A 288,358-nucleotide genomic window follows, 5' to 3' on the forward strand; every position below is an offset into this window, starting at 1 on the left:
TAGTGCCAGGTATTAAAAAGATGTAGGAGGTCTTCTAATCCCGATGTCTAGAGAGCCGCTGCAGTGTTTCCATCAGCTGTATTTTTTTATTTTTTTTACAAAAAGGATCCGGAGAAGGACTTGCTCCAGCTACTCTTAAGGTGCATGTATCTGATAAATAGATAAAAATAAATACCATACACGAAAGTGGCCCTGATTTCTTGTAGCTGGTATTTCTGGTGTTGACAGGGTTGTTCATTCATGGCAAATACTCCATCAAAACACTACAAACAAGTTGTAGTCTGTTTCGTTCAATAACATCTGGGGTGCGCCATTTCTTCTGCGCTGCGTTTCAATATTCTGTTGATATATTTAATGTATCCCTCTGGGAAAGTCATCCTTTTCTGTCTAATGGAAGCCACCTTCTTTTTTGGAGGGGCTACATTATTGCTCTGTAGAATTTTGTTTATATACTTAATTTGGTGCTCGCAAAATGTAACTCGTCTCTTTCTAACGCTCACCATTGTCAACGTGATAACACCTGGAAGCAAATAACAGTTTTTAGATGTACATTGATACCATGAGCTATCTGCAAGTACAATTTTTGGGCCTACTTTTTCTGTCTGTTTTTCAAATAAAGGTTTCCCATCATTTAATTTAACCACACAAAAAAATACATATTGTTTTTTCTCAGTAAAAATAGGGCTTCACTATATACATATATAGATAAACCATCATTTAATATAAAAAAAAATATTTAAAACATGGGAGAAATTAAGAAAAAAATAACGCTTTTGTTCCCTTTTGGTTTTTCTTATAAAAACTATACATGGCCAGATTCTAAAAACTCCATAATGTATCATGCTTGTGTTCATAGATGGGTTTAAAATTGGATCATGCACATCTACTGTATAAATAATTTGGCTTTACCCTAAATCTATGTATCTGAAATTTTCCTTTAAGCCCCCCTCCTGAATCCTATAAGAGGAAAAAGGGGGAAAATGAACCCTTTCGATTAAAAAAAAAAAAAGGCACAAAGACTGCTGGTCACTCTGCAAAGAGAAAATACTTAAAAATGGCTTGAAATTCACTACTTACCTCTCTCCACTTCACGTTCAAAGTGACAAACAGTAATTCTCGCTAACCGTTTTCTTGGCAACATGCATGTGATTGGCTCCTTGAGTAATCACATGCACAAAAATGCCTCCTATTGGCTGTTACTCTCTGCCTGGGTCATTAGGCAGTTAGCAGCAGTTACTAGCCCTGAACTGTGACAGTAGTGGAGGGCATAATATTACTTCCTCACGTTTAAATATTTTTACTATATTTCATTCAACGACTTTACTGAGTAAACAAGGAAATGCCACCAATATTTATAAACTACTAGTATCAGATTAAAATGTTTTTAAAATATATATATATTTATTTTACAGTTCTAGTTCATTCATAATATCAGGCTGCTGCATACAAGCCTATAGTATTATTTAGTGTGTATCCAACTAGGGTGGCAACTAACGATTATTTTCATAATCGATTAGTTGGCCGGTTATTTTTTCAATTTCATTATTTAAAATAATTTAATAAACAGGATGTTAAAAACACACAGCAGAATAAAGAAAAAGTTGAGAAAATTGAATTGAACATAATAATGCCAGTGATGTCACAATGGCATCACTTAGCTCACTTTGGTTTTTTTTTTTTTTTTATTATTTTATTGTATTATATTAGTGATATCGTTTTTTTTGGTTTCTCACGCTCCTCCGTGCGACCCCCCCTGCACCGATCACACTGTGGGGACTTGCATAGAGATCACAGCGCTTGTGCCTCATCGGAGGACAGGGTATCCCCTGCAGGGGATATCCTGTCCTCCGATGACCTTCTGGGTGACGTCGGCAGTGGCGATGCAAGCTTCTGCTGTCAGGGGGGAGTCCAGCCTTAACTCCCATGCAGCGGCTCGGATGTTAAAAGGCATATCATGGGGCAAAGTGGCATATAGGAGGGTATACGGCAGATCAGGAAGGCAGAGTGGCATATAGGGGTTTATATAGCATTTTTGGGGGCAGAGCGGCAAGCCCGGGGCATAACTGGGACATGCAGTTCCGGGCACCAGGCAGGTGTTTTTTTTTTTCTTTTAGTCCTTCTGGGGGCAAGCTGCAGAGTTAGGATCCACATCCCCTGCAGCGCTGCAATGGACCTGGATCTTCCTCTCTGGCAGCTGGTGGAGTCTGCTGCCGGCACTTCCACCGGGGCTTCTATGATGGAGCGCCGGCGTTAAATTAACTTCCGGTGCTCCACCATAGAAGCCCCAGCGGGAGTACTGGCCAGCAGCATCGGAGGTTGTCTGAGCGCATCATGCAGGTGTTCACTGGCTGCCAGATGTGAGGATCCCATGTATCCTCTGGCAGCCAGTGAATGTCTTTGCAATGCGCGCAGACAACTTCCGCTGCTACCGCCGGGGCTTCTATGTATCTTGTTTTTATGTATCATTATGTGTCTATTATTAATTACTTTTTTTTATTATGACTGTTTCTGTATTGATTTTTATTGTTATGTATGTGTCTTTTTGTATATATTAAAATTGATTCTGCATACCTTGCTTGTAACGAGTGGTTATTTGAGTTACTGTTGCCTTTCTGTCATCTCGAACCAGTCTGCCCATTCTCCTCGGACCTCTAACATCAACAAGAGATGGTTGTGCGTAAAAATCCTAGTAGATCAACAGTTTCTGAAATACTCGGTGCCAGGCGGACTGGTCTAACAACCTTGTAACATTCAAAATCACTTAAATTCACTTTCTTCCCCATTTTAATGCATGGTTTGAACTCCAGCAAGTTGTCTTGACCACATCTACATGCCTAAATGCATTGAATTGCTGCCATGTGATTGGGTGCTTTTGTAGTTTGTGTTAACAAGAAATTGAATTGAGTGTGTATGTGTGTATAATATATATATATATATATATATATATATATACTCAACCCTGTGCGTGTATGTGTTTTACGCAACTACTAGAGTTTGAGGGTTCTGTGCATTTTTTTTAGCTGTTTCCAGCACTGCACTGTTATGGACAGAGGGTTCTGGTGTGGTCTCTCCCAGCTTAGGAGTCACAGCCCTGAGTGCGCCTTTGACCGCTGGGACTACTTCGGCCTTTAGCCGTTTCTGTGTTTGTATCTGGAAATCCCACAGGATGTTACCCTGCTACTTTCCACCACCTTCTGTGGAATCTTCCGTTTGGACTTGGGAGGTTTTAGCCCATACTCTATGCCAGGGGTGTCCAAGTTTTTTCTGCAGCGGGCCACTTCATCAGAATTGTATACGTGGGAGGGCCGCACTCATTTTTCACTGTGACAAAAAATATGGCCTTTAATAAAATATGCAGATTAAAATAAAGTAAAATGACACAAAACCTTTACTCTTCCTCTCACTGATTTCTGGGCCTTGAAAGTTTTGCGACTACAAATTCAGGATTCCCTAGATTTATTCTAGGGATGAACTAAAATGAAAATTCTGGACCAAAACATTCAGGGTTCACTTAGCCAAAACCGAAAATGACCCCCACCTTTAAAAATAATAATAAAAACTCACATGTTTAATAAAAGTAGGTAACACGCAATTGGACAAAATTAGCAATATGACTTGGCATGATAGGAGTGTGATTGCTGTTAGCCTAGGCAACCAGTAAATGCTGGTACCTAGGCATGATGGGACTGTGCTCGCTGTGATTGCTGTTAGCAATCACACTCCTATCATGCCAAGTCAGCCAGTACATGCTGGTACAGGGTGGCTGTAAGTGATGTGCAGACCCCATACTGCTGGCAGCATCACTACACAAGGGGGGCAGCTAGCTAGGTTTCAGCATGTACTGGCTGACTTGGCATGATAGGAGTGTGATTGCTAACAGTAGTCACAGTCCCATCATGCCTAGGTTCCAGCACTTACACATCCATGCTATCACACACACACACACACACACACACACACACACACACACACACACACACACACACACACATTTATTCATATAATCATTAATTCACAGATTCATTCCCTCAATCACACACACTCATTCAAACACCCTCCCCACCCCCTTACCTGTACTGCAGCTCCCTCGATGCCGCTCACAGACTTCAGCAGGGGGCGCGGCCTCCCTCTGCCTTCTCTGCTAAAGCACAGAGGAAGTAGGAAGTCACGTGAACTCCGCTTCCTCTGTGCAGTCCAGAAGACCCTCCCACAAGTAAGTAGCAGGGCTTGAGGTGCGGCTCGTGTAAGATCGGTTGCCCTGGCTGCCGATCTTACGCGGGCCGCACCTCGAGGTCTCGCGGGCCGCATTTGGCCCGCGGGCCGCATGTTGTACGCCCCTGCTCTATGCAGATGTTCCTGTACACAGTGCCGGCTGCTTGGTTGTGCCTTTCAGTGTACGCTGTTCCTGGAGCATCTTGGACCTCACCACTATGTGTTGGGCTTTCTCAGAAGCCTCTCTACTAGTCTGCACCTTGACTTCAAGGATTTCACGAAAGCTGAGTTCCCAACCATGTTTCAACAACTCTGTGAGTCCATCGCAGCTTCATCTTCCCAGTCCTTCCGTGAGAGGTCTTTTAGGGTGGCAGCCAGGTCCCAGGAGGAGCCTGGTTCTTCAGCTTCTGAATTATTGTATTTAGACGTTCCTTTTTCTGATGAGGAAGGGGGAGGCCTTTTTTCATTGCAGTGGTTGACCATGGAATATATTATTTTCTTAAAAACCATAAATGAGGGTCATGCAATGTACAATATAGAATATTAAAGCCAGCCACGCTTTATTGAACAGACGGGGCCCGTCCTTACAATACATATGTTTTAATAATAGTCAGCAGTGCAGATACATTGTGACTGTAAATGTCAGTTTAAGCTGGTCTGGGAATACTGATATCCTCCGTGTATGTCTCCTGAAAAATCTATTCCACGTTTTCAGAAAATGTTCTCAGTTATCAAATGAATCTCAGTATTTAAATTATTTGTCTGAATTTCGTTTTCAATTACCTTCAGTTACCAACCTCCGCTACCCTCTATGACCTATTTAAGAATGAATGATTTGTATTAACTTGCATGATATAAGTAACATACTAGCAACAAAATGAATTTACATTTATTTGACTTGTTCCAATATGCACCGTATTTAATGCTTGCATTTATGATGCTAATTGTTATTGTTGTGCTGTTTGTATTTTTATAAGTAAAAAGTAATAATTGCAAAAAGTAAATGTTCCCTTTTGGTTATTTTACGTACTCTGCACTCGGGACCTTATATGTTGGTTCGGCTGAAGAGTCCGTGATTAATAGGACAGGCTCCGTCCTGTCAGTCCATTCCCTTGGCTGGCGGTGCCTCTACCAGTGCCATCCGCACAGATACTGTTCCACTTTTTTCACAACAAGATGCCTTTCCGGAGCCCACAATAATTATTCCTTATTAAAGAAGCCGTCTTATCTTCCACTCTGTCAGTAAAACTTCCTTAAATTACATCAGACATATTCTCTGTTCGCAAGGAAAAGTTATAGACTTACAACCAACACAGAATACAAAGTATTATAGTTAGCAATATTTAAGCAGCAAATTATTTTAACTGAAATACTTTGTGTTTGAGTAGGTTTGTAAGGCATGTTGGTTTGCTTCTTTTTTTGTTATATCATATATAGAGACGTTTTACCTGAAAACACCAGGCTGGCTAAAGGTAAGTATTACTACAAGCATCCTAACCTCATGTGACTGACAGGGTTATTCATTCATGGCAAATATTCCATCAAAACACTACAAAGAAGCTCTGTAAATAAATCAGTCTATTTATTTCAATAACATCTGGGATGCACCATTTATTCTGGGTGGTTCCAACTGTAGTTGCCTACTTGAATAAGCAAGGAGCTCTGACCAGGGGGATCGGCACTGGAGCAGGACATCAGGTTTTACAGCTGCCATCCATATCCACGGGCTGCTGGATACAATGTTGCACGGTAGGAAGTCCGTCTCTAATGCCAGGTATTCAAAGATGTAGGAGGTCTTCTGATCCCGATGTCTAGAGAGCCGCTGCAGTGTTTCCATCAGCTGTAGTTTGTAGATGTAGCCAATTTCATGTGACTGACAGGGTTATTCAGTCATGGCAAATACTCCATCAAAACACTACAAAAAGTTCTTTAAATACAGCGGTCTGTTTCATTCAATAACATCTGGGATGCGCCATTTCTTCTGCGCTGCGTTTTAATATTCTGTTGATATGTTTAATGTATCCCTCTGGGAAAGTCATCCTTTTCTGCCTAATGGAAGCCGCCATCTTTTTTGGAGGGGCCCCATTATTGCTCTGCAGAATTTTGTTTATAGATTTAATTTGATGCTCATAAAATGTAACTCGTCTCTTTCTAACTCTCGCCATCGTCAATGTGAGAACACCTGGAAGCAAACAACAGTTTTTAGGTGTACAAAGATGCAAAATGACCCCCTCATTTAGTTTAACTGCCAAAATTACATTTTTCTGGACAAGTAGGGCTTTCTATTGCAAACACACACACACATATATATATATATATATATATATATATATATATATATATATGTATAATTAAACCATCATTTAGTATCAAAAGAATTAAGAAAAAAAACAAACAATTTCCTCCCACAGTTTACATATAAACAACACATAGTGCTATTCATATATAGTTTAGGTATTTGCCCTGATTTGGAAACAATTCATATGCCATGATATGTCATGTTTCTTGGTTTCAGCGGGGTTAACATTGAACCCTGTGTATCCACTGTTTAAATTGTTTATTTTTTTAAGTAAATTTAAATATCTGCACTAAGAAATGTCCCTTTTATCCCTCTGATCGAATCCTCTGTTAAGGTAAAAAAAAAAGTGCACAAAGATGGCCGGTCACTCAATAATAGAGCGTTCAGGCAGCAAAAACTCAAATGTATTTAATGCTTGAAATTCACTACTTACCTCTCTCCGCTTCACAATCAGAGTGACACACGGAACACTGACAAGAGCAATGCTCGCTAACCGTTCCCTTGGCAACATGCATGTGATTGGCTCCATGAGTAATCACATGCACGGAAATGCTTCCTATTGGCTGTTGCTCTTTGCCTGAGTCACTGGGAACCTAGCATCAGCTCTGGCGGAAATCGCAGCAGCTACCAACCCTGAACTGTGAATTTAGCGGAGGACGTAATATTACTTCCTCACGTTTCTATTCCAGTTTTTTGGGATGTTTACTATTTTTACAAACTTTCATTTTGAGACCTTAAGGAGTTAAAGAAAAAATGCCACCGATATTTATAAATGACTAGTATCAGATTAAAATGTTTTTAACAGTTCCAGTTCATACATAATATCAGGCTGCTGCATATTATCCTGTAGTATTATTCAGCGTGTATTTAACAGATGTCACTTTATGTTTAAATTCAGGGTTGTTACAAGACTCTATTCTTCCAATGCAATTTTCTTGTTTACTGTCAAGCGATATACATACCTGGGAACCTCTGGGCTCCGGCTACCCAGAGCATTCCTCTTTGCGGGATGCGGCTAGGTCTGCCCACTGACGTCGGTGGGAGGTTCCCCCTGTATACACCCTGTGTGTGTGTGTGTGTGTGTGTGGCCACTTTATTAGGGACACCTTGCTAGTACCAGGTTGGACCCCCTTTTACCTTCAGAACTGCCTTCATTTTTCATGGCATACTTTGGAGATTTTTGTCCATATATACACGAGGGCTTTGCGCAGTTGCTGCAGACTTGTCGGCCGCACATCCATGATGCAAACTTCCTTTTCCACCACATCCCAAAGGTGCTCTATTGGATTGAGATCTGGTGACTGTGGAGGCCATTGGAGTACAGTGAACTCTTTGTCATGAAACTAGTTTGAGATGATGTGAGCTTTGTGACATGGTGCATTATCCTGTTTGGAGTAGCCATCAGAGGATGGGTACACTGTGGTCATAAAAGGGATGGACGTTGTCAGCAATAATACTCAGGTTGGCTGTCGCATTTAAACAATGCTCAATTGCTACTAAAGGGCCCAAAGTGTGCCAAGAAAATGTCCCCCACACCATTAGACCACCACCACCAGCCTTAACCATTCGTACAAGGCAGGATGGATCCATGCTTTCACGTTTATGCTAAATTCTGACCCTGCCATCTGAATGTTGCAGCAGGTATTGAGACTTATCAGACCAGGCAACGTTCTTCCGGTCTTCCTTTATTCCATTGTCCAATTTTGGTAAACCTGTGCGAATCGTAGCCTCAGTTTCCTGTTATTAGCTGACAGGAGTGGCACTCGGAGTGGTCTTCTGCTGCTGTAGCCCCTCTGCTTCAAGGTTCAACATGTTGTGCGTTCTGCATACCTTGAAAAAAAAAAGAAAAAATGAAGATACAGGGCTTAATTTGTGAACAAAGCAACACCCATTGGTTAATCAATAATCAAATATTATATGTGAAGAAATACATTTTTAAATTAGCGCAACAATTTTTTTTTTAGATCCTCAGAGAGTTCTTTGCCATGAGGTGACATGTTGAACTTCCAGTGACCAGTATGAGAGTGTGAGAGAAATAACACCAAATTTAACACATCTGCTCCCCGTTCACACATGAGACCTTGTAACACTGAGTCACATGACACCGGGGAGGGAAAATGGCTAATTGGACCCAATTTGGACATTTCCACTTAGGGGTATACTCACTTTTGTTGCCAAGGTTTAAACATTAATGGCTGTGTGTTAAGTTATTTTGAGGGGACAACCAGGGGCGTAAATAGAAGCCTTAGGGCCCCGGTGCGAGAATCTGTTAAGGGCCAAGCACTTAAGTTTCCCATAGGCATCTTTGTCTCTAAACATGGGACTATGGGGGGATCCTTTTAGTGACAAAGATGCCTATAGGAAACCGGAGACAGAGTTTGTCCCAGCCTCCGACTGCCAACCATGCCCCCAGTTTGTGAACTTGAATGAAGACACGTGCCCTAACAGTGCATGGGTTCCCGGTGCCAAACCTGCTCCACCCTCCTCACTGAACGGGGCTGGCACCGCCCACCAAGGTCATTGAGTCGTGCTGGCGCCGCCCACGAAGGTTATTGAGCAGCGTCGGCTGATTCAACTAAATTTCGAATTGACAGGGGCGGCATTTTAAGAAGCCGCTCCCGTTGATCCGAAATAGAATTGAGTCAGCTTGCCAGCGCGGCTCAATCACCATCGTGGGCGATGCCAGCCCCGTTCAGTGATGTGGGTGGAGCATTTTGGTGGAGATCCACGTCTAAGGGGAGCTCTCAATCCGTGACAATACATTGTCCCGGATTGAAACTGCCCGGGACGCGGGACATGTAGTCCCACTCTGGGACTGTCCCGGGGAAGAACCGCCGGCGGGACATGCGGTTCCAAAATCGGCAGGGGGGGCAAGGAATAACCTAGGAATAACCCCCCCTAGCCCACCTGTACCGACGCCACTGGTGGGGAGGTAGGGGAGATCTGAACGGCACGGCCTCCTAGATGACGGAATACAGCAGCTTGTGCCGGCTGCTGCATTCTGTGCGCTTGGGCCCCCCCTGACTGGCAGAATTCCAGGGCCCGGTCGCAGCGGCGACCCATGGGACCCTGGATGTTCCGCAACTGGGGACAGCACTATTATACAGTCTGTACACTCAGTACTTTACATTGTAGCAGAGCGTCATTTCTTCAGTGTTGTCACATGAAACAATATAATAAAATATTTACAAAATTGTGAGGGGAGTACTTGCTTTTGTGAGATACTGCGTATGGATATTTTCTCTTTTCGGACCATTCGGACGCACAACCCTAGAGAAAATCCCAGTAGATCGGCAGTTTCTGAAATACTCAGACCAACCCATGTCACATTCAAAATCACTTAAATCCCCTTTCTTCCCCATTCTAATGCTCAGTTTGAACTTCAGCAAGTTGTCTTGACCCCATCTAATGCCTAAATGCATTCAGTTGCTTCCCAGTCCTTCTCTGAAAGGTCTTTAGGGTGGCAGCTAGATCCACCGTGGAGCCTGGTTTTCCAGCTTCTGAATTATTGTATTTGGACATTGAGAAAATGTTTTCAGTTATCAAATTAATCTAAGTATTTAAATTATTTGTCTGAATTTTGTCTTAGTTTCAGTTACCAACCTCTGCTACCCTCTATGACCTATTTAAGAATGAATGGTTTGTATTAACTTGCATGATATAAGTAACATACTAGCAACAAAATGAATTTACATTATTTGAGTTGTTCCAATATGCACCGTATTTAGTGCTTGTATTTATGATGCTAATTGTTGCTGTACTGTTTTTGTATTTTTATAAGTAATAGTTAATACGCATTGCAAAAAGTAAATGTTCCCTTTTGGTTATTTTACGTACTCTGCACTCGGGACCTTATATGTTGGTTCGGCTGAAGAGTCCGTGATTAATAGGACAGGCTCCGTCCTGTCAGTCCAGTCCCTTGGCTGGCGGTGCCTCTACCAGTGCCATCCGCACAGATACTGTTCCACTTTTTCCACAACAAGATGCCTTTCCGGAGCCCACAATAATTATTCTTTATTAAAGAAGCCGTCTTATCTTTCACACTGTCAGTAAAAGTTCCTTAAATTACATCAGACATATTCTCTGAAATGTTCAAACAAATGGTAGTGGCGAGGAAAAGTTATAGACTTACAACCAACACAGAATAAAAAGTATTATAGTTAGCAATATTTAAGCAGCAAATTATTTTAACAGAATGTTGGTTTGCTCCTTTTTTTGTTACATCATATATCTTACCTTTTACCTGAAAACACCAGGCTGGCTAAAAATAAGTATGACTACAAGCATCCTAACCTCATGTGACTGACAGGGTTATTCATTCATGGCAAATATTCCATCAAAACACTACAAAGAAGCTCTGTAAATAAATCAGTAAACTTTATTTCAATAACATCTGGGATGCACCATTTATTCTGGGTGGTTCCAACTGTAGTTGCCTACTTGAATAAGCAAGGAGCTCTGACCAGGGGGGATCGGCACTGGAGCAGGACATCAGGTTTTACAGCTGCCATCCATATCCGCGGGCTGCTGGATACAATGTTGCACGGTAGGAAGTCCGTCTCTAATGCCAGGTATTCAAAGATGTAGGAGGTCTTCTGATCCCGATGTCTAGAGAGCCGCTGCAGTGTTTCCATCAGCTGTATTTTGGATTTTTTGCAGAAGTATTTGGAGAAGGACTTGTTCCAGCTACTCTGAAGGTGCGTAAAGCCAATTTAATGTGACTGACAGGGTTATTCAGTCATGGCAAATAATCAATCAAAACACTACAAAAAAGTTCTGTAAATAAATCAGTCTATAAATCAGTAACGTGTGGGATGCGCCATTTATTCTGCGCTGTGTTTTAATATTCTGTAAATATATTTAATGTATCCCTCTTCCAGGTTTGCATCTTCAGGGTAGGTATGGTTATTAATAATCTGATAGCACTGATCTTGGTAAGCTCTGATGTTTTTGGCAGTGGCTGTCTGCTGCTGAAATAGGATTCTTCCATTTTTTGGGGCATGTTGTTATAAATGCTGAGTCCCATTTTCATCCTTCCCGGACAGCTGTGTTTCTGGGAGTTGGAGTAGACACTCTTCCACAGAGAGGTTTTCTTCCACATAAGTTCCAGACAAACGTAAAAATCATCACGACAGATGCCAGTCGGGAAAGTTGTTGAGCAGTTCTTGAGAACAATTTGCGTCGGGTCGATTGATCAGCATCAGAGAAGAACCTGATAAACCTCTTAGAGCTGTTTGATTTGGAAGACCTTAATCTCCTGGGTTATGGGGTCATACTGTAACGATGCAGTCTGATGTTCCAACTGTAGTTGCCTACGTGAATAAGCATGGAGTTCTGACCAGGGGGATCGGCACTGGAGCAGGACATCAGGTTTTACAGCTGCCATCCATATCCGCAGGCTGCTGGATACAATGTTGCGCGGTAGGAAGTCCGTCTCTAATGCCAGGTATTCAAAGATGTAGGAGGTCTTCTGATCCCGATGTCTAGAGAGCCGCTGCAGTGTTTCCATCAGCTGTATTTTGGATTTTTTGCAGAAGTATTTGGAGAAGGACTTGCTCCAGCTACTCTGAAGGTGCGTAAAGCCAATTTCATGTGACCGACAGGGTTATTCAGTCATGGCAAATAATCAATCAAAACACTACAAAAAGTTCTTTAAATACAGCAGTCTGCTTCATTCAAAAACATCTGGGATGCGCCATTTCTTTTGCGCTGCGTTTTAATATTCAGTTGATATGTTTAATGTATCCCTCTGGGAAGGTTATCCTTTTCTGCCTAATGGAAGCCGCCATCTTTTTTTCTGGAGGGGCCCGATCATTGCTCTGCAGAATTTTGTTTATAGATTTAATTTGCTGCTCCCAAAATGTAACCCGTCTTATTCTAACCCTCTTCATCTTCAACCTGGAAGAAAACAACAGTTTTTAGATGTACAAAGATGCAAAATTACCCCTTCGTTTAGTTTAACTGCCAAAATTACATTTTTTTTCTGGACAAGTGGGGCTTTCTATTGCAACCACACACACATTATATATATATATATATATAATCAAACATTCATTTAGTATAGAAAGAATTAAGAAGAAAAAAACATTTTCCCCCACAGTTTTGCTTTACAATGTCAGTGCTATGAATATAAAATGTAGGTATTTGCCCTGATTCAAAAACTCTTCATATGCCATCCCCACAAATACTTTTACCACTTTTTCCACGGCAACATGCCTTTCTGGTGCCTCCATTAACCCCTTGAGGACACAGGTATTTTACTGCAGAGCATGCCTAAGCATTTTTGCTGTGTCCTTGCTCAACTATAATTTGCCCCACTCTCCTTTATTACATCCACACAAACTAGATATTGTGTTTTTTTTTCCAATGAAACCGTTCTTACTTTATATGCTATAATTTAATATGTAACAAAAAAAGTGGGCATAAAATAAAGCTCCTACCAGCAGCGGGTATGCCCCATCCTCGGGCAGTCCTTCAGCATCTGTGGACACAGATGTAGACACTCTTCTACAGAAAACTTCTCGTCCTCGTAACAAGGTCCAGACAAACTTGACAATGTCTGTGATGCAGCAAGAAAGGTGCAGCCTCAGGTGGATCACGAAGTAACAACAGCCACAAGATAGGCTGTGCACTGGGCTCTTTTCTATATGCGTCAGCTCCAAAGTTTCCTGCTAATAGTTTGGGATTGGTCTGTGTTTTCTCTAGATTGAGAAGGTTCAATTCTCTTAGATGTGAAGGTTTCCTCACATAGTGGGTTCAGGAGCAAAATCTATGTCAAGCATTGTCCTGGGCAGTTCCTGCATGGAGAATCATCACGACAGATGCCAGTCGGAAAGGTTGTTGAGCCATACTGTAACAATCCGGTCTGATTCTCCAGCTGTAGTCGCCTACTTGAATAAGCAAGTCGGCACAAAATGTCTCTGGCTAGGAGCTCTGACCAGGGGGATCGGCACTGGAGCAGGACATCAGGTTTTACAGCTGCCATCCATATCCGCAGGCTGCTGGATACAATGTTGCACGGTAGGAAGCCCGTCACTGGTGCCAGGTATTAAAAAGATGTAGGAGGTCTTCTAATCCCGATGTCTAGAGAGCCGCTGCAGTGTTTCCATCAGCTGGATTTTGTTTTTTATTTTTTTTTTTTTTTTTTTTTACAAAAAGGATCTGGAGAAGGACTTGTTCCAGCTACTCTGAAGTTGTATGTGGCCAAAAAAAAGATAAAAATAAATACCATACACAAAAGTGGCCCTGATTTCTTGTAGCTGGTCTTTCTGGTGTTGGGAGGGTTGTTCATTCATGGCAAATACTCAATCAAAACGCATCAAAAAGTTCTTTAAATATAGCAGTCTGTTTCATTCAATAACATCTGGGGTGCGCCATTTCTTCTGCGCTGCGTTTCAATATTCTGTTGATATGTTTAATGTATCCCTCTGGGAAAGTCATCCTTTTCTGCCTAATGGAAGCCGCCATCTTTTTTGGAGGGGCCCCATTATTGCTCTGCACAATTTTGTTTATATACTTAATTTGGTGCTCGCAAAATGTAACTCGTCTCTTTCTAACGCTCACCATTGTCAACGTGATAACACCTGGAAGCAAATAACAGTTTTTAGATGTACTTTGATACCATGAGCTATCTGCAAATACAATTCTTGGCCCTACTTTTTCTATCTGGTTTTCAAGTAAAGGTTTCCCATCATTTAATTTAACTACACAAAAAATATATACATTGGGTTTTTTCAGTACGAATAGGCTTTTACTATATACATATATAGATAAACCATCATTTAGTATGAAACCATATTTAAAACGTGAGAAATTAAGAAAAAAAAACGTTTTTTTCCCCTCGTGGTTTTTCTTATAAAAACTATACATGGCCATTGCTTTATTTGTCCAGATTCTAAAAACTCCATAATGTATCATGCTTGTGTTCATAGCTGGGTTTAAAATTGGATCATGCGCATCTACTGTATAAATAATTTGGTTTTACTCTAAATCTATGTATCTGAAATTTTCCTTTAACCCTGCCTTTAAAGGGGGAAAATGAACCCTGTCGAGTAAAAAGAAAAGGCACAAAGACTGCTGGTCACTCTGCAAAGAGAAAATACTTAAAAATGGCTTGAAATTCACTACTTACCTCTCTCCACTTCACGTTCAAAGTGACAAACAGTAACGCTCGCTAACAGTTTTCTTGGAAACATGCATGTGATTGGCTCCTTGAGGAATCACATGCACAAAAATGCCTCCTATTGGCTGTTGCTCTCTGCCTGGGTCATTAGGCAGTTAGCAGCAGTTACTAGCCCTGAACTGTGACAGTAGCGTAATATTACTTTGTTTAAATATTTTTACTATATTTCATTCAGCGACCTTAATGAGTTAACAAGGAAATGCCTCCAATATTTATAAATTACTAGTATCAGATTAAAATGTTTTCAAAATTGTTGTGCTTTTTTGCATAGTGTTTTCATCAGCTCAGTGTGGTCCTTCTGCAAATAAAGTTTCCCAAAGTGACTATATATGCTATATATATATATATATATATATATATATATATATATATATATATATATATATATATATATATATATATATATATATATATATATAGGGCAGGGCAGATGAGTTCTATATCAACAGTGACCCTCCATTGTGGCTGCCACTGTGCATCACAACACCATCCACGGTACTGAGGGATCTCTCAGTCAGGTAGATGGATATTAGCCATTTGTATATGTTCTATTTCTGTTAGCAGCCCAATCTACTAGACAACCAGCCTGACCTCTTATCACACAGCCTATGGGAAACAATTAAATTGCTCAGTGTTAACCACCCAGCAGTGTATTCTTTTTGATGAATGTCTAGGTAGGTACGGACTTTGGTACATATCTATAAAGGATCAGCTCAGTGTGATCCTTCTGCAAATAAAGTTTCCCAAAGTGACTATAAAAATTATATATAGGGCAGGGCAGGTGCGAACACATGGCATTAGAGTACTATATCAACAATGACCCACCATTGTGGCTGCCAGGGCATTTTGAGTGCCAGTGTGCGTCACAACACCATCCACGGTACTGAGGCATAACTAAGTCGTAAGACCTAGACTTAGGTGTCTAGGTCTTTTAATTTTCCTGCATTAGGCTGTCTACCTGTTTTCTAATTTGCCATTTTTTTAAATTTTTTTAATAAAGCAAGTGCTTTGTTATATATATATACAATGTTTGTGTCAGGACTCGGGCGAGCAGGTCAGGTAGGAGCCCATGTGCAGGGGATACTGGGGATTCTGTCTGTACCTCTTTATGCATATTGATGGGTAGATAGGTATAGCAGGACTGGAAACAGAATAGAAGGGAGCTGAGGCAGAGACAGGGCTGATGACAGGTAAGCCCACTGGCAGGGCTGACGTCAGGCAAGCCCACTCTGAGCAGCTGCAAATCGGATATGCCATGAACGGAAGACAAAAAGGGAGGTCGGTATAACACGCCAAGTCAGAAGCCGAAGATCAAGAACAGGACACCGGGAACAAGCCAGGACCAGGAACAAGCCGCTGCAAGGAGCTGATTACTCTACAATGCAAAGGCAGGGCTAAACTCAGGTAATAAGGTTCAGCTGTACCTGGTAATTGGGTTCTGAGCGCTCCATTTGGAGAAGGGTGGCCACTAGCAGATAGATATACCACATGAATGATTAAGCCATGGTTCGGGGAGCGAAAAGTGGACCCTGACAGATTGCTTTTGTCTGGTGAAATTTTAAATAGCAAGACTGGTGTGCACTGATCAGTAAGTTACACAGATACAAAATAAATCGACCCATGAACATAGGCAATCAAAATCACAAGTGAAATCGCCTGTCCCTGTCTGTTCTTCACAAACAGGGCCTGGCTGGGAATGAAAAACAGGATATATGTGCATATATATTTACGCAGAAAGCTACTAAATTATTCTTTAATCACACTTGTTGTTCTACTGTTTTATGGATTAAAGAAAAATATCCATGTATTAATAATGATAGTAACTCGACTGTGTCTTTGTTCTGTAGCACTGAGTAGCTAGGCAGAATTATGGCTGGTATTATCAGAAACTCGCACATTTGTTTGAAAACATTGGCATGAAGTCTTAAGGCTGATGCAGTCATGTCTGTTCCATATGTCTATTTTCAAAGCAATGAGTGACTGTTTTCCATGACATCAATGTGCCCGAGGACACATTACAAAGCTGAGCCCCCAATTACCATCAGCAAAGTGGCCAAAAAAACTCAACAGCTTGCGCGCAACACTATAGTTATATTGGAAATGTTAAGCAAAGTCACAGGAATAGACAACACAGACGCAAAGTAACAATAGTTTTGCATTCTTCTTATATCATATAAATATGATATAAAAATATGGAATTAAAACAGGTCGACTCTAGGTAATGGTAATTTTTTTTAATAGGCATGTATAATTCCCCCCCCCCCCCCCAGGGAATCAATGGTTAGCATGATCCGAAATTAGGAAATAGTTGTCAAAGTGCCAAGAAACATGGCAAGTTTAAGGCTGGCAATATACTAAGTGTTGACAGAACAGATAAACACCTCAGCAGATTGTAATGATGAGGACAAGAAATTGACTCTCACTCCGTCACCGAAAGGTTAAGTTAGAAGTTAGCACAAACTGTCTAGTTTTAATACATTCATGTAATCTACGATATGTGAAGGTGACACTTTCCTACTCAATAATCATGCAACATTTGAGACAAATGTTGCAGAAAGCAATTCAGTTTTGAAGAACACCTTGTTCCAGCTTATCAAAAATATTGTTGCTGTCTGAAACAAACAGCCTGAAGTTTATATTTAAAGAAACAATAATTTCAGTGAGGTGCTTGGGGGTGAGTTCAGGGCAGGAAAGTAATTGGCAATGCAGGTCTTTCCCCACACCACAGGCCTTAGCTCTGATGAATAGTACTGCAGTCAATTGCCCCCTAGGCCAGTCCGAAACTCTCACTTGCAGTATAATGAAATCGCAGCTACTCACACTGTGTAAGGGGGAAATGCCCATGTATTCAAAAAAATGGACACCATGAACGTTCAAAGGCATCATTAACATGCATGTGATGGCTGGAGTTAATTTGTATTGCCATACAGCAGAGGTCTCCAACCTACATCCTGTGGACCACATCTGGCCCGCCACGAGTGTTTACCCAGCCTAGGTGGGACTGGACCAGCGGAATACTGGGAAATTTGCCTGTAGGCAGCCTCACCTGGCGCCAGTCTTAAGGGCTGACCATCCGAATATGTTTGGCCACTGCGTGTCTGCCAGTCAGTGTTGCACCGACTACGACATCATACCGAGCTTGACTGTGACAGGGACACGGAGGTACGATTAACACACGCAAAAATAAAACGGCCCATGCAGGGGGAGTGTATGAAGGGGAAATCATGCTGTTTATAGAGATGGAGGAGAATGATACACTCACAGCCACTCCAACACCAAACTTTTTTTTTTTTTTAATTGAAAGATGTTTGGATATTTATTAAAGTGTTATAGGCATTTCTGTACGTCGGTTAATATGTTTATCGGTCGATCGAAACCTGTGGTATTGAGTTTCCGTGTGGCTCTCATTTGATCTATTCCTGCAGGTATAGGCACAGCATAACAACCTACTTTTTTTTGTAATTGTAAAATGTGTAAAATATACGAGGTGCTCCTTTTACTGAAAGGTTTGGAGGCCCCCGCCATACAGGAAAAGCTATTGTGTGTAGAACGCATGCTGCGCAGACCTTGAAAGGATTATTCCCTGTGTATGTATGAATCAGGGTATTCTCAACTATACAGAGAAGTGTACATTTTACCCGCACAGAAAAACGCGGTTTTAACATCCGCTCACGAAAGCCTTTGACATACAGTACACTATAGGCAGGCATTGTACTCGCAATCCATAGAACCAGTACATGTTTTATTACACACCCCGCTGTTCTGCCAAAATGATCATTATTCACTTAGATCATCTGCTTGAAAACAAATTCATGGTCTTTAATTAAATGTGGCATTTGCACTGCTGAAGTAGGTGTCTGTCTGAGACTGTTAATGTTTCTAATTAAATAACAATCGGCTGCTTGAAACCTTTTGCCATTCCACTTTTTTCTTTTTTTTATCAAGTGTTATTCACATACTGCTTTTTTTCCCACAGTATACACTTGTGGTAGGCATCTAAAATATATTGCTTTGTTAGATTCATACAACAGAGGGAGAGAGACTGTTCAAAATCTCATATTGTTCTATGTGATCACATTTATCAGATAAGCCCTTTGAAACAGAACATCTATGAATTCTACAGTACAGCTGGGCAATTTTCGAAAATGGAGCCCAGAAGTCTGTAAAACTCATACTATAGATTGCTTTCATTCTGCCTGGGTTGACATTGGTCCTTACTGAAAGGGAACTGCGCTTGCTGCAATTAATTTTTTTTTCTCTGTACATCTATCATTTTAATAGAGGAAGTGTACGTTCTTTGAAATGATCGAGAGTGCTTTCAAATGGCTTTTTATTTCACAATTATTTTAACAATTTTTGTTGAAATGACAGAAAGCATCCTGGCTTTGTTTTGCTTCACTCAATGCACATGAAGTTGTGAGAGTTCTGGAAGTGTATTTGGTGATCTGAATAGTGGATGGGAAATTTAAAAAAAAATAATAAAAAAAAAGCCTATTGAAAGTACAAACAAAAAACATTCTTGGAATTGGTGATGTCCCTTTTGATCGTTTGCCTAGATTTGCATTTTATCTCGTTTTGGATGTTTTTGCTTTGTAATGAAAGGAAAAATAAATTATACGGCACAGGACTTCTGAGAGAGGAGCTGCAATCATCAAACGCATTCTTGAAACTGTTGTAATTACTCTCACTTAGTTGGTAGGTTATCATTTTGTTCTATTAAGAAGTTTTAGCTTGGTGGTGAGAGCATTACTTATATATCCAGGCACAGATAATATTGGCATATCTAACTTAAAGGTACACCTCAGCCCTTACATGCAGCTTGATGTTACCATAAAAGTAAATTCGGGTAAAAGAGGGTTTCACAAGAAAGCTTTCTATGTGTTTGTTCAGTTTCTGCCTTTGCTTTGCAGTGTGTAAGCACAAGGTACTCTCTGCCAATCGCTGCGTCACGGAGAGCAAAAGGGGAGCTTTTTTTATATACCAAAGTTAAATAATGCATATTAGTACTTCGATGCATTCATGCTTGGTCATAAACTGTCTCTTTAACCCCTTCAGTCCCGGGGGGTTTTTGTACCTTATGTCCGGGAGAAATTTTGCCATTTTTGCGGTATGTCCGGTCAGCGATTATTCTCTTTTCCTGCGAAAAGTGTACCCATTTAAACCATATATTGTTTTTTCAAGGAGAGATAGAGCTTTCTTTTGATACCATAGTTAGATGATTAGCTGAAAATTCAGGATGAGAAATTTAGTGAAAACTAGCGAAAATTTGAGAAAAAACCCCTAAATTATAATTTTTTCCCTCTGAATCCTCACAAAATTAGGTAAAGTGATGAGAAAATCCCCTCCAAGTTTATCAATTCAGGTGTTCTGATTTCAGAAATGCCTAATTTATATAGATTTTCCATACTTTCCCAGCACTTATAGGGAACATACTATAAGGTGTACATTATTCGTAGAATTCTTATCCTTATGGCTTAACGGGTTTGGGGGTTGTGAACAGGGGCAGGAGGGGTTATACTGTTTAGATGTTGTGTTACGGCAATGGGATGTAATGTTTTTTTTTTGTTTGTTTTTTGTATTTTTTTTTTAAATGGTTAGAGGTCCTCTTAGGGAGCTCTTGAACATATTATTAATGCCAGTGATGTCGCAGTGACATCACTTAGCTCACTGTATTGTTTTTTAAAAAAATATTTATTTCAGTGATTTTTTTTTTTTTTTTTAAATCACTAACCATTTTTTTTCTTTGTTTCATTTTTCAGCATGGGAGAAGAAGGAGAAACATGGTTTCTCACTCTCTCCTCTGCGCGATCCCCCTGCACTGATCACACTGTGATCTCTATGCAAGTCCCCACAGACTCTACTTGGGTATAAAATGATGATGTCTCCTAGTCACACTAGCATTATTTGGTGGCCTCTGGCCTTAATTTTCCAGGGAAATCTAATTATCCCTAGTCTCGTCATGCAACACAATTTTCTCATACAGCCGAGCTTTCGACATAAGTGGACATTACTGATCAGAAAACATTTAGTGTTTATCAATTTCAGGTGTGTCCATGTCAATTATATAATTATCGGAACTGTCACCAACATAATGCTTAGCATAGTTTGATCCATTTATTTAAAAATCCTTATGATTTGTGCGTTTTGTTTTTCAATAATTACACTTGTTGCAGATATTTGGTTTAAGAGTAGACTTAACATTAGATAAAACTGTGATCAAATGCTAATAATTCAGATTGTTTCTTTTGTTTTGCTCTTTAGACTCCCAAGTAAGTGTTTGTGAAGATGAAATCAGACAAGGTCAAAAATCTCACCACCAAGCTTTAAGATCTGCATCTCATCCTACAGCAACATCAACACTGGAAGATAAAGCAGCAATAACAGATAACCAAATAAAAAACAACTTGGAGTCATTTTATGAATTAAATTGTCAGAAACAATGCAAGCAAGAGGATAACGCAATATTGGATCAACTTTCTGAGAAAATATCAGACTTGCGTACAAAGAATCAGATGTATGCACTCCGGAGCTTCCAGATGGCAAGGATTATTTTAAATCGAGATGGATTGAATGTCTTGCAAAATCATTCTACAAACTCAGTCTTCTCATCAGCAAAACCCTCCGATTCCACCACAAACACAGAGCCTATACCTGGAATTTCAGAAGACGCAATTTGTTTTATCAGGAATAAAAATAAATCTTGAGTTATTCCATACGTTTAATTCTCCAGGAAGCTATAGGATACCTTTTGTTAATTGCCTCTTCTTGTTAGATGGTGCTGTCACATGATTAAGGCCTTCATGGCAGCCTTTTGGTCTATACTGGAAATTGAGATAAGAGATTAGCTACACTTGCTCCCCATCTGGTGGTGCCCTCCGCTTTACAATTTTATTCATAGCTAGACACACTCCACCTCCCACCCCATTATCTCCATATGCAAAGTGGGAGACCTTGAGGGGAACATACCTTGAAAGGCATCATTTGTGTTTACATTTATTTATATAGCACCAGCGGATTCTATAGGGCTGTGAGTAGTAGTAGTATTTTAAATCACACACTGATGAGTTGGTACAAAGAGAGCTCTTGTGAGCTTGCAGTCTAGTCATGTTACCCAAGAAGCCACAGCCAGTATAGTATATTTTCCCATGGCCCTCTGTCCATTTCGTATTTTATTTCCATTGAATGTAATAAACTTTAAACATACATAGTTTAATCAGGTTCTCAGATGCCGTCTCTATTATCAGTGAACTGAGATAAAAACAGTGTAAAAATAATGGGAAACGTTTCTTTATTGCGTCCATTTGTTTATCTTTGTCATTTTCTGTTCTTTTATACCATTATTCCATTCCTTCTCCATATACTTTTTTACTGTGCATGTTGCCCATTAAGATGTAACATATCTTTGCGGCACTCCTAATACCGCTTTAGCTCTGTTTACATACGGATCCATCTTATGTGGTGTATAGTTTCCAGGGTATTTCAAAACTGTGCACAAACATTTTAAATTTATAGTTTATGTACAAACTGCCTGAGTAAATCTGAAAGCCACATGCGATATAAGCACATTCATTCCAAATACAAGTATGTGCAAAGGTGAGGGCATGCTTTGTGAAAAAAGTTAGCACCTCGGGGGGGGGGGGGGAAACACATCATTTTACAATTAATGTAAATGTGTGTTGGCTGCTTGACATATTTTTGCAATTTCTATTTCACAGTTGCTATTTATTTCCTAAATTTAAGAAATTGGAAAAAATAATACAAAATTAGAGACACTACTTTTATTTGGCTTCTTATAAAGTAGACAAAATGGAAAACCTTAAAACTGTAAAAAGTAGGATTTGAAAAACATTTCAGATCTGCTTTAAAGAAGTCTGTTCACGTTAGGTTCACGGTACGGACACCTTCCACATGCTGCAGGACGGTCATGCAATACTGTAGAATGAACTCTTGATTTAACTGTGATAGATATCTTCATTGTACTGGGCAAAGGTTGAAAACTGATTCAGCGCGTAAATATTCAAAGGTGTCCTTTTTTAAATGTCCAGCATGGCAATCGTTGTTACGCAGTGATGAGCCGAGCCTCCGAGGTTCCAAAGAAGAACTGAGATGAGGAAGAATGAAAGAAAGAAAGGGGTGTGAATATCATTAAATATATATATTTTTCCAAAGTTTAAATTTTTCCAAGGGAGCCTCCATTTTATGAAGTGTTTTTTGTGTGCAAGTGGTGATGATTTTGTCATTTAATGCACTGAAAGGAACATACTTTATGATTTTATGTAGAAAGAACCATTCTGATGGAAGATGCTACATATGGTGAAAACACCGAATGACCAACTAATCCTTCATATTCATTGGTCCATTATCACCGTTTCCCTTTCTTGCGTTTATTTGCCTATTACCCGTTGTGTTCCCACAAAATCAACATTATGCATTAAAATAACACGCCTGTTTCACTTAACATATCATGTTACTCCACATATTATAATGTTTACATACATACATATATATATATATGTGTGAATGGAAACAATAATATATATATATATATATTGGGCAACAGCCACTGGATTAGCAGATAAGGGCTGACTGGCTTTGCATCGTTACCATGTCCCCCATCCTTTCTCTCTGGTGTGGCCTGGGTGTGATGTGTGGGTGCCTGAGCTACCTGTGCATTAAATTTAATTCATTTGAGGAAACAAAACACAACATTTTATACATTTTTTTTCTACGTATTCACTAGTAGCACACTGCATAGATAGAATGGTGTTTCTTACCTGCAGAAGGCCTTATACCTTAATGAATAACAGGCCAGCAGTCAGTCTCAGAAGATATGACTGGACAGAGATTGCTTTGAAATGTCCCAACAGGAAATCTTGGCCATGGTTTTACTGCAGACTGACTAAACCCTGTAGCTGCCCTCAAGTAAGCTGCTGACCTTGACTGAAATGTATGGTTTTTAGTGACTGCCAGTTAAGCTCTGAGCCACTGAAGTTCACAGGTTCTCAACATTCTCACGTTCTTGACCAGTGTCTTATTACTCTGATACTACAACCAGGTTCATTGATACTCCATGTAAGTCTGATGCATGCTGAGGAGAACATAAGAATCTCATTAAGGGTTGCAGAACGACACAGTGACATCCTGCAACCATTGCCAGCTTGTGAACCAGTCATGGCCCTGCTGATAATCATCAAAGAAAGCAGCGAGGCTGTATATTTTATCAATTATTGGTTTCCTTAAAAATATGACGCTTTGATGTACTCCAAGTCAAAAAAGTTTAATTTGTTAATAATTAGAAACATTTACATATATAGTAACAGAAGGCAAGAAAGTTATACCAAAGGCAATAAGCGTTCCATAGATATTCAAGAGCAGTTTTTCACCCAATTAAATGTACAGTCTACTGCCTCAAAACAGTTGATGAATACATATAAAGATGAAGCATATCCTTAGCTTTTATCACATACAATCTGACACCTACTGTGAAGAAAACAGAGGAATACTTATCAAAACAACCAGCAAAACTTTATAAGACTGTGTACAGATGATGAGATCTGTACAGTAAGTATAAATTATGTGCCTATGTCTCCTTGCCTAAAATGGTCCAGCCATTTCTTACAGGCATCTTAATTTGGAGTCACAATGCCAATTGGAAGGTGCGTTCTTGAGTTTTATAAATCTCTTAAAAAAATAATCCCCTTTCAGATTAAAACGTTCCAAATGGAGATGGCCACATGATGTACCCACCTCCAGTAAGTTCCGGCGCTGGCTCTGCTAAATGCTGTGTCCGGTGTGCATGTGTGCCTTCCCATTGATTCTAATGGGAGCACTTTGCTGGCGTTGATTGCCTGCTGAAGCTGTAATTAAGTGACAGGACATAAACCCATTGATTTTATTTAAAGTACTTACTGACACACATTGACAGCTTAAGCAGTTGATCAGAAGATTTTTTGGTTCTTGGTTGGTTGGAGAAATGCATATTAAAGTAATCACATAGGGTTAGGGTTACTTACAGAGTAATGTGCATTCTTCTATAGTAGGAGTGTCAGGGACATTAGACTGTCTCTTTAATAAAGTATCATATGCAAACACAAACATTAAATACCCATCTCTAAATTATTAATATGAAACGTATATAGCAAGTTACCAGGACACTAGTAGCACCTTATTTTTAACACCAATGATGTAGGAGGAAATTACATTTAGATAAAAACTTTTCTACCCACTCACATTTTTTAGCCTTTGGGCAAGATCCTTCATTTTAAAGACCAACCCTCCTGAGATACAGTACATAACACGCTGCAGCTGAATGTAGAGTATTTCTACATCCCTGTCTTGAAATTTCTTTAGAAACCAAAATCATAAAGCCAAAGAGAATGTGGCTGGTGATGTTGAAGTATTTTTACATTGTTATCACTGAAACCAACAAAATATATTTTCACAAAAAAATATATATATCACAGTTAATAAGCCTGGACAATATTAATAATTGTAAAAAAAAAAGTTGCAGGTAAGCAATTGTTGTAAGAGTGCTTACGCCATTTGAGTAAGAAGGTAAACCAGGCTTCAGCCTGTCGTAGGGGACCTTATAGAATTTTAAGTTACATAAGCATCTAACCAAGTCTTTTTTTTTCCATCTGTAAAAACTGAGACCTTAATAAGCTCCGTCTTAAATTCAGGATAGCTTTATGCCTATCACATGCATGTTTATAGTTCCCTAATTCTACTAGGGAACTCTATGTCCATGGTCTCCTACAGCTTAAAAAAGCAGTGTACCATATTTAACATAACTTACAAATAGACACATACACACATTTGTGTTGTATATGCATTGGTACAATATGTATGGTATGTAACTGGATGATATTATAGCTCAGATGGGGATGTCATCTACCTGTCTTCATAATATGGTCTCATTATATGGTGTAACAGTATAGTTCCTGAAAGTATGAATTACTGGATTTATGCTGCCATATGGCATCATACACTTTACAGCTTTAAGTTCCATTCCCTGTAATTGATCTCAGGCACTTCAATTTTCAGTCCAATTACACAAGTAACTGATTTAGAAATAAACATGCTTCCTCTAGGGCACAGAACGCAGCTACCAGAGACCCTGCTCGAAACCCATCATCTGGCACAAACAGGTAACCATAATACATTTAAAATGAATTGTTATCCAGCCTGCACCAAAACAGACATGTTAAACCCATGATACGAATCTCATTTTGTTCTGTAAAGCTTAAATTGAAAGGAGAATGAATCATTAAAGTAATTAACAAACTAAGCTTTCCAATCTCTGTAATTCTTATCCTAATTTACTAAATGGATCATGTGTTTTTACTGAAGATTGCGAAAACTTATACCTATCAGCCGTTATGATGTTACCCAGGGCAATGCACTCATCCAAATTCTGAAAGGTTTAACTTCGCCTGAACTCCTTGTACACATTAAACCATTATAATATGCTCACAGATGACACTTTCATATATAAGACTCATAAGGACTAATCCTTCTTTATAAAATACATATTGGAAAATGAATGTACATTAAATTAATTAAAGGACGGCCATTTTCTGGGACACAGGATCTTTTAAATTAATAAGATTCGCAGTTTTGTTTACAAAGAACATCCACATGCAATCATTGGCTCAGTATTTTTCCATTATTAATAAAGTACCATGCACCAAATATCACCAAGGTATTTCAACTTGGATGCCCTGCAAAATAGCATATAGCAGGCACTTATTGCTCATCTGGCACATTGGCAAATGCCCAGTAAGCCATTGCCCTGCTTCAAAGGCCCCCAATCTCCCACTCCAGTGGCCACCAGCTGGATATACCTGGATCCACGCTATGTGAGCGTAAAAAGGCAATGTGCGACCCGCCATATCCAGCCGTCGCTTATGTCATTAAACGTCCGTCAGCTGTAAAGTGCCAGTGTCGCCTCATTATTACAGTAGTATAATATTATCACATCTGGCATACATATTACCCACTAAGATGACCATACATTTTAAAACCTCGGGATACCCTAAATAAAAAGTGTGTATATGAACATAGAAACAACCTAATCATGGTGAAAATGCTACTCAGAAATATAGTCTTTAAGACACTTCTGTAATTAAATGTGTTATTGCAAGTAAAGAATACTGTGTGAAGGCCAGATCAAAATAAAAACCAATTAGTGATATGTAGAAGTCTATAGCTTCTAGATGAGTGAAAGTGAATGTCTTCCTTATAACATATTACATTTTATAGTTGTGCTGTACAACCAAGTGGGGAAAAAAACATTTTGGGTTTTTTAATAATTATAACATCAGTCTGGGTCTCCAAGCTTATATGTCTTTAAAATGAATAGGGTACCCACATCCCCCCTTGCCCACCACCCTTCGGCACACGGGGTTTTACTCCCCTAAGTGAAAGGAGCTTTTTTTCCCATTTTTAGCATATCTTTGTTCACCGTTATTTCCCTTTTCCACGTTTAGCATATCTACAAAATTAGATATTGTTTTTCAAAGACACATGGGGCTTCCTCTTTGTTCCTTTTTTTGTATACAAAATTGCAGCGATTAGAAAACATTTTTTTGCAATTTGACTTCTACAAGTTAGGTCCCACTGATAAAATAAAACTGATTTATGTTCAACATCCCCCGCATCAATAGGTTTGTATTTTAATAAGAGAACAAAATGCTTTTATTCCATTCTTGATTATTATTTATTTTTTTTACTTTTTACAATTTTTTTCACTATTTTTAAAAGTATGCTAGAACTTTTAAGGTTGTTCCCCACTGCTGCTGATCATAGAGTGATCACCAAGCAGGGGTCCAATGCCCATCAGATAGCAGAGGTTTCAGGAGGGTCTGGAAACCCCTCTGTGTACCTTTTTACATGTCGTACATTTAGGACTCTTGTTCCGGCATACTCTGTTGTTCCAATGTAAATGGCGCTCATGTTGTTCCACAGGATTGGTCAGCAGGAAGCTAGCGATTGTACAAACCAAAACAGCAACTGCACAAATTATCTTTAATTTTTACACTTTTACAGTTAGACTATTAGATAATGCTTTCCACCTGCTGGACATTGATGTAGAAGTGTGTTTATTTAGACACTTTTTTTTATTACAGAAACCTAATAAGGCTGGTAACATATTCTATATACCTTGATCTAGTTAGTTTTAATAGAAAATAAGTTTAGTTTTACATTTTTCTACCTCATTTTTTAATATGTCTAAATAAAGTGACTTGCGGTTTTATTGATGGACTACTCCCATTTTCTAAAATACCTAAGTTTGCCAAATGCTAGTTCATACATGTGCCTTGGCTAGTGGCCTTGGGCAACACCACCTGGGCATGATTCTGCCAGTTTTCAATGACTAAGGCCAATGCTTGCTGACCCCACATATGTTGTGTTACCACCAGAACTAAATCATCTCTAGAATACTGTTAGTTTGGTGCAGGAAATATATATATATATATATATATATAAAGTTATATATATTTATAATATATATAAATATATATATTTATATATATATATATATATATATATAAATATATATATGTGTGTGATGATGGATACATTTATTTTATGATTAGTGAGATTTTTTAGTGAGTAGTTTTTTAAAGAATTATGGATAATCTAATGGATAATATATTTTATTTCAAAAGTGAATTTTTATTCTTGCTGCATTGGAAATGTGTAAAAATGAAAATTTATTTTAAAAAAATGTTTTAAAAACTCACCTGTCAATAATAGTTTGTATAATAAGACATCACTGCGTACTTATTATTGTGTGTACATATATATATATATATATATATATAATTGTCAATGCATTACCATACGATCGGTATAGAATAAAGAATAAAGGAAAGCTAATCCAGACAGCCTGAGGTGCCCATTTGTTTGAGGTTGTATAGTAATCGGATATAGGGGGTACACAGCGGTCTCATTTCTCTCCCATCTCCTAATCTCCTGTAGGGATCGCTCATTGATAATGGAGAAGATCGCTTAAGCACACAGCCTGTTTGGGGGATCGTGGTGACGCAGGCTCTGGGCAGGCACATCGGGGTAACTCTCCGGGCTCTTTAACATGCAGGCAGCAGCCCAGCCTCCCACGCCTGCAGCTTCTCTTTAAATAGAGCCCGGCGCAGCAGCGGCTGTTATTGAGCTCGCAGGATTCGGCTCTAAAACAGCTCTGAATACGGGAGGCGACACAAGCACCGGCTCTCTAAAGAGCGCAGACACGGGTCCCCTTCTAAGGAGCCGCATCCTCAGCATCTGTTACCGAAGACACACCGGGCAAGGGGCGGGGAAGATGCCGCCCGTCGTGGTGCTTCTGAGCCTGTTGTTGGGCACCCTGGAAGGTAAGTTATCCCTGGTGGATGCGGTGATGATGGGGAGAGGGCGGCAGGAGGGAGCTTTTAGCAGTACCCTGGAGAGAAGCCCCTTCTCAGCAAGGGACGCTGAGCTCAAATCCCTAGCTTCAGCACCAAGGACAGATCAATGGGATCCAGTCATCAGGATGGAGAACAGATTCTAGAATTCGGTTTGGAATTTTTTGGGGTAAAAGTTTGAACAATAAGTCTTTCGGGGCTGGAGGTATCTAGGGCTATATACATGCACAGCCAAGTCTAGTGGGTTATAAATGGAACCACCATATGTAACAATTAGGACAATGTGGCACCCCATTGAACAGGGTACAGATCCAAGCTGGCTATTTCCTATACTGCTGTCACCAATCTGTTAAACTGCTGCTTCTTTTTTTTAGAGACAGTCATACAATATTAATATAAAATCATTTTCTTTGTTTTATACACTAGAAATCACAACTGAATAGGAGCTATTGCTTAATTTTCGATACCCACGAGAATCCCAAGCTTAACAGTGCTGATTAATCAGACCCTATATAGATAGAATCTATATGCTCTGTTTCTTTTGAGTACCTGGAAATTGAGCTATTTCAACAAAGTAGAGTTGAGGAAAAGACCCAAAATGCCATTGGATTTCCAAAAACCCATGTCAATTGCATATATTATCCTTAATGATATCTATACATTTCCCAAGTGTTTTCTTGATAGCTCACTAAATTCATTTGCTACCTAAATCTGTACATATATTTCCATACGATAGAAAATGTATGTGGGGGTTTAAATACTTTTCAAATCTTAATTCCCAAATGCAAGCATTTCTTCCTGGCTGTATGTCACGGTAGGCTATTATTATTGGTGTAAGGATATGTTAATACCTAGATTTGATCAAGTACAGCTTTTATTACAGTGCTTAATAATAAAAAATACTTTGTAAATAACAGGGTGTGTTGTTTACTAATAAGAGGGACGCCTAGTGGCTGACAGAAGCACTGCGGCTTTTACATACACTACTGGTCTAAGATGGCTGCAGCCTGATGATATCCAGATTGTTTTCTAGTGATAGAAGTTAATGATATATACAAAACTGTATTTCCATGGAAATCACATATTTACAGTGGGTATATAAGTACCAAAGAACAGTTTTGTCCAAAAGAATGTGAATATATATATATAAATCAGCCACTTGCTAGTACACCTGATCTCAAGCAGAAATACCCATACAATATAAGGGGTTAATCTCTGTAACCAGAACTGGACGGCTTGACAGAGATGAAGAATTTTTTTCCAACTGACTTTTTAGGAATGTAATATGTGTACGATTTTGTTAATCCATTACACTTGAACAGAAGGGAGATGGATCGCAGTGCTGGGATCTGTAATTAAACAGGTTTACTGCTGTCAAACTGAATGTAATTCAAGTTTATCAATAGCAGTCCCTTTCTTTCTGCGTAGTGTATACAGTAGGGCCATATTTTAGACTGGACTCATTCCAACCATTTTTTTTATTTTCAGTTTGGCTTATCTAATGTCAGATTCTGTTCTATGGATAAGTTGTAGAAATCTTGTGTTATATGTTTCATTTCTAGCATATTTTCAGATACTTGTAATCATTCTAGAATTCATTATACTTTGGGCATTTAGGGCTCTAATCTAATGGTCCTCGAATTTCCCATTTGCGTTATCTGTTAAAAAAACATGATACAGAGATAAAAATTGACTAGCTAATCAGAAAGTGGGGGTCAGGGGCGTGTTGGAAAATATCAGATCTTGGTTACATATTGTATAGGATGAGACAGATGATGAAATTAATTAATTTGTTTTTTTTCTCAGTTAAACTGTTCTTGACAATCACTATGATTTAGGGATTTGCCTAAAACTTCACTATGTTTTGACTGCAGTCTGGAAAACATTTTCTTTATTATGAAGAAGTACAATTGTATGTTAGGGTTCCCTTATATTCAAAGTGTTGTGGCCCCCAGAGATGCTGTCTCTTGGGAGAAGGGGAACCTGTGTCTCTTTTAACACAGACCTCTGGTCCCCGGGTCCCCGGGGTACCTAGAGTACTGAGATGTGAATGATCAGCCCCTGTAAAGCTCAGGTAATTGAGGAGATGGATGGAGGCTCCTGGCTGCAGCACTAGGGACAAGGATCACAGGAGGTGCAAAGCGAACAGATCATCTGTGACTTGGGGGCCACTCGCAGCATAAGCCCCCTGCAACCTATAGTATTACACCACTAGAAAACACATGGGCTAAATATTACATTGCCCAAGCAGCGCATCAGGCGAATATAAATATTCCTACTAGAATCACATGTAGCTCCCCAGTTCTTTTTGATCTTCATCTCCTATGATCATCTGCCAGCCTGAACAAACACTAGTAGGAGTTACTCACCAGGAGAAAAAGCCCTCTTCTGCTTGTCATTTTAAAAGACTTTATAAAGCAAAAACATTTTGTCCAGATCTAGCGCTGGCAGTTTGTAACGTGAACAGCTAAGGCTGGGTCCCTTGGTTTTGCCAATCCTGCTGCTGACCTGGATTGTAGTAATTTAAAGATTTTTGCCGCCTTGTTTTTTAAGTCATGACATCTGACATTTCTGACATTTGTTGCTGATAATGCAATCGTTTCAATCGCTTCTTCTATTCTATCAGCTTACTAACAAGGGTTCAAATGTCTGAGGGTTATATATGAATATGATAATGCAATTATGTGTATATTTTTATTTATATACATTACTTTGATTTTACCATAAACTAATTATCCTATCTAATGCAATTGGTTTTGGGATTACCACTACGAGGGGAGAACTATATATATATATATATATATATATATATATATATATATATATATATATGTTTAAGCAGGGCCTGTCTCACCTGTTGTTTCTGTAAGTCAAATTGTTATGTTATATACTACTTGTTATGTCCTGTCTACCCTTTGTACAGAGCTACGGAATTTGATGGTGCTACATTAAACAATAAATAATATATATATTTGATATGATTTAACTAAATATTATATATATATATATAAGTGGCTGGATGGAAAAAAATGTAATTAGTCCTTTATGCTGTAAATGGGATTGTGAAATGAGCTTTTTATTGAAGTATATAGTGTTACTTTCTTAAAGCTGGAAGGTAGAGGAAAACGCTAATGCATCTGTATATTAAAGCCATTCCGCAAGGTATATATGCTGTATGAAAGATCAATGTACATTACCCATCATATATTTGCTAGATAAATAAATTACTATTCTAAGTTATTTGTTAGTAATGTAAAAGATTGTGATTAATGTAAAGGATTAAATGTCTTTAGGTGGGTTTAGGGTGATGATAACCCACTTCTTCAGAGAAGCCGAACCATCTTAGCTGCTAGAACTTCCCTGTCATTGATACAACCCCCACACTACCTCTCATCCGTCTCTGTGCTTTATGTTTGTCACCTCATTCCCTCAAGATTGTCAGCTTGTGAGCCGAGCCTCTCCACCGAATGTATCGGTTTGTCTTAGTCTGTCAATTCTTGTCTTGTCAGACCCCTTGAATTTATGTATTGTATTAAGCGCTGCGTAAACTATTGGCGCTATATAAATAAAAGATAATAATAATGAGTGCTAAATGCACCAGTGTTGGACATCAATATATATTTTTTCAATTAATAAGTGTTATTGGAAGAATAACCTTTCATTTCGGTAAAGGAAACCATGTTCAGTTACATTTTGGGAAGAAGTTGGATAGTTGCCATTTAATGCACAATTTACATAAACTGCCTTCATTTTACCCTGATTTTACACGTATCGGGAATGTATTGTTTTTTTTATTGTTTCTGTTGATGAAAGTAGAATTTTCATTATTTCTCACCAATTGGTTGTTGATCCATGCATACAAATTACAATTTAAACACCTGTTTCCGCCTTGAATTATAAAAGCCATTAGGCAGTAAGTAATGTTATATCACAATTAGAGCTTAGTAATCAGAACAATCGATTCCTTAAATAAAGACCACACATTCAGTGACTGCCTTTCAGTTAATGGTTTCAACTCTTATATGTGAAGGACACTGAGTCACCTCCTTTGATTTACAAATTAGTAACAACCACAATTAAAAATTGAAGAAATGCAATGCATTGTTATGATGCATATATGTGTTTTATATATACGTGCCTAGCGAAGGAGAATGTCTCCAAGCAATGTATTACCTGTATCACACTGAAAATAATGTTTTAAAAGCACCGGTAGTTTGCAGTTTTCTTTTTTATATATATATATTTTCAGGCAGCTGCATATTAGCCATTTGTATGTGTTTTAGCTATCTTACTTTGGTTGAATCTACTAGACAAACTGCGTATCCTACTGCCTGTGGTAAACAATAAATGGCTGAGTCTCAATCACCCAGCCTGACATTTTGCCTATAGAATAATTATACAAGCAGAACTTCATTAGCATTTCCATAAAGAATCAGCTCGGTGTGGTGATTCGGCAGGGAAAATCACCCAAAATATCACATGACTGACAACAATGGCGGCCTCCGCATCTGCAAAAAAAAAAAAAAAAAAAGACATAAATGAAATAACCGTATTTGTCAGACTTAGCCTACTTTACTGTACAGAGCTCTGTTTTATGCTTAAGGAGAAAAATAATTATTTTCCATTGTACCTCCTTTTAAAAAAGGCTCTTTATTTGACATCTATGACTGGCTGCCTGTAATATTTTTCAAACGTGCCACCATTTGCATTTGTACTTACCTGTATAATAGAGTGTGCATTATTTATTCTGTTATTGTTGAGAAAGTCCTATATACAAGGGTGACATCAAGTCATTATAGAGAATGTACTGCGCTCAACTGAACAATAAGCAGCTTTCTCTGACGGCAATACGGTGGGCATTGCAACCCTGAAGGCATGTGAGAAATTTTACCTTTTAAACCATTCATGAACAGATGTGTCCCGATAGACATGCACGTTAAGTGCTATTCAAAGGACTGAGTTCAGGCAGATTGTTTCAGTATTATGAAGAGTTAATCCTAGTGAGCTTCTACTGCAAGAGTCAGAGCCGGCCTTAAGTATTCTGGCGCCCTGTGAGGACTACTCCTCTGGCGCCCCCCCATCCCCTTCTCACTGCCCCCACCTCTGCCTCTTCTCACTGCTCCACCTCTGCCCCTTCTCGCTGCCTCCCCCCCTGCCCCTTCTCACTGCCCCCCCCTCTGCCCCTTCTCACTGCCCCCCCTCTGCCCTTTCTCACTGCCCCCCTCTCTGCCCCTTCTCACTGCCCCCCCTCTGTCCCTTCTCACTGCCCCCTCCCTCTGCCCCTTCTCCCTATCCTTACTTACCTCGTTGACGGAGTCCCGCGGTGGGAGCGGGAGGCCTCCGTCTTCCCGCTCTACCGCGGTGCACGCTTCACAGCTGAGCTCCGGAATAATTCCGGCGTTCAACATGAAACGCCGGCACCGTGACGGAGTCACGGAGAGTGAGGGGCGCTGAGCGGTCTCTGAAAACTTCATGAGCGACCGCTCAGCGCCCCTGCCCGGGACTTAAATTGAAACATCTTTTTTGTTTGTTTGTTTTAACTTTATTTAACATCCTCCGTGTTAAATAAAGTTAAAACAACTTTATTTAATATGGAGGATGTTAAATAAAGTAAAAAAAAAAACAACCCCCCCCCCCCGATGCTTTAATTTGTCCCGGGCAGGCGCCCCTGTTGCCATGGCGCCCTGTGCGGCCGCACAGGTCACACACCCCTAAGACCGGCCCTGGCAAGAGTAGCAGGGCTGGCCCTGCATAATAGTGAATAGAGTCCTTTGGTACCAGCTATAACATTTCATAGGAATATGGGTTCTATACAGCGCTCATACAGTACCTGATCCTAATAACCATTTTCAGGATTGTTTCAATCACTTGTATCATGCATATACATGATTCCCATGAAATTCACAAATCCCGAGCATGTACCATTTAACCTCTGTACTCATACATGCATATTGACATGTTCTAGTACTAATGTGCGTTGTAAACACTTTGTGTATAATGAGGAAAGGTTAAACGCAGAAGATGTGCGATGTTTGGGAAGGCCATGTTATGCCGCAGTTAACTTATTAAGAATTGGTGATGTTTTATGGTATCGTAACTTAGCCCTAAACAAAACCTGTCATTTTTCAGTTTGGTTCGATAGATTAACCTATATAAGGTAGGTTATATATATATATATATATATATATATATATATATATATATATATATATATATATATAACCTACCTTATATGTAAAACAAGGGGGCTGCCATTTAAAATTTCTGGATCTGCATGATTTGTCCTCATCATTAAGTTATTCCTCTTTGGTGACTGACCCCCTTTAGTGCAAGCTGATTGTAACTATGGAACGAGGAGAAAGAATAGCCAGGGAAAGAAATTATTAAAATACTAGTTTTGCCATGTTTTCCCTTAGATCTCAGCTTTCCTGAAACACATACTGTATCTCCAAAACACCTACAAAAACCATGTGCTATAGCTATAAATTTAGGGATACTGATCTCCAAAGTAATCACTACCGCAGTACAACCCAAATAAATAAATATAAGATATAAGACATAGTCATGGCTGGCTATTAATGGGTTAAGGGGCAGCTTCCATTAAGCAGGCACTGCATGATGGTGTAAGTTCATCCAAATTCTACATAAAACGTGACAGTGGATTTAAGGTAACATTAATTATTAATAGCAAGACTGGAGATCAGACAGCATATTCCTACAGGAACAGATCAAAGCATCTTGTATTATGAGCATGGAATAATCATCCCTGAATTAAATAATGTATTTCTCATTTTGTGTTACCAAATATAAATGTTTACAGGCAAAGTAACGGAAGGGTAGCTAAAAGCAACAACGTCGCTATAAAATATGAAGCATTAATGACAGGAATCCATAATGACATTTTATTTAGAAAGTTACAGAAAAGCTCAGATCCAAAAAATATCTTGGACTACCTTGTGTGCTGAGCGCTTTGGTCTCAAGAGCTTACATTATTCGTGTATCATATTTTCGGACTATCATTGTTCAGTCATGAGAATTGTACAGACCAATGCTAACATCATATTGATTTTGTTAAGTTAGTCTTGGGATTTCGTAACACTGTATTCTTCTGGAAAGGGAAGATCACTTACTGGATTAATAGGGCAATAGCATTGACCAGGCTCTAATGATCATTGGAATACAGTAAACATGACACACTAGGAGACCTATTAATTGGTAATAACCCGGTATTTCCACCCCATTGAGTGTTACTATGTGTTATGTTTCATCCAGAAAATGTATAATGTTTGTATCCCTAATGTTTGGAAATCCCTGACTATACAGCTTTCTTTTACAGTAGCAGCCCATTTTGCGTCTGCTGGAATAAGTTAGGAAGCCTTAGTATAAATTAGATTTACCAAATTGCTTTCAGCTTCAAAAGAGCACACTGAATTCAACACAAATATATTGATACTGAAAAAAACAGGCATCTGGCTGAAATTCTTTATTATAATCTAATGATGACAGTAAATATACACCTTTGTGTATGATGTTTTTTTTCTATTTGTTATATTGTATCATGTTATATTCTTCATCGGTATAAAATATATACATTGTTAAGGTTTTTTTCTTATAAAATTCTTTCAGTTCCTCAATCAAATCCTCACTTGTAATAAGGTTTTAACAATTCACAAGGAAGTTTGATTTGGCAATAATATGAATGTCTCCTATCATAGAAAAGGAATAATCTTTATATAGTTATAGATTTCTGTTAGCATAATGAGCAGGCACTCACTGCTAACGGAGCTCAGTCTGCAAAAGTGCCAAAAATAGGGGAATATACTTACCTGTTCCTCACAAAAGGAGTCTTGGATGGCATCCCAGAAGTACAGGAAAATGGGGGAGTAAATTTGGCACAGATAATCCGGAAAAAACTTACCCCTCAGCAACAAGGATTTGGGGCCTAAAGAAAGAAGGTGCGGTAAGATTTTCTTAACAGAGCCCTCCCAACATTAAAATGATGCAGAATGATTTCCCTACAGAGAAGCAATGACAATGGTTAACAGAGATTAGATTACAAATTAAAAAAGACATTGCTTCTTTTAAAGGCTTGGAAGATGGAATAGCTGAATTGGAAAATAAAGTGGATTACATTACTGAGGTATAGAATTAACTTCTTGCTACCTATCTGGCTTTAAAAAAAGATGTTGGCAGACAACGAAATAAGATACTGGATCTTTAACACCATTCAAGAAGAAATAATATCTGCTTACCAGGTGCTCCAGAATCTATTTTGGGTAAGGTTTCAAATTAATTTGTGCAAGATTTTTTTTTGCATATTTCCTTCGATCGATGTTCCAGTAGCAGATATTATACTTGACAGAACACATAGGCTACGCAAACCCAATGGAATCCCTACAGAAAACCAATGGGATGTATTAACCAAAATTCATTTCTTTAATCTAAAAGAACGGATCCTTAAGTGTCATATACAATGCAAGGAATCCCCTGAAATATATGCAAAATTAGAATTGTATTCAGACCTTTAACTGGGAATAATCCAGAAGAGAATTGGCACCTGTTACTTTATATATCTATATTATTCTGACCTCTCTGTGCACTTTGGCAAAAGGGGCGGAGCCAGAGAGACAGCCTTTCCCCCATTCTGCCAATCAGGTTCTGCCCTTTTGCTGAAGTTCACCTGGATGCCATGTCATCGGAGAAGCAGAAAAAGAAAGAAGAGAGAAGAACAAAAAAATTCAAGAGAAGAACCTGAGCTGCGTAGCAAGTAAAAAGGTTCCAAGAGGGTCTGTCCAATACTAAAAGAATACATTAAACATTTAATAAGCTGTAAAAATAACAATGACTCGAGTGATGTCACCATGACATCATAAGGGTAAATATCCTGTTCCAAGAAAATGTAAAAATAATGGTCAACAAAGTGTAAAAAAATAATACAGATTTAAAAGTGATTAGTTTTCCCAAACCTTTATACCCGCCATTAGCAGGAATGATGTCTAAAAGGCTACTGATTATGCATCTACAATACTACTAATGGTAGCCTAAAGTGAAATGTCTTACAAACTAGCTCATGATGTGTACTTTTCCCCAGAACAACTATTGAGGTTGGGTTTGAGACCAAATGACATCTGCCCAAAATGTAACTCTTTGATTGCACGCTCATTCCACTGTCCATTGCAGTGTCCTCAGGTCCAAAGGTCCCAGGTGCATAGTTATGTTACTACAAACTAAATTGCATCCTTCCCACTGTTGCCCGAAATGGCAATGTTTGGTATAACAGACCTGCCACCACTCACATTATTCCAAGCTAAATTATACCATTTGTTTAGGATGGATTGGGTGGACTCCACACTGACAAAAGAAAGTCCACTAAGAAATTCTTTACCATGTGGGGTAATTATATTGGATACGTTGGATACTAATGTTCAGTCCTTAGTCGGGTCCACATCTTGGGGCAGTCTTCAACTATTGAGGGGTAGGACCCCCATAATAATACTACATGCTACATGATAGGGACATCGGTCCGAGGGGAACAGGGGTGACGAGGGAGCAGAGGGATAATATGTTATTTTTTCTTTCTCTTTCCATTAAATATTTAACAACTTGGGACATTACTACTCATCAAGGGCAGAAGGGACAAGGTGACTTATCTACGCAATGCAGTATTTGACATGTAGGGAGCAGTGGGGTTTGGTTGTTCATTCTTTGTTTTAGTTCACATATTCTTTTGAGTTTTGTCTCCATTTGAATGCTTGGATCCACTCCAACTGTGCACAGCCTAGTATGTAGCATTCCCACAGTGTGGGACTAATATATTTGGCCCCATTGCTCTTGCTATTTTTGAATGGTTGTGTTTAGGCAATATTGTTTTTCTGTAAAGGAATATTGTGCTGCGCAGCTACTGTGAACATGTGGGGTGGTGTGTCGAATGGCAAATGCTGTGTGATGTAACCTTAATGTGCCTGATATGCGGGACTCTTATTTGGCCCGCTTTTTGTCACTGCTTTTCTTCTTTTCCTTCTCTCTTTATTGTACATTATGTGATATAATTTTGTATTGTTTTGTAACATGACATATGAAAGAGCAGACAAAGCAATACATTTTTTTAAAAAAAAATTCAAAATAGGTGCGCAAACACCTTGTTCCCTTCCTGCTACAAGTATACCCAAAGTACAAAAATAAGAAAAAATTGTCTAGAATGTAAGGAGGGCATTTTACACCCTTATAAAATAGCAGTCAGCTACTTGCACTTACTATTAGCTTTTGTAGATAAGTAAAAGATTTTTTTAAATAAAAGTTAATAAAATATGAACACATATGATTTATGAAAAATCAAACACAATTTCTATTTTTATAATGTATTATATGAGATGATCAAAATAATGGTATCTAAAGAATAGATATTTGTGTGGGTACAGCAAATGAGAATGAAGAAAATGACAGCTAAACACAAATATCACAGAAATATTAAAACAGTCATTCTCACGAAGGGTACAAATCGGTTAATAGACATCAAAAACACGGAATATCTGACACATTCAATTCAAAATACAGTTAACATATATGATCCTAACTGGGCTCCTTTGTCCAGAATTATTAACAACGAAGATCTTTAATTAGTTTGCTGAAAAATAACAAACTAAACAAATTACTGAAAATATGAAAGTATCGGTATAGAAAATACTATATATATAGTCTGAGATAGTTATTTACTAACTCACCATTTAGGTTTAAGGTCAGAAATATTTGGTTCTTTTTATTTTAGCTGTTTGTTTTGTTACATTATAATTGTTTTATTAATATATTTAAAAATTATATTGTTTTATTAAATTATCCTTGTCCCTTGTTATGTTAACATTGGGTTAATTATCTTGTGTATAAATTATGTGTAAATAGATACTTTAAAATTCTAATTCCCCCTCTTTGTTCCTAACAGGTGTCAATAAAACAACTGGGATATTCATATATGTAACTTCAAAGTCTTCTCTTGGCAGACAGCTTTCTCAGTTGCTTTCATGTGGAAATCTGCTTAATATTTCTCTTTGTCATTTTTGTCTAATAATCTAGCCATTTATTTTAATATATTTCAGAATACAAACATAACTCCTGATTTATTGTGTTCTATTCATTTTGCTTTTAATAAACATTGATCACATCACATAAACATTATCACCCAGCGAGGCTCCATTTTTGGTGACATGGTTAAATGTATAATGAACCTTAAAAACTTAATTACATTTTTATTGATGACACAGTGGAAATACATCCAAAGCTGAAAGGCATGATTGGGGGAAAACCTCCTGTTTTTCCACTATCTTGAAAACTATGATCCATCTCCTTCACAACCTAAGCAGAAGAATTTCCAGGGGAAAGCTTTTGAGAGCGAAAACTCTATGTATTTCTATAAAATATTAAAACATTATATACAGATGCAAAGAATTTCATTCTCATCTTCTACGTTGTCTTAGCAGGGAGAATGTTTTACTACTACTTCTAATGTGAGAAGTAAGAACAGTAGAGGGTTTATGTGAGCATTTTTTACTTTTCTTTTCTAGTTGGTGCGGCTCCATTGGATAAAGAAGAACATCCTGGAGAAATGGTAGGTTATTATTCTTTTTTATTTGTCTGTGATATTGATTCCAATATTCCTGGCTCCTTGGTTGATCCCCTGGGCATCTTATTCTCATTGATCTGAAATCACAATCTGCTATATAAATGTCTCAGTCGATGGACTACCACTTTTGGTCTTTGAGATGTAATCATAGAAGGGAATCCATTTTTAACCCATCTGTAGATAATCTAAAAACATGTTTTCTTTTACTTGTAAAATATCTATTATCCTGCTGTCAGTAAAATCTAACTGCCATTGTCTATACAATCCATGATCCACCAAACCACAAAGTGAAGACAGTGGGAAGTGTACTTTAGCAAAAACTTGGCTGAGGGTAGTTTATATCATAGTAACATAGTTCATAAGGTTGAAAAAAGACCAAAGTCCATCAAGTTCAACCTATATACATATTGTGTCCCTACTGTGTTGATCCAGCGGAAGGCAAAAAACCCTTATGAAGCAGATGCCAATTGCCCCATACCAGGGGGGAAAATTCCTTCCCGACTCCAAATATGGCAATCAGAATAAATCCCTGGATCAACGTTCTGTCCCTATTAATCTAATATCCATAACTTGTAATATTATTGCTTTCAAGAAACACGTCCAGGCTCCTTTTGAACTCTTTTATTGAGTTTACCATCACCACTTCCTCTGGCAGAGAGTTCCATAATCTCACCGCTCTTACTGTAAAGAACCCCCGTCTGTGCTGGTGTAGAAACCTTCTTTCCTCCAGCCGTAGAGGATGTCCCCTTGTTATAGATACAGTCCTGGGTATAAATAGGTCCTGGGAGTGATCTCTGTACTGCCCCCTTATATATTTATACATAGTTATTAAGTCCCCCCTAAGCCGTCTTTTTTCCAAACTAAATAACCCCAATTCTGATAATCTTTCTGGGTACTGTAATCCTCCCATTCCCCTTATTACTCTGGTTGCCCGTCTTTGAACCCTCTCCAGCTCCACTATATCTTTCTTGTACACTGGTGCCCAGTACTGTACACAGTATTCCATGTGTGGTCTGACTAGTGACTTGTACAGTGGTAGAATTATTTCCTTGTCGTGGGCATCTATGCCCCTTTTGATGCACCCCATGATTTTATTTGCCTTAGCAGCAGCTGCCTGACACTGGTCGCTACAGGTAAATTTACTGTTAACTAAAACTCCTAAGTCCTTTTCCATGTCAGTCGTCCCCAGTGTTTTCCCGTTTAATACATATTCCCAGCCTGGATTTTTCTTCCCCATGTGCATAACCTTACATTTATCTGTGTTGAACCTCATCTGCCACATCCCAGCCCAAGCCTCCAACCTATGCAGATCCATTTGTAATCGTGCGCTGTCCTCTATTGTGTTAACCACGTTACAGAGCTTAGTATCGTCTGCAAAGATTGATACTTTACTATGCAATCCCTCTACAAGGTCATTAATAAATATATTAAAAAGAATAGGACCCAAAACTGACCCCTGTGGTACCCCACTAGCAACAGTCACCCACTCAGAGTATGTACCATTAATAACCACCCTCTGTTTCCTATCACTGAGCCAGTTACTTACCCACATACACACATTCTCCCCCAGCCCAAGCATTCTCATTTTATGTACCAGCCTTTTATGTGGCACCGTATCAAATGCTTTGGAAAAATCAAGATATACGACATCCAGCGATTCACCCCGATCCAGTCTTGAGCTCACCTCCTCATAAAAGCTGATCAGGTTAGTTTGACAGGACCGATCCCTTGTAAACCCATGCTGATATGGAGTCATACATTTATTTTCATTGAGATACTCCAAAATAGCATCTCTTAGGAAACCCTCAAACAGTTTACACACAACAGAAGTTAAACTAACAGGCCTATAATTCCCCGGGTCACTTTTTGTCCCCTTTTTGAATATTGGCACAACATTTGCTATGCGCCAGTCCTGGGGAACAGACCCTGTCACTATAGAGTCCTTGAATATTAGAAATAGGGGTCTGTCTATTACATTACTTAACTCCCTTAGAACGCGGGGGTGAATGCCATCTGGACCTGGTGATTTGTCTATTTTGATTTTTTTTAGGCGGCACTGCACTTCTTCCTGCGTTAGACAGGCGACATGTACTGAGGCATTTATCTCATCCTGCTGTATATTACCTGGCATTTCATTTTCCTCTGTGAATACAGCAGAGAAGAATATATTTAATAGATTAGCTTTTTCCTGATCCCCATCTATAACTTCTCCCTCATTACTTTTTAAGGGGCCAACGCTTTCATTTTTTTTTTTTTTTTTTTTTTCATGTAATGTACTGGGCAGATTCCTTACTCTCAGTATAACCCATATCCACTTGAAATATTATTATCCCAAATATAAATTCCTTCCAACATATTCTTCATGTCTGGGGAAAAATCTTTACAATATTTCATTTTTTAAATGGACGTTCTTTTTACTTTTGAATGGGGTATGTGGGTGACTTGTTTTTTTGCGGCTCATTAAATGTGTATCTCTGCATCGCACATATCACCTCCCTCGTTTTACAGGTCTAAATATGTGCTTATGCCATATATATATAGTGCCAATAAAGCCACAATAATATTTTTTTTGCATATAACATATTTTATGATTTCATGTTTGTGACCCTTTGTTCTAATGAGTGAATGGGGAGAGAGTACTAAATGTTATATAGATTTAATAGGAACTTACATTAATGTAGAATATGATGCCCTTTTAAATCCTTAATCGGAATAGTTACTGGAAGATAAAAGCAGGCGTTGCAAAAAACCTTGACAACAAACAATATGAATTTTAGAAGATATTTTTTTTTATATATAATTCAATGGCAAATCCCCCAAGTAATTATTGTAAATTACCCATTCTATAGGATTTGTTTGTATTGAGACAGAAGCAGTCTGTTTAATTATTCAGACCTTTTCTTACTATTAGCTAGTAAGATCAGTTACCAGTTACCAAGGTGGACAAAGCAGTTTAACTGGTATTATCTTTTTTATGACATTTAAATATAGGCAATGAGGCAGCACGATGCCTCTTTGCGGCTCCCTTTGTTCCTGCAGGTTTTTGGTCTTAACTCCATCTCCTTGTGTGTTGTCTTGGAGATTGAAGACCTCATGAGCTAGTTATAGAATAGCTTATCATTGGTGAACCTTTTGTGAAAAATCAATTTAAAACATGAGTAAGGGGGTTATTGTGCTAGGAAAGTCAATATTTGGATGAGCCAACATGTTCCTGACTTGCTGTCTCTTGTGTGGGGAATGGTTAATGAGGTTGGAGAACCTGTATTCTTCCCAGTGTTGTTCCACTGCATCCCTGACCTAGAATATGTGTTTAGGGCTGTGGTTCGCTTCGCACGCTTTATGAAAATAGCAGAATGTTTCCGTAGCGGTACTAGACAATTTCTGGTTCATTTTTGATAGAATTACCCTGAGGTCTGGGCAAATTGTTTTATAACTGCATTACAAATTAAATAATCTGCATGGAAGTCACTTCCCAACTGGAAGTTCAAAGTGATTCTCGTTACATTCTCTTGCACTGTAGGGCACAATACGTATACCATTTATTCATTAGAGGTTAAACTGTATTAACCATCAAGATTTTTTTTGTTTCTATGGCAACTGCCTATCAGTGCCTGCTTTTGTGTCACACAAAAAAGAACACATTTTATACAATTTAATAACAGAGTGGGTAGAACAGCTCCGTTAGTAAATCTGTGTTATAGGTCTTTACTGATTAAAATAAGCAATACTATATATTTTATAATATAAATATTTTATAATATACCGCCCAAAGAAAACACGAGTCTTGATTACTTTAATATTAAACCTACTGTCGAAGGCGCTGAAGCTTAAGAACCTCAGTGCAGTCTCTCCTCTGTGGTCCAACAGCTCATGTCGCTGATTGTAGAGGATTAGAGGGCTGCCATTTAGTGACAGGAGAGCTTTTCCACTTAAACCAGTGCACTTTCTGCGCATGCACATTGGTAGTCTCATTAGACCCCTGGAATGCTCATAGTGCCAGTGTTAGAGCTGACTGGCAGTAAATATATCATGTTACAAGACTTGTCCATTCCTGGGAACTTTTAGGCTCCAGCTACACTTGCAGGATGCGGCTAAGACTACCCGCCAACGTCAGTGGGCGTTCCTGCTGACCTAGAGGGACACACCCCCATTTAAGGGGGAAATGGCCCGGGAGCGGAGAATGTCAGGACCCTGCTTCTGCGACCCAGAGAATTTGGGTGTTGACCCAGGGAAGCGGTGCTTCTCCCCGAGTCTCCAAGCAAAACCCGGAGAGTTCCCAGGTATGGGCATGGGTCCTGAGAGCCAAATAGCTGCTCGATAGGAAAAGTGGGAAATGAGTACACCGGGTATCCTGCAGCTGCAACTCAGCTATAATATCCTTTAAAGTGCATACAATGGCTGGAGTGAGCCTTTAATAGTATAATGATTCAGATTCTTACGAATTGCAAATTTACAGGATCTTTGTTAATACGGCGATTCATACAAAGCCCCAAAAACTAGGCCAATTCCCCACAAATTGGACAAAAAGCGAAGCCCTTCATCTGAGGACAATATGACGGCACATTGTCCTCAAAATGGTGGTGCTTGTGGTGACATCCTCTCCTCAGATTGGAAGACTGGGGCGATGACATCACAGCACCGCCACTATATTGCCCTCATTTTATGTGAGGGCAATATGGAGACGCTTGCAGTGATGTCACCTCCTCCTGACTGGAGGATAGGACGTCACTGCAGCGCCACCCTTTTGGTGGAAGTTGCCAGCTTATGTTCGTGGAGATGCAGACGAAAAAAGACGATTAAGGATTGAAGATTGAAGAGAGAGAAGAGAAGAGAGGAGATAGAAGATGAATAAGATGCAGAAGAAGATGTGGAAGTGGTTGTTAGAAGTGGAAGCAGTCGGCAGAGAATGTGAGAGAGTTAACGAAATGAGAGAGTGAGTGACAGTGTGAGAGTGAATGAGAGTAAATACGGGTACCGGGCAATAAGTTTAGTTCCCGGATTAAAAATGCCCCTGAATCTTTGGCTGAACCGAATGGGCAGGAAAAAAAATCGTTGCCCGAAAACGAATGGGCCAAAAACGAACCAAAAAAATTATTTTTAGCCCATTTGTGCATGTCTATTGGTATTATACTGTATTTTTGTGATTCTTGATCCCACTCAACAAACAAGATTCAGGGTGTTTCTGTGAAATATGGGTCAGTTAGCCTTTTTATGACTTAGATGGAAACCACTTTTAAACTATTAGAGATTAATGGTTAAAAAATGCACTGTGGTTAAAATTAGACATACAATCTTATCTAGGTGGCAGATGTTAATATCAAAAACTCAGCATGTGAAACTGCAATTTTAATTAAGAGCATGAAATGGAGAAAAGAAGAGAAGAAAAATCAAAGTGTCCCTCTGAGCTTTACAGTAAATATAAGCTCAGTCATTAACGATTTGCTTCGTGACTGAAATGGTTTTTTGTCAGTAAATTTTTGTAAAAGCCATTAAAAACATGGGTATGTATCAGAATAGAATGTACTCAATTTGATATAAACAAGTTCAATCAGGATTTAGGGAAATGCAAACAAACCAGAGTTAGACCCTATAGAGTGGTTTATGGACAAACAGCAAGGATGTGTTAAGGCTCTAGGGACAAGGATATGGAAATAGGGTAAAAAGAACATTTTCATAAAAATAACATCATTCTAATGAGATGTATCAAAGTTTATGTGCCCTTTCTGTCCAATACGATCTTATTAGAAAATGTATTTGCAGTGACTCATATCCATTGGGACATGTATCTCGCAAATGACAAGATAACACATCAAACCCTTGCTAAATATTAACAAGAAACGAATCCATTTTTAAAGTATGGCTTCATTTAAGTACTTGAGTCTGTGAACACGATAGTAGAAATGTAAGTCTGGACCACTCAAGCGATGAGCGAGTGCTAAAAATAATCAACCTTGAGGGCAAAACGCATTTACCAAACAACACAGTCAGCGCTCACTATCCAGTACTGAAACACATTTACAGAAAAGGGGTGCCTAGAAAATACACACAAGGAAAGGATCATTTCATTGTATAAGTATAGTTGACAATCATATTGGTTAGTTTTGTTGGCCATCAGCCAGTTTGCTTGACCAGTTTTGGATAAACTTGTCTTCTTCAGAGGCGTCATAGTTGATATTTTGTTTGGAAGTTGTCATTTCAACTGAATTGGCCACCTTAAATTCATAATATGGCCTTTATGTGTGACTTGAAACCAGTCAATAGCCGTCATCACAAGAGCTGTTGCCACCTGAACACATAATATGGAATAATATGTGAAACGCATTGTAAGAACATTTTTGCATTGGAGCTAGGCCATCACCTAGACCTTATTTATGTTCTGTGTTAAAATTACTGAGGTGGCTGTAGGCTTTTAAGAACGCTTTATAAAAAGCCTGACATAATTAGAAAATAAATAACATTTAACAAAATGTCTATTCCTCATCTATTTTACTTATTTTCTATAATCTGTAAAAGAGGACAGAATGGAGAGGGGGTGTTATAGAAACATTTCAACACAAGAAGCGATTTAGCAAAGTAAAAAAGGGAAGTTTATTTCAAAGAAGAAGAAATGTTAGAACAAGAGATCAAAATCTACAACAAGAGCATCAGAGAGATGTAAATTTGACTTTACTGAGAGGAGCGTAGATAAGTCGAAAAGCCTCCCAGGTAGAAGTTGTTAACACAGTAAATCATTTAAACATGCATAGGATAGGCATATGACTATCCTGAATCTAAGATGAGACAAATGAAAGTCATTACAGCAGGAAAAAGGGGTTCTTGGTGTCTAATTCTATGTTTCTATGTGAATAAACATGTCATAATGAAACGGAAGCTAACAGCTGCCTCGCATTGACATCTAATGTTCATTGCTTTATATGACTTCTGGTAATATAGATTGCATTCTGTACATTAAGATATTGTGATATGTCAAGGAAACACGAGTTAACAGAAAGTTGTTTTCTGTGATACATGAAAGATGCATTTTAATTAAGGCAGACTTATTTCGGGGCACGTCTTTACTATAAAAAGAAAGGTTGAAAGTTAACACCCCTGTTTTTAGCCTTATAAACAATTAAAATTTAGACTGGGTTCGAAAGGAAGCTGGAGAGACTAGGAACTGATTTTTAAGGACTAAGAATTTGTGATTTAGTATTCAGTGGCGATTAATTAGGTTAGATTCTTAATGTAAAAATCAACAGGCACTGAATGTGCTTTGATTAAACATTCGGTTATGCTAAATATAAACTGCCTTTTTTAAGTTTTTCAATGAAATATAAATTGTGTCTGTAGAGTTTCATTTTTGCATAATTGCACTCATCTGTCATAAAAACAGGAGTGAGAATTGGGTTAGAAGTGAACATTCTGAGATAGTCCAAACATCCACATTATTCTGTACAGTTAATGCATTAACTTAAACATGAAGCCCTATGGGGTATTATAGGTGTTTTTAACCAATATGAAATCTGAAACTTTCAATGAATAATAAATCCCCCAGGGTATGATGTTCATGTCCCACTCATCCTGAAGTCAGTATTTATCTAGCCTTGGATCCATGCCTGTGGAGTAAAAAAATCAATAGATTTATTACCGGGTTAAGTACCTAAAACTCCAGGAGATTTGGGAGCATGTCAAGTACACCAGTGTCCTCAGGGCCCCTGCTCCCCCCGGGCATAGTGCTGTGTATGCATGAAGGTGTCTGGGGACTGTAGCCCCTGAAAATCCAATATGAGAAAAGAGAGAGAATTTTTTGTTTTTTTTTTAACTTGTGCTTCTCCAAAGCAGAGTAAATGATGGTAGCAAATATGAAAACAGCAAGACCAACAATGGAACAGGTCTTCAGTGTCACTTGTGCTAATAAAATAATTTGTCCACTGTTCTTCTTATGCCACCGTTGTGCATTTTCTTTGGGAAAAGTGTTTGGTACACTTACAACGGCTTTTCTATAAACTAGTACTCAAGAATTGAGTTCTCCTCGAATGGGAACATGACTAAGGAGGCAAACATAGGGAAAATGTATCTTCTTTGGTAAACTGGCAATGCATGACCTGTTAACCTATATAGACTCCCAGGTGGACCCAGGCAAACCTACCGAGCTTCACTCTTCTGTACTTTGACACTAGATGTTTCTTAGGAATTTTCAACAAAACCATGGGGTGAAAATCTCTGATTTCCACTTGAGAAATATAACATCAAGTTCTATGGTCAAGCTGGGGTTTATTGAATAACAATCTTTTGCATCTGTAGTCAACAGTTAGTCAACTGTAATGCTTGTGGCTTCTGCATGTAATGAACCATGAAGTAGATTAGACAAAATTGGCAGGAAAACTACGGTGATATTTATTCTACTGATGCTGCATGGAAGTTGGTAGTCAGGAAAGGTCTGTCTATTGAAATAAACAGTCAGCTCTTTGGTCAACCCCTGCAACATTTCCTGGTAAACAAAAAATAAGTTCTTAGGTGGGTTTGTAAATAGTAAAGAGTTTGGATTTGTAATGATTACAGTTGTCCACCATTATTGCTATAGAAAAACATTCTAATTGGTTGTACATTTATTTCTAGGTAACGCGGTGTATAGTAGAAGTACTTTCTAATGCTTTGGCTAAACCCAACGCACCACCAATTGATCCAGAATGCAAGGAAATTCTGAAAAGTGAGTATTTTCAATTATTTTTTCAGCTCATAACTTTGACATTGATTTGTCCAGTTGTATTAATATCTGGAAGACTGAATGATACATAGCTTACTTTTCAAAATTTGTTTTTATATATATTTACAAATATTTATTTTAATAGCCCTATTCATGTTCAAGGAATAAACGAAAATATGCCAAATATTAGCCTTAAAAATCCTTACAATTATTGCGTCAGGCATACTTGACTAAATGTTAGCGCTATTTCAAGGGTTTTGTACTAGATTTTTTTTTCAACAGAACATCATTAACTTTTGTATAGCTAAATTAAAATTCAGCTAAATCTAATTATGATCTTAGCTCCATTCTCCTATTTTCAAAGATATTATTTCTGCTGGTCTGGAAATGAAAAGAAAAACTGAGACATGAAATTAACATCAAAGTCAAATGTCATAAAAAAGTATATACAAATTAAGTTGCTTTGTGCAAATGGCTTTGCTATTGTACTTGAAACAATGCACGGAAGAAACAAAAGTAAAATGTTTAATGTTCGATTGTAAAAATGGAAAAATAGCATTGGATTGGAATAGGAAGGGTGTTACCCTTTTATTTACACATATAATAAGAGATTGGAAGCACAAATTACCTTTCATTTTGAATATTTCCTAAAAAAATAAAATTATATAAGAACATATTTTTCTCTGTAATAAATAATGATAATGACTGAAGATGTAAGAACTGTGAAAAGAAAGAACACATTCTGGGCATGTTAGATACCGATCAGTATAAATGTGGCATATTCAGTAATCATCAAATTTAGATGATTACATTTGGAAATAAATCAAAGAAACCTAAAAGTGGACGAAAGTACTTGGTAAATTCGGTGTTCATAGAACATCTTTTGATTGTAAATGGGATTGAACGTCAAGTGCATGTCTTGAGTCTCCTGCAAACTGCATGACTTGCAGAAAAAAATCATGGTATTTATTGGAGTAGTGACCTTTCACAAAAGGTGCCCATATGAGATGGGCTATGGTGGCCTTTAAGATATAGGTTTATGGCATTTTAAAAGAATCCATTGTCAAGAGCAGAAAATATTGAATATCTATTAAGGATATCAGCAATGGGATAGTCTATGTGACTGCTGCCTGGAAAGTAACAGGAATAGAAAATATCAGCCAAATGGGACACAATTACATTTAACAAGTCGATTCCTGTATATTAACAGTAACTTTGTCGCTGATGATTTGCGCTATTGGCTGTACTTGTAGCACTTGATATAATCTCTGGGATTGAAGTTCTATAAACAGGGTTCATGACTTTAAGAATTGGAGTTAGACTTGGAATTCCATATTCACATGCAAGCCCAAACTATCAAAATGAGAATAGAATTCCCATGGAAAAAAAATGTTGGTGTACTAAGTGTAGAATAGCGCTGGCTTCTGCATTAAAACATTGTTAAATCTTGCAAAATGGCCAAAGTTTCCAGGCCCAAACAGCCTTATTCAAATAAGGTTTCCATAAATGAGGAAGATAATATAATTATCCAGATATTCATTCTTACGTTAAAGTATATATTGTTATACCTTTTATACAGGTATGTAAAGGTCTGCAATAATTATATGTAAGTTCTTGTTCTCTAACATTGTAAGCTTGTTTTAAGGTACAAGGCTTGGCCGCAATGAAAAGCAAGGGGAAATTCCACAGTTTGAAACAAGGAACCTCAAGGAAATGACCCTCACTGATAAGCACCCACGTGAGACCAGTGAAGAAACTAAACAAGAAGCTCCAGAAAACAACATTTCACAGGAACAAGATGAAAAGAAGAGGCATCATGAACAAAGTGAAAGTCATGAGAAAGAGGAGGAAGGGAGAGACAAAAAGAACCATATTGAGGAAAATGAGGAAGATACAGGCCATTCCAAAGAAAGAGACTTTATAGAGAATGAGGGAGAAAATAAAGATCACAAAGACCATTATGAAAATGAAGAAATAACTAAAAAAGACAAGGGCAACCTTGAATCAAGACATGATATTTTTGATAAGAAAGTTCACACATCGGATAAAAGTGTGGAAGAGTTCTCTGAGGAAGGTGATAAAGAACCTAGAAACTTTGAGGAAATAATGAAGAGACACCATGGACATATAAACTGGAAAGAAAATCTAAAACGCCCAGAGGAACATCAGACTTCTCACTCCTATGAAGTATCTGAAGAGTCAAAGGAAGGAGAAGATGAAGATAAAAGAAGTCATAAACCAAATCATGACTTTGGCCAAAGGTTGCTTGGTTATGAGGAAAAGAGAAGCCATGAAGCTGAACAAAAAAACCACATTGACTTACATGAAGAACAGCCATATTCCCGGGGACAAAAAAGATATTATGGATTAAACTCTTTTGAGGATGATATGAAAAAGAGTCATTATGATAAAAGAACACACCATGAAAACCAAAGCTCAGGAGAGTTAAAAGAAAAGAGACATTTTCATAGAGGTAGTGAAGAGGAAAAAGAAAATAGTAACCAAAGCGATGAAAGTTATGAAAATGAACCAAACAGACAGCATTTCGAAGAAGAAGAGGAGAAAAGGCTCCATGAGCAAAGAAAGAGATGGCCAAATGGACGAAATCCAACAGCAAGATACAATTATGAACAAAGCAATGAAGATAGCAATGAAAGTAAAGACGATATTGACAAGCATTACTTTAATGACAGGGGTGACAAAGATAATCTATTTGCAAAAATTAGGCATCAGAATGAAGGAGAATCACCATACAAGCATGATGTGAAAGAAGACAAGAGGCACTATGTAGGTGAAGAAATAGTAGATGAGATGAAAAGATTCTACCCAGGGTATTCTGAGGAGAAAGAAAAAAGACATTATAATGAAGAATTAAGAAACCATCACTTTGGGGGAAGTAAAGAAGATGCTGATGAATCAAACTACATTGACAATGAAAAATTCAAACGCCATTCTGAAGAAGAGGGAAGGCCAGTCAATAAGTATGGCCTCGCTGATAACCAACTTAAATGGAAGAACAAATATTTTGATAATGATGACTCCCAAATTTTAGACAGTGAGGAAGAAATCAAGCGTAACATGCAAAGCAAACACATTTTTCCTGAATACAGTGATTATGACTGGTGGGGAAAAAAGCAACTCTTGGAAGATATGAGTCATGGTTATGGTGAAGAGAGAACCTCACCCAAAATAAACAAGTTTGAAGAAAAACGGCAGTACGACAGAATGGATGAACTTGCTCAACTTCTTAATTACAAGAAAAAGTCTGTTGAGATTCCAGATTTCTATGAATCTGAAGAAATAAGAAAACGTAATTTTAACGAAAGAGGGAGTCTTGGACGGAGGCCTTTAACGGAAGAGGAGGTAAAAAAACATCTATATTAGTTTTAAATAATGAGAGAGAGAGGGGCGTGGGGTGGGGTGGAGGGATAGATAAAGTGTCCAAATCCAGACAGTGAAGCCTGTGGCAAGGCTTGTAGAAGATGTTGGTGTCTATGGGAATTTAGTAAAAATGTCCACTACAAAGCCTAATGGTGGCCTCCACTTGAAATGAGTTTCATGCTTAATAAAACATTGATTATATCACTAAGAAATATCCCATTTTGTCATAACTCATTATTGTTTTCCCTTTCTGCGTTATTCATTTTTATTAATTTGCAGTATCACAAGGTGCATGTGTTACGCAATAGCTAAACTCTCATGGGATTAAATGCAATTAAATGAATGAGGTCTCTGTGTCTGATTCCAGTTTTCTAATGGCTAAAGCATCAAAACATATTATCCTTCTTTTCACCCTACCCATCCACCTAAAAAATAACATCACATTGTGCTGAGCTGCATCATTTTAGTACGAGCATTTCTTAAAAGAAATCTGACTATGTTATAGTTTCTGGAATCGGAATAGAGAGCTTCTTACAACTGTTACGTTTTGCAGTTCAGTATACATTACTGTGTGTGTTTGCAGACATTATAAAGCAATATGTGCGTATATTGTAAATCCATCTTATCATATTAATGTCCTACTCTCGGGATTTGCAGAGTTAGACTATCCCAAATTAGTCTACTCATCAAGGCCTTTCCTTGACCAAGTCGCACCCCAGGCGAGAATATTCTCTTGAGCTCCCCCTGTCGTTCTTTAACATAAATGGCATCATACCCAGGGGCAGGGAGTAATTGCCCCCTACTCTCTGCAGCTTTGTCACTGCTCGGTGCTCTGCTCCCTGCATGTCATTCTGCGCATCACCTCCCTGGCTCACGTACTCTGATTGTGTATGCTTGCTTATAATGTTAAACCCCAGGCGATCACACATTCACGCATATTCCAACACGATACTCTGACAATCAAACAAAACACACACTCTAATACTATATGAAGACACCCCATACACATTCACTCTAACACCATAGACTAACATTATACATTGACACTGCTATACACACTCACCATACACAAAAACTGTACACCGACACTCCCCCACATGCTCATTCTAACACCGTATATTGATACCTCACACAGCTTAGCATTGTACACACATATACACTCATTGTAGCACTGACACCCACAATCTAACACTGTACACTGACACATACGCAGTGTAATTTGTACACTGTCAACTCCCAAACACACATATACAGACACCCACACACATCAGGGATAAGCATAGACATGGCTCATGGGAGACATTTTCACAGTTGCTGTACCCAGTGAAGGACGCTATCAATTATTTTAAAATTTAAAAAAAGACTAAATAGTGCCCCTGGGTTAAACGTGTGAATCAGTTTATTCCCTTTAGGCCCAAAATAACAACAGTAATGGACAGTCAAAATACCACATGTATACTGCCCTTACAAATGCATGCCTATAAACACACACGCATGCATTAATGCTTGCCCTTAGACACACCTTCAAAACACACACACTCTCTCCCCCTTCTCATTATTTCTTCCCTCCTTCTTCATCTCTCTTCTTTATCACTATCATCTCTCCTCTTTCTCCCTCTACTTTCCTGTTTTCTTGATTCCCATGGTAAGGTTGTGAGGTCTGTTTCATCGTCTGTTTTTGGTATCAACTGCTAGCACACTATGCAAGGGAGCAGTCAAGCAGAGGTCTGTATGAACAGGACTTGTACTTCAGTTAGAGGGAAACCTCCCCAACCGGTCCTGCTCCCCAGGGATGAGTCTCCCCCTCTGATTAAGGCATCCCAGGCCTCCTGGGACTAAGACCGGCTCTGGTACACATCATCTTTTGGTGGAAGCAAGTTTTACCTGGCATCCCCAAGGGTAGAATTAAGAAGGATACGAGGGTAAAGACAGAAGTTAATTGTTATGCAGGTTTTTCAACTAAACTTTGCTATAGTGCAATAAAATATATCTTAATGTCAAACCAAATCTCAAAAGTCTGAACTAAGATGAGACCAAGGACTGATTAACGTATCAGCGATGGGAATAGTAGATGGGCCAACTTATTCTTATTGGCCATCAAATTATATGTTTTTATTTAGGTTTGTCTTTTTTTTTTTTAAACAATACTTTTCTTACTCAAACAATGCATTTGATTTTTTTTGTAGGAAAAGGAGTTAGAGAATCTGGCCATTATGGATATGGAGCTGCAGAAGATAGCAGAGAAACTCAGTCATAAGCGGCAGGGCTGAGCCACTTAAGAACTGCAATAACTCTCAAAGCTCTCCTATATTTAGTTACATTCCTTGTCAAAATCACTGCCACTTCAAAAAAATAAAAAAAACAAATGTTTAGCGAAGGCAAGCAAAATGTAGTTTCTTGTTCAGAAATAGTATTTTACACTGTCTGAAATATTCCATGTGCTATTGATACCAAGATAGCATGATATATAGCATATATTCATTAATATACAAGAGACATTTTAATAAGCTTGTAATAATGTTTGTGTTTCTGTACTTTATTACATTTACGTTTTGAGATTTGAAATAATAAAAACGCAAATTAATCTTGCTTAGTGTCTCGGTTTTATGTTTTTAATTTGGACAAAATAAACTACTATACTTGCTGATACAGAAAAACTTCTGGGTGCATTTGTTTTGTTACTTGACTATTATGGCTGCCATGCAAACAAGCTCCTAAACGGTCAAATGAATGATTGCACAACCTTATTTAAAAACAAAAAAAATGATTGAGGCATTTCCGATAACACAAACATAGGAAATGAAGAACCATAACTGACATGGGTTTGCTCATATTTGGTTAAGGTTGAATAATATAATATAATACGATTGAGGGCATGTCTAATAATATATGAGGGCATGTCTAACAGGAATGGACTTTAACATCATTAGGAGAAACAAGAAGATCCAAGAAGACAGGAGAAAAGAAGAAAGTGGGGAAAAGGGGCAGACAGAAGTTGGAGGAGGAGGAGGTGTAAACTACGTGTTCAGAGGGATAATCCTTAAAGTGGAAAGGGGGAGAATCTGCGTGTGATTGACCTTACGTGGCGTCAAACTTTCTTTTAATAAAAATACACAGAAACCAAACATTGCTTGGTATCCTAAATCACCCAGTAACCAAATCCTTCTTATTAGACGTACATCCAGAAGAGCAATGTGAATGGAGAATTTAAGTTGGGAACATTCTTAAGACCGGTTTGAGCAGAATTTAGAAGAAAAGTATGTGAGGGGATCTCTTATTTATCATTAAACCATTGTTAATATTTTTAGCCCTAGACTTCATCAGGAAGCAGTCATTTCAACAATGATCAGTATTAGTCAATATCTTGCCCATTTCCAACCTCCTAAAAAGGTCCTAAAAATGATCGTATATATATATATATATATATATATATATATATATATATATATATTATACAAGGGCATAACCGAGGGCTTTGTTTGATGAAGCACATTTTATGCTGAGAAGAAATACAGAATTTTGCATGTTTTACATGATAGACCCCAAACATATCTTGTTAGGGTAGCTATTTTCTTTAGACCAAAAGGTGGCAAGTTGTAAAGATCTGAAAATCTCTCCACACTTACCCACGAGGATAAGCTGTGATGGGGTGGTCTTTGTCAAAATGGTATATTAATGTTACAGATCTACCCTATCCCCGCGCTGTGCCAGAGACCGCCGAGTACCAGGATACGGAGTCACGTTAACAGAAGGCTGATTAAGAACGGAAAAATTACTGGGTTCCAAATTTTAAAATATCAATCCTACTCCATGTACACATATATTATCTAAACCAGGTTACGTTTTCTAATTTTCCTTCTGACAAATTAAGAAGCCAAACTATCCAACGGGTTCATATCCTCAATGGGTTATGTGGAATTGGTCATTAAAATTCTCATTACATTAATTATATTACGCATTTGACATGCAAGTGACAAAAAAAAATAAATCCATGCGTGTGAACCAAACCACAATTTAAAACGAGCAGTGATGAGATTTCTCCTGCCCCCTTATTTTACTCCCCCACTGAGCCAACTAAATTATTAAAAGTCTTTTGACAGCGCAAGGGAACGGTAACCTCTTGTAACAGTAGAGATTGAACAAGCAGTAGCGGGGGATGGGGTGGGAATGACCAAAAGCATTTTAGTGTAATAGGAAAGAAGAAAAAAATATATTTCAGTTTCCTAATTTTCTCTAGCATACACAGCACAGAGAAACAGACATTTCATTCGAGTTGGCTTCCGAGATGACATCGCTAGACCTAAATTTTATACCTGCTATAAAATTCCAGCCTGCATTAAAGAAAAACATCAACTAAAAACTATACATTTTATTTTGGACAGGACTTGTCTGGTTTATGCCCACTCATTCCTTCAATGCACATCATACATTATCAAGTAGAAAGAGCTTCTATAATAATAAAAAGTACCGTATTTTTCGCTCTATAAGACGCACCTGCTGATAAGACGCACCTAGATTTTAGAGGAGAAAAAAAAGGAAAAAATATTTTGAGCTAAAAAATGGGCTATAAAAAAAGGACATCATCCTCCCGTCATGCCTGCACAGAAAAAAGCTGGTCAGACACGATGGGAAGTGTAGTTGGACTACAAGCGCCGTACTGCGCATGCGCCGGCGCCATACGTGACACGGCGCTTGCGTCAAATCCCCCCGTCCTCTCCATCCAGTCCGCCCTTAGCCGTCGCAACGGACCAGAGAAGAGGAGAGGCGGCGATCTCCAGATGAAGACCTCCCCTGGACGGCGAAGCGAGACAGAGACTGTCCGGGACACTTTTGGTGAGTACCGTATTGGCTCGGATATAGGCCGCCCCCGTATATAGGCCGCACCCTAAAAGTTTGGTGCTTTTTTAAAGAAAAAGTTTTTTTCTTTAAAAAAGCACCAAAAAACATACTGCCACTCTGCCCCCCCCGCCCCCCGAGATATGCTACCACTGTCCTCCCTCCCCGAGATACGCTGCCACTGTCCTCCCTCCCCGAGATACGCTGCCACTGTCCTCCCTCCCCGAGATATGCTGCCACTGTCCTCCCTCCCCGAGATACGCTGCCACTGTCCTCCCTCCCCGAGATACGCTGCCACTGTCCTCCCTCCCCGAGATACGCTGCCACTGTCCTCCCTCCCTGAGATACGCTGCCACTGTCCTCCCTCCCCGAGATACGCTGCCACTGTCCTCCCTCCCCGAGATACGCTGCCACTGTCCCCCTCTGCCCCCCCCTCCCCAACTTACCGGAGCAGACTCCCGGGTGTCTTGCGGGGCCGGCGGGGGACATCTACGCAATACAACTTCCGGTGCGGCACATCCGGCACCGGAAGTTGTATTGCGTAGACGTCCCCCGCCGACCCCGCAAGACACCCGGGAGTCTGCTCCGGTAAGTCCGCGGGGGGTGCAGAGGTAAAACGCATCCGCACGATGCGCTTAGACAACCTCCCGTGCCGGCACCCCCCCCCCGTGGGAAGTGCTGGCAGGGGAGGCTGTCTGAGCGTATCGGGGAGTAGGATGCAGGTCCCCTGCACCGCTGCGGGGGATCTGTATCCTAACCCCGCTGCCTGCCCGGCACCCGGGACTGCATGTCCCGGGCGTCGGGCGCTAGACCCCGAATATAGGCCGCACCCCCACTTTAAAGTCTTAAAGTGGGGGGAAAAAGTGCGGCCTATATTCGAGCCAATACGGTATATCGTTGCCCCCCCCCCTCCCTGCCTGCATCTTCGCTCCACAAGACGCGGCTGATTTTTCATCCTACTTTGGGAGGAAAAAAACTGCGTCTTATGGAGCGAAAAATACGGTATTTTGGTTTTTCTAGCATAATCTCAGCAACAGTATGATCATCAGAATGCTATATACGCTTAGGAATAAAAAAAAAATATATATGATACAAAGGCCCAAACGTGTAGTGCTACTGAATAAATAATCCTCCATTAGATCTCACATTTACCTGCTGTAAGAAAAATATATACGAGGTAGCCTTACAGATTAAATATTAATGTGTTTAACGGTTAAGCGTGTGAAGAATAACCCAGCGAGGTGGTGATATTGGAATGAAAATTCTTCTAGCTGCCATGATATAAGTGAATGTAACGTGGTAACTTCCTCCAATAGCAAACATTACATTGTAACACATACATACTTTCTTTTCCCACAATTGCCGTGTCAAGTTTACAGATTAAAGCAAACAGTGTGCCCCAGACTATGATACATGAGCAGGGTACTGCCGGTATGTTTTCTGAGGCTTCTATTCAATAAAACCAACAGAAGCTACGATTTACTTAATTTTAAAACTGTGCCTATTGTAAAAGAAAAAGAAAACTACTGTCAATTTGGAGAGGCAATGAGACCCAGGACAAATGACTTATTAAGCTGTCCTAAGGGGTGGAAGATGATGCCAGCATGGGAAAGCATATAACATGTATATTAGGAAATAGTTACACGACGTCATTTTTAAGGAAGCCTCATCCAAACCGACAAAGTTTCTTTAGTTATTCTTTTAGTAATACGAGACATTTTCTTTGCCAAGATATTTATGCTATAGGTTTACTTGGTTTATAAGTTTAACAAGGTAATCACACACATAAAAATGTTTACGTTTTAGGAAGTGGATATTTACTTTGTGCTTCTTTCAAATATAAAAAGGTCCTCAAATATTCATTGTGAATCAATAAAAGATACATGATAGGCCAGTGATGATAATGTTTATTTATATTCACACAAAATAACTTCTGGAAACATATCTTTCAAAAGATATAGACTTAAAAATAAACTGGCAAAAAAGATGTATATATTTCTATACACAATGGCGGCACCTGAAATATACATTAAAAAAAATAAAAAATACGTTGCTAGGTCCACAACAGTAAAGGTTCCAGATGACCAAAATGTACGGGTTTCTTTAAAATGTTAGCTTCCGGACTCTTCAACCTTTATTTTTTTTGGTGCCGGTTCTTCACTCTTTTCTTGACTGCGGATATTTGACGCACTGCTATCCCTGGACACAGTAATCCCATGAAGAATAAATCCACCGCCTCCACTCATTATAAGTTTTGGATGACTTCTGTCTGGCAAAACCTGAAAGAGATCATTTTCAGCATAAATCAATAATGACAGTGCTGATAAAAGACCAATTTAACACAGCCAACATTTAATCCTACCTCTGATGGATGGATGCCTGCTAACCTCTTTGCTATATAGGTAACACTTGGTACGAGGCATGCAAAGCCTCAAAATGCCATGGATTCAAGAAAAAAAAAAAAAAAGGTTTCTTGCATCAACCTATATTCCCAGTGTTTTATAACTAAATAAGATAAAGGCCTCACCCTAGCAGGGAATTCCAGGATTATTATATTACACACTTCAACAGGATTAAAATAATTCCTCCAAATCTAAATAGCAATTATTTACAACAGAAAAACTGGATTTATACAGATCAACAATGACCAAGAATATGAAGTTGTGTGCTTGGTTGGCCATGCGTTGGACTCTACAGTCTAAAAAAGGAACACTGCTACATCAAAAAGTTTTACAGAAAAATATGGTGATGACCCCTTCCTACTAGGCTCTGCCATCAATCAACAGTCTTATGCTATGCATGTACATTTACAACGGAGAAAATGGGTGCTGGAATCTCTTGGTGTTAAAACTATTCTTTCCTCCACGTACCAAGCATTGAAGACGGCTATTCTCCACTTGCTTCAGCATCTTTATTTACAAATAATTTTTGGAATATCTCCAAAGTGTGCCATGGATAAATGAGTATGCGCCAAGCTAAGGGCTAATGAAAACTGGGGATGGTCTCAGGTATACTGGAGGCACGGCTGCATGTGGTCAGGGCAGATCTGCGGCCAACTGGCTGCGCTCCTGGTCCTCTTTCTAATGGTCTCTCCGTTCACTGTGATGCCGGTGTAAGGACCAGTCGTGCATCAGGAAGCAGGTATGATACGGAGCCCAATTCTAATTTGACTAAATGGTTACATAAAGTTTTTAATGTAGTACAAAGTATGTTCTGCCATCATGACATGACCAATGCACAGTATATACAGACGTCCATTTACCTGATAGTTCCTCAGCCAAGTTTCAGAGAGCTTCATGTTGATAACACCTCCGTTTTCCCGTAGCTTTGTATAACACTCAAGGAGAGGCTAGAAGAGACACAATTTTTGGAGAATGGCACATAAGACTCTCAGTGCTATAAGTATACCACGCAGTCTAGTAGACCTGCCCAACGGTCTAATAACCAGCCGTGTGATAATCTATGGGCTTGGGTTGGGTTTCAGCCCATCCGCCAAATATTCAACCAACCAAATCCTGTCCCCACATGCAAACTCCACCCTTCAGCTAGATAAGCAGGGGGAGGGGTGGATTCTAAAAGTTGCTACATAATTCAAATAATATAACAAGGAGGGGTTTCAGGAAGACATACCTCTCTGTACTGACAGTAAACTACAAAAGGCCTGGAGGGAGCGACAAATTCCAAAAGAGAGAGTAGCATTGGCGTAGGATGGAAACGCGAAGCTATAATTAACCTGCAAAACACAGAAACATATTGCTTAAACTTAAAAAAATGTCCACGCAAAAAAACAAAACAAAATTAACCTCAAGCCCACATACATATGTCAAATAGAGACGGAGTTATATAAAGTAAAGCTATTTATAAACTAGTAAATCTGAAACATTAAGCAGAGAGTAACAGCTGGAGTTACGGGTTGGGTTGCCAATATAAGCCATTATTTTCAGGATACGTCTAATCATCTACATGCGCTGATCACACCTATAAAGTGCTTCACGGGATTACAGGTAATTGTGAGTTCATACATACCATGCACTGTAGGGCTGTACTGTAGGTGGGGGATAGCAACACAATATGGCAACCCTAGGTAAGGGTGCAGTGTATATGCAAGCCCTGATGTATCTACCTTTGGGGCAGTCCTCCACGGTCAGCATCCCAACTACAATAAAAGACTGCGCGCCTGTGGGAAACAGAGCCCAGCGATGATGTCATATCCCAGTGCCTTTTAATGAAGTCTACGGAGGTTGTTCTGAGTGGGCACAGCCTCCATAGTGTAAATAGGCCAGTTGGGACATCGGGGGCTTCACTGTGTGCTTTGAATACATAGCATACCATTATCCTTTTGTTTGTTTTGGAGTTATTACAGATTGTATATATATATATATATATATATATATATATATATTATATTGATGGTTTGAGTTTTACTGTTACAACCAAGAACATTAAAACTACTAAGATTGTGAAAGAATCGGTACGCTTTTTTTCAGAAATAACATGTCAAGATTTTGCATGATAATGAATACAGTCAGCTGAGAATAAATTTGCCCTTGACATATAAAAAAAATGAAATAAAAACCCCCAAAATGGACTAGATAATGTTACCCATCAGCATTTCTGTCCTGCAGCAAAGATGCAGCTTCTGACTCCTTCCTCCTCCTTTCATCCTGTTTTCTTTTCTTTTCTATTGCCTGTAAAACAAGTCAATACAATTAAAGGAAAACGTCTCTTTGTTTAGTAAGGTATGGTGTGGCTGGGCCTAAAAACACAGGACAGCTGCAGCTTGCATTTACTTCTGTTTGGCCTTCTGCTTACAAAAAGTAAGGTGAGTCTTGATGAATGGTTTTGCACCACTGATGTAGTATATACTCAAATCTCACCCCTTTAAACGCAATACAGAATTTTTTTTTAAAAAGGAGGTAAAAATCTAAAATTGACCTGTGATAAGATGTTCTTGGCCTAAGCTGGGGGAATTTAAATACATTTTTTGACGTGATTGTTTGATGTAGTTAATTAACCTGCTATCGAGCAAAACGTATACATTTGGGGTATATTCCATTTCGGTGACTATGCAGAAAACCACAAAAAGTAGTAAGAAGGAAGCAGCAACATTTCTGAAATGTGAATTACATATATTTTTGGTCTTATAAAGAATGTTATCATTTTGTTATTGATGACAAGTGCAACTTAATTAGTACACGACTATACAAAATAAACTTGTCCTATGAAAATATCTTAAATTACGTTAACCATTACAAATTTAAATTTTTTTCCCACTTTTTCTCATGTGCTGTGAAGATGCCATTTCCTGGCATGCTCTGTTCTAGAATATCCTAAATCTTTTACAACATGTTTTACAAATGATGCAGAAATCACAAAATTCGCCAAGGGTTAGAAGTTGGGGGGGTATCAACAATCCTTACAAACTAGGTTCTTAATTATACCACAACTATTACCAGGCCTAAGTATTCCAAGTAGGGATGCGCCGATATATCGGTAGCCGAAATATATCGTCCGAAAAGGGCATTATCGGCAAAATGCCGAAATAAAAAAAAACGGCACAGAGTGCTAGCAACACAGAGGGAAGCAGCAGGGCCCCTGCGGAAATCTGCGAGTGAGATATCTGCAGTTCAGGTAAGGGGATGAGGCAGGGTGTATGAACGAGTATGCGTGATTAAGGGAATGAATGAGTATCAGTGAATCAATAGGATCTGTGAATGAAGGAATTAATGCGTTTCTGTGAATGAATGAGTATATGAATGAGTGAATGAATGAGTGTGATAGCATAGATGTGTAAGTAGGGGGGATAGCATGGCATAGGGAGGCTGTAATCACATTCCTCTCGTGCCTGCCTGGGCATGATAGAAGTGTGATTTCATTTCGTTGCATCCCTAATTCCAAGAGGTATATACACAACTAGCTGAGAAACCTACCTATGTATAAATATATTCTGGCAATTGTTAACTGTTAACACAATATATAAACAGCCTTCAAGAGGAAGAAGAAGAAAAAAAAGCAATGGCGCATTATCTTCTCACAATTATTGTTCTGGTAATTTTCCTGCAGAATATTGCATTGTTTTCCCAAGGGCATATTTAACATTAAGATAGGATCAGGGGATAAAAATTATCAGCATGACAAACAGCTTCATCGTGGAATATGAATAATAATAATTTCTGTGAACAAATACTTGTGTGTGGGTGTTTTTAAAAACTCCCATAAGATAAATTGCGGTTCAAGGTTTATGTATCAAAACACACTAACAAGCTTCAAATCAGATGATTCCTGGATATGCGAGCTTTCCCTGCGTTTGAAATAAAGCACACTTTCAAACCAAGTCTGATGTCCAGAGACCCTGAATACACACACATGCATAGACACAGTTGTCTTTCAAAACTGAGACTTACAAAAAGCTTCTTATCTGGATTCTCTCCCTTGTCGTGGCTTAGTGGGACCTCAGAGCCTTCTGTCCCTTCCTGAGTTTCCTTCTGATTTATGTCCATCATGGCTTCTGATTCTGTGGCAGGACTGGATTCCTCATCCATGTCTGTAACGGGATCCTGCTTCTCAATGACCGATCCGTTACTTTCTTCATCAAGCGCTAGTTCCTGATCAGAAGGAGCAGTCCGGGATGAGAAGGTTCCAGAGACGAGGCTCTGTATTTTGTTCAGAGGAAACTCATACAGGGTTTTGTAGAAAGACTGCTGAAAACCAAAACAGTCTGTTGCGGCTCTGACGGGTCCTCCACCAGGATACAGCTGTATAACAGACCCGAATCCTTCGGCAAAAAAGACAAGTACTGTAACTTCACATTGAACACTGCAAGACATTCTAAACACATATTCTGCATGTTGGGCATTGAGTGGCTACACCAGTACAAGTTAGTAAAATGTCACATCCGTGTGATCTGTTTCAGTCAACATCGATCAGAGCCTCAGTTTTCTCAGATTTCGACAGCAATATCTCCCAGTTATCTTGTGCTTAGACGTCAAGAGCAGCACACTAAACAAATGCACCTCTTCCAGAATGGATTGCTGATGCACTGCTGAACGCAACTTTACAAAGTCCAAATCTGGTAAAGAGTTATTCACTTACATTCCTGTCTTCGTTTCCAACTTTCAACTTCATTCTCCGCCACCCCACAGCACAGTGCTCTCTTAATGCCCAAGATCTTGCCACCCACTTACACACAAGATCAACATGACCAGACAGGACTTCACTCCTCTGCAACATCTATTTATACCAACCACCACCAGCTTCTCGACTCATCCCACAGTAAATGCTTTCTTGTCCTACATATGAAGAACTTGACACTCTTCTTTCTTCCTCACACACACCAACCTGTCCCCTTAACTCTATATCATCGCTCTCCCCCTTCCCTTTGCCCTTCTCTTACCCATCAATTCACTTTATCTCTATACTAAGGAACAGTATATTGAGAGCATGAAACCTGGAACACTAACTTTTTCAATTTCAAATGACAATCCTTCTACAGATCTAAAAAGCTGGTGAGATTCCTTATGTATGTTTTGGAAACAATATATCCATTTCTCTGAAGGACTCTTGAGGATCACCGGGAGACTCCTATGAGTGACGCAGACTCACCAGAAAGTTACACTGCTGTAATGTATTTTTCCCACTTATAATTTGCATTTCCAATCTTATAAATAGAAGAGTACAAAGTGCGCAGATGGTGAAATAAAAGCACAGAGTTTGCTTTATTTATGTAAATTGTCGCTGTGTTTTTATGCTCAGCTGTGTCCCTGAAAACCCTCATGTTTTTTTTATCAATTTAGATTGCATGTCACAAGCTAAGGTACCTCCAGAGGGGTTTTATCCAAGAATGGCTTGTCCTCCACGTCATGGTTGTATCATTTACAAAGCTGTCTTTCTTTACATTAATAGAGGCTTTTCAATGGGACCCATTAGATGTATTCTTTTTTGTTCTATTGACATCCCAATTACTTAAATCGTGAAACATTTGAACCCCTTCCAAGATTTTGTACAGGAGTTCCCTCCTAATGACGTACTTCCATTAAATGCGAGGTTTGTGCTATCCCTTTCTATTGTGATGAACACTATTGTGCTTGTATTTGCTACCAGCTATGGGGAAAACAAAAGCGGTGCAGCTGCTTCACAAAGCCCAAAAAAATAACATTTCATTCTCATGTTGGGTCACCTGCAAGGCTTTCCTCTGCTCTTTTATTGATGAGCAATCCCTGTCTTCTGAATATACCGGCTGACAGCTTAAACTGAATAAACTCTGCTTACCGGCAAAGGGAACGCAGCGGACTGCAAGCATGAATCATTCATACATACATACATACAGACAGGGCGAACGACAACACAAATGGGGAGTAAAAGGGGCTAGCTGGGATACAAAAAACACACTTTACTGAGGCAAGTCATGCCCAATACTAGGGATTTAAACCACACAGGGATGATAAAATATATATATAAATATTATATAAATGAAAAAAGAACACCGTTTGCCAAGGACACCAGGTGCTGAGAATGGGGTTTAATGTAGAAGAATTACGTTCATCCTCTCATTACTCAATAAAGGTCATATCTGGCCCAATCGCTTTATATTTGTATGGGGTGAAAAGGGGCAAAAAGGCCATGGATGGGGATTGTGGCGCGTCACGTGTCTAAATGCCGCTCCTGCGACACAGAGATTTCAACTGTCAGAGACTTGACAGTGGGGCATGACCCCACATATTTAACACACGTTACTGGTACCACATAACATGATATTATTCTGTGATATTATGTGATTTTCATAAATAAGTGCAAAATAATGTCATTTGATTACTGCGATTATAAACACTATAGGTATTTTTGGCAAATAAAACTGTCAGCATTCATTTAGGCAAGTAAAAATTCTTACCTCCCATCCGCTCCATAATTGCTCCCAAAACTAAGCCGGCACATGTTTCCATTACGATGATTTTACTATTGGCGTGGATATTTCCCAAGGTGAGCATCTGTGCCAAAGTATCGTATCTGAGCTGGCTGGCAAAATCATAAAGAAAGCGTTACGACGGGATGGGAAATGTCTACGTCGCGAAATTCAAAGACCTCCTTACTCATGCATGTTAGAGAGTCCTTGTGTGCGTAAAAAAAACATCAGCCTTTTATTGTATCTGCCCAAACTGGTTCCATTTTCTAACAAAATGTAAGATGTAGAAAACCAAATAGACGGGAAAGACTGACAGAATGTAGCTGAAAAGTGGAGAAGGGGAACTGAAACCAAAAATGATGTGACGTAAGACTAAAGAATGGCAGAGGGATACTAAGTACGTGCAGCAGGGATGAAGCATGCAGTTTGGGGCACAATTTTATTGTGCGTAAAGCGTTTCCCTATTAATCTGGTCAGTATAGCACAGTATACTCTCTTGGCTGTTGAAAAAAGTGGAACAAATTTGGTAAAGATGATACAGTTATTGCAAGTTTAGAGTTTCAAGGTCTCAAAGAAGAGACTTACATAGTCTTAAAAGCTTTCAATCCATTATACTTTAGTTTGCCAATAAAGGCATAATTTTTGCCATTTTTCTTTTTAATATAGGTAAGGATGGGCTACGTTATCCCGAGGATACTTTTTCCAGGTTACCCAGGTACACACAACTCTCTTTGGATATTTAACGCCATCGTTTCAGAGCTACACCTGATTCACGGCAGACATGCTTCAATTTAAAAACTTGCTCAGATTTTTAAACAAGAAACAATTTTATAAGGAAAAGGGGACCTAAAAGAAGAGTATAATGGGTACTGGCTAAATAAACTCATCAAGACAGTACCCTAGAGAGGACACCTCTTTCCGAGACCCAGGTCAGACCCTAGTAAATGATGAAATAATACAATAGCACCTATAGTGTGCAGTTTTTGACAAGTTGTAGAAGTAGTATCGGGTGCCATGTCCCATTAATACACCAGTTATACACAGTAGATTCTTTCATTCACAGTTTTTTTTACATGTATATATCTAACATATCTTTGCCTAGCTGATCGCACTTTACTCAATACATTTATTTTAATTTAGGAGTTTAATAATCCTTGCAATTGGTTTTATGATCTCCCCCCCCCCCCAGAAAAGATGGCAACCAAACTAACAACTATAATGATAAAATGTTACAAGAAGTAACTGTGACCTTTCTGCTAAAGGAAGCGAGCGAAGAAAAGACTTCTAAACGATGGATGTTTTAAATGTCAGTTATTATAATGTTAATAGCAGCTTGGATAATGAGAGCAAACATGACGAGGTGATAAAACAGGCTGTGAACATTTCTGAGCCTGTGCTAATGTTACAGTCACCAGCCAAACCTGAAAATAGCTTTTGTTTTGACATTTATAGAGGCCAAGAAATATATAAGCAGCAAATAAGCGATGATACTAATAATGATGTGTCTTACCAGATCTTGCCAGGTTCTCTTGCATAATACATCATTGACAGTATTCGAGTGGAGGGCCTTAAAATCGTGATGACTGCTTCATATCTGAGAATGGGAAACAGTCCTTAAGACTTAAACTAAATCGGAATACATAGATCCTTAACCATCATCGTGGGCGTCCAAGTGTGCCCTTGGGCATCACAAACCAGCCATAGTTCTAGGAGTTCTTCAATGTATAATTTTTTCTGCATTACCGAAGGACGTGCTCACGCGCTATCGGGGTTATTCGGAAATACGGTTGTGTTTGTGGCTCCTGAGGACAGGGCTGGACGTCCACGATTACAGGATGAACAAGTGTGTTTGGCTTTCAATCGCCTATAAAAGCAGTTAATATCAAGCTGGATAAGTATGAGCAACGCAATGCCAACTGTGTGTTGTCACCTTGAATAGGGATAGTAAATATTTGTTTTATTGTAGGTCCACATGTGGCAAATGAGTAGATGCAGCTGGGATTTATTCACTAAAGGGGGAGTTTGAAACTGACAGGTTTCTCCAGTAACAATGGCTGAGCTGGCCCTGTACAATGAATAGTTTAATGGGTAAGGAGACGTTGAAGAAATCTCAGGGATTTGGACACATTATACCAGGTCTTCCTGCAGCAGAAGCTTATTGGGATTAGTGTTCATAATGATGAGTGAAGTTAAGATGCTGAAACACAACTCTCCTGCAAACTCTCCCTTTAGTGAATACACCAAACAGTAATAACTCAACCACCCAGTTGCATTCCAGGATAACTTTCAGCTTTTGTGAGCATTTCCCATATACATGGAAGTCATATACGACTAGCAGACTGTGTGCTGATATTTAGGAGAACTTACTTTTTCTTCTTTTTCTTAATATACTTCGCTTGCGCGAATTCTGTCTTGTCACGAAATGTAGTGCTATTTTCAATAAGCTGCTGAACAATCTCCTATGAGAAAATATATAAGCAAAACATGTTTAAGTACATTGAAGAATGAAGGCAGTTCTTAGAATCTTAGCACCAAACCATTTTCATAGCATTTATGCACTAAAATCTTCTAAAATCTCAGTATGTATGGTTATCATGACCAGTTATTTTAGGTGTTAAGACTTTCTCCGGCATCACATGATAAGCACATTATATTCTATGTTAACCCAAAACAGACCATGACGTTACTGCCTGAGCCCCTATCACAATGCAGGGTCCCCTCTCATACCACCACATAATCGTTACTACTATGAAGCGAAAAGTAAAGGACATCTGGCTCACTGGGTGGCAGTGAAATATTTTTTATGCAAATAGCAATAAGACATCCTAAAATTGCTCAATCAGTAGCACAGACACGTACACAGCATGGTACCCGATCGCTACCTAATGCATGAAGCACATAATCATAGGCGATCATAATTGTCAGCATAAAGGATTTTTTACTGCCATCCGGTGACCCAGCTGTCCTTTACTTTTTGGCACGCTGAATCGCTGTTTTTGAATCTCTATAATGCCTTCTACTTCTTTCCATTTAGTACCACCTTGCCAAATGTATCCTTGCTTATCCTAATAGCAGTTCACCCCATCCTCCCTCCCTTAACCCAATAAACATCTCATCCCACCATCTCCCTCACCAAGGATGCCATAGCATATATGCCACACACGACATCTTTCTTACAAGGGGAATTACAGTCACAGTTGCTCAGTGTCATGGATCTAGTCTGTTCCTTTCCTACTATACCTAAAAATCACTACTAGAAAATTCTCATTTGGGAACTATGTTACTTTGACATCAAACGTTCTCTACTCTGTAATTATATAAGGAACACTGATGTTGTACGCTTGACACAAAGTAATGGAAAATGCCATGTACCTGGTAACCCTGTGTTACATTGGGTCGATTAACCTTTGTTTTCGCAGGAAGACTACAATTATCTTGATCATTCACAGACATGATGTTTTTTCCGTAAGAGAAATAGCCTTTTACAGAATACCAGCTTCTCGTAAGCAGCTCCAAAGCCCTTGGGCAAGATGGGGCTGCTAAGAGATTTTGTAACAAACTATAAAAGATTCATGACTTCCACAATAACGCAGGTAATTGTTCAAAATATTAACTTAAAATAAAGATGCTGTGTAATATCGGCAGACAGGGGACAGTAACCTATCGTCCGCAGAATTTGTGATACACAAGTTAAAACGGTGATTGTGTTCATCAAAAATCAAACCCTATGTTTTTTTATTTAGGCAGAGTGCACTTACCTGGCCCTTAATGCCCTTTTCTTTTAAGGCCTCTATATCATCTCTGGTGAGTTTCTGCGATTTTCCATCATCAATTATATTACGGTTATCAGCACCTGCTTCCTTTGGCTCTGGCGAGAGAAAAGCGAAAGAATGTACATGTGTGTGTGTGTATGATTAATCATCTGGGTATCTGGCATTTTGTTGAGAGAGAGAGATTTACCTGCTGCTGTTATTTCTTTTTTCTTTTGCTGAAGATTTCCTCCGGCAGATATTTCAAATGTGGTGCCATAATTTTTTCCAATGGCATTATCCAAATATATCCACTGCTTTTCAAAAATAACTTTTCTACGAGATAAGAGAAAATTTAGAATATTTGTCCAACTTTCATGGGTATCAGCAGAGACAAACTGCACGTGTTGTTTGAAACAGTAAAGGGAGGATCAGAAACACAGAATTCAACAGCATATAAGAACCATTCTGCCCATCTTGTCTGACCATCAGTCCTTGGTCCGGTCCCATAGTCAGGACAGCTTTATGTCTATCCCATGCATCACATCTGCTGGGAGACTGTTCCACTTATCTACCATACTCCCTGTAAAGTAGAACTTTATTACATTACATCTAAACCTCTGACCGCCTAGTTTTAGATTATGCTGTAACATTTTTCCTCCATTTATATAGATTGCCTGTCGGAACTTGGTTAAATCTCTTAAGTATTTGAATGTTACTACTACAAATCCCCTCTGTCTTCGCTCCTCTTTATACATATTAAGATCCCTCAGTCTTTCCAGATCATTTCTATCCTGTAAACCTCTAGGTGAGGACTGATCAGGGATCTGTATAGCGGCAGAACCTCCTCCCTCTTCCTGCTACTAACGGCTCTCGCTTTACAACCCAGCAGGCTCGGACTGGGACAAAAAATAGGCCCGGGCATTTAAGCCCAAGCAGCCCATTTTTATTTATTTATTGTTAAAGCCCACCCTTCATGTACCATCTTTGCATTTACTCATTCACACAAATCATTAACACATTCATTAATGCAGTCTCACAAATCATTCAAGCAATTCATCCACACATGAATTCATTAATTGTCATACGCATTCACACAATTCATTGACACATTTATTCATTCACTCATACGCATTCACACTACCCCATCTTATCTGCCCCTTCTCACGATCTATCCCCTCTCCCCATTTCTCACTAACCCCCCTCTGCCCCTTCTCACTGCACCTTCCTCCCTCACCCTACTTACCTTGTTGCCGGAGCAAGCAGCAACTGCGGCCGGGCCCGCGGCAGGACCGGGCTGAATAGTTTAACGGGTAAGGAGACCTGAATAGTTTAATGGGTAAGGAGACCTGCCCCTTAAGCCCGCCGCAACTGCGACCGGGTCCGCCACACCGATGGCCAGTCCGGGCCTGCAACCCAGCATCCTGCTTGTTTTTCCCAATGCTTTATCGCAATGTCTGCTTACCTTCAAGTCCTCAGAATTATTCCTAAGTCTCTCTTTTCCATTGTCACTGACAGAACAACATCTCCAATCCTATATTCTGCCTTCAGATTTTTATGTCACAAGTGCTTTATTTTACATTTATCATCATTAAACTGCAGCTGCCTCACCCTTAACTATTCTTCCAATTCTCAGTTCTCAGTCTGTTCTCAGCTGTCATAGAGTTGGCAGGGGGCTCCTATACACAATGGGGGTAATTTAGAGATATACCTCCCAGATGCATCAGGAGAAATAGGAAAACTCCGATTGACCCAATGCATACATTGCATAACCATCTGGCGGGATTTTGCAGCAATTTGTTAATAAAGTAATTATTGGAATATCTATGTAGACGACAGTAGAGATTCACTGTGAATAGCGAGTCAGATTCGATTTGTTTTAGACAGTTTATATGTTTATACATATACTCTTCAGCCCACGCAAAAGGGAACCCAAGGGTGTTTGTTCTGTAATTTAGGTCAATGCACTCTAATAGAACAACATCTTCCCCTGAAAGGGAGACATTGGTCCAACGGACTCTGCTGTTAGACTGTATCACTGTTTACACAAACACACAACATCCATGTATTGCCGAGTATGATAAAACACTGACATGTAATAGCTAAACCAAGACAAATTGTGTAAATTGACTGTGTAAATTAATTAAAATACTAAAATAAAAATAGCTATTATATAACAGTAAATTAGATTGTTACAATGCAATTTTTTTTAAAAAGAAAAGTCTTTTCAACGAATGCATCTTCTATGAATGACTACGCATGGCTCTGCTACCCAACAGCAAAACCTTCAGGGATGACCCTCCAGCTTTCCCAATCAACTACCCTTATAAGTAGAATGTTTTTGCCTCTAGCCGTTGTGTTGGGTGGTAGATAAGACACTCATCCAGTCTACCCATTTTATACCTTTTATAGAAAGAGTAAATGGTCGTTAATCTTGTCCCTCATTGTATCAGCCTTCCCTCATCGCATGGCTTCTCTAGCAAAGTAATGTGATAATTTACATGATTTTTCAGCCCTAAAGGGACACTTTAGTCCCCAAATGCTCTTAATGCATATGATAGATGTGAGCTCCCTTTAATTTGTTGTGTTGTCTGTTTTGCAGATGCATGGGAAGTTCTGCAGAATTCCCTCTTATCGGCCCCCTTCTACACCCCCAGCTAAATGCGTTCGGCCAACTACAACTCCCTGCACGTGATGCACTCACCTCTGCTTCAAACAGCCAATCAGCTGCAAGAACAGTCAGATCATGGAGGATGAGGGCAGCTGCTGCAGCAGGGCTGCCTCTTCTGTGTCAGGTAAGTGCTTTTTTTGTAGTTTGTTTTGGAAGACTACATATTAAAGTACCAACAGAGTACTGTGATATGCTTCCTTTAATAGGGGGAGTCAGGGATATTAAATTGCCCCTTGAGGATATAGGTATAGTGGTGTCTACCAGTGCAATAAGGCTCTATGTCACTTTTAAAATCTCCAAAAGCAGTTAAACTCACTGGGATAAAAACATCAGCATTGCATCCCACGCACGCGGGAAGACACAAAAACATACTGGGATTCTGCAGAATTGCCCCATTCGTTTACAAGAAGGACCTCAAGAAAACTTAAAGGGAGCATGTAGTTATCATATGCATGCATATGCATTATGATGGCTTAAGTATCGCTTTAAAGTAACATACATACATACAGTGTTAACGCTGTCTCTACAAATACTATCGGCTGATCCTGTAAAATACATGATACACTCCGGTAACAGACTTATTTGTGCATTCTACAGGTCTACCTAAGCCCTTCTTTCAAGAGTTACTTGCCAATCTAGGTCCTCCCTAATTAAGCTATGGAGTTGAAGACACAGCTTTCCAGAAACCCCCCTTCATTACACCTTTAGCGAACAAAAGCCAGATTGCCGACAAAAGTAAAGATGACATGATATACTTTTGGTTTTTATTTTACCTGTCGGGCGGGCTATCCACACACCTACAGTACCGTTCCAAGCCAGTTATCCTTATTACGGGTCTTACTTACAAAGTTCCAGTTTAACGGTACACTGATGGCCGACATAGCATAATGTATCGGTAAAACATGGTAACACAACACACAAAAGAGATGTCTTTATTTGTAAAGCATGCATTACATTCTTTCATGACACCTTCAGTGTAACATTACTACAGCAGACACCAGCAGTTTTCTCTGCAGGATGCACAAAGTGATCTGTTAGGATTTAATTAGATGCCTCATCTGGGTCCAGATTCTAGCAACTGCAATGCATGTATCTGTATGGTAGCAAGAAGGGACTTGTTTTCCTTTAAATCAACACCGTAAAACTGTTAACTGATCACATATTACTATTGGTGGATCAGTCGGCTCAAATACTGTCACTAAGTAAATATGTATACCCACTGAAATGTGAGGAAATTCAGTATATAGGGCGATCCCTCTACTAATTTACCCTTTTAATTTTCTTTTTTTAAAGATCAAGAGACTGAGGCCGAAGCAGAAAAGGTGTACTTCATCCATGCCAGCTGTATTCCATTCTTAGATCAGCCATGTTCAAAGGACTGCCAGTCAATTTAATGCGTTCACTGACTACAATAATACTATTCACGGAGACACACGAGACACGAAGTAACTAGAATGTCGGAGTAAACTACAGACGGCTTCATCTAAGACAGGACTATTCGTGTTGCCGTCTCCCCATGTAAGCATCCCCCGAGTAGCGTCATTTTAACTCACTTCCTCCTCTGAACCTGCACAGCTTTAAACACCTCCTCTCTTTTCAGCACCACATAGTCGCCCTCACTGATAAGCTGCCCACCGACAGGCGCAGACGCCTCCATTCCTTCTCGTGTTAACGCTGTGCGAGTCCTGTCACGATAACAGCACCGGCTTCGGACAACTAACAACCCACGTGTTGCACACAGTGCTTCCGGGGTCCGCAGCAGCAGACAAGAGCAGCAGATTGCGGAGTGAATCGAACTCACAGACTTCAGAGCTGCCACGTGACTACGAGTCTATCTCTTTTTCCCCCCGTTAACGGCGTTGCTGCGTGTCACTACTAAAAAGAAAGAATGCACTAAATCGTTGTGGTTATAGGGATTGGTAACCCAGCAACCCATATGGGAATTAAGACGTTTATTAGCACATTATGTTGCATACGGACATTTCTTGTGAGTAAAGACGATATTCAAATAAAAACACTCAAGTGACGCAGATTTCAAATGCAAATTAATTTATAAACGAAGGCGTACGTTGCTATGACAACCCAGTGGGCCCAATCCCGGAAGGGACGTCACGAGCGCGGTAAAGTAGAATTGCTGCGACTGATGGCAGGAATAGAGTGAGAGGAGGTAATTTCCAAGGCTGTCAGAGATTTTGTTTTCTTTTATTTTAACCCGTTAATACCTGCTTTTGCGCGTGCTGTCCTCTTCGTTTTGGAATATTTTCGCTGAAAAAAAATATAAATATTTTATATTGTTAAAGCAAACTTCTGCTTTTATGAAGTAAAGTGAATTCTAGCGCCTCGAATGGTTTGGTGTGTTGTTACTAACGACCGAGGCAGGGGCGGGCTGGGGGGCAATTGCCCCCCGAAATATAATCTAAACGGCCGCTGGGTGCTGATGCCGCCGGCCGGCAAGCCGGATCGGCTATTAAATAAATAAAAAAAAATAGTATTAAAGCAGCGCCGGCCGGCGGCATCAGCAGCCGTATGCGATGGCCGCCAAGTGATGGGAGCAGCGTGAGGGGTGAAAGCCCCGCTTCCTCGCACTCACCTTTCACCCCTCATGCTGCTCCCATCACTATGCGGCCATCAGATTGTTGGAAATCGAATCTAAACGGCCGCTGGGTGCTGATGCTGCCGGCCGGAGCTACTTTAATACTTTATTTATTTTTAATATGGCAAGCCGGTCCGGTATATTAAATAAATAAATAAAAGGATCAAAGTAGCTCCGGCCGGTGGCATCAACACCCGGCGGCCGTTTAGATAAGTTTTCCAGCAGTCTGATGGCCGCATAGTAATGGGAGCAGCGTGAGGGGTGAAAGGTGAGTGCGAGGGGGCGGAGCCACTTCACTTGACTTGCCCCTTAGGCTGCCAGCCCTCCCCTGGACAGAGGGTATAAGAAAGTAAGCTGGGAAGCTGAAAACACCTTGGTCACTATATTTAGCTGTGATATGGATTCCTTCCATGCCGCCATTCCTCTGCAAATGCATTATTTTAAAATAAAACCCTTATTTCCCTGTAGAAGCCCTCCTCTTGTTTATGGTTTTTGTAATAGTGAATGACTCAGTAGTACATCACTTAAACACGTGTCGGAGCTTCATTTAAACATATTTGTAACATCATGGACAGTTATATGTAAACACATCTAGCATATACATTTCTTAGTGTTTGGGGATTAAAATAAGCAATCTACACTGATCAGCCGTAACATTATGACCACTGACAGGTGAAGTGAATAACAGTGGGTGGGATATATTAGGCAGCAAGTGAACAATTCATCCTCAAAGCTCTGTTAGAAGCAGGAAAGGCATCTCCAACACTGCAGCTGTTGTGGGGTTCCCGGTCTGCAGTGGTCGGTACCTAACAAAAGTGATCCAAGGAGGGAAAAGAGGTGACCTGAGGACAGGATCATGGGCAGCCAAGGCTCATTGATGCACACGGAGGGCGAAGGCAGGGCCGTGTGTCAAATCCAACAGACGAGCTACTGTAGCTCAATTTGATGAAAAGGTGATAGATAGGTGTCAGAACACACAGTGCATCGCAATTTGTTGCGTATGGGGCTGCGTAGCCACAGAGAAGTCAGGGTGCCCATGCTGACCCCTGTCCACTGCCGAAAGCGCCTACAATAGGCATGTAAACATAAGAACTGGACCACGGAGCAGTGGAAGAAGGTGGCCTGGTCTGATGAATCACATTTTCTTTTATATCACGTAGATGGCCAGGTATGTCGCTTACCTGGAGAACACATGGCACCCGGACGCATCCATGGAGGACCCATCTCGCAACTTAGAGGACCTGCTTCTTAGTGCCAGATACCACAGCACACCTTCAAATGTCTAGTGGAATCCATGCCTCATCGGGTCAGGGCTGTTTTGGCCGCATAATAGGGACCTACACGATATTAGGCAGGTGGTCATAATGTTATGGCTGATTGATGTATAACTGTCAAAAACATGCATCATACGTATACCATGGGGAAATACATTTTTCTTGTCCTTATGATCTGTAAGATTGCTTCTCTACAATGTAGATTACTTAAACAGCAAATCAATGCCACACTGAAATATATATAGATCCACAAAGAAAACATTGACACTACACACGCTGATTACACAAAAGGTGAACTTGTGTGACCACCTTTATTATTAACTAATACATCCCAGGCTGGAAGTCCCTTTCTCAGATTTTTTTTTTTTTTATCCACCGCCTTCATTATGTCAATGAGACGACATGCATGCAATAATACTGATTTTGTTCATTAAAAGGACAACCTCACTAAGAATTAAAGTACTTTTGAATAGCAGACTCTCTTCTTGGAATAACCATGTGAAAAGGATTGAAAAAAATACAGTATGATTACTCTTACATTAAATAATTATGTTCTTAGTTCCTGAATAGATTACTGTGATGAGTGAGAGTTGGAGCGGAGGAGGAGGAAGTCAAGGATGGAGAGGACGTAATCACAGCCCAGGAGGATGGCGAGGAAGAGGAAACCACAGCTCAGGGGGCTGGAGAGGTCATCCTTGGAGAGGAAGGGGACAGGGAGGAAACTGGAATAAAAGTACTGGAAGAGATTCTAACTGTATGTGTTTATTAAAACACTCAATTGAATGCCATATATTAACACCAAACTTGAATAGTAATATATTGGCTTTAAAAGGATTGTTTTGGTTTTAAAACCTTAGGACTCACAAAGGGTTGGAGTCACAACTGAATATCTTGTATATGGTGGAACTCTAGGCTCCCTCCGCATGATCGCTACATGCAGTTACAGAGAAAATGTTTCTGTAGGGTAGTGGAGGCTGGTAGTAAATAGACCCTGTCAGGATCTGTCCATTCTAGTCATTCAACCCCATATATGAAATCCAAGCAAGCTCCAGAACTTGGTCATTTCTAAAGTGTATTAAAATTGGCAAAAATAATAGAGTTTAATGGCAGATAAGATATTTGACCTATGTAGTCTGCCCATTTTTTTCTCACTGTATTTACCTGCAATATTACAACTAGGCCTCTAACCTTCTTGTCTAGGTTCTTGTCTCTTAACATTTACCCTTCTTGAAATATTCCCTCATGTATCATTTATTTTACTGTTGTAGATAACTCTAATTTTTTTTCACACACACACATGGAAACTGATATTTGTTTTTTGTTAATTATTTTTAGGTTTTGCAAATGCCAAGCATCAATTATCTCAGAGCACGTTGGATAAATACATTCCGTACAAGGGCTGGAAGCTTTATTTCTCTGAAGGTACAATTGAATGAGTGACATTTGCTCATGTGAAAGATGTATTAGAGCAGGGCAATAATGGAAAACCAATAAAAGACTGCTGTCTGTTGCTGTCTGTAACAAAAAAAAGGATTTACTTTATTTTCGTTCCATCAATCAACCTCTGTATCTTCTGTTTTTCTATATTTCATCACTAGTCTTTTGCCAAATAGAATTTTTCAAGTCTTTTGCCATGATTACTTGTTCTGTATGAAGGCATCAGAACAATTTCTCTTTGAACACAATGTTTTTAATGCAGCATATCCACTTAAAGTTGTAGCTTAAAGTCAGTAAAAACACTATGTGGTTAGTGAAATTATGGACATCAAGGACTGACTGTAAAAGCCAGATTACTACGATGATTCGTTTTTTTTATTTGCCAAAAAGAGAATAAGCTCAAATTTTCTGTGTGCAATTAATTGCCAGGGCTAAGCATAGGGTCACTGATGCCTGGGTACAAGCAATGTTTGGCACTCCCAGGTGGGTGTGGTTATATTGGTAACCCCTCCCCCTAACGAACATAACACTTCTAATCACATCTATATTCTATGGCAACCCCTCCACCTCTTTGGGCCCCCCGACTTCACTGAGTAACATGTCACCCACTTCCCACAGTTCTTTGCCCCCCCAAACAGCTTGTTAGTGACATTTTTTGTGCCCAAACAGTCAGTCAGTGTCATTTCCCTCTTAAACAGCATTGCCCTGAATGTGTCAGTGACATCTGCTGCTTGGACTGTTGAGCACGAAGGGCAGTGCCAGTGGTCTTTTTGCGCCATAGACAAGAACAGAAAATAGAGCCCCCCCCACAATATTTTTACAGAGGTTATTTTGAGGTAGGTAGATAAGTAAATAGCAAGGAAATTAATGATATTAGAACTACAGATAAATAAAAAAAAATTATAGTAAAACTAATTTCCCCAAACCCAGTGATTTATTTGCATTTTGTGCTGGTCAGGGCCTGAGCCTGTTTAGCTTAATTGGACATTAGGGACAATGGGACTGTAGTTATGCATATGCAGGTGTTATAGCATAGCCCTCACCAGCATACGGTTAGCCACACATAGATATGGTGCAGTATAGCTCATAGTGAGCATACGCACATAGTCAGCCTTGCCTATATGGTACAGCATAAATCCCATATTTACTATATATAGAGAGCTGAACACTGATGGTTGTACAGCATAACTCCCATCATTATATAGCAAGCCAGACACTGACATTGGTACAGAATAACTCCCATCATTAAATAATCAGACACTGAGGGTGGTTCAGCATAACTCCTATCATTATATACTGAGCTTGACAGTGATATACCGCAACTCCCATCAACTCCCATTGTGATCATGACACAGATGGTGGTACAGCATACAATCACTATATAAACCAAGCACTAATGGTGGTACGTAATGACTTCCATGATACATCATAACTTTCATCCCTATATACTGAGTCAGGCCCTGCTGGTTGTACACTATAACTCTCATTTCTATTTACCGAGCCAGACATTGACTGTGATGCAGCATATCTCCCATCACTATATACCAAGTCAGGCACTGCTGGTTGTACACCATAACTCCCATCTCTATGTTCTGAGCCAGACATTGACGATGATCCCATCTCCCATCATGATCATTTTCATTTGCATTTTGATGCTTCTTCACACACCCTCACTCTTATTCACACTTAATCACTCACTCTTGTACTCTTACTCTCTCACACTTCCTCCTACTTGCACTCTCTCACACTTTTACTCACTTTGTCTCACACTTATATGCTCGCTCTCTCTCCCTACCATTTTCTGCTGACTGCTTCCACGTCCCTGTCTCTTTTCCCACGGCTCTTGCCTCTTGTTCTTCTCTCTTTTTTCTACATCCTGCGTTTCCCCGGTATCAGCTCTATTGCTGATACCTGTTTCTCCTTAGTATAAACACCGTTGACCAGGCCTCCCGGAGCGCTTACTCGAAAGGGCAGAGCAAACAGGGAAGAACAGGGCGATGATGTCCACATAGTGTGGAAGCGCTCTGAAAGGCCAGGTCAACGGTGTTGATACTAAGGAGAAACAGGACAAAGAATGAAGACAGTAGAACAAGAAGCTGAGCTGTAGGAAAGGAGGCAGGGATGTGAAAGCATTTGATGGAGAAGGCAGGGAGACTCAGCCAGCACAGAGCTGACCCCTTGTGCTGTGCTCCCTCCGATGCACCTTTGCTATTCAGAGCCCCCTAGGCATGGCTCTGACCCTTGCTTCTTACAGAGGCGCAGCTTTAATATTTTAAAATGTTTAAATTTATGAAGATAGACATTTAACTCTGTTGTGTATTTACTAACCTGATTGTCTGCAGAAGAGTTGCATCTCCCTGATACCACAATGCATTATGAAGGGCCAGCTTTCGTGAGCATCTCCTACATTAAGTGCATGGGAATCTCACTGGTGTTGGCCCTAGTCACTGATAAAGTAAAGATTAAATGGTTTACCTGCAGACTCTCAGATTCATGAATAACCTGGCTGGCACTGTCTCGCTGCAAACTCCCAGATTAGTGAATCTACTTTTCTTTTGTGGATATTGGGTTGTTTGTATGTTTTATATATATATATATATATAAAACACTTTCAAAATATATATATATATACCAAGAATAGGTTCCTTTCATTATTAATTTTTAGTTAATCATGAAATTAATGACATATTTTGGAGTGTATATTATGTGGGTATATTCTTAGCACAAGAAGTTTTTTTTTTTTTTATTAGTCAGAGCACAGGGGATTTCTACAATGGACAAATTAACTACGCAGGCTGAGCAGTCAGGGCTAGGAGTCCAGCATTCACCTAAATTTCACTATTTTACAACTCGTCGTTTCAAACCTATATCTTTAATGAGTTGATTTTTAAATGATTTTGACTTTAAACAGGAGTTACTTAATAATCTCTTTTTTTGGTCTTTCAAGACCTAAAAATGTTAACTATTGTTTAATGTGCGGCGTGTAATTTTAATGTTTTAACAGCATACAGTGACAGTTCACCGTTCCTGGTGAAGGTTCAAGCGTTTGAGAAGTTTTTCAATAGGCAAATCGAACTGTACAATAAGGTGAGGCATAAAAGATTTCAACTTATCGGGATCATAATGTTGGGTGTCTTCATGCGCACTAACTTAGAATTGAACCGTATATAGGGATAATGCATGTTTTGATCTTGCAAATATCTTCCCTCGTGTTAGAAGTGCTATATGTTTTGTTGTTTGTTACAATAATAGGTAAATGTTAACAATCTACCAGCATTAGCATGCTGGTCATTACAAGAATCACAGCTTGCGGTAAGTTGAAAATGTTCCCTTTAACCCCTTAACGTCCATTGCGGGGTCAGGCACGTCATGCAAAACGGTCACTTAACGACCTATGACGTGCCTGACACGTCATCAGACTTAAACAAGCTTAGAAAGTGATCAATGATCACTTTCTAAGCTTAAACGGTGTTGCTGTAATGCTTTGATGTCGAGGCATTCAGCAACACCGAGATCGGCATGATGGGCCATGTCTGGCCCCTCCCCGGGGCGTCAACAGCCGCCACCATACATTGTATGGCGGCGGACGCCCGTTTTAAAAGCGTTTAGGAGGCGATCAACGATCACCTCCTAAACTTCAATGGTGTCGCTGGAATGCCTCGATCAGGAGGCATCCAGCGACACCAAACACTTACCTCTTGATGGACTGTGACCGCTCCGGAGAGCGGTCACAGCCGCAGCTGCACGCAGTCTTCACCATCCGCAAGATGGCGGCGGCCCGGGAAAAAAAATAATAAAGTTGAAAAAGTTCGCTAGACGGTCTCCTGACCTTCTAGAGAACTCTGGCTCCACTTGCTGGTTGAATACAGGTACTGCATTCAACCATACAAGTCAATGGAGGCCAGCTTTCTAATCACTATGTGATTAGTAAAATATTTAAAAAAAAAATAAAAAAATTTAAAAGAAAAAAAGAAAAAGCTTAAAAAAAACATGGTAACATTTAAAAATTATTATGCTTTAGAGGAACTATCCAGTTCCAGCAAAATGTAAAAAAAAAGTCCAAAAAGAGTAAAATAAATAAAATAAAAAAATAAAGTTTATTATTATGAGCAAGTGCTAAAATTAGCGCTGTATCTTCCCAAAAATCCTGACGTGGAAAAATTTAAATAAAAGCATTTCAAATACCCAAGGGGTGTCTAATTAAAAAAAATGAATGGTTTGATGGGGTAAATTGGAGTGGCCGGGCTCAAAGATAGGGCATAGGCACAGACTGACCGAAATGGGGAAAAAAAAAGCGCACTACCAAAATGTGGCATTTTAACCTCAAACACCAGACAAACCCATACATGTGGGATATGACTGAACTCGGGAGATGTTCCTGAACACATATTAGGGTGTTGTTTGATAGTGACGTATACCTGGAGCTATAAATTTATACCCAAAGTACAATTTGTGTGAAAAAAAATAAAAAATAAATACTACCACAAAGTGTGGCAAAGGCTGGTGGTAGAATCTGATGCATGGAAAGGGTTAAATACTACCATTTTAAGTACCTTGGGGTGTCTAGTTTTCAAAAATATATGGTTTTATGAGGTAAATTGTAGTGGCCAGGCTCAAAGATAGGGCATAGGCACAGACTGACCAAAATAGGGGAAAAAAAGTGCACTTCCCAAATGTGGCCTTTTAACCCCAAACAGCAGTCAAACCCATGCATGGGTGGTATCACTGTACTCGAGAGATGTTATTGAACACATATTAGGGTGTTGTTTGATAGTGACATATACCTGGATCTATAAATGTATACCCAAAGTACAATTTGTGTAAAAAAAAATACTAACACAAAGTGTGGCAAAGGCTAGTGGTAGAATCTCATGCATGGAAAGGTTAAAATACTAGCATTTGAAATACCTTGGGGTGTCTAGTTTTCAAAAATATATGATTTGATGGGGTAAATTGCATTGGCCAGCTTCAAAGATACCCAAAATGGCACATGGGGGGAAGAATTACCAGATTTGGAAAAAATGGTTTTGAAATAGCAAAACGCTACCTGTACTTAATGCTCCATAACGTGCAGAAAAAAGCAAAAAAACATAAAAACATTGGGTATTTCTAAACTCAGGACAAATAGTAGAATATATTTAGTAGGGTTTTTCATTAGCTTTTTTGGATGAGTAAAAGATTTTTGGGGTAAAAGTCAGAAAATGTGGGTTTTTTTTACATTTTTCATCATATTTTATTATTTTTTTTATGGGAAATTAGAGAATATGATTAAAACAATGGTATCTGAAGAAAGCCCTTCTTGTCCTGAAAAAAACAACATATAATTTGTGTGGGTTCACTAAATGAGTGAAGAGAAAATTTACATCTAAACACGAACACCGCAAAAGTATTAAAACAGCCTCGGTCCCAATGGTACAAAAGGTAAAACACAGCCTGGTCCTTAAGGGGTTAAAGTACCACTCAAAATATATATTTTTCCAGTGCCCTTGGAATCTTTTGAAAGCTATTGTACTGTATAAGGTACCGGCTGCTTTTTTGCTTTCAAACCAGCTGCCTGCACCATCACGCACTACTTGCTTAGTGAACAATGCTATTTTCCACTTATTTGTATTGAAAACAAGTGTTGCTCTTTCTCTCTGCAAATATTTGGAACATAAAATGGAGAAATAGAGGAAACCACTGACCCACTTTAAGTGTTTTTCTCTTGTTCTATTGAATTATTGTCCATTGGTTTTCTTTTAGATTTGGAGTCTCTCGGGGGAGTTTAGCAGATGTTTTTTTTTTCCTCCCTTAGGTTTTCCTGCTTACGTAAATTATATTAACACGTTTTCTCCTCTGGTCTGATTTCATCTGTGTGGGTTTCTGTATAATTTTTTGCTGGAAACAGTCACTGCAGCATTTGGAATAATTTGTTTGACTCACTTTGCCAGAAATACATGGCAACAAATGTAATATCATGCTCCTGTTTTGAGAAATTGCTAATGGCGTGACACATGATGATTAAATATAGAGGCCGATACCTTTTTAAATCCCTTATTACTTTCCTGCAATGTTTTGTAGGTTCAAGATCTTGTTGTGTGTTCATTGCTAGCATTTTCTTTTAATAATTCAGCAGTATTTATAAATATTTATATAAAATATTTAGTGCTCTATGAAAATTTAGAAGAGGGGATCCGGTGCATGTTGCCAAATATTGTGTTCTAAGAACTGTTTACCAGTTTAAAAAAGATCAATTTAGCTTATGGACATTTGTAGGCTGTATTAAAGGGACATTCCGACTGTCATATGCGTCTATAATAGCTGGGAGGTCCTTTTAAATTTCTCCTTTGTCCCTTTTTCAAATGCTTTGGGGGGGGGAGTGCTTTCCTTAATTTGAGATTAAGATGAAAGAATGAAATGACAGATCTGTAAGGGTTAATTTGCCTATTATATTGCCGAGTGCAGGAAACAATCAGTGGAGCAGCATCTTTAAATCCCAAATAGTTAATATGTTTGAGGTTACGGATATTCATGTCACTTTCCCAGAAATCTGGTAAAGTTCATCATGCTAAAATAACTCTGTGTAGTGGGGTTTACACTTTTTTTTATATATTTTTTTAAAATAAAGCAGAAACTTTCCATGTATGTAACTTGCTGTTCTCGGGATCGACATGATCACTACCTTTTGTTACATTGCTGATTGTTGTAGATGGGTTTAGGCAGCCTCTGTAAGTATAGGGTATGGAGAAGGGAGATGATTTAGTATCCTGTAAAATAGAATACTGTACATTTGGAATTTGTAATGTTTTGTTTAATGTCAATTTTATTTTTTTAGGACAGGCCCACATGAATTTGTAGTATAGCAGTGAGGTTTCAATACTTTTTAGAGGTCTTGTTATTGATAGATGTATGTGCCAATGACAATGATAATGATATTGTGGCATAAAATCAGCTTCACTAACATGGGAAACACTGGAGCATATTACAAAAGGACAGTTGCTTAGTGAAGCCGTGCTCCTGAATATAAAAAGCCTGAAAATGCCATTTTCACAGCTAATATTTTATACTGGGGACCAATGCTTGAGGAACATGTTGTTTTCCACAGGATGAAATTGAGAGAAAGGGAAGCATACTTGTGGATTACAAGGAGCTCTTGCAGGATAATGAGCTCACAGCATGTCTATCGTTGTCTACAGAATTAAGGGAAATGCCTGAAAAAATACTGGATTGTATGGGACTAGCAATTCACCAGGTATGTATGCCTTCTCTAGCAACATAGGTTTTATATCACTACTTTTTGTTTATTCCATCAGGTTAATAAAATGGGCACATATGTAAACTCCAGTGTATGTGTTGTGCGTGTGATTCATGAACACAAAGTGGATGATTCATTTTAAGTGACATCATCTTCTGGCTTTATCACTTGATCTTGGACTACGTTTAGTATTTACACCCATTTGAAAGTGTTGTTTTGTTTACAGGTATTAACAAAAGATCTTGAAAGACATGCAGTTGAATTACAGGCGCAAGAAGGTCTTCCCACAGATGAAGCACCCATTGTTAATGTGCCACACATTCATGCAAGGTATAGGGATCTCTTGAAAATCGAATTCATTATCAGTTGCAATATGTATTTGCGACATAACGTTCTTTTCTTTCTTAGGGTGTATAACTACGACCCGCTAACCCCTCTCAAAAATCTCAGAGCTAATTTATATGGCAAATACGTTGCTGTGCGCGGCACTGTGGTGCGCGTGAGTAACATAAAGCCGCTGTGCATCAAAATTGCATTTTCTTGCAACATGTGCGGGGATGTGCAAAGTGTTCCCCTCCCGGATGGAAAGTATACTGTCCCGACAAAGGTAACTACCCCACTTCATAAATAAAGGGTATGGCGACAGGCCAAGGACGAATATTCTGTGTTTTACACAAACAAATGGGCACATTTTTATTGAGTTATGTGCTGGATAAATCAATCAAGTCCAGTAAACGTTCAGTACCCCAAAACACAGCTCTTTGGATTTGTTTGTCCCTTTAGTGAATATTTATATAGGTATAAGTGGTCAGATAATAATGGAAAAAATGGCTTGTAATGTTTAATACATTGTGGGTAATGTATAAAATAAATTTGAAAAGTCCAAACAGTTGCTAGAATGCTCTTTTTGGTTTACCACAGTTGCCATGGTGATAGGATGACTTTTCAGACTTTTCAGGCTTTTACCTACTGTTGCTTTTTTCACATAACCTGATTAATGAAAATAACTGGAAATGGGGAGATTTGTTTTAAAAATGTATAATGGCATACATGTATTTAATGTGAAACAAAAATCAGGACCTTGCTGTTTTAGTGCCCCGTGCCAGAATGCCGCGGCCGATCGTTCACTGCAAATAGAAGCTCTCCGTTAACCGTAACAGTGGACTGGCAGGCTATCAAGTGAGTACAGCGATCATGTCATAAGCGGGTTACATAATAATGTGCGCATACACAAGTTCCTCCTATTTTCTACATTTTCCATATACTTGCTCCTTTTGAAGTGTATGGCACATCAAAGTATTGGTAAGTAAATCAGTCTCCTTTTTATGCACCCTATAAACAGATTCACTTGTGTTCCTGCTCTGTTAATTGCAGATTAAACATGAGCCTGTCATAAAAGAAAAACCCGGCTTCATTTCCATACTAAAGATGCAGAGTTTGAACATATGTTCCTGTCAGCGCAGTCACTGGGTTATTAATGATTTAAAAGTATTCTCTGTTTATTGGTAAATACCATTAATTGCTATGGTAATGTATTGCTTGCCACCTGTGTTACTCAACGATTTATAAACGGGAGTAACTGTGTTAATCATAATTTTACTGTCATTGTGCTTTAATAATGCATGTTTTTCTTGAAGCACATGATTTTTCATCTTGAACAGTTAAAGTTTAATGTCCCTGACAGTCCTAGTGAGTGATGGTTTAATATTAAAGGAGTTCTTTTAATATGCGTTCTTCTAAAATGAAAAAAAACACTTATCTGCACTAGAAGCTGCAGCTCTGAAGCTGCACTCTTTCTCTGTGATCTGAACATTCTTGTCACCGATTGGCTGCTTGAAGTCAGGAAGTCAGTGAGAATGCTTTCCTAGCCTTCAGTATTCGGCGAACCGGCTTACTGATGTTAAGTATATCACATACAGGGAGATGTCTTCAGCAGAACTCTTGCAATGCAAATAGCGGTGGGTGGGCAAATGCTTATAAGGGGATTCTGCAGAATCCCATGTGCAGAGGGAACATCACGGAAATTGAAGTGTGGGCCGGGTTTATTAATTTATTTATTTAACTGTCAGTATGACTTAATAGTTGACATTGAAATAACAGAGCAGAAGCATATAGCCTAAGGTATCAATAACACCAGATTCTATATCAGAAGCCTTTACTTGAGTGGCCTTTTGAACTGCATTATTTTACTGAAAGCACACGGTGCGCGTGCTAGTGATAAACTGTATTGAGTTGAAAAGTGGAAAAGTATTTTTTTTTTTAAAAAGCCACTAAGCACAAGTAGTTTTTAAACTTTAGTTTAATAGTAAGTCAGTAGTGTCTAAAAAAAAAAAAAAAAAAAAAAAAGGATCCTTTTCATTTTGCAAGTGTGTTTTCTCCAGTGTGGCCCAGTGTTTCCGAAAGCAATTTAAATATTTCTGAATTTTCTTGTAATTGCCTTTTTTTTTTATTTACTTATTTATTTATTCCCCCCCCCCATGGCAGAGTCCAGGAACTTATGTCTGACGATCAGCGAGAGGCGGGTAGAATTCCAAGAACAGTGGAGTGTGAATTAATTCAGGATCTGGTAGACAGCTGCGTCCCCGGAGACATGGTGACAATAACAGGAACTGTTAAAGTGTCAAATGCTAAAGATGGTGAGTTCAATGCCATCTTCTTAATAAATGCTATCATTTTCCTATATTACAAAATACCCATTTTTGTTGTTGTTGTATTTTAATGTCCAATGTTTTACAAATTCTCTATACAAAGAAGTCAATTAAAGTCTCTCGCTAAACCTTTTTTTTGTATCCTTTTTTGTCAGGAAAATAAACTTAAAAATGAAACATTTTGGCGCGCATAACGATCCCTTCGTTTTGGTTATATATTTATGTGCTATGTTCTCTTTCTTCCAGGAGGATATAAAAATAAAAATAATAAGTGCATGTTTTTGCTGTACATTGAGGCAAATTCTGTCAGTAATAGCAAAGGTCAGAAACGCAAGGACTCGGACGAGGCTGTAAATAATGGAGCCTCTATGGATTTCTCACTGAAAGACTTCTACGCAATCCAGGAAATACAAGCCGAAGAAAATCTGATGAAATTAATTGTGAAGTGAGTATCTGTTTTACCGTTTTCTCCGGTTCTGCGTATCTATGCTGATACATTAACAATTATCATGATCTCCAGTTTTGCATATCAATGCTAATAACAATTTAAAGCAGTCAAAATCAATCACAGCATAAATATTTGGTCTGTTCATAATACAAGTCAATTCTTACCTAAATACCAACAAGATATGTCTATTGTTTGGAATGTCTGTGAAAATGATTTTTTTTTTTTAGAGCCGGTCTGTCCGACATGCCACTTGTTTTGTGTATTTAAGCACTTTTTTTTTTTTTTTTTTTATAGCTCTCTTTGCCCAACAATATATGGCCATGAGGTAAGCTGCATTTCTTGCCATTCTGATTATCCTTTTACCTTTTCAGTACCCTTGTTAACATATTTTCTTGGTTAATAAGAAAAAAAAAACAGTTGTCATCTGCATGCTTTTTATCTTAACTGGGAATACAAGGCATTTTCAGCAGGTAGCTAACAAGCGGCACGCTTCATCCGCCACTGCAAGCACCGGAAATGTCATAATTATTTGTTCGATGTGTGCAACATGTTAGATTAGTCTTGAATATAGATGAATGGGTTTTGGTTCACAGCTGGGAAAAAATTGACATTCCTAAAGGATATTTCCCATTTCTCAATGTTTCTTTTTCACCCCAATAAGGTGCCGATTAAATAGCTGGTTCACAGGTATCAATAAGTGTTACTGTGGCTGGTTTTGAGCCAAAATCAGTCTGCTACCAGCAGCTAGAGCGCTTACAACGTCTGTTTTATGTTTAGACATTTTAAGAAAATGTTACTGAACTGATACTTAAACATAAATTTCCTCCTAATAATATAGTATTAGATTCGGCTAAAGGTAGCGCTAGAGTAAGAGGTAGAATGTAAGATTTGTCACGCTCAGACAGTTGTATAAAACATATAGGAATAACATATTTCCTTAGAGTAATATTACAAATTTCCGGTAATCGGGAAAAAATATATTGATTTGGTGGCAGACAAGCATGAGGCTTTAACCCCTTGATGACAATTGCCGGTCCGGGCACGTCATGGAAATTCAAGTCGATAACGACAAATGACGTGCCAGGACCGGTACGTCATTAAACGGGTGCAGAAAGCGATCTATTTTCGCTTTCTGCACCGAAACGGCGTTGCTGTAATGCCTCGACCTCGAGGCATTCAGCAACGCCATTATCGGCACAAAGGGGCCATCTCTGGCCCCTCCCCGGGGCGTCAACATCCGCCATACTTTGTATGGCGGCGGACGCCCGTTTTAAAAGCGTTTAGGAGGCGATCAATGATCGCCTCCTAAACTTAAATGGTGTCGCTGGAATGCCTCGATCAGGAGGCATCCAGCGACACCAAACACTTACCTGGGGATGGACTGTGACTGCTCCGGAGAGCGGTCACAGCCGCAGCTGCCGGTGATCTTCGCCATCAGCAAGATGGCGGCGGCCCGGGAAAGAAAATAATAAAGATAAAAAGGTTCGCTAGACGGTCTCCTGATCCTCTAGAGAACTCTGGCTCCACTTGCAGGTTGAATATAGGTACTGCATTCAACCATGCAAGTCAATGGAGATCAGCTTTCTAATCACAGTGTGATTAGAAAAAATAAATTAAAAATAAAATAAAATTAATAATAATTAGAAAAAAAAATAGTAAAGAACCAGTAAAATGTAAAAATAATTTCCCACTGATGTCACTATCAGGGGAACCTTCAAGTTGAAAAAAAAATGTAAAAAATAAAAATAAAAAATATATATATATAAAAAATATATTTTTGTGAGCAAGTCCTAAAATTAGCATATTAGCTTAAAACAATTCTCGCATGGAAAGAGTTAAAATACTGGCATATTAAATGCCCATGGGGTGTCTACTTTTAAAAAATGTATGATTTGATGGGGTAAATTGAATTGGCCGGGTTCAACAAGGTCCCAATTAACACGGGGGGGAAGGATGGCCACACATCTAATTTCCAATTAGAAAAATGCACACGTACCAAATGTGGCCTTTTAGTTCCCCCCAAAAATGACACACCCATGCATGTGGGGAATCACTGTACTCAGGAGATGTTGCTGAACACATATTACACCAGGAGCTGTAAATTCATACATAAAGTAGGTGTGTGTGGGAAAAATACACACACAAAAATACTACTGCAAACTTTGAAAAAAATGCTGGTGGTAAAATGTGTGCATGCAAAGAGTTAAAATACCCTGGGGTGTCTAGTTTTCAAAAATATATGGTTTTGTTGGGCACACTGAAATGGCCCGGCTCAAAGATGTACCAAATAGGGCATGGGCAGTGGATCCCCAAATGCCAAAGTTCAACATTGAAAAATGCGCATGTCCCAAATGTGGCCCTTTTGCCCCCAAACAGCCAGGCAAAATCATTCATGTGGGGTATCACTGCGCTCAGGAGATGTTGCTAAACACATATTGGGGTGTTTTATGATAGTGACATATACCAGAACCTGTTTATTCATACCTAAAGTAAAATGTGTGTGAAAAAACAAATGCAACAAAATTACTACCATAAAGTTTGACAAAGGCTGATGGTAGAATAAGTGCTTGGAAAGGGTTAAAATACCAGCATTTGGAATACCCTGGGCTGTCTAGTTTTCAAAAATATATGATTTGATGGGGTAAATTGCATTGGCCGGCTTCAAAGATACCTGAAATGGCACATGGAGGGAAGAATTACCAGATTTGGAAAAAATGGCTTTGAAATAGCAAAACGCTACCTGTACTTATTGCCCCATAACGTGCAGAAAAAAGCAAAAAAACATAAAAACATTGGGTATTTCTAAACTCAGGACAAATAGTAGAATCTATTTAGCAGGTTTTTTTATTACCTTTTATAGATGAGTAAAAGATTTTTCAACTAAAAGTTAGAAACAGTCATTTTTTTCAAAATTTTTCACCATATTTTATACTTTTTTTAATAGTAAATAATATGATACAATCAAAACAATGTCATCTAAAGAAAGCCCTTCTTGTCCTGAAAAAAACAATATCTAATGTGTGTGAGTTCAGTAAACGGGAAAGAAGAAAATTACAGCTAAACACGAGCAGCGCAGAAATGTTAAAACGGCCATTGTCACGAAGGGTACAAAAAGTAAAATCAGCCTTTGTCACGAAGGGGTTAAACGAAGACTGAATAAATAAACTGGATATCTCCTTTATTTTTTTAACAAAAGATCTAAGACATTTGCAGAAACAAATGCCTTGTGCCAGAGGCTTATGCTTATTATTAATCATACATATTCCTCTCTGTTACAGGTTGTCAAAGCGGGTCTATCATTAGCATTGTTTGGAGGGTGCCAAAAATACGTGGATGACAAAAACAGGATTCCTGTCAGAGGAGATCCACACATACTGGTTGTTGGAGATCCTGGTTTAGGGAAAAGCCAAATGTTGCAAGTATGGATTCAGTTCATGTTTGAATGTTAATTTTTGTTTACTCCTTTAATCTAAACAACAACTTCATTTTGTAATGTGATCCAATAGTAATATTATACCCTGTTATACAAATGATCACATAACTACAGTCACTAGTTATGAACACTGGGCGCTTCACTACATTTTGAATAATGGATGATATTTGACGCCATTACTCCATCGTATCCATGATCCATTTGCCACAATGAAGAAACATTACTGTACAGCATTATTTATTGTTTCTATAATTGTAGATGTTACTGCCTGGAGTGCGTAAATTTGTTGACATTGTGCTTTACATCTTAACTCCTCAAAGCAGGGAACTGGCAGAGAGTAGCTTAATACACCATATTTTTTATTTTTTTTTCTTTGCTAATGGGTGCCGCTATTTTTTTTCTGTACACAGAATATATAAAAATATAATGTGTTTATTAACTATGTATTTGTTTGAAGGCGGTGTGTAACGTTGCGCCGCGTGGTGTTTACGTTTGCGGAAACACTACAACTACCTCTGGGTTAACGGTTACACTATCCAGGGACAGCGCGACTGGAGACTTTGGTTTGGAGGCCGGGGCTCTTATTCTTGGAGATCAAGGTTGGGATAAAATCTACATTTTAACACATGTACAACACGTAACCATTAGGTACATGAATTGTGTCCTAGAAAGATTATTAGGTAGATGAGTTGTGCCTCAGACACATTACTTTTATGACAAAGCTCTCTAGTGATGTGATCTTCCTGTGGACGCTCCACAGTGAGTGTTAGAGAACTAATTTCAAGGTGTCGTTCTTTATACCTCACAAACATCGCTTAATTCATCAGCAGTCACATTAAGCATATATTTTCAAAGTAGAAATAACATGTGCAGGCGACACCGGATTAAAAAGGCTAAACATTCTGTCCTAGTATGGGTTTGAAATGTCTTGACACATAAACCTTTCCTGACAGTTTGAGGTTTTTAGCTTGTTTCTGACACATCATTATGCACTGTTTAGTGATTAGACTATTTACTATTTTTCTACACGATTCAACATATGACTTTGACAATTATTTTTTTTCCCCCCTACTGAATAGAAAACTTCAGAATGCATATAACCACATTATGTGTTGATTTTACAGGCATATGTGGAATAGATGAGTTTGATAAGATGGGTAATCAGCATCAGGCTCTGCTAGAAGCAATGGAGCAGCAGAGCATTAGTCTCGCCAAGGCTGGCATTGTCTGCAGTTTGCCCGCACGAACGTCCATCATTGCAGCCGCAAACCCAGTCGGAGGACATTATAACAAAGGCAAGACGGTGTCAGAAAATTTAAAGTAAGTGCCAATTAGTAAATTGTGTGGACAAATATAAATGTTTTCTGTCCAAAGAAACCTGTGTTTTGCTCTCCAATTGTTTCACAGCTGACACAGAACAAGGTAAGTTGAGTGGTTATTCACTAAATAACAAATGAACATATACAATGCTTTAACCCCTTAAGGACCGGGCTCATTTTTCGTTTTCTACCCTGTGGGACCGAGGCTGTTTTGACACTTTTGTGGTGCTTGTGTTCAGGTGTAATTTTCTCCTCACCCATTTAGTGTACCCACATAAGTTATATGTTGTTTTTTTCAGGACAAGATGGGCTTTCTTCAGATACCATTATTTTGATCGTATCATCTTATTTACTATAAAAAAAATAAAAAAAACATGGTGAAAAATTGAAAAAAAAGACATTTTATGACTTTTATTTGAAAAATCTTTTACTCACCTAAAAAAGCAAGTAAAAAAACTAGCTAAATAGATTCTACTACTTGTCCTGAGTTTAGAGATACCCAATGTTTTTATGTTTTTTTGCTGTTTTTTGTACGTTATAGGGCAATAAGTACAAGCAGCATTTTATGATTTCCAAATCTTTTTTAACAAATCTGGTCAGTCTGCCTCCATCTCCTCTTTGGAACATCTTTGAAGCCGGTTAACTCAATTTAACCCATTTAAACCATATATTTTTGAAAACTAGACACCCCAGGGTATTCCAAATGCTGTTATTTTAACCCTTTCCATGCACCAATTATACAACTACACTTTGTCAAACTTTGTAATAGTAATTTTTTTTTATTTTTTTTTCACACAAATTGTACTTTAGTTATAGATATACAGGTTCTGGTATATGTCACTATCAAACAACACCCCAATGTGTGTTCAGGAACATCTCCTGAGTACAGCGATACCCCACATGCATGGGTTTGTCGGGTTGTTTCAGATTTAAAATGCCACATTTGGGAAGTGCGCTTTTTTCTCCATTTTGGTCAGTCTGTACCTATGCCCTATCTGTGAGCTAGGCCACTCCAATTTACCCCATCAGCCATTTTTTTTATATATTAGACACCCCTTGGGTATTTGAAGTGCTTTTATTTTAACTCTTTGAGATTTTTGAGAAATTTTAGCACTTGCTCAAAATAATAAACTTTATTTTTTTATTTTTTTTATTTTTTTAATACTTTTTTTATATTTTTTTTACACATTTTGCTGGTACTGGATGGTTCATCTAGTGACATCACTGCATAATTATTTTTAAATGTTAGCACATTTTTTTTTTCCATTTTTTTTTTTTTTTGAATATTTTACTAATCACATAGTGATTAGAAAGCTGGGCTCCATTGACTTGCATGGTTGAATGCAGTACCTGTATTCAACCAGCAAGTGGAGCCAGTTCTCTAGAGGGTCTGGAGACCCTCTAGCAAACTTTTTCTTGTTTGTTTTTTTTACAGAGCGGCGGCCATCTTACTTGATGGCGAAGATCACCGGCAGCTGCGGCTGTGACCGCTCTCCGGAGCGGTCACAGCCCACCTAAAGGTAAGTGTTTGGTGTCGCTGGATGCCTCCTGATCGAGGCATTCCAGCGACACCATTTAAGTTTAGGAGGCGATCGTTGATCGCCTCCTAAACGCTTTTAAAACGGGCGTCCGCCGCCATACAATGTATGGCGGCTGTTGACGCCCCGGGGAGGGGCCAGACATGGCCCCCGATGCCGATCTCGGCCTTGCTGAATGCCTCGACATCGAGGCATTGCAGCAAGGCCGTTTAAGCGAAGAAAGTGATCCTTGATCACTTTCTAAGCTTATTTAACTTTTTGACGGTTCAGGACCGTCAAAGGTCATTTAGTGACCTTCTTGTCATGACGGTCCTGAACCGGCAAAGGTCGCGAAGGGGTTAAAGGAAGGATCTTGTTTATTTTGGTGCGTCATTGCTGAACGGAGATCCAAAGGAGGGGGATGCAGTAGGTGCCCTGGAGTTAATGAAGCAAATCACCGTATCTGTCTTCATTGATTACTTTTTGCTGCACGTTGAAGCTACTGCAGGGTCACATTACATCACATTATATTTATTTGTAAAGCGCCGGCTTATTCCACAGCGCTGTTACATTCATTAGAACAATTTTATGAACACATACAATAACAAACTAGTGCAAAGGAGAAGAGGGCCCTGCTCTTCCAAGCTTACAATCTAGTCGGTGGTTGAGGGGAGTGAGACAATAGGAGAGGACTGCTTGGATGGGGGTGAGTTGATCTGGTTGCGGTCACGTTATGTCACCCTAGAGAGATCGCTTCTGGCTGGTCAGCCATGGTTTGGTAGAAAAAAAAATTATTTACGTCTGTCTCTAAGTGTGAGCTGTTCATAAGGTTGTCACCTAAATTGTTTTTATTGAATAGTTTACTATATCAGAAAATACAAATACAGTGTGGTGCGGGAGCAAAATTCATCATCTGTACAATCGTAAAGTCAGGAAGACGATGATCGTACTGCGATACAGAGCAGGGGAATACTTACAGTACGACTTCAGATTAACGGAAAGTCGCCTTCTATGGGGAAAAATGTGTCTGGACTCTTGGCAGTCAAAAACTGCATTTAAAGAGGAGGTGGCTTTCCCCAATTCTTCACGTTATTGTTCTGTACACTAAATAAAACCATGGCTTTTACCAAATTAAAAACAGTTGATTGGATTATGAACACGGATGTCAGGCTCTGTGACCTTTAACATAGGGAGTTTTAATTTATCATTAAAACAACAATATTGTGTTTTACTGAGTGGTGATGTGACATTGTTTCAGAAAATAATGGTTAGAATGAAGGAAGTTTGAAAGTTAACAATCAGCACTATGTTCAAAGCAGACTTGATTAGTGTCGTGGATCTTCAAACTGGGAATTCTGTATGTCTGTTATATAATATCCATGATGATTATGTACACGTCGCTTATCGTAACACATGACATGAGAGTGACACCTGGTGGTTGTCAGGGATACAGCCATGTATCTACTACGTATATGAAATTCTATCACATTAGAGTTAATATGACAAGCTGTGGGTTGCAGTGAGATCAAGCCTTTCGCCTCACTAAATTAACTAGATGTTATGCAATTAATCTCCATTAATGTGTAGTGAGAAGCAAAGAAATTGTTGAGCTTTCTAATCTGTTACAGAATGGGAAGTGCTTTACTGTCACGATTTGACTTGGTGTTCATCCTGCTTGATACTCCGAATGAAGACCATGATCACTTGCTCTCGGAACATGTAATGGCCATGAGAGGCGGCACAAAGGAAATATTACGGGGAGCAAATGTTATGCGCACAAATGCCCAAGATTCCAACACCTCCATCTTAGAAGTACCATCCGAAAGGCCTTTGAAAGAAAGATTAAAGGTATATATTTTTACTTCCAGCCGAGTGGTGAGGACTGGACACAGCGCATGGATCTTGGTGTCTACTATTTCTAGTGTGTGTGTGTGTGTGGGAGGTGAATTAAATAATGTACATGCGAACCACATAAGAATCCACAGTGTATTCCTTCAATTTTTTTTTATTATAACTAGCCACTCTTTACTGTCTGTTAGCTCTGTCCTGGGGAACATTTGGATGCTATACCACACCAGCTATTACGAAAGTATATTGGATATGCGCGACAATATGTTCATCCACAATTATCTCCAGAAGCGGCTAAGGTTCTACAAGATTTTTACCTTGAACTGAGGACGCAAAACCAAGGCATAGACAGCACCCCCATTACCACCCGACAACTGGAGTCTTTAATCCGACTGACAGAGGTATAAGGTGGAGAAAAGTTCTACGCAAACGTTCTGTATTCTGTGAACCGCACACAATGCAAACCATGCTTTATCTAAGAGGCAGGTTGGAGCTGTGTTATACATTGATCTAGTTGGGCTAATTCAATATATATACCTTAGAATTTTTATAGATACAAAAAACCAATTGAAACCATAAAAAATGGCATCAGTACAAATATAGTACAAAAATAGGTATGATAAACAATAAAAATAAGTAAGTAAACAAGCGCACAGTAATTTAAAAATCCCAATTTTAAACCTAAACCATTTAAATTGTGTTTACTTAAACTTAGCGAATAAGTGTATAAAGTCTCATTTTTCATTTTTTTTATTCTTTATCCCAAAAAGGCACGAGCAAGACTAGAATTAAAAGAAGAGGCTACTAAAGAGTATGCTGAAGATGTTGTTGAAATCATGAAATACAGGTGATTTATTTTTTGTTTTGTTATATAAATGAAACCCGATTTCTCTATAGCGATATTCTTAACAAACGTAGGACTCTTGTGGTCATCATAAATGGCAGAACTTGAGGATATACGAAATAAGTAAATAATAAAGTTAAACATAGAGCAGAGTCTGTAGCTCCCAGCCTTTCACATGTGAGTTTGCGGTTATTTTGGTGTTGGCTTTTTAGTTGAAGTATAAACTTTCCTGATACATAAAGTGCTGGCTGTATTGTTTAATAAATGTAAAGCAGCTGATGTTTCCCGGGCTTCCCTTTCAGTGCCGGTTCTTTCTATTGATCTGTGGATTGTAGTTTCAATTTAATGAAATTTCCTTCTTCTGAATGTTAGAACTCATGTTGAATTAAGGTGCTGAAAACCCATAATGCATAAGCATATTTATTATTTTTTTTAAACAACCATATTTTGTGGTACACAATTTGCTAATGTATATGATATATGACTATAGTAATTGTTTAAACATTTTGGGGGAAAGTCTACAGTTTGCTATGAAAAGAAAACAAAACCAAATGCTGTAGAATTGTGTAGATATTGAGTTTGATATATGACTTTCCTCTCCATGGAGCCTCCTAAACAATCAATGCATGAAAAAAAGAAAAGACACATACCTGAAGGAGAAGCTGTAGCTTTCAGAGCTCAAGCTTCCCACCTCTTATGTGATCTTGAAACAGCCAATCAGTGGCAGGAAAGCACTTCTATTGAATGCCAACAGTGTTCACCGAGCTGATGGTGGAGCTGCTTGGCGGTTTCCCTAGATCATGTAGATCTTTGCATAAGACTGTACCATCTTCCTTACTCTCTCTCTGTTATAAATTGTGTTCAGCTGTGTAATTATATTGCCATAAATAGCAGAATGCCTATCTTATCAGAAACATCTTATCATGTACTGATACAATATAAAGACGAGTTCTTTCCTGACATTCGAGAAACACTCTGTAAAGCCATAAAATCATATGTTGTAGTTGTAATGTGGAAAAAAGCCAACACAAAGTAAAACATACAAGCGTAGAAATAAACATACAATAAAGCACAATATACAGAGCTACGCAGCAGTGATACGCTGTAGTGCTGTCTCTATAGTGTCCTTTTCTAAATACATTACACAGACTCTTGATGCTTCAGTGAAACTAACAGCGCTGATATTTTGTCTTATTCTCTTTCACTAATACGTGGTTGTGAGAAATGATTGATGTTTTCTCCGTTATTTGCTCTAGCCTGTTGGGAACATACTCAGATGAGTTCGGGAAGCTGGACTTCAATCGATCTCAGCATGGCTCAGGAATGAGTAATCGATCACAGGCCAAGAAATTTGTTTCTGCACTTAATCGGATTGCGGAAAGAACCTACAATAATCTCTTTGAGTTTCAACAACTTCGACAAATTGCAAAGGAAGTCCAAATACAGGTAGGAGATTTGAACTTAAACGATTTTTGCCTGATTATGTGGCTCACAATGAATGGAATGAATATATACATTTTATGAATTCGAGCCATGTGTAAGCAGTCTTGTTGGGCACTATCCTGGGTTGAGGCAATGACGGCACATCTACCTTTACTGCTTATTGGAATTGGCAATCAGTTTATTTTTTTCAGATACATATTTTATTTAAAAGTTTAAGTACATCAAGGCTGAAATTAGTGCCAGGTTATCTCATCCAATTCCTGTCCTGAAGTTATCTCCCTCCTCCTCCTCCTCATACCCACCCTGACAAACACCAACTAAACCAATCTATAACTTAACCATAAGGTTGAGAAAACTTAATGGGGAGGAATAATCATGTGGATCCTTGGGGAGGCAAGTTAGCATACCTTCAATTTTTATAGGTGCTTATTGCAATATGTAGACACAGTTACATAGGTTTATTTTTGTATACAGAACTGTGAAATGTATAGGCTGTCAAATGGATAAACAATGCATTGGATTTAAACCGGACATTCTGAGTCTAGAGTCACCCCATCTGTAGTGAAACATGTCCCATGATGCTCACAGCTAGCTTATGGCCGGCAGATCATCACAAGACCATCGCTTGAATTGTAGTTCGATAACATCTGGATAACCGCTTTGCATGAATGGTATGAAGGATTTACACACAGTGTGCCTCGGAACTCAACATTATTGTTTCTTTCTTTTACAGGTTTCTGACTTTGAAAGTTTTGTTGGCTCCTTAAATGATCAGGGCTACCTTTTGAAAAAAGGTCCTAAGGTTTATCAACTTCAAACTATGTAGCTTTTGGTGTGAAAAGCAACATGGAGCACAGAACATACACGGTGTTTATTTGTATATTTTGTGAAGACTGTAAATAAAAAGGACCTTTAATTAGTTTTTACGTTAATTGCGATCGCCGTCTGTCTTTTGTCAGTTGACTTGCCGTTTGAACATGTAATGTTTCACATGTTAAAGGTACATGCCAGCCCATCTCCCGTGTTTAATGCGTATTACAATCTGTTTTCTGTGGATCTCTCTGCATGCAGATCAGGATATACATTCTTTGTTACTGGAGAATTCTGTTTCGTTTAACTCCTCGGGGGCTGCCTCTGCTGAAAGCAAGATGTGTGTGTGCAGGGTACACTTCCCGCACACGCTCAGTAGCACTCCGCTGCATGTCTGCTTTGTTTTACGGTTATAGGTGCGTCTTGATGCTGCCTTCCTTTGATGTATATGGGAGCCGAGCAGTCCAGCCACTGAGCACGTTTACCCTTCCTGTTTCAGTAGAGGCGCTCAGAGGAGAAGTATATAAAAAAAAACAAAAAACCAAAGAAGTCTCTCCGTCTAATGACCAGCAACTAAATAATATCTGCACCCATGTGCTCGCTGGGAAATGAACTCCAGTATGCATTAAAAATAAAAAATAGAACTAGGCTGACACTTCGGGCCATCTTATCCACTTTAATGCATGTGATAGCTGGGTGGTCTTTTGTGGGGTCCATTTGAAAAATGCTTCTGCAGAATTACCCAAAATGCATTTGCCCTACCCCAAGCTAAAGGCCCTGAAAGGGATGTGTTGGGCCGATCTTTCTGCATGTGATGTACCCTCGCGTGTAAGGGGGCCTGTCTAGACTGTTGCCTTTCTGTCATCTCGAACCAGTCTGCCCATTCTCCTCTGACCTCAACAAGGCATTTTCGTCACACAGCCGCCGCTCACTGGATATTTTCCCAGTAGATCAGCAGTTTCTGAAATACTCAGGCCAGTCCGTCTGGCACCAACCATCACACCACGTTCAAAGTCACTTAAATCCCCTTTCTACCCCATTTTAATGCTCGGTTTGAACTTCAGCAAGTTGTCTTGACCACATCTACATGCCTAAATGCATTGAGTTGCTGCGATGTGATTGGCTGATTAGCAATTTGTGTTAACAAGCAATTGAACAGGTGTACCTAATAAAGTGGCCAGCGCGTGGACATTCCCTTATGGTAGTCCCTTGTATAAATATTACTGTATCGCTATGTATAAAGTGTGCGTGTAGATAGTTTTGAGGTCATTACAAAATATTTGAGAAGGACTTATATTTATATATGCATTTAATTTGTAAATGCTCTCCCGCAATTTAAATATCCAACGTGCACCAAAGCACAGGGGAGCATGTCACAGAACCTCATATTCATTACACGGCATGGCAACGCTACCCACACTTTTATCTTGTGCTAAATTAAACACGAACATAATCCCGATGACTAAAGTGAAATGTATAAAGCAGAAGATATTTTATTCAGTCCTCAGTAACGCTGCAGAGACTTTATCAATTTCAAGTGATAAATTCTTGGGGAAAAGAAAGCAAAGAATTGGATGACGTTACTCCCCCCCCCCCCCACAGTATTTCTATTCACACTGCTTGTGAATCCTCTCGATGGGTTCACATGTGCAAAGAACACGCTTATACCCCGCGGCAAAACGTATCCGTGTCCTGCCAGTTACACGTCCGGCACAAAGCTCGCGGAAACATGGCGGATCTGGATGACATTGTCTCAGGACGTGAATAGTTAGCCCTATACCACCTCCAGTCATACCCTGATCTCATCGTGTGGGGTTTATTCACTACAGGGTGGTTTGGACTCTCACAGGAAGGGCCAACACCGGCAAGTCTCTCCTACAAGGGCTGAGCAGGCCCTGGGTAATGTATAATTCAATAAGTAAGGCACAGGAAGAACACATGCAGATTTAACTATACATGATACAGGGCAGAGGCGTATCTAGGGTATGGCAGCTATGGCTCGTGCCATTTGAAAGGGGGCGCCAGTGAGCGGCTTTTAAACGCCGTCTTTTTTTTTTGTGATGCGGAGGAGAGAGAGGGGCGCCCCTCATTCTGCTCCACGAGCCCTCTACCTCCGTCCCGGTGCCAGCATTTCATGCTGAGCGCCGTAATATTACGTTATATTTCGGCGTGAAGCAGCGGGCACCAGCGAGCGAGAACTACAAAGGGGGAGAGGAAGAGGGTAGTAGGGAAAGGTGTTAGAAAGTGACAAGGGAGGGAGAGGGGGTAGTAAAGAGTGTGAATTAATGTGCCGCCTCTTCAAAAGTGCCGCCTGGGGCAATTGCCCCACTCGGGTCCATTGTAGGGCCGGCCCTATATATATATATATATATATATATATATAATATATATAGGGGGGGGGCTCCGTTACTAAGTAACGCATCGGCCTTCATCAGGAAGAATTCCCTGTGATGTTTGCTTCTGCTTTACGATTAAATGTCACACTAAAGTTACAGTATTTCCGACACGAAGAGCACGCCTCGCAAACCCGCTGGTGCAACCTGTGCACCTTAACACCGACAACCAGCTGCTGTGCCTTTAAGGAGTGACAGGGCGCGCTACACGCGCTCCTGCCGTAAACCGAGGCATGTCGCAAACACAGGACGGGTGCTGCTGCGCCCCGCCGGGCTGTATGGGGAAGCCGTGCTCCCCGGAGCCCTGAGGCCGACTCTTACGGTGTCATGTCGGTGCTGGCTGTGTTGCGGAGGTCCCCGCTCTCCGTGCTGAGCTGTGCGGCTCGCAGTGCGGGCGGGAGTCGGGACCGGCTGCCAGAGTTTTGGGTCCGGAGCCGAGCGCCGTGTGCCCGGCGAGCGAGTGCGGACTCCCGGAGACTTCTGCCCAGGTGCCTGACCCTGAGGCCGCTGCACTCACCCCTACGCCCCGTGCCGCTAGGGGGGCAAATCAGCGCGTCAAAGAGCCGGCTCAAGTCTGGCAAACCCGGGGTACAAAACCCACCAGGACACGGGGAGGACGACAAGGCGAAGGACAGCCTCACGGAGCTGGTACGGGGCAAGACTATAGCCGGGGTCGGGGTGTAACCCCTTTACTACCCCCTGGGGCCCGTGACAGTAAGGAGCTTGACCCCGCCGGATACCCGCGGGACTGACGCCGGCCCTCAGCGCATAATCCCGTCATTATTATTATTATATTTATTATTATTATTAATGGACAGAAGTCGCTCAGCAGAGAAAAATAACCTCATTCTTTCCGTTATATGTGAAAATATTAAGTGATTTATTGATAAACTGATCCGCGTTTATACAATTCCAGCCCAGACCTACCACCCCAAGGTCACAGCGACCCCCGCCACGGGATGGCCTTCCTATTATTATTATTTATATAGCGCCAACTATTTCCGCAGCGCTGCTTACAGCCCACACATTAAAAGGGGCAGAACTAAGAGCAACCCATACATTGGGTACAGCGGGACCTGCTCCCAAGAGCTTACAGTCTAGTGGGCATCCATAGGGTTTAATGTGGTCGGTATAAGTAGCGCTAGACCTCCGGTGTACTGGCTGAGCACAATGGGAGTGGCTCGCAGGTAGATCACTAGTAGCAGCTTTTTCTGAGGCATAGCCCTGAATGAGGTGTAATCTGCCGGGACGTTGGCTTTCATACAGAACTCTGTTATAAACCCGGATACGGCGAATACTCTGCCGGAATCGGTTTCATTTGAAACGTTACAAACATGTTTTTTCTTAGCCGTAGGTTTTACCGCTTGCTCTGGAAGGCGCTGGTTTCAAAACTTTCATTTGCTTTTTAGTATGAAAATCCGTGGACGATTCCAAACCTGCTGTCTATGACGAGGATCGGACTGTCGCCCGTTCTGGGCTATCTCATTGTGGGTGAAGATTTTAACATGGCGCTTGGCATTTTTGCCCTCGCGGGGGTAACCGACTTGGTGAGTAGTAAAGCCGTACAGATGTTCTCGCGGTGGGGAGTAAGGACCGTATAGATACGCAGGGTGGCCAACTCTTCTCAGTACATACAGATAATGGGTGCTATAGGTGGTCCCTTTTAGTTAAATCTGTACTGTACTGCATGAAACAGAGATCTAGCCCTGCATAATGCATAGTTGGGTCAATGAGATGTCTTGAAAGTCATCTTACCATTTTATCTGACCGTTATAAAGGCAAAAGTACCCCTCCTACGCAAGAGTTGAAATATTAAATTCTCATTTAAACTGTTGCTTTAGTAACTAGACCCCATTATGAGGTGGACTGGACGCCATAGAGTTGGCCGTGCATAATATAGAGAAATAATAACATAATATATACAATAAATTTTCCCTTCCTGACTATGCGTTAAACTGAATCGGTTCAGTCGCAGGTGAAGATCGCTGGGGTTGGCCGGGTCTCTTCTCACTTGTTAAAGGGTATCGTTTTTACATCACTTTTGTGTTGCCAGACAGATACGGCATTTTATTTAATCAAAGCAACATGTATATTTGATAACCCCTTCACGGAGTAAAGACTGACACAGTGGCTCTTAAATAGTAACACAAATCTCTAGATTTCGCCCATTCTCTGGGGCTACATCACGAATTGGACAGGAATACACCCACAGATCTGTTCTGCTGTTTCATAATATCACGCTGAGACATATAATAACATGTATCATGCAGAGTTATAATATGTGGGTCATGCTTGATTTTGATCACCGGTACTTGTGTTTTTAGCTGGATGGATATATCGCACGTAACTGGGCTAATCAGAAATCTGCGTTAGGAAGCGCCCTCGATCCTTTGGCTGACAAAATACTCATCAGCGTCCTGTATGCTTGTTTAACGTATGCAAGTCTTATTCCAGGTAAGACGGTGCCATGTTCATAGCTAACCTATTCCACCCCAGGCTGCAGGAAAGAACCTACCCACTCTGTCCTTATGGTAGTTAGCTGTCTTAAACATGGGGTTACGCATGTGTTTAATACTGGAAATGTATAATTGAATATGTATTGGATGTGAGCCTAAGAGCATTTACACCTGATATTAAATATTACGGTGAGTATAGCAAATATGAATAGTTGAAAAAGGGTTATATTTTAACAATGAATTGTTAGGGGACTTAATAAATATCTATATCTTTTTATAACTCTCAAAACATCAAGATGTTTGCCGTGCTCTTTTGTGTTACATCCCCTTGCTTACCCAAGAAATGCTTTGTAGAGCCGCTAAGCTCTTCTTCCAAAGCACAGCCGCACTGACCTGTCTAGCAAGCTATAGAGCCAGCAACATCAGTGTTACAAGTTTAACCCCTAAACAAATAAACTGGGGTGTAATGCGTTGTATATGTGCATGAACTAGCAGGTAAGATAGGGCTCGGTGCAATAAGTCATTCGCTTCACTGACCCCTGAAAAAGGGTATCGCTGCACCTTTCAGTTATCTTCCATCGATTCATCCATTAGGGGAGGTACACCAGTGGGTTAATGATCATGGAGAGATATTTAATTTAATTCTACATTCAGACACATGGGATCAGTAGAATTGTTTTACATTTTATGTGTTGTTTTTTCCCATGAACGTTTTATTTTAATACATTTTCTTTTATTTTCCAGTTCCCTTAACAATCATGATCATTTTAAGAGATGTAGCCTTGATTGCTGCTGTTTTTTATGTACGGTTCAAAACCCTCCCTCCACCAGTAAGTAAACTACATTAATACTCCAGTGAATGAATGAATGAATCTTTAGTGAGGTTCTCTGCTTTTATCTTGTTTGTTGGCTCAAAACCTAATCCAAAGAAATCTTTTATTTATTTTACGTGCTATTCTAAAAAAGTTAAGAATACAATTAAAGATTTTTACAGCAGAAAAAAATGGGTAGACTTTGTGAGCTCCGTGTTTATTTTCTACTATTAAATTTTATGTTTCTATTTTGCTACTAAAAGTGGAGTTGTTAGTGTTCCATGGCAACAGAGTCTGCACCACTTCTTTGCACCACAATGTCTGTATGTATAACTCCCATAACTCAGAAACAATTTCGGGCATCCGTTTAGACCGTGTCTCGGATAGCTCATGCTTTATTCACAGGAGGAGCAGATTCTCGATCTCATTTGGTTTTTCAGCTGGCCAAGAAGAAAAAAATAAAAACAAAATAACTTAAAATACCCATCATAACTTGTTTTGTGACCGTTTAAAAGTTCCGTAATGTTGGCGTTAGAATGTGAGTTTCTTTATTTTGTCTGCAGAGAACAGCCGGTAGATACTTTAATCCTTGCTATGCGACTGCACGACTGGAACCAACCTTCATCAGTAAGGTAGGAGTAATAATAAAAAAAAAAAAATGGTGAATGTTTGTCTCTCTTTTTTTGTTTTTTTAATAGGCAGTTTTTTGGGGGGGGGGATAAATAAATACCTACCTTTTGATCTGTTAAGAGGTTCAGTAGCAGGAAAAGTTAAGGCAAGTAAAAGTGTCAATTTAAATAACATTTACTAAGTACTAAATAATTAAACTGAATATTAGCCCCAGTTTATGTTTAGTATGCATTTTACAATGCATTGTACTACTTGGCAAACTTTGTGCTGCATAGCAGTAATAATAAATCCAAAGTGTATACAAGGTGTTACTTTACTGACCATTTACCTTTTTTTTATCAGTTTTCTTGTTTAAATGCTCTGTATTGACGGATAATTGTGTTCTTTTCATATCCTAGGCGAACACAGCCGTTCAGTTAATTTTGGTGGCAGCCTCTCTAGCAGCGCCAGTATTTAATTTTGTGGATAGTGTTTATCTTCAGGCGTTATGGTGAGTTTATTTACTTGGTTCTTTGGCTGTAAATTAAAATATTCTCGTATAATCTAATTCCATGAGGCCGGGCTCAACAAATTGTTTCCACACGTAGGAGCCGGCTTCAGCGGCTAGGAGCTGCCAGCTACTACTACTACAACTACTACTACTACAATGTCGCATGACCTCGCTGGGCTCCAACCTCCTAGAGGTAGCCGGGCACGCACATAATCTATGAATGGAGCTGGTTTGTGGGTCCAGCAGGACCCAATTATTAGTCACATTGGTTTTGTCGAGCCTTGTCATAGGGTAGCCCTGTAACGATGTATTCATTAAATCAAAGTGTGCACTTCCTCCCTATAAATGCTAATGTGATTCTTCCCACAGGTGTATAACAGCTTTTACAACTGCTGCCTCTGCATACAGCTACTATCATTATGGACAACAAACAGTGAAGATTTTGAACAACAATAAATGAACAACATATAATAAAATTAATCCATGAGAAGATCAAATGTGTATTTAAAAACCAAGACTTTACCAGAACTCTCTTGTGAACTTGATTTAAGCTAAATCACAGATTGATTACTTTATTTATACTCTAGATGTTCAATATTTGAATTTTGATACAATAAACTTTTGGTGGATTTTGACATTTCTGAAAAATGGCTTCCAAGATATTATTTCACGTCTTATATCGTTGGGTCAACTTAACTTATCCATCTTCCATTCATTTTTTTTTTTAATTTGTAAAACTTCATCGACAAGTTATGGAGGTTAGTGGTCTTCAGCTGGCCCTTCGGCATTTCTCTTACTAAAGAAATTTGCGGTTCTAGTGCCTTTTCATTCTTTAATTACTGTAAGATTTATATAATCCAAGCAATGTATGCTGGCTGGATCATTCTAGCTGGTTTTAAATGAGTTATAACCACTTCCGATAAATGTATTATAATAAATAGAATCTTCTAACATTCCTGGTCACGTTTTTGTTCTTTTGCTTAGGAACAATCAACCCTACTATGTTTATACATTGACTCCCACCATCCCCATCTGTCCCATTGGGTAACATTGTATACTGTCCTTCTCTATACAGTGTGAGAGTCTTTGGCACTGGTGGCTGCCTCTTGACTTTAGTCAACCTGGGTAAAAAGAACATGACAGTATCTGCTTTCAGTGTTGGCAGATGAAGCTTGGATTTCTTTTATTAACTTCCACAGCATCAGCAGATGTATTTTTAACATGAATCTGGTGTTATCAGACTGATAAATATCTTGTATGTTGATCATCACTGTAGAAAACTTGCATTGCTGTTTGTTTTTCCTGAGCGTAATTTGCGAATCTTTTATTGAGGCTCTGTTTAATAATTTATATCCTAACAAAATTCCCTTGACCAGGGAGTAGTCACATTAGCTCTTCACACTGCAAAGTTGCTTATGTTATATATTTTGTTTAAAAATCTATATGTCTGGGATATATTAAATTCATTGTGTCTTACGAGGCGACAACTAGCATCTCTTAAGCAACTGTAGGTTTTAGCCACTAGAGATAAGGGTTTTGGTTTAAATTACTTGACTTCACTATACATTATGAAGCGTCAACCCCATTGAGCTTCTACTGCAGTAAGATGTTGGCTGGCCCTGTACACTGCATAGTTAAACTGGTAAAGTGTTTCCCCCCCCCCAAATGTCTCCTCACCTGTTGCCTTTTGCAGGTTTCAGCTCAGAACTTTTGCTGGTTAAAAATGCTTGTTTGTCCTGCTTAAGAAATAATAAATCGAGAGAGTTGAAAACGGTTCTCTTGTCTATGCTACCTTTGGTGAATAAAGCCCTAGGTTTCTGAGTTCAAGAATAGGACATCACTGATGGCCTTTTATATTTCTAAGCTAAGGAAGGCAATATTTAATATTTTTGAAAAAACAAAGGGAATTGTTATCCTAAAGATCTTAAAGGAAATTCGGTCCACTAAGTAGAAACCTAACCAATCCCTTATTGCTGGATAAATCTGTATCGGCGCCTCCAGCACAGCATTTTACTGTTTAACAGAGAGCTGTCATATCCTAAATAAAATCTTAATAGAAGATGCAACGCTGCATTCTATCACTTGTGTTGTCCATCTCTTTAACTTTTTGTCTTAAGTTTTTTTCCCCAGCTGCAATTCTGCTATTAGCCTGGTAAGATTAGTGATGGGAAGTTCGGATCATTAAAGTGAATCGGATCATTTCGACTCGTTCACCGAAATGATCCGATTCATGATCCGAATCTTCGGATCACTCAGTGTGACTCACAGGAGTTACTGTTTCCCCGTTGCAGGCACACTAACGATCGGCCCCGCCCCTTTCATTAGTCAATGAACCCTCCTGCCTGCCTATTCCAGTGATGTCAATGAAGGCAGAGAGTCGTTCAAAGATTCGGATCTTACAGGGATCCGAATCTTACAGTGATCCGGATCACTGTAAGATTAACCCTAAACACCCCATTAACCATAACTGCCCCTAAATTAACACCATCTACCATACCAATTTATTAGGTAATTTATGTGGAGTACATGCAATTGATTTAGGGGCAGTTATGGTTAATGGCATATTTAGGGTTAATTTCAGGGGCAGTTATGGTTGATGGGGGCTTTAGGGTTAATTTAGGGGCAGTTATGGTTGATGGGGTATAAGGGTTAATTTTATGCTGATGACTGAGGGTTAATTTAATTAATTTAATAAAGTTAACTGAAGGTGCAGTTATAGGTAAAGGGGGCAAACTCAGGGGAATCTAAATCCTGGGGGCAGTGAACATTATTAATGTATTTATTTATAAAAGTATGGTATCGGTAATATTCTCTGAATGATTCAAATCTCTGTAAGATTCGGATCCCTGTAAGATTTGAATCATTTGAATCTTCGGATCATTTGAATCTTTGAACGACTCTCTGACTCTATGAGTCATCGTTCCTGTGTGAATTAATGAGCTGTAACCTGACCCCAGAGTCTGTGTCTGAGTGCTCTGCAGATGACTCACTCTAGGATCAGGTTACAGCTGCATGATTCACAGACTGAACTGGCACCGCTACAAACGAATCGTTCAGTCTACTGAACCGATTCATCCGGATCACTAAAAAGAACCGGATCAAATGAACGATTCATTCATGATCCGGACATCACTAGGTAAGATGTAGCAAACTTTCTTGGTTACAGATCGGACCCAGACCCCGATCACTAGACATTTATCGCCGTATAATTCTGCAACGCTGTAATCACAAATATATAAGAGAAGCTCAGGTTTAAAATGTAATTCAGCAACATGACAGGTCCTACATAAAGCACAACAGAAAATAAGAGGCCTTTATTAACATTGATGTGAAAAAAGTAAAATATGATTGATATTGGATCAGGAATAGTCTGGAATGTGTTGGCCCTTCTTTAAAATAAAGGGAGAGTGTAGATATTTCAGATACCGTAAGAAGCTAGAAATATTTAGCTAAATCCAACGCATCGAGACCTCTGTTAATTTAATCCATGCCATCTATATCTGTCTTGGATTCTCTTCTGCTGGTCTATAGTTGCCAAAAGGATAGACACAGGGGAGCACTGGCAAGGGAGTTAGACGCAATAACCCTCTTGACTGCTCTTATTTGGAGGTTTTCTGTGTTTTGTTTTTTTTTGTTTATTTTACTTGCAGCTCCATATACAGCCACTGGGGTGCCCTCAGTAACAAGGGTTTGAGGCAGCAATTACACTAGACTAGATCCTTTCTGTGTGTCCATTGAGCATTGCTTGTATCTAGCACTTGCCCCTGGGGTAATTTGTGCCAGCCCCCCCTTAATAGACGGTTTATAAGTCTTATGAGGCGTTTAGTTTGTTCATATTTAAACTTTCTGCAATATGTTTATTTGCTGTATAGTCTCCTATCCCCTAACATATATTGTAGCTGATATGACACACACACAAGTTTATGATCTCTGCTAATCCCAAATTTAAGGTTGTGCATAAAATGTGTTACTCGAGGTGTTCGATGAGGGCTTATCTTCAGCTTGTGAGTTAATCTTTGGTGTCCTTCTCTATGCAAACTGTTTTCTTCTTACTATTTTATTTTGATGTTTAATATATTGTGAATAAAGTATAATTTGTAATTATCTTCAGTATCAGAATTCATAAAGTTGAAGAATCATAAAGTCTCATGAAGCTCCAGTAGTATTTTTTTTTTTTTTTAATTCCACCTCACTTGCCTTATTTCTTACGTTTGTTACATTTCTTTGTACTTCTGAATATTGCAGAAACGTATAAGCAGACTTATGTACATTTTAAACACGTATTTGCTTTTATTTCAATAATTTAATACAAATAAACACAATGCAAAAATGGTCCTTTTTTTATAAAAATATCAGAATTGGAATAATAAAAAAAAAAAAAGATATGTACCAGCATTAAAGTTTTACTACTAAAGCATGAGTTTGCTGGAGAGAGGGTTTAGCATTTCAACTCCGATAGTACTATGCGTTATGCAGGGCTTACCCTGGTGGGCTTCTACTAGAAGAAGACCTGGTTGTCCCTGTATAATGTATAGTAAATAACTTGTCAGGGTTGTTCCTTTGTAATGTGTAACAAAGTTGGTGAGTTGAAACCACAATTCCCTTTTAAACCTCATCTATAGTGAATTAATGTCATTATTCCTATTTACAAGGGACAGACACCCCCCTCACAGTTTGTGACATAAACTGAATAAGAAAATGGATATCACTGTATTAGCCCAAGATAACAATTCATCTTTAGTAGAAGTTCATCTATTTTATTTGGCCAATATAGTCAGAGATGTAAAGTTGCATAAGCTATCTGGACATCTCTGATGGAAAAAGAGACCTCTGAGGTCCCCAATGCTTGCCATTCTACACCCTTTCCTATGTTGACCCTATAAAAAGCTATCAACATTGGTTGACTGCTATGAACTGATGAACATTCATTTAAGAAGGAAAGACTAAAATTTGGCTGACATGAGCTTTAAAGGACCATTATCACTAAAATGTCAAAAAATAATACGTTTGCCTCCTTCTTTTAAATTGAAAGATACATTACATTGGGGTAAAAGGCTAAGAAAATATATTTACCATCCCATTTTGGGACCAGAGGCACTATCGTGCCCAGTTGTGGGTTGTCTGATGGGTGTTGTAGTCTTTCGCACACGGGGCTTCTCTGACAATAACCAGTGATCATCTCACCACAACGCCCTATTCAGTGAATAAACCCCACTTAACATTATTGTTAGTACTGAATATTGTGGATCTACTGAACCCTGTTCCATTGTCTACACTTGTAACACTTCATCAAAAGGTATCAAAATAAATCTATACAAAACACACAATTCTTATCAAATAAGAAAACTTAAATAAAAACATCCAATAAAGATTATTGGAAAACAAACCCAAAATATGCCTTTAGGTTTTATTTTTCCTTAAAACTCTCACGTACCAAACTCTAGAATTGTAATTCTTGGTTAACCAATATACCCTAAAACAGCCCAAAGAGAAACCACACAATGCTTTTATATATGAAAACGTAAACCACCTTAATGACAACATGCGATACAAGGGGGAGGCTTTAAGGCATTATGCGGGTTTGAAAGTTTAAAATCACCAATGCAACAAACAGAACTGTCCGACCGTCAGGATAAATTCTCATTGAGAGAAGCGATTGTTCTAGAACTTTTAATTTCTACAAAAATCAGCCATTCATTATGAGCTAGTAAGCCGGTACGATTCACCCATGAAATTGAATAAACTAATGGAATGATGATCACGTAGTGTTTTACTAATTTTAATTATACGATGGAATGCTTAATTGGAAATCAAATGCGGGGTTTTTATAGGAAACAAGGTGGGTATCATATTGATTGCCCAAGCTATTTTTGCATGTCTTATATAAGCACAGTGACAGTACAATGATGACGGCTAAAAATAATCCAATCAGTGCACTTAATACAGCCAGTATAATAACATAACTTGGCTTGGTTTTGATTTCTGCACACGGAAATCTAGTCAAGTTATCATTCTCCGGAATACTGGCCCCCGCCTTATTAACCGTAACAGCACATACATGATACATTGTGTCTGGTGACAGATTGTATAGGGTATATTGCCTCGTCATGACATCTATGTTATCGATAACCGTCTGGTTCTTGCTACCTTTCACATAATACACAAGTTGGTACTTTTCTACTACAGAGTTTGGTGCGCACCAGTGGACCTGTACTGATGTGTCCGTTATCTGGGACGCTTCATGAAGGCTTGGTGGATCTGGAATAACATTTTCCCCCGACAGGCCAGGACACAAGCATTCTGTACCCTGTTGAAGTTCAAAGCAAGGTTTTTGAAGATGTCTACAAGGATCGTAATCACAAGATACCATCGGTGTCTTGGCCGTTGTTGTTTGTTCTAAAGCTTCTTCATCTTCGTATTCATGCATGTAGTCAGAAGGTATTTCAGGCAGAGGAGTGATCTTCTTCTCTGTAATTGCAGTTGACGATGGTTGACTTACTTTTCCAGTCGTTACAGTACTATCTATACGTAAGAGCTTTGGAAAAGGGGTGACTGGAAATATGGCATTCTCCGTTCCATCGGTTGATGTTATAATATCATTAACAGACAAGGCATGGCTTTCTTGAGCCGTTTGTGAAACGCTTGAGCTGGTTGTCGGCGTGACATCAGCAAATAAGTCTGTACTAATGATCGAGGCTGCAGAATCAGAGTCCGTAGCAGAAGTCTTGAAAACGGTGATAGTTTCAACAAAGGATAGATCATCTTTTAACACCTGAGCAGAAGTACTAGTCTCCAAGGAACCTGTGCGTGGTGTTTGGAGATCATGTTCTGTGGACGTGGCCATGTTGGACCCGCCAACGCTGATATTTCCGCTTGTTTCAGTTGTGGCTTCATTACGTGTGATATCTGTAGTTTTTAGCTGACATTGGTTACCTTGGAATAGATACAAAAGTGACGGAGGGGGCATGTCGCCTTGGAAATTGCTGCATAAGGTTTCATTTGCTCTAAAGAAAAAAAAATGTATTTAATATGTGAATCCATAGGTGGTCAACCTATTAAATCTGGTTTATTCACTAACTCACTTCTCTGGCCCTGTATAATGCATAATTCAATGGGTGAGTTAACTATACATTAGGGCCAGCCAAGCTCTTTGGGCAGAAAGAAGCTCACTGCTCTGCTCATAACGTCAAAAAGTTGAAACCACAACTCTCCCTTTAGTGAATAAACCCTTAATAGATACATGGTGAAGAATAATGGAACATATTTATAAAAATTAGTTGAAATTATGAATTGCTGCATAGTTTTTCAGCTATTTGTACCTTTCATTATAACCTTTTATAGTAAGTCAGTAACATATATAAAATATGGTTGACATTTGGTTATAAGCCATCTATGAGGGATTGATACAACAAGGCATACAGTATATAGGATAAACCTGATAATATCCACAATCATCAGACTGAATCTCAAAATGAACTTTGAAGCATTTGTCTTCATAAAACAAGAGGAAAAATGTACATAAAATACCTGATCAGAGTTACGTTTACATCGCCTGAAAGCAGCCAAAAAAGTTCACAATTACAGTTGAGGGGATTACCACGGAGATCAATATCCAAATGACCCGAGGTTACGCTCCAAGGGGATAAAGTGGTCAGATTACAGCTACGAGAAAGGAAATATATTGTATATTAAAAATGAATAATTCTGATTAGTAAAAAGCACAAGAAAATAAAATATACAGGCAATGAAATAGTTTCAGAGAGAAAGGTTAAATCCAAGATATGTATGTATGCCTTTCTTTATAAAACACCAACATATTTCAGATTAATGTATAATCCCCAGAGTCAACTAAAAACAACTAGTACAAATCCATGAAATATGGACACAAGGGTAGAAGGTGCTCTACTCCTTCAAAAATACTTGTTTTGGTGCTTTCCGTAGGAATAGCAAGCAGAGATGGGACGGATATTGTGTAAGACCTTCTGCAAGACGCCTGTGGAAGTGTAGAAACTAGACTTGTGCATTCGGGAGAACATGAAAACGAAGACAAATGGTGTGTTTTCGTTGATCAAACCAAATACCGAATAAACTAATATGGCGACGTGTAAACGTACACGAAGACGAAGAAGCACAACACCAAAAATCTTCGTGTTCATCTTCGGTAATATCTCCTAGCTAATCTCCCTGGTCCCTTCCCATTTCCTCTAGCCTACCTTGTCTACATAGCATCACAGAGGTTAACGGGAATCACCCAAATCTTGGCCTGGGGATACCATTGGGGATACCCACTGGTGGATATGCTAGGGTGGGAGTGGGGTGTCCATTTCCTCTGTAGGTATAGTCCCCCTACACCCCAATCTGCCCATGGCAGCTGAGGACACCTGAATATGAAATCAAATCCTATTGCCCCAAGTATCTACACAATCTATCACAGGCCGCATGACAAAGACAAAGTCAAGAGGGAGCAAGTGTCCCAATTCCACGGCTAATTCCCCCAAAATAGAGTTATAGTAAGGAATATTAGGCCTCCAGCGACTGAGGTAGCCACGTGGTTATGCCACTACGATTGACTAGATGACTAAATTTGTCCTTATGGCACCTTTTATAGTACTCCCGTCATTAAAAATTACATTGTGGAGGATTTATCTATATAACTTATGTATTTTTTGCAAACATTGACAAAATGTTTCATCTCTTTTCATGATCACTTACTTTTGGAAATCAACGTATTTCAGATTAGGCGCCTTTTCAAACATTGCATCCGAAACAGAGCTCAGAGCTTTAGAATCCGCACAGTTTAGTATTTCCAGTTGAGGAAATGAGTTCACGAGGCCATCCAAATTCTCCAAATTGACCATTCTCGTAATATGAAGCTCTTTCAGGTGCGATATGTCTTTACTCCATTCCTGGTCAACTAGGATATTTAAAAAAGAGTTAATATATTTTTATGATATCATAAGTTCCAAATGCATACCTTTTCTAGGGACCATAGGTCACTGGGAGCTCTAAGCAGCTGGCTAGCCTGGTAGGGCCACCTCTGAGTAATGAAAACTGATAAATTATGCTCAAGATTGGCCCTATGATAAAGGCAATCAAGGAAGCTGCCTAGGGTGCGGGGCTGGTGGAGGATGGAGCCACCAGATTCTCTGCTACGTTAGCCAACAGGAGGGCCCACCAGGGACATACATCATCTAGGGCTCTGACTGAATGTGATATAGCTATTCAACAGCACTCTTCAAAGCTTTAGGAACTCAATTTAATTTAACACACCACAGTGACTGCATTTACAGCTCCCCCTTCATAACCTACCTTTTCTGAAGAATGTCCCACTTAGGTCAAGTGTGTTGAGAGACTTTAGAGTGTTCTCCTGGGTCACTGTCACATTCAGGGCAAATGCCAAATGACTGATGTTCTCAGAAGTGTTATTCCCAAGCAAAGTGAAAGATAAATTAAGAAACACCAAATTTGGAAAACAAGTGAAGGCATACGGCTGGATTTCTGATATTGGATTGTGTGCAAGAGACAGCCATTTGATTTTCTTCAGCATAACACACTCTGGTACAACTGATAAGCAGTTATTGCTGAGGTCCAGGAACTCGAGATTAGGCAGAACATTACTTCCAAAGTCAATCTTGCTTATTTGGTTGTGTTTCAGATTCAGCGCATGTAGCTGGGAGAGTTCAGAAATGTCCTCTTCCCTGATTACAGTAAGGTTGTTAAAGCTCAAATCTAAAACCTCTACTTCTCTAGGCAGACATTCGGGAATCAAATCCAGACTGCTGTTGGACAGAGTTAGGTTAGTACATGGCTTGGAACAAGTACTATTAAGGTCCATCGGTTGTATTAATGTAAACAATAAAAATCCTTGAGTAGATGTTTGGTTTAAACTGTAAGAAAGATCTGCCATCTCACTCAGACTTACAAGTAGCAGCAAAGGAAACATCTTGGGAGGTATCATGTCCAGCAGAATGTCTTCTGCAAAACAGATTAAACACAAATATGTTTCAGTAAAAATAAAAAAAGAATATCATGAGCAGATAATGGAGTTTTTATAATGGTGATGGACCAACCACCTTAGATTGGTTAATGCGGATTTATTCACAGCCAACCATAGCGGCATTTGTCTCCTTACTGTCCACCCATGTGTGGTTAGGACAGTATTCATAGGCTGTGCATTTTTCATTCAATAAAACCACATAATATCCAATCATTATCTAGACACATGGGTTAATACTGTACCCAACACCCCAACTTTAAGGAGCACCAAAAGACGTTTGCACACAGGTGTTGGTGGCCCTAACACATGCTACTATTATTTTATTATTATTATTATTATTATTATTATCTTTTATTTATTAAGCACCAACAAATTACACAGAGCTGTACAATTTAAGTGGGCAGTTAACATCGATAACAAATACACATTAATACAGAGGGACACATCAGGAGTTGAGACATTTTTTTTACATAATAAAATACACATAAAATATTTCACTACCAATAACATCCCACTTCTTACTAGCGTTCACTAGAATTACTAGCGGTGGGCACGGCCAGTATTTAGAATAGCGTTCAGGGTTTACGATCAAATCAGCGAAGAGGGATGTTTCAATTCTCAGCCACTTAACTGTGAGGGTAACAATGTTCTGTATGTATAATCCCATGTGCCGTGAATGTGTTTTCATGTCCTGGTCCATCATGTGCTCATTTAGGCTGAGAGGACACACATTACTTGCCCCGCGTGTTGTTCCCTGCCACCTCCACCTTGTATGCTTTATTTTGTAGTGAATGTAACAGTGATTGAGATGATGGGGTGAAATACACGGAAATGTTACGCTTTGTCCAGGTTACAGATAAAGAAGTTTATTGGATCCAGGTTTTGTCAGCGCTAACCTACATTACTGTAAACATTGGATTTTTTGTGTATATTTTTTACATGGGACATTCCCTTTAAAAGTTTAATATGGAAATACCCAATCATTTGCACACTCCAGCATTAAAAACTACAAAAAGATTTACATCTGTATTTATGAAACATAAATTATAGTCATCTTGACTGTGAACCTCCATATAATGACAAAGAATAGAATGAGGTTTTTTTTACTAACTTTCCTAGTTTAAAAATACATTATTGTACGCAGTTTTAAAAAAGGACATTTAAGTAATGAGCCATTGTTTTCAGCATAATAATTTCACTGCGACAATACACCACTTGTAGCCACACATTATAGCCATACCTGGGTTTTTGCCCCAATATCAAGGTCTCAGGATGAAGGGGCAGATTCTCAGGGTCCCACAGCCTGGGGCTGACTCCTTCCTATTCAAAACAGCAAAACCATCATGCAAGTCAGAAAATAATACAGAGGAAGAGTACTGAACAAGCCATTGATAAAGAATAATAATATCTTTATTTACAGGCAAGCTACTATTGCTATAATTATAGGTAGGTTTAAACACAGGCTGTAGAACTGGACTTTTATTCACCAAACCAGGTGATTAACTGTATTTGAATTCTCCTGGCCATACTTTCATCTACCTTCCTTATCTCCTCAGCCCCCCCATGCCACTGGAAACAATAATCTGAATTTTTTTATCGAATGGTTTCCAAATCCATTGGACTGCAGCTCACATCATTCTCAGGTAAGTATTGCCTGAAGACGATGAGTGTTGTAGTCCAGCAACTGCTGGAAGGCGTAGGGAGCCAAATAGCGCATCTGCTAATAGATTAATAGGTGAGAGTAATATAATCAATTGTTTCCGAATCAATGAGACTGAAATACAACCAAAAAAAGCGAAATCATGATTTTTTTTTATTTTTTTTAACAAATCTTCCAATATTGTTAAACCTATATCCTCTATGGCACCGACTTAAAGCATTTGACAAAACACAAGTACATTTCACAATAAGGTCCTTTTAAATTAGAAATTTGTAATGTATATTATGTACAGCCTTTATTTTTTTTTCTAAATTTAAAACATAGATGTTGTAATAGGTAGCGTACAGTCGTACAGTACATGTAAATTAAATGAGAACATGAAAGATATAATAGTTAAATACCTGATGGTGTTAAAAGCACTGTGTTGGTGATATTCAAGCTGTGTCGAGGTCTCCGGTTTCTGGATATTCTTTAGGGTCTGAGCCAAATGTGTTCCGTCAAAGAGCTTGCTTTCTTATCTCTCCCACCTAGGTCCAGACACTAGTTTCTTTGGTATGTTGTGGGAGGTCTTTGTTTTTCTTAATGACTGGATAGGGTAAGCATGGATTTGGTGGAAATAAATTATACTTTTCTGTGAACAGAAAAATACCCCATTCCAGCTATTTTTTTTCATTTATTTTTTTATATAACTATGCAACACATTTACTTCCATACAAAAAAATTTATATTTTTTTAAAAATTTAAAAGTTAATAAAGGTAAAAAAAAAAAAGATACTTGCTACAAGTTTAAAAATCTTTCACAGGGTTATAACGTAACCCATTGCAACCCCTATGGAGCAGAGGCCCTCCTTATATCTTAAAGAGCCCCCTGTACATTGCCCTTAAGATAGTGATATGATAATGGCTAGTCACTTAATGTATTTACCTATTAGCGATGTAAGGGCGTTATTTTTAAATGCTATTTGGTTGGTATGCGCTGAATTCTTGCTGAATTCCTGCTTTGTTTTGTGTATTTATTGGTCATTATTATTCTAGCAGCAACCCAGGAATCTGAATTTTTGGGTTGTGCGCTCCTCTGTTTTTGTGTATTATTTTGTGCTAAACGTAGGGGGATTGACCACAGGGTAACCTCGGTTGCTCCTGGGCAAATGGGGAGCCACTAGGGACCAAAGCGAGAACTTTAAGGTTTTGTTTGCTCACTGTGGCTACTTTATACTTCCCAGGTGTCTCACTGGGCTAAATATTATTTTTTGTGGGAGACTGTCCTTTATCATTAATACCGAATTTTTCCTTTTTGTCTAGACCGTAAGCTTGGTTGAGCAGGGTCCACCTCACCATTTGTGTCCGTGAGTCCAGATGCACTGCTGGATATGATGGTTTGAGATATTACCTTTTTGGTATAGAACAGGACTGTTTTTACACCCTTTATCAATATTTGTGATAAAGACATTGTCAGAACAGAAAATCCCTTTCCCTTATTTAGAGTCCCTGAGAGTAAATCTCATGGGTGTAAGTGAAAAGAGCAATGATGAAATTGTTACATTATAACCAGGGATCAGCTCCAGACCTTCAGATTCCGAGAATCTGCCAATTCCACCATGAGTAAAAACCCTGAGAAATGAGGTCAAATTATTTCAGTTCCCAGGTATGCCATGATATGTCGTCATTATTTGTTTTTACAGAAGAAATAGAGCTAATCGTGACAAATGACTGTGCTGAGGAGACACATTCCGGTGACCCTCATCTTGTGTCTAGAATGATAAGCAAATAGGTGAGGGTATTTTTTTATTTATTAAAAAGGTTTCTGGTGGGAAGTCTCCACTCTGCAGCCATTATGTGAAGGTGAAAAAAACCCCTGAAAAACCTTGAAGATAAAGACTCTCCGTGTAAACACCATGAACATTGTTGACCACAAGTGCAGACTCTCCATACTTCCCAGACCTTCCTAGACACATGCAGAACAGACACACTCACACTTTAAATAATACATATAAAGATTAAGGATTTTAAAACAAGATATTGGGGGAGGCTGAGGATGCCTGAGCAATGACAGGGAAATCCTGGTCTTAAATGGGTTCATCGTGGTAATAAATGAGTGTGTATCTCTAGATTGTAAGCTCATTTGAGCAGGGCCCTCCTCACCTGTTGTTTCTGTTAGTCAAACTGATATGTTATGTACTTCTTATGTCCTGTCTACCGATTGTACAGCGCTATGGAGTATGACAGCACTATATAAAACAGATTATGGGAAGAATAACTATAGAAAATAGAACTTTAATACTTTACTGATTTGGCTACAATGAAGAAACTTTTCTATTCACTAAAGACAACTTCACTATGGTTCTAGTGGACTTGGAGTGAGTTGGGCAGATGATAGGAATGTATATATTCACAAAGTCAGTTTCAGTCGAATTTTGCATTTACATTGAAAAGGAGTACCAAGTTGACCAATATTCTACATTTAGAAAATGTGGAAAAAATAAACATTTACGAGGATAGTGTATTCGCCACAGACTCTCTCTCATTCAAACACAGTCTGGCAATGGAATTACATTAGACAGTGGAAATTTTAGAAAAAGAAGGGATTTAATTAGACGTAGGTCTAACACGTAGGTTAAGTGTATTTTAGAAACTGCAGGGTAATGTTTATACAGCTGACGTTTTATTTTCTCTTAATTAATGTAAAGTTATTTTTAGTCTCCTTAATTATTTTTTTCTTCTTTATTTAAAAACCTAATTTACTGGGGAGGTGACTTGTAGGGGAGTCTATTCAATCAGTCATTTTTTTTCCTTATCATAATGAGCTATACTCCACCTATGAGACATTTATTACTGCAGAGGAAAGCATTTAAAAGTCTGTACTTTTTTAACCCCTTAAGGACAATGGGCAGTCCCTAAACCCATTGAAAACAATGCATTTTGAGCCTGTACATGTACGGGCTTTGTCATTAAGGGGTTAAAAATGTGGTTACATATTGTTTGGAGATTTATTTCTATGAGAAACTACAAGGAAAACATACATTTTTATTCTAATAACCTTGGAGTTGCCCCGATGAGTACAAAGGATTAGCCCATTGCACTTCTATTTGTTGCCGCTAGTGCAAAAATAGCTTTATTTTATTTATGTGTCCTGAAGGTATTTTCACGACCTGTCATGGTTCGTTGGTGAAAAGGTCACCTAGCAAACCACGGCTTAATTATTGGAGTTGGGAGTACATAGATGCCAAAATAGAAAGGAATGAAGTGGAACAGATTTTAGGTTTAGTCAGCCCTTGTCTATGTAGCTAGAAAGTACAATGTGAACTCGCTTCACTTTTCGTTAAATAAGTTTTGCTTTAAGGCGCTTGCTGACAAGGCTATATGTTTTAGAATCTACTGGTGGGTAAAATGTTATGGCAGAGAAGTTAATGCAACATTAGAGTGACTGGCAAGTGAAGTTAAATAAACTTATATCAATGTGGACATGTCTAAGACTAAGACACGCACACAATCAACTTCTTGAGTTCTTACCCATGTTTACATTAGCTCCATCATCCACATACAGCTTACCCAACTTTAGAGCATTACACAGGGTTGGCAGTGCAGGAGCCTCGTTAGATCTCATTAGTGCAGGATATGATCTACTCCGGATCATGCGAGAGACTCTTTAACATAACCTGGCTATCGATTTTGTATGCTTATGATGGGTCAAAGCCCTTTTGCCAATATGGACATGTGTAAGACTAGACACATCTATAGACTAATCATTTTTATTGTGGTTATAGGCAATTAAGTGTTGTAGGCTTTCCTTTAAGGATATGACGATTCATATTCCTGACCCAGCCAGCCACTTGAAAATTACCTTGAGCGTTATAAGAAAAAATAATAAAACTTGCTAAATATTTAGCATATTTCCTTAATTGTCATATTTAATATTCAACCACAAAACGAAATCCAAAGATGTCGGATAATTTGCTCATATAGAATCATTCTCATATCGAAAGCAAGGTGCTTGGGTGTTGGGTAGCACAGAGATTTATCTTAATCTGGCTTGTGCCTTTGATACTCTCTTGCTCCCATAGTCAAAGGAGGGCAGGCCTCTGGAATGTTAAGGATGAGCCGCACATTCTTAAATGACAGGAAGAGATAAGCAGAGTCTGAGATTAAACATTTGTGGGACATGGTACCAGGTTTTTGAGTCTCCAACATGAAATTCCAGGAGTCCGCTGAATAGCCAGGTGCATTCTGAAACTCCATAAAAATATTTATCAGGCTTTCTCATAAGCGAATAATAATTCCTTACACAAATGATAGACTACAGTCATCCAGGCCGGTTATTCCAAGCTAACACGGATATTTGGTGGGAATATTATTTCCCTGTTGTGCTTTGTTGGTTGGCATGTTGTTCCAAAGGGTGGTAGGTAGCAGCATGCCTTGCATTCCCTACTGTAGTTTTTCTTCCAGATATTACGTATTTTTGTAAAATATACTAATGTATTGTTTTCTGCTTATTAAGAAAACAAGCAATATTCGAGATTAACGATCTTTAGCTCTATAGCTGAAAGGATCCAATCCCTTACCAGCTACAAGATGAAAAGCAGTGAATATATTCTCGCTTTGAAGTTCTCATTTGTTCTGGAATGGAAAAGAATTGTAAAAATAGTTTCTGAGTAGGGTCTTCTGTCCCCATATATGTTTCCCCATATAGATTGTCACCATCTTTTGTATGAACATGTCTGGGTCTATCTAAATGAATTCTGATAATTATAAAAAAAAAGAAAGGAAGATATTTAACCATGAAAATATCCCAAAAATCTGGAATCCACCAATATTGTAATCCTTTGAGGTCTATATACACTGGGATTTAGCAGTCAGGAAGTTGGTTCCAGTTTTATGACCCCTGTGAACATGCATATAAAAAAGTACAGGGAAAAGGATTTTAAAAAAAACATGGCATGAGCAGCGTCATGTTCCAATCTTCCATGTTACAACTGAAATATTCATCTCTGGCTTTTTTCACTTGCCATCCCTGTTAAAAAAATAAGACTCCCTCGCTTAATGCATGCATACCATTCATGGTGTTGGGACTACTCTGCTGTTAAGTTAAGGTTGTGAAACACTTGACAAATATTTAGTCAATGTTATTGTGCAAATGTGGAGACACTACTCAAGATTATAGGAACCTTCTAATAATGACCATCAATTGCAAAATCAGATGTAAATAAAAATACCAATGTTATTTTACGAGTGATTAGTTGTACTTTGCGGTATTTCAATTTGTTTGCTCTGTGTACAAATTGAAAGCCACTAGATTAGTTTCCTGCCAGTGACCGCCCAGGCACACAAGAACCTGCTGAGGATGAATCACCTTTGTTTGTATGTTGGCCCTACAAGCCGGGCAGGAGAGTCGCCTTGGTTCCAGTTTGTGCTGCTTTATGGTTGTCTTCAGCACCAAAAATCCCCAATACTTAAAGGAATAATATTAAGTCTACATGAAACATTTTGGTTTTCATGGGGAAAACTGAACTATATAATTGGGTAAAATGCTCACTTTCCTCTGTGTGGAGTGACCTCCTCCTAAAACTTCTATCCCTGGAACTTATTAAGGCTTAATGTAAGGTATATTTCAAAAGGATTCAATTAAATCCTTCTGAACCTAAATTAGCGTTGACTGTGGTTTAAAATGAAGATTCAACTGCCTAACCAAATCCTTCATTGGCTTTGCGTGTTAATACACCGTGATCACAAAGACCACTGCATTGAAATCAATGGAAAACAACCCCTACTAAGTAATTACCATGGTGCGCAGAATATTAGCGTGACATTTTTACACATACATTCCAGACCATAAAAAATGTTCCAGACATAATAAAGAAAGCTGAAGTAAGCAACCCACATATGTGCAGATGGGCAAACGAGTGCACCAGTGGCAATTTAACGCTTTCAATACCAACGCAACGAGTGGAGAAAAAATAAGCTACAATGTTACCTGTATGCTAAAGTACATACAGCTAAATATGTCACTTCAATACTGGCTCCTGCTGGGGACAGAGCAGAGTACAGGATATAACTGTAACGGCAGAATTATCAGAATATACTTTCCCACTAGTATCGCTGCCAATAGTGCATTTGTTCTTCCGAAGATTGGGCACCTCGATAGAGGTGAGACATGACTATTTAGGCATATAATCTGATACCCCAACAAATAAACCCCTTAAACAACAACAGGGCACTGTGATGCGGGTTATGGGAATTCGCTTCAGCTTTATTTAACTTCTCCAAGACAGCATTAATGTGAGAAAACATAATCATCATGAACTTCCGGCTGCCAAGCCTTAGCAGGTCAGAAAGTTCCTACTCACTAATGACCAACAGTCTCCGCACGAGGGGTGCCTGAATTTATTAATATTGCCCAAACAAAGGACTGGCTAAGAAACACAAAGTCGAGAACAGGCAGCAAAAAATCACAAATATACTTGTCAATTAATAACCATAATTGGGTTGCCCAGTGGGTTTCTTTGATTCTGCTTCACTGCTCAAGGTAAGTCATGGCGCATCAGCAACACCCCGAGTTAATACAAAGTTGGAGTGCTTTGCAAATTATTTAAAGAAGGAGAACCACTGGCACGACCCTTCAGGCAGTTGCGGCCTCTTCATTAATGGTCCAATGGTCTGTGGGTGTTTTTATTGTGTAGGGTGTATTTTGTATAGTATGTTGTGTAACTGCACACAACGCTCACTAACTCTAGTGTCCTGGAGTGGGATCCTGGGTACTTATTAAGTATACTGATTCCCACCTCCATGGGTAGTGATTTTTACTCCTTGTGTTCAGCTCTTGTAGTCTCTGGTCTTGGTTTATAGCTCCCTGAAGAGACTGCACCATAGGTGTAGAGAGGAAGAAATATCTGTGCCTCGTCTTCTGCTTCTTCTTGTTTTACCCTGGGGATCTCTTGATCTCCTTTACTGCCTCTTACTGAGAAATATGAACATTTATAGGAGAGGGGTGGTAAGATTTATGAGGTCTGTTGATGCTTAGTAGCTTTCAATAGCAAATGCATCAAATATTTGAAGGACAGAATTTTCCTTTTGATTTCCCAGGTTACTTGCAGTTCCTTTTTAGCACTGCTGAGAAATGTAATTATTTATGTATCTTTTTACTTTATAAATACAATATGACTCATTGTGATAGAAGTGTTGCTCATGGACCGACCACAACAGCTTTACTTTGCAATGATAAAGCATTTCTCAGCTTTGAGGTTTGTTAGCTGCTTAAACATGAGAGTTCTGCCTTACCCACAAGATCCACACCACCGGTTAATGGTTAACTCGCAAGTGGTTAGTCATTACTGATTCATACAGGCCAACTACGACTAATTAGCAGTGTGAATGCCATGTCCACTGAATGGAAGAGATGTCAGCATCATGCTTAGAAAATGTAGTATGACAAAACAATCGGACAGGGGAGATAGTATGAACAGAATGATGAGAAGGGGTGAAAAAAACAACGATTTTTGGCCATGTTATTTCATATACACTAGACTTAAATATTTATACAAAATAATACTTTGGTGAAAATTATCATTCTGGTATTGAAACATTTTGATATAAAAAGAAAATTATAATATTATAGTTTAAGTAATAAAACTTACTCTGTTACGGATACAGGATGTAAGTAAGATTCTCAACAAGAACTAAAAACTACCGGTATTTTGGCTACTGGTTGTCATGTGATTTCTCCATTACGTTTTAGGGATTTAAGTATATCCGCTTATGTTTTATATTCATTATCATATTACCACAGGTCTCTGAATCATTGCATTTACACAAACTTTATTTTTTTACTTTACACTATGTTACTGGCTGTAAGTGTACCAATATAATATCTCAAACAAGACAAACTATGTGTTCATCCTTAAGCCACGTACCTTTATTGTTCCTTTCTTCTTTTCTTTCTTATAAATATCCTACTATAAACCATAGGAAGTTTAATTAAGTTTAATTGGTGACACTGCTAATTTTGTTAAAAAAAAATTCAATATATTTTATTTCATGAGCCATATAATATATCACTGGTCATCATTTCCTTAAATCCTATAACCTTGTGGGTACCAGTGGTTTTTATGTACACTTAAACAATTATGTAAAAATATTTATGACACTGAAAAAAAGCACTAAACAACAGCAATCATGCTAAAAAACCCCAAAACAGGCTTACGTCTATATATTAGTGACACACACCCTTGTCAAATAATAAACACACTTGAAAAATTAAGTAAAATCTGCAATTCATTGTAATTCATAAAAAAATATTGTTTTTAATATAGTGGATGTTCATTTAAGTATTTATAAGTGTTTAAACCTATACTTTGGCTAAATTGTGTTCCGTTATTGCCAAATTGATACAGTGTGATGGCTTTAACTTTTATTTTAACAAACTGAGAGATTAGAGTTGCCATCAATATTGCCTATAAAAGCTCCAGTATGGTTATTAAGTTGAACATTCGTCAAAATTTTATAACCTACTAATGGGCACTTGAGCTATTGACGTGAAGAGGTATAAAATCTTCTGATCCAGTTTGGTATTTTCTGAAGTGCAATTTAGCAGAATTGTAAATAGATCTGTTCACAATGTAATGGATCAGAGAACTAATGAACTTAATGAGTTTAAGAGTAAAATAAACCCTTACAAACCCCTGAGAATCAAAAAATACACAAAACAATAATCCCCACAGCATATTCAAACTGAGATTCACTCACTGACTGGTTATTAATATTGTCCCATATATAATACAGTCTAGTATCTCACGTAATAACCTGGAATACCCTCAAAGAATTGGTTTCTTTAAAATGTCCATTATCCCGCAAGCTAAATATTTTACAGTTCATTCCAATACATTAAACTTGAAGTTAATGATTCTTATTGTGTTCATTCCTGTCCTCCAGTAAGCTTATGGAAAAGGTCTTCATCCAAAGTTTCGTTCTGGTCCTTGGATCGTGTGGATAAGAAAATATAGCCTCCTATGTACTCGTGAACAATTTTGCAGTTTGCGCTTAGACATTTAAAAGCGATGGTTATGTTTGGATCAAAGTCGACAGTGACCTGAAAAACAAGGAAAATAATAAAAAACAAACTCTATTTCTATCAGCCTTGTTTCAGAATAACAGCAAACCATAGTAAACCATAGCGCAGTTTGCAAATGAGCACATACATGCGGTAAATAAGCAACATACAAGCAGAAGAAAACTCTTAGGCTTCTAACAAACAATAATTCTAATATACTGTATAAGCATATACATATATGTGTCTGGACAGAAGCTCAGGGCTGTGTGGAGAGAATGGTATACAACTTAGAATGGGTTATGGATAAGCAGAGAAACCGAAGGGTTATGAGAGTAAATTTGAGTGTCTAATAAGATATTTGGGGAACATATTGATTAATAAGGATGAATACATGAAGTATACGGGCGTTAAAGAACAAAAGTAATCATGTAAAAGGAAGAATGAAGGTAATGGAGATAATTGTGGAAGGCCTAAAGGAGGAGAAGACAATGTGAGATGGCCATTGTGGACATAAAAACATTCAACTGAACTTCAAACGGACTGACAGCCTCTTAGCGATTACTCCTACCTGCTGCATTTCCCAGTGCACATTCCACTGCTTCATACTGGAGTATCTCCATGTGGTAATTGGGTCTCCAGTTGCAATGTCTATTCTTATCAGCCTGTTGTAGGACACTCCAACAATATCATCTTTTTTGCTACCGAAAAACCTGTTTAACAATTAGACACAAATATATAAAACTACCGTATTTGTAACATTTTAAAAATAACTCAAACATGCAAGAGGCTTTTTCTGTTTCTACGCCAATAACATATCAGTGCCTGGTTTTGTGTCACATGAGAATTAAGTGTCCCTCGTCCAAATTGTGAATGAGACATTTACTTGATTAAGGCATTTTTAGAAAAAGTTTCAGAATTAACTTTCATTCAACAGTACTTGGAATGATATTTCGAATGTTGCATTGAGTTACACAAGTATTAAATTGAACAGAGTAGGTGGGATAGAACCTTTAAAGTACCGTATTGGCTCGGATATAGGCCGCCCCCGTATATAGGCCGCACCCTAAAAGTTTGATGCTTTTTTAAAGAAAAAGTTTTTTTCTTTAAAAAAGCACCAAAAAAACATACTGCCACTCTGTCTCCCCCCCGAGATATGCTGCCACTCCCCCCCGAGATATGCTGCCACTGTCCTCCCACCCCGAGATATGCTGCCACTGCCCCCCCCGAGATATGCTGCCACTGTCCTCCTCCTCCCCCTCCGAGATATGCTGCCACTGTCCCCCCCCCCGAGATATGCTACCACTGTCCTCCTCTCCCCCCGATGTGCCGGCACCGGAAGTTGTATACGCGTATTTGCGTAGATGTCCCCCACCGGCCCCGCAAGACACCCGGGAGTCTGCTCTGGTAAGTCTTGGGGGCAGAGGTAAAACGCATCGTGCGGACGGTCACCGGCTGCGGCGATGCGGGTAAACAACCTCCGCTTAGACAACCTCCCGTGCCGGCACCCCCCCCCGTGGAAAGTGCTGGCAGGGGAGGCTGTCTGAGCGTATCGGGGAGTAGGATGCAGGTCCCCTGCACCGCTGCGGGGGATCTGTATCTTAACCCCGCTGCGTCGGACGCTAGACCCCGAATATAGGCCGCACCCCCACTTTAAAGACTTAAAGTGGGGGGGGAAAGTGCGGCCTATATTCGAGCCAATACGGTACATTTCAGTTAAAAAACCTATAACTATAACAGGTACTTTTCCTTATTTGTTAGTTGTAAAAAGCCAGCCAACTTGACAATCTGAATATATACTGGTGTGTGTATATATATATATATATATATATATATATATATACATCATTTTTATCATTTAACAAAATGCAAAGTGAGTAGACAAAAGCAAAATTAAATCAATATTTGGCACGACCATGCTTTGCCTTCAAAACGGGATCAATTCTTTTAGGTACACTTGCACACAGTTTTTTAAGGAACTCGGCAGGTAGGTTGTTCCAAACATCTTGGAGAACCAACCACAGTTATTCTGTGTATTTAGGCCGCCTCAGTTGCTTCTCGCTCTTCATGTAATTCCAGACAGACGATGATGTTTATGATGTTGAGATCAGGGCTCTCTGGGGCCATACTATCACTTATAGGACTCCTTGTTCTTCTTTACTCTGAAGATCGTTCTCAATGACTTTGTGCTTGAGTCGTCGCCACGCAATCAGATGCCTTCCTGATGGTATGACATGATGGATAAGTATCTGCCTGTATTCCTCAGCATTGAGGAATCCATTAACTCTGAAATCCCCAACTCCATTTGCAGAAATGCAGCCTCAAGCTTGCAAGGAACCTTTGTCATGAGTCACTGTTGACTGAAAACGCTCTTTTTTTCCAACGGCCATCAGTCATTCAGCGAACAAACTAACTTCTGCTACAGCCATATATTTTACAGTCCAGAGCACCCGCTGCCTTTTTTCTTCTCCCCAGTTTCCGTGTTTTCGTGACTAGTTGAGTCACACGGTCTTTCCAAGTTGAATATATGGCTTTTTTGGCCATAAGTCTTCATTAAAGACAACTATAGATCAGACTTCTGTAGAATGCAGTAGTGTCCATTTTTGTGCTTCTTCAAAGAGCTCGGACAGAACATCTGGAAACCCCTGTCTGCCGTGAAATTTCAGAAACGTTTTATTCCTCCTACACACCTTCAGTTAATAATTGTGTTTAACCTACATATTAAATTGATCCTTAGCACTTCTTTGATATAATTGTTTAAACATACACCTACAAAATCCCTTTGTGCAGGTGTAAGGCAAAGGGTGGTCACACCAAATACTGATTTCTCTTCTAGACCCTGATAACCAAATCTGACTGTCCCATATAATAAAGTGCAGCAGAATCCGTTTTGCAGTAGTTATTAGAATAGTTACCTTACAAGATAGTAGGCCAAGCCAAACTCGGGCAGAGACTGCCACGCTTGGATGAATCTTAATTTTGCTTCAATGAGAGGTATTTGCGCAATATTCTGTTGCACTTCCAGAATGCGAGACGCCAACTGTAAAAGTAATTAGGAGCAATCATTTTGTGTTAAATATTAATTTTTCAAAGAAAGAATTGATAACAATCTCTATAATCAGAAACATTTTAATGAAATAATTGAAATGTTAAAATGTTCATTCCATCTCGATCTCCCACTAGCAATTAACTTACTATATTAACAATGACACGACCGCCTAAAGCAAACGGTAAGTAGCGATATGGCCACCATCTTTTTGTCTTGTGGATGAGTGATTTTGATTAGTAGACTATTACAGATGTTGTTTGTGTTGCATTTTTTTCACTTCCATTATGCACATTGCAGTTAAACTTATATACCTGTTTGGTTTTATATTTCTTTGCATATTTTGGTGAAACAAAGCACTCTGGTTTCATGTCCACAGTTTCAATGTCAGAGGGTACTTGAGAACTATTATTTCTGTTCTTCATCCTCAAAAATGAAAGAATGCTCTGCACTTCAGGTCGATATGAACTGTCTGCCATAGTCTTTCCTTTTGATGCCAGCATGCAGGCAGCCATCCACTTTGCATACTGTGTTTCCTGCGTTTAATAAAATACAAAATACCTCGTAAATTTATATTTTATGCACCAATACATGTTAAAAATAAGTTTGCATTATTTGTTTTGTGTGCATCCAATATTCACTACAATATAAAGTTACAACCAGCCTAGAAGAAGATATTGGATTGGTAGAACATATTGGCCTGGAATATTTCTAACCATCAGGCAAAGTAAACAGACTACCTTTATGTAAAGTTTACTTTAAAATAAAATGTTAACACTAAAAAGTGATTTTGGTGATTTTGAACCTTTCTGTGCCATCAGGGGAGATCAGAAGATCAGCCCAACCGGCCCATGGTCCCAATGGTGGACAGTGGGGTAAATAACCAGGACAGTGAGATCCTCTCCTCCGCGGCCTCGTGCATAGATAGGAGGGTATGTGCATGCTACAGGAGCTATTGTTCTGTAAAAAGTGTAATCTCTTGGATTGATATGGCAATATTAATTTTTGCAATCCACGGAACAATCTGACCTAAGAGAAAGCAGTAAAACGACATTAAGTTGTAAATTCCTGTGATTATATCAGCCAGGCAAATACACAGAATAAATCTTCACATACTATATACACATCATGGGAGCTTCTTTGTGGAACAGCTAGAGAGTTACCTTTGCTGTAAGGCAACCATTGCACAAATACACCTATACTATACTTAAATACTTTTAATATACTTATTCTTTTCCGCCCAAGTTTTTTTCAAATAACAATTGCCAAATCCAAAGGATAAATCAAAGCCTCACTTAAATAAATGGCCAAACACTGAATGGGTGTTATGAACAGTGTAAATGATTTTATACTTACATTATCACATCTTAAGTATAATTCATTCATTCCTTCTGCAGAAGGTATTAATAATTTAATTCCAAATTTCCTCTGTGCCACATTTACATCTGGTACCATTTCACATCCTGAAACAAATAGTAACAACTTTGTAAGTCACTTCATTTTTCAAAATCAGCAATTCGTAAATGTATAAATATTTGTATATGTGTGCTTGCATATATATATATATATATATATATATATATATATATATATATATAACATATATATCTAACATATATATCTAACATATATATCTAACACTCAATCTAACAGCACTTACACATACATGCTCATATATGATATATATATATATATATATTTTTATTATATATATTTATATATATATTTATTATATATATACAGTATTGGCTCGGATATAGGCCGCCCCCGTATATAGGCCGCACCCTAAAAGTTTGGTGCTTTTTTAAAGAAATTTTTTTTTAATAGACATGCTTGCACTCTGTCTCCCCCCCTGAGATATGCTGCCACTCTCCCCCACCCGAGATATCCTGCCAGTCTCCCCCACCCGAGATATGCTTCCACTCTGTCCCCCCCGAGATATGCTGCCACTGTCCCCCCCCGAGATATGCTGCCACTCTCCCCCACCCAAGATATGCTGCCACTCTCCCCCACCCGAGATATGCTGCCACTCTGTCCCCCGAGATATGCTGCCACTGTCCCCCCCGAGATATGCTGCCACTGTCCTCCTCCTCCTCCCCCCGAGAAATGCTGCCACTATCCTCCTCCTCCTCCCCCCCGAGAAATGCTGCCACTCTGTCCCCCCTGAGATATGCTGCCACTGTCCCCCCCCCCAGATATGCTGCCACTCTACCCCCCCCCCCGACTTACCAGAGCAGACTCCCGGGTGTCTTGCGGGGCCGGCGGGGCCCGTATACAACTTCCGGTGCCGGGACTCAGCGGATGTGCCGGCACCGGAAGTTGTATAGGCGTATTGTGTAGATGTCCCCCGCCGGCCCCGCAAGACACCCGGGAGTCTGCTCTGGTAAGTCTTGGGGGCAGAGGTAAAACGCATCGTGCGGACGTTCACCGCTGTCGGTGAACGTCTGCACGATGCGCTTAGACAATCTCCCGTGCCAGCACTCCCCCCCGTGGAAAGTGCCGGCAGGGGAGGCTGTCTCAGCATATCGGAGAGTAGGATGCAGGTCCCCTGCACCGCTGCGGGGGATCTGTATCGTAACCCTGCTGTCTGTCCGGCGCCCCGGAACTGCATGTCCCGGGCGTCAGGTGCTAGACCCCGAATATAGGCCGCACCCCCACTTTAAAGACTTAAAGTGGGGGAAAAAAGCCTATATTCGAGCCAATATGGTATATATATATATTTTTTTTATTTTTTTTCAAAATCACCAATTCGTAAATGTATAAATATTTGTATATGTGTGCATGCATATATAGATATATATATATATATAACATATATATCTAACACTCGATCTAACAGCACTTACACATACATGCTCATATATATGTTATATATATATGTTATATATATATATAACATATATGAGCATGTATGTGTAAGTGCTGTTAGATCGAGTGTGTGTGTTTGAATGAGTGTTTACGTGTGTTATTGAGTATGAGTGTATGTGTTAGCATATGTTTGTGTGCCATTGTGTATGTTGGAGGGGGGGCAAGGGGCAATGATGGCACAAAGAAGATGGCACAGATAAGATGTTTGAGGGCAAATATGGTACAGGCAGGCTGTTTGGGGGCATAGGAAGTACTCATAAACTGTTCGGGGGCAAAGGTGGCACTGTGGGACATGTTACTTGGTGAAGTTTGGGGGCAATTTTCGCACTGGGGCCCTGTGCCTTATAGTTACATCCCCATCAGGCATTCACCTTGTTTGCCAGCCCAGGCATTGTGGTGCATTTAGAGAAAAGGCTATTTCTATACCTCATGCTTGTATTATTATGGACTCTTCAATGTGGTAATACTATGGGCTCTCCCATGTCAGTACTCTCTTGCTGATAATCTAATGGGCCATCCCCTATAGCCGCAGATCTGTTGGAAATCAACAAAAGTAATTCTAATGGCTTCTTGTGAAGATAAGTAACTTAGAAGTAGTTCCTTTATTTGATGTATGCAAATATACATACATAAAGCAGATGCGTGGTAACGTTATCTTAAACAATCATTTCTACATTTTTATTGCTGCCGAGGATTACGTTTTGGCCATTCTTCACCAAGCATGTCATACATATTGCATGTTCATCTAGATAATCTTGTGGTATTTACCTTTTGATCAGAACAAGATACCACTATATTTATAGCCAGTAAAATAGCCCCCATAAGCACAGTAAAGACACCTTCCTGAAACCCCTTGAAAACGAATAGTAATCCATTCAGTCCCACTGTGTTCCGGACACCCCCTTACGAAAAAATTACTGCAGTTTTTCTGAAGTAATACTGCAGTTTTTTGGACATGAAAAAACTGCAATACTGCACTTTTACTGCACATTTACTGCAGTTTTACTGCATTTGTATTTCACTGTACTGCAGTTTTACGGAAGTACAAATGCAATAAAGCTGCGGTACATTGAAGTAGAACTGTAGGTTTGCAATATAAAAAAAAAGTGCAGCAAATGTGCAGTAAAACTGCAGTACAGTGAAGTACAAATGCAGTAAAACTGCAGTAAATGTGCAGTAATACTGCAGTAAAAGTGCAGTATTGCAGTTTTTTCATGTCCAAAAAACTGCAGTATTACTTCAGAAAAACTGCAGTAATTTTTTCGTAAGGGCCGGAATATACATTTTCTTACCTCTAAGATTCAGCTTCTCGACGGGTTCCCCATGTGCAGATTCGTTATTTTTGAAGTATGATATTGATGTATCTTTAAAAACAAACCAATATTTCTTGTAAGCTTTTAATGCTAGCTTTTTTGGCCTGAAAGGTAAAAATAAATCTTTAATCAGTTATGTCATTCAAAGATTAAACAAAAACCAAACCTTTTACACAATGAGCTTACTGATAAATGCTTTATATTTGCGTGGCTGGACCACACCTAGGTATCCGCTGGGCATTTTCTCCTTGTGTTTAGCAGGTAGATAGCTTTTTAATTAGATTTTATGAATTACAACTTACAACTATGTCATTACGCTTCACCAAACAATATTTCATATTTTTTAATATAAATAAAACAAAAGTTTCCTTGCTGTATTTCCAGCTCCCTCGACCCCTTAAAACGTACCCCAAAGGATCTGAAAAGCAGTGCTTTCCTGCTACTGATTGCCTGATTCAAACACACACACACACGCACATACATACATACATAAATACATATATATATATTTATGTTTATATATATATATATATATATATACTGTATTAGTAAAATCACACCTAATTGTTCCCGTGCAGTGTTGTCATGGATACGGCAGAGCCTGGCAAAATAAGGTTTTACAAAAGAGACAAAACTCTCAATCTTATATAAAAGCATATGATAACTTTATTAGAACATACACTATTTTTGTATGTTTAAGAAATTACTTTTACACACATGGACACTGTGCCAGTAACTTTGTGCCACACAAATACATGTCAGTTTGTATGGCCCACCATGTCATTTGCTTACCTAAAGAGTTTGAGGTTATCTGCAAGTTTTGGTATGTCTGTAATATCCTCCTAGAAAGAAAAATATATCACAGATACATTATTTTTTGTGACACACAATTCCTTGGTTCCACGGGCCTAAAATTTTATGTCGGCAATAGCGGGTTAAATGCCATCTGTCTGTGTCTTAAGGGATACGTTATGAAGTTTGTGTAGGGCTTATGAGACAGGGATCCTTGAGATAATCTTCCTGCACTTTTGCTTTGTTGTCATGTCAGGATCTAATCACAGCCCATAAGGCCAGAAGCACACCACTTGGTTTCAAGGGCTACAATGTAATCAGTTATTCTACAAAGCGGAATACACCTGAAAATAAAGGGGTCAGACTGAAAGTAGAAATCACACCTTTGTAGCCTAGCCTTTACTAGGTTTTATTCTTGATTATTTTGTTTTAAATTGGGAACAAATAGCAAAAAGCAAATCTCTACCAAGGCAGACATTAGCCACCAGTTTCTCCGCATAATGCAAAGTTAATAAGTGTGATAAAATGTTTAACCTGCTATTCAAATATATACAATATTAACCCTAAAAGGTTTTGTTAATTTCTTATAGATCAGTGGTACTCAAACTACGGTCCTTGGAACCCCAGGACCATTCAAAGTGGTACATAGGCAAGAACAAGAGATATGAGCAAAGTGGAGATAATAACTGTGGCCCAAAATATGTTTAGGAGACACCGTGTCCTATACAACACACGTTCAGCAAAAAGGAGTGACAGAAAACCCATGTCATGGCGTGAATGCTTCCCAAAGTCTATATGTGGAACAGAAAAAGCTCATGATAGTTGCTCAAAAAACTTAAAATCAAAGCAGCAAAGGAGAGATTTACCCCTCTATATTCCAATCCCCTGCCCGCCTCTTCTCTGTAAGAGAAAGAACATTTGCCTTTAGATAAAAAATGGCTGCGTATGCAAAATCCAAATTATAGTGCAAGGGCAGCTTGTTACCTAGACTCTTAAACTTGCTTTTAAGTTTTTAAGCGTTTTGACAGAAAAGGTATAATAGATATAAATCTTTTAGAAATGTATTCCCAGGCCCGATAGCTTTGATAAGCACTGTTCTAGATTTTATGCTGATATCACTATATTTGGCTACTGCGCGTAAAATTTTATTAATAATTTAGAGCGGAGAAGACAGATGAGCCTGTGCATGATGTCCCAAGGTTCAGTCTCTAAATGAAATCTGGAAAGATTTGTTGTTTCTTATTATAATGCATATTATTCAACTCATTTTTATTTATCTCTGGCGTGTTTTATGTATCACAAATGCCACTGAAATCCCTGAAAAGGCAGAAGTCTCTATGAAATCTAACACCAAACAGATGACTTTGTATTAATAATTTCATACCTTTCTAAATAATGCACCAACAGGCTCATCAATACATGTACGAGAAAAACAAACATGATAGGAACATATTAAACATAACCGCACATAGTAAATCAGATCCGGAGTTAATTAGCGTATGCCATTTTCAGTCCTGTTCGGTGCCAGGCCCTCCGGCAGATAAATACTCACCAGTACCCTCTCTCTTTTTCCTCCTTCCAAAGCCACCTCTAACTTGGATAGCGCAGCATCTATTTCATCCGCTTCTCCGTCCGTGGTCAACTCAAAGGCTTCAGCTGATGACGATAACTTGCTTATGTGATACTACATTTGGACACACAACATGTTACCCTTATGTTTACAGGATGTGTAAATTATATTAAATATTAAGATTACAGATGTGCATGCGGTTTATTCACTAATTGTAGGTGAGTTGCATATTAACAGTGAATTATAAAGACCACCCGCGGGTTCTCTTGTATAAATGGCCGATTCATCCCATCATAATGTACCATATAGTTAATATAGTTAATATAGTTACCATTAATTTGAGCAAATGCTTATTTCTGTATTTAAATCATGGATTTTGCCAGGGAATAATCCCAACACAGACCACAAAAATCTTCATGTGTACCCCAAACTACGCAATACTCTAAAGGAATGAAGAGGACTATCTTCCACAAGCAACATACCAAAATCAGAAATGAAAAGGTAGAAATGATAACGTTATTACAGACTTACCTGTAATGCTGCAAACATTAGCATCTCCTCTTCAGTGCAGTCAATTTCCCCCAACAAGATACCCCACCGTGCTTGCTCAAACAATTGGTTTATCCGAACGGCATCATACTATGAAGTGAAAATATATTATTAAAAGCTGTTTGCGATCACAATAGTGCTATAACAAGAAAAGCGCCAAAAAAATCTTTCAGGCATCCTGGCGGTTATAGAAAAAGCCTTTACAGTGATAATATATAATATCACGGTTCTGTAATTTGGTAATTTGTAATTTGGTATAAACCATCCATATAATTGATGTATCCTTGACTTTCCTCTTTGTACATAGTAATAGGACATATTAGCATTTTACTATGAACAATTACTAATTTTGTAACTATTAAAAGGATAGCTAAATTACATCAATGTCCAATTCAAGAGCACTACCGCTATTAAGAATTTAAAGAACTAATTCACAACCAGCTGGTTTGAAACTTTTGAGAAACACGGGCAGTGGGTCTTTACCTTTGGGTTGAGATCAAAGAATGAGTAGTATTTAAATCTTAGGTAGAGTTGATCATCCTCCTGGATACCTTGTTCCATCAGAGACCTAGATGAGTCCAACCATCTGCAAGAATCACATGCAAAAATGAGCCTGTGCTCCAGCAGTACATGTGCCGTGTGTGCTTTTGGTCGACCACATTCAGTAGGCTGATTTGCTGTTGTGTCCCAGCTAGCTGAAATGTGCAAATTATGCAAACTTACCCTGAATTTAGTTTTGCTTTATCCAGCAGCGTCCGTGGTTGATACATTTGAGCGAGTATTTCAGGGGAACAGTTTGGCTGGCTCACTGCTAACATGTTGCAATTTTGTTCTGCTAGTGGACTATCCGTGAACCAAGTTATTGTGGAAGAAACTGGGGTGCCATTGACTGGGTCATACATGGGAGTCATGGTCTTGCTGTATAGCCCAGGGCTTGCTGCATGAGATGACAAGTTAAAACATAAAACATAAAAAAGTGTATAATAACATTCTTAATTGATTATATATATATCACTATATTTCCCCAATGACATATTTTCTCCTAATCCTCGTTATTTTTACCGCAGAGGTTATTATAAACAATGAAACTGTGCCCACCCAACCGCACCATGCTCATGGCCATTATTTTATCTTCATACCATGTATCTAGTTTGACTGGATGGTTTGACTTAATGTTCTTGATTGTACTACATGGGGACAGTGCTGAAATCAGTTATATACATTACAGACCAGATTTACAAAAAGTGTTTCCGGTACCAATTGTTAAATGCTGAAGTTGGTAAGAAGGTTCTGTTGGTCTGCTTGGTGATTTCTCCACTTTTAAGACTGTCCCAAAATTCCTCATTTTGCTAAGGCCATATCTGCCGCATCTCGTTTTGGTCATGTAGATTGGTATAACATTATGTGCGGAATTATTATTACTCATAGAATGGAGATCAGAAACCAATGACAATTATATTCCCTTCATCCCATCCCTGACATCAAAGTAGACATTAGAGAAAAATGTTACATTAGCAACATGTAATATTTAGCAATGTTATTATCTGTCAATACTATGTTTATACCTAATGATCCTGAGTTATTTTGAGGGTTGTCCAGGTTAATAATCTCATCTAACACCGTTTCTTTACTGTCCTTTTTCTTTTTCTTTTTTACATAATCTTCCATGGGCCTCAACAATGATAACTCTTCTGGTCTCCTAATATCTAAAAAAGATACCGTGAGTGTTATCAACAGCCATGCACAAACACAAAACACTAAAAGAAAATACAGAATTAGGAACAAAAGTTATTTTTTTCCCCATTAAATAATTATTTAAGGGATACATTAATTTATAAATGTAATTTAAAAGAGACAACTAGTATAAAATAAAAATCTTACAGCACATCTGGTCCCATGTTTGCAAATGAAATAATAAATTTTGGACACATGAATAATTTTCATTTTATAATACAAATAAACATCATAGTAATTATGAGCTTTTAAATGCATTTATTAGTTTCAGTAATAATCTTAACTTTTTTTGGAGTGTTTATCATTTTGTAATGGATCCAATGCAAAGTCAACTGGCTTCTCAACAACAATAACATAAAATATTTCAGATATGCCCAAATTAGGAGCAAAACTTGAATTCGGTATAACAGGCCTTGCACAGTCTTGTTTTACATAGCTAGAAATATATATGAATTACTCAATGAAATCCTGTTGAGAATCTCTCTGCATTGTTTTAGGATAGAGGCATTCATTCCATATTTGTTTTGAATGAAGATCATGTTCTCAGTAGTACAATGAGCATCATTTTATTAAAACAATAAGCCTTTCTATGTCCGTGTCCACAGGCAATATTATGTGAATTACAGCTGGATGTCTCCGCTATTAGCGTAGAATTAATTTCACTTTCTGCTGCTACTATGCGTTCTTCTATTTGTGATAGGAGGATCGGTAACTATGAAGGTACAAATATTATCAGTATGTTATTTTAAGATATGAGATTAACAAGGTTCACTGCTCACGCTGTTCTCTTCTAATGGCCCATGTGTATAAAACAAAGAAAACATTTTTTTTTAACAGTTTAAAGGCAGAAGCCTTTTCTTTCATGTCGGAAAAATGTAAAATATAATCTTAACTGGAGAAGCAATCTATTTAAAATATTTAAAGCAGTATGAATCCAAATATGCAATATATATTCTTTGTGGAGACGGTTAAGTAATGACATCATAGCCCTGTACTCTGAGTCATCAAGTGTCTAGACCTGCAGGGGGCAGAAGAAGAGACATCTTTGTCCATACCGGCAGTGATCTCCCTCTCCTCGAGAAGGGGGTTGTAAGGGTACAGTAGGGCTACAACATTTCTAGTTACTCCAGTATTGCTGTTTTTTTTTTTAAATATCTTTATTTGCCTATTTTTTGTTGTAGTGAGTGTGTTCTCCAAAAATAGTACATTGCAAAAGATGTTAGAAATGTAATGCTTTGGTGAACTTTCAAACTAAAAAAACCTCTGGATTTCATGAGAATCCCGCTTATGAAAGGGAGTCTCTTTGGAACACGATTTCATATTTAACATTTAGCCACGTATTAGGAAAGAGGTTAACCGTATTCCAGAAGTTCTTCATGCCCAGTAAAAGTCCTTCAAGAGCCAAGTGCTTTAAAACATTTATATTGGAGCATTTTACATAATGAATACAATTAATTTAAGAAAAGATTTTGATTTATCATATTACTTACTTAATATTTTGCAGATCTCTATTACAGCTTTCAGCACAAGGGCGGAAAAGCTAACCTTTAACCTCACGGTTTTCATGTTTGGTAACCGGAGACGTAATAGTTTGTGCTGAGGTGTGAAAAGCAGTTTAGCGTCGGCCTGTACGCCATACTTGTCTAACGTCCAGTGTGTTTTCAGCAGCCAGCAGTTTTTCTGCTCCCACCAAAGGCCATAGTCTGACCAATCCCTGGCGATCCCTAAAAATTAAAAGTGAGCATTTTTAATATACTCGCTGGTAGGAGAACCATTTCAACACACATAACGGCAAGAAAATATAATACAAAACCACAGCTCCCAAGATCATTACCCGGCCATGGTGATTTGTGGCCATATGTTCGCACATATACAATATAACAATAATCCTAGAGGGTGTAAAGTAGGTAACACAATGCTAGCATAGGGAGAAAGAAATGAATGTAATATGGAGACAGAGAAAAAATAAAACAGTACTAAACATTACTAAACAGTACTAAAATAGAGATACAATGTCCAATTGCATTAAAACATAAAAAATCACAGTGCAACCACAATACCCACCAATAACATGTCCCTATAAATTAATTAAAACTTTTTTTTGGAAAATTAATTTTTTATTAGTTTGCTAAAATGCAATTTATGCTACATACATAAGTAATCTCTAGCAGTATAAACAGTCTAGTCTTAGAGCTGCGGTGGCTATATGATTATCCCATGCGTGTTTTAATGAGTCCCACTTCTGCTGGGAGGTTCTTCCACATATGTACCACCCTCTCAGTAAACTTAAACTTCCTTGCGTCAAAACCTCTGTCCTTCTAGTTTTAGATCATGACCTCTTGTTCCTCAGTTTCTCCTCCTTTGAAATAAACCCCTTATTGTATTCAAACATTTCTATCACATCGCTTCTCTCTCTCTTTTCTCTTCCAAGGTATATGTATTTATTTGCATAATACAGAAGAATGCATTATATAACAGGTGCGAGATGGAAAGATGCAGCAATAAGTTGTATGTCCTTTCCACACACCTGGGTAGAGTATGAATGACAAGCTCTCGGTTCATTTCCTTTGGTGCCTAAGGCCTGGAGTGAGATTATGTAGCTTTGGCTCACATACAGCAGAGACTGAGTATCAGACAAGTTTCCATTGTGTCAAAGACTTTACCTTAAGGCCATCCATTCAATATATACAAAACAATAACCAAAATACTTCTGCATTCCGGAACTAAGACAACATAAGTATGCCCAACTAAAAATGGCAAACCCTTCATAGAAGTAGCAGATATGTGTGATGGAGGACTTTATTGAAATTTTGCTAAATTATATTCTTGATTGTAAACTTGTTTGAGCAGGGCCAAGGAGGGGCCTCCTTATGTTATGTTTCTGTAAATCCAAATTGTTATGTGCAATTCACAATGTCCCGTTTTCCCATTGTACAGTTCCGTGGAATAAGAAGGGGACATACCTAGACATTTTGGACAATGCTATGCTGCAGACTTTGTGTGAACAGTATGACTGTGTCCGAGCGCACAAACCAAGGCCCATAAAGACATGGTTGGATGAGTTTAATATGGATGAACTTGACAGACCCGCACAGAGCCCTGACCTCAACCCCATCGAACACCATTGGAATGAACTGGAATGGAGTGCCTGACCCTAAAAAACGCTCTAGAAGCCTTCCCAGAAGAGTGGAAGCTGTTATAGCTGCACAGGGGGACCAACTACATAATAATGTCTATGTATTTAGAATGCAATGTCATAAAAGTCCTTGTTGGCGTAATGGTCAGGTGTCCAAATACTTTTGTCCATATAGTGTATTTCAATAAATAAAAATAGTAAATGATTTATCTACAGAGTCATTCCTTTATTTGACATAATAGAGTCATAAGCATATAATCATCTCAAAAAGTAAGAGACAGAGAGAAACATTGGGGTTTGTAGGCAGCTATGTATGTTGGCCTAGGCATAGGGTGGCAGGTCACGAGGGGTGGCCGCCTCTCTGCCACAATACTGGCGGACAGGATGCCCCACCTGGGCGATCTGATCCTCCTCTGTGCAGCTGCTCAATGGACTGGTTAAAAGGAAGATCTCTGGCACAGCCTTTACAGGGTGCACTACAAGGCGCTGCACAGCTTTAAGACATGGAGCACCGGGATATGGCGTTGTATCCAAGTGCTTTGCAGCAAGGACGCTGCCATGCAGGGGGTAGCTTGGAGCTCACACCTGCGTTATGCCAAGGGCAGTGCCAGATGTAAATACCTTGCTATTTGCAGAAGAGTTGCAATTTCATTATTGAGTTGCAATTTCATTATTTCATGCCCCAGCATGGTTCTCTTGCTGGATGAGTTTAGGCAGCTCCATATAAAACAGCATTATAGCAAATACATTTCTTTAAAGTCAAATTACAGATTCAACAATTTATTATAGTATTTGGTAGCGTGCATATTGTGCATTATGTGTATGACCCCAGTAAACAGTGGTTGGGGGAGCTGAGAATGGATGGGATTTAGTTATGTTCTGAAAACTTCAAAAACATCAAGTAACAGTTTAGCACAAATACGTTGCAAAGTCATTATGAATAATCAGCGTATCGCAACCTGGCATGGGGCTTCTCACTCTTACATCATATGCATAGCTGAAAGTATTAAAACATAACTACTGTACAGCACTCTATCTTCTCAACAGTACAGCTATATGCAGTCAAAGAACAATAAGGGAATTTAACCAGAATATTACTTTTCCATTTAGTTTGGAAAAAAAAATTATATTTTCCATTCGGTAAACTTACCTATTACCTGTGACAAGGGGGAGACATTATTTGGCCACATACATTATTGAATCAGACAGAATAAAGTATGAGGTCCACCTACCAATTTGTTCTACAAGTTTGAACATAACGCCGCCAATATGAAGATCTCCTGATACTCGAATGGTAACTTCTTCATTCTTCTCCTCATTTGGTTGATCAATGGCAACACGAAGTTCCCAAGAAGCTGTTCCAAGAGCAGCAGTGTGGATCATCTTTGAAAAGTTCTACAGAACAATAAAAAAAACCACTTTAGATAATTATACAGAAATGTGCCCTATGCTATTGTAGAAGCAACAAAATCTGACATGCATGATGTGTTTAAATATTATGTACCTCTGAAAAAAGAGGGCAATCAATTAGTTAGACATGACTGGGGTACTTGGCGACTGTGGCACCTGGGGCAGTTTCCCCGATTCCCACATGGAAGTAAAGGCTATAATTAGTTGCATTATTTGGTACATTTACACCTAAATAAAGGGGACCATGCAGTCCTTAGTTCCCAAGTATTATATACCTGTGCAGTGCTGTTTACAGATAAAAATAAGTCATTTATGTATTCAAAGCCTATCCTACATGTATACTATGGAATCAGTGACATCGGGTCTTCATTGGTATTCTTCCGCCTTTTGAGCGAAGGTGTTCATGAAAGTCATAATGAGCAAGATATGAGATCCAGATAAATGTGGTATTTTATATAGAAAATAGTCACACCACATCTCAGTAACGCTGCATCCATAACGTGATGGCAGATTTCAAAGTAAACTCTTGTTGTTTTTATGGATATACTAAAAGATATTAAGAAAACAAGTGGAATCTACAGTATTAACCAGAAAGATCCACTGAATGCCTCAGGAGATTCCAACACTCCATTTCTTCGCTTCATGGTAAATCTACCGTGTGTTTCCTTAAAACATGTATTCATGGACGTCGATGCTTCATCTACTGTCCCTGAAATCATAAAACACCGTAACAAGCGAGGCCTCACACCATTACTGTCAGTACTTGTCTTCCACCAGTCTAGCGGTTCTCAATACAACGTACAGACGCATGGAGTAAGAGTATTACAATGGCGGCAAGATAACAGATACTATCTTACTGTTTTCTTAAGTATCTTTGAGGTAGAAAACATGTTTAAAATCCTCACAGTAGGGATCATAGGAAAGGGATACATAGACTGATGATGGTGCAGGCAAAAGTGGTAAAGATGGCGCAGTTGCCTAAACAACTAATGGAAACGTCTGGAGATTACTCTACCTTGCAGAACTCCTATGAGTTTTATATCATTATACAGTGATATTGGATGCAAGGTGGGATTAAGGATCTTTGGGCCCTACAGCACTTATGCTAAAAAGCCCCTCTTATCTTGCCCCCAACTATTTTTACAACCAATTAAACGATGGTAAATTAAGTAATGTAAACATGGAATCAAGTAATGTAAAAAAAATAATTTATTGGAGCTTCCTCTACATTCCTTCATGATGTCACACACTGTCCATAGTAACATAATAATAATAATCATAATAATAATATTAATATAATGAAGCGCCTAACATAATATTACCACTTAATCAGGTAATACATATACGTGCTGTGGAGCTGGCTCCTCTCTGTTAGCATCTGATAGCCCTGAGACTCGGGGTCTCCTACCATTTTGGGGGCCCTAAAGCTATTGCTCCATGTGCCCCTGGTTAACACAGCCCTGATTAGATGGCTCTTGGTATAGCCAGGATCTAAATCCAAAAAAGATCCAAGTCCGCACAGCTGGTGTTCAACAATAAATGGAACCTTATAGTATAATCCTTTGCCAAAAATATTAGGGCTACAATAATTTCCTTCTTTTTACTTTTCTTTTTAAAAAAGATAAGTTAAAGCAATTTAATAAGCATATATTTGTACATGAATTGTGTTGATGAGTGCTTGTCCTGCACATCCAAAGCTTAACAATTAAATAAGATAATAATTAAAAATTAAATTGTGAGGACGTTTTCAACATTTTGCTCAAAATAATTATGTTTGAAAATGCATAATTTTATTTATTTTCAGTTTACTGCACAATAGTTACATGTTAAGTGTGAAAGAACACGAGACTCTGAACCTTTTAGTTGCACACAATGGCCTCTTAAATGGGGTCAAAAGCGCAGAAAAACAAAAATGTACAATCTGATGACAAAGAAGAGAGATTTGGTCGATCTAGTCTGCCCATTATTTATACCTGTACTAAGACTCAAAACATAATTGCTCCTTGGCTTTGTATTATGTCCAGGATAGCTTTATGCCTATCCCAATAACCTCTACCACTTTTCCTGGAAGGCTGTTCCACATATCCAACACCACCAGTGCTTTCTTACATTATATCTATGACTCTGACCTTCTACTTTTAGACAATGGCCTGACAATTCTCCTTGTTTAAAATATACTTCCCCCTTTTCACTTTATTTACTCCCTGTATATCCCTATATTGACACTTAAAAGGTTTATCAATCAACATAACCCCAGTGAAAGACACTATTTCTAAGAAATTTTAAAGATGAGTTATGGACCTTTTTTTTTTTACGAGAATGGCACCTAAACAAAAAAACTTTTTGAAAAACTCCCAGAGTACAAATTGTCCTTATGAAAGGTATATGTCACAAAGACTGCAAACAGTATGGTGATGGAATGTCGGCTCGTATATAGCAGTCCGCATCACTATCTGTAATTTCACACCTAGTTTAAAAAAAAAAAGCCAACAGGTTGATCTGCATTCCTGCCGCTAACCTCCTGAGATCTGTCTCCCCAGGGCGAACTTTGTACGCTCAGCCTCCAGGGAAGCAAGTTCCTGCTTGTTGTGCTGGGATTCTACAGTAAATGAGAGTCTACAAAGGAACTAGAAATGCAGAGAAGAAAAAATGAAAAATAATTTTTAATGGGAAATCTAAAGAGTTATTTTCCTACTACTATTTTTAATAAAGTAAAATGCGATTGTTATCTCTTTGTCGCTGTGGAAGCTCCCCAGCTCCCCACATTCAATCAGTTTTTATGAAAAATCTTAGATATTTGGTGGTTTAAAGTCGCATGGTTGTATTAAACATAATTTAGGGAATAGACTATTCAAAAGGCGAAAAAAACCCCCAACATTTCAGATACTGTAGCCTTTCATTTGAAACCCAGGTTAAAACAGAATGGAAACACTTCCTGGGTGGCTGACCTCTGAATAAGGGTCAAGTTTTAATCCATGAACTCCATGGTCCCTACATGACTTAGCGATGTGTTGCTTTACGGCATCAAAGAAGAATGTATATTAAGGTACTTTAATATATAAGAGGGAAGTATATTTTAACACAATTGACTGCAAATCACCCATAATGGGTTTTATAAGGACTGTTGTTTAAACCATTTGGCTGCCACCTTTAGATTTACCAAAATAGATCGACTATCCAGCTGCTGGCACCAATGGCTCCAGAGCAAGTAGAAATCTTATTTTTATTAATAAATCCACAACAAACCATGAATAAATATGTTGACTAATGTGCATCTTTTTAGGATCATTGTGTTAGAAATCTGACAAAAAGTCCCATTGTGAGAGTAAATTCCACAGATTCTTCTCTCTTTGTTCTCGGTATAAAACCCATTGAGTGACTTTATACATTCCTGGAGATGCAGAAGCAAAAATAAGACTATACTCATATGTATCAATGTACTATGGGAGTATGGAGGTAAGCATCTTCTTAACAGCAAAATATGATAACTATTTAAGCCAAAAATGCTTTACTCTCATTGCCAGAGGCAAACATATCCCTTGACTTGTCTTAAGAAAGAATTTGGCATATTTTATGTCCCATTCTCCTTCAGACCCAATACACACTAATTCCGTTTACCAATCTGAGTCTTCAACCCCCAACCGTAGCGCGAGTTAATCAGTAGCTCAGTATTTTTCAGATATACCTGTGACTGACGTATTCATAGCACCTGGTTTGTTATAGGAAAAAGGGTTTAGAAAACAGAGATACACTGTATCCTTAGGAGACTCGGTCCTTAGTATACAATACATGTGTGTATCCATATAACAATCATATAACTCAAAAAAATTATTTATCTGTATATATAAATATAAAAAAACTGTGCAATGGGCAAATAGTACATAGCAAATGTACATCGCTTAACAATTTGGACTTACAGAAACAAGCAACAGCAACAAAGCCCCTGCTCAAAAAACCTATGAACATATAGATATTTATAGATATAAATATATATTTACATTTTTTTCCCTGGTTAAAGGTCACATCTGCTCACAGACGGTTAATTATACCCAGTAAAATCTGAGCGGCAAGCAATACTGACACCCTTGTGTCTACTGTTTGCATGAGCGTTTTTGCTTACCTTTCCTTCTTGCACCGGGGTTTGTCCACCTGGATGATCTAATGAATAGTAAATGAACAGTAGATTTTAGCTTCTTGATCTCCACCCAGCTGTGACTAGGAGAACAGGAGAGAGGGGGCAGGTTCTGAGCGAGTGCCCTCCACTTGTTTACAGTACGTCCCGCCCAATCAGTTTGGCAGCATCAAGACTTTTTATCGCTGCAGGTAACAACATGTTAGAGAGTAAACTCTGCTGCTACTTACAGCAACGGTAACTCAGTTGCAGATTCCAAGAACTACAATATATTTCTCATGTATTTATATATATTTTCAGCTTGGCATGTAATCTTTCAAAATGTGAAGAAAAGTCAACATGACATAATTCTCTTTGTAGAAATTACAGAGATTCCAGAGAAAGCAGGAGACAGTGCGAGCATGGTGTATGATTCATGTAGAATAGGAAGTCTGGCCTCCAGGCAGTGGAATTATGTTTGGACTTTAATACCTGCGAGCTGCGTTCCTTTCAATCTTTCTTGTCGTTAACTTTTTCTCAAGAAGAGATAAGTAACAAAAGGAACATAAAAATGTACTAGTGGAAAAAATGATCAGAATTTCTCCCCTTTTAAAGAATGTCTAGGAGAACACATTCGTATACAACCCAATTTTGATCTTGCTGGCTCCATAATACAGTACGGCCTGTTATGAAGCCCTGCAAGAGAGAATGAGTTGGCCCTTTATAATAGATAGCTAAAACTTATTTCGGATTACCTAGGTGTAAAAGAAGCTTAATTGGGTTTACGTTTAATAATGTAAAACGTAGGAGAGTTGAAACTCCTGCACACTTCTAGAGACCATGCTGGGGACTGACCCCTTAAATAACACATCCAGTCACCAGTGATGTATTACAGTCAGGCATTGTTCTCACCACTGAGTGCCGTTATGTGATGTCATTTGCTCATTCTCAGAAATGTCCCTTGTAATTGGCCCATTGAGCAGCAGCGCGCTGTCGAGACCGATTACCTGATATGATGACCTGTCCCTAGTTTTGTAGTAGAGGGGCTACCACCCTATGGACCTGCTGCCCTACGCCTATTCTATATATGCTGTTAGTCACCCTTCCAAAAGCACTTCTTTAAAGGGAGCTGCTAGAGGCACGGAGGACACACTTCCCATCTCTTTTTGTATCCGCTTCACCAATTTTAGAGCTGTGCTCCACAAGCTTTTTAAGTTTATTCTTAGAAAGTTGCAGCCTTTAGCGATCCTTGTGGCCACGAGTGACTAAAATGTAGAGATGAGATCCTAGTCAAATGGCAGGCAGCACAACGTCATATCTGACAAACAGGAGTCTTACCCAGAACACATTAGGGAGTGCCAACTTTTTCATCCTGGAACAACTACTGGCTGTTAGTTTCTATTGCAGCAGAAAATGCTATGCTTCCCACTCCCAGTGTGTGCCTTGGAGCATCTGTGCGTAGAAACCACTATTAGTGGATGCCAATTTTATTGTGTAAAAGTTTAGATAATGAGTTCTACTAATTTGATGGTTCACGGACTAGCCCTCAGACCTTACTAATTAAACAACTTTCTAGATGCAGGGATTCATTCACTAAAGCTGGAGTTTGCAGGAGAGTTGTGGTTACTCATCAAATACATTGTACACTATAATGGGCTAACCCTGGCACTTTTCTCCTGTAAGGTGAGTTGAGATGGCCTTGCTAGTAAGATGGTCTTCAAGAAATCAGTAACTTCAAACTTAATTCATTAATAAACCCTGTTGTTGCATTAAGCATGTGGATGCCAGGAAGGTAAAACACACTAGAAGCCATATCCATACCTAGGAACTCTGTGGGTCTGACCCGGCGTATCGGAATAAAGCGCTGCTTCCCTGGGTCTCCGAATCACTTTTTTTATTGTTGTTTTTTCCCCCCACTCCCCACCCAATTCCTCTTCCAAACCCAATCCATTTAATGCTATTTAGGCGCTACCCCTTGTCAGAGCTCTGGGTAGCCTGTCTTGGGAAGCTCCCAGGTATGGCCATATCCTGTCTTCACATCCTTCCATCAGCATGAGAAACAAAGTGTTCTTTTGATCTAACAAACATCTAACAAAGAAATGTGAAACATACTCATTATATTGCATGGTGATTTACCAGTCTGAGTTATTATATTTGCACAGTGTGATATTACAACACACAATGACATATGCTCCCGCCGCTGGAGCCCACGATATAATATTGTTGTCGGTTTCTTTAATTACTCATTGAGTGTTTATATCGTCTGGTTACACCCTCAACAGTTATGTCTAGGTATGGCTAAAGAACAGGAAAGCGAGAGTCATGTTACAAATGAAAAGGATGTGTGAGTAGTTCATTCATCATACATACCGTACAAAACAACTTATGAATAATGCTTTTCTCCAATTGGGACTTCACGGCATACTGCCATTTATCTTATTGTTGCATTCAAATTATATGTTTAGTGCTGAATATTCAGATCTGGATTGGGGAGATCAAAAGATCTGTCCTACCTGTAGGGGTGGCTGACCCAGGCATAGTTCTCACAGGTGGGGCTCAGTGGGGTCATTTAATGTTACCTGACCCAGAGGTAGTAGGGAGGCAGTCCGCACTGTGTGCAAAATGATCAGAGTAAGATCAACATTGTAAGTGAATGAGTTTATGAGTTAGTGAGTATGTATATCTCAATAGTCGCTAGTATACAATAGTATATATAAGTCAAACAACCAGCCTTTAAATATAAGGATACATATATATATATATGTATAACTTTTAATTGGTACCTGCGGGGGATAACCAAGTTCAATGAACTCAAAATATAAGGTGATTTAGTGCCTTTTCATTCATGTGCCTAACGTTTGCGGCATGTTTTGCGAACAAAATAAATCTGTTGCAAAGTGCTTTAGAAATTGCTGTAATCGCAAAATACTAACAGATACTTTTGTGACTCTGACATCTTTATACGTTTATCCTTGATTTACGTTGACTTCATTTAAAAAAATAAGGGGGCTCTAGGTATGAGAGGCTCTTCTTGAGAAAGCAAGAGATCCTACCCATTCCTACTTAGCCCTTGACGCACAAGAAACATCTGACAGCAGATAAGAATTATTCGGTCCTAGGTCTTGTCTTAAATTCAGGATAGCTTTATGTCTATTCCATGCATGTTTAAATTCCCTCACTGTAAATATAACGTAGAAACCCGCTACCAATTTTAGTCTCATGAGTCTACTCATTTTTTTCAGGCTGTCAGGTAAGGATACAAAGCAAGAAATTGTAAGCTTGCGAGCCAGGCTCTCTCCACCTAATGTATCGGTTTGTCTTAGTCTGTCAATTCTCGTCTTGTCATACCCCTTGAACTTATGTATTGTATTAAGCGCTGCGTAAATTGTTGGCGCTATATAAATAAAAGATAATAATAATAATAAAAGAAATAGTGGCATTTTGTGCTATAATTGCATGAACTGTTGGTCATGTTTACAGTATGTTTGCATGAGCGCAATCTAGGTTCTATTGCTTTAATTCTGTTTTATACCGAGTAAAATAAGGTGGGGCACATAAATAATAAACGAGACTGAAAATGATTGAGAATTGAGAAACACACCAAGACAGGGTTAAAACCACCGTGGAGAGTCTTTAATTGTTCAATAACATAGTGTAGTTCCGAATCCAGACATGTAGATATTATCAAGACAAAACTGGAAGATTCCTAGTTCAATGACCTGAAGCAGAAGTTCCAAATGCAAAGTATGAAGATTACTACATAGCAGCCAATAGTCCTGAACTTGATGAGACAGTCCCAGGTCAGCGCAGCAGTTCCCCTGATATCACGACTGCTGGCATCTCCAGACATGCAATGACTAAATCAGATTTCCTTGAGTAGAATGTCCTGTTACTTCCAGCTACTTCTCAAATAGAGGCCAGACCTGTATTGTGACGACACACACACACACATCCTGATGTGTCCAGGCGCACACAAACATTGGTAAGTACAGTATATAATCATCAAGGACAGAGAGTGCCACCTGCTGGTTTATTTTTTCCATCAAACAATAATCTAAAGATTTGAAGATGAATGGTTAGTAACGACAGGCAGTCTGTGCCCCATTTTTGGCAACGGCTATTAATTATCAAGTTCCTTGCCAAATTCTAACACTTTCATCTGTGAAAATCTCACCAAGAGACTACTTAAACATACATTTCCTTGTGATATCTCATCAAAATTATTTAAACTCCCTACTAACTGACCTGTCATCACCTTTCACTGCTCCAATCCATTCTGGACACCTCTGCCAGACTTCATTTCCGCCCTCTCCAAATACTCTAGTACAGTATGCCCTTCTATCTTCCCATGATTTGCATTTCTCTTCATCTGTTGTCACTTTTTCCCTGGTTGCATAGCCATGATTTTACCCGTGCCTTGCCTATTCACTGAAATACGCTACCCTGTTGTGTTAGGCTGTGACTTCTCCACATGACCCTCACTACAATGAAACAATCCTCATCAAAGCAATTCCTTACCTTCTGTCCTGTTCCCTCTCAGCTGTACCCGCCGGTGTGCGGCAGTATAAGAGTCTTTACATAGGCCGTAAAGACATGGTTGGATGAGTTTGATGTGGAAAAACTTGACTGGCTGCGCAGATCCCTGAGCTCAACCCAATTCAGCACCTTTGGGATGAACTGGGACGAACATCGTGAGCCGGGCCTTCTCGTCCAACATCAGTGCCGGATCTCGCAAACATTCTACTGGATGAATGGGCAAAAATTCCCACAGAAACTCTCCAAAATCTTGTGGAAAGCCTTCCCAGAAAAGTGTACGCTGTTATAGCTGCGGGTACCGGAGTGCGCAGCCATTACACCGCGTCTATGAGAAGACGAATAAAACTGACAAACTGTGCTATAAAAGACACTTTTCCTAAATTACAAGCACCTTCACATATTTCAGAATGTCAAGCAATATTCAAAACTGTATAGTTATCTTGGAAGAAATCTTATGGCTTCTACAATGTTCTACTATGCATTTTTGAATTGTTCTTTTCCGGATTCCAAAATCTTACCTGTTTTCTCGCAATTTCTTAGGAAGGGATTATTGACAGCACACCAACAACAGGTAACTTTGTGCAAAAGGTCGACCCAGGACCTCAGGCATTAGCTATGAAATATGTATTTTCACACTGGGGACGCTCCTCTCAAGGGTACACCTACATATAACAGCCCAGGGGTTCAGAATGAAATGTATAAGAACGAAACATATGGTACAGCTGGCTTTTAAAACTTGGGTTTAAGTAATTCTTTAAAAATATATAAATCTTGACTTGCGATTAAAAACCTATAGATTAGATCTATGTTTAAATCTGTTACATTAATTTTAATTTGAGGTCTTGTTTTTAGAACTGCATTATACTTAAGCTGTTACTGTAAATTCTTAATAATCACATTTCCCTTTACAACAACTACCCAGCAAAGGCTAGCCACGTGTGTGCAGGGGTGGATTAACAGTTGCCCCAGTGCCTCTGCTCTTTCTGTATTAGCCTACACTGCAGAGTATGCATTGTTGAGATAGGTGATGTTGGAGGTCAGGTGGGGGCAGCTGTTTTATATACAGGTGAGTATGTATTTATGTGGGAATATCTCTGTATGAATGTACGCGGTGAGTGCTGGCCCTTACATGGGTCCAGGTAGGTCCATGGGACCAAGGTGGCACTTTGACAAGGGCAGCACTTTGCTCTCCCAAGACATGTTCTTTGCAGATAGATTCGTGGACGTTCTCGTCCCGTTCTCGTCCCGAACCGCAGCGGAGCCATTCTCCCGAGTACCCGCGGATAGCGGGTACTCGCCATTTACCTTCCCCGGTGCCCAATCTTGGGTGCCCGCGTCCGGCGGGCACTCGGGGTCTGCTGCTCCCCATGCCGCGCCTCCAGAATAGGGAGGAGGAGCATGCACACATGCCACGCCCCTCCCTCTCTCTATGCCTCAGTGGAGATCACGCTGCACGCACAGCTCCACGTCATCAGCTGGGGGCGGGGCTTGGAGAGGCGGCAAGTTTAAAACCTGAGCACTGACACTCATTCAGTGCTCGGTTGTTGTTCCCAGCTGAGCTGTTCCCTGCTGCATATTGCGTTTACTCCTGATTTGGTTTGTTCCTGGCTACTCTGATATCTCCACTCCTGACCCGGCTTGTCTGATTACCCTCTCGTTGCTGACTCGGCTTGTTCCTGTTTACTCTGATTTCTCCACTCCTGACCCGGCTTGTCTGAGGATCCTCCTGTTGCTGAACCATTGCCTTACTCCTGACTACGTTACCTTCTCCATTCCTGACCCGGCTTGCTCAACTATTCTTTGGACTCTGTCCGAACCGTTCCTGTTGCTACCTTTCCTGCATACTGGATTCCTTACCTGCATTTACCAACAGAAACATTACAGCATAATGGTACAAACTGCCCCGGTATGGTTCAAATAATGAAAACACCCCTGTGTCTTGTCAATCTCTCTACATACGCACTGCACATGTTAGAAAGGCAAGCTTTATTTTCTATTTTAACCATCATTTTCTGTCTCACAAACTATTAAAACCAATCAAAATAACAAACATAAAAACAAACAAACATAAATTGAGCTCTCCCACCACGAATCCGTGGCTTAAGACTCTAATATATAATTGTGTAGTATTCCACCTAACAAATGGTTAAACTTTGTAACTCCCAGCCATCTATTTGGCTTTTTTTCTGTAAACATAGATAAGCCATTTTTAAGTTTCCCCCCTTGGCCAGAAAGATCAGGTAGCTAGAGGATGTCTGGCAAATAAATGATTGCTTATTTAATACAAATAAAGCAAAAGTATGTTTCATTTCCACACAAATATTTTCATTATTACTTCACTCATAAAGAGTCATTATCGTTTATAGGCTGACTGTCAAAATTCTCTCTATCACCAGTTCTAAACAGTACTGTTATATATCCGGAGGTATAATGTGCATCTTTGTGAGAATGAAGAACGTGGTTTATGTCAACTTTCCAATAATGAAGTACAATCTCTATAAATATATTTATAATCTGACTTTTTAAGCAGTTGTGGTTTTCTTCGAAAAATCGATGTCTTGGGAGTATTATTTTAGTCCAGACTCTGCTTAAACTATTACCGCCTGTCACGCAGTTCAGGAAATTATGAATGACTTAATATTATTTTTATGAATAAAGAACACTTATTGAGTGCAGTGCATATCCATTGGAGGATCTTTAGATTTCTTTAAAACGAAATTAATGGAATTTTGGCAACATTATGATTATTAGTTATTTCAGATGTACATGACATTTTGTGTACTTTATGGGACAATAGTGCCTCCTAGTGGAATTCCTGTACATTGCAGCCTCTAGTTAGTAGTACCGCAGGTTTTACCTTTCCATATGTGTTCTATAAAAAAGGTGGGTGGGGGTCTCTCTGTAAGTAGCTGAAATGTGCATTAGTGTTGTCAAAAGAAGAAGTTTGTTACAGTTAGAAGTGGACAAACACTTCCACCATTGCTGAAAAAGGGTAGAAAGTGGCACCTACTGCCCCAATGGAAATGTCCGGTAAAAAAAGTTTCTAAGACCAATTGTGTCACATGCATTGGAATTTAAAATTTAAACAATGATGCCAACAAGCGGAAATTATTATTATTTTTTTTATTTCTACAGGCATCGGTGTTCACATGGGCGTTACCAAGAAGGAAGACAAAATTACAAGGTCACCCCCTAGGAAACAAATTCCCAAAAGTTTCATTTATAAGAAGAAGCAGAAATATTCTGTTTATTCTCTCATTCTAGTAGGCTTTCCAAAATACACAAAAATGTAAACTTATGCTCCAAATCCTTAGAGCCAAGGTTGTGGATTTCTGCTGCCCAGCCTCCAAAAAACCTTAGTATGTCTCCCAACCACCTTCTATAAGACACATTTTCCACCTCTGTCCACATATTCCTAATTATAAAAAGAAGCTACATTATTATAATCTGAAATAGCAAATATATTATAATGAATATTTGTGAAATTTTTGTAAAAGCTAGATAACAATACTTCTTATGAAATAGTTACTCAAAGAGCCACTAGGTGGAGTTGTCTGCTTTTCTAAACTTTACCAAATTATAAAATTACCGTAGTTTACTTATGAATAACTTGACACTGGGAAATAGCATTTTTGCAAAATATGTTGTTAACTAGGTTCATTAATATAATTGTAATAGATTTAAAAAAATAACAGTATTTACAAACTCTGTAAATCTGGTCTGTTTATACATTGAGAAAACTATCAAGAACTTAGGAGCAATAATGGGCCACTGAATAAAATGAAATGCAATGTCTGGTGCGGCAGCCCAGTAGCAGCAGCTGTGTTAAGGTGACCATCTGATCTGTTTCACAATGTGAGAGATCCACAAAGTGATCAGGGTGACTTCGCTGACTTCATTCAAGTCTACATGGAGACGTTACATCTTATGACATTACATGACATGCTGAACCTTGTACAGTACCCAACTGTTATATACCGTAATGGCTCGAATATAGGCCACACTTTTTTCCCCCACTTTAAGGACTTATATTCGGGGTCTAGCGCCCGACGCCCGGGACATGCAGGGGACCTGCATCCTATTCTCCGATACACTGAGACAGTATCCCCTGCCGGCACTTTCCACACGGGGGGGGGGGGGGTCCCGGCACGGGAGGTTGTCTAAGCGCATCGTGCGGACGGTCTCCGGCTGCGGAGGTTGTTTACCTGCATCGCCGCAGCCGGTGACCGTCCGCACGATGCGTTTTACCTCTGCCCCCAAGACTTACCAGAGCAGACTCCCAGGTGTCTTGCGGGGCCGGCGGGGGACATCTACGCAATACGCGTAAACAACTTCCGGTGCCGGCACAGGAAGTTGTATACGCGTATTGCGTAGATGTCCCCCGCCGGCCCCGCAAGACACCCGGCAGTCTGCTCTGGTAAGTCGGGGGGGGGCAGAGTGGCAGCATATCTCGGGGGGGGGAGGAGGAGGACAGTGGCAGCATATCTCGGGGGGGCAGTGGCAGCATATCTCGGGGGGGGGAGATTGGCAGCATATCTCGGGGGGGGGAGACAGAGTGGCACCAAACTTTTAGGGTGCGGCCTATATACGGGGGCGGCCTATATCCGAGCCAATACGGTATATATATAGTATTTGTAGTGCCTGCCTTTTGAATATATATATTTTTTGCCTTTTGGAGCCCCTCCCTGCCTTTATGTATGATTTCTGGACATGTCACTGATTTTTATCCACAAATGATATGCTTTATATGTGAGATACATGTGTCATGGAAAAAATATTCTACCTACTTAGTGACTTATTTGGCCTGGGGACAGGGAGTAAGGAATGTACCATGGGCCCTATGGACACCTGGGGTACTGCCTTGGGTTGGTACCCACATCACTGGCCCTATGGACACCAAAGGATTTGAAGCGCAAAGTAAAAATACCTCCCCCACCCCAATGGAAAACAGCGTTCAATTCTGTAAACGTTTCAAACACACTTCATACAGGAAAATCTTGTCGGATATACCAGCATCCATGTCACTGTCAAGCATTAACAACCCAAGCAAAAACCACATAATAAATATAATAACAGACAACAAACTTTTTTATGAGGCGTCTATTACTGGCTATAAACAAGAAAACAAAAGGAACATATGAGAAAAGTCTCTGAGTAGACGGTTCTTTGTTTTGGACAAAATAATCACATACACTACACATAAGGCCAAAGATCGTTTCTCACTTTCACTTCACTGACCCTACAATTTCAGGCCTTTGAAATGTAATCCCAGCTAATTTGCAGTTAAGGATTAATGTTTTTAAGGACATGCTAAGAAACCAGAAAGATTTTTTTTTTCTTTGTTTAATTCTACACTAATTGCTTGGCGTTTCGTTATTTTTCCCTCAGTGTCATTGACACTATTGATTTTTCCCATGGAATATTTAATCCTGTTATGTCTAATCTTGGTCACTCTTTAAAATGTATTCCTCAAAAGCTCGAATGGTGAGATGCAGTGGAAATGTGTTTCATTTTAGCTGTACGCAGAAATTATTTATTTTAACAGGATTTTGATACGTGATGTACACAAGTAAACGTGATTTTAATACAAAGTAATACCAAAAAAATAAAAAATGTGCACACATAAAGATACTCAGTATTTGGAGTATTATTCATTATTATCTCTCAAGTGTCAAACAAAAGATTATGAAAATGAACATATACTACTGTTCACAAAAATGCGTTAACACCGCAAAAAACCAAGTTTCATCTAGAACGAGATCTTTTTTCAAGGTCGATTTTAGGTGTAAGTTTGCGCCAGTAGAAAAGTTAGAAAAACAAAGATATAGATGAAAAGAAAGAGAGAGTGGCTTCCAATACCAATGAGCAGTTCCCAGTACTCTCAAGAAGAAGTGGTATAGATACAATGGATTGATGTGAGCAGATATAACATATATATATATATATATATATATATATATATATATATATATGGACAATTTGTGATAAAAAATTTTATTTAATAAACAATAATAAAAGTATTTAATGTTACAAAATCATTTTATACACAAAAGTAGATTGCTTGCAATTTAACTTTTGTAAGTTTGTTGAACAGCCCAACGCGTTTTGCACAACACTGTGAATCCCATTGATGAAATTTAAAGCAGCTGATCTTGCTTTCCTCTCTACAACTGTTAAGTATATACAGCCCAGGTACTTGGATCTGACTGATACATAGATGGTCATCTCCCTTGGCAGCAATGCTTCAGTTATAGGCGGGTAAGCTACTATTCCCCATTTATACGTTTATCATAGTTCCAGCATACATACTATTCACATTGTGCTTCCATATTTCAGTTACAGCGCTCCGCTCCTGAACATTACCAGCTTATCACCTCTCCTTTCTGTATTAATACCCCTAAACAGGTACACATCTTCCATTTTCTTACTACACTCTACTCATAATGTATGCACTTCTGTATATTTTATCTCTTCTATATAAGGCACTTTGAAGCTGTACTTGACACTCTATATTTGTACCCTCCTAATGGAGATTCATTCCCACACTAAATTACTCTCACTTTGCACATCTTTTTCCAAATGTACCCACTAATTTACTACTATGTCACACAACCACTGTGGACTGAGTTAAAATCAATTTATCATGTCATTATTATGTATTATGTGTATAGTGTTCATATCCTTTTATGTCAATACGTCTATGCTTTGATTAAACATTATGTAATATATACAGTGTTGTATGTAATGTTGCCTTATATAGGGTTTGTTGTACATATATATATATATATATATATATAGTTTTAGCATGTGCTGTTCATTCGCCAATCCTCACTTATTGATAATATTTTACAATGTGGGTAATTATTTCCCCCTGTTCACAATTGGTTGTGTTTCAATTTTATATAACAATTCTGTACCTAATCTTCTTGCCTTCTCTCCTTACTTTGCTTCCTCTATTCTTCTTATCTTTAGGACAATTTATAATTTTTTTCCACTTATCTCTGAAGAAGGTCGCTGTGGTGAAACGCATCAGGCTACATTTAAGACAAAAATTGCTGATGCTAATGTAATGTCATGTCATCCAACCTAGGAATTTCCCAGGGTAGTTTCCCTCTTCTGGGCAGTGGCTTCGTGAACAGGCGGAGCTAATTGCATGTAGAGGTGGAGCTAATTTCCCCTGCCCAGAGAAAGAAGAAACCGACCCAGGGACCCGGGAAAGCAGAGCTTCACCCAGAGAGTCTGAGTTTAATTCTATTATTATTTATAATACTAGCCTAGATAATGCCAACCATTTCAGATAGACTTTATACACTGAATGGCATTTAAAAAGCTTTATTATTTTGTCGTATGATATTCTGTTAAATGAAACTATTCCTTTGCAATTTAAAAAAAATAAAAATAATTTTAGATGGCGATTTAATGTCAACTCAATTTAAAAAAAATTGGCAACAAAAAATGTGTAATATGAGCAACCTGCCAAATTAAATTTAGGTTGCAGTTTCCTAGCTGAAGTTCTAAGAAAAAAAAGTAACATTAAATAGATTGGAGACTCATAACTATGTCAGCACATACTCCGTGACATATGTGTTGCAGTACATATTTGTAAGTGCGTAATGGGTTATAGAGGGGGAGGCACAAAATATCGCACCATTTACCTATGTATTCATGTTGAAATCATGCAGCCACTAAACCTTTCTATGTACTTATTTTCCATGAAGATGAATCATTAGGTGCACACTGCTGTAATTATACTAACTGCTGCTTTTGATCTATTTTTTTCATAAAGGTGCTGACTTTTCCCATGTTTTTTCTGGCTTCCCCTTTGCAATTACGTTTTGATGATTTTTTTTTTTACTAGCAACAAAGAGGATAATAGAATATGTGCAGCTTTAGATGTTCTGATAGTGTACACAGTGTGATATGGGAACATTCAATGCTCTGGAGCCATTTATCCCCAATCCTAATTCTTAGGCATATAAATCTACGCAATAAAAACAGGGCTGGCACCTTCTGGCCTGGGGGGCAGGTACAGCTCAGTGCCCCCAGCCCAAAGGACACCTATAAGATACAAACTCACACAGACACACTCATTCTAACATACACACACTCTAGCACACACAGTCACATATACACTCAAATAAAACATACACACTGCAGCAGACTTCCCTATATTAATCACACATCACACCCTACACATCACAACCTTACCCGTAGTCTTCCGCGAACTGTGCAAGCAACCAAACTATTACCTCAGGCTCATGTAACGTCACATGATGTGATCCCACCTCTGCAAGTGGGCCGGTCAAATGTATGAATCATGTTTGGTTTGTATCATTACTTGAATATCTATCTATCTATTTATATTTTTAATAATTCTGGCTCCAGTCTACTAGTCAAACATGCTGATTCCTAGTGGGGAAAAGGATTTACTAGATAAGCAGGACCAAGAGACAGCTGGCACTAAGGGGCAAGCCAAAGCCAGGGGCCTAATAAAATAGTGTCCCAAAAAATTGGTTAATGGCAGGGGCAACAGAATTTAATGGGCACAATCATGCCCTGCTCAATGCATACGTGACAAAATACATTACACAAAAGGAACAAAGAAGGGATGCAGTCTAGATATCCTGGTGGATATATGTGAAACTGCAGGTAAAAAATAGTAAAGCGACTCAATGATCTTCAGATCACGGCAGTCCAGGGGACTGGAACAAAATTAAATAATAACCTCCTTTCCTTTGGGGCGAAACTACCCCACTATATAGAACATATAGTTAGTGCACAGACAAAAATAATTACTTTTTTCTTTAAAAACCGTTGTAATAATACTGTTGTGTTAATAATTAGGTTTTACTTTTTACACAAGAATATTTATCAGCTCGGGCATAGAAACCACTCTTGGTTTTGTTGATTAGTACAGCATTGCATTGGTAACTGCTTGCACACTTACTGGAATTATCCGCCAAACCAGTTACCATTTACCACTCCTGAGCTCCAATGAACTCTGCTTGGAGAATAGTGGTCTCACCAAAAGCTTTGATCTTCAGAATACATGTACACTATTACCTGCAGTACAAGAACAAGCAAAATAACATTACCTCCTTTTGTCTACAGGTTCCTGAAGCAGATTTATTTTAAAGCATGCTTGGCAAAAATGGTTTCTCTTCTCAGTTTTTTTTGTGGTGGTTTAAACTTAGCAAAATGTTTTATTTTTTTGGCAACAGAAGAGCATTAAAGCATGATCTATATTATAAATTATTACTTAAAGATGTAAATTGGAACAAATATACAACACATAAAGAATACATATGCAACAACACTGCTTATAGAGTTCCGTGCATTGGTCATGATATTTAACTTCCCTTTTAATTCTTGTATAATAAATATTATAACGTGAATATGTTCTTTAATGTTTACACAAAATCAACATTTCCATACACTTTGTAATACAATTTCGCCCTTGTATATCCACAGTTACTGTGTCAACAACCACAATGGTCCAGTGTTTAGAAAACATGAAGATCAAACAGAAGACAGTTGATACAATATAACATTGATTTTTTACGGAGAAGATAGCTATGCCAGAGTTTGGATAAAGTTGTCATTACATCCAACTGGGCCTTTAATTATAACCAGATGCACATATTATTTTAATCATGGTTCTATATCTGAACAGTAGCTCACAAACGTTCACACAAAGTAGAGGACATCAAAAAGAATTTAAATGCTAGTGCAGGACAGCTGCCAACCTTTAAGGAAGCAATTGATCACATCCTGTCATCTTAAAAGGCCAAGGAATGCAAAACAAACACTTGAGATTAGTGTACTAAATGCGGTTTATCAGCTTAACTCTGATAATTTATCTATCTATTTTTAATGCTCTGTATTTCTTATCTTAGCCTCTATAATTACAGAGCTTCAGGTATTCCATTTTTTCGTCTTCCTGCCTTTGAAATGATACTATCAGCTAAGGGTTAGCAGAAAGAGTGGTATCTGCTGAGAAATGCTACAGTGGTGCTAGAAAATGACTGCAAATCTTATGGTTAAAACAAATCATATGCAAGCAGCAGACTTTTTAATGAAAAGTTGGGAAATCAGAGTGATGCTTTTTTGAGTTAAAACTATACTTGTGCATTCGTATTCGGGCAAACATGAAAACATACACGAAGAAATACCGAAGAAACTAACATGAAACGTATATGAAGACGAAGACACACAAAATGAAGTATTTCGTCTTCGTTTACTTATCTCCCTGGTCCCTTCCCCATCTAGCCTACCTTATCTACGCAGGTAACCCCTGCGATGCTGCGTAGATAACAGGAGCGGAAATCCGTAGGTTCGCCATCAGGAGTTAAGGTCCATAAGAGCCACTCTATTGGTGGCCAGCAGGGGCCTCCTCTGGCATCAACCAATAGAGTCGCTTGCACGGACCTTCAACATCTGACGGTGGAACTTGGTCTTGGAGACCATGGTCTCCTCGCTCCAATAATTAAAGGTCCATACGAGGTCCTACGGACCTTTAACCTTTAACCGAGTTTCGGCACCAGGAGTTTAAAAGTCTGTACTATCAACTCTATTGGTTGCAGGTGCACTTCATTGGTTGATGGCAGAGAAGGCCCCTGCCGGTGACCAATAGAGTCGCTCTTATGGACCTTAAAAATCCTGGCACCAAAGCTGCTGCATAGTGTGTACTGCATTAACCCTGTATTAACCCAAACCGAAGAAAATAAATGAACACGAAGAATGTACACAAATATTTCCCCGAACTGAACACAGAAACGGGTGAATATTCATGGAATACAAAGATTTTTTCCCCACGAAGACAAACATGAGGAGTTGGTCTAGTTAACACAAATATCTAAGAGAGGAATTTCTTTCTTTGGTGAATTGGTCTGTGTCCTGGCAAAAGTAGGGCCTTCTTCTCTTTCTGTACAAGTATATCTTGATGTGTATTAGTGTTATTGTCAGTTTTGTATATTGTCAATTTTAATGTTATTTAGATTTTTTTTATTAATTCATATATAGGCAGTTCATGATCATTTGGCTGTTCATGGACTTCTGAACGTTTGAATAAAAATAGATATTATGATAATTAAACACAATTAGGCAACTCTTTTTAGAGGTGAAACAAAGCTATAAAATTGAAGCGCATGTCTCAAAATGGAAATAAAAAACGAGTAAACTATATGGTTCAAATCAATGACCATTATTTCACCTTTCAGCAGATTTTTTTAAATGTTCAATTACGTTCCACCCTTCAGCATTTGGTTTCAGAGTTATATGTTACGTAGTGAAAAACATTTACTTAAGGGCAAGCACATAAACTCTCAACCATAGGTAGCTATGGCTACAATGGTAATTATGCTTCTTCACTCATCCCTTTGTTTCCAATCCATGGCCGGCATCACATAGTTTAGGTGCATCCATAACTTTTAGATCCTCGTGTGAACCTTCAACCTTAAGATATTATATTTTTGTTCATGGAATCAAATAGATTATCTAAAATATATTAAACAATGAACAGAAAGGAATTCATGTTTTTTTTTCAAATTCTCTCCTTTCACCCTCTTGCCTCACAGTTTTTTTTTACTGGTCTTTACCCCTTGTCTTTGCCTTATCTACATCCTGTCCCATTTTTTATTTTCTCTCTCATTCATTCACCTTGTATAAAATACCCAAAAGGAGCAGCCAATCTGGCATCTGGAAGCCAGAGGCTTGCAGGGAACTATTATATGATGTGATAGGTTTTAAATTTGAAATGAAATTGATTGATATTATTATTAATAATAAAAATATTGTAATTGATTTATATAAGACAACCATATCCCACAGTGCTATACAATGGTTGAACTGGACATAAAAAGTCACAATGTAGATTTACAGAAACAGGAAGGTAAGGAAAGCCCTGCTCAAACAAGCTTATGTTCTTAAGACAAGGCAATATCTCATAATATCTACAATATCTTCTGAAATCTTAAGATGCTTGATTTGCTCTCTTGGTTAATTGGAGATTTTGTAACATCTTTTTTTGGGAAGAGAAGGTTTTTTTCTTCGATTGGGTCATCAAAATGACCTCAGAGTTCCCTTCTTGAGATGGGAGAAAAAAGGACAATGTGGGCCTCCTTTACATTATATTTGTAGTCCACACAGATGCATTTAAATGTAGTATATTTAAACATTTTCCTGAGAAACCAATGCACAATCTTCCCATTTTACTGGCTAAGACAAGCATATTCATTCATTGAAGTTGATGTGCTGAAAGGCAGAGGAGAAAGATGACAGAAAGCTGACAGGACTGGCACACGTCTCCTCTCCTAACTGAAAAGCTGACAAGTAGATTGCAGAAGACAGGCACTTACAGGTTACTCTGTCAGCTACTTGAATGTCTTGTCTGTTATCTGCCACCTTCCAAAGGAAGAATCAGAGAATGTCTTACCCGCTTAGTGATCAACCTCACATCGGCAGCTCATCATCTACTGTAAAACATAGATCTTAGGTATGTGTTCAGAACAAGCCATAAAAGGTTTATCAGCGTAACGCGGCATGCCATAGAACATTCTCTATACTAATATTAAGTGTTTATATGAATCATTCTGGAAACCTTAGCGATAAATTGCATGTCAAAGTAGCATCTTCACATTACTTAGAACCAGTTGTTTTAAAAAATAAAATTATTAATTTTACTCAATAGCTTATTTAGTCACAATTTATAAACATATATTTTTAATATAATTAAAAAGAAAATTTTCATTAAAAAAGGTATACAATAAACATCACACAGAGGATGTCCATAGTAAAGATAAACATTAGGAAGTGATCGTCTAGTACGCTGAGGTAGTTAGTACAGAAATGATTGTGTACATGTATGTATTTACCTACATAGGAATGTATACATGTGTTTCATAGTTCCCAACACTTCCAGTATGTACTGACTGTCCACTTTCCTGATTATTGTGCTGTTTATTAACACTGTTGGACAACTTTAGCATTTGAAAAGAGGGTAGAGACAGGTCCTTCCATATGTTGAAAGTCCCTTGACAAAACAACCCTACTGGTATATTGTGGATGGACATACACATAATGTCATGCACATCGTACCGTTGTGGTACCCTGGAAAGCTGGTATGCATGGTTAATGTTATTAATAAGGTAATACACATAATATCACAATAAAAAGGTTAGTAGGAAGTAAACATTATTATTATTTTTGACAAGTCTGCTCACCTATATACACTTATAGGCAGACGTGGGAGCACTTCACTAGGCCATAACAACCAGCGTAGAAGGTTACTACTAGTTGGAAAGGGAAGAACAATGCCAAACGATATCATATTAAAAAGTTATCATTATTTACAAAAGAACCACTAGTTATTAAGAGGCTGGTAATGGAGCGCCATTTTCCATTGGTTTGACCGGACTAATAAAGGATGGCTTTGTTTTATGAACTTTATGCTGTTGTATTTTAAATAGGCCCATTTTCTATGTAAAACCCCATACATTGCAAAGAAATATTTGACTGTTTACAGATGACACAAAGACTTGTGATCCAGGTAGGGTAAGTTAAATGACAAACGATCTGAGGAAACTAGAGGAATGCACTATGGTTTGGGACTTATTGTTTAAATAGGCATTTTGAAAAAAGAGGTCTACCAGTACTGGATGGCGTGATTAACAGGTGGAGGGTGGAAGATTGGGGACAATGTTATATGAGACAATTCTATGTTATGGAAAAGGTAGTAGATACCCGAATATACATCTATGGTTCATGCAAAGAAATTCAAAATTGAGATATGCAAACGCTACCCTGAAGTGAAAGAGAGAAGACTAGACAGTGGGTTCTTGTCTGCTGTCCCTATCTATATATCTATGTGTGAAACATTTAGTTACAAAATTTAGACTGACAGTTACTAAAAGAGGTTGTGTTTTAGAAGTGCTACAGTTTAGAAGATCAGCCTGATGATATAGGTGGACAGACAGAGGAAGAGTCAGCAAGTCACATTATTTGTAAATATTACCCATAAGGAAACTTTAAGTAAGTTGAAAAAGTTATATATATATTTTTTATATCTATATTTATAATTTCCTTTTTTTCACCATGGTTGTTTTCATTGCAATTACAAGCTATGACAAGATTAAGGCCCACTGTGATATTTGCATAAATCAAACTATATTTTTGTGTGATTACTAGGAAATATTTCTCCTGAAATTTAGCCAAGGTTAGCGTGACCCTGGGTTTTCTGACCCTGGATGAGTCCATTCTACATGTCAAGTCTACAAAGAATGACTTTTACTTGCACAGCCAAGGTTTTTCAACATTTATGCTTGCAAATTATGACAATTCAATTTATCAGTGGATTTTTATTTATATAAACTGTACAATCTGCCCAATGTTTTTTTTTGCCTGATACACATTACTTTTTATCTTTAACAAAACGTTTTTATCGTAACAAGACTGTTTTCTGCAGAAGAAAGGAGTTTTAAGCTCTTTATGTCTCGGTTATTTATTGGTTGCTTAATCAAGATGGCAGTCACTAGAAACATATAGAAACATATGGGAAATAAATTCTCAGATCAATGTAATAGGCTCTTGTTCAAGTATTAGTATATATGTATGTATTTTTGTATTTACTAAGCATTAACAGGTGTACATAATGCTTTATGGTTTATAATATAATGAAAGGGAAGGTACAATAAATGCAATCATACAATAAGTACAGTAGTCTACAGATATTTTCATATATATTAAGAGATCAGGTCCATGGCCATTAGATATTATCTAAATACTAGTCTATGTAGTAGTAGGAAGTAAGCACAGACTAAAATAATTGATTATTGCATAGAGTACTTTTTAGACCAAACCGAGGTCTAGCACATCGGAACAATACATACCACCAGGAAGCTTTGTGCACATGTACACGTTACACCACTACCATAGAACAATGCTATTCACTTGAAGTGAATTGATCTTCACTTTTGCACTTATGGTGTTCAGAGAGGCACCCAGGAGCTGTAGGTCGGAGAGATACAGCAAAAACAGGCCCCAGGTAGGCACCCTAATCACACATGCTCCACACATGCTCACCTATACATAATAACTCGTATCTACATGATCAGCCATAACATTATGTCCACCTGCCCTTATATTGTGTAGGTCCACCTTTTGCCACCAAAACAGCCCTGATCTGTCGAGGCATGGACTTCACTAGACGTCTGACACCAAGACGTTAGCAGCAGATCTTTTAAGTCCTGTAAGTTGCGAGGTGCGGCCTCCATGGATGCATCTTGGTGCCATGTGTTCTCCAGGTAAGCGACGCACCCGGCCATCCGTAAAAGAAAATGTGATTCATCAGACCAGCCCACCTTCAATTGCTCCTTGTTCCAGTTTATATACAGCGCCAGATGAATCTGTGGTGCTGTTACAATGGTAAATAAAACATTTTAAATATAATTAATAGACATTAAGCATACTGGTACAGAAGGAGAAGAAGGATCTGCTCTTGCAGGTTTACATTGTAGTGGTTAAATGGGGAGCAGGACAGTAGGAGAGGACCAATTGAGTAAGGATGAACTGATTGTAGCATATAGGCAAGATGGAGAACTATTTTGCAGGTGGATATGGCAGATGGTTACTTTAGAAATCCTGAATACAGGTGTGCGAAGAGGTAATAACAGTAGAAAAGAGACACAAGCCATTGCAACAACAAAGAGGGCGAGTAGAAGTGTATTTGTATCTTAATTTTTTGGTTTGTTTTTTGTTCATTTGTTTTTGGGCAACAAATGTAATTCCCTGTCCATTCTGTTGGCTGAAAATTCAGGAGCATTTTTAATTTAGCAACAAAATTTCTTGCTCTAGCAAAACAAAACAAGGGACCACACAGCATGCAAATTGTATTAACATTTTATTTTTTTTACAGTTTTTTAATACCAAATTTGTACCAGGATTATCTGTTTTATTTATGTAGATGTGTGTCTAGATAATTCATGGTGCCACCGATGACTTATCGATTTATTATTTAATATGAATAAAAACTGGAAACATAAAAACCACATATTTTTCCTTTTTTATACCTTTACATGATTTGATCGATCTGTAAATATTTAGTAATGCTTGTGGTAGAAAGTTATATTTAAAAAAAAAAAATGAGATACCTTTCACCTAAAACACTTTAGTAAACAATTGACTGTATCTAATTGGAGATGATAAGGAAGAAGTGGCCTAGGGGCACTTTTGAAATTTTACCGGATAAAGTTAAGAGACAGCTGACCTACCATGACAAGTGCCTTTTTCAAGTCTTTGCTAATAGCATTGACCACTTATCTTTGGGTTTAAGTGAAATGCCATCAGGGGTGATCCGAACAATGTCAAAAGTCTAGCGCATGGATGAACAAGCAATACAACTCAACAATGCAAAGCCAACAGCTGCACGTGAAATGCTTATTGTCTAAATAATTAACTTTAAAGGATCTTTGTAGAGGAATAGTTTTGCTCATATATACACCTTTCTGCTGGCTGAATTATAACTCCCAGCATGAACAGACAGTATGAGCCCTCTGGCAATATCACTTCGCGCAGTTTAGATAACCTAAATCTGTAATTTTGACCACTTAATGAAATTCCCATGAGTATGAGAAATAAAACATATGAAACAATTTTCAAACAAGCAACTTCCATGCATTTTCCCCCATCAAGAATAAAACGGTATCAATTATAGAATTCAATTGATTGAAACAAGTAGCAAAATATTCAATTTCTTGCTTCCAAGCTGGAAATTTGCTAAGGTGTTGTGGACAACTTTCATGGATTAAAAACATGTGCAGATCAATAGAAAAGTGTATTGTGAAGTAAAATATGAATCTCTGTCCATCTTTGTTACTTGAGTCCCCCCTGAAATCAAAGCAGAATCAACCCACGATAGAACCCTGATGGAACCACAAATATGGAGTCATGAGTGTGTAGTTAACGTCCACATTGGTGGGTATGACGTATTTATACATGTCCTAGCTCTGTAAAGTTAACCCAATCTAGTTGACTAAGTAGAATGGCTCAATCTTAATCAATAAGACATTGACACTCTCCCTATTTAAAGTTTGTGGAGTAAAATATTTAATTAGGCATGCAAGGCTTTTCTAGCATTGCCATAAATAGTCAGCTTATTGTGGTGACTGAGCAGGGAAAGTCACCAAAAATTTTGCAAAAAAAGGATTTTCTTCAGTGTAAATATATATATATATATATATATCTCAAAGAAAAATAATATTTTTCAGTAACATTCTTCTTTAAACTGAGTGGTAGTAAATTCGCCACTTTAATTTGGAAAATATATCAGTTTTTGATGATTCTTAAGATGCTAGAGTTGTGTAATGGATGGAGAGCTATTGATGACATCAAGTCTATGATGCTGGTATTGGAATATTCACACACGTATCAGAGGGAGCGGATTTGTTTTTTTTTTTGTCTAGGAAATAACACATGAAAATGATTAATTATATCAGTGATTTATATTACAAAATCTGTAAGTAAATTAACATTTTGTCATCAACAATAAAATAGAACCCTCGTTAAACAATTAAGTGCTTTTGTCTGCTTGATTCCTCAGAAAGGCCACAGGACAATCTTTATAAGTAGAACAATAATGCCAGAAGAGGAAATTCATTCATCCCAGACTACCAAGTTTGACATTTAAAAGCTTGGCAGATAGCATGCATCACATTTTGCCGGCGGGATAATAATATTGCTGTATGCCGAAATAGTAGCTAGGTGTTGTCTGCTGTCGGGGATGCATTAGAAAAAAAGTGTTAATCTTTTCTGCTCTTATGAAACAATGTTTCTGTGACATGTCCTGGGTGGAGACGGAGCTTTTTACAACATTGCTTTAAAGTTTAGTTGAAATAGGCAAGCTCTGACTTATGTATTAATCACTTGAATGCCATGTTAGGAGCATGACACATAGTACAAAAATTAGCTACTTTCCCCTCTGGTGTTCCACTGGTTAAAATCATTTATTTGTTTCATTACGCATATGTTAATAATTGTATTTCTACAACAGTCTAGATATAATACAAAGATTTATCACATATTCTATTTATTCGGGGTCATGGAGTTATACAATAATACCCATAACAATTTTAGTTTGGGGACAGATCTCCTTAAGTATGGATCTCTTGCAGTGTTAATGCAAGATGCTGAAGGGATCCCGCAATAAGAAAATGTTCTCTTTGCCAACAATACACATCACATTTTCCCATGTGCTATGATTCCTCTTAAATGCCGTTACACCATATATAAGAAACGACCTGCTGAGGCTTGAAATACTCCATGCTGGAAGCCAGGTTTTCAATTAACAACATGTTAAGAGAGGATGGATAGAAGCACATGAACTAAACCGTTTTTGAAACATGAAAACATAGAATTTGGTAACAGATAAGAACTATTTGGCCCATCTTTTTTTTTCATTCTGTAGAGTCAAGCATTAATCAGTTCTTGGTCTAGTCTTAGTTCCAGGATAGCGTTATGCCTGCCCCATGGATGTTTACATTCTGCTACTATACTGTTTAACATATTTACTCGTTTTGGGTCCAAACACAAAGTAGGACAGAGAAAAGGAACTGAAAGATGATGAGCATCAGATGAGATGAGAGAGGTCCGACATTCACTACAGTGAAGATTTGCAGAAGGTCTGCTAATACCAATGCCATGGGTGTTATTGTGTGTACATAACCTCTTTTTCACTGAAATTAATCAGAATTTTATACCGATGGACAGGCAGACTTGAGGAACATTGCACACTTAAAGTGGATAGTAATGCAAGTATCAGGTCAATGCTAGTCTCATCGAGATCTGGTAAGAATGTTATCCTATCTCAAATGCATTAAAATCCCATATTTATACATATAATTGCCAGGTATTGGTCTAGGCTCCTTACCTTATGTGGACAATGGACAATGGATTCTAGGGATTTAAGGATCATACTTTTTAGGAGGAAAGATGAGAGAAATGAAAGTGAGATGGAAACATAGTGAAAACGGGACAAAGGTTTGTGAGATCATGATTGTAGATAGTGTTGAGAACATGAGATCTGATTGTAAGGAACAAAACAAAAGGGACATTGTTATCTTATGGGAATCCCAGGAATATTTCCTTTGTTTTATGTTTTTTTTTTTTTTTTTCTAAGCTCTGTTAAAGTTTTATGTGTGATCTACCAAATGTTATACTGGCACTTCTTCATTTGTTCATTTTAACCTTCTCATGATTGTTTCTGCATCAAGTACATTGAAAGTAAAACTTTCTTTTCCAAGATGCATGCCATATTTGACTCTAATTGAGCTCCACCTCAGTATTATTCAGTGAAAGACTCTCAGTCTTAGGTTAATCCTCTTTATTTGGTTTACAGCTGGTTATCAGGACTACTTATCACAGAAGGACTCATTCTTTAGGATTAGGATCTGTGCTAAAAGCAATCTGAAAGTCTTCCCATAATGAACATCCTTCAGGTATTCCTAATTTCATAAGAATGTTTCAGTTCAATCACTACATTTTTACAAAGAGCATGTATTGTTGCTTTTAGTGGGGATTCTTTTTGTAACGCTTCAAAGAGTATTTTTTTCTAAAAATCTGTCCACCAGTTGCATAAAAAGTGTGAGAATGGTACATGATATTTTACAATGTTGGTAACAAAGCCATATACAATACAGCATTAAGTAATTAGCAGCCCTTGCCTACAGACCTACTACTGTTAGGTCTAAAAATCAGTACATACCAGAGATGACAACATGTTGTTCATAGATGTCATGGATATTCCCCAGAATGGGAATGTGGCATGCTTTCAGAATGGATATTAAAGTCCAAATCAGCCGATTTGCAGTTTTAATCTAGTAAAAACACAAGTATTAACTTGAAGGGAAAACTGAAAACATTAAAATAAAGAGCTGTAGGCTATGAGTAGCAAATTTGTTGATATGACTATTGCATCTTCACCGAAAGACAACTCAGTGTTTGTATATAAAATAATGAATAGGTGAAACACGTTGAGTAACGGCAACTACCTGAAAGAAAGTTCTGTGGCCCCAATCTTATAATTCTATGAAATTATTATTTATTCACCAAAAAATGTACTAACAATAACTTCATATGAGTAAAGGCTATTTAAATAAATTACAAAAAGGAAATACAACATTCAACAGTTTTTTGTTAATATATATATTTGTCAATATTTTTATAGCCCCATTAGTAAAGGCTATATTTAGTTGGGGATTCCCTGGGTAAATTCCATTTCAGATGATCATAAGAGATGTTTGGCATTGTAGCAGGTGACAGATTTGGCAGAAGGTCCCTTTCACAATAGCCTCTATTCATTAGTGTTTCCCATACAGTAGATTTGTACAAATTTTCAAGGGTAAAATCCTGTTTGGTCACTGAAGGATTTCTAGACGGGTTGGGCTCTGGAAATCCAGTTGTTTGAGGCCAGTCTATAACAGTGTTTGGCATGAGAACAAATAGCAAACCTGGTAGAAAAATAAAATCAGCTCCCATCAATCTACTTTTAAATAAAATGTTCATCTACTTCCAAGACCCTTTTTTGTATTTGATGTCATTGTGTAAGTTTGTTATTACCGTATTTGCTCGATTATAAGACGACCCTGATTATAAGACGACCCCCCAAAATCTGAATATTAACTTATGAAAACAAGAAAAAGCCTGAATATAAGACGACCCTATAGGAAAAAAGTTTTACCAGTAAATGTTAGTTCGTGTAAACTATGTGAACAATTTTTTATAATAAAAGCTATGATTGTGAAAAATATTTTGTTTTTATTTCCTTTTTTTTTTTTCAACCAGTTATGCACATCTGCCCCCAGGCTTGCCACTCTGCCCCAGAAATGCCTTATACCCCGTATATGCCACTGTGCCCCATGATATGCCTTTTAACACTCTAAATGCCACTGTGCCCCATGATACGCCTTTTAACCCTCTATATGCCACTGTGCCCCATGAGATGCCTTTCAACCCTCTATATGCCACTGTGCCCCATGATATGCCTTTTGACCCCCTATGTGCCACTCTGCCTCCAGAAATGCCTTATACCCCTATATGCCACTCTGGCACTTAGGGGGTTAAAAGGCATATTATGGGGCAGAGTGGCATATAGGGAGGTAAAAGGCATTTCAGGAGGCAGAGTGGCATTAAAGGGGTTAAAAGGAAATTCACAGGGCACTCTGCCTCCAGAATTGCCTTACACCCCCCATTTAACACTCCCTCCCCCTCCCTCCTCCAAACTTACCGGTGATTCTCCGTTTGGGGGGGGGCGCATAACACAGGAGGATCCAGGTCCCCTGCATCTGAGCCCCTGGTGCTTAGTCCGGGCAGCATGCATCGTGTAGACCTCTACACGCAGCCCGGACTAAGCACCGGGGACTCAGAAGCACCGGTAAGTTGGGGGGAGGGGCATAACACAGGAGGATCCAGGTCCCCTGCATCGCTGCGGGGAATCTGGATCTTAGTCTCATAATCAGACCTAGTTGAGGTCTGATTATAAGACGACCCTGATTATAAGACGAGGGGTATTTTTCAGAGCATTTGCTCTGGAAAAAACCTCGTCTTATAATCGAGCAAATACGGTAATTAAAGGGAAAACATTTGTGTCATGGTGTAATGTGAAATACCAAATATACAGTAGAGCTAGACCTCACTCTAGAAATATGAAGTCTCCTGAAAATTATCTTGTCATTTTAACAACCCCAGGTTGATATATTAAGGTCTATTTGATTTTGTCATCCTTTCTAAGATACTTACATCACCATTAAAGCTGTAACTGAAAGGGTGAGGAGCTGTGAGCCTTTAAGGTGCCTACTCTGGGCCTGATGAGGAGATCAAAGAATCTTCTTAAAGCAACCTATAAGGCTGATCATATGGTTTGTGCAACCAGTGGCACAGACTTCCCAAACTATTACCTTGTACCTTATATATCCTGAACATTCTCGAAGGACATGTGACATTCCTCCGGCATTATTTGGCTCTGCTGGCCTATATCCCTGCCAATGAATGGGATATGACCGTGTCTGATGACAGCCTGATCTCCCTTCTCTTAGCAGGGGTTAAGATGAACATAACTAGAATGTAAGGAAGGAAGCAAAAAAGTACCCAACATTAAATCAGACAGAGACTAATGCAGTGCACATTTCTGTTTGTTTTCTCAAAACTAGTCATCAGTTAACTTATGCCCCCTTCATTGCCCTGTAGATTCCAAACAGATTATTGCAGAAAGCACATCTATGACTTCGAACAGTGCACAACAGTACTGGGTATTCTTAGCATAGTGCTGGTGAAAGACGTTCATTATTCTAACATAAGAGACATCTGGATATAGAAAACAAAGTTTTTAATGGAAATTCAATTTTCCTCCATTAAACTATGTACAATAAGCAAAGACAATCACCTCTAATTACAATACTCATATATAATTACCTTGAACGCACCATATGCAATAACCTACCTAATGAAAAAAGGAAAGTAAATGGTTGGATCGCCTTTGAAGTGATCAGAGCCCTGTTATTAACAGTTGGGGTACATTACTTGCTATGTAATTCTTGACCCACTGTATATGCAGGGAAATAGGGAAGGCGGACTCTCTGTGGTTAATAGCATATTTGAGTTTATTGATATCGCTATAGTCTTCAGAGAAGATGCCAACACACCTGCAGCTCATGAATGCATGCAATCAAACAAAGCATATTTTGTATTCTTATGACATATAGGACTAATATATTTTGACGCAGCATTCTCGATTTTGCTGCATGGAAATTCAATATGAAAACATCAACAAAAAGTGTTGTAGGTAAAACTCATCAAAACATTAAATGTAGTCATTAATTCTTCATTCAGAGCGCCCAAAACATTACACGCAATGATTGAGACATAGATGCCTAGGACATATGTCCAGATATGCTCCAGAGAAAGAAGAAGCGGGGGAAAAAAGACGACCATTCACATCACAACTATCAATAATGGCATATTTAATTTAATTTAGTTCCACACTGAATGATGGGTGTATTGGGATATAAAAAAATCGGTATGAAATCAGCTCCCACCCAACAACACAGCATGATACCTTTTAGAATGCCTTAAATTACCAGCCAAATAACTATATAAAGATCATCATAAAGGATAGAAAAAACAGATATAGCCCACCAATTACATCTACAATTTTACAAGACTCTATTGGGTTACAAGGATGAGTATGGGAAAATAACCTGCCTATAGCGTTTCAACCAGCCAATGGGTACAAACCCATAAAGGTGAGATACAGATTACAGGTTATATCAATACTGGGCAGCAATATGTAGAGAGGAGCTATTTACATATAGGATCGATGATCAAGATATCCTCACCCTTGATTTTAACATCAGGATTCACAAAGCATTAAGTAGTCTGGGACCAAATAAAACCCAATCCTGTAATCTTCTCTTTCCAAAACCTCTTAAAAACCTACTTGGAGTTTGACTCAACAAAGCACAAAAACAGTTTGACTCAACAAAGCAAAAAAATATGAAACAGAAGATCAGTGCATGCAGCATTTAAGGGGCAGTTTAACCCCCAAAATAGTTGCATTTTTTTATTTTTTAATGCACATCTGAGTCTATTTTCTATGGAATTTGAATCCATACAAATCAGTGCTGGCATCCTTTAGTTATTGGAGTTAGAAAATGGGACTTTGGTCTTATTTTCTCTTCCCCCTGGCTGCTTCTACTGAAACCAAGAAGCGTAAGCGCTGATGAACAAGCACTTTTTGTACGCAGCTTCAGTTGCACTCCTATTAAAGTCAATAGGAACTGAGGTCCTTAATGAGGGTAATGGCAGTCAATCATATGTATGCCATTGAGACAAGTTATTAGCTGCTACTACTATTGAATTTATTTGCTACTGATGATGTGCAAAAATCTTTCTTAAGAAAGAGAGTTCAACATGGACTCCAACGTGCATTTTACATGAAAACAGGGTTGTGGTAGTACTTTAAATCTGGTATTCTAATATTAATATATAACTATATTGTATTTCCATATTACTTGGTGATAATATGTGGCTGAGGATATCCATACTTAAAATCTAAATAAACACCCCTTGTTATAATGACATCTAAAAGCAAGTTTATTTATTCAGTACCATGGACAGGGGGACTCTACAGAGCAAAGTGATTATATTTCCTGCCCAGATATGACACCCCTACATGACAATAATAATACTCAAAATTATATTTCTGTATAATATATCAATAGTTATACACCACTCTTTCACCAAAACTCAGCTCAATATTAGAGGACGTTTGGACAAAAATATATTGATCAGACAATTATGACCTTGCAATAAATATACCATAAATTGGAGCTTCCCTGAAGTTAAACCAAACCAAACCAAACATTTCTAAAAAAAAAAATGTACTGGTTGACAAATAACAAGACAAAATCTTTAAACTTACAAAAAAGAGAAAAGTAACTTACCTTAAGGAGAAGCTGCAGCTCCAAAGTTATAGCAGAATCCGCCATGTTTACAAAAGGGACCCCTCAGCTATCGTAGACATTAAAGTGCATAATATGGCTGGAGTGTACATTTTAAGATATTAGTCTATATTAACTGTTTATGATCTATATAAAATATTTTTGGCTTGCACTTAAAATATTTGCAGCAGTTTTCATGTGGATATTGATTTTAAAGGCAAATACCTGGGGGATGGGTAAACAGAGCAAATGTACAGAAAGGATTTTGAGGAATCCTCCCATATATTTGCAAAGAGGCTAACATATAAGGTGACACTAAGCTGTTATATGCGTATTATGTCGTACTTTTCACTATTGTCCAGATTCTTCTCTTTTTTTTATGTGATCCACTGGATTTAGCAAATGTCCTTACCTCGGTGGTACCTGGATTGGCACACAGCAGCTGGTACCCTATACTATTTAATTTGGAAGTTACTATACAATAAATATATTTATTTTCAAAATTGGCATTGTTGGTAAGGAGAGTTGATGGAAAAATATATTGCATATATCAGTGTTTTTCTTGAAACAATCCTTAAAAAGGCTAAGTTTCTGACTAAATCAGATTAACTTTGTATGCTTATTAAAAGTGACAGCAGAAAGTAGTGTTTAAATATTTAATTTCTTGAGGATTGGTTACTTTGAATATGGTTCTGTGGTTGCTATTTTGCCCCATGTTTCAATTCATATTTCTTAATAAAATACACAGGAAGATTATTGTTTCAGTGATTCTAGCAACTTGTTTATGTTTTACTTATTACCCCAATGGAGGGTATGTTTTTCAATACAATGTCAAAGATTTCTTTCACTGGTTTTAATGTTGTTGGCAAGTATGAGATACTTTTATTTATATAGTGCCAGATCCAAAACATTGAAACCTTGCGGTTGTTTTTCATAGCTACTGTTAACCCCCATTGCCCTTTTTTATAGGATTTTCACAGCGTTTATTATAATAGCCAGGGATAGAAAAGCTAAGTTACAATTCCAAATGTTCTGCAAAAGACTCGTCTCGAGAGACTGACCGTACAAACCAAAAACGGCAAACACGAAAAAAATAACAACTCATTCATCATTCTCGAGGGTTTAGAAAAACAAATGTTTCTATTTGAGGAAAAAAAAAGATTACATCTTAGAATTAGTTTAGCTTAAATAGAACCTTTGGTTGGTTTGGTTTGCCACATTGAAGCATATGTATCAGAGAAATGAACGTATGAGGTTTGATGATTTACTTAATGCGGCTCAATTTCACACCTTTGGAAAATACCCCCTTTTCATGCATTGAAATTCGTTTTAAGTAAATATTTATTTCTTTTTGAATATAGTATAGTTTTCTGAAATATTATTATTATTATAATTTTTTTTTGTTTGGTTTCTACATGTCAGATTTTGGTGACCCCCCCGGTAAATACACATATGGCTATGCATTAAGCTATAGATATCCGTTTCTTAAATGTAGTTTAAGAATTCACTTTTATGCCAGACTGGGCTTGTGTTTATGAAAGCTGATAATCACATCTCTGCAATTTCACACCAATCTCTAAGGTTCAGAGGTTAATGCTATAGGATTTAGTAGCTGTGACTGAACTTGTGAAAAGGGAAAATACTGTTACTATCAAAATATAAAGAGAGGTTTATCAAAATACAATATTTTACCAAAATTAATTAGAAACATAAGGCAATATTGTTATATTTTAAGCATTTTTTTTTACATTTTTCTTTTTTACTTTTTTGCATTCACTATAGATTTTTTGTGTGACTGTGCTGTGTTTAAAAATACTATTAATATATTTAATTTCCTGCATAATTGTTTGATCTCGTTAGCACAAGATTGTTTATGGGATGGCAATTAAGAACAAAAATTATAATTTAAACAAAATAATGTGTTATTTAACCCTATGCATGCAGGGAGTGGGGGCTGCAATCCAGTTTAGAAAAGTTAAAACCCCTTGACTGGTGGTATTTTTAGGAATAGGACTATACAATAAAAGAAAAACAGAGAGGCAGAGGATTAACCGACAAAGCCACGGCCTCTGTCAGCAAACTAATTGCAGGTCCGGTCCCGATCAAGACCTCTTTGGTTTACTTCAAACACACATCTTTTCAAGAGATTTTTTATCTGCAGAAGCATCTGAATCATAGTATTATTATCACAACACTTCAGAGATGAAAGTGAGTGTGGATGACTTAAGTACCAAGCGGAAGTTGCATTATGTAGAGAGAGACCACATTCTAAGTTCTTGATGTTAAGAACGCTGACCTCTAACTTGTTTCTTCAATTAAATGTATTTTTTGAGGTCTGTATGCAAAAAATAAAAAAAAACACAAGACCTTCGTATCATCACAAATGAATTTTTTACCATAACATACATGCATAATTTAGAATCAATGCTATGGTGACATTTCAGTAAATGTAAGTTACCGGATCCAAAAGGTTGGAAGCTCTACTTTGCTTCTAGAAATCTTGCAGTCTTTTCAGAGTATACCAAGACATCGTATTATGTCTCTGATCTCTCTTCTGTGTCACATTGGTATATTAGATACAGCAAATAAATATGACGTGAACTTTCATTCATACGGTAATATTAAAGTTCAACCATTTTAGTTTAAACGTCCGTTGAAGTGATGCTGATCTCCTGACAGGCTTCTGCTTTTTAGTACCTATTGAATAAATATCTGCTTTCTAGCATTAAAATGGAATTGTATTGTTCCTTAATAAGAAACTGTCATCTAGAAAGCCTATAAACCAATAGTGCATAAAAAAGGTTAACGTGTTTGATTAACATATTTAGAATAATTTCAAGATTTTGAATAACATTTTCTTCATAATATCTATTCAAATATTCTATGTCCTATAATAACATGTTTTGTAACTTCTAGCAAATTGTGGCGTATGTACTGCTTGTTTTCTGTGCATTATTAAATATAAAGATCTTTACAGAATTGATCAATTATCAATACAATTTATTACAAAATATAAAATTAAATATTTAAATATGATTTCTGGTGATTTCAGCATTAATCACATTTTCTTGGGTTACTAATGGGTTTTTTTGTTTCTCCTTTCATTTTATAATTACAGTCAATTCATACTCTACCAGGGGACTTTAAGACCTTCAGCAGATTGAAACCTAGATTGATATTTGTCATTGCTGAAAAGCAGAACTTGCTAGGTATCCAAAAAGAAATATAACAACAATAAGGCAATCAGCTACTATATGTCTCAATATAGTGCATATGACACCAAGTCAATGTCTACTTCGACTGTCCGGCAATTTAACACATTTGGGACCCATGGATCAAAACCCACAAAGATCTTTTTTTTTATAAGAAGCAGATTAAGGAAGGAGGGGAGGGGTATCCAGAAAGAAAAAATATTTTTTCTTTTAAACATTACTGAGAGAGGGCCTCTGACCTTGAGATTCTGTCTGGCCATATGCCTGGTTCTGTGGTTACCCCCAACTTGCAAACTAGTTCTCTTTGCAAAAAAGAAACTGCATACCAAAATGTCAGTAAATATTTTCCTTTCCCTTATTCGGTTTACTCTGATATTTATGTAAGCTTCTGACCCAACGAAAGCTACAAATCACACTTTAACGCTTTCACCTTTGCGTTCATAAGCACAGGGCATCATTTTAAAGTTAAAGGGGAAGCAGTTGATATATGTTACTGTATATTTTTGAGTAAACTGTGTCACATCCTACAGGGTTTGTGATATATATTTCCTGCTAATACTCCTTTTGATACAGCTTTTGATACTGCCGATCACCACCTTCTTCTTGACTTGTTTTCTTCTATAGGTGTATAGGTATAGATTAAGCTCGATTCATTACCACCCTCTTCCATCTCTACCCCAGTACCTGAATTCAACCAACTCAATCTTCATTAACACAATTATTTCTACTACTGCCCTTACTTACACATATGCACTGCCCTTACACACACGTGCTCATACACAGACACACAAATACACTGCCCTTACACATGCAGGGTCACACATGCCTTTACAGCACCCCTTTCTCCCCTACTCTTACCTTTTTTTTCCTCCTGTTAATGTCCTGTCATGGGAGCACGAAGGTCCATCACTCCAGACCTCTACTTTGGTGCCTCTTAATCAATATGCACTGGGAATTGACGCAGAGCACTAGGATACGATGTCATATGGCGGCGCTCAGCATTAATTACCTGCGCGTAGTGATTAGGGAGCATGGAAGCCGAGATCTGAAGTGAAAGACCTCACGCTCCCTAATGTTGGGCCGGTAAGAGGTTGCGACTTAACGTAACATGACCCTGCAGTGGTAGTGAGGCATCTGCTGTGAACATTGGCTCTGCACAAGCTAAGATGAGAGTGTGTGTATGTCTGTATTAGAGTGAGTGTATGAGTCAGTGTGTTAGGGCTACTTGGCTTTACCTGCCCATAAGCCAGAAGCCCTTCCCTGCATATATGTGCACATATCAATTTATTACATTATTCGACTAAGGTATTCTTAGTACTCTAACTATACTTTAATTCTTTAAATACAACATGTATAAGTAACTCGCAATGCCCTGCTTATCACTCTGACACTTATAACAAATGTACAGAGACTGCATTATAAAAAGTACATTTTTGTAGTATGATTTTTTTTAATGTTTGCTTTAAAGAGAATATATGGTTATTATATGCTGGAAGTATATAACTGGATCATATTCAAACAATGGTTACAATTACAATATAAATCATAATTGAGGCTCAGACTGATTTCTAAATATATAATCAAACATTAAAGCTGTTTCAGATCTTTTGGGCCTTCACAAAGAAGCTAAAACACCTAGCTCTATTGATACCTCTTCTCAATTATACTTTTTCAACCATAAGGAAAAATGTTGATCTTAAAATATTCTCACTGCCTTGACAATGCTGGCATTGTTATCAAACAATGTGAAAGTAGGAGTTACGGGAAAGGGAGTAAATTCAACTCCTGTAGGATTGTATGAGAGCTTTGGTTATCAGTTGCAAAACACATTCCTTTCAAAAGCTCAACATGAGATCACAATTAGATTAAGTGAATTACCTCAATCAACTTAAAACAATGGATAGAGCTGATAAGTAGTTTAACAGACCAGCCATTAACATGGTACGTCTGTTCGGCCATCCAGTGCCTTTTAGAATCTTACAAAATGTGCCATGCTATGTACAGATGTGTGTGGATGTGTAATTTGTGTGTGTAAGCATGGATGTGTTCTTGTGTGTGTTAGCGAGTATGAGTAAGTGTGTGTAATTTGTGTAAGTGTGTTCACATATGTTATACGTTGGAAGGGGGGGTGAGGGGCAAAGAAGGCACAGACCAATTGTTTGGGGGCAATGATGGCACAGACTAGCTGTTGAAGTTGGGGCGCTCAGGGGAATTTTTGAACCAGGGCCCCGTAGTTTGTAGTTACGCACAGCAGGGACAGCAGGAGAACAGTCAATCGAATGCCAAAGCCAAGGTCAGGATGCCAGAAATAAGGAGCAGCGGGAAATGAACAGGAACTGGATAAACAGCAATACACTTCTACTGGACACAGGGCAAAGGCTGACCGTGTGTGCTGGCTATAAAGGTTTAAAAGGTTGATGAACTGGAGCTGATACTCTGCTCCTCCACAGGTATGGGATCTCTCAGATAGAGTTCAGGAAGAAGCCTCTTGATCTGAAAAAAAACAAAAGCCTCTTGTTGTGAGTCAGTAGCATTCAGGACTTGCAACCAAGCTGTCTAAAGTGTTGTCCTCAGGACAATACGGAGTCACCCAGGTAATTGAAAGAAAATTAGCAGGAAAAGAGGCAGCTGTGGACCGCCCTCTGGTTGTTAGGTGGCCACACGTTGGGTGCATTATTGGTATCTTTTATTTATATAGCGCCAACAATTTACACAGCGTTTCTTACAATACATACATTCAAAGGGTATGACAAGACTAGAACTAACAGACTAAGACAAACCAATACATTAGATAGGGAGGGCAATGCTCACAAGATTGGTAATTTTGTACCCAATGTGATTTTTTTGTCCAGTTTGGTCCATGTGTATAAGACACAAATAAAGAACTAAAGCGAGCCTATACTGCATTCACTCTTTTGAAGAGAGCTAGTATAGTTTTAGATGCAGTTTAAACCTGGCACCACCTGTGATCTGCTGTTGTAACAATGAAAACGTAATTGTTATATATGCTTCAAATCTCAGGTGTATTGAAGGAGAATAGACCTTCGTTGTTAACATAGAATGAGGACCCTGCTTTGTTCACATTATCATTTGGCACTGATATATCTTGTCAATCTTGAAACATGTTGGCATAAACTTCAATCATTGATAAATACTTCTCCAAAATACTGAAACATTTTAAATCCCTAGTAGAAACAACTGAAACATACTGTTCACTAATGACTAATTCAGTGTGAAACCCTATTTTTCAATGATTTACATGAACATTTCAATTGTAGGAATATGGTGCACAAATCCAAATTTTGTGGTGACTTCAGTCACTTTAATAAATAATGACAGCAGCATGTTGAGTATGAAGCTGAAAATAAAGAAGAATTAGTGGTAGTGATATGACAATTCTATATGATTATGTTGCTGAAAAGTAGTCTTGTGATTATAGATACCAATGTAATTATCCAGAGAGAAGCTGTAAGCAGGGATGTTCACATTATAAAATGTATACCATTCTTCTGGTGCTATCTCCATTTCAGCCATTATACTAGACTACTCTTCTTACCTAACTATTCAGTATTTTTAGTGAACTACCTCGAAATGACATACATTGATACATTTCCATCTTACATTTTTTCTCTTTTCTTTTATATTTCTCTTCTCTATTTCTTTTTCCTCATATATTTGCACACAACATTATCTGGCAGCCTCTCACCACTCAGCACATAACACTATCTGGCAAAACAGTCACCCCCGGACACAAAACTCTGACAGAACCCTCAGCATCCCCTCACCCTCTTCACGCAACGTAAGCTCCATTGTCATTGTACAAATTCTCGGTCACAGGCTGGGCATACAGTAATGGTGCACTTTGCTTTAAGCCCCACCCACCATGACCAGCAATTACCAGGGTAACAAGACTAATATTATCCTAAACCAACCCCTATATTATATTTTAGTAAGAAGGCATTTTAGGCAATAATGATGTAAAATTTACCAAATGAGGAAAACGACTATGATGTTAGACTTTGCCCCATAAGACCAATAAGTGGCTTACTATTCCTGTTCCCAGTAAGGTTGTTGCTAATGATGATGAAGAAGGTGAGTATGCCATATGTTCTCACAGTTTGTCTTGACCTAATACGAGTAATTTTTAAGTAACACTTGCACAGAGTCTGTCAAAGAGCTGATTTAATTCTTACGACCTCATCCTTATGACCATCAATCATCATCAAATTCAATCATCCTGCCGGTTAGTGTTTACCAAAGATGAAGATGACAGCTAATGCCACATAACACTAGTAACAAAATGTTGACAATCTCTGGTTATGTACATAGGCAGACTAGAGATAACTTACTTGAAGTACATACAGTATGTATTAGGAACTCAGTTTATGAATGGATCTTCAATTTATGTGTAACAAAGCCAATGATGAGTCATTTAAATTGTCTTTCCTATAAAGTTGTTCGTTGCTTTTTGTTATCCCGGCCCCCAAGAGCCGACAATTAAAAGGTGATGTACAAAATACTATGCTACAGGTAATGAGTGAGCTCCCAAGAGGAAAGTCTAGTCTTGTTAAACCCTTTTCATTAATGAATCATTTATGAAATATATATAATTAATACATTATTAGTGTTAGAACAGCATAATTTAGGCAGTCTAGGCATATGTGTGCAGGGACATTGTAGGAGGCTAGTAGGTATCTCTTAATAATAGCCCTGAGCACTCTTAGCGTGACCACACATCTATTATCATGCCCTGATTCCGGAGCTACTCTTGGATTTAGCTGCTAAAGTTCAGAGCCCAGATAAACCAATACGCTGTGGGTCAATATAGTTTAAAGCACCACCCGTCCACCCAAATGTCAATGCATATTTGCACCATAAAATAAAAAAACATACTTATATACACAGCAGCTTATTTAAGTCTAGACTATCTAGGTGTAGGCAAGGCAGCTCCATTAAATGGGCAGGTTGTCTTGTTTCCTTTTGCCACTGCATCTCCTCCGGTTGCATGGAGAAACCGATAGAGATCTGTACCATATGAGCACAAATGACCTAGATGTTGAATTTACAATTGTGAAGGGGGGTGGGAGTTACTTAGAACTGGAGCAGCACCCAATTTAAATACATCATATATAACAATGCTTGTTTTACTTGGTCATGGGTATTCTACCCTATTTTTGCCCTACCCTCAATTCTATTCTAATCTCAAATGATGATGATAACCATTCACAACGTTAACATTTTAAATACAGCCATGTTTGAAGTTAGCCTTTTTATTGCATCCCATGTAAATAACACATTACAAAAATACTGCATCATCCACACTCCTATTACATTTACTTAGTGACATCAGTGTCAACCTATCAGCTTAAAGTCTATCAAACAGAGCTTGAGTTACGCAGTCATATACCGCATCAGAGAAACCTCAGGAATGAACTAACTTTCCACGTGGAAACTGGCTGATACTATTAAATCATTTATTATTTAAGTGTCTGAACAAGTTATGTATACTTGTTATTTTTTAAAAACACAATACACAACCTCGCCATTTATAAAACGTGAATAATTCAATGGACATGTCAAAGTAGCATTTTCTAAATATCTTCAGTTTTCTTGGCATAACTTTTGATGGAATTGTGAATGAATATTTAAAGGAAAGCTTACAAATATTGGCATATTGTTTCATTAGCTAATTTATTTTCACTTTTAACAAAGTGTGCCATTATTCACTAAACTTTGATGCAGCTGCATGTTCTAACATGTTCCTAACTCTTTTATAAATCATTTATGATTAAAACCAGGCTTAATTCTGGCTGGCAGTGAACTAATCTAAATCCCTATAAAGCTGCACACCTGTATTTACAAATCCCTTTTGTGAACTTTGTTACTTGACAGATTGTTTCCAGGCTGTATGATCTATTTGTTTTGTGTGTACTAGCGGTTATTATAATTTGCTGTATGTCTGGCAAATAATTTGTTATAGAACTTAGAGAAAGTATTTGATAGATGTATTCAAAAAACACGAGGACTACACAATTCTAGACATGTGCACGATATCGCTTTGAATGAAATTTTCCTTTTCAGTTTTGCCGCATTTGTTTTTGGGCAACAATTTTTTTACACTAAGTGTACGCAGACAAGATTGTAAGCTTGCGAGCAGGGCCCTCTCTACCTAATGCAGGGGTGGGCAATTAATTTTCCCATGGGGCCACATGAGAAATTGGAATGGTTTTAGAGGGCCAGACCTCTACAAACTACAAACTCCGAAGCCTTGTCCATTTTGTTAACTTATGTGCTGTTTAATAAAGTTATTCAAGCCTACGTCATTGGTAGAGGTGCTTGAATAAGTAAGGCCTGAATAACTATTAGCACAGCACAGAAGTGAACAAAATGAACAAGGCTTCGGAGTGCATACCGTATTTTTCGCTCTATAAGACGCACCTGCTGATAAGACGCACCTAGATTTTAGAGGAGAAAAAAAAGGAAAAAATATTTTGAGCTAAAAAATGGGCTAAAATATTTATTACAATAACTGAATAAGCTATGAACACAGTAAGACACACGCAGTAAGACACACACAGACACAGTAAGACACACACAGACACAGTAAGACACACACAGACACAGTGAGACACACACAGACACAGTAAGACACACACAGACACAGTGAGACACACACAGACACAGTAAGATACACACAGACACAGTGAGACACACACAGACACAGTAAGACACACACAGACACAGTGAGACACACACAGACACAGTGAGACACACACAGACACAGTAAGACACACACAGACACAGTGAGACACACACAGACACAGTAAGACACACACAGACACAGTAAGACACACACAGACACAGTGAGACACACACAGACACAGTAAGACACACACAGACACAGTGAGACACACACAGACACAGTAAGATACACACACACACAGTAAGACACACACACACAAACACAGTAAGACACACACACACAGTAAGACCTCCCTCCCTAACCCCCCTTCTCAGTATCTCCTCTCTAACTCCCTAACCCCCCCTTCTCAGTATCTCCCCTCTAACTCCCTAACCCCCCCTTCTCAGGATCTCCCCCCCCGCCCCGGTCACTTACCTTAAACTCCTGTGTTGGAAGCGTGAGGCGTTTGTCTCGGGTGCCGGCGCTTCACTGCTGATCGCCGGCGTCTGACGTCATATGCCGGCGTCCAGCGTAAAGCGCCGGCACCCGAGACAAACGCTTCCAACACAGGAGTTTAAGGTAAGTGACCGGGGCGGGGGGGGGGACACCGGACTCATTGGTGAGTCACCAGGACACTCTTTGCGGGCCGGTCCGAGCTATTCAGTGGCCGGATGTGGCCCGCGGGCCGTGCTTTGCCCAGGTCTGACCTAATGTATTGGTTTGTCTGTCAATTCTTGTCTTGTCATATCCCTTGAATTTATGTATTGTATTAAGCGCTGCGTAAATTGTTGGCGCTATATACATAAAAGATAATAATAATAATAATAATAATTGTACTTAACCCCTTCGTGACAAAGGCTGATTTTACTTTTTGTACCCTTCGTGACAATGGCCGTTTTAACATTTCTGCGCTGCTCGTGTTTAGTTGTAATTTTCTTCTTTCCCGTTTACTGAACCCACACACATTAGATATTGTTTTTTTCAGGACAAGAAGGGCTTTCTTTAGATGACATTGTTTTGATTGTATCATATTATTTACTATTAAAAAAAGTATAAAATATGGTGAATAATTTAGAAAAAAATGACTGTTTCTAACTTTTAGTTGAAAAATCTTTTACTTATCTATAAAAGGTAAAGGTAAAGGCTTTTTTCTACACATTATGGGGCAAAAAGTACAGGTAGCGTTTTGCTATTTCAAAGCCCTTTTTTCCAAATCTGGTAATTCTTCCCCCCATGTGCCATTTCAGGTATCTTTGAAGCCGGCCAATGCAATTTACCCCATCAAGTCATATATTTTTGAAAACTAGACAGCCCAGGGTATTCTAAATACTAGTATTTTAACCCTTTCCAAGCACTAATTCTACCATCAGCCTTTGTCAAATTTTATGGTAGTCATTTTTCTTGCATTTGTTTTTTCACACACATTTTACTTTAGGTATGAATAAACAGGTTCTGGTATATGTCACTATCATAAAACACCCCAATATGTGTTTAGCAACATATCCTGAGTACAGCGATACCTCACATGAATGATTTTGCCTGGCTGTTTGGGGGCAAAAGGGCCACATTTGGGGCATGCGCATTTTCAATGTTGAAGTTTGGCATTTGGGGATCCACTGCCCATGCCCTATTTGGTACATCTTTGAGCCGGGCCATTTCAGTGTGCCCAACAAAACCATATATTTTTGAAAACTAGACACCATAGGGTATTTTAAATGCTGGTATTTTAACTCTTTGCATGCACACATTTTACCACCAGCATTTTTTCAAAGTTTGCAAAAAAATCACTACCACAAAGTTTGACAAAGACTGGTGGTAGATATGGTGCATGGAAAGAGTTAAAATACTAGCATTTGAAATACCCTGGGGTATTGGGCATACTGAACCTGCAAGTGGAGCCAGAGTTCTCTAGAGGGTCAGGAGACCGTCTAGCGAACCTTTTCATCCTTATTATTTTTTTTCCCGGGCCGCCGCCATCTTGCTGATGGCGAAGATCACCGGCAGCTGCGGTCACAGTCCATCAAGGGGTAAGTGTTTGGTGTCGCTGGATGCCTCCTGATCGAGGCATTCCAGCGACACCATTTAAGTTTAGGAGGTGATCGTTGATCGCCTCCTAAACGCTTTTAAAACGGGCATCCGATCATGGCGTTGCTGAATGCCTCGAGGTCGAGGCATTACAGCAACGCCGTTTGGGTAAAAAAATTGATCACGGATCGATTTTTTTTTACCCGTTTTCTGGTTTTTACCCGGTCCTGGCACGTCATTTGTCGTTAACGACATGTTTTTCCGTGACGTGCCCGGCCCGGCAATTGTCATCAAGGGGTTAAAGAGCAAATTGCGTTATCCATGTCTCCATGTATACTAGCACTGACATGTCAGTAAATATATATATCTTTCCACATCAGACTCTCGTGTGCGAGATCTTCTTTTGCTTTTTACTTCACTTTTTTCCCCAAAAATCTTTTTCAGCTGACCTGGAGGCTGCTATTGTTGTCAGCTATGGGATATTTTTGATAAGATTTCCTGCTCAAACACCACACTGCTTGTACAATGAAATATTTTTCTCCATTGACTTTCATTAGTCAGAGTGTCAGGAGGGCTGTTTAAGACTGACCCACTGCATTGTCAACCGCAGGCAGGATGATATGGAGTCAAGTTATTTGTCTAGTAAACTGGGCTAAGATAATAGAGCTAGAATACATAAAATGACTAATAGGCAGAAAATATCATATTATGCAAAAGCTAGAAGAGGTTTTTGAAAAAAAATAAACAGCAGAATATTTTTGAAAACATTTTCTATTTGATGGTAGTTATAATTTTTTTTTATGGGATCTCCCCTTTAGTGAGACTTCATGGGAGTCAGCCTGGAAGCCATCCTCAAGAAGGATTTATAGCATTGAATAATTAATGCAAGAATCTTTTCATCTCAAGTATCTTTTATAGATTCAGCCCCTGGACATCACTAAAAGGAAGTTCTTTCTCAAATATCTGGATTGATGATGATTTGACTCAGCCCAAAACGCTTATGAGGTATGAGCCAGAGCCCAGTCATCACAGGAAAGCCTAGCTCAACAAGCTAAGCCCAGGATTTCGGTTTGCCCCAGCTTGGCACGTGTCAATCGTTGGCTAGCCCTAACACCACTAGGTGGTGTTATTTTCCCCCCGCATTATTTCTTACTTATTTAACCACTTTAGCGCAAAGGAGATGTCGTTTAATGTAGACACTGGCACAATTTCCTCTATAAATCCTGAATGAATATATTTTGACATAACTACATGGTAATTTCCGTGTAAAATTTTCTTGATCATCAGGTTTATCATCAAATTATTCTTTACACAGCAAGTCCTTTCCATGATAACTGTTTAGTTATTTGTTGTTTTATTGATACTTTTAATTGGTATGTCAATTAATTAAATTGCAAGTCGCATTTCCTTTACGCTGAACAATCACTTGGCAAGTTATCATAGAGTAATGTATTAAGCACTATCCATTCTCAGCTAAGCTACTCTCATTCTATCTTTACTATTTATCCACCAGGGCCTCTCCAAAGGAATAACAGGATAGTCGACGCATAGATCTCCTTAGTTACTGTGCCTAGAGACATACCAACCTTATCTCACTTGTGAAACTTATTTAGGGCAAAACTTATCACTTGGGTTGTTGGTTCTCCCATGTCCCCTATGGGTGAAATCAATGTAATAGATTTTTTCCCAAAATTAACAAAAGTGAGCACAAAATAAGACGCTCCAGAATGGGGACATATAATATATATTATATTATAATATGAAACACTATTCATTGTTTGAATTTTCTTTGATCTTGTCTCATATTTAGTTACATTTTTCTGCATTAAATATATCAGTCCTGCACTAACCCCCTCCCAAAAAAAACACCTTTCCTCACTGTTTATTATTATTATGTTCATATTAAGGTTTTAAATAATCCATACTAAAAGCAGTAAGTGTACATATCTTACAACCCCCAAAGAAATGTTTCCCTGGAGTTGTTTAGATATAGAAAAGACAACAATTTTGTCAAGGATTATTTTGGGCAAAGAAAATGCGTGTCAATTTTTCCGTGTATCCATCTTCCAATTAGTAAAAGTCATCTTGCCTCTAATCCCCACTTAGAGACGTCAAGACAGCAGTCAATTCATGGTTTGTATTTGACAAACAAACAAATAAACACGTTCGCCATTTACTTTAGTCATTTAAGAATAACATCACAAAATAGTTACTGGAAAAAGGTGATATAAACTGGCACCCCATAGTGTCTGTGTTAAGTATAAATGTGTCCTAAGTAATGAGTCAGTGGTGTGTGGGTGATGACTTAGAATTGAAACATTTGCCTTTTTTCAGATATATGTAGTCTATGTTCTAATTTCAGGGTTGGAAACAAATTATTAAGGACCTCACTTTATAAGGTAAAGCTGGTTTGATTTCCAGCTGCTGGGAACACATGCGTAACTCCCAAGTGTTCCTCTTTATCATTGCCAGTCTCTCTTTGTTACCCAGACCCCTTTTCTCCCCTGATCGCCTATATTTTCTGAATGTTTGCTGTACAAGGGTGTATCACGGTGTTCTACAGCCATCACAATCGGCATATAACCAGCAGAAAATGTGTTCACAAAATAAACTATATGGCTGACACAAATGCATATTTACATACAAATTGCTATCAAGAGGCCATGAAGTCACATTAAAAAGTCTAGTAAATCCTGCCCTAAAGCCCTTCCCCTAAAAACAAATATATTCCTCTTTAACTATTTGAAAATCTCGGAGGTATGCCTATGACTTTTGTTAGCCTGCATGGGATTTTGGAACCTGGAATATATTTGTATAGTTTGTATTGGTCTGCAGTTAGTTTGTAGCCCCAAAGTGTCTAAATGTACATTATTAGCACAAATCTTAATTTCTTTCTTTTTTAATTCTTGTTTCTTAATTCCAACCAGATAAAGTAAAATGGTTTGGATAAGGCTTGTCTGTATTCTAGAACCCTAGATAAACAGATTCTTCTTCCCACATAAAGATATATCAATGCATACCTCCCAACTGGTTAATTTTGGGCTGAAAAGTCACAATTTTCCAACACTGCCCTGCAGAGGATTTCCCCTAACTGGCCCATTGAGCTGTAAAAATGGTTGAGGTCTGTGTGGCAAAGACCCCTCAATCAAAGCTTTTAGATGTCTACCTTGTGACCGCTGCTCTATTACTCGGTCATGTCTTCCAGGGCACGTATAATCTTTACATATTGCCAACACGTATTACTAAAGTGCTGCCTTGGGGTTTTGGTGGGACGTATAAACATATGAATTGGAACCAATTAGATATTAGTTATACACCATATACACTGCAATGCCTGAAAGGAAAAAAACAGATTCTCTTTTAAAAGATTGGTTATGCAAACATCAGTTTCACCATCTATTTTCCATTTGCGCAGTGGGCTGCTGGACTACTAAAGGTGCTTGTGCATCGAAAGAGCCTTAGAGCAAAGGGGCTCAGCTTTAGCTGTGCTTTGCTAGGGTTGTAGGGCTCATTCAATACTATAAAAAGGCAGCACTGTTCATATATAGTACATATAATATACACATCAATTGCAAATTAAGGAGTGCAGTGATAACCTACTGTTTTAGAAATTATAGCATGACTTTAGCTAACAAACAGGTGTATTTCTTTTGAAGTTTAATGGGGTTACAGTCCAAAGACAGACCAATTATCTTGGATAGCAGTTAACCATCAGGTGTGTTTGTGTAAATTAAAACATAGCTTAGAATAATACTCCAGCAAATGTGAAACTGTCTGCCATGAACCATGTCTGTAGCTCTCCTTAGTTAAAATGAGTGTCAGTGTACAGGATTAAACTGTGTACAGTGTGTGTCAGTGTACAGCATTAGAGTGTGTGTGTGTGAGGCGTGTACTTGCACAGTGCTACAATGACTGTATGTATGTTGGTGTACAATGCTAGACTGTATAGGGGGGGTGAGTGTGTGTTTTTGGGGTGTGTCAGCGTACAGTACCTTCGGAGAGGCCCTGGTGGATAAACAGTAAAGATAGTATGAGAGTAGCTAAGCTGGGGAGTGCTTAATACATTACCCTATGATAACTCGTCAAGTGATTTCTCAGCGTAAAGGAAATGTGACTTGCATTTGTATCTGGACAGCTACTTTTCACACTAAGTGCCAATAAAACAACAAGCAAGAGACAGTTATCATGGAATGGACTTGCTTTATGAAGAATAGTTTGATGATAAACCTTATGATCAAGCAAATTAAGCACAGAAATGACTATGTAGCTGGTTATGATATATATATGTTTGTAAAGACCACTATGTTGTCATAGTCAAAATATATTAATAATATGTAAATATCTGCAGTGCATTCTACACCCGCCAGGCAGAAAATACAGTTACCGTTTCTCTTTTTAGCAAAAAAATATAAATAAATAAAAGAAAGGGGAGCACACAACCCACAAAAAGGCATAAACGGTATTCAGATTCCTAGGTTGCTGCTAGACTAATAACGACAAATAAGTACGTGAAACAAAGCAAGAATTTAGGTCATACCCAGTGAATAACATTCAAAAAACACCCATCTAAGGCATACATATTGGGGATTTCATCACACTATATGGTCATATATTGCTTAGCCCGCTACTACATCAAAAACATTAAATGGACACTAGCATAAACAGGGAGTTTGCAAGGATTTACTGGAGGTCATTACATACACAATTAAGTTATTTGTATATTGACGATTCAACTTAGATCATAATCTAGACAAAATCTTTTTCTAAAGGTTTTTTTTAATTGTGCAATTTTTTTGTCTGTCATAAATAGACATTGTTACCAGTTTTAACTCTATAAATGTCAATAAGGTCTTGCAATCCTGATATACAAACACAGTTTTATGTAATCTAGACATGTAAGAATGGACTTGGATTTTAAGATTAAAGATTCATATTTCTTGCTTCTATCCTCCTTCACGTATTTAAAGGGTTGATTAAAGTAGATGTTTAATGGCCACAAACACCTCATGTTGAGTTCGTAATGTTAATAACTAGGTGGAGCTAAATACATTAATTATATGGGTTGAGAAAAGTGGGTGGAGCTTTGGTGGAGTGGGTGTGGTAAAATTTCATTGATAGCTGTGCTGCAGTGTCACTGGATTTTGTTTTCCAAATGTTGACAACTAGGCTTCATACAGGGCCATCCTTGGAGCAGAAGCTCACCGAAGCTCAACGAAGTTTGTCCGTCCAACTTAAAGTCATTCGTAACAAATTGCATCTCTACTGTAAACTTCCCTGTCTACTCCATCTTTAGTAAATAAACCCATAAGTAGGCATTTTCCCAGTGTCTGGGCATAAAATGTTCTACAAAACAAAACAAGAATTCAGTGCATGCCAAGTGAATACCATTCAAAAAACACCTTAAGCATAAATTTTGGGGATCCCGTCACACTATATGGCCATATATTTCTTAGCCCACCACTTCATCGAAGTACCCCATGTTTGGGGTCTATATTGTTTTATTTTTTTATTTTTTTTTTTTTTCTTCACAATTCACCGTTTATTGATACATAACAGAAAGACTTGTTACAATAGGAAGTGAATCAAATATATAGTCAGACAAATACATCCGTCACCCAACATATTACAGCGCAGTAATACAATGTGAGAAAGCTGGTATACAAATAAGATACATGTAGCGGCCGATGGATTAACATCAAAAAATTAAAGATAATACGTATCGAAGCAAGTATCTGAACAATCAGTACATCCAGTGACAACATATTCCCTGTGGAGAATGAAGATCAATAAAGGATGTATAGAACCATAAACAAATAAACAACATAACCAAAAAAAACGGTGTGTGAGGTACCGTTCAGTCATACCAGGTGTGTATGAGTGGACATGGTGTGCGGAGGTCGATACAAAAACCACCCATATGTAGGAGGCGCTAGTTAAGGGACAGTAAAAAGATGCGTCTGTACTTCATTAGACGGAGTATTCCCCAGGTACAACTCAGGTAGAATCTAGGAAACATCGCCTATAAGTGAAGGGAAGGCAGAGGAGGCAATAAACTCCTGCCACGGGAGCCACTTTAATTCGTTCTTATAACCCAAGCCTTTCGAGGACATGGTCAAACTTTCCATCTGACACACAAAAGACATTTTTTGGAGCCATGCCCCAATAGGAGGAGAACTGGGATGCTTCCAGAACCTGGGGATTACAGATTTAGCAGTGCTAATCATGTGGAAAGTAAGAGATCCCCTATATCTCCCAAAAGGTATATTGTTGTGATGCAATAGGAAAGCTGCTGGAGAGCTCGAGAAATCCGGGTCCACCACAAAATGTATGACTTTCAAAATCTTCTCCCAAAACACTTGAATTAGAGGGCAGGACCACCAGAGATGCAAGTAAGTCCCTGGAGCGGATCCACAACGCCAACAAAGCGGCGATACCTGAGGTAAAAAGTGATGCAGTTCTGCCGGTACCCTATACCACCGAACTAGTAATTTAAAACCCGATTCTTGTATTTTGCTCGAGATAGAGCCTTTGTGTGTGATCAGGACAATCTTATCCCATTCCTCTGACTCCAAACTAATCTCCAGATCCCGTTCCCACAAGCTCATATAGTATGGTTTGGTATCCAAAGAAGTAAGTAATGAGGTGGTGTAAAGGTACGAAAGAAGGTGGGTAGGTTCTGCATCGGCGGTACAGAGTCTCTCCAAAGAAGACAATGGCCTGTTGACATTAGGGTCCGAGAGTAATGGGCTAACATAATGTTTTAGTTGATGAAAAAGAAATTGTAAACGAAACGTGACAGGGTGAGAGTGTAACAATTCCTCAAGGGGCCTAAGCGCGCCAAGGCGAGCAATATGGTGTATCCGTAGGGTCTGTGCATCCACAGGGGTCAGAGGACGTAAACAATTACTCTCCAGCCCTGGAGCGAAATCCGGATTACCCGTTAGGGGTAAAAGCGGACTGGGGAAGGTTACTAAATGGTGTCCCCTTATAGGCCGTTGCAACACCTTCAGAGTAGGGGCAATAAGGGGATGATTTGGTATAGAGGGACGACGGTATTGGGGAGGCAACCAGGGGATATTTGAGATAGGGTGCATAAAAAAGTGACTCTCAATATGCAACCAAGGCTTGGGTGTGCCCCGGGACCACTCCACTGCCCTCCTCAAGTGAGATGCAACCCAGTATAGCTCAATATCTGGTAGACCCATACCTCCCCAACGTCGTGGTCGGGTCAAATGGTTATAAGCCAATCTGGGCTGTTTGCCTCCCCATATGTAATGACGAAAGGCTTTATGGCAAGCTTTGAAATAAGATTTCGGCAGGTAGATGGGTAAAGATTGTATTAAATATAAAAGTTTAGGGAGAATATTCATTTTGACCACACCCATTCTGCCGAACCATGATATATGTGGGAAGACCCACCTACGCAGGTCAGAAGTAATTGAGGAGAGGAGGGGCCAGTAATTCAAGGAAGCTATTTGAGAGAAATCCGATGGGAGCTGTATCCCTAAGTAACGCAAGGAGGTCGCGCACCAACGAAAAGGGAATGTATCTTTAATTTGTTGTCCCAATGATGTAGGTATGTTGAAACCTAACACCTCAGACTTTTGAATGTTTATTTTGTAATTGGAAAGGGTACGAAAATAATTTAATTCTGAAATTATATGGGAAAGGGAGTTAAGCGGCTCTTGAATCATAAACAACATATCGTCCGCATATACTGAGAGTTTGTGGACTTGATTAAGCACTGACACTCCCAAAATCTCAGTGTTGCTCCTCAGAGCGTTCGTTAAAGGTTCCAACGCTAAGATGAAAAGCAGAGGCGATAACGGACAACCCTGCCGAGTACCGTTTGATAAAGTGAATTGCTCCGATAGAGAACCATTCACCATGATCCGGGCAGATGGGGTAGTATACAATGCACCGACAAGTTGCAGAAAGGCGGGACCCAGGCCCACGCCGCGCAGGACCCTAAACAGGTAAGGCCAAGCCACCCTGTCAAAGGCTTTTTCCGCGTCCATGGACACTAAAGCGAAGGGGGCATCAGAGTGCATAGCCAGGGTCAGAAGGTTGACGACCCTCATAATGTTGTCCCTACCCTCCCTACCAGGGACGAAACCCACCTGATCCGGATGGATCAAGTTCGGGAGAAAGGGCTGTAGCCTGACGGCCAGAAGTTTCGCCAGAATCTTGAGGTCTACATTAAGTAGAGAAAATGGGCGGTAGCTGCCGCAGAGCTCACCATCTTTCCCGGGTTTAGGGATAACTGTTATGTGTGCGAGGTTCGAGTGGGGAGCCAAGGGGCATCCGGCGGCAAGATCGTTGAAGAATGTAACCAAATGGGGACCTAGTATTGGCAAGAATTTCTTATAATAAATGGAGGTGAATCCGTCGGGGCCCGGGCTCTTGCCCTGCGGGAGAGATTTTATTACTGATTCAACCTCCTGTAGGCTAATCGGGGCCTCCAAAGACCTCCCATCATCAGCGTTCAGTTTCCTGAGAAGAAATTTATCTAGATAAGAGTCTATCCGGGAGCTCTGAGGGCGACCGTGATGGTCCGCCACAGGTAAGTTATACAGATTTTGATAATATCCCCGGAAGCAGCGCAAGATTTCCTGTGTGTTATAATACAATTTACCTCGAGAATCGCGAATTTTCGGTATGTAACACGCAGCCCTCTTAGTTCTCAGGGCCCTAGCCAACAACCTCCCTGGCCGATCCCCGAATTCATAAAAAAGTCGGTTAGTGCAAATTAAGAGGACAAGTGAGAAGAAAGGTTAACCAACTCGGTAGGGTTACTTAGAAGGTTTTCATTAAGACGCCAATGCCACTCTTTCTTAGAAATTGTGGGGAATTTGAGGATCATATGGACAGGGGCGTGATCGCCTATTATTTGAATACCAATATTAGAGGAATGTAATAAAGGCAAGTGGTGGTGTGATAAAAATAAAGCGTCTATCCTAGTGTGGCGATTATGAGGTGCCGAATAAAATGTGAAATCCCGCTCCGTGGAATGTAGGGCCCTCCAGGAATCAATTAATTGGGTGAGATGGAGGCGGCGTTTCACTTTTTTAATCTGCGTGAAAGGAATGTGCGACCTCCCAGAGGAGCAATCCCTACTGGGGTCTAAGACCATATTAAGATCTCCCCCAAAAACGGTGAGACCCTCCTGGTAGTCCGCTAAGCGGGATAAAAGGGCTTGCAGAAAGGGAACCTGATTTCTATTAGGAGCATACGCATTGGCCAGAGTGACTTTCTGTTGACCGATGTACCCCTTAACAAATAAACCTCGGCCATCTCGATCCTTCCATATATCTAGGAGTTGGAATGGTACCGACTTATGTATCAAAATTGCCACTCCCCTGGTTTTGGAGTCAGGAGAGCTCGCAAGGAACGCGGTATGAAAATGTTTGTTAGTTAATCTGAATTCACGGGTACCCGAAAAGTGAGTTTCTTGTATAAAAGCAACATGCGTTTTCAATGATTGCAGGACATATAGTAATTTTGAACGTTGTTGGGGTTTATTAAGTCCCCGTACATTGAGAGAAGTGAATTTAAGGAGTTCTAGCGCCATGGTAAATGAGAGGCAAATAGGACGTAAAGTACATCAGCAGCACACCACAACACCGTAACCAAAAAGAAACGCAAACAATAGTAAACATCGTCTAGAAACGAAAAACGGATAACATAACCAAAGAAAGTGTCATCCAGATGCGAATGCATCGGGTATTGAGCCAATAGACCAGAATGTAGGTCTCTAGCCCAGACCTCTGACCGAGAACGGTCAGGATCAGCCAGCTCTTGTGAAGGTAGGCACAACGCTATAGAACACGTAATTAGCAAGGTGAAAGAGAGAGATGGAGAAACGATCTCCCAGAACCTCTCCTGATAAACCCATGAGATGGACAGTACGGGCAATGTGTATATGTGGTGCAAAAAAAATACAATAACAATAACAAGGAGGACAAGTCAATACATGTGAACAAAAGGAAAAAGAAAAAAAAAAAAAAAAAAAAAGGGAAAAGGAAAAGGGGGGGGAGTAGAGGATAGCCATCCCCAGCATAACAAGTTACAGCATAAATTACCTTTACAAAGTAGTCCAGGAAATAGCCATATGGAAGCCATCAACTTAATAAACACAGAAAGTTAAAACAAATAGAAAACATATATAGCACATCAGACTGTAGAATAGGGAGATATACGGCAAACATTTCGCCGATAGCAACAAGAGAACCGCTCACCGCCTCGTAGAGGGCCACTGAGTCTGCAAGGTAGATAAGATCAGGAACAAACAGGATTTGTCCAAAGGATCTAGGTCCCGTCATGGCTGAGAGTCTCCTAAATCTTGGCGCGGAGGGCACAGTATAATAAAGGCTTCTGAGGAAGTGTACAGAAAAAGGGATCACCCCCCGCCAGGGTTGTTCCTGGCAATAGTGGAACGGCAATGGTGGTGCGTATTCGGAGATGATGACTCTCGTGGGGAACCAATCAAGTGAGCAGCAGCCCATCAGTGTGTAAATCCGCTGTATAGGGGCCCATAAAGAGAAACAACAAAAAAAAAAAAAAAAAAAAAAAGAGAACAATTAGCAAGCATCCATGCTAACTCCCTTAGGAGGACGAAGGCCCCGGTGTCTTTTGGCGCTTACGCCTCTGTTGCTTAGGCGACCATGACGAAGCCTGGTCATAAAGATGTTCTGGGGCAGAGTAGGTTAGTTCCCAATCCGGGACGTCAATCATTGGGAGCCCTACATCTTCCAAAAATTTAGGTACGTCAGAGGCTTGACGAACCACATATGTGTCAGCACCCCTGCGGACAATCAATGCGAACGGGAAGGCCCACTGGTATGGGATATTTGCTGACCTTAAGGCTGTCGTTATAGGCTTCAGAAGGTGTCGTGTATTCAGGGTGGCGGGAGACAAATCTGGAAATATAAGCACAGTGTGCGTTCGCCAGCTGATGTTTTGTCTGGATCGACAGCCCTTTAAAATAGCTTCTTTTGTCGGATAGTCCTGTAACCTACAAATGATATCCCTCGGGGGTTGATCACTTGAACGTCGGGATCTAAGGGCTCGATGAGCCCTATCAAATTTAATGACAGCGTCCAGCGGGCGTTGTAGAATATTATTGAAGATTTCCATTAGAGTAGCGGGGATGTCATTATGATCTACCGTTTCGGGGACGCCACGTATCCTCAAGTTGTTCCTTCGCCCCCTATTATCCAGGTCCTCCATTCGTCTGGACAATTGTACTATTGTGTTCCTCTGTTCTGCCAGGTGACAGTTTAATAAGTCCACCGTCTTGCAAATCTTCGTGTTGGCTGTTTCGAGCGTCTCCACGCGGTCACCGATGTGGCGGACGTCTGATTTAATTTCTGAGAGGTCAGATCGAATATTCCGTGTCGCCACCTCTATAATTTCAGAAATATCTTGTTTGGTAGGTAATTGCGTCAGGATATCATGCCACTCTGCGTGCGGGCGGTGCGGAAGTTCCAAATGAGGCCCTGAGCACGTGTCCTCGGAAAATGCGCTACTTGGACTTGCAGGTGGAGATGCGGCCTTCCCTGCAACTGAGCAGCGAGAATCCAGGTCCGCAGTGCCCTGAAAGAAAGCCCGGACCGAGGTAAGAGATGTCTTTTCCCTCGTCTCTTGTGTTCGTGGGGTCGCAGCCGCCTTATTTGACTTGCCCATGGTGCGTATATGCCCGTACTGTGAGCTAAATATGGAGAGGTTCAAGAGAGCTCCAGGATCACGCATCCATCTTGGTTGGCAGTTGGCCACGCCCCTTGGGGTCTATATTGTTAACCAAGAAGCTGACTGCCTTGCATTTTAACCCAAATGAGACTCTCAAGCAATGTAAAGCATTTTCTGGACACTATTAATGAGGAACGTGGGGGGGGGGGGCAGTCTGAGAATTGCTAGAGAATCCCATTTGTGGCTTTAAATAGCTTGAGGGTCTCTTTTTGGGTTAAAATGCAGTGCCACTGATTCTGCTGCTTGGTAATCAATATAGACCCCAACATGGCGTACTTTGATGATGTGGTGGGTTAATATATATATATGGCCATATAGTGTGACGGAATCCCCAATATTTATGCCATAGGTGTTTTCTGGATGGCATTTGGTGAATTCTTGCTTTGTTTTGTGTACTTGTTGGTCATTATTATCCTAGGATTAACCTGAGGGTCTGTTATGCCTTTTATGCTTTTTAGGTTGTTAATTAACTCACACAATTCAAATTACTATTTGACTAAGTAACGTTTTGCCTTCTATGAGTATATGCAACCACAACTACGTCCATTGATAGGATGTTAACTGGATGATATGGCTAAATCACTTACATTCAATAATGTATAATAAACTTTGTTTTAACATGCTATTTATTTGTTACACCTTCAGTTCTAAAGAAGAAATTCTCACTAATTTTCCAACATATATTATGCATTCTGTAGCTGGTCGAATGCGTCTTAAGAAAATTGTCACAGCTAACACATAAAATTCAAGTGTAAGTAGATTCTTCTTAAAACAGGTTGCGAACGTGGTTGATTAATTGCAAGGAATTTAAAATTCAAAGGAACGTCACAGCAATACTTAAATACGCTAAATTATATGGCACTTGATTGGTTGTCCACAATATAAAAACATACACTATGTTTACGTTTCGGATTCACAGCCGAGAGTGAAACAGATGTTTGCACTTAAAAGTTAGTAGGCAATGTTCTCAAAATGAAGGGGCTTGAAAGTCCTCACCTGTATTATTTCTTCTGTTCAGACAGCAGTACGAAACGTCATATTAAAAACTTTAAAAGGAGATGTTGAACTACACACTTTTTACCCTTTTCTTCATAAAGGTTATATTTTAGAGATGTTGAAGTTTTAATTAAATATATTCTACATATGTCTTTTTGTTGGTAATGTAGGAAAATTCACGGAGGGGCACATACTGGACCTCTTTTTTCTCGGTCTTTTGCCACTTATATTGTTACCACTTTATGTATCAGAACATACTCTACTCGTGCTGATATGGTTAAAAGAAATGCTCATTATTATGTAATATAGTGAATTATACAAGGACATCAACACTACTTTGAGTTCTTTCTTTATGTACCCAAATCAAGAAACAATGGCGGTTATGTATAAAGTGACTAGTGGCAACCTCATTACTGTAGCAGCCAATTCAATTGTCCATACCCTACAGTAATTTGATTTTTAATAGGTCACCCATAGTGTGAGACAGATCTAGAACTTGTTACATAGCTTTAATTTAAAGGACCTTTTATATTTGCAAGAACTGACTATGGCGTATGGAGTTTGTACTTATAATAGTCTCAGAATTGTGTTTCCCAGCATTGGAACTTGTGAATGTAGTATTGGATGAGACCCTGCTTAGAGTCTTCAAGTCCAATTATTATACACAGTGTTGTTTTTATTACTTTACAGCTCATTGTATTACCAAATATAATTAATTCGGTTTGAATGAACCTTAGAAACGCTTCCTTGGGAAATGGTCAGAACAGAGACTTAAGAATTAAGGGATAACAAAGTAGTATTTTTTATGCGAGAGGGACTTGGCATGGGAGATATCAACTCTTCACACATTGGTTAATCAGTAATGCCTAAGGGCATGAATATAGTTAAATGATTACCATTCTTAAATTGCTGCTGGTTAATCAACTTTATTGTTTTTTTAATCCATGTTGTATTTTTAACTCGGTGAGTCTTCTAACATAACATGTTCTACTGGTATAAGCAATATGTGTAGACATGGCACAATAATAAAAACAGCAAGCAGTTGGCTTTCGTTCTGTGAATACATCTTGATACAATTAGTACGTACGACTGTGCTATGATGTCATTTAGAATTAAAATAATCTCTTTAGCTAGTTGTTCCACTAAAGACTCTTTACAACCGGTACATCCTGTTTAAAGTTGAAGCCCAAATAATTTTGATAGAACATTTCCTGGTTCAGGAAACCACTGCCATTCCTTGTAATAATAGGATAATAATTATCCCTTGAGATGGAATACAGTATGTGAATACTAGCTAGACAAGACTGTAACGTAACAGCCTTGCAGACAACACCTGCCTATGTCATGTAGTAGTTCTGACAAATGTAAACCAGGGTAAACCTGAATTTTCTGTTATTGCAATAAGTATAGATTCAATTGTAGGGACGATACCTGAGGTTTATGTTAAAGATCAACAGAAGAGCTACCGGGGAAATGTAATATATTCCACCTGTTCACGTCCACCCTTCAATTTATGATGCCACATTCAATGGAAAGGTTGTAAAAAAAAGGTTAATTTTAGCCAATTTACCAGAACTTTTAGCAAATTGGTCGTTTCCCAAGGAATACAATGCTGTAAATTACAGTTTCTTAGTCAGATGTTAAACAGATCAAATAAAAGGGAAGTGAAGAAGTGTTTGAGTCACTAATTCACCATAAAGTACCCTTCCTCCTTTGCCAATGTATACAGCCCCATATATTTAGTCTTGTTAAACTTCACATTAGAATTTTCTTATTTTTCCATTCAAAATAAAGGGTTTTTTTCTGTGTAGCAAAATAATAAGATAACCATATGTTACTAAAATGACTGATGAAAAAGATACATGTACAGGATGCAAGGTGATTTATCACATTGCAAAGTATTTTGTTTTCCCCTAACTGGTTGAATAATGCTTATTTCGTGTGGCAGGGGATAATGTGTAAAATTGCAGAACACATTACTTTATTGCTATGCTACACAGCAAACTGCTTTTTATAACACATAAATCACATGGGAGAAATTTAGGGGGTTTTTTTCCTGGCAAGTACAATTTTTTCCTGCAAGGGAAACACTCCAGATAGAACATGATCCTTCAAAGATTCAATTCCAGTGCGAAATATATATCATAAAGGGTTAATCCGGGGATGTTCAGCTCCTACCAGGTTGGCAGGACAATGTATATCATCTTCCGAAACACTAGGAAATGTCAAATTTTGTTTATTTTGTAAATGCAAGGAATACTATAGATTTCACTTTGAAGCATCTGCTTGGACCACTAGGCAGTGAGCGCTTGCCAATACAAGTTCATTTTAATGGAACGTTTCACCTGAAAATGATTCCTGTATGTTTAAATGTCAGCACTACTCTCAAAATGACATCGTTTGAAATTTTGTTATAGCATTTCTGTTGCCATAAATGATGACTCAATGGAACATCAATGGAACCAGGGCCAACCCTAGGGTTTTTAGAGCCCTAGACAAACTATGGTGTACTTTCTCAACAACATTAAAGACATTAACATGACCTACCAGCTCAGTGTCCCAGGCAGCACCATATTTTCTCTGGACGACAGGACTGGGCTCTCCTGTGGCTGATTATCGCTGCTCTTCTTTTAGTGTAACTTTAATGAAAATCCAACTGTTAATATCTCTTATGAGGCATAAGCCTGCATTTTGGAATGTTAATTCCTGCCCAGTCCCTTCATTCTTCTCTTCTAATGTTATTCTAGGGTTGGTGTCCTTGATAAATATATACCATCAGTAACAGGAAAATACAGAAAAAAAATACAGAAAAATAAGGTAGTCTAGTTAGTTCTAAAACCAACCAAACTCAACCCAACAATAGCTCCATCCATTTACTGCATCATTCCACCACTTCTCTCTTCAGTATGTCTCAGTTCATGTCATAATCCTGTTCTGGATTATTTACTAGCTTTTATATTGTTTATTCCCAGGTATATTATGCTGTGCTTAGCAAAAGTTATCATGCTAGGGCTTCCTATAATGAAGTGTAGTCTCTGCTAAATATATTATATTAAAAAATGAATTATTGTTCATCTGTGATTTTATAACATAGCAAGGTTATTGCTAGGGTGCAGAAGAATGTATAAACGTATATTTTATCTATACAGGAAGCGATGATGCATATTGTAGGATCATTTGAATCGGGCCGTCCTCACCTTTTGTTTCTGTAAGTCAAATTGTAATGTAATGCACTACTTATGTCATGTTTATCCATTGTAAAACACTGCTGGGTATGATGGGGGTATATAAATCAATAAATATTAATAAAAAATAATAATTTAAGAGTTAGACCAATGCCAAAATTAGGACTAATCACCTTAAAGTATTGGAGACTCTTTGTTGCATATATTGGTAATTTCAAAATTTGAAATTATGTTGTGTTAGTATGTGCTTCCCTTTCTGTTTATTGTTTTTTGGTTTTTTTTCACAGTGAGGAGTGCTTTGGTAAATTCAAACACAATGCATTTTAGTCAAAGTCACCGCCAAGTGAGCCCTTTAGATGTTGCAGTTAATATATTTAAAAGATGGAGAATGAAACCCTAAATGTTAAAAAACCTGCCAGTCTATAACATTGAGCCTGTACTGAGCAGAGGCCGTCAACTGGTGTAAATACAACCCGCAAGACTCCCATCTGAATAAAGGGTAGCAGGATCATCAGTTAAGTAAAAACTGTAAACTTTACAGGTTTGCTACAATAGGGCTACAATAGCTACTGTTGGTTTAACCAAGTTGGCTAAATAACTATGAGATAACAGGTGTTGAAGCCACTTTGAGGGGGGCTTTAGTCTTGCGAGGACTGGACCGAAAAAGGTTGGTTAATTTAATCTAGAAATATATGCACTGAAATATAATACTTTCAACACAAGCAACATGCCACCCATGGCGGGACTTTGCTTTAGAAATTAAGAAGACCCATATTTTCTGAATACTCCATTCATGTATATTTGTCCTAAAAACGAAAATGGAAACTACCCTAGTCGTTTACAATTTATTACTATAAATTATTATTATTTTTAACGGGCATAATTAAATAAATCTTTCAAATCCTAGGTAGAAGGAATATTTCTTCAATGTTTAATACATTTGGCTTTTTTTGTTCACTCACACGGGCATAGCATTAGTATTTTTATAAGACATTTTAACCACTGCAGGAAGCAATATTTTTTTATGCCACAATTTACAGACTTCACAGAGAAGTATATAAAATTCTACAAAAAACATGCTAGTGAAATAGACTATTCTATGATCAGGGAGTGTGACGGGATTTGGTTCACATAATTATTACTTATTAATTAATCTGTCTGGAATGCTTATGCATTACATGTGTGCTACTAAAATTTATTCTTCAGTAGTTAGAAATAGTTAAGGCCTTTTTATTGCATGTCTCATGCTCATACCTGGGAGGTGTCTGGGTTTTTCTCCCATAACCCAAGAATCGCTGCTGACTAGAAGGCCTTCAATTGCCAGGGGTCACGACTGGCGCCTGGCACCAGCAGCTACCCACCTGATTCTTTCTTGTCCAACATTCTACCCCACTACCTCCAATCTACCCCATTCAACAAGGGCTTTGGAGAAGCAGTTCTGGGATTGGTTCGCCTGCTCCCTTGGTACATAATCATTTATGGCATTGAAGCCATTGAAGAGTTTACTCTCTCATGGATGTGATATTGGCTGTTGGCATGTTTCCAAAAGGTTTGTGGATAATCCTTAGCATATGAAAGGGACTAGTTTACTGCTGACACCATTTTTGTAACAAATTATCTTTTTTTTAATGAAGCTGATGTTCAACCACAGGTAACGATGTAACATGTTGACCGCAACACTGCCTAAAATCATCTACCAAAGCATTCTTCTAGGTTTTGTAAACCAATTTAACCAACAATATTGAAAGTATCCGAAAAGAGAAGATTATGATACAGTTATGGAAAGTTTTGGTAATGAATAAAAGTCTTTCTTGTGTTAAGAATATATATATATTTTTTTAAATATAGCTGCATTGGTCCAAAAGATTATGTAACCTTTAGGTGAAGGTGATAACTTTTAAATTAATGCCTGGTTTTTTTGCAGATGATGTGAAATATATTTTAAGCACAAGACAACCAATACGAATATTAAACATCAGTAAATCATTTTCAAACGTTAGAAAAAAATATAAAGCATAATTTAGGACTATATGCGAAATGAAGCTATAGAGATATCCCATGTATCCTGAAGTGTTGTGAATTTCTCTTATTCGCGATAAAATATTATATAGATGGTATAATGAAATAAATAACTGTTCCTTAACTACTAAGATTATTTTGTTGTTGCTTGTTTTCAGTATTTAAGCTGCAAGTGTTGTGGGTTTATTATATTCTTGTGGCACCTGTTAAGTAGAAAGTTTCCAGACAGGACTCATTGAAATAACACTAAATCGGTATTAATGAGCATTGTGATATTCTTTCCCTTTACTTAGTTTTAGCTTAGTGTGTAACTTTCTGTCTAAGGAATCATAATAAAATAAGGCAAGCCAAAAAAAAGACCAAAAGAATATGTTTAATTAACATAATTCACATCAGACATTTCCCGTAAATGGGAACTGTAGTGAAAACAACATTCTGCAGATTAATGCCAGAATATTTTCCTAAACAATAAATAACCCACAATCCAATTACCAGTATTAAATGCATTTCACAGTTCATCTGGTTTACAATAAATCTTGTACGTATGCACACTGAAATGCTAGCCAAGACGTTGCGGTAAAATCCATACAATACACATGTACTGGCAATGCGTGTGTGTAAATTAAACAATATGGAGGAAAGATATTCTAGTAACTTGATTACTAGTCTTGGACTTGGCTTTAATAGTGTTCTAGTTGCTATTTTTTTAAACATTTTCTCCATTGTATAAGTAAAATGACTGCAAGAAATCAAACAGGACACGAGAGAAACCGGATATTTGTCTGAAAATTCACAAATTTAAAAAGACATTGTTTAATTTTGTTTTACATTGAGCTTTATCACTAATGAAAATTTAGTTTGGAGAGTTAATACTTTAGAGGTTAACCTTACATTGTTAAGAAAATAAATGACAGATTGGTCTGTGATCGGTGAAAGAAAAACTATTTACCGAAAACTGAGATAGATAACAATGTATTCTTCATGGGACCTGAATGAATATAAAGAAAGTGGATTGTTTCATGACACAGGGGTAACTCATGCTTCTTTCTGAGAGCCAAAAAAAACAATTGGCCCCGATATCCAGACTATAAAACAGACTATAAAAAATGCATTCAATCTTCCAAACATTTGCCACAGACCCATATTTTTTCTTAAATAGCAAAATATGTTAAGGCCTAAAGAAATATTCTATTTAAGAACCACATTGCCAATCTAGGCTGCCCAATTTTCCTCGTTTTGGGATTACTTTATGCATTTTCCCCACCATATTGGCTTCTACCACTTCTTATCTACAACCCTCTCTGTAAAGTAAAACGTCCATACATTACCTCTACATCCCTCGTTCTCTAGTTCTAGATTATGACATTTTGTTCTAACATTTCTCCTCATTTGAGGAGTATTCTCATTCCCTTTTACATCTAAACACCGAGGGGTTTCCCAACAGAGTATAGGCATACCTGGGAAATTCCAGCGGGCTACCCGGAGCCTTCACTTGCGGGATGCGACTGACGACAGTGGCAGTTGGCAGTGGGATCTCCCATTTAAAGGGAGAATGGACGGGCAGCGGTGCGTGTCAAGACCCCGCAACCTGGAGGATTCGGGTCTTGACCCGGAGAAGCGGTGCTTCACCTGGCAATCTCCGGGTAAAACCCAGAGAGTTCCCAGGTATGAGTAGAGGGGCTAGATGGATCTCCATGAATGAGAGACCCCTCTATGAATAGCCCAACACCATGGTTTCATCATGGGACTGCTTTATTTTTATATTTTTAAGTGTATCTCTAAGCAATATTATGATTAATACTGTAGGCTATATCCTATAATATATATATATATGTTGTCAAACTTAATTTGACAGGTGCCCCGCCCCTTTGCGGGCGGGGTTAACAAACCTCCTTTTTAGCCACGTCCCCAGTAAAATCTCGTCAAACTTTATTTGACAGGTGCCACGCCCCTTTGATCTTGAATAACCGCGCCCCTTTTTTATACGCGCTTGATTTCATTCAATTTCTGATTATAAACCTATTTAATTATAATGAATTAAACACACACCTTTTGTTATACGTATCTGGTCTCATTCACCGTACCAAAATACGATTAATAACCCTTTTTTTGACACGTATCTGGTCTCATTCACCGTACCAAAATTGTTTTTTATTCAAACCCTAATCATTGTAACTGTTTGTTTCTGTAGAAATTTTTCTTTTCTGTTTTTTTATTCAAAACCTAATCATTGTAACTGTTTCTGTAGAAATTTTTCTTTTCTGTTTTTTTTATTCAAACCCTAATCATTGTAACTGTTTGTTTCTGTAGAAATTATCTTTTCTGTTTTTTATTCAAACCCTAATCATTGTAACTGTTTGTTTCTGTAGAAATTTTTCTTTTCTGTTTTTTATTCAAACCCTAATCATTGTAACTGTTTGTTTCTGTAGAAATTATCTTTTCTGTTTTTTATTCAAACCCTAATCATTGTAATTGTTTGTATCTGTAGAAATTTTTATTTTCTGTTTTTTTATTCAAACCCTAATCATTGTAACTATCGTTGTAAATATGCCCACTATTTGTAAAAACATGTAGCAACATATAAAATACCTAATATAAACATATTTTGGTACGATGAATGAGACCAGATACGTGTCAAAAAGGGTTATTAATCGTATTTTGGTACGGTGAATGAGACCAAATACGTGTCAAAAAGGGTTATTAATCGTATTTTGGTACGGTGAATGAGACCAGATACGTATAACAAAAGGTGTGTGTTTAATTCATTATAATTAAATAGGTTTATAATCAGAAATTGAATGAAATCAAGCGCGTTTTAAAAAGGGGCGTGGTTATTCAAGATCAAAGGGGCGTGGCACCTGTCAAATAAAGTTTGATGAGATTTTACTGGGGGCGTGGCTAATAAGGAGGTTTGTTAACCCTGCCCACAAAGGGGCGGGGCACCTGTCAAATTAAGTTTGACAACATATATACCCTCTTACTACTCTTCACGTTGATTTTTATCATTGTAATTTGTATTATTCTTGTAATTTTTATTTTGTGTTTTTAGTCAAGCATTGAAAATAATCTATTACAAATTTTAAGTAAATATGCTCCTAAAGTCAAAGTGACAACACGACTAATTTGAGTCCCACACTGGAATGCAGGTTCTGACAAGTTGCAGTCTAAATTGCAAATACCGGTAGACCCAAGAATGAAAAAAAAGCTGAAAAATAAGCATAATGTTCATAATCAATATACAATGTTATAACTAATACAATGTTAATGATACAACTAAGCATGTCATGATATGTACTGCTAGGCCTGCTGAGATAGAGTTTATTCTCTTACTTCTCAGATATTTCCAAAAATGTCTTACTGATGCCGAAAGCTTTTTCCCTTATGCAGCAGATATTGACTATGGTCATCCAGTACATAGTCAGACCACTGTGTGATGGCTACAAGCCCATACTTGCTGCAACTGTAAAGCCGTGTGATAAGATACTTGCTAAATACACACACGTTACTTCCAAGTGTTTGTTATCTGGCTGTGCATATATTAATGGGGCTAATTCGCTAATGCGGGGGATTTCAGGAAGTTTTTATGAGAGTAGGTTTTTTTCACTATGTGTAATGATGATCCAACCCATCAAGTTCATCCTGCAAGAAGAGTTTGGGTAGCCCTGTATAATTCATAGTTTAGTCAGTGGGTATATGGAGGTCTCCTTCCCAATTATGAACTAACTAATTTAAGCATTAAGCAGGCTTTTTCCTTTTTGTATCTGCCTAAACCATTCTGTGTTCTGGTCAATTCAATCAACTTGCCTTGCTCAACGCTTTCATAGATAGATACCTATGGATTTCCTAAGGTCATTTGGGCCATTTATTTTAGGAAGCAATGGTATGTCCTATGGTTGTAAGGTTTCAATGTGCCTGTAAACACACCATTCTTCAGAATACATATTAGACTGCAAAAAAATCCCTCTGGAGTTTATGGTTGCTGTTTCGATTCTCCAACTTGGGACAGAGTAAAAGGTCTCACCATTTACCAAAATCATATGACTTTTGGAAGTGTGTAGGGGCAAAGGGGAAATGCAGACGGCCTGCTTAAACATGCCCCTCACTTTGTGGCACCTGGGGTAGCTGCCAATTTTACCCTATGAAAATTATAGCCATGGCCCAGTATAATGGATAGTCAAATCACAGAGTTTACCTATGAATGCTTAATTTCTTGAGTTACTAAATGATTATACACAAGACAGTTTATCCAGTATTACAACACCTGCTTTTGTGTGTCATTCCTTTCGTTCAGCTCAATGTTCCCAATCAGTTCTAGAAAATGTGCTTTAAAATTGTTCTGTATATATAATAGACCAGTGATACAGATAACATGGCTACATTAAATAATCCCCATTGAGTCTCAGCCAATAAAACTTACTGATTTGTCTTAAAATGATAAATGATTCCTAGGATTGAATCCAAAAACGACACTAAAGTTACAGTTTATTTTCATGGAAAACAGTAAAATGTACTCTGGTCTAGCAATAAAATACTATTTTTCAGTGAAAAAAATTTAATGCAAAGGAAGTTTTATATTTCCATTTCTTTTTTTGGTTTTTACACATTGCCCTTTTGAATGTTAATATGTTTTAATTTCCTTGACCTGGTTAAACAAACAGTTTCTTACTTGTGACAACGTAATTCATTTTTGCTTTATGACTTCCTGTGTGTAAAACTTTGCAGGCCACATAGTGTTAAAGAGCATGCTATGCAGAAAGAAGCACTTCTTGATGTATATTAACAATGGTGTATAGATTACGAAATATCCAATTTTAAAACCAATTTTATTAGATGACCATTTCATATCTTTGCATCAGGCAATATATTAAATATTCAGAATATTTTATTCATTTGTGCAAACTTTTTGAGACTTTAGCATTATTATCATTATTATTTATGGATTTATATAGCGCCATCATATTCTGTAGTACTGTACAATGGGTTAACAGGACATAACAAGTAATATACAATAGACATTCATTGCCCAAGGCCCACTCTCATTCTCGATCGCGCTTTCTAAATGCTTCCCTACCTTCTCTGACGACCACTCTCGCTTCAGCTTCCACTTCCACATCTTCTTGTTCTTCATCTTCTCTCTTTCATCGTCTTTATTTTTATGTTCTTTCTCCTATCTTCGTCAGAATCTCTGTGGACATAACCTGGTGAGAACTTCCGCCAAAATGGTGGCGCTTCTGGTGATGTCTTCTCAGGCGATCCTCCAATCACGTGAGAGGATGTCACCGAAAGCACAGACATTTTGGCAGAGGTTTACCTTAGAGCAAAATGACAGTGCTTTCGGTGACATTCTCTCCTTTGATTGGAAGATCGCCCATAACTTGCTCGAACTTCTACCAAAATGCAATTCATAGGAATCTGAATGCACAAGTCTAATATACAACATCAAAACAACATAAACAACTCAACTTACAGAAAGAAGATCTTAAATCTACAAATAGCATGACATTTGTTATCCGCCTAAAGCACCACAATGACCATGAATACTCTGAATACTCTACTATATCTTGAGATTCCATCCATCAGTTCACTTGTGATATCCACACCTGGGAACTAACCAGGTTTGCCCCTGTGTCTGAGGGAAGCCCTGCTTCACTTTCCTCTTTCTATGGACAAGGGAAAAATGCCCCCCAAACCCCCTCTTACTGCTACAGATGGTTAACTTTGGCCCCACAATTGGAAGAGGGGGAGGTCTTAGTAGCCTACCCTGATAAGTTCCCAGGCATAGTGATATCAGGACACCACTCTATATACATTCATGTTATGTCTTATTGATCATAACACACATTTAATTATGAGAATATTTGCCAGATTCACATATTTCTTTATAACATGAATTTTGTTCATATTCGGCACTCATTTATCCAACCTTCACAGACCGCTAATACACTAACCACTGATTGCATCTATTTAACACACAACTGCAGTATTTTGTGGTACCTGGTGGGGGAGACAGATACAAGCAATTCTTGCCCCCGCCCCTTCCATTCCTTTAATCTTTTATTTGTTTTATGATTCATCAATCATTAACCATTGAAGGAGTTAGTTGATAGTTAGATTTTTTAATATTCATAAATTATAATTGTCTATATGTCCTTAATATCTTTTTTTAAAATTTTCATTGAAAAATATTATTTCTTTTACAAAAGGTTGTGTTCGGTATTAAATAATTGAGGCCTGAAAATGACTTTTATCCTACGACATACTCTTTTATTTAATGTATTTATTTGTGTTGTATATACATAGGTATGATGCTGTTATAACATAATCCTGATATTTACGTGAATAAATGATTGCTAAAGGCAGCTAAAGCTCTGCAGTTCCTCATAAATAACAGATCTAAAAGCTAAATACCACCATATCTAAGACAGAATACTACACCTGTGTGCATATAATATATAATGATACATAGAGATATGTTGAGGGACTGGGAGAAGTATGAAGAGAGAATAAACTATTAATTGAAAGCTCTATTAAACAATTAATGCGACTTTTATTTATTTTTTTCAGCTACATTTGCATCATCAAGTGATCCAGATGAAGGAATGAGGCAAATTACTAACGCAGAACTTCTTATAATCACGGCTTTCCGTTGAGTAGATAGGCATCAGTGACGTTAAAATGAATCAGCAGACCAATGCGCTGAATCCTTTTCTGAGACAGATCATTGTGTTTTACTAAACAACAGGCGCTAAGCTGATTAATTTCCCGAAACCTTGACATCTGACCAAACAGAGTTTATTGGATTTATTTATTCACTAATTAATTGATTGTGATGTTTGCTCAGATCACTGAAATTGCAACTTTATTATGTTTGTTTCATTATGTATTTATGATGCTGAGAAGTGAATTGCCCCAGTGATTTATTTATTTTTAAAATTACTTTACTAAAGAGAGATGTTATTTTAGACAGCATTCATTTACGTCAGATATTAATCAAATTATTTTTAGCAGATGCATTTTGTTTGTTAGTGTTTGTTTCGGAGATAATTGGTTTAGATTTGTTTCTCAAATATTACTTCTTTACAGTTCTATAAATCTATGTAATGTTTACAAGTATATTGAATGTGTATAAGCAACCCGCTTTATGTGTGTACCATAGGGAAAGCTATCAGATTCCTCTGCAGATCTGCATAATTATTCCTCCCCCAAAATGTTATCTCTCACCTGTTAAGTGGCTGACTGTTGTTGATCAGTTTAGGCAACATTTGTAAAATCTTTGAAACATCTTAAGAGACTTACTTTTAACCTAAAAACATGCTTTTTGTTTAAAAAAAATAGCTATGCTTAAAGTTGTGACAGTTCATCTTTAAATATGGGGGAATATTTCAACTCAGTAGAGCTTTAGTGGCATTTGTCAACAAAAACGTATTTTCTGACCTGATCCTTTTTAGTTATCCCACCCCCTTTCTAAGACTGCCAAAACCAATTAGCCTCTCGAAACGCAAGATTAACTTAAAGAGAACAGTCAAAATCACAGTTTTTACACTAAATTCATTCATTGAGACCAGCTATAACTTGTGCTTGTTTATGTTAATCAGTACAGCGTTTTGGAGATATTTAGTTTAAAAGTTCATCTCATCTGGAAGCTAGGATTTTTGTTCCAAGGAGGCAGAACTGACAAAATCTTATTAATTTCCTGTCGTGAGGTTATCGGCCTTCTACCTTCCCCAAAAGTGACAAATTCTCTTTAAGAATATTAATGACATCGTCTATAATAGGAAACTGAAGATCACAGCTCCCACATAACCTAGGTTTATAGTGAACATATATATTTTACTAAAAACATGTATTATGGTACATAGTAATGTCTTTCTTATTTTACATCAAACATTCTACCTGAAAGAAGTATCAACCTCAAGATTGTAAGCTTGCGGGCCGGGCTCCCTCCACCTAATGTATCGGTTTGTCTGTCAATTCTTGTCTTGTCATACGGCTTGAATATTATGTATTGTATTAAGCGCTGCGTAAATTGTTGGCGCTATATAAATAAAAGATAATAATAATAATAAAAAGGAAACACGTTAGTCAGACAGGAGTAACAGTACACAACAAAGAATAAGACATCAATCATAGCAGTTTAAGGTGATCATAATTTAATATGTAAAAAAAAATTGGATGGACACGAAGAGGTACGATGGACAATTAGGTATTTTCTGCTGTAAAATGTATCCGAGCTACACCATTTTAGAAACAGATTAAATTTCACTATACATTGCTATGGGTCAATGTGGCAAAACAAACCCCTTAACGCATGGTTTATGCCCAGTTATTGCAGCGAGTTGAGAAATGTTATAGTTTTGTTGCAATACTGATACATACAACTCATGGTTTCTTCAACAGGTAACTTCTCAAACCTCATGGAACTACAGCTTCGATGCAATGACCTTTAGGATTTTCCTCTTGACCTCGTTGTAGGTCAAGAGGATGTACGGGCATACCCATTACCGAATCAGTACGTTTTAACATTGTAGTGTCAGGACTGTGGGCTGTGCGAGTTTTTATTATCTGCTATTAGATTTTACTCATTTGTTACATTGTGTTCCTGTTAACATGACTCATTCTTTTCATGAGACACAAAAGATTTAAGTGGGAAATACAAACTCGTTAACTATAGTCAATCTGTGATCATTTAGCATTGGTCACATGAAACATTGACCCCGTCCTTCATCAATGGATTATGCTCAAGTAGGCATTGGTTTGGGTAAGAACCATTTGGCCCATCTACTCTGCCCATTTTTACTGAAGTAAAGACTCAGACCCTAATCAGTGATTGGTCTTGATTTAGATTCAGGATAACTTTATATCTATTCCATATATATTTTAATTCAAGTTAGCACACATCATCCTGTCCTAGTGTGCTATGTACAAACTACATAGCACACAAACATTTAACACATACAGCAGAAAATGCTGGAAGATAAATCCTCGCATAGATTAGGTCTGTAATACACAAGATAAAAAGGCAGTGATACATTTTTATCTTAGTTAATGAACCCGGGTAAATATATCTTTTGTTTCTTAATCTCATTTATGACTGCTATTCAATCACTTTTGATAGATTTATCTCTTGTATTTAACCTCTTGATCTATAGATGTACTAACAATTTTACTAGCACAATAGATCGATCAAAAAAATGAACTACAGGGTATAAAAAATATAAAATAAAGTACATGAAGGTGTAGGACACACAAGGCCGTACCTGGTCAAGTTAATGCCTCAATTTTAATTTCCAAAGCAGACAGAACATCAAGGGAGATAATTTGCAAATAAGAACATTCACAGAGGCGTAATTCACATTTACGAACTCTGTGGAAAAGCGGAATGCAGGGAATATTATGAGGTAAAAGTGTGCAGATATTTGATATGCAGATGATAATTGTCCTTTGCCATGACATAAATGAATGCATTCTGTTTGTAGAAGCTATTTACCCAGCTTTTAGTGGTAGAATAAAAGCAATACAGCTGTGTACATGTTTCTTTTTTGTTCATAATAAAAAGTATGATTCTGGTCCTTGGGACTGAAAAGAATGAGAAAAGAGGACATGCGTCTTGCAACAAAGTATGTGTTCTCTTTACATTAGACATTAAATGGGAACAGGGAGGAAACGTTTATCAGCTGGCGTAACACAAAATGTTGGGGCCTCCTGCAAACTTCGTTGAGAGGCCTCCCTCTCCTCACATCTCTCCAACTGTGAAATGTTTGTGTCTTTAAATACGTCACACATGCCGCTATGTTATAAACTATATGTTATAAACACTAGGTGTACGTTTTGCACTTGGAATAATCCAGTTACATGATAACGAATGTCCTGCGTGTGTCTGGTAATAAATAATGACATCATTCATTAGCATCACATGTAATTAGTGCCACCATCAAATGGGGGATCCTGAGGACTCTCTAGATTGTAAGCTCATTTAGGTCCTCCTCACCTGTTGTTTCTGTAAGTCAAATTGTTGTTATATACTACTTGTTAATATGTCCTGTCTACCCTTGTACAGTGCTATGGGATATGATGGCGCTATATAACACAATAAATAATAATAATGCGATGCTTCTAATTCAATGTCTTTTAAAAGTGGTTGGTAGCGATCACATAGGGACATAGTTCCATTTTAGCACTAGGGAACATACATGCTATATAAAACAATAAATACTAAATTGTACCAAACTTTTTTATCCCTATGTTATTGTCCTGTGGTTGTAAGACACACACACTATATATATATATATATATATATATATATATATATATATATAGTAGTTTTATAATTTATTTCTAGGTTTCACAAACCTACCCATCCTTTGCAACTTGAGAAGCTACTTTTGGGACATAATCACGCAAACATAGACGCTGTGACCATACTCTAGCTTCACGCACAGGACTTTTCATTGTGAACTTTTGGTGTCCCTTAGAATCCAAATCCCTCTTGGAAAGAAGAAATCAAAAAGTTGTTTTTTTCTATTAGAGCATTAACGAAGTTAGAGAACATGTTTGGTCTATTTTACAATATTTACCATTTCAAGAAAAATACAATTCTTTAATGTTTTGTGTCAGACTTAACGTATATCCTTTTTTAAAATGTTATATGAAGGTTTTCATTTGCTTACTTTCGATACTAAATAATTTAAAATTAAACGTGCTATTTAAAAAGTGTTTTTTGCGGCTTTCCCACTATTCTTGCTAAAGCGCATCCGATTATAGGTTTTGAGCATTTGAAACCTGAGACAAAATATTGCTTAACTCCATATGATAAAATATATAATTCAATAAATGGCACAGTTGCATAGCTAGTTTGGACAGCTCTTCCAAATATAAAAATAATTTAATTCCCAAAAATAATTATTGCAGAGCAATTTGTTATTACTTTGCAGTGTAAATATTTGAGATCAGTTAGACAATTTATTCTTACAAATGTTATTATTGGATGATGGAGGGACAAACATTAAAAGGACTTAAGTCCATAAAGAATCTTGTCGTAGACCTTCTGGGTCTCCCAAGTTCCATCTAACGTCTTAGTCCCAGCACCAAATCTCTCCTTCTGGAATGCAAACCTTGGGTTCAGCCAAAGAACTGTTAGCAGTGAGTGAGAGCTAATGGCTCAATCTGCTCCATCTTGTCAGTGCTTTTACTGCTGACTTCAGGAATGTGTTTGATGAAAAGAAAGCTACTTCTTGAGACAGAAGATACAGATGTACCATGTAGAGGTTAGGACCTACAGGAACAATAAAGTAATGTTATCTACGTTTTGTTTTTTTGCTCTACTACCTCATGCCAAAGGGATAAAACAAGAGTAAAAAAAAGTATTTTTTCAGTGTCTTACAATTAACCATTTACTCTCTGGGGTAAATGAGTCAAATAACCTTTTGGTATAGCTGCCTTTTTTAAGTCACCACTCTTTTAGGACTCAATAGTTGAAGAAGTTTTAATATTTATAATTAATTATAATTCTATTCTGTTTCTTGTCATCCAGAATATTATCGCATTATCAATTATATACTGGTATGATCTTTGTCACTAAAAACTTTTTTTTTGTAATTCTTTTTTTTCTTGATTCTGTAAAACTATTTTTATTTTACATACTAGAGACTTGTTCAAGTGCATTAATACTTTCTTCAAGCATTTCATTTTGGACTATGACAGATGGAGATAAAATAACACATGGTTGCCAGATTTTTCCTTCTTAGCTTTTCGTGATTGGCACTTGTTTACATGAGTTTTCTTGCCTTTGGGTTGATAGCGTTATCTGTATCAAGCAGGCAAGTGGTGTATCAATTAAATTAGTATCTTTTTACTAATGACTATCAGAAATGTAAACAGATGCCTGCAATTGACAATTAAATCATCTGATGTGGAGAGCACAATTTAGGTTTACTGCTAAGAGGTGAGAAATGAACCGGTCATGAAATTGAAAGTCATTTATTAAAGGGACAGTTACCTTACCTCGAAGCTGCAGATACCCTCTTCCTCGGGAAAGCGATCCCATTTATTGAAGCGCTTGCCGTGCATGGTTATCTGACTCTCCTACGCAAGCAGTGTTTGTCGAGCCAACGCTGGAAGTAACTCCAGCACGTGCAGGGAGATGTGTTCAGTTGAACACCTCTCACATCTCTGGCATACAAAATAATCGAAGCATAGGGGGAAAGGGAAAATGCGCGTGGGGGATTTTACAGAAGCCCCCCATGCATTTGCAACAGCAACACCGCAACAATTTAATGGGTTCCACATAACTATAATGTACATTAAAGTGCATATGATAGCTGGAGCCAGGGCCGGCCCAAGGCAAAATGCCGCCTGGGGCGAATTTTAAAATGCCGCCGCCCCCCCCCTTATCTACCCTTCCTCCGTCCCTGCCGTCCCCCCCTTGTACTTACCTTTCAGCAGTCCTGCTGCGAGTCTCGGTGCCGGCTTGTAATGCTGAGCGCCGGAAATCTTCCGGCACTCAGCATTAGAAGCCGGCACCGAGACCGAACAGGAAGACTCGCCGCAGAGGAGAGAGAGAGGGGGCGCCGAGCGGGTACTGACAGCTTGGTAAGCGAAAACCACTCGGCGCCCCTTTCTCTCTCTTTCGCTTAAAAAAAAAAAAAAAAAAAAAAAAAAAAAGGGCTTGGGGCGGCAAAAAGGGCTTGGGGCGGTTGTCCCACTCGGCTCCATTGTCGGGCCAGCCCTGGCTGGAGAGTCCCTTTAACACATATCCAACAGAATATAAGCTAACAACAGAGTTTTTCAAGCCTTCTGCATAAACGTATTCTTATGTGTATTCATGTTAATTGTGCATTTGTGGTATTAGCTAGTGTTAAAGTGATTACTCTGCATGATTCCCCCCCAAAAAATATATATATTTGGTAGAATGCTTTCACTGCAAACTTTTAACACATATACTTTTTTAAGATACTGGGGGTGGCGTTCAGAGGGTTCAGTGCATGGAAGTGGTAGATGGTGCTACCGTGTTCTCTCCTGCGGGAGAATGAGTGCAGGCACTTCAAGTTTGACTTAAATTGATACCTTAATTGGTTACAGGGGACTGACAAAGAGTAGAAGCAACATGAAATAGTGTCTGTCTGTAACATCTGTGGACTATCACCAATTACGCAGCCAACAGAAGCAACAGCTGGTGTGTGGATCCATATGTATTGACACATCACACTTACATACGCTGCCTGTCTGGCTGGCATGGGTTTTACTTAAACAGCAAGCAGTGTATGTGCTAATGGGAAGCTGAGCTAGACCCCACACACGCTCATAGAGCCACGACAGACCCAACATGTACCATACATCTTTGCACACATCCACATGCATGCGCAGACCAAATAAAACACACTCGCTAATATGAGTATAAACCCTAGGCATGTGAGGTGTTTCTTAAATTAGGTAAAGTAACTATATATATATATATATATATATATATATATATAGTTCAAGCTGGATATGATGGCACTTTATGAATCAATAACTAAAAACACTGATAGTAAATTGTGAATACAATGCATAAACGTAAAATGCCATATCCATGAGTTCACTGTAAGCATGTATTTTTTACTATTTAAAATATATTAAATATATTAAAAAGCCCAAACACATAATAGTTTAAATTTATTAAATGACCCATCCACTGCAAAAAAACCTATTCACATTTCAGCTTATAGCCATTGATTTGCCATGCTTCCTATTACCAGATCACGCAGAAATTCATACATTTATATGTCACCAAAGTTGTGATAATTTTACTATAGCTCTGTTAATCCTGCCAAGATCTAATGGGTATTAATAAGTGGTATGATGCAATTTTTCCTTCCAGAGACACTTCAAATGGTGCAATTACTTGTTTGGCCTCTAGTTTGACGAAATTGACATTGGTATATCTTTCTGACTTAATATTTGTTAAATTCTGAATGGGTGTTTAAGAAAAAGGTAAACAACCACTGTAGTGGAACATTTGTCAGTCATGCATCATAAGTGGAAAAACCTTTGCTGAATTCCATATCCTTACAGACAGTTTCTGTTCCAAAATGACGTAATCATCAGGAAAGGTATACACGAGCATGAGAAAAAAAAAAATAAGATAAATATAAGAAATACGTTAACTAGAGGAAAATATGGATTCATTACGGATTACAGAAGGAATAAGCTTTTGACAAAATAAATATTTTTTCTTCTCTACGTATACATCAAAGGAAAATATAATAAAATAATAGTGTAAGTTCTGTTTTTAGACATGGGCTCATCGTAAGATTATAAAAGTAACAAACTGCTTCACATTAAAAGTTTGGTTTGCTAATCCACAGGATAGACAGTAGATTTATACTAAACCCTAAAGTATTACGATACGCGGAAAAAAAGACACCTATCAACAGTTTATTTTCGTGTGATGATTTGGCTACTAAAAAAGAAACGATGAGCGAAACCTATATTAAAAAAAGATTCAGATTTTTGCTGGTTGGAGAAAATAAGTAAAACATTAAAAACATTAAAAAAAAGTGATAAACGCGGTTTACCTGGTAATTATGGTAATTTGATTTCAGTCTCTTTCCCACCTTAGTATAAAAGGTTGGCAATTGTGGTAATTATGGTAGTAGTAAATGAATGAAAAAATTAACTAAAAGTGAACATCCCCTACTAAGAAGCTCGACATTATTAGTGCATGTCGAGGAATGGGGTATTGAGAACTACTACACAAGTGAGAAAAATTAGGTGGAGTAATGGAGATTATTGTTTATCACAAGCACTGCAAACGAAGAGGACCTAAGACGTAGAAAATCTAAGATCTAGAGCAGATACTGTAGTCACAGAACTGTGATAACCTCCAACCGAGAAGGCAAAATAAGGGTTCTTAGGAAAAATGGGTAAACATTTATAGAGACTAGAAAATGTCATGGTGTCCCACTAAGGACCCACTAAGGCACTCTGAGAAAAACTAAAAGCTCTGGCCTACATAAAGAGAGAATGTTTAAACTGTTTAAAACTCCTGAGCTATAATACAGATCTCCAGAGCAGAAAGAGGATTTTAGATTAAAATATTTTATTAGGATTTTTTTGCAATGCTTTCTATTGTATTATGTCATTCTAATATTTCACAAAATACGTAGTTTTCTGATCCTTCTCCTGGATAACCCCACATGCTCAATATATGACGTCTGAAAGATGAAAAGCTGTGATAAAACTATTTGTTGGACAGCTAAGGTGGCTGGTGTCTTAATCTGAGACCCAAACATTGATTTAAATACATTTTTCTTGTACGGCCTTATGAAAGGAAGGTATGAAACTGCTACATGTCCTTTGTTTCTGCATCTTTTGGTAGAATGGCATCTTTCTCAGCTTGGCTGTAAAACCCCTTAGACAATAGTTATTTTATTATATTCTTGCCATGCTCTTCTGCAAGCACTTTCTGTGTATACTGTAAGTAGTGCAACGGTGCATCCTAACAACTAATGAGCACCTTTTCACCATGGTCACACTTACAGTGATAGCTAGAGAAAAAGAAAACACTTCAGTACAGTTCAGTGATTGCCCCTGATCTGTCCTTCTGAAGGGTGAGCCAAGGTTCATTAACATTTTTGGAGCTTCCAGAAGAAGCACTTGAAACTGTGACTGTTAGAATTGGACCGGCACAGAATGAATGGTCCATTTAAGCATACTGAGTCTCTGGTTCTATGAGTACATTCATTTACCCTGGGCCAGGTCCAGCCATCTTACCACTAGTATTTTCATTTAATATGTTATATGGGATGATAAGACAGACAAGGACGGAAACTTAAGATAGCTACTCCCATCGTATACACATTTGGTGCAATACTAATATATGTATGTTACTTTTATCAAACAAGTGGACTAAATAACAGTTATCTCCACATCAGCCTATACAGTAAGGTTTGACAACAATCTAAACTTTAGAGGCTTGTAGTAGGGCATTTAATATTTGCTGTATTTTTGGCAAAGGTGACCAAAGCCTCATTACCGTAGTAAGAATGGGACAGTAACAGGATTAAGGAAACTGTAGGATGTCAGCACAGGTTCTCACTCATTGTTCTAACCTTCTGTCATTAAAATGGGATTACTCTCAAATCACATGCTCAGCCAGGATTGATTTTAGGGCCCATGGCTACTCCATTGACCGTTCCTTGGTAATACAACACCAAGTGTCCATAGTCAGTTAATCAATGGGTCCCCTATATAATCTGGCCCTGGACCTGTAGATTCTCCTCTACTAAGGGACTACACAAGAGTGTCACTGTTAATTCCTTTGGTTTGAGGTGGTTCCATCACTTCTGTTTTCTTGTTTTCTAAAACTCCATAAAAGTCTATATTCTACAGCAATATATTAAATGGGGGACATCCACATATTTGCAAAATGTCTTTCATGTACCTCTCCCAATCATTTCAAATACTTTTCCTCCTGGGCAACCAGCTCCACCACCTCCAATCGTACTAATCAATGTCCAAAGGGACAGGGGTTGAGGAGATCTTGCCTCTCACTGCAATTCAACTATTTTACTTGGATTCTTCTCTGCAACTTTGTTACACTTTCATTATATCAGATGTTCAGTTTTATCAGTTTTATTCATTGATAGGCCGTTTCAAGATAATAAATTAACCTAATGTTAAATAAAAAGCAAACATTCTGAATTAGTTTTAGCCGAACTAACATATTCTTTGAGACTTTAAATGGATAATGATTTACATTGTAAGCACCTATGTCACTTAAAGGGTTAGAAAATCCTGTATACAAACCCCTTGCCGTAGGATCAGCTTCCAGTAGGAGGGATAACACAAATCATTCTTGCATCCTCTACGAAGGCGGATAAAATGAATACAAACTGCTCTTCACAAGCTTTTTATTCATGTGATTATTTAAAAGAGAATATTCTTACAAGTATATGGAAAAAACTGTATTTTTTTCCATTTCCAGCAGTCTTGTCTATATAAGCATGTATCATATTTTACATTTTATTTTTGATTTATAAAGTAGCAACCTTCTTTAACCAGACTCTCCTGAGGATAGACAAATTATTCATCGCTATAGAAATACTTAACATTAAAAATAAATAATCTTTTCTAAAGGTTAAATTTGTCGTCATAAAAATGACACACCCAACCTTCAAAAAAGCCATTTGTTCACTGCTTTAATTGGTCATACATTATACATTATGATCTAGAGTTACATGTCTGTATTACTAAATCCTACCACAATGTTGCAATTGTTATGTTACTATGAATTTGTATACATCTAAGAAAAGATCTGTTTAAAAAAGGTATATTAAATATGAACTATTATCTAAATAAAATGAATGCTAGAAAGTGTCTTTGCTGTACTAAATGTATTTTATTCAACTTGGAATGGGGAGTTTTTACCAATCCAATTTAAACAGCTAAGTAACTTAATGTGAAGAATTCCAGCCAGCGACTGCAAAATCTGTAAACGTGTGAACAATTTGTGGATCAGTCTTTTTTTAACATATACTGTACATACGAGACAAGCAATCATTATATGTGATTATATGTGATTATTTGTGATCAGACAGATTTCCCATATGCCAGTGTAGGCAATAAGAGCACAGGTTTTTTTCTATGGGAGATGAGCAGGCAGAGCTAAATTTCAGCTCCACCCAGTTCTACGATAGCCCCACCTATATTTGTGGACCCCACCCACATTTTAGTTTTGTTCTAGTCCAGAAAAATGATAAAGTAGAAAAACAAGGGTCAATAACAGACTTGTTGTATTTAAAATGTACCAGAATAAAACGATTTATAACTGAGACACTTTAGTCTGACTCAGGGAATGCTGATTGAAATGGGAGCTACATATATGTACAACATATGTGTGCACTATTAATATTTTTTGTGTTGTTGTTGGGAAGAGGTATGTATGTTTGTATGTATACGAGCATTAACATGTATGTGAGCATGAATATTTATGTATAAGTGCATGTAAACATTAATGTGTGTGTATAAGTATATGTGAGCATGAATGTCTATGTATAAGTGCGTGTGGGCATGAATGTCTATGTATAAGTGTGTGTGTGAGCATGAATGTGTATTTATTGTAAGTATATACTGTATGTCTGCTCACATTAACAATCAATTCAGTCAAAGCCTTACTAGAATGGATTTATGAGAATATATTTCTTGAGTTATATACCCAAGTATTTTAACACATTTAAAGCTGTAGACAACCCAAAGATGAATGAATCCACCTCATAGTAGTTTCTGCAAAGGTCATGATCAAATGCATGCTTGTGTATAGTAATAAGCATCATTAATAAGCAATGTGTAGTGATATTATTGTTCTTTTTAGCTAAATGTTATTAATATACTGTGTATATATTTATGCTTACAGTTGTCTAATAAAAAAGCAGCCAAAAGTAAAACTGGTTTTAATGTGCAGTTTCTCCTACCTTGCTGAATTTAACACTTTTGTAATTAAATGCAACATCAAAAACAGCTTAACTGTCATGTGGCACAAATGTAGGTACTCAATGATTGTTGCCATAAAAACTCAAATGTTTAAATTTCCTCACTGTATTATCACTTCTACTGGGAGAAATAAATATCCCTCCTGTACTTTGTTTCACTCCTCCAAGCTAGACATTTTGAGATATCTTTGTCTTTTCTAATAATATTTTACCTGGCAAACTATTCAACATTTCGTAGTTGGCGATAATTGACCATAAACTGATGATATTGTGTTAGTTTGTGAGAGTGTTTCATCATTAAAATATACACTGCGGGAATGGCATCGAGGCAGTAATATACATGGTGGTAACTTGTGTGCAAAACAGGGTAACTTGACTCATCATGTGTCAAAGAAAAATTGAAAGGTAAGTATCTTATTTCATGTCCAGCTTGCAATTCTATAAAGCGAAGACATGATAACTTGGTTGTAAATAAGATGGAGCAATTACATGTAATGCCTGCCAAGTCATTTGTGTGGACTTAACTTTGATGAAATACAGTGCTGTATTTTCAGCATCAACACTAACATATAAAATCGATTCTATATCCTATATCAGGCTCCATAATTGTAAATTTATCATACACATCTTATGCAGTTAAAAGAAATACATTCCATTTATAGTTTAACTCTCTGGCCCATCAAATTGAAGTTGTCAGCACACAAGATTCAAAGTCACATGACACTACGTTCAAAAGACATTCCAGAACTCCTTCTGAAAACAGTTGGTGGTGCATTTCAATCTAGAAAAGGGTTATAGGGCAATTTCGTAGGCTCTAAGACTGCTGTCACATCCACATTGGAACATTAGAACAGATTAGGAACCGTAGAAAGGACAAGCTATCCTGCCAACATAAACATAAACACATAAAGGTGTTAAATCACCCAGAAAGCTACAAAGGACTCATATTGTCTCCAGCTTGTTGCCGCACCGCCTGGGTAGCCGCATACGGTTAATGTATTGCCTGGTCTTTTTCATATGATCACTTCTAAATTCCACCAACAGTGGAAGGCCAGCACTCTTCTGACCGGCCTCTATCTGCATCTCTATACCCACTTGTGCCGTTGCAGGTTATCGGTGAGGATCTTGCGTAGACTCAGATTTCACCTTCAGTCTTTTTAGTTTTCTACGTTTCACACATATTCCAAAGAAACTTAAGGACTGAGAACCTGACTTGGGGTATTTGCAGGCCTTTATTTCAATCTGAGACTGTATATCTTGTCAGGTTTCTGCATTGCGGTTCTCTCCACAATTACACAAGTAGCAAGGTGAAAACCAATGCTCTCAAGGATAAAAAATGAATGCTTTTTTGGAGTTTGCCAATAAGCACCTGGATGCTCCTTAAGAGTTATACGAGTTATAGAGATTAATATTTATGGACAGATGAGGTCAGTTTTGCTAAGTTGTTGGTTCCAGTTTTTTGCCACGTTGTTGTTGGTTCCGGTCCTGGCTAAGTTGTAAATGTATTTATGTATTTATGCTTACATTTGTTATTATGAAGGTTTGTGTTTGGTCATAGCCTAACTCATTATATAGTGTATTATGTAATAAAGCTGTGGCCTGTTAACGTCCAATCAACTGTGTCTGTGGTCATTCGGGTAAGTCGGGTTGGTGTTTGGTAGTTTGTTGGGTAGTTAGAGCAAGTCCCTACTACCTTCATACTAGTCCCTTCTATACAGGGCGCGCACTTTGCTTTCTTACCTTAACGCTCCTTTGGTGATTGTTATCTTTGCTATATTTGGTGATCAACCAGGGCAAGTTATTGGTCTTGCAAGGCTCTAAATCACCTTCCACTGAGAGAAAAATCACATTTTCTGAAAAGTACCATCAGACAATTATAATAAAGCGTAACATACTTTTAAAGAGGATTTACTGAATGATACTGTGGTTCTTCTGCCAAAAGACATGCCAACTCTAAATGAAACCACCCAGGTTATAAAATCCTTCTGAATGGGAGAGTAACTATTTTACAAATAAACATAACTTTCATTTAACACCACACTACTTCAAACAGCAGGCTGGTTGTCTCTATAAATCCGGTGGTAAGCGAAGTGGGTCAGATAGAGAACTTTTAAGGTGGCTTAGTTTTCAAAACTTTACATAAGCAAATTAATTTCTTAAACTTAGATGTGGACATTAAGTAATACTTATTAGAGATTGGAGCCAATAAAAACAAGAGCCAAGGATTCATGGCTTAGCAGGATGAGCCAAGAATGAGTAATCTTTGTAACCTTCACTGCTAGTATTGAAGACTTTAAAGAGGCATGATGTTGATTTTGTCTTATTACTATAAAATATGAACATTTCTTTTCTATGGGGCTATATATCAGAACTGAGGATATTTGGATGCTGCCTTTTGGTCGTAAAAGTAAATTATAGTTATATGTAAAATTATTCTGTCATTTAGCACAGGTGGGATCATCATGCTGATTGGATCATTTCACTCTTTGTTATAGTATTTATACTTAACCTAACTGTTTTGCTAAACTTTTTTGTACGTATCCTCAGATGTCAAAAGGACTAAGGTGCTGCATTGTTGGTGAAAAGCATTGGCTTAGTCATATTTAATAATAAATTAAGCGGGTATCTATACAGCCAAAATAAGCATACAATATACACGCATTACACTGTTTGGGAGTTAGTTTATATTTCGGTACCATTATTAAATAAAAAACTTGATTCTTCTTGTTTAAGTAATCTTCTACATTCTAGAGAATGTTAACGAAAAATAGTTCTAATGAATGGATCTCCAATAGATGGTTATATGCTTTCCTGGATATGCAACCAATTTAAATCATGTTAGTTGTTAGGGATAGTGATATTATTTTTTAGGTAGCAATCTCTTATCAGCTGATGGCATGTTAGTCTGTTCAGCAGACAGATGGTGGCATTACGTCAATGGGCAAATGTCACTGTTAAAAGAAATGGACGGCATTTCTGAGTAAAACAATGTTTTTTTCCTAAATGTGGTAATACACCAAAAACCAGCCCTGCTCCTTTAGGAATAAATAAGGAGTACTGTAAGTAATTTTAAAAATATATATATTCCCTTTAATTATTTTTTTTCTATTTTTGATGCCGAATTCTACTGTGAAATACTGATTTTGATTCATTTTTATTTTCAACTTTACGAATGTATTATTGCGCTGCATCATTTAAAAAAAACACACTACAGTATTTTCTTTATGATGTCACTCCAATATATGGCGGTCGCACAGGTCGCACACCCCAAAGGCCGGCCCTGGATACGTAGTACTTACACCTACAGGGAGTGGTTGTATACATACATTTTAGATACAACTATTCCTGAGCAAAATCAAATTAAGTCTAATTATAGCAACATTAATTATAATGTTGTGGAGTCACCTGGGAATCCCTGTGTTCCCTCATTAATATTTATAATGCTGTATATTTGGGAGTGCCTCTCTGATTGACATTTATTCTATTACGCTTTTGATAAAATTACACATTTATGATGACCGGTTTAACGTAATGTGTTTCTATTGCTGACATGGAAACCACATCAACACAGAAACGTCTCTTATGTGCTAAAAAGACCTTTAAAATTATGACATGTTATAAAATAAAATTTATGCTTTCTCTCAGTCTGACTTGCTATGAAAACATACTTAAAAAGTTAGGTTGCTAGTCAACAAATTAAAATAAATGCTGAAGGAATCAAGGAGAATAAAAAGAGGAAGCGACCACAGGAAACATGTGTGGTTCCTCTCTGTACCTGTTTTTAGTAGTTATTTAAGAAAGGGGCCCTCTGGACCAATAGGGAAAATGCTCCCGTCAGCATCCTCCTTTCTTATTGGTAGAGCATGCAACATACTATACTAGATTTCTGTCTTGTCTATGCAATAAAGACATGTTGGGGTATTTTGACAAAGTGGTCATTAAGAAATATTATAAAAAAAGCGCAGACAGGGTTGGCCACTGGATCATGGCTGGATATGCGCCACCGCATCTCTGTTCCAGTTCATCCCAAAGGTGTTGGATAGGGTTGAGGTTGGGCAGCCGGTCAAGTTCTTCCACACCAAACTCATCCAACCATGTCTTTAGTGACCTTGCATTGAGTGCTGGGGCACAGTCGTGCTGGAATAAAAAAGGTCCTTCCCCAAACTGTTCCACAAAGCTGAAGGCATAGCATTGTCCAAAATACCTTGGTATGCTGAAGGGGACCTCAACCCTATTGAACTGGAACGGAAATTGCGAGCCAGGCCTTCCCGTCCAACATCAGTGCCTGACGTCATAAATGCTCTACTGGATGAATAGACAAAAATTCTTACAAAAACTCTCCACAATCTTGTGCCAAGCCTTCCCAGAAGAGTGGGGGCTATTATAGCTGCTTAGGGGGGGACAACCATATATTAATATCTATGTATTTAGAATGCAATGTCATAAAAGTCAGGTCAGGTGTCCATATAGTGTATGTGTACATATTGATAATTTCAGCAGCACCCCAAAATCTGTATTGATTACATATGTTTTTTTATTTGCTGTCCATAATGTAAAAAAGGGGTAGTTATTTTGAATTGTGGTAAAATGTCTACAAAGGAAAACGCAGTAGGAAGTTGATTCTGAACAAAATTGGATTTTCTCATACAGCTTATTTTTTAGGAAAGAAGAACTATTTAAATGATTCCCAGAATGTCTTCATTCTTGCGATAGTGTTAGATTTCTTACTAAGTCTATGCAGGTCACATGATAACTGCCCGGGACTAGGTCAAAAATAAGCTTGGGAAAACCACTCCTCCTGTTTCATGTATCTCTTAGTGCTTTGAAGCTTAACTGTTAGATATAGGCTTACTTTCATTTAGTTTTTACCGAAAAAGCTTATTTGGATTCAACGTGGCAATTACTTTGACCCAATTTAGAATGGTGGATATTGTGCAAACAACTTGATTATGGTAACTGCATCTTTTCTGCTAATTGAACTATTGATGCACAGTTTTGTACTTAAGAAAACAGATCCTGCCAAAATCTTACAATAATATGTGATTTTATTTAACTTTTATACTTGATGCCAGATGCTACTCACAACACTGCGATAGTGAAACAGAATGAAAACGGCTACATTAACCGACAGCAGCAGTCAGCATTTCCTTGTGTCAATCATATATCTTCATATAATTTATTTAAAGGGGCATTATCATGAACTAAATAAAAATGTGTATCGCAGAGAGTCACACAGTACAGAGTATGTTATAAAATAATAGTGTGTGTATGTATGTATATATATATATATGTATATGCTGTTGCATTTCCTATTGCTATCTTACTGAATTCCCGTGTACCGAACCTGGCTATTCCCTTGGACTCCGCTGACCCCCTGAAACCTGACCTTGGGAACTAAGCAGCTCTCTCTGATCCCTGTGTACCGACCTTGGATATTGATTCTGGACTCCTCTAACCTCCTCGAACCTGACCTTGGCAACTAAGCAGCTCTCTCTGATCCCTGTATACCGGCCTCAGCTATTGACCCCGGACTCCGCTAACCTCCGGGAACCTGACCTTGGCTACTAAGTAGCTCTGTCTGATTCCTGTGCACTGGCTGATTTTGATTCATTTTTATTTTCAACTTTACGAATTTATTATTGCGCTGCATCATTTAAAAAAAAAACACACTACAATATATTCTTTATGATGTCACTCCAATATACTGTAATTTCCTTATGGTTGAACGGTAAATATCACATGCAGATACGTAGTACTTACACCTACAGGGAGTGGTTGTATACGTACATTTTAGATACAACTATTCCTGAGCAAAATCAAATTAAGTCTAATTATAGCAACATTAACTATAATGTTGTGGAGTCACCTGGGAATCCCTGTGTTCCCTCATTAATATTTATAATGCTGTATATTTGGGAGTGCCTCTCTGAGACTCCACGGTAACTTGCCTACATCACCCCCGACACCCATATCAATAAACATGTGTGTAACGTCATAATTACTCCTGCTCCCACGGCTAATAGTATATAAAGTCATTAACAGAGATATATTGCGGATAAATAATCTAAGGTTTTATCAGAGAATTGCTACTCGTAGGTAACTGTTACACTGGCTCTGGTCAGGGATTCTGAACTATTACATTTCCTCTGACATCATTTCCATCTGCACCTTTCCTACATTGTTATACAATCCTTTATAACTCTATGCTCTCCTTCCTTATGTAGTGTTACCCCTTCTTACATTGTCATATAAACATAATCTGAATGGAATGGCTGCTTGTTTGGATCCCTAGTTATGCTGCTCTTTATAGCTTCATGCAGTGATATATCCTGGCCTAGGTCGGCTAGGCCCAGGCCTAGGGCAGCAGGTCCAGGGGGGCGACTGTCCCTCTGCTACAAAACCGGGGGCATGGGACCCTCTTGGGCGATCAGGCCCCCGATGTCCCGCTGCTCAACCGGCCAGTTTACACCATGAGTTCTGTGTTGATTATGCCCAGGGCAGTGTGGAAGGTAAATACATCTCTGGCTTTATATTTAATAATTGCATTTTGAAGAAAAACTATTACATCAACTCAAAAGCCACCTTTATATCCAGAACTACAATACATAAAAATGCATTTAATGTGCTATTGTATATTATTACAAGTCTAATGCCACCGTCCTATGCCTTTACCAAAGGCATAGCCATGGCCTTTCATCCAAATATCTCCGTTTCCAGAACATTACATTGGTGTCCAAAATAAGAAGCTGTAACATGGTTCAGAACGGCTGCTCTGTAGAGCTAATGTCATAAGTATCTTAGGACAAGGGAAGATGTTAAAATATAATGTAGCAAGGGGGTTTGTCCCATTTTCAGCACAACAAAAATACATTATATACATAATTTATATCCAGAAATTTTCCAATATCCAGAATCACATTTGTAATCTACCGAGTATGAGTGATATAAGCATATACTGAAATATTTTTGTTACTATTCCATTTTGGAATTGTCTTGATTGTCTTCATTGTATAACAGAACACACCAAAAACAGTGTAAATAAAATGAGTGGATTAAGTTAAGTCATGGCTTTTTGTCCATTCATTGAGCCATCACAATGTACACCTCAAACAATGAATGCATAGAATGCTCATTCATGGCTCAAAGTACTAGCCTATCATTGTGGGACAATGCAAACACTCTACTGTCACATGATGTAGTTAGTTAAGTGATTTAACAAGATCAGTTGTAGAATAAATCCTGACTGTCAAAGAATCAAGATAGAGATACTGGGACCACTCCACCAATGCCTGTTCTAGGATTTGGAAGAGATTATTTAAGGGATCATTTGTTTCCTTCACTGGGCTACGGCTTTTTCCATCTGTCTCCCTTTAATTCCATCCCTTTTCCCCAACAAGATTTCATCGTGACAACCGTCTTGCTCTTCTATATCTGACAAATTGTGTAGTTAATTAAGCCATCAATACCCTTTGTTGTGTTTATACCTTATATAGTAAAATATAGACCGATATATAATCTGGAAAAATGCGGAAGCAGTTTATTAACAGTTTTCGGTTAAACAGGAGATCGGTGAAGGCTGTGTATGAAAAGTGATTTTGATGCAGAGTTTTATAATTGGTCTCATTATCACCGTAGGAAAAATGAATGATCTAGTCAGTAGGAAGATTTTATTGGTTGCTTTCATGATAAGATCAGTTTTTCAACTTTCGGCAGAATCACATTTTATACATATATACTTAAATACTGCATGCACTAAAACAAATGTAAAAATATATATAATATTTGTATTTATTGAATTGAATTATCTAGTTTTTGGTAATATGATATACCACGAACATATAAATATGAAAGGTTGGATTAATGATTATGTAAAAGGGAAAAAACAGAGATACTTTTGTTTTTGGCAGTTTATGTGACTGTGACCTACTGAAAGCAATTTATGTGATGGATTTAATTATTTGGACATGTTCTGCTTTTTCTATGTGTTGTATTGTGACTTTTAGGGATGTAGAAGCCTACAAACATTCTGAGCTACTAGAAAAGATCGCAATCAAGCGAGGAAAAGGGACAGAGGGATCTGGGTCCAAAGAGAGACAATCTCTCTGGAAGAAGGACACTTTGGAAACACTATATTGTTCTGTTGTTCTCATAGTTTATAAAGAACTGTTTACAGCTAATGATTTTTTTAGCTTACCACATTTCAGATTACTTTAACAATCAGCAGCGTGGTACTTTCTTGTAATGTGTTGGCTTGTTAGGCTTCTGAGCATACTACATATTATAATGTATACGTTACCAAGTGATCAAATGTCAATCAAATCACGGTCTATCACTACTCAGCCAACATTAACCTTTAGGATTTATTAACCTTTAGGAACTTTCTGTCTGACCTTCTGATCTGAATTCACACCCTTGGGCTTGTACAGCTGAGGTATTCTTCTGCGATAAAAATCAAATGTTAATCCAAAGTCAATATTTGTCATGTAGAACTTATCACAGTAGTCATTTTCTTTCAGGCAGAAATATCTAAATAAAAATAGCTGTAGTGAATATGTTGAGAAATAAGAATATGTATCACTGAACCGAATTAGAAGTTTGCTCTGGCCAAAATCAAAATATTAGGGTTTGTGCACAAAAAAGAAGAAGATTCTGATGCAAAGTTCTATCACTATTTCAAGTCCTACTTGTTGGATTTTCCATTGGTTGTCATTACAGAAGTCACTTGGCTGATTTTCCTTGAATCTACTTGTCAGAACATCATTAAGCCACATGCTGTTGAATTACTGGTACATTCAAGGACTGCCGATTTGATTAAGACTGGCAACAGAGATGCTTGTTATGAAGTCGAGTGGCCTTATAGATTTAATGGAGTTCCAGGTCAACTCATCTCTTCCTTCAAAGTTGATTTTGCAAACTTAGAGCTTTTTTTACAATTTGTTCCAAGTTGAATTTCTGTGAATAGGCACTTTACAATACTTTTCATAATACCTCACTGTTGAGTTCAACCTTAATCTGATTCAATTTAAACAATGGTTAATAGTCAAATAGACAACTCAGTCTACTTTGCATGGGCAACTCAACTGTCTACTCAATCCTTTGTGAGGAGACCTCGAGGTCTCACTCTTTTGATTCTTCTTTTGATATGTTTTGAGGCTGGGTCCTCCGCAATAGACAGACAATTTTATCACTTTTATCAAAAAGATGCTTGTTCGTGCCAGTCTTAGTTGCTTGCCACAAATGAACTAACCTAAAAGGTGATTTGAACGCCTCCATCATAGAGTGCACAACAAGCAAATTGTAGATATACCAATTAACTTTATCTCAATTTAATGAACAATTTGAACTTTATCTCAGCTTTTATGAATGATTAGTTTGTAGCACCATTATCACCCTCGACTCGGGCTCAACTTCTTAGTCCCTGTTACAGAGAAGCACCAGGTTAACATAATTCAGCCATCGCCACATACAGCTGTAATATTTTACCAAAAAATGTAATTATTTGTCTCATTTTAACACAAAACTTTTCTTCTGCATGTCTGCAAGTGTTCTCAGTAATGGCGAGTCTCCATGCCATTTTGGCTTTGGCACAAAATATGTTTGGGTGCTGCTCTTTCACGACGTTAAATAAAGAGTACAGTAAATCATTTGAGACACCTTTCACAGAATTTATAAAATTATTATTTAAAACAACCCTATTTTAGTATAAACTTGGCTATATTCATATTTGTGTTTTATTAATAATGAATTTAATTAAATGTTACTCACATTACAGGCCATATTAGCTAATGTTTAGTTAAAGAGAGACAGACCTTTGGTGTTTTGAAGATCTGCATACAGACGTCACTACATAAAATTCATTAGAAGAGTTACAGAGTACTGTAAGTGTAATGCCAAAAGTTCTCTCATTCTGTTCCTGAAAACAGTGGCAAACACCATGATTCATGCTTTGTAGCAATTACAGTATTAAAAACAAAAATATTCAAAACCAGTATAAATATTTCCCAATGAATGACCCACAATTGGGCCTTTGGAAATTAGTATAGAATTGTCGCACCAAAATGGCCAATCTTAGTGCCCCTGATCAGAGATGCCTGTACCAGGCTGGGGGCACTCGTGGTACCCTTCGAAATGCCCCCAATGTGCCCAATTAGGTACAGCACATGCCAGGGATGGGTCAGAAGCAGGGCAGGCCCGACAATGGAGCCGAGTGGGGCAACCGCTCCAGGCGGCACTTTTGAAGGGGCGGCACTTTTTTTTTAAAGCGAAAGAGAGAGAGAGTGGTTTTCGCTTACCAAGCTGTCAGTACCCGCTCGGCGCCCCTCTCTCCCTCCTCTGCGGCGAGTCTTCCTGTTCAGTCTCGGTGCCGGCTTGTAATGCTGAGCGCCGGAAGATTTCCAGCGCTCAGCATTACAAGCTGGCACCGAGACCGAACAGGGAGACTCGCCGCAGGACTGCTGAAAGGTAAGTACAGGGGGGGGGGCGGCAGGGACGGAGGGAGAGGAAGGGTAGATAATGGGGGGGGGGCATTTTAAAATTCTCCCCAGGCGGGATTTTGCCTTGGGCCAGCCCTGGTCAGAAGCCTCTGCAATGCATGGTAGATGGGCATTACATGGGTACCTTAGGTGTGTGTGCATTGTGGGGGCAATGATACAACTTGCCTGGGGAACTATTTGGTATAGGACCACCACTGCACACCCCCTCTAGTGGTGTTATACTTTTAAGTATTCTGGAGTTTTTTTTTATCAACATCATTGCTTAAAACCATACATGTTATGTATACTTGAGCTTAAACAAGAAAATAAATAACTAAATAGCAGTATCATGACAACTATTACTGTTTTAATTGCAGTTTGTGCTTTTTTTGCCGTAATAGTTACTAAAGTTTAGTTTTTATGACAATGAGTAAACTTACACAATATTATTCTCTATGATCAGGGCTACTGAAGTTCTCAAACTTTCATATACTTGCTCTAGGCTGTTTCTCTTGTGTGCTTTTTAAGCTATGTATATCTTTTGACCTGGCTTGGTTATTAAATATATTACACTCGACCTGCTCCATCTTTTTGTGAATTGATTGGACTAACCGACATCCTTTGGGCAAAAGTGACATTCTACTACCTGTTATGAATCACCCTTTCTGTGATATTTGTTTAAGTTGTATGATATTTGGATTTGCTTTGAGAAACACAAACTTTTATCTTGACGTCTTGTGAAGTCAGCCATTCAAATCGTATGTGTGTATATATATATATATAAATATATACATACAAAATGGTAGGGTAATACTGAAGAAATATTCATTATAAAAGAGAAAGATTCAGTAAAGACTTCAAGGCATAAGATCTCTTCCTGGTGGCCTTCTGACACATCTTGCTGGAGACAAGGTAAGGAAGACAGCAGCTTTTCTTTTTTTACATATAACATACTTACATACAGAAAATGTATATATATGTATATATATAATAAATATCATCAACAATATCATTAAAGAAAACATGTTATTAAAATGACGGAATAGATTCATTTTAACATTCCTTGTTGGAATTTGTATTAGATTTGTATTCTTCGCTAGTTTGGTATGTCTAATCATCCATGTGATTCCTCTTGAAATCTCATTTTGCAGTGATTCATATCATGACAATTATTATTGTTTTAATTGCAGTTTGTGTTTACGAAGTAAAATATACTTTTTTTTATCACAATTAGTAAACATACACAATATTATTCTCTATGGTCAGGGCTACTGAAGTTCTCAAACTCTCATAAACTTGGTCTAGGCTACAAAACAATTGTTGCTTTTAGTCTCTGATATTATTAATTTGCTTGGGCGAGCTAGAACAATACATGGGTCCACAAACCTGTAGAAGTGATTTATTTCTGGGGCGACTTTGGTCAATTAAGACCCCACACTTAGGCCATTAATAAAAAATATGTTGTAGCGTCAAAAACATTATATTACTTAAACAAATATACTTTAAAGAAATATCAGATAGCACTCTCATTAATTAAAGCCAATCTGGTTTAATAGCAGTAATCAAAAGAACATAATAGATCAAATTTAATAATATCAGAATTCCTCCCCTATAAGAATATATTTTAATTTATAAAGTAGTTTGAAAAGGAGAAAATGACACACAAACCTAGAATCCAGATGATCATGGCTTCATAGAATATTTAGAACTTTCTTGAATGATTTCTCTTTTATATTTTTTAAATATAGAATACAATGCAATAGAATGATTTGTTGTATTAAATACGCTTCACGACACTACCGGAAGCCAAAATATATGCAACAACATAATACAAATGTGGACATGTATTACAGGAAAATGTAATTCCATTTATAAAGTGGAATCTAAGAAACTGCTGCATCCAGAATACATGCGCAGACGCTTTCCTTTTTCCAGTGCGTATGCCAATTATTAACTATAGCTTTGCTCTATCATACTGACAGATGGTGTGCTCAAAAGCAGAGTGCTGTGGTACTTAAACAGTTAAAAGCTGTTTCCCAAATAATGATGATACAATGTTGGTAGTTTTAAACAGAATCCCAAAGAAGTTATAATGTAGATCACAGCATTGGAACATATATTACAGTTATTTCTGCAGAGGAGTTTTTTTGCTTTTTTCCATATGTTTTCTTTACTTCACAAAGACATTCGAAAGGTCCTCAGTTTGGCTCATAAATATTTTATGGTAGCAAATGAATCATACTGACTTTATGCAATATCATATTTTTCACCGTGGGGAAATGAAGCTCCTAATAGGTGCGGAATGGCCACATGGAACATTGGGCAAATAGCTGGGGACCGTTGGTCAACAGTAACTTGTACTCACTGTATCTCAGATTGGAGTCTACACTGTGTGGCCACGAGCTGTATATGCCCGGCCGCACTATACGTGAACATAAAACTATAATGTGTGGCCTGTCATATCTAGCCATCGGCCACACTTACATCATTAGGTAGCTGCAGGCCTTAAAGTGTCAGGGCTACCTTGTTAACCTGAGACATGCTCAGGGTTCTTCAATGTGTTACAAGGTGTACAATATAAAATGTTGTTGTAAATGGCCAACCCTAGCGTGCTTCTCCTGGAATGAGGCTTGAGAAAACCCAACATTTTGCATAATTCAATTGTTTAGATGGCTTTCACAATTACACTAATTAGACCACGTCTAATACAGTGTCAACCAAGTTCAAGATGTTTTCTTTTAAATTACGCTAATTAGACCATGCATCAATCTATGTCAACCAACTTCTTCCTGCAGGAGAAGCTGTCTGTGGTTGGCCCTTCATAACGTGTTGTTTCCTTTGGTCGAGAAGTATAAAATTATTTATGTTAAAATTACAGTCAAATTCATCACCTGGGTTCCGAAATAATATTCTGTGTATATATGTAACAGGTAACTTAATGGTATTCCCTTTTTAACCATCTTTGTTATAAATGTTGATTATAATTGATTTTCCTTATTCTATTGGGTCCTAACAAGACTGCTGAAAAAACAATCCATCTAACACCCTCTCTGTGAATTTTTTAAACACACCTATGTTTAATTGTCTCAATAGAACAGGCTAAAAACATAAGGCATTTCATTATACTCCAAACAAAGCAAAAATTCAGCACATATCCAACAAATACAAAAAAACAAGGCATCAATATTGGGGATTCCGTCACACTATATGGCCATATATAGCTTAGCCCACCACTACGACAAAGTTTGGCGAGTCCTATCTAATTCTAGCAACAACCTGGGAATCTGAATTTGTATAACTTTTATGCTTTTTTGTTTTTTGGGTTTTTTTTTTTTGCATTTTATTATATCTGTCAGACACAAATCCTATTATGTGTGTTAGCGTTATGAAAACAAACCATAGTATTAATAATCACAGGTCTTGCTAGGCATAGATGTCCAAGATCTACCCATACAAGCTTCAACAGAACTAGTACTACTAACACCATACATACACTGACTGTATAACCAGCAGAAAGGCTACATTACATCAATATGCACTACAAAAAGGTTCTGCAAAAAAGCTTGGATTATCATGTGTAAACCATAACTAACTATGCATTAAACAGGCCAGCTAAGCCCTTCATGTAGGAAAAAGTTGCCCGCATTGGCTCTGTCTGATCTACCACACTACTGTATACAGTAGACTTGGTGCTTTAGTCTACAAAAGTTCTCAGGTATGCCTGAGAGGTTCAATGGAAAAATTGCTCCTTGTTGTATCAATGGCATATAAGGTCTAACAATCTTAGAATTTTAAGCTTTTTAAACACCTAGGGAACCAAAAATAGGCACTGACAAAAAAGCAGATGAATGTATATGCTTATATATGTTTACCTGTGTGTGCACATTTTTGCTGTACTGTCTAACTTTATTCTAGTTTCATTGTATAAATATACACTATATAACCGAAAGATTGTGTACACCTTTCCAAATTATTCAGTTTAGGTGACAGTTTAGTTTTAGCCACAGTCATGTCTAACAAGTGTATAACATCAGACACCTAGGCAGACATATTCATAAACAAACATTGGGTTATACTAAAGAGCTCAGTGACTTTAAGTGTGGCACTTTTATAGGATGCCATCTTGTCAGTTTGTGAAACGTGTGCCCTGCTAGATCTGCCCCGTTCCACTATAAGTGATATTATTGTGAAGTGGTAGCTTCTAGGAGTAACAATGGCACAGGGATAAACAGACCTCTTTTGGGTAGAGTTAGAGTACTGCATCTCCAGCTGCACCAGTGGGAAGTTGCAGACAGTGTTTCAGTTGGGGGCATGAGATTGTATAAGGGGGGGGGGGGCATTGCCACTGATTTCCATGGCCGAGCAGCTGCACACAAGCTGAAGATTACTGTGCACAATGCCGAGTCTTGGTTGGAGTGGTGTAAACACATAGCCGCTAGACTCTGGATCAGTGGAAGATGGGCAAATCTGGGTTTGGCGGATGTCAGGAGAATGCTACACGCCAGAATGCATAGTGTCTATTGTAAAGTTTGGTAGAGAAGGGATAATTGTCTGGGGGTGTTTTAAGGCATTCAAAGACCTTTTAGACGATTATATGCTGCCAACTTTGTGGCACCAGTTTTGGGAAGGCACAAAGCAAGCTTTAGTGAGCTTGGTGTCGAGGTCACCTAACCTTAACCCTATTGAACACCTTTGGGATGAACTGGAACACCAATTGGGAGCCAGGCTTCTGGTCCAACTTCAGTGCCTGACCTTGCAAATGTCATTTTGGCTGAATGGGCACAAATTCCCAAAGACATGCTCCAAGGGGGGGGGCTCCATATTAATGTCTATGGTTTTGGAATGAGATATAGTGTATATAAGTGTGTAATATGTGAGATCTTATTTGGGGAATGTGTTACTCAGGGTTGATTTGTTTAAAACAATAGGTACTCATCCAGGGTTGTCTTTAACGTAGGACCAACGGTACAGTTGCCCTTAGCACAGGTTTGCCTTAGAGGCCTAAGGAAGATATTCCTTGGGCCCCCTTAACAACTGCCCGTGTCTGCAGGTGGAAATCTGAAAACCCATGAAAACCTTAACACTTGAGAGGTATGTATCCTAGAGCCTGGCATTAGGCGACATGCAGACCATAAACTAAAAGAAGTGTGGAGAGGTCTGTCCTGATGTCTGCCCAGATCTCCTCCTCTCGCCTTCTCCGACAGGCGGCTCTCTTTCGGGCAGGTATGATCATCAAGGGGGCTCTATGTTTAACGACAGCCTTGTACGCAGGTTTTCTCTAGACATTTTTTTTACTCTACTGAGAGGGTAATGGATAAGTGGAACATCATCCCAGCAGAAGTGGTGAGGAAATTTAACCTTGCATGGGATAGGCATATGGCTAACCTGAATCTAAGATGAGACCCAGTACTGATTATAGTTTGAGTATTTACATCAGTAAAGGTGGGCAGAGTAGGTGGGCTGAATGGGTCTCATCCGCCGTCACATTCAATGTTTCTATGTTCTTGCGTGCTCACTGCTGAATGCTGTCTAGCAGGGTTGCAGTTAAAGATATCAATGTACATCAAATGTATTCCCTGCCAGGTTGTCCGTAAAATGAACTAGATTATAAACCTAGCTGAAAATAAATCGTTGTGCTACTTACTGTATAATTTGGCATTGCTACAGATCTTTTGATAAGAGGTAGTAGTGGAATTATACACATGGCCAGTAGGTGGCGCATATTATCTATGTAAAGCTGACACATGCCAGAAAAAGTGAAGGAGGGGTATGTTCCAAGTGCTTAGGGAGTCTAATGTGCTCCTAGAGCTGAGCACTTCCAGTTCTTGCCAGCTCGCTTGCTCTCTGATTGGCAGGGGGCTCTAATGACATCACTGAGGAAACAAAAAGCAAAGACAAATCCAGAAACAAGTGAATAGAGGAACAAGCTCACCGGGCGAGGGGTGCATAGGATAAGGAGCAAGCAGTGCATGGAATACGGACCACGGCACAGGATTCTACCGCAGCAACTCTTTGGAATGGGAATCTTTTAAATGTCCACTCCCAGCGGCAATCAATCGTTTCTTAGCTTGTTCTTAGAAATTTAGTGGACATTTTTTTTATTTATTATTTATACAGAGTGAGGAAAAAAATTTACTGTTTATTCCCAGGATTTATTTTTTTTTTTAAGTATTTTTGTGAATTTCCCTGAGAAGCACTCGGCTTGTATATACTATGTTTAAAAAGAGGAGGACTGTGAGAAGGATAAATCCAGAGATCTGCTCACCAGCCTTAAGGAGGAAGCGTCTGGAGTAACACCAAGTGATGTGGAAAACACACAGGGAGATCAGAAAACCCTCGTCCAGGCACAAACTCGGCACACAGGTACTCGCAGAGTCCACGCTCAGCCCATCTGAGTGCTTGGGGTGGGTGGCTGATCAGCCAATTCCTCACTCATCTAGCACTCACAGGGTTAAGCCTGCTTGGCTGATCTCAGTGTGCAAAGGGTTAAGATGTGTGTATGTAATAGGTTTTAGTAAGCTTATGTTTACATTTAACATGTTTGGGGGTTTACAAATAAATAGTGTATACACTGAATAATGGCTTGATTAGATCAATGGATTGTGCTGAAATACATACATTTTATATAATTAGTAGGGTTAAGCTGTTTAAATGCTCTGATCACAAGTTACTTCTAAACTGAATTAAATGTCACTCCTTATTTTTTTTCTCTATCAAATCCTGATCACACACATCTAGGCATTCCACAGGGAAGTTTCCAGGCAGTGAATCAGAACTTTTGTGAAAGGGATTTAATTTCTGTTGGGGCTGTTTGATTCCTTTTTTTCCCCCCTTTTAATTATTTTTTTTCTTTTACTGGTGGCCAATCCGGATTAGGCTGCTGTGTTGCATGGATTTTAACACCTGTACGGGGTGCCTGGGTCTATTATAACTTTCTGATCTAATCTGGCTGTTGCAGACACAACACCTTCTAAGAAGGTAAACAGATTCCCCAACACACGTGCTTCCTTCTCCTACATCACCCTTTCTCAGGCTCTGATTCCTTTTGATTTTTTATTTTATTTTTTGATGATCCATGCAATACAGTGGGGGGGTTTTCTTTAATTCTTAAGCATTTGGTCATCTAAGGTTTTTTTTTAATGGCAATTAATTGTACAAAATGTTCTATTTTTCTTTGCAATTTTGAAATGTCTCATTGCATGTGCGTTGAGTACTGGCAGGTAACTCAACCTACCAGAATAGACTTAGACAAACTTCTGCAGTTGTAGACAACTCAGGCTAAAGATACACACTTGTATCCAGTTTTCTCGGATTTCCCTAATTCTGGTCACTCTATAATTAAGCTAGCACAATTTGAGTTTTGTTTTTTCATTTTTTTCTTTAACGCCTGCGTGGAAATAAACATTTATTAAAATTTGCATGTGTCTTGCCTAAGGAGTGATAGTCATACCTCTATATATTATATATATATATATATATATATATATATATATATCTGTTCATTCATGTGACAGTATTATTTGTATTGTTTATGTTTGGTAACAAGAACAGGTATTTACATGTTTACACTCATTTTTATGTGCGTGCTTTTTCTATTTAATATTATTTCTTACTGTTTAATTTATATGCTATTCTTTTATTTAACTACAAATTCTTTTTTTTTTTTTTTTTTTTTTTTTTTGTGTTTTGTGTTCTTCCTTTCCATTCACTAGGTTGACAATGGTAGCCGGGATCCGCGGTCTGCTCCTTCTGCTGCTGTATCAGGTCCTACTGAGTGGCTGCACTGGTCTTATTCCAGAGGTGGGAAGAAGGAAGTACACAGAGTCTGGGTGGGCATCTCCGCAGCAGTCACTGGGCATCCTCAACCAGTTCGAGCTCCGTTTGCTCAATATGTTTGGCTTGAAGAGGCGTCCAACCCCTGGCAAGAACATTGTGATCCCCCAATATATGCTGGAATTGTACCATATGCATGCAGGCCATCTGGCCGAGGGCCAAGATAAGCCCCCTATGGATTATCAGAGTGAGCGTGTTGCCAGCCAAGCAAACACAGTCAGGAGCTTTCACCACGAAGGTAAGGAAATTGGCCTTGGTGAGGATCAAGCAATCATCTGTCATTTATTTGCCTATGTTGTGTTACTAGGGCCCCGCAGTACTTTTCAATTATGCAAAATACTGCCCTACTAATGTTCCAAACACACTTTATTTCTTTTTCCACAAATGCACCTATTGCATGCGTGTTTTTAAAGTGATTTACTGCATTAAAATACAAAATATGATCGTTTTCAGTGTTATTTATGGCTGCTAATGTTTGCACGCTTGCGGTTTACTCAAAAACGAAATTGTGGTTGTTCCAAGCTAGTCATTGAGTCCTAACAAAGACTTTGATTGTAATGTCTAAAGCAGATTGGCTATTACCCGCTGCCCCCTTGCCAAGTATGCTAAATGTGATGGGAGTTGCACTCTCAAATAATCTACAGTTTCGTAGGTTCTTCATACTTTGAAAGTAACTTGCATAGGTTTGGCAGCAAGGAAGCAACCTCGCGGTTACTGGACCGAGCAGGTCTATATCACTTGTGTGGCTTACAGCGTCCCCCCCCCAAACAGGCGGAATAAGGTTCATCGTTAATTGGTTGTAAGTGAATGGTACGCGTTTCTATCTGATTCCATTTTCAAATCCAATTTAAAGTACCTTCCAATTCTTCTGGTTTCCCAGTTTCTGAGGTCCGTCCACAAACTCGGCTCTTATGAGTCCAAATTAAGAATTCCCACAGATAGATTTCAGTTTTAATTGTAAATACTGTGAAAATCCTCTAATTTCCAGTTGATCTGAGGTTGTCCCTCCACATTTTTAATCCTTATCCAATCCCCGTGAGATATCAACGCAATTTTTGTAATTTTATTAGTTTTTATAATGATTTTCCTGTCTTGTGCAAAGGGGGGGAGGACTTGGATGGGCTGTATGGTGATAAAAAGAAAATCTTCAACAGCAGGACTGATAATAGACTACTAACAGCTGTCCTTTTGGCTCATGCGCTTTTTTGAAAACAGATGAAATGATTATTGCATAAAAATGCAGAGAAACTTTATATATAGAGCCTTTTTATTAGGTGCAAAGACTATCCCAGATCTCACAGGGACCGCAGCCCAACACAAGTTTATTTTCGAGATATAAACATTTTGCTTATAGGCTTTCGGTTATTTACGGTGTTTGAAATATTGTAATCCATTATTTTTGTTGGATTTATGATTTAATGTTAAACATGGAAATTGGCTTCATATCTGTAGCACAAAGGTTACACATTTCTTCATGAATAGTTTTGAAAGTTGTGTGAGTGAACAAGGGCCCATTGACGAAACTGTGCAGAGTCTGTAATCAGCAAAAGCAACAATATCAAGGGATATTTAGCAGAAATCTTGACAGAAATCCAAAATTGTATTTTCTTTCCTACTTAAGGTCTGCTCACATTCGCCTAGATCAAATATACATATTGTATGTGTGCTTGCATTATGTATTGCACATTTTTTCATCTGATAAGTCTAAGGCACTTTTTTTAAAGTTTTTATAAAGTTTTGTTTACATGTAAAATATACGAATAAGATATTAAAAAAATGTAATTTGATTTAAAATAACAGAAAACCCTTACCAGTTACATGACACAAACAGCTTAAAAATTAAATAATAATTTTCATGCCGCTTAAAACTAGTTTCCTGTTAAGTGTCATTTGTTTTGGTAACATTATTGCAAAATCCAATTATATAATAGCCGGTGTAAGTTAATAAGACAAATTTAATGCGATAGAAGCTTGCCTGGTGTTGGAGAGAGGAGTGCCCAAGAAACTAGAAATGAGTCACCCCCCCACCTTTAATCTCAATGCAGTAGAATACGTATAGGAGCCTTAGTATGTCTGCATCTAAAAACCGATTTGGAGACCGGGAATGCTAAGGGGATTATTGATAAAGAAAAATTCTGGTGTTAAAAGTGGGGCAATGAGGATAGACATCTCATTAGTTTCTATGTTAATGTGGCACATTTGTTACTTAGACCCAGAATTGCTCTATTTAAGTTCACATCGATCTATCGGGAATCTCTGTTTTGGTGCCTTGAGTTCGGCCTCCAGAGCTTCATTGTAACTTAATTTCTTTGTGAATTCTAAAATTCTCTTTATAATCTAAATTAAGAATCTAGCAGACTCTCATAAATTAATCATGTAATGCAATTTATTCTGTGGGTTTCTTTAGGTGGTTTGGAGCCAAGTCTGCCGGCCACCTTTTTAGACAAAATTGCTCTAATTGTCTCATTTGTAATAGGATGGCCTAATTGGCATTTGAATAGTAAAAATAATTGTCTTTTTTCTGAAAAGTAATTTGTCAGAATGGTCTTGTCTAATCACACTTAAATCAAAACTCAAATGGTCAAATATGAGTAGGATAAATTGGGAAAAAATTGGGAAAAAAATTCAGTAGCCCCAACCTTTCCATGACTTTTTGTGTTTGTTTGCTTTTCTGGGCCATGAAACCAGGTAGTAAGAAGAGTGTTTTGATAAAATACAATTAAATGCCATTGAAAGATTTCATGAAGAATGTACCCTGGGTGTATTAGCCAAGTGTTTGCACCTCAGTGTTAGAACATCTGACATGAACTTGCCTTTCTTAGATCATTTAGCAAATGTACTGTGCTGCTTAATATGATGGTGCTGAGTAATCGGTTAATAATAATGTTTGTGATTTGAAAGTGTTAACTTTTTTGGCATCTTAAGCCTTATGGCTTTAAGTAATGCTTCTAAAAAGTAAAATTTGTTCAGTGTTGACTGAGGAAACCTTAACGTGCCGGCCAGTAAAACTAGTAAGTCTGCATTTAAGTTGAGAGCATTAACTCATGCGGGTCAATATTGGGTACCATTGCAAGAATCCCACATGGTGTGGTAATGGGTAAGCACACTCCCAAGTGACCTGCTTGCTGGTGATATATGGTTATAGTCTAGAGATGAATTGTGTCAACTCTGATGTGTATTTAAGGTTTATGGAGCTCTCGGACCAGTGGCTTTGGGAGCCATACCTTGTCGAACAAAGGTAATTAAGAACACTCTCTATAAGCGCTAATTTGGGGTTTAAAGTAGACTGCTCCATTCGCCAAACTCTATAAATTCGGTATACCCACTCAGTGATTATGGATTTAAATAACCAGAACATAGCGTGTGTGTCCATGAAAGCAAATAGTTTTGTCGCCTTATGTAGGAGCTGCTTGTCTATTTAGGATTTTGAATATACGTGTTAAGCCATTGTGTAACAATATGCCTTCCTAGTTTCATACCGTGGTGGTGATGCACAAGAATCTGCCCACAATAATCTTATTTTCATGGTATCTATAGCTTTGACTCATTTAGGGGCATGGGTTACCTGCATAACCAGATTAATAGTACCAGCATCTCGGCTCCCCAGACATCTGGATGCCAGTCCTTAAAACGTTAGGGATGCATCTAAATGGTGATTCTCAATTTCTAGAAGACGGTATTGGGTTTTGTTCCAGCAATGTGTGATGACTCCTACGATGGTACATAACCATATGTTTCTGTCAGAACTATAGGAACATGTTGCAGATTATCTAATGTCAAGTATAGATCAAAAACTCGTTCTTCTACGTGCCTCCCTTCCTTCCCTTATGTCATCGTTAAATGACTGAGGTTATGGTGGAATCAATAATGTTCCAATGTGTTCTCCTGTGCCCACATGGGAAAGCATACTTGTAACTTAATGTGTAGCAAAATTAAAAACTAGAACTGTCAATGTATGGCCAGTGATAGGCAAAGTGTCTGTACAATGATGTCGAAGCCCACGGCAAGGTTTGTAAAGGTCCATAAGACATCATTAAACTGTCCACCACTGACCACAGTGAATGTCCACTATGAGCAATGTTGGTGCCCACCTCTGTTTATGGGTCAGACATGGAACAGGTATATCTTGTTTACTTCCCATAATGTCTACGCCGTCTGTATATATTGGTGCCACCCAGCTTCTAAATGTATGTTATTAACATGTCTGTGGAGGGGCATTTTATGAAATGTAACAGAACACAGGGGCTGTTCTTAAGCCTTTTCATAGTAGACCAGATTTTTATAAAAAACTATTTTGGTGCTAAATAAGGCACCGTCAGTAGGAAAATTCCATTAGTTTTCATGGTGATTGCTCCATTTTAATTTGTCCAGGAAATGCTCTTTTAAATATTGCTCATTCTCCATAGTATTAGAGCCCAGCGCTGCATACACGTCTTTTATGTCTGCTTCTAGGGTGAAATCCATCTTCTATGATGGCCTTTTTCCACAGCTCCCATAACCCTCAACACCACTAGGAACTGGTGTTCCACGACAGCGGAGTGGCAGCAGTTTCCCTCCCGCTGCAACAACCAATATTCTATGTTTTTTAATTCCAGATGCAGAGCTCATTGAAGCCAGTTTCCTTTTACAGGTCCGGATCTACAAAATACTTCAATATAAAAGTTTACATAAAGTGCTTCCAAGAGTGTGAAAACTCTGCCAGCTGTAGCCTGACTGCAAAAAATACGGGGGGCCATGTTCTCTGGTTTTATTTTATTGTGGCATAAGGGAATTCTTTAAATTGTGATGTTTTTAAAACTGAGCTCTGATTATGAAAATGAGAACCACCTTCGTACTCCGCGTGACCTCATTTATCTCCAGGATTCAAATAAACAAATATCTGAAGAAACAGGAGGGGTGGGATTGCATTGCTACATTTTGCAGACTTCTGGTGCAAGTTCTAAGTAGCCCACAGGATGTCTTTTTAAGTCTGCTACCACATGTACCACTAATTCCTCAACTTCCTAAGGCTGTTTGGATTTGTGTTTTGCTTAACATTAAGGAAGTCTGTAATGCTGTGTTTCTTAGCTTAGCTAGTGTGGAGTATTTTAACATGAAGAAACATGCAGGCATATTATAGCTTAACTTAAAATGCTGTTTGTTTGTTTTTTTTCACAAACAAAACACAATTGTAATATGAGTTCTAAACTGGGTATTTTTTATTTTTTTTTAATCAAAAAAGTTTGAAAAATTATAAATAATAATTTTTTTTTTAAAGTTCCATTATAAACTGTGCATTTTCTCATAAAAGCTGACATGCCATGATGTATTATATTTTATATTTGTATATTGTAAATATAGGTTTTTTTGTTTAAAATCGGTGAATCCAGTTTTAGGATTAGTAAAAGGTGGTACCAGAAAGGAAACTTTTGCTATCATGTAGGATTGTTAAAGTCGCTGTTGGGCAATAACATTTTAGGGTCCTATACCTAAATAAATAAAAAAAAAACCCACAATGCCATCTTTCAGTATATACTTTGCGCAGTGCTTAGGGCTCTCTCATGGTAGAGATTAATCTTCAAATGGAACTGCACAAGAACACGTACCCCAAATGGGTCATGGGAGCATTGCATGAAATACTGATCCATAAGAGACCAAAATGTTATAATGTAAATGAGTGGTTCAAGTATTTTTAGTGAAACACGATATTTACTTTTTTTTTCCCCCCTCTCTTTTTCAATAATCCACTACTACCTGCCTGGACACACGTATGTTCTGTTGTATAGACATATCTTTTTAGTCTGCTGTTTTGGCTTTTCTCCCATTCTGTATCTTATTGCATTCCAAGGATCACCACATTCATCATTATGGCAGCCATAGCAGCCTCAGAGCTTCCAGTGCCTGGAACTGGTCTCTTTAATGGCCCCAAAACAGATGACAACATACAGTGCCTGATAGCAGATACCAGACTATGAAAGAGGCAGGTCCAAGCCTGCATAAACCCCGATCTTCAAGACAAACATATGTTGCATTCAAAGAGAGTGCTGTATGGTGCAACCAGGGCATGACGACTAATTGTCTTTGGATAATATATGCCCTCAAGCATTATTGAAATATGTCCAATCAACCCTAGTCAACTCAAATGAAGCTGACCAACCTAAACTATTTTAATGAAATCATTAATAATAATATAATGCATATTCTTTTTTTAAAATAGCATAAATAAGTTCAGATTTTCATACAGTTCTTGCCTAACGGAGTGTGTGTGTGTACAAATAGTCATGAGTAGTAGATTCTTGCGTGTGACTCATTCCAATTACGGTTTATAGAGACGTCTTTTTTAAAGTTTGAGTTTACTAGTTTTATACCCAGAGCCAAAATATAATGGCGAATAATCTTCATTGATCGAGTATTTGGATAAGTATTTTAGATGTGCATTTTTTTTTTTCTTCAAGTTTCTTGATTTGGTTAATTACTTGTTGGCCTTGTAGTTGACAATACCCTTTTGTCCCACTCCAAAAGATGGCCCTCTTAAGAAAATGCATTTAAACCCGCCAGCAAAACAGTGAAGAGCAGATTCAACAATAATCTTGTCCAAGAAGGCTCGTGTTGTCTTTGGATAATACATAGTTGAATAAGAGTGTGAATTTTAGGAAATCTCTCCAATTGAACAGAGAAGAACTAGAAACCTATACAACTCATGTTGCTAGTCTACCCAGGCATCCATTGACCACAATACTGGACTGATGGTGGCGCATTAGGACTTATACACGCACAGAATTTGTTTCTTGGAAGCATTACTATGTAAAATGGGCAATAAAAAACATGTACTAAAGTAATTTCCAAACTCCACATAATAAAGCTAAGCAAATGTTCGTGTTAACATAAAATCCTAAGAAACATTTCTTCTTCTCCAATAAACAGATACATTGTATCAGAAGTAAGAGAGGTTTCATAAAATATTTGGTTCATGCTGATGTCATTGAAGATTTTAAATTGTTTAAGGAACTACACATATAGGTTTATGTTTTATAAATGTGTGTGTGTGTAATATATAATTTTTTTTTTATTTACTTATTTTTGCACTGTACATATGTTATCACTTAAACACATTTAATCAGTGTAAATTATTTTTTCTCTCTGTGCTAACAGAGTTGCTACATTTTTTTTTGTGTGTGTTTCAAAGACATAATTTACCCTTTTATTAGAACCACCTGGAATACATGGTTTTACCACTACTGAAAGCAAACTCTGAACAATAAAAGAAACATTCATATGTTACTTGAGGTCTAAACACATGTATAAGACAATATACAGACCTATCTAATGTTGACTTAATTCTGTAATCATCATCATCATCATCATCATTTTTTTTATATATGGTGATTCAGATCAAACTTATCATTCTTCTCCTTATGCTGCTGTTTGTCCCAAAAACAACCACATTCATTTTCATGACCTGTACATATAATTTGCAGGTTTCTGCAATTTGAGTCATAATGTTCAGGTTCGGTAACGGTCATACTTTCTACTGTTTTTTTGTAGTAGATGTTAACTTCCATTCAATATTCATAGGAAATAATATTGTTTTACTTGTTTTTTCTTAGAATCCATGGAGGAGCTCCCTGAATCCTTTGAAAGGACCATACAACGATTCTTCTTTAATCTGACTTCCATTCCCAGTGAAGAAATGATCACCTCAGCTGAACTTCGGATATTTCGAGAGCAGATTCAAGAGCCATTTGAGAGTGATCTTAGCAAGCTACATCGCATTAACATTTATGATATTGTAAAGCCAGCAGCCTCTGCATCAAGGGGCCCCTTGACAAGACTATTGGATACTAGATTAATACATCATAACGTAAGCATATGGGAAAGCTTTGATGTTACGCCAGCTGTTATAAGATGGATTGCACATAGACAGCCTAATCATGGATTTGTTGTAGAAGTAACTCCCTTGGACAATGACAAAAATGTTCCCAAGAAGCATGTACGGATTAGCAGGTCATTAGTTCAAGACAAAGACAATTGGTCTCAAATAAGACCACTTCTGGTAACTTTTGGCCATGATGGCAAAGGACATCCTCTTCACAAGAGAGAGAAGCGACAAGCAAGGCACAGGCAGCGGAAACGTCTCAAATCGAGCTGCCGAAGACATCCGTTATATGTGGACTTCAGTGACGTTGGCTGGAATGACTGGATTGTTGCCCCACCTGGGTACCATGCTTTTTACTGCCATGGCGAATGCCCCTTTCCTCTAGCAGATCATTTAAACTCTACAAATCATGCAATTGTACAAACTTTGGTCAATTCGGTTAATTCAAATATCCCTAAAGCTTGCTGCGTCCCCACGGAACTAAGCGCCATCTCAATGCTCTATCTTGATGAGAATGAGAAAGTTGTACTAAAAAATTACCAAGATATGGTTGTGGAAGGGTGCGGTTGCCGTTAATATAAACTTAAAGACAAACTCAAAAAGATTAAAGAAAAAGCAGACACTTTAATAATTCCCAAATGGAGACTTTATTTATGCAGTGGAAATGCTAAAAAAAAAAATAAAAAAAAAAATGTTATTTTGAAAATTATATTTATGTTGAAAAAAAGTTTGGGAGCAAATATTTTAATCGGATAAATATTTGTTTTAGTTGTACATTTTATATGGGTTTATATACCCAGCACATGAAGTATAATAGTCAGATTCTTATTTTGTATTTATTTACAGTATAACCACTTTTTTAGGAAAAAAAAAAAGTTTTTTGTATTTATATGTAATCAAAAGAAAATATAGGGTTTGTAAATACTGTAAGTTTCTTAAAGCATATTTTGTGTATTTATGTTGAGAAAAATATAAGTGGAAGGTAAAAATTGCAATGTATTTTCTACAAGGCTACTGTTGCGTGCATTAGTTTTAATCCGCCAGAAATTAGGTCACTTATCCTGTTAATTCTAAAGCATATTGTATTGTGCAATTTTCCAACATTCTGCAGTGTGTGCTGTTCAATCTTTTACAATTACAACCTTCTTAAATTTTGTATTGAGCTACATATAAGTATTTGCTGAATTTTTTTTTTTAATTTTTTTATTTTAAGTATATAAATATTTTTTAATACAAATACTGCCATTCTCATTCATATTTGCTACAGCAAGTGCATTTTTGGCCAGTAGAATAAGAAGGAATAAAAATAAAGTATTACCGTATGCAAATATTTGCATGTTGGAAAGGAAATTGGAAAATCACATAATAAAAAGATGCCATCAACATTGGAAAAGAATCATTATTTAAAAAAAAAAAATTGATAAGATTTTTAAAATATTTATTTTATTTAAGTAATTGTTATGCAATTATAGTTAACATGGCTTAACCTATGTTTCTTTTTTGTGTTTAAGTGCTTTAACATTATTTTTCTTCTTTTCTCTGCTGTGTCTGCCTCTTTTCCATCTGCCTTTTTCAGACATCACTCGCATTGTTATGTTGTAAATGCTAAGTAGAGCAGACTTGGATGTTGTACTGGGTGGCAGGGAGGGGCACGTTGCTGGAATGTCTAATCAGATTTGATCAATAAAAGGTAATGCTCTGAATTCCAGTTATTGAAAATAAGAGATTTGTTTCCTTTTTTTTTTTTCTCTCTGAATGCCGTGGAGGCTGCGGGATAAATTAAGATGGACTACAATTAGGTACTTGGTATCATTTTCAACATGGTGTGTATTAGCTGCCCGAGTAAACATACACAGTCATCGCACTTTATCGGGTAGGAATGGATTTAACCCCTTAATGACAAAGCCCGTACATGTACGGGCTCAAAATGCATTGTTTTCAATGGGTTTAGGGACCGCCCATTGTTCTTAAGGGGTTAAACTGGAATTATTTGTTCATAGAAACCAGTAGCGTAAACAAGGTTATGTCCTAACCCAATGTGTGAAGTTTTTCTTATATAACTTATTGTTGCATCAACTATATTACTTTAGTATTTGTCCTTGTATTCATTTTTAAAGGCTGTGTAGAACACTATACTAATATACAAAGCAGTCTGCTCTATTAAAACATCATTAAGCTTGGTAGAATTGTACATTTAGCAGAACATGTCCAAAATGAAGCAGAGGTTTGCATTTAAATTGAGAACACGGGCAGCATTTGTTTTAAAAACCCTAATAAAAAAAAAAAAGGTTTTTTTTGTAATTATGGGCCTGTCATGATGTAACTTGAGATTTGGTGTTGAAATGGAGGAAAAAAATTAAGTGTAAATTGCTGTGTCCAGTTAATTTAAAATAAGGAATACTTGTATTGTACTGTGCTGTAAAATGGGACAATTTGGGATTCATTTAACAGCAGCCAAAGTAGCCATTGAGCAATACAACAATTTTACTTCTTTGTGCTTCAGTGGGTTTTATTTGCTTCACAACATGTTTATTAGGAGATAGTTTCACGTTAAAGTGACTTTTTAACTTACACTCACAGTAAGTACTGTTTATACATTCCGCCTTCAAAATTATTTCCAAATATATACAAAAAACACTTTTTTTGCAGTATTATTACAATTTTATATATTTTAAAAGCTATACATTCATAATGTAAACCCTATATAAGTCACAGTCTCATTAAACCTATGTTGTGTGCCGATGTTCCTGTTTTATCTGAAGAAGACTCAGGACTGCCTCCAAACAAAATCAAACCAGATTTCAATGATACCACCGCTGATCAGCCATGGCACAGAGGTAATTTCACAAAAAGTCTGATTAAAAATCAAACTCCCAAAATCTCAGAACTCGTGCATATATTGTAGGAACGCTCATCAGTTCTCCTCTCTGGGTCAACTTGTACAATGCTGTGTCCAGTGAATTGTTTGTGAGTTCAGTCCTAGCTATTCACACGTTCCTCAAGCTTCTCCTAGACGGAGAGATTGGTAAATGCACCTGAAAGACCTATCTCAAAGTAAATAAATTGCACAGCGCAGCAGAGAAATCTGAACAAAAGGGTACGCTTAGTTTATTTAATAATTGTTATGTAAAATAAACACAAACAAGCTTAAAAAGTCTTCCTTTTGTTAAAAATAAAAAAGTAGCTAGATATGTATCTTAAGACCTTCCGAGCCACCGAGCTTCCTTATCACTTCCCCAAACAAACATGTAGCTCGCTTTGTTATCTCTGCAAATTGTGTAGGCTTGTAACTTTAACCTAATTATTCTTATTGGTCAGTTTCATAATGTCTGTCCTGTAACTTCCCCTTTAGTTAAATAAAGCTTTTGTGGGGTATTTTTCACTGATTAAGCAAGTTTGTTTGACCTATTTCTAAAGCAGATAATCTCTTTATTGGAAAGACAAATTTAGTTGTCTGCACAGTATTTTTTTTTACCTCCCTTTCCAGTGCCAATTTCCACCATTTTAGTAGGGCTAGAATAATTGTTGAACCATCATACTATATTTTTTTTAAGCAGCTATGATTTATTTACTTTTTTTTTTTTAATTTATTTATTTAGGAATATTGTTTTTTTATTTTTTTGGTATATTAAGCTCTATGAAACAGCACTTCAATCTGGTCAACAATTACACTGAGAATGTTTTGACACACACTACCGGGAAAGAATAATTATTGAACTATTTTACAGTGCAGCTTTTTTCCCTAAATTGTTGTTTTTTTTATTGATTTCAGGGGGGCAACTAATTGCCATATGGCAGCTTTATGTTAATGTTTAATGGAGATCAGGAAACAAAGTTTGTGAAAAGCTTTTGTATAGTAACTGCAAAGTTTCAAGAACTGTTTTATACTTCCTGACAGTGTAGTTCTAACCTTAATGATTTGTTTTTATTGCTTAAGAGTGTAGACCTTGCCACAGTGTGGGAATAATACCCCTGGATGGAGGCTGCCTATTTCTCAGATGAACTTGTAATGCAGCAGTATTGAAAAGAAAATGGTATTATAAAAGGGCTGTTGTAGGACTAAATTAACCATAACCTCAGATTAAGGGCAGTGAGAGTTATAGTGTAATAATAATGTTGGGTTAGAATTGACTGAAATAACATTTCACTAGAGCTTAACTTTTAATGTTGATTGCTGACTTGAGCACAGGGTTAAAAAAAAAATGTAAGTGGGGAAAAAAAGGGAAACTAACATTTTTATACAGATTCAAAAATTAAAAGTTGCAATAAAAATTCATTTTAGATAAATTGTATAAATTAGCTCAAATGTAGGCCACCTTGAACTGCATTCATAGACGGCTTTTGGAATTTATTTGCTAAGTGAATTTGCAGGAGAATGGAGGTTTTAACTTGGTTAATCTACTCTGCATTATGAAGGGTCGTCCCTCCATGTTTCCTCTGCAAGAAGAACCGAGCTGGTCCTGCACGATGTATAGTTTACAAAAAACAAAAACTGTCTGCGCTTCTTACCCTAATAAAGTTGGCAACAAATATATAAACATAATATAAATGAGAGGTTTTGGTTATATGAATTGGCCAAAGCATAATTAAGCTCACCCGCCACGTCAAGGCACATGCATGGCTGCATGCTTACACCTGTTTGGTAGGCCTCGTATTACATATTTGTATTATTTGAGCCTGTGACTAGCTTAGCGCACCGACATTTTTTCTTTTCGATGTATAGTTTAATCAGGTGGCGATCAAGAAACCTCACTGCACTCCCATCCGGGATGCCAGGCAAATGCACTGGGTTAGCTAGCTAGCTGACAGCACCCCATACTCACTCGATCTGCTCCTCCAGCATGCAGCTGCTGGCAGGGTATACCTGCCGCACGCTACGAGAGCATGAAAGTGCAATGTGCAGCTGCGCATATCCTGCCGTCTTATCGCGTTGCACCAGGAGACATAATTCTTAGACATGTTTTGTAATCCCCCTGCACATTTAATTTGATCAAGCAAGGGTGAAATTGACTCTTGCTTATGTCCTATATTATTTAACTACATAAACTGCATTTATTTTTATTTGTTAGAATGACCCATTATGATACACATAAGCTGCTTTACTAAAGAACAACTAGCAACACAATAGGAAACATTGTGCTTCTTAAAAAGTATAAAGGGTTGCTTGGGAACCGCTTAATATACAGCAGCAAACATTTTATATTCTTTAGCTCATTGTAGAGCAATGTTATTTATGAATAACCATTTTCAATTGTTTTTAGAATATTGTAGCTGGCAACAAAGAAAGTGTTTCCCAATGCATCTTAATTTTGCAAACTACCATTGTTTTATTTACCGTAATATAATTATGAATATACATTTTGATGGGACTAATTTAATTCCATAGTATTGATAACGATCGGATTGATCTTTTAGGACGCAAAATGCTTCTAACATGGTTAAAGTTACAATTGACCCAGAAACATTGTCAGAACCAGGTGTTTGTTGCAAGTTCCTGAATAATATGTAAAATATATATTCTGAACATATCAACTCCTTATGCACGAGTAAAAAAGTGAGACTATATCAAGACATATTCGGACGCTAACTGTACGTTATGCAGAATAAGCTCAGCTCTTTATCCGGGAGGAGCTCACTGGGATAGATCCTTTTAATAAAACCAGGAACTTGTAAAAACAAAAACCTGCAAACTCCAGAATTAGTGAATATACTGATGTATTAAGGGAGGAAATTAAGTTAAGTTCTCCATGTTAAATAATGGTGCAGATAACACACTGCTGGTCGTGGACTTTTTGGAATTTACTCTTATCATTTTCGCATATTCCCTGGTATTTGCAATTACATTTACCTACAGTATATGACAAAGCGTTGGAGAAAAACCAAGCAGGCTGCTGGGTTGTATAATTAAAGGCATTAGTGGCAGAAAGAGTAAGGTGATTGTGCCACTTTAAAGATGGTTGGTCAGACCTCAGCTAGAGTATTGTGTACAGTTCAGGATACTCCATCTCCAGAAGGATATTGATATTTCGAGACCGAGTTCAGAGGAAAGATGCAAAAATGATGAATGGTTTGTATAAAAATTATAAGGGAAGACTAAGGGATCTCAATATGCATAACTTGGAGGAAAGAAGAGAGGGGAGATGTATTAGAAACTTTTAAATGGTTAAAAACATTCAACATTTAAGTACAGGAGGGACGTTTATTTCAAAAGAGAAGTGTTAGGACAAGAGGTCATCATCTAAAACTTTTACTTCACTGAGAGGGTGGCAGATAAGTGGAAGATCCTCCCAACAGAAATGGTAGTGACTAATACAGTGAGGGAATTTTAAACAGGCAGAGTAGACATGCCGAATGGTTCTTATTGGCCGTCAAATTCTATATTTCTGTTTCTATATTATTCCTTCTGTAATTACTACAGCTGCAAAGCTAACCTGATATGCATTAGTCAGTGTTTTATATGTCTGGAATAAGTAAAGTATGATTATAATGTTCTCTGGAAATGTCATTGCTGTTTCAAAACAACGTGATAGCATCCTCACCTACAGGTGACTGGACATTTGTGATGTCTGGAGAAGACATTAAGAAGTCCTGGTTACATTAGTACTCCATCTTCCTTTAGTGAAAGTGGATTTTCCATTTAGTCCAAGGTAAATGCCAAAGTCTGGACACTAAAGGGGAAGAGCAAAGATGGTTCTGATGTTTGTTCCTGAAACTGGGTGTTTCCTTAAATTAATAAAAAAAAGTCCATGTCTGGTGAATGCATTGCTTTCCATACATTATTTATGGTATAGTTGGCAACTTTCCTAGAGTTAAATAATTTGACATTGCCTTGTAAGTTATTTTATTTTCTGTCAGCATGGTGGACCTGAACTTGGAAATGCGGAACCATGAATGTTACCTTCATACACTTTGACATGCGCCATAAAGGATACTTTATAGAAAGAGTACTACTTGTGGCTGAGGTTGCTATGCATGGCTATGTAATAAAGTCAACATGTACTTTATTCAGCAATTGAAAATAAAACAATTACAGCTGTTTAATATGATACGTATCTCTTTCTCAAGGTTCTGAAAGCATTACCGGAGTTGTCACTCTACATAATAATTAAGAGGAAAGCTAAAATAATGCACAGGGGATATGAATGAATCATGCTGGAGTACCTCCTCTGCCAATACAACAAGGAAAAAGAGAGCTTAATATGAAAAGGTAATTTATTATTAATGTAATATTGTGAATTAACACTGCCCATTATTAAAATTTCTTTATATATGTACAATTATAAGTACATGGAAATAACAGCATTAAATTGGTTTAATAGGGGCAGAGGTGAGAGCTAGCTTTTGGTTAGGGCGACAGGTTAAATACAAGACCAATCCTTTTTTAAAGTTCACCAGCCAGTTCTACTGGTCATTCAACAATGCGTCTGCCACGAACACCACACTTATTGGCATCTACACATACTGTATCTATATCTCTGGAGTCAAGGCACATTTGTAAGATCTAAAGAACACATAAATCCCACTAAAAACAATACTCAGCTGATCGACTGTAGATCAATCCCAAGGCCCACCACCACCCACCACCCAATCGAAGGACATACTGTGAGTTTGATTGTGTTCTACCACATCAAAAAGTTAATATGTAGGTATGTCAGGATTGCCATATAAACATTTTTTTCCAGGACATGCCATCACCTATAGTTCTATGATGTATGGTATGCCATACGTGCATAAATTCACAAAAGGAAATCAATCACTTAATCAAGTTTATTCATTCAATTTAATGCAGGGAAAGGCTATATTGATGGGGGGCAGAAATATCAAAAAATTAGATGTGTCCTTAAAATAATTGCCAATATGGCAACCCTTACGTACTTACATAGGACTTAAATTGTTAGATCTATTCTAGGTAAACATTTTCTGTAAAGTAGAAGAGCTGCTGTATGTTGAGCTACTATATGGTGACCAATATAGGTCACTCAGTATATAATGAGGCAGTAATATGATGTTGATAAAGGGAACAGAATGGTAAGTCATTTTAGAAACAGTAAAAAAAAGTTTTGTGGATAAAAAATGAGCCATCAAAATTTGTAAATGTTTGGGGGTCGTGAACAATGCTTCATGTCATGATTAAACAGATCCAGCTTCACGGATATTTGGCCAAGTACATCTGGTGCAATAGTGGGTGGCTCAGATATCACTTATTTTCTTGTGTTTTTTTTAAAATGTGTAAATTGCTAGAATAGTATGCTTGCTGAGCATGGCTTTTCCGGTTATTATGACAATTTGCATTAAAGTTTTTCAACGTGCGTAATGTGTTCTCCGCAAGGTACTTCTGATACACTGTACATGGCAATATACCATAATGCCTCGCAAACCAGATAACTGTCAACTAAAACACCTCCTCCGCCCAAGTTTTTTGGTCTTTGTTCTCATCTGCGTTTGTATGCTTGCAAGAACTTCCAGTTTCTAGTTTCCAAGTCCTGCTCGATAAATTAAGACCTGGCCCATGGTTCTTCTAGCTTCACACTAGGGCTGACTCCCCCACCTACATTACGTATTGCATTCAGTGCAAACCTTCAAATGCCACCTGCACTTGTTGGTGCTATATAAATAAATTTATAGAATTGTGGGGATTATGGTATAGAGTATAACTTTTAATGTACTAAAATTGGCTTTTTTGATTTAGACAAGCTTTGGATGATAGATACATTGTCTAGAGTATAATGGAACGTATATTAGTGGTAATACCAAGACCATTAGAATTAGCACTAGCAGACCCACAAATAAATGTACATCTTATCCACTTAAACTTTACTTGTACCTCTACGCAAAATGAATATTTCTTTTGACTTAGTGAACAGTGTGTTTCTGTCAGTACTATGCACCAGCAGGAGGCAGCAGCCACTCCAACTGAACAACGGTTAGGATTCAGAACATCAAAGTAGTAATCTTACATAGATGCTATGGTATATTACACAAACGAAATATTTAATGCTTTAATATCATTTTAATTAGAATCATTGGTGAGTAATTAAAATCAACACATTTAAATTAGAAACTAATAAGGTTATGACTCAGAACTATATAATCTGTGTCATGGAGAAGAAAGCCTAAAAATAAGTAATTAAAAATAATCTATAGTTAATAGTAGTTCTTGTTTCTCTTTCAAGTATGTTTCCCCATTGTTTTTTTTTGAAACCTTTCATGTGTTAAAACACCCTTCTAGCTCTCAAACCTTTAAACAGCCTCACATTTAAGCCAAAACACTTCAATGGGTTAAACAGCTATGTTCCAGCCACGTAACCGTAGCTATTCTATTGGGATTGGCTACAAGTTAAAAATACAGTGTTGAGCAATGAGATTTATGAATCATAGTAGTTGTTTGGAAATATCAAATGTCACTTAGGAAAAATCAGAACATCCAATCAAAAGGGCCAGTCTGCTATTGAACTTGGAATTACTACACAAACTTCCATCCATCAATTAACATTCTGAAGGTCAAAGAAGAATAAAATAGAAACTATATAAAGTCCCACAGAAGCTGGAGCTTTACTTAGGTCATTTGGTGAAGTTGGCCAGTCGAACATTACTGGTCCCTTGAGTAGAATGACTAAATGATTCAACTGACTCCACTTTAATGATTTATTTTCCCATTGCTGCTCATGTGTTCAACTTTGGATTTCAAAAAGATTTGGAATCTTACCTTCAAGCAGAGCAGGGCAAAGATTTGACTAGCGATAGATAACGCCTTGTAGTTTTAACAAAAGAAGGAAAAAGAATGGTGGAATACATTACATTCACACATGAATCCTGTTTTATTACTAAAAAAAAAAATTACCAAATTTATAGAAACTATTAGTTAGAGATTACAAATGGAGGCAGATAGTACTTGGAGAAAGCTAAGCAGTAAGAGAAGAAAAGGCTTGCTAGGCACCATAAATATAGTTACTTGAGTTTTTTTTTTAGAAAGCATGTCACCCATTGTACAGCGCTACAGAATACGATGGCACTATACAAAACAATAAGTAATAATAACAGGGCAGTTTTTTGGCCTGCTATAACCTTGAGTGGAGATTACATTTGTTACTTTTATACAACGTTCCATCCGTTATGTTGTATGAGCGTTTCTAGTTATGAATTAAGTAAAAACTCTTCCAATTCTTCCCGTGCCTGTGAATTCTTTTACTTTACACATATACAAAAATTACAGGTTCCCTTCCAAACCTATGCTGTGCTAAAAAGCTGTAGCATATACAAATGAGGGAGCTCATGTAACCATGGGTAAGGAATCAAAAATGATGCACCTTGTGTTTCTGTGTGCATATCTTAATTTTAGCCATGTTTGTATTGACATAAATGTATTTTATTTTACGCGCTGTGATTGTTTGCTTTGAAACTGAAACAAACCCTGCAGGTTCTCATTGGGATCATTTTTGGGGTGTAACCAAATGCTTTCACTTTTTGCTTTAGGTACTAAGGCTCATGCAAAGCTGCAACTCAGTGTGCGGTATTGCTATGCACCATTGGGAAGAAGGATAACATTAAGTAATATATGTTGTTGCTACTGGAGAAATATGTTATTTGTGCAGCACTTTACAGTGGGAGTGATTTATAAAAGGTGTGTTCCCTGAGAGTTCGCCTTCAAACTGATAATTTTCTATCCAATTCAAAGAATTGAACTATATATTTAATGAAAATTATTATTTAAAAATGCATTGACATGTTGAGGTGTGCAAATCACAAAAATACAATACACATTGTCTTTCATCAAGAACAAAACCCCTTGAGGGAGACACAGAGCTCATCTGTGCCCCTCTCACTTGTATCAAGGGGGATAACTAGAAACCACGGGGCCCTGGTGCGAAAAATTGCCCTGGGCTCCCCAACTTCAACAGCTGGTCTGTGCCACCATTGCCCCCACACAACTGGTCTGTGCCTTCTTTGCCCCTTGCCCCCTTCCAACATATAACATATGTAAACACATTTACACAAATTACACACACTTACACATACTCACTAACACACACTCCATCTCACCCCACTTACACAATTACACATCTTACATATACACAAAATTGCACATCCATGCTCATACACACACAATTACACATCCATGATCAAACACACACATGGAAGTATGCATCCATGCTCACACACATCCACACTTGATATTTTTGGTCTAGAACTAAATCAATCCGCACTAAATGCCAGTAAAACATTTACACTTGGTAATAGCCCCCTTAACTGTGGACGGAGTAAAAGGCAACTCAATTAGCTAAACCATCTTTAGTTGTTGTAATCTGTGTTTCCAATGTTAAATAATATCTGATCTGGAAGTATTTATATATATATATATATCATGCTTGCATAAATTAAATCTCTCAACTGCTCGAATGTCCCAAGTAAGCCTCTATAAAATAGATGAAACACTCTGACTATACCCCTCTTTAACCATTCTGTAAGAGAATTATTTGGTATCACATTCTCAACTATTTGTATTGGAGATGCCCATGACACTAAGTGAAGGGAAGGCACCTTTTAGAAATTTCGTTTCGTATTTAGAAAGATGAGCTCTAGGTTGCAGGTAACATGTCTACGTTCAGAGGTCTATGTTTGGTTTGGAGGCCAAACATGTAATAGTTTTGACAAACATGTTGTACCCGTGATGACATAAAATCATTCCAACCTGACTTTTTAAGAACTAAACCAATAAAGTGACAGCTCAGACTTGGAGACAAAAGAAGAACAGGTACAGATAGCATTATGGCCACAAGGTCCATCGTAAGGTGTGGATTAACAGCTTCACTTCATAGTGAAAATAGGAACTAGAGGAGAACGTAGCGTGAGAGATTTCATGGTTTGTGGATATGATGGTGTACTTCCTCAGGTTCATGATGCATGTTTGACTAAGCATGTGCTCCTGATATTTTTCAGACTACTCACTGATGTAATTTCTTTTCCTTTGGCATTTGACTCATGTTTTTTATTTGTTTTATTTGTTATGCTTCTAATATGTTCACTTTACACTTTCATTAGTCAAGTCATTAGGTGTCCAATAAACATTAGACGCATTCCTGTGCCTGCATTACTTCCTTCTGGGACATTTGACATCTGCCGTATAATATATATTATTCATAAATGTTACCGTTTTTTTGGTAAAATGAAGGACAACCCCATAAAAGTGGTAAAGCATAATTTATTTAATGTATCTTAATATAGATTTGGTATATACCTTGTTTTTTTTTGTTTTTTGGTTGTTTAATGAATCTTGCCCCAATCTTACCACAGACCTAATCCACCCCTGTTTTGCACTTTATGGGAAATATACTACGTGAGCATCCGTGTTATAAATTAAGCTAAGTTTCATTAAAAAGTTGTACTAACAATACCTTTGGAACATAGAAGTCCTGGGAATGGCACCAACCTAAGTCATCATCTGAACCCAGAACAGAAATCTCCATTAGCAACAACCAGCAGAATCCCATCTGACTTTAAAAAAAATCTGAACTTTTACAGCCTCAGGTAAATAATGAGTCTTTCTGGTTTGCTCAGCTGCTGTTCCAACATCTAGTTTCCTTTTCCTTGTAATGACTTGGACAAAAACAGCAAGTTTCAGTGCATCCAGGTGGAAGAAGGATCTGCCAATAAACCTGAGACAGGATGAAATCCATCAGACAAAGTTCGTGTTTAAGTTGGCAAAGTGGTGGACTTAAAAAAATAATATATAATTTAAATGTACTTTAAAAGGTTGCCAGAGGGAGAGGCTAAATCGTAAGGGGTGGGGTGTCAGTATATTTCTACTGACACATTTACTGGTTTCTTCTAATCTTTTACTATAAACGCTTTCAATTCAAACTCTTTAAAGTTAGTGCTTAGAAAATAAATACTAAACATAGGAGGTTGTTGTGAATAGTTACCCCCAGGTGCAAATCTCAAAAACATATATTGGGGGTTAAGTATAAATGGGCTAAGTTTCTCAGCGTCTGTATTTCAAAACACCAGGGTAGATTAAGAAATATTTTAACTGTTTCACATTATACAACTAAGATCAAAAAATTGTTAAATATACACGCCAAGGCCAAACATTTTTAAAACATCAAATGTTATATGTGCATATACCTAACCATAGATCTAAATTTTAGGATAAGGATGTCCTCATACCCTCTTACCGTTAAACTGTGAGTGTTAGTAGTTAACTAGTTAGTTTAATAGTTCTTTCATAGCAAAACTATTTTTTTTATAGTAAAACTAAAAATGCGCTCTGTGCTGTGGCTGCCTCTTTGGCATGGACAATTTTAAGTATTTGGGAATATTTAAGTAAGCCTTGTATCGCGCCTATAACAAATTCCCCGTAGTATGAAACGATAAATGGGGTTTGGTTTGTCCCCTCTATCTCCTAGACTTGTGCAAATAAACCAAAAAAGTTTGGAGCAGCGGACAAAGAAAGAAGACAGGGAAACAGAAGTAGCAGGCAAAGAGAAGGTAGGGAGAAATTCAGAGAGAGTGCGAGAGAATGTGGCTGAGAGTGTGAGATAGAGTGGGTGAGAGCTGAATGAGAGTGAAAGAACCAACAAAACTTGCTCTTTGCTTCTTTTGCATTTGTTTTGTTGGGGTCCCTTCTCGTTGATACAAATCGACAAAATTGGCAGATATTGTTAAAACTGCAATTCGGATGAATGTCCCCCGATACATGTTAACGGGACATTTCTCCGATGTATATAGAGTGTCATTGAGTCTGACAATGTTTATAGTAGTTCTCCTCCAGATTTATTATATGCCGTTTAAAGGAAAAGCTGCTGATAATCGGAATGTCAGTACAATACATTTGGTGTTCTGATGGCTGTGACAATTAGTCACAATTAAATGTAAATATGGGGCTGTGTCATAGATGCTTCAAAGCTACATGTATGAAGTGGAACCAATATTTAGTAGGTTTTCATGTTCGCAAACTGAGACCCCACAAAGCTCTGATATTTTGATGTAATAGGAATCTATAGATTCGTGTTCAAATTGCTTTCATAACTGTGCTGATTACATGACGACAGGTACATTATAACAATAATAATAATAATTATTATTATTATCTATTGTTTTATATAGTGTCATCATATTCCATAACACTGAAAAATGGGTAGACAAGACAAGACATAACAGTTTGACATAAACAACTATAAAGTAGGGCCCTGCTCAAACGAGCTTACAATCTACATCACGAGCATATTATGTCACAACAGTGCTGATGGGACATTTAGCACCTCTCATCTGGCTTACAATGTAACTTCACCTTCTACATGGCAGAGAATAGAAGCATCCTCGGAAAGTTCCAGGCTCTAGTTACCCAAAGCTCTCCCTCTTCGGGTACGCCGATGATGCTGTCAGGTGGGCCAATGTCATCAGTGGGTGGGGTTGCTGATGTTGCGGGTAGGCTAATGCCTACCGCTTTATATTTGTATTGGGGTAGGAGGGGAAAATGGCCATGGGCAGGGTGTGTGGCATGTCTAAACACTGCACCCGAAAACCAGAGATTTTGTCCCATGGCACAAAGACCTGGAATATTGACGCTTCACAATAGAAGGGAGCCAGCAACACCATTAAGAAGATAATAAAGTACACTTATTATATATATATATATATATATATATATATATATCACTCTACCCAAGTATGAGCCAGTATATGACACACAAGCATATGACACATGAGTATATGATACATACTCATGCAAGTATATGCTCCAACAACACGCTTTGTAAAGGCATGTATTACACATGAGTCACTAGCAAACACGCTAATTGGCAAAATATCCATAAACATTTTTGAAGGTGGGTTAATTACAATTCATTGCAGTATAGATTGTCCCTGGGCTATTGTTAAAAATGCAGAAGTTTCAGGGTTCAGTTTTTTTATGATTCATTTCACCATGTCATGAAAAACAGACTAGGCACCAAACTACATTCATTATAGTGAAAAACCACTAAACCTTTATTAGTTTTCCCAACATTCCAGGTTATTATGGGATTCCATGTGGACAGCACATTTTTAACAATTGGCAGAGAAGTCGCTATGAAATAGAATCTCTTTCATTTCTCATAGTTTATATAAAATGTACCTATCAATATCTAATTACAACTAAATTTTCAATATGTTTTATTAAATACCCAATCCTATCTGCAGCGAGTGGAATTATGAAAATATTGGAAACGTTATTGAAATCAGAAGGGTGCCCAAAATATGTATCCATTGCAATTTGTCAGGACTCTACGTAACAAGTTGATACGTATGCATGATGAAGCAAAAACATTCATTAAAAGATGTTAAATTTTACATGCATGGGATTCTAAAACTAAACATACAGTATTTTAATTATTTTAACATGAAAACGTTTTCATAAATAATTATGACAATATGGTTTATTATGCATAGTATAAGTGTTTTTAAGGAGTGAGCTGAAGCTAATCCCATTGTTCTACGTCAGTTGGTCTCACAATGCGGTATGACATCATGGCCCAAAAGCTTTGTGGTTGAGTTGGAAAATGTCCTCTGTGTCCGATTGTCCATGTATATATTATCAGAGTATTTAAACTGTAAAATATAATTTATAAACACATATCATACCTGGGAACTCAGATTTTGTCCGGGAGACTCTGGTGATAACATCTGCTTACTAGGCCTCTTTGGTAATGTAAGACCTTTTACTTGGGCCTGACATCCCAGTCCTGCTGCCATCAGTGGGCAGTCCCGCTGACATTGAGGGACACACGCTATTGTTGGAAGGGAAGTGAGCATGGAGTGGGCCATGACACAACGCTTCTCCCGTGACCCAGAGTTTTCCTGTAGTGACCCGGAGAAACCCAGAGAGTTCCCAGGTATGCCCAGAGGGTGCGTACATCTTGGCTGGCGCCTATAGGAGATCCTGACTTCTGCATTATTAAGAGTTAGGGATTACTATATATTAGTTTGGCAGTGCCTAAAGCTAGTAATACTCCAGCATATTAGAGTATTGTATACTAGAACTTTTCACTACTGTTCAAAAGTTTGGGGTCACTTAGGGATTTATAAAGATGAATTAGCCTTTTAAACTTAAACTTGGATTAGAGAACAAAATGTGTCATTGGAACACAGAAGTGATGGGAGTGATAAAGGGCCTCTCTTTACGCCTATGAAGATATTCCATTAAAAATCAGCAGCTTCCAGCTATAATAGTCATTTACAACATTAACAACATCTGCGATGTGTTTCTGATCCATTTCATGTTATTTTAATGGACAATAAGTAACTTTTGACACTATAATATAAAGCGTCTTAAAAAGGAGTATGTATTAGGTTAGAACAGTAAGAAAATAAACATTGCAATAACATCAGACGTATACAACAAATCAACATCTTATCTGAATAAACCCTTATCCAGAATACCACCCTCCCCAAACGATTAGAAACCCACTATTGTGTTTTTTTCCCAATACCCAGGTATAACAGTAGTGTACCTAGATGTTGGGGCCCTTAATGAAAGTAGCTATGCTACATATGCTGTACCTGTCCTAATACACATGGACTGGCCTGTAGATAACTCCGATTATGTCTCCTCTGACTGCTGTATCTAGTGTAGTCTTGCAGCTTTAGATCTCACAAGCTGACTTTATAACTGCAGAATGCAAACCCCTTCTTCTGGTTTATATACACTATCGTTCAAAAGTTTGGGGTCACTATTTAATCTTTCTTTATCCTCTGGAACTGTACCTATAAGCTTCAAACATGCTCTTACCATACCCATTCTAAAAAATCTGACTAACTACCACCCTCTCTCTCTCATTCCTTTTAATTCCAGTGACCCTCTCTACCTAATGTATAGGTTTGTCTTAGTTTGTCAAATCTAGTCTTGTCATATACCCTTAATAATGCATAAATTGTTGGCACTATATAAATAAAAGATGACTTCTTATTTTACTAGTTTTTGAAAGAAAAGCAAATTTTGTCCATTAATGTTGTAAACAACTATTGTAGCTGGATATGTTTTTTTAATGGAATATCTTTATAGACGTACAGAGGCTCCAATGGCATGTCGTGTTACCTGATCCAAGTTTAAGTTTAAAAGGCTACTTAATCATTAGAAAACCCTTTTGCAACTATGTTAGAACAGATAGAAATGTGCTTGTTTTCCATGAAGACAGCCTCCAGAAATACTGCTGATCCACTGGTGGCTAGCACCACCCCTGAATGAAGTAACAGAGGAGCAGCTTTGGTAGCCAACCCTAGGAAGCTCTGAGGCATGTTCTTGACAACTACGTAACTTATGCTAACTATGCCTTATTATTGTAGTTTTTGATATATAGCTGACATAATTGTTTTGCTGTACTGTCACCTACTGGATTCTCCACATTTTTTTTTTAATTAGATGGTTACTAGGCAGTTCACATTTTTATTTATCCTAGGTATGATAAAGAACCTCAGAGGTTGGCCTTATAGGTTAATAACATCAATATGCCACAAATTAGACAAACTTGTTTCTTGGCTTTTGTATCCCAAAGCAGGTTGTAGGACAGCGGGTGGCCAGTCCATAGGCCAGTTGTCCCGGTCACTTTTTAGTTGTGCTCTGCTGATGTTTTTATGCCCTGCTGTTTCTTATTGGAATTGCCTGTGGCCGAGGGAATGCAATTGCTATATAACAACTAGTTGCTGTAAGCTCTTTGGCCTGGGACTTGAATTCATTATTTTTATAACTTACATTAACATTAGTGGTTATGCTTCAGCCTATGGAACCTGACTCATAAAAAGTGCGAAATGAAGCCATTCTGGTGCAAGGTGCTGAGTAATCAGCAGATACATTGCAAAAAACCAAAGGAAAGATAATACTGATTGTACTTCTTACAATACATATATATTCAAGGGATATGACAAGACGAGAAGTGACAGACTAAGACAGACCGATACATTAGGTGGAGAGAGCCCTGTTTGCAAGTTCACCTTCACCTTTATAAACGTAGCCTCATATGTGTAAATAGTAATTTCTGACGCAACTGTAAGATAATTAATCTGCCCCAGCAAAATATTACCATTGACTTATTACCTATGAATGGCAACATTTTTCACTGACGATGTTAAGAAGCAATTGGACATAAAAAACATTACATGAATTATACATTCATAAATATAACACAAAGAAACACTCTATAATAAGCTATTATTTTGAGTTATCAAAAATAAATGTAGCCCACAGTAAAGAAAGAAAATAAATGAGTATCGGTATATCATTACAAAATAAACAAATCAAAAACCATGAATCAACCTTCACTTTACTCAAGGACTGCTGACCGGGTCTATGGATAAAGAAAGTAACATTAATAGCACAGGACAGCTTTACCTTTCTCACCTGGATGCTTATATATATATATATATATATATATATATATATATATGGCTAACTTTAAATAACATGGACAAAACAGAAAACAGTGCAATATAATATATATATATATATATATATATATATATATATATTAGTGTAGCTTCTTGGACGACGTTTGTTATACTTTACATGGAGCCATATTTTTCTAATTTTCTCCTAGTGAAATCATTTTAATAATGCTATTAAAACGCAATAATACAATAATATGTACATGGAATGACAGCTGTGCCAGCTGTGTGAATCTGTACTAGTTACCTGTTATGTCTTTTTCTGATTATTCAGATGTTTTCCAGATGAAACCCCATGGGCTGTAACCAATGGCTTCATCAATTTGCTCACCAAATGGCATGATTTGGGATAGTAATATTGTTTGAATTTACAATACGCCTTTGATGTTACTATCGGGAACATGTGAAAGAAGAATGGTATCGGGTACATCTGCATCTGCCTTCCACATCTTAGGCAATCACTGGATGTCTGCTCGCTAACTGCAGAGAAGGCAACCTACAATTATATCAAAGATGAAATGCAAAGCTTGAGAACTGTGGTGCTATTGAGTTATTCAAAGTATTCTTGGCAATTTAGCATTATAAAGTGATTCATGCTGTTTAAAGGGAAACTATCACAATCATACAATACAGTATTAGTGTTGTCTTTGAATGTAGTATGCATGTGATTCTAATTTTTTCCTGGCTATTAAGCTTGCCAGGTGCAAATGCATGGCTGAACTTACACTTAACGGCATATCCGCCTTACTTTATCATGCTCTTTATACATAAATGGTGCTTCAATAGCATGTATATATATATACTGTATATATATATATATATATATATATATATATATATATATAGTGTCATATTTCACATTATGACTAATTGGCATAATTCACTTCTCTAACCCCATACTTGAAATTGTAAGTATGACTAGTCGAATGACTTGCAATACTACACAGATAAGCCAAAATAAATGCCCAGCTGAACAGTAAATGACTTTAATATGAAAAAACTGCAGACTACTGTAGAGGTACCAGAAATTAAATTATTTTTAATAGTTGGTAATGTATAACTGCTGTGTACATCGTTATATCATATTTATATATACAGTATACACTATCGTTCAACTTTTTGGAATCACTTGTTTTTTTTAGCGAAAAGCACATTTTGACCATTAAAGTAACACCGAATGGGTCAGAAATACAGCATAGACATTGTTAATGCTGTATATTTTTTTGTGAAATATCCTCATAGACATCACAGAGGCCCTTTATCACTCCCATCACTCCTGTGTTCCAATGGCACGTTGTGTGTATATATATATATATATATATATATATTTAATGCATGACATTAGGTCTAGGGGATTCGGTTTGGTTAGGGGTGCAATTAAGGGGACAGGCCTTTACCTTTAATATGACCATGTGATGTATTTATAAGATGGAATAAGACATTTAGAAGGAGAAAAATAATGTATTTTATTTACTCAATGTAATTTCTATACATCCCATCTTTATATAGTCATTGTTGCAACTTTTAGGGATGGGATGAGTGTTTAATAAGGCTTCTACTATATATGTATATATATATGTATATATATATATATATATATATATATATATGTACAGTAACAAATGCTGAGGTTGCTTTCCAATACCAGAAGGAAGGTGGGTGATGCAATTTTTTACCATTATATTTCCTCCTTTATAACGGGGCAAGAGGTTATTCAATGCATTTGCTCTGGGCAAATATCCTTTATTTTGTGTTTTTGAGAACTGTACTAATTCACCCATATTCCTGTTTACCTTTTGCTTTCTTTGAACGATTAGGTGTGTACTTGGAAGTGCCCTTTCCTCCTTCTGCTGCTAAGCTTTGCCAACGGTACTGTTTTGGCTCTGGCTTACACCGGAGCTAACTTCCTACAATTTCCCTCTCTTTCTGATTTCAATAGCTGCTTTAACTGTTCATATATTATCAGCACAGTTTATTCATTGTTGATGCTTGTGAAAGGAAAAGAGTTAGGCTTTAAACCTTGTCTTATTCTTGTTTTAACACTTTTTGCTTGTGTTCTTGCTTTTTTGGGAAACATTTAAAATTAAGTTCACCTGGTTTGTTTTTAAAAAAATATTTTTAACATGTTTTATTCCGCTTCTTTATTTTGTTTTTGATTACAACTTCCTGGCGTGAAACATGTTCAAGGGAACGTGGATATTTTTTTCTGCTGAAAAGGACAATATTAACTTTGATAAGATTTGTAAATAGGATATTTGAATGTTTAGCCATTATTATATATATTTATTTATTAACTGGAGAAGTTATACTTTGTTTTTATACATTATGTTTGCAATCTGTCTGTACTCACAAAGTAGCCCCACTAAACTTGCCACTTTGCCATTACTTTCATATACAATTGTTCAAACTGGAAAAGGAAAAGAAAAAACATATCTGTAGTAGAATCTGTTGCCCTGCAGCTTCCCCCTCCTCAATGTCCCAATTATTGTTGCCGCAGGTTGGTCCAAAATTGTTCACAAAGCAGGATGTATAACTGACTAATCGGTTAGGGCAGCATTTTATCTGCGCTGGTCAGCAATATGTACAAATTTTGTGTGTCCTGGAAAACATGGCTGATGTGGTCACTCTGGTCACGCAAAAGTGTGAGCCTCCAGGAAAAAAGCCACAAGTGACGGAAGGGGTCAGAGAGAGGGTTACGCAAGAAGAAGGAGTATGTACTGTATATATGAATGAATGTATGTGAGTGTATCTATACGTGTGTGAGAGTGAATGTGTAAGTGTGAAGTTAGTATAAATATGAGAGCTACCAGGGAGGGGCAAGCTCCGATGGGGCCACTTGGCTTTACCTGGCTCCTATATGCATGCTATTATGACACAATAGTTTAACTCATGAATATTTTAGTTGTACAAAAGAATATCTCCCACCTCCAAATTTACTTTCAACGTGGGAATAAATTGTGCCCATATGTGGTAATCCTTGGGGTGACCTGTCCCAAAACAGATAATATTTGCAATCATTATAATGCATACATCAATCAATTTACATCATCTCAAAGGAAATATGACTTATAATTTAACTGGAAACCCTCTCTTGTTCACAATATCTCTGAGACAAGAACAGGCTTACAGAATAATGCACTGATTCTCAATATGTTTGTGTTTATGTAAAAAGAATGTAGCAGATTTTCCAGAACACTATATAACTTCAAGTATCAGCTTGCTTTGATCAGAAAACTGTGTCTTTTGCCAACACACCTGCACAAACGTAGGGTTATCAAGGACAATGATATATTTCACATCTAGTTCAGCCAAGCTTTTAAAGACATGTATAGTGAATGTGTATTATCCTTATGGTGTGGCTACCTGGACCATTGCTTCTTACTCCAGTTTAAATAAATGTAGCTCCTAAATACATAGTAGCAAATAACAAATGGTGTAGAAATTAAAGATACATTTTACTAAACAGCTTTATTTGTGCATTTATTCTCAACAACATTCTGGACTAATCTCTCATTAGAGAAAGTTAGGACGGTCAAAGATGCGCAGCAGTAGCAGGAGAGCACTGGGCCTGGGCAGGCAGACACTGGCAGATGATAGGAAAATGTATCCCCGTGGAGCAGGACTGAATTCATATATTATACATATTATATTGTCACCAATAGTTATCAATGAAGAATAATAGATGATATGATACAATACAGTACATTTTACACGTGTCGATGAATGGACAAATCATGACAAATTTTCAGTTAGTTTTTGTCAGTTTCGTCGGAGATGGCCTCGTTGTTGTTGATTCGCACGAATGCACGAAACAGGCAATTTTAGTTAAAAATAAAGTTCATATAAAAATTCATGCAAAAAGTACCTCTAGGCTGACGACACCCTAATTTACCTTCTCTCTTCTAACTTGCCTCAGTGTGTCTCTATAAATTGCCTCTTGGATAACATCCCACTACCTATCAACATCTGCAAGGCTGAGGTTTTGATTATTCTTCTCTACCATCAACTCCTGTTATCTCTGTTGGGAATTCCAAAATCTACCCCCTAGCCATTTTGTGCTACCTTTGGCATTAGACTTGACTCCAATTGAATTTACTCCACTTGAATTTTGGATTTTCAGAACTTAAGGAATGTGCAGGAGACCTGATATATTTTCTAAAAAAGGTCCTATGAGGACATAGCCTTCTCGATATAAAAAAAACATAATTTAAACAAAATATACACGTTCAGTAAACTTGTGTTTTTGCCAGCTTGTAAGCACTTGCAGGTTGGTGAATAAAACCAATATTCATACGGACATCATGCTAATGACTACAACATTTCATGAACATAAAATATTAGCAACTCTTTGAACACAAGATATTGTATCTTATCCTAACAATCAGTTAAATAACATTATATCAAATTCCAATCAGAACCAGATTAATATATATATATATATATATATATATATATATTAGACATACATCTTGAGGGTGTTTTTGATTAGAAGGAATGTTTATCATGATTAGGAATGATATATTGGGAGCATTAATACATTCCACAGTTTTAGTGGCAGAGAATCATATACTGTAGGCTAAATTAAAAAAAATGTCTGATTAAAGTCAAAAGAATACTTCTATAATTCAGTAGATAAAGTAAATATATGAAATCACACATAAAAGATCACAGATAAGACATTTACAATAATGACAAGTGGAAAAACCCTGGCATGTAATAACTATTTGGCAGCATGGAATATGGAGACAGTAAATGTGACATCATGCAACGTTCCTTTATCTATTTAAAGTTTATATTAGAATGGTAATAGTGGAGGATTGAATCGTAAACTGGCACAAGACAACTCATATTACATAGGGATATGGATAAGGAAGGCTGTGCAGGATGGAATACACACCTCTCCAAAGGATTTTTATGCATTTTAACTGCTTTCATACCAGGCTGGACCAGGTAGACCAGTACATGGACCAGTTTGCGTTAGCCCTCCAGACCTTGTTGCTCTGTACTGCGCATCTAGCTCCACCATCTCAGCTACCCACAGCGCAGGCTGCCCCTTTGGCTCCTTCCACCACTGGTGACTCCAATGTTGCTAGAGGCATGACTAGTTATGCCCTGCTTCCCCAGTGTTATGGGGGCGACCCTAATCAGCGCAGAGCTTTCCTGAACCAGGTCTGACAGGAGTAAGGTGGGCTTTGTGATTTCCTTACTCTCGGACAAGGCCTTGGCATGGGCTAATCCCTTTGGGGAAGCCTATAGTACACAATTACCCTGAGTTTATTGCCTTTTTTAAAAGGTTATTTGATGTACCGACTCACTCCACTATGCCTGCCAAATGACCTATGTCCATTTGGCAGGGTACAAGGACAGTTTCAGGTTACGCCATTGAGTTTCGTACCCTGGCCGCTGAGGTTGGTTGGAATAACGAGGCTCTCGTGGCTGCTTCCTCTAATGAGCTGTCAGATACGGTTAAAGATGAGATTTTAGGCTGGGACCTCCCCAGTGATTTGGAGGAATTGGTCTCATATTAGATCTTTATTAACTCCCAAATCCATAAGAGACAATTCTTCAGGGATAGCCTGCAGACGCCTCCAATCCACGAGCGTTTCATCCCCACCCGTGGCTCTCTCTCCTCCCACGCCTCCTAGTCTCGGCACTTGTGTGGAGCTCATGCCGCTTGGGTTTACCTGCCTTTCCGTTGAGGAGAGGGACTTTATGAGGAGGGGGGACCTGTGCCTTTACTGCACTTGCCCCACTCCCCCTGGCTTGTTCCTGACATTGCTGATCTCCGTATTACTGACCCCAGCTTGTCTGAGTACCCATCTTGGTTTCTGACCCCGGCTTGTCTGTTAGTATCCGCTCCTGGATCACAATTTGGCTTTGTTTGATCAGCATTACAATAAAGGTTTTGCACCTCGCTGTTTGTGTCCTTCTGGTTCCTGGTCCCTAACAGATGTTTAGTTAGTAAAAGTTGCACATCTCAGACATAGACAAGCATGTTTTCATTCAACTAACAATCCCTTTCTTGCAACTCACAAAATGCAAAGTTACAGACACGACAATGGCTTGCTAGTTCTGTCAAGTCTGGTCAGTCAAGCTAACCCCTAACTCAACTGACCACTCCACTTTGTAGTGAATAGTCTAAATTGCGAACAAGGTTAGGTATGTAGAAGATTAATAGATAACAACTGGTACACCTAACAAAAGATGTTGACCAAACAATTATTTTTTGATACTCCTAAACTATATATATCACAGCAATATGAACTTCAGTTTTATTATAGTGTGCCACTAGTAGTTTATAAGCTAAAGCCCCAATAATTTGTAAAAAGTGGTTAAATACATTTTTCAGTATTTTTGCATGTAATATTGTGTGCAGAATGTTGCACAAGGTTTGGTGGTACTCGTGTAGGAAAAAAAACACCTTGTGTATCGTGGATACATTTTGACCATTTGAGCATCTTGCACATAAATGAAGTGTTTGTCTCTAGAATTAACTCACAGAATTGCACAGGGGGTTACACAAGGATACTCAGCACATAAAGCTAAATGTTGACAATTCAGTTCCTTTGTGGTCTTCTTCTTTGTACTTCTCGAAAAAAAACAGTCAATGAACAATAAAAAATCAGCAAGATGGGAGCAATTCAAATCAAGCAGATTTCTATGGCATGTTAACCCCATTGTTACTACTAAAAAAAATGTACAGAAACTGTTCTTTTTGTGTATGATCGTGTTTCATACAGCAATAGCAAAATGAAACTATTTTATATAGAATGTATTAACAAAAAGAATGCATGTTGTGCAAACCCAGCAGAAACTCGGCTTTTAAGCTCCTTGGCCCTGTGCACATGACAATGGAAATTATTGGACATATTTAGTTCCAGGCCAGTGCTATATTATAAGTTTTTTAGTCAAAATTATACTTTCACCAACAGTCTGTTGATTACATACAATTTTTGTATTGGGCATTATTAGACTCCAACCAAGTGGCCATTGCTGCCTAGTTTGATTAGGTTGGCAAGTGAAGAGAAATAGCCTTGACATTCCCATGACACTTTAAATAAATATCAAAATACCCCAGAATTATTAAATGGACCAAAATTGATCATGTATGTACATATAGCATTGTATAATGTGTGGGTAATTCACACACAAAGGGAGTTGCACTGAGAGTAAAACTGCCACACAGTGATCTGAAACATAACAGTACATTAGCTAAAAAAAGTTATGTTTGTGGATTTTTTCCCCAAAAAATACAACATTTCTAAAGGCTTAGTTTAAAAGTAAACATGGTGAAACAAAATAATGATGATGGAAGCCCTTTCACCCCTGGCTGGGTCGGTGATACCAGAACTATGAGAAAGAAACTAGCATGTGTATACATATTAGAATAGATAAATGGATATTATATATTATTTCACATGAGACTGCTACCATTCCGTTGCAAATTGTACACATTATGTGCAATTGGAAGGACCTTTTATTTGACTCTTTCCGGAGCGAGTGCTCCTTGTGATTGATTTGCCTCTTCCAAGTTGTTCCTGCTTCCTTCGGAGTGTTATCATAGGGCATGTTATCACAGAATTTACAGTGGACTCCTACAGTAGCTGTTCTGCAAGACATCATTGATTACTTAAGAGTAAGTGATGTTTATATTTAACTTGCTCTGCCCTTTCTTCTTGGGTGGTATACTGAAGTGGCTGTTATTTTAGTATTCAGTGAATAAAGTAATTATAATATCATTTCAGCCATAGACTTCTTCCAGCATATTGTATTCTCTGACAACTTGCTAATTATGCTGATTTTGTATTATTAGATCATTAATATGAATTAAGTTAATACTAGCATATTTTGTATTTGCTAAACTGCCTTAGTGTTTTGGGCCATTTTCCCTGAAGTTGGGTCACACAGACGGGGGTGGACACAATTGTCCCCTGATAATATATATTATTATATATATATAATAAAAATGACAGATTTCAATGCACGTCATAAATGATCCATTATGAAGAGCCAATTCAACCCTCTTTAAAGAAGAAAACAAATTGGAGTCCACCCATCATAATGCATAGTTATTGGTGAATAAAACCATAGCCAGACCTAGGGATTCTGGGACACTGACAAACCCTAGAAGATAATATGATGGTAGTGAGCCTTTCCATGGACAGAAAATGCTGCTCATCTTCTGCTTGGTGTTCGGCTTGGGACTTCCAGTGAGAAAGAGAAATATTGCTTGAATAATGTAAAATATGGTGTAAAATCCACAACTGAATAGAAACAGAGAAAATGTGTTTTCAAATTAAAATATGCAAATAAAAAGGTACCAGGTAATTGTATCTGACAAGTATATCATATAATATTCCAGTTGCTATTTTTAAGTAAATGTCATTCCTTCTATTTTCATTTTGTTTCGAAATAGATGCTTCTGTAAGTTCAGTTTCATTAATCAACACATGACTTAGAGACTTTCCAAGAATTTTATGGCCAACCGAAAGTATTTAGAAACACAACCAAAGAATTCTAAAATTCTACTAATAATCAACAAATGTTGAGGTTTGTTTATCTGTACGAAATGTCTATGTTTGAAAATAGAGTTATAAACAGGAAATCCTGCATCCTTGTTTTCTACAAGAATGTGACCAAAAAAAAGCAAGTATGCTTCCTCTATGTGTTAGAATCCATGATCTCTAACACCTCACCCCAAGTTTACCTCTCATTTCCTCTTCAACTTTAAGCAATAGATTACATTTCTATTTTTTAAGTTTTGTGTATCTACAATTGTTAAAAAAGCAGCTCAGACCCTTAACTCGTAAACATTACTTCCCATGTCTCCTGAATTTATTTTAATAGCTGTTACTTGAGCCATGTGGCTTGTTTTTATTAACCCTGATAAGTCAAAAGAAATCACTTCTCTCTAAACCACCCCTAGGTCAACATCAAGAGTCCAGACAGTAAACATTTCATTAGCCATGAGATGCAATAATTTACCAATCCATCATACTATTTTTTTTAAACCTCTCTTTAAATCAAAATAATTCATCTGTTGCCAAACCAATATTTTCTTTGATTTGTGATCATTAAATTGTTTTTTATTTACTTGCTTGTACATGTTCAGTGAATGACTTGCTACAGCTTTAATGGAATTGGTAAAACACAAATTCAGAACAGGAAATCTAAGAAAAGCATTTAACCGGTATCTAACCAAAATTAGTTTAAGATTTTTAAATGAGGGCAGTGGCTCTACTACTTCCGTTTCATATCACCATAACACATTGTATGCCCGTTATCATACCTCAAACATTTCAGATGACCTAATCATGGCACCTTTTTGGGGGGTTTTGGTTAGAGACAATGTGCTGTGATTATGAGATGTACCTGCAAAACAGTGCGTCGCAGTTAGCTTTCATCTTCTGGATTTGTGCCTTGTTCCGTTATATATTCTGGCCTAGGCCGACAAGTTCCAGTGTGCTGCTCCCCAACCAGCCAATTTACACTTTGGAACAACGTGCCGACCCGGCCCAGCCTACATAGATTGCATTGAAAGATACTGCGCTCCTTTAAGACATGGAGCGTAGGGATGAGATGTCATATGCAGGTCGCTAGCCACGGATGCGGCTGTGGGAAGAACTCCGGAGAGTTGAGTTGCTTGCTTGTGAGTATGATTTTATTACGTAAGACTCCTTTCCAAAAAACAGTATTGTTTTTTAGATTAAAAGGAAAGTGCCTCGCTGCACGAAATGAATCTTGTCTGCAAAGTAAGTAATACAACTATTACCCAGATATAAAATCTCTCTCTGTGTCATCGGCACTGACATGATATGTGTTCTAGTGAGGATGCATGTTTGCAGCACAGAAGCTGCTACATTTTGTGAAATTGTTCTTGGAACATAAAGGAAACTGCCTTGAAGCCCTGCCAAACCTCAGACCACATAAGTCATGAGATGGCCCACACGGTTACAGTGTTATTTCTATAAAATATCTCTGCCAACAGGCAAGTGGTTTTACTGTGTTCCTGTGCACCTTACAGGGTGGGATCTGAGTATCGTTTTTATGTGTTGTAAATCTCTGCGCTTTTATATCCGGCCAACACATGTGTAGGGGTGTCATATTTTGAGTCACAGCCTTATAGGAAGGATACGTTTTGCAGCGATCGGGTGCCAGGGTGTCCAAATGTTCTTGGACCTTAAGCAAAAGCTAAAAAAAAAAGATCATAGACTTGGAATTGGAGTGACATTGCTACAGCTAGTAGTTTGAACAGATGTGCTTACACATTATGTAAACAAATGCAAATACTTCACTGTCCCAATGATATTTTCCTTTCTACTTCTGTTAAAGACATACATTTGCATTAACACCGAAGAAATACAGCATGATATGGCCATACTTGGAAACTTCTTCTTTTGAGGACTGACTTCATTTGGTCACATAATATGCATATATATCAGAATTATTAAAATATCCTATTTTTGTATTTGGTTTTACTTTAGTTACATAGTTACTTTAGTTACTTTAGTTACATAGATTTAATAAAACACTAAGGGTCATTATCTATGTATTTAAGCCAAATGCCAAGAATATGTTTAACAAAAATATGACCAGATCTGTAACACTGCCAATAATGTTACGGATCTGATCCTGCTTTTCTGTTTTGTTATTGGCGGTGTTATGGATCCAATCCTGTTTTTTTGTTTTGTTATCAGCGGTGTTATGGCTCCAATCCAGTTTTTTTGTTTTGTTGTAGGCGGTGTTATGGATCCAATCCTGTTTTTCTGTTTTCTTTTGGAGGTGTTATGGATCCGATCCAGTTTTTTGTTTTGTTATTGAAGGTGTTATGGATCCGATCCAGTTTTTTGTTTTGTTATTGGAGGTGTTATGGATCCGATCCTGTATTTTTGGTTTTGTTATTGGCTGTGTTATGGATCCGATCCTGTTTTTTGTTTATTGAACTTGTCGTTGGTGATGGTAGTAATAATAATAAGAGATTCTACTTTTTATTTAAAATCCATCGATATACCTAGTCGACGATACTGTTCTGATGTATTTAAGCTTTATAACATTTTGACAATGAATAGATAGGAATAGAAAGACAACCACTTGACGTGCCCCAAAGGACTGTCATAAGCTCAAATGTAAAAGATATTGTTATGCAATTTGTAACAGAAAACTCATCACCAAAATAAAACACATTTATATTTGTAGTTATCAATTCTATTTGCTTGTTAGAAAGGGCACATCATCAATATAAAATTGTGATTCAATATCAATAAATTCTATGCACTATGAGTGGTAATGAAATATCTTATACCTAGGTGTTTTTCCTAAAGGAAAATCCAAAAATGGAATTTCATTGCATTGTATGTACTTACTCATACTTAAGGGAAATCTCATATTTCAAGCGCTTTTTGGTTTAATTATAGTAGTCTGAATTTCGCAAATTAAATGTTATAGACACTGACGTGTTGTGTCATTTCCTTTTAGTTTTCTCTAATTCATAGTCATTATTTGCATAATTACAAGATAGACTTGCTGCTTGCTTGATTATAATGACTGTGCAGTAAATAGTTCTGTGAAACGTCAGCCATAGACCAAAACGTGTAAAATTCTTAAAGGGACATACAAAATGTTTATTATATTATTTAAAGGGGTTAGACAAAACATTAATTGAGCTAACAAAAAACTGTCTGCGCTTCTCAACCTAATAAAGTTGGCAAACATAATATAAATGAGAGGTTTTGGTTATATGAATTGGCGAAAACATAATTAAGCTCACCCGCCACGTCAAGGCACACTCTCAATAGGGTGAGAACCTACTCTCACCTCCTACATAGTGGGCACACAAAGCAGGGAAAAGAAAAATGTTGGTGCGCTAAGCTAGTCTCAGGCTCAAATAATGCAAATGGATAAATAAAAACAAGCTCTACTATAAAAAAGAAACAGGGACAAAAATTAGCCGATCTATATATTAATTTAGCCAAAAAAGAGAGATTAAATAAAAATAATTCTTATATAATTTACACAAAAGAAATTAATTCAATCAGAACAGAAATAAATACAAAAATACAGGAGAGAATAAATAAGGGACTCTCAAGAATAAAACAAAATTGGTATTATGGCAACAACTGCGTGGGAAAATATCTAACGAACAAGTTAAAGTACGATAAAAAAAAAGTGTTATAAAAAAATAGTAATAGGAAACGACACTTTCCTAAATCCATCACAAATAGCCAACTGTTTTGAAGATTATTATAAATCGCTTTACAATCTAGCAGGACCTCCTAAATCATTAAGTAAAATTAGGAGCTATCTTAGCTCCCTTAAGTTACCAAAATTAAATGAAGAAGCTTTAGAAACACTAAATGCCCCAATCAATAAAGAGGAAATCCAGAAAGAAATTGAGAACTTAAAGAAAAAAAAAACTCCAGGACCTGACGGCTATACGGCGGCGTTTTATTTAAATAATTGTTCCATTGCTGTTTAAATCATTTGAAGAAATCATGGAGGGCAATAATTTTCCACCTGAGATGTTACAAGCTTCAATATGCCCGATATTAAAACCAAACAAAGATACGAGTTTCGTTTCTAATTATAGGCCAATTTCATTCATAAATATTGATCTAAAGATATATTCAAAGATGAAAGACTTAAAAAATATTTACCTGAAATAGTCCATCCGGATCAAGCGGGTTTTATAAAAGATAGAACATTAACAGATAATACCCGTAAAATAATAAATCTCATAGATCTATCTAATAAGAATTCTATCCATACTGCATTTTTGGCACTTGATGCCGAAAAAGCTTTTGACCGGGTGGACTGGCAATTTGTTTCAGAAACATTAGAAGTGTTTGGTATTTCAGGGCAATTTAGAAACAACGTCTTAGCGCTATATAAATCTCCCTCTGCTCAAATAACAGGACCCATGTTTACTTCAAATGGTTTTAGAATAGGCAGTGGAACAAGACAGGGCAGCCCCTTAGCCCCTTTACTATATGTTTTATCAATTGAACCACTCGCCCAAGCAATAAGAAATTCATCAGAGATAATAGGAATTAAAACGAACCAGAATGAATTTAAGATAACTTTATTCGCTGATGATATTATTTTGACATTACCTCAGCCTGAAAAATCAATAAAATACGTATTAGAAGCGATTAAAGAATTTGGTAATCTTTCGAATTATAAACTCAATATTAATAAAACTCAAATCATCTCAACTCATCAAACGGAGGAACAAGCTAGATTGATGAGATTGTATATTAATGTGGATTGGAATAATAGCTCTCTAGAATATTTAGGAATTAAATTAAAATTCAATCTTAAAGAAATGATTAGAGAAAACTATCTAGCAGCAATAAATAAAATGAAAAAAAAATTACAAGATTGGAAGGGATTAGAAATATCATGGCTGGGGAGATTAAATGCAATTAATGCCTACTACATTCCCAAAATACTATATATTCTAAGAGCAATTCCGTTGAGAGTCCCATATTCAATTCTCTCCCAAATACAAAAATTAATAACATCATTTATTTGGCAAAATAAGCTCCCAAGAATCTCCTTTAAAAATCTAATAAAGAGTATACAAACTGGAGGTCTCTCATTACCTAGTATAAAAGATCTACATGAAATTTGTATGTTCACCCATTTTCTTTTATGGGATAAATTGAAAAATGATAGCACCGCATAGTTCACTATCGAAAAAGAAAATATACACCCTTTACATCTTTACGATATCGTATGGATAAACCATGATATAACGAGAAATATAAAAACTGACAACTCGGTGATTAAAGATTTAATAATATCGTTAAACAAATGGAAATTAAGCATGAAAGTTAAGAAAGGTGTTTTATATTCTGCTCCAATTAAAGTATTAACAAATTATATAAAAGATCTAAATTTAAATAAATGCAGTCAATTAAATATAAGATTTATATCAGATCTTTATGATGCTGAAATGTTGTTATCATGGCCTCTCTTGAGAGAGAAATGGAAGCTGCCTGACATGGAAATATATAATTATATAAGAATTAAACACTTTCTTCAACTAGTAGGAACTACAAGATCTATATTGTTTGAGGATTTTCTTAGTTAACAATATAAATCGAGATTAATTCATAAAGTCAAAATGCTGAGAGAAAGTTTAAAATCAGAAGATCCCTTACCTAATAAAGAAAAATGGGAAAAAGAAACTGGTGAAATATATTCAAAAGAAGAATGGCTACAAGCCTATAGAGACATTAGGAAACATTCACATTGTCTGAACATGCATGAATTATATTATAAAATCGTACATAGATGGTACAGAACCCCAGTTCAAATATCAAAGTTTGATAAAAATGCTTCAAGGCGATGTTGGAGATGCGGAAAAAAAGAAGGTACTATTTACCATATGTGGTGGGAATGTGAGGAGGTAGGAGAAATACTAAAAACTCTTTTTGAGGTAATTAATAAAGTATTACAATGTAAAATAGATCCTTCCCCTCAAACATTTCTTTTCCATATGGGTCTTAGTAAGCAGGGGAGGGCTGGCAGCCTAAGGCCTGGGGGGCAAGTCAAGTGAAGTGGCTCCGCCCCCTCGCACTCACCTTTCACCCCTCACGCTGCTCCCATCACTATGCGGCCATCAGACTGCTGGAAAACTTATCTAAACGGCCGCTGGGTGCTGATGCCACCGGCCGGAGCTACTTTAATCCTTTTTTTAATTTATTTAATATGCCGGATCGGCTTGCCATATTAAAAATAAATAAATAAAGTATTAAAGTAGCGCCGGCCGGCAGCATCAGCACCCAGCGGCCGTTTAGATTCGATTTCCAACAATCTGATGGCCGCATAGTGATGGGAGCAGCATGAGGGGTGAAAGGTGAGTGCGAGGGGGCGGAGCTTTCACCCTTCACGCTGCTCCCATCACTTGGCGGCAATCGCATACGGCCGCTGGGTGCTGATACCGCCGGCCGGCGCTGCTTTAATACTATTTTTTTTTCCATTTAATAGCCGATCCGGCTTGCCATATTACATTTTTTTAAAAAGTATTAAAGTAGCGCCGGCCGGCGGCATCAGCACCCAGCGGCCGTTTAGATTAGATTTTGGGGGCAATTGCCCCCCTGCCCCCCGGCCCAGCCCACCCCTGTTAGTAAGTTACATAAACCACAAAAAAACTTACTAATTCAACTATTTTTAGCCTGTAAATTAGTCATTGCTAGGAACTGGAAAAAAACAGGTAGAATACCCTGGGAAGAGATCTTTACACAAATTCAGTTTCAGTGCAAGATGGAAGAGGGGTACTATACAAGTATTGGTAGAAAGTTGGCTTACATAGACATATGGTCTCCATGGATTTCCTTTGTACACTCCTTGAATGACGAAATAAGAAATATTATAAAGATAAGATGCTGACTATATGTATTATGCGTTACTCTGTTTTTACTAATATATATATGTATGCATGTATTTATAAATGTATTTATGTATTTGTATGTTTATATTAAAATAAAAAAAATAAAAAAAAATAATGCAAATGTGTAATACAAGGCCTACCCAACAGGTGTGAGCATGCTGCAAATACAATCTATTGGCTGTACATTGGGGGAACAGCCTATAAGTGGCAACCTTTGTGTCAGATGGTAGTTATTAGACTTGGGCACCAGGGGGCTCTTCGTGTTCGTCTTCGTCAAAAAAAAAATCTTCGTATTCCGCGAATATTCGCCCGTTCCTGTCTTCTCTTCGGGCGTATATTCGTTTTTTCTTCGTTTTTTCCGGTTAAGGGGTTAATACGGGGTTAACGCGTACCGCAGCAGCTCTGGCGCCAGTAGTTTAAATGTGCGTATCAGCAACACTATTGGTCGCCAGCAGGGGGCCTCCTGCTGGGGACCAATGAGCTCACTACCATATATATAGCTAATATATTCTCGGGCAGAATATTATGCTACTCAGTGTAAAACCAACAGAGTGCAGCATTCTGTCCGAAGATATATTAGCCATATGTGGCAGTGTGTTCATTTTCATTTATTAATTATTTAAATAAAATATATCCCCATGATCCACTGGTCTCCCCGCTGCAACAGTTAATTCTGTCGAACTTGCAAACTCTTTTTTTCTATTTATTTTGGGGGTTTTTTGTATTAAACCATTACACGAAACGATCATGGGAATATATTTTATTTGAATAAATGCAAATGAGCACACTGCCACATATGGCTAATATATGTTCGGACAGAATGCTGCCCTCTGTTGGTTTTACATTAAGTAGCATTGTTCCATATGCTTGAAAGAAATCCAAAGTTATTATGCAACTTAATGTAAAACCAACAGAGGGCAGCATTCTGTCCGAACATATATTAGCCATCTGTGGCAGTGAGCTCATTTGCATTTATTCAAATAAAATACATTCCCATGATGCTTTCGTCTAACAGTTTAAAACAAAAAAAAACAAAATAAATAGAAAAAAAGAGTTTGCAAGTTCGACAGAATTAATGTCCGTGAGTGCTGACATTTAACTGTTGCAGCGGGGAGACCAGCGGATCATGGGGATATATTTTATTTAAATAATTAATAAATGAAAATGAACACACTGCCACATATGGCTAATATATCTTCGGACAGAATGCTGCCCTCTGTTGGTTTTACACTGAGTAGCATAATAACTTTGGATTTCAAGCATATGCTACTTAATGTAAAACCAACAGAGGGCAGCATTGTGTCCGAAGTTATAGTAAGTTATTTATGCTAAGTTAAATGTCCGTACCAGCGACTTTGTTGGTCGCTGGCACTGACATTTAACTGACACAGCGGGGAGACCACTGGTGTCCCTGCTGTGTCAGTTAAATGTCCGTACCAGCGACTTTGTTGGACTTTTAACTGTTGCAGCAGGGTCCCAGGTTGATTTTTTTTCTGCCTAGCAACTAGTGATAAAGGGCCGTGCGAGTGAGCCTATTGGTCGCTTGCACAGCCCTTTACCCTACGGATTTCTGCTCCCGTTATCCAACGCAGCATCGCGGGGGTTAACGGGAGCAGAAATCAGGAGTTAAAAAGGCCGTGCGAGTGAGCCCTATTGGTCACCTGCAGGGTCTTCCTCTGGCATCAACCAATTGGTTGATGCCAGAGGAAGACCCTGCAGGTGACCAATAGGCTCACTCACACTGCCCTGTAACCCCTGACGACGAACCTGCGGATTTCCACTTCAGTCAACTCCCGCAATGCTGTGAAGATAAGGTAAGTTAGATGGGGAAGGGACCGGGGAGAATAGTAGACGAAGGCGAAGATTCTTCGTGTGTGAGTCTTCGTCTTCGCCTACGTTTTACCGGCACTGTCTTCTCTTCTTCATGTCTTCGGAACGAACACGAAAACGCACTCTTCGTGTTCGTTTTCATGTTCGCCCGAAGACGAATGCACAAGTCTAGTAGTTATGAAGTCCCCGAGAAATTATAACTGAAGGCAAATTTGACATGATTGAATAATTCAATGTTTTATATTAATACAATTAATTGGAACCCCAACTATAAGCACTACAAATGGTAGTAAGTTATTTTTTAATATCAATTTTTTTATTATTTTTTTTTATTAAGTGCCAACAAATTACACAGCACTGTACAATTTAAGTGGGACAGTTAACACATACATAACAAATATATAATATATAATACGTACAGATACATCAGAACTCTGCCCATAAGGCTGCCATCTAGCCTTATGGTTCTTTGTCTTCAAAGTTAGAGTCAGGAATGGTAGGATTTTGAGGGCCCCGCTTGAGTGCTTACAATCCAAAGGAATAGTATGGGTAAACGAGACAAAAGTGAATATAGATATAATAGTGTGTTCTTAAATGAATAGTGTGTCATTTTGGACAGAATTGTACCTTTCTGGGTTATCTAGCAGCTCGACTAGTCTCCCAAAGTGGCGTAATGTTCCTGTTTCAGACGCTCTGCAGAACCCCTGTTTTACAGCTAACGAGCCTATTTAGTAGACTAACGTGTCACTGTGCCAGGTGGTATAAACAGGTCCCAAGCCTGATCCCTGCCTCTAGAGAAGAAAGCATTGGATGAGGGTCAGATATTTAGGACAATATACAAGCAAGCTTGTTAATAAAAGAGTGAAATAACACTACAAATGAATTTAATTGAGTTTAATTTCTGGGTCAAATATTGTTCTATCAATGTTACTGTATGTATTATTCATCATAGCTGTTACATAAAACCATCACAAGGTATATAGTGGCTGTTCGCTTAAAATTCATGTTCGGTATGCCTGTGCATGCCTTCACAGACATTGTCTAAGTTAAGATTCCCTACTCTGCTGGAGCACCGCACATAACAAGTATTTTGTTTTAACTAAAAGAAGTGTGCGCACTCTTTCACTTTCCTTTATCATCTTGGGATTTCCCATTGATCAGGTGCAGCCAACCATTACCACCCACAGTAAGGACAGGATCTAAGGACACATGGCTGGTGGCCAAGTAAAATCAATGTAACTGTAGTACTCACATGTTTCACAGTGGGCAACCTGCTTGATGAGCAAAGAGAAGGAGATAAATGGCATGTAAAAAAAAAACTTTGATAGCATTTCCAGAACACCGTCTACTTCCCTGGGGTCACTAAGCCAAAAAAAAATGTTACAGTTATGCTACATGTTTTGTTTTTGAATGCCAGCTACACTG

General features: G+C 38.0%; 6 protein-coding genes across 6 annotated transcripts; 3 read left to right on the forward strand and 3 right to left on the reverse strand.

Moving 5' to 3' along the window:
* The first annotated feature begins 29,013 nt into the window (after positions 1-29,013).
* On the forward strand, positions 29,014-55,043 carry LOC149303198 (secretogranin-1-like). Its single transcript, XM_089481374.1, has 5 exons — positions 29,014-29,062; positions 40,648-40,691; positions 49,305-49,395; positions 51,038-52,755; positions 54,960-55,043. Exons 1-5 carry the CDS (start codon positions 29,014-29,016, stop codon positions 55,041-55,043), a joined length of 1,986 nt encoding a protein of 661 aa, XP_089337500.1.
* Positions 55,044-59,720: 4,677 nt separating this feature from the next.
* On the reverse strand, positions 59,721-74,585 carry LOC149303199 (tRNA (adenine(58)-N(1))-methyltransferase non-catalytic subunit TRM6-like). The gene is made up of 11 exons (XM_089481375.1): positions 74,482-74,585; positions 70,469-70,593; positions 70,267-70,376; positions 68,876-68,967; positions 68,019-68,102; positions 66,497-66,621; positions 64,014-64,384; positions 62,212-62,297; positions 61,240-61,342; positions 60,872-60,958; positions 59,721-59,888 (listed from the first exon to the last, which is right to left on the reverse strand). Exons 1-11 carry the CDS (start codon positions 74,583-74,585, stop codon positions 59,721-59,723), a joined length of 1,455 nt encoding a protein of 484 aa, XP_089337501.1.
* A 2,789-nt stretch (positions 74,586-77,374) lies between these two features.
* On the forward strand, positions 77,375-107,017 carry LOC149303200 (DNA helicase MCM8-like). Its single transcript, XM_089481376.1, has 23 exons — positions 77,375-77,549; positions 78,131-78,217; positions 81,237-81,319; positions 85,317-85,463; positions 85,693-85,796; positions 85,875-86,073; positions 86,560-86,645; positions 87,951-88,102; positions 88,361-88,559; positions 88,857-88,887; positions 91,841-91,981; positions 92,453-92,594; positions 93,120-93,315; positions 96,460-96,679; positions 96,871-97,080; positions 97,450-97,526; positions 98,780-98,969; positions 103,579-103,716; positions 104,494-104,623; positions 105,370-105,455; positions 106,001-106,069; positions 106,466-106,557; positions 106,927-107,017. The coding sequence occupies exons 1-23, from the start codon at positions 77,375-77,377 to the stop codon at positions 107,015-107,017; spliced, it is 3,045 nt and encodes a 1,014-aa protein (XP_089337502.1).
* A 5,319-nt stretch (positions 107,018-112,336) lies between these two features.
* Positions 112,337-116,392, reverse strand: LOC149303201 (leucine-rich repeat neuronal protein 4-like). The gene is made up of 4 exons (XM_089481377.1): positions 115,867-116,392; positions 115,270-115,471; positions 114,085-114,219; positions 112,337-113,561 (listed from the first exon to the last, which is right to left on the reverse strand). Exons 1-4 carry the CDS (start codon positions 116,390-116,392, stop codon positions 112,337-112,339), a joined length of 2,088 nt encoding a protein of 695 aa, XP_089337503.1.
* A 10,727-nt stretch (positions 116,393-127,119) lies between these two features.
* Positions 127,120-143,642, reverse strand: LOC149303202 (fermitin family homolog 1-like). Its single transcript, XM_089481510.1, has 14 exons — positions 143,492-143,642; positions 140,614-140,847; positions 138,955-139,095; positions 138,113-138,326; positions 137,873-137,975; positions 137,372-137,479; positions 136,823-136,954; positions 135,271-135,320; positions 134,458-134,582; positions 131,654-131,760; positions 130,612-130,833; positions 130,167-130,291; positions 127,823-127,964; positions 127,120-127,293 (listed from the first exon to the last, which is right to left on the reverse strand). The coding sequence occupies exons 1-14, from the start codon at positions 143,640-143,642 to the stop codon at positions 127,120-127,122; spliced, it is 2,028 nt and encodes a 675-aa protein (XP_089337636.1).
* A 99,684-nt stretch (positions 143,643-243,326) lies between these two features.
* On the forward strand, positions 243,327-251,871 carry LOC149303203 (bone morphogenetic protein 2-A). The gene is made up of 2 exons (XM_089481512.1): positions 243,327-243,678; positions 251,027-251,871. Exons 1-2 carry the CDS (start codon positions 243,327-243,329, stop codon positions 251,869-251,871), a joined length of 1,197 nt encoding a protein of 398 aa, XP_089337638.1.
* The last annotated feature ends 36,487 nt before the right edge of the window (positions 251,872-288,358 follow it).

Source organism: Sceloporus occidentalis, unplaced genomic scaffold, assembly GCF_023333645.1.
Source record: "Sceloporus occidentalis isolate IW3139 unplaced genomic scaffold, rSceOcc1.0.p SCAF_15, whole genome shotgun sequence".
Lineage (NCBI taxonomy): Eukaryota > Metazoa > Chordata > Lepidosauria > Squamata > Phrynosomatidae > Sceloporus > Sceloporus occidentalis.

Excerpts from the sequence above, each read along its gene's own strand:
- LOC149303202 (XM_089481510.1), bottom strand. The coding sequence starts at position 143,642 with ATGATCCACACTGCTGCTCTTGGAACAGCTTCTTGGGAACTTCGTGTT. Across the intron at positions 131,761-134,457 it reads CGAGAAGCTGAATCTTAGAG|GATGTGAAATGGTACCAGAT; the intron begins GTAAGAAAATGT and ends TATTTGTTTCAG. Across the intron at positions 127,294-127,822 it reads TGCACTGGGAAATGCAGCAG|GTCACTGTCGACTTTGATCC; the intron begins GTAGGAGTAATC and ends CTTGTTTTTCAG.
- LOC149303199 (XM_089481375.1), bottom strand. The coding sequence starts at position 74,585 with ATGGAGGCGTCTGCGCCTGTCGGTGGGCAGCTTATCAGTGAGGGCGAC. Across the intron at positions 66,622-68,018 it reads AGAGAACCTGGCAAGATCTG|CCAGCTCAGATACGATACTT; the intron begins GTAAGACACATC and ends TGATTTTGCCAG. Across the intron at positions 60,959-61,239 it reads TTTACTGTCAGTACAGAGAG|CCTCTCCTTGAGTGTTATAC; the intron begins GTATGTCTTCCT and ends TGTCTCTTCTAG.
- LOC149303201 (XM_089481377.1), bottom strand. The coding sequence starts at position 116,392 with ATGGACCTTAATAGTACTTGTTCCAAGCCATGTACTAACCTAACTCTG. Across the intron at positions 115,472-115,866 it reads TGGGACATTCTTCAGAAAAG|TTGACCAGGAATGGAGTAAA; the intron begins GTAGGTTATGAA and ends TAAATATCCTAG. Across the intron at positions 114,220-115,269 it reads AAATACGTTGATTTCCAAAA|CTGTAATCTGACCACTTTAT; the intron begins GTAAGTGATCAT and ends CCTTTCTCGTAG.
- LOC149303203 (XM_089481512.1), top strand. The coding sequence starts at position 243,327 with ATGGTAGCCGGGATCCGCGGTCTGCTCCTTCTGCTGCTGTATCAGGTC. Across the intron at positions 243,679-251,026 it reads CAGGAGCTTTCACCACGAAG|AATCCATGGAGGAGCTCCCT; the intron begins GTAAGGAAATTG and ends GTTTTTTCTTAG.
- LOC149303200 (XM_089481376.1), top strand. The coding sequence starts at position 77,375 with ATGAGTGAGAGTTGGAGCGGAGGAGGAGGAAGTCAAGGATGGAGAGGA. Across the intron at positions 88,888-91,840 it reads CAACAATATATGGCCATGAG|GTTGTCAAAGCGGGTCTATC; the intron begins GTAAGCTGCATT and ends TCTCTGTTACAG. Across the intron at positions 106,558-106,926 it reads GTTTATCTTCAGGCGTTATG|GTGTATAACAGCTTTTACAA; the intron begins GTGAGTTTATTT and ends TTCTTCCCACAG.
- LOC149303198 (XM_089481374.1), top strand. The coding sequence starts at position 29,014 with ATGCCGCCCGTCGTGGTGCTTCTGAGCCTGTTGTTGGGCACCCTGGAA. Across the intron at positions 40,692-49,304 it reads AAGAACATCCTGGAGAAATG|GTAACGCGGTGTATAGTAGA; the intron begins GTAGGTTATTAT and ends ATTTATTTCTAG. Across the intron at positions 52,756-54,959 it reads GGCCTTTAACGGAAGAGGAG|GAAAAGGAGTTAGAGAATCT; the intron begins GTAAAAAAACAT and ends TTTTTTTTGTAG.